Source organism: Wyeomyia smithii, chromosome 1 (genome assembly GCF_029784165.1).
Source record: "Wyeomyia smithii strain HCP4-BCI-WySm-NY-G18 chromosome 1, ASM2978416v1, whole genome shotgun sequence".
In the NCBI taxonomy this organism is placed as follows: Eukaryota; Metazoa; Arthropoda; class Insecta; order Diptera; family Culicidae; genus Wyeomyia; species Wyeomyia smithii.
In genome coordinates, this window is record NC_073694.1 from 11,987 (window position 1) to 300,344 (window position 288,358).

Here is a 288,358-nt window from a genome sequence, read left to right on the forward strand (position 1 = left end):
TCGTCCAACGCCAGACTAGAACCGAACACATGCGTACGAAATTAGAGTTTAAAAGGAAGAAGCATGAAAGAAGAAAACGGCAAAGAAACAAAATGGTTAGCAATATGTTCACAGACTGTGGTTATATAGTTAGTGCGTATGAATCCATAAAACATTTTCCTACTACCGTAAGCGCACCGATGATGAGTTAATAGTTTTCATTCGGTATGTGCGATCTCTATAATGATTCTATTCGACAAGAGAACAAATCGGTAGCAATACTCAGCGATAAAAAAAAACGAAGGATAGCATTAAAATGCAACCATATGCGTTAGGGTGAGGCCTTAGGTGATGTCCAAATTCACCCGCAAATAAGAGCACGAGAACATGAGCACATCATCTCCGGAGTAACCGAGAGAAATATGGTTTTCTATGTCCATTTTTTCTGTTCTAAAGACAAATTCGGCGTTGAATCCATCGTCGGTTGACGACGTGTGAAAACGAGCCGACGCACAGTGGTCGAAAAGGACTGAAATCAGGGCGAAATTAATAACTTCTCAGGGTTGCCTCCTAGATGAACGATGTCTTCTCGAAAGTTGATCGTGAAACCAGTGGTCAACTTTTGGTAATGGCTATGTAGTTCAAAATTTCACCGCTAGGGCGGCGCTGTCACTAACTTCTCAAGGAAGCAAAATAGAAGGATAATGTCTAAAGGAAGTTTGTAGAGAATAGTATTTTGAGAAACTCTTCCTTGTATATGAAGTTAGTACCTGATGTATTTTTCGAGAAATTTAGCAAATAATCTCAAAAAACTTGATGTACGGCTACTTATAGCATGTTGAAGAAGAAAACTCCGGAAAATCTCGAACTTCACGATCCAGGTATATCAAACAAAGTTAAGGTATGCGTAACGGCTATCAACATTTAGGTAGTTTGAATTTCAATTTTATGAGTGGCGTTCTAAGCTAACATTGCTTGCTAAAAAATGTCCGCTTGCGCGTCGCACGCTCGTTTTTGTTTTTAATATTGTGAACGTTTCGGCGAAAATTGCCCAGAAAACTTTTTTGTTCCAGTCTCTATGAACACGAGGGAACATTATAGTCTTTGAATGAGTGCGGGTATCGGCGGGGATACCATTTAAAACTCTACACAAAGTTGGAGTGCCAAATATTATTTTATACTTATTTTGTGGAGAGCTTATTCCCATGAAACAACTCTAAAAAAGGATAACTGAAGTTGTAAGAATGCTAAAGTAAGGCCTTATAATCAATTTGACACTATTGTAACCTTCATTACTACTTCTGCATTCTGTAATAATTCACCAGAGTAAACAACGTAAAAATAGACAAGTCGTGAGTGCACAAGAAGCCAACTTTCTCAACTAAGTTAAATGTATGACAACAAAAATAATACCAACATTCTGATGATTTTTCACTAGCTTAAACTCTGAAGAAATGATTCCTGAATAGGGCTTGCTCGATACATTAAGTTAAAAAAATGACTTTTTTCCGACTTTATGCAGTTCCAGACCACTGTGCGACGGAAGAAGACGGCAGCGATAAAAGTAGGGCAATTTGGCCGAAAAAACGCATGGCCTGGTGATCAAGCTCAATATCTTGCGACGTAAACAATAGATTAAAACTGCAAAACTTCCGTATTATGCACGCAAAATTCAGGGAGGCCCATCTCACAGATAAGTGGACAAGTTTTATAATTATAAAAGAATTAAAAAGCTATAATTGCATATCAGATTGATGTTCAAATTTTTTTGGAAAAGAACCTGAAACTGACGCAAACTTATCAGGATTAGCTTTAATTCTTAGGCCCGAATTTTTTAAAATTGTTACATTCGTGTAATTTTTATTTATTTTCAAATTCCTATAAATCATTAGCAGCTAGAGGTTTCACACAAAGAAAATCAGTCACATTGCAGTAGAATCTGACTTGTTTTTCAATACCTTTCATCTTGCGTAGTCGCATTGTGTTTATCACCCATTTTAGAATCAGGGCAACATTAACTAGAGCATCTACGAGCAGTGCATAAGTTAGCATGTGCGCACGATTCTGAGCTCGGCAGCGTCATGATCAAGCTGGCCGATCATTTGCTTTCAAACTGATACGGACCAGCATCAGCAGTGACATCAAACAAATCTAAACACGCGCTGCTGGGAATCACAGCTTTAACGCAATAAGCCGAATGAAAACATACGTACATTCTACCGCGACCGATGAAATGATTTATGACTTATACGCATTGAACATCACATAGGTATACCACAGAGAAATGTAACAGCTTAGAGTCGCACATATTCGTATGGAAATGTTTTTTTTTTTTAAATTTTACCATGAACGCAGCCATTTGTGTATAAAAGCACATGCGTGAGTCCGACGCAGCCAGTAGAAACTGAAGAGCGACTGTTGTATGGCTGCGTCGCCTAAAAGCTTTCCTTCCGGTACTTGCTGCCTTCTCAGACAAAGAACGAAAACAAATCAATGAAAATGCTTACCGTGTTTGTCGTATTAGCAGGTATAAATGTTGAGGAAGATACATTTAACAGTACCTACACGTATTGGACTGATTTGGCTCAAATTATCGGTATTTTGAATAATTACAAACACATTTTGTTTGAGGGTCGAGTCCGCTTAAAAAAGCGTATACGCATCGTAACGAAGCAATTTCAAATGAGTAATCAAAAAGAAAAATAGTCTATCATTGGGAAAGAAAATTAAGAAGAATGAAAGAGTATTAATCTACTTAAGTCATTTGTTGTAGTTTGTATGATAACAAACACGTAGAGCAAATCAAAACAGATAAGTAAATGGTAAATAATACAAGTTATCTCTATACATGGTTTAACGTTCAACGACTCCATTAGTGTAAGTTACGTCGAGATCGGTTTTTCGGCGATGCTAATAATGTCGAATTCGTTTTTGCGGCTGGACTGCACCAAAACTACACCCCACGTGCTACTGTTATTTTTTATATGGGATTTGACATTTGTAGTACGTGGGGTGTAGTTTTGGTGTAGTCCCGCTGCGAAAATGATTTCGACATATCCGTTTCTGCAACGAAAAAACGAATATACGAACAAAGCTGTCATTTTTCTGTATGGAATTTGCCGGCTTTTGTGTTTGTTGTTGGTGTTTTCAAACTACACTTTGCTTAACCCTTCCTCCACCATGGTTGCTCTAGAGCATTCTAAAGTTTGGATGCAAAAAAAAAAACCGTTCAAAACATCCACCAATCTTGCTCAAAATGTATACATGTATTCTTGAACAATCAATATACTGATTGTTTAAGAATATATTTATGCATTTTGAGTAGCATTGCTAGCTGTGTTGCTTTTTAGTAACCATGGTAAAGAGAGGGTTAATTCGCGTTTCGTAGTTTGGACATAGCTACACCGCGAAAACGAATTCGGCAATAGTTTGAGTTCCGTTCGTTGTTGTAATAACTTCTTTCTGGATAAGTGTAAAAGAGGAATTATTGAAGCTTTTCAAGCTCAAAACGCAGAGACAGCGCGTTTTTTGTCTCAAATTCTAAGATTTAAATGAAACTTATGATGGCTTGTACACACATGCATTTATCTTCCCCAGTATTCATTCAAAAGAGTGTATTATCAAACTGATTGATTTATCGCCAAAAAAATTAAAACCTGAATACTACTAAACTAGTGAAAACTGTATTTCAAATGCAAGACCGATGTATTCAATAACCTTCGATAAGCGCTATACCTACTGCCGTTCGAAGCGTAGTTGTCTCAGCACGCATAAGATTTGTGTAGAAATGATGGGCAAGACAAGGTTCTACGCATAATTTCCTGCAAACTTTCATGTATAAACTGGTACTTATTACGGGAATCACTTCACGAAGAAATATATTTTACTTTCACGCTCACTTCATTTTTTGAGACATATCCCCCATTCTAGGTGAGATGCCAAAAATTAGCTTCGTGAAGTGAGATTGACAGTTAAGCGAAAATGGGATAGAACAAGTTAAATAAGTTTCCTAGCTGAAAAAGTCCCAGAAAGTCAATTTTTTCCGAATTTTTTTTCTGGGATAACACCAGATCTCGACGTTTTATGCATCCCTAAGACATTTGGCATCTGAGTCATTTTTTTCCTAAACCGTCATAGTATCTTTGCCATTTACTTCTTGCAATAAATTTTCGTTGGTGATTAGAAAATTGATCTGTTCCGTGTCTTGTTACTGAAAATTAAATCCAACGTCATGAGATTACAAATCAATAGATTTTTAGGGCTTATCCCATCTTTGTGAAATCATTTCACTGTTCAAAATAGTTGTGAAATAGTTCCACGTGCAACGTCACTTTTTTCCGTTTTCACTTCATTGATATGACACTATGTAGGGCTGTATCACAATTCGCTCGGATTTTACCGATTTTACCGTGAAGTGACTCACGTGAAAAGCATTACTTTTTTTGTTTTCCACGTTTCCTATAAAAGAGATTAGGAAATGTATCACCATAACTTTGCATGTTATATTTTTCAATAAAATAAAAAACGACTAAGCTTTTTTACTTTCAGTGTATGTTTTTTGGTGATGCTTTTAAGTATTTAAAAGCTTATGTTGAACTTCGTTCCATTCGAGTTTTCAGGTTATGATTTTTTAACAATAAATTAGTCAATTTCTTAGTTACACTCGAAGAAGTGCAACATTATGTGCTAGTCAACATACCAGCAAAGTTTCATTGCGATCAGAGTTAGTCGCGTTCAGCAATTTTGCTATTTGACGTGAAAATGCTCTATAAGACATTAACATTGAAATTTACTTCCACTCTCTACAGTATCTGTTCAAGCGAATTAGGACTTCCTGCCGGATGATTTTTCCACGAGTATATTCTATGTCCAGTGAGAAACAAACTCGTGTTTGTTACCCTCAAAAGCGAATGAAGCAACAGATTAGAGATAATAATATACAGACAAAGGAAAATGAAGAAATGAGACAAAAGAACAATAGGCGCAAACTAAACATGTGGAAGAAATAACACACACAAAACACTAGAAAACTGACAACTAAAATATACGGTTGGGAAAGGTATTTTGTAGCATTTATTGATACTAGCTGTAAGAAACAACCGAATGTAGCAAATACAACGTACGATGTGGTACATTAAAAAATACATTAGCAAAAATATTGAAAAAATAGCGTGAACGGATTTACGTAAGCTCTTCGTTATTGTCATGACCATAACGACTTTTTAAAAACAACAACCATTGCAACAAATGAAATACAAAATCGTATAGCAGAGTAAACAAAAGTAGAAAAACCAATACTGTTTTTTCGTGTAGAGAAAAGGACGTAAAAATGAATCATTTGGCAGCAACTTTGGAAGAATAAAGTTAACGGTATTGAAACTAAAAGTTGGAGTTGTAATATAGGTTTTTGTATGTTTGTGTACGCAAAGAATAGAGCACGTGAGAAGTTCGTAGTGGAAAAATAACATCATATTGATACGAAACTGCTATCTATATATATCTATATTATGATTATTTTTAATATTATTGCTATTATTGAAAGAATTCGTGCTCGAGCAAGAATGATGTGTAGAACAGCAAACATTATTACAATTATAAAAATCTATACAACAACTTAACTATATGAACAATAAAGCATATTAAAAAAAGTGTTTTCAACAATTTACCTGCTTGCGATGAATGAAAGATCCGTGCGGAATCAATTGAAAGAAAATCATTGATTTTTTTTTCTATTCGGAATATTAAGCTGTCAACATAAACTTTACATTTCTGATGAATTCAAAGTCGAGCTGCAAAATCTGAGTTAAGCATAAAAAGTCCTGTCTAATGCAAAGCGTTTTGTGTTGTATTGTCAACAATGACGCAAAGTAGATAAGGTGTTCTTTCGGATGCAATAACCCCGATACGTGGATCCTTTTCAATGATTTCATTTTCAATGTTTTTTTTAACAAATTACTTACAACCATTCTTGAACATTTTAAAATGTATTGATTGAATCTTATTTTCGTAATTTTGAGTTGCTGTGTTTGCAGAGCGTTTTAGTTGTTTTTTTTTCCTGTTAATTTCATTGGGCTCTTTTATCCTTTCATGCCAAACTGTTGGTTTGTTCTTTCTCATTCGTCGACTTTACCCTTAAAGTGTGAATGGTTTTCGTTACTACCTCTTTTTTTTCGTTGAACTGTATGTTTTTTCATATTAATTTTTTGCTATTGTTTGTTTTGTTGGTGTTGGTGAATGTTTGTGTACGGGTGTTTATTTTTTTGAATTATTTTGTTCAGAATCTAGTCGAATATCAGGCAAATGATGGACATGAGTGCGAGCGCGCGTTTTCCTGTAAGTGTGTGCGCAGGGAGTTTGTTCTTTTTTTTTGCGTTTTACGCTAGATTTACTTCCTTTATATTTTGTAATTTTTTTTCCAACTCTAGAAAGTCGATCCAGACAGGGTTTGGTTTTGTTACATTGTTATTTAATGTATGTTTTTTAAATATTTTGTTTACCTCTCATAACGCGTGTTTGATTTAATAGTCGAATTTAAATTGATCACCTATCTCGTTCTACAATTTACTATAGGTTAACTGACTAGTTCGTGTCGGTTTAAAAAGAGCGCGAATGGCCGTGTCATTGAGTAAACAGGGTTTGTTTAACAACAAGTGAATGTGTTTAGTTTACTTTTCTAGTGGCATTCTTGAAATGTAATGGAATATGTGTAAGTAATGTGTTTAAAAGATCTTCCGAAGGTGTCTAGTGGTTACAACTAACCCAGCAATTGTATTTTGCATTCCATTCATCGACGCCTACTGCGCTGCGTTACGCTAACATTTCCGTTTTCTACTAGTTTCCAGCAGTCGAACGAATAACGTTCCTTTATTTTTCGAATGTTTCCCTTTAAAAATGATTATTAGTAGGTTTGTTTTATTTTTATTTGTTTTTTGTATAAAACGAGTTTTTATAATTAGTAAATACCTATAACATTTTTTTTCACCTAGGTGGAGTAAACAAGTTGCAATTTTGTATTTTCTTATCATATTTTCTATTCAACGATTTAATTCGTCTAAACTGCATTTTACCTCTGCATACGTTAATAACAGGAAAAGTTTGAGAAGCCTGCCTTTCAATTGATATTGTCTAAAGTGTTAGCATGTGTGTCTGTCTGCTTGTGCAAGGGAGCATAGACCTTGTGAGAGTTGAGATCTATTTTTATGTGCTATAAGCTATTAAATGCTTAAAGGACGAACGTAATTCCGAAAGCAATTCCTTATGTGGCAATGTGCATCAGCTTTAGTCTAACAGAATATAAATTTAAAGCATACCCAGAGAATGTGTGCTTGCCGAAGAGTTCATCTTAAAAAAGCGTTTGTGTGGCTCAGTGTGCTAGTAGTTCTGTTGTTGAACTATTTCATAAAGTTTTAGTATAAACAATGTAGTAAGTAGTTAAACGAGTGTTTGATCTGTAGTAGTATGCGCCCCTTTTCCCCTGCCTCATATTTGTATTGATATCTTTCATTTTCATATTTGGGCTTCTCGTTCTAGCTTAGAGAGCTTAAATATTTTTGTGTGTTATGTATGTGTGTCTATATCTTAGTTTTTTTTATTGCAGTTCAATTTTCACCTTTAGGGATAAATATCTGCATAACTATTTATTAACAATATCACCGATTTCGACTCGCTCGTAGAATCACAAGTCAACTTTTGACACATTATGGGTTTTCGGTTTTTTTTTTTGCTGGATTTTGTTTGTAGGTTTGGCACTGCGTTTTCTTCTGACACACCTAACTTTCGACGTGTACATTTTTCATTTTATTAGTTGTTTAGATATTCATGCTTTACTTTGTTCTCGATTTATATTCATAATTACTATTAGGTTTGCGGTAACTATTCGATTCAACTATTCAATATTTATGCTCAAAACGTTTCATAAAATTGCATTGAAAAGTATAACATTATACAATAATTGACTGTTTAAACTTCAGTGTCGGTAAGACGAAAGTGGAATACAGAGCAGATAAATCAATCGAAAGAAAACGAAACTTTTTTTGGAAAAAAAAGAAACTGAAGGACACAGCATTTAAAGCATTGGTTTTGTATCATCGAAAAGAGTTAAAAATCCATGCTTTAAAAACTATGTTGGCGGATTTCTGTATGCAAATAACAAAAAGAGGGCGTGTTTCGTGAAAGTGGTGTGCCTCTTAAACAATTATTATTTTGTTAATACATATAGGAAGACGATTTTCGTGTGTAATTGTTCTCAATTTTGCTTCGTTTTTCACTCGCTTAAAATCTAACAACGTTCTGATTTTGCTTATTACGTTTATTTTCTCTGGCGTATTTAGTAGTATTCGATATCCAAGCTTTGGTATCTAACTACATAAGCTGCAGAAACGAAAAATCTTAATGACAGACTTAATGTGTATTGCCTATTCAGTTTTTGCATTCAAAGCCAAAACAGGTTAAAAAAACCATCGGATAACTAGACAAAGCACTTGGATAGTTTTTTTTAGTAACAATCGAAACTAGTTTATTTAACAAGAAAAAAAAATTAATTCTGTTGCTTAAAAAATCTTTTTTTTTTCATTATGTTATCACTAGAGAATATTTGCAAAAAACGAGTTAGATTTAGTGTCTTGTCGCTCGAAGGGTCACTAACCACGCTCAAATACATGTTTACTGCCTATCACCCTGCCTGATATATTATATATAATTTCTGTTATAATCAGAGCAAAGTGCCTTATAAATACTACTAACCTTTATCGCGTATATAAGAAACGTTCATCGACGATTGAATCCTGCGGTGCAACGGGAGTACTGCGCCGAATACTCTTCTGATTTGGTATATTGATGTATAAAAATAACGACATGATCTGTTTCCGGTTTTTGCTTTTTCCATGTTTGCTTTCGACATTATATTTACAAAAAAAGTTTTATCATTTGTTGTGTGTAGACGGCTTTAAACATCGCCTATTTTGAATTATCAAACAAATCAAAACTATCAGTTGACTTGATTTCGCGAACATGTCATGGCCTAAAGTTGATATCTCGATTGCAATTTAGGACCTGCTGATGCTGAATATAAAAACAGAAGAGGGGTTCATATTTTACAAAGGAATGATCACTTGAGTAACCCAAAGCTTTATTGATGGTACTTCGAGTATAAAATAGAAAATACCAATTTATAGCAAATGATTTGTAACCAGTTGTGTGTTTTTTTTTTTTGGAGTAATAAATTTTGTGAGGTTTTTTAGAAACCTTGTTTGTTTATTCTAGGTTTTCAAGAAATAAGCATCACGTTAAAATAGGCTGCATACAGCAAAACATGTAAAAGAATACAATAGGTCGTTAACATGCAGAGCTGGGAAGTTCTAGGCAAGTTAATTCCAAAAATATTAAAGTTTTCGGTTTGATTGTCGTTTCGAAACGAGCATTTTTGACGAAAAGAGAAAAAAATGAACCCTTCAAAAAATCAGCTAGATTAGGTGAGGTGTCACAAAGCTTTAAAAATTTACCTAAGACATGACATACTTTTACTAATGGTGGATTTAGACAGTCTGACATAAAAGATATCATCAAAGTTGCTTCATTTTCAAGTCTATCTGATTGTTGACCTATGAGAGCGGTGACAGCCGAAAGAACAAGTCAGCCAATCAAAATCCACGATTTTTTTTATCGAAAACCAGAAAATGACAGAAGGCTACTAATAGTTTTACGTAGGACTACGTCTTACTTTAGTAGGGCGGCGTAATTGGGAAGTTGCGATCTACTCTGAGTTATAACGTATTTCTGTTAGAAAATTTACACGGGATTTTCGATCAATGCTTGAACATCTGTCTGTGTACATTAGGGTGGGGAATCGTTATAGGGAAAAAAAAGAAACTTGATAGCAGAAAGCCAGAATCAAGTTATTTTGTTCTATTTGGAGCCCCAAACAAGCCTAAATTTATCGGAAGTCGAGTGGTTTCGTCTCCGCTTAGCGCATTGCATTTAAATTTATATGAAGATTTGTATGGAAAAACCAACTTTTTTGCATTTTCCATTCTAAAGAGCTCAAAATGGCTCAAACCATAGGTTTTATGACTTCAAATGGTAGGTTTTTTATGTCAAACAACTTGGCCGAAGACACTAAAGAGCTAGGGTGTCCTAAAAAAATACTAGAGCTGTTCAAAGTTAAGTATTTCGAAATTTATGTTGCAAATCATTTTTTCTGCCAACACTGCCAGTGTACCGGCGTTAGTCAGATTTCCATTAGAAGTAACCTCTGAAATACGTTGTAAATTCTACCTACGTCTAGAATATTGACCTAAATTTGTTTACTTGATCCAGCTGAGTGTATAAACTCGTTACGACAGGTTATTTCTAATGGGAATCCTACTGACGCCGGTACATTGGTAATGTTGGCAGAAAACAAGATTTTCTGCATTTAAATCGACATACTCAACTTTGAACGACTATAGCTCTTCTTAGAGATATCTTAGCTCTTCAGTGTCTTCTGCAAAGTTGTTAGGCATCTAAAATACTATACTTTTACATAATGTAGTGCATGTTTAGATCATTATTGAGCTCTCTAGAAACGTAAATGCAAAAAAGTTGGTTTTCCCATACAAATTTTCATACAAATTTGAAATGCAATGCGCCAAGCGGAGTTAAAACCAATCGACTTTCGGTAAGTTTAGGGTTGTTTGGGGCCCCAAAAGGAACCAAAAAAACTTGGTTCTGGAAAATCGATCACTTTGCTCCACTCTAGTGTACATACATTATGCTCATTTTTCTTAAACAGAAATCAGAATGGTACACGAAAGAGTTTCAAGTATAGTGAATTTGTGAATATAACGGTTGTGCACGACATTCGCAGCAAAGTTCATTCGCTACGCTGTGTATTGAAGGGTTAATTTGCCAATTATGTTTCCTTTTTTAACAAAGTTAAATGTTCCCGTCAGCACTAAGCCCGCTGATCTAATCTGTGTACACGTTTGTCTATTGGTAACGTTCGCATTCTAGACGTGATGTAGTAACCGTCTAACAGGTAATTTGAATATTATTTACCATTAAATACCGATTTCGCGTCGCGTCTAAGGTTTGATAAACACTAAAATACCTTTTTATCACAGTATTTTTTACTTTCAAACACAATGATGATCCAGCAATATTAGTTGTTGCTTTACCATTAATAGCATTTCATCTCTATTATATCACAAACCAAACTCTTAGATGGACAAAAGAACATAGTGAATTTAGCTTCACTTTTAGATTTGACTGAAAGCGGCACTCCGCAGCAGTTTGAATGGCAGTTAATTATGTTACGTTCAGTTAGGTTATCAGCTAAAATTATTGTTTAATATAATTATAATTCGCACAGTATCAAATCGCTGGCCATCAACTCAAAATAGAGATTTCGAAATTTTTCATAAATTTAAATTTTTGCTACTAATGTAAACGATTGCGAACGAATACTCAAAACAAATCAGATAGAATAGAATACAACAATTTTCCAAGAATGGTTTTTTTGCCAAACTACCGCAAAATACTCGTTTTTATTTAAAATCACTCTCAGATCGGAGTTGAACAACTCATAATAATATAAGAACCGTGTATTGTTCTGAATTTGAAAACTTTCTTTGTATGACCAGCATTTGAAAGGAATGATCCCTATTGTGCTTCGTGACAACGGTGAGAAACCATAGTAAAAACATATTTAAACTCAATAAGGTAGATGGAATTACGACTGTTATAATTACTAGTGATAACTTTTTTCGAGTTCGAACTAAAAATTAATTGTGGTTGTTTTGATTTACGCTTTTGTTTGTTTGTAGATGCAAGTAAATTCCAGCGCAACTGGTTTGATTAAAGATGCATTATTTTGATTACCGAGCTCACTCGTAAAATATTAAGACTAGTTTATGTAGTATTTAGTCGCTTAGTTGACTGGTTATTCGTATTGTTTTTTCTTTGCATTTATATATATATATATATATATATATATATATATATATATATATATATATATATATATATATATATATATATATATATATATATATATATATATATATAGATATTTATTTATTTATTTATTTCTTTATGTTATTATAAGCATTACATAACTACGTTATTCATTATAGCATTAATATTCAACAACCTACATATTAGCTAAAGAGTTCCGTTAATCTCCGCCTATCAACAATTGAAAGATTAACTCGTGCCTTTTGTCTCATTATGTATAAAAAGATCACTTAGGGTATACAACTTCACTAGTTATTTTGTTCATTATTCATTGTTATCATATTATTAACTAATATATTCAATAAGTTTGATGCGACTCTTATTTATTCCTCACCCTCACTGTGTGAGATCGGCGAATGTTGTTTTCATTAGGATGATAGTAGCACGCAGCCAGCTACTAAAAAGTGAAACTATCAAACCTACCTATAGGTAAGGGAAGCAATAATAATGAAGCAATTAAAAGGTATGAGTATAAGTATGGGACTGTAGAACTAGGTATTGAATTACTTTTACATATAGACTGTTGGGTGGTAAATGTGCATTGGTAAAATTATTTACACTACACCTGGAAACAGTTGGAACACCAGATAGCGAGCTGGATATGGTGTTGTTCTAACAAAATCTATCAGTAATGTACATAGTTGCAATGCTACGTTTGATGTAAATATAGAAACCGGATGTAATTCAAGTTAGTTACTACATTTCATCGTTCGTATGCGATAAGTAGTAATTCCAAGTCAACTTATCTAACATGGTTATTGACAGTATAGGTCTTCACTGGAGTACGTCTACGCAAAATCACCTATAAAAGGGAAAAAGTTAAAAAGTAGACGAAAAATTACTCACATTACTATTTCACCGAGGAAACTGTTCGTTTGTTTTTTTTTTAAAAACTGATCTGACTAGATATTCATCGAAAAAATGTCTGCCGCCACTAAGCGGTATTATTGATGCTGTTATCTCTCTCATTTTTGTTTTACATGACCTTATGTCTCTTATGCATCGTTTATTAATTTAAAACTTTTTACGAAAATATGAACGTATTTTCTTAACTTATTATCAGTCACCGCAAACAGTTGAGTTAGAGTCCCATTGCCCAGCAACATCAGTGCCGCCAGCAACAAGGCAAGTGATGCGAGAGCCGCAACCAAAACTACCAACGCCAGAGTTCCTCCTATGAGTATCCACGAGGTTGGGTCTTCTGCTTCGGACGCATTACTGGAATGAAGAATTCCAACGATCTCAAGATCAACATTACTGCCGGCGTTTACTTGGTTTGTTGTCGATGTTGTTGCCGGGTAGGATGAGTGGGTTGCGGTTGTTGTTGTCGTAGCTGGTGCTGCTGTAGCTGCGGTTGATGGTGATGATGGTTGTTATGAAACGATAAAATGAGGCGCTGAAAACAATACAGCCAGCGTCGCGATGATCGTGAACAGGGTAAAAATGATAAGGCACAAACGGTCAACCACCATAGCGGCGAACTTCCAGTCACGGGTAACTTCACCGTTTTCGTCCTCCTTCCGTAGCTGCTCCAAATTTGCGCAGATTAGAAAAAGATCAGATTAGTATTCACTAACGTATAGATGCAAATTGGATAAATCAACGACGGTAATGGGATCTGGCACTTTTTTATGCGAACTTTATTTTTTTTTTTCTAAAATGGATCTGAAAATATTTCTCCCAAGCCTGATGTTCTCTATGGTATTTAAATTTCACTCTAGAAATAATCTTGCTGATCATATAAAAGATTTATGCATAATCGATTGTCAAAATGCGTTGTTTGAAGCGCACAATATTTTTTTTCTGCAACCTTAGGGTAACTATAATGGATTGGCAGCCGTAAAGTCAGGGAATTCGCTTGGATAAACGGGTAGTCGTGGGTGTTAATCGCATTAGAATCAGGTTATTCCGTGTTAACTACAAAGCAGAAGGAAGTCGATCAATTCAATCGATTGGCTACTGCAAAGCGTAACGACAAATTCAAACATTCGTATAGGAATCGATCACCGAAGAGATGCCACCGACAGCAAAGTTGGGAATTAACCCGAACTTCATACCCCTAAACCAATCGTAATATGCCACACAGTCCATCTCGAAATATTCAATTAGCTGCTCAAACCGTGGTGAAACCGCATGCTAATAACATTTGCTCATTGGAGTATACGGTTATAATTTAAGCAAATTAGGTAACCAGTTCGAAAGCCGCATTAAAATTAAATGTGTTGTTAGCATAAGTTGCTCTATCGGTTTTGAACGTTTATCTAGTCAGTTTGCTGATATTTGCAAAATTCTTCGATACAGTTGGCTTGGATTCCAATTTATTTGTAATACGAGCTATCGAAATTTGGAGGTAATCATTTCTATCTCCCAACCTCTGTATTATCGCCTTTGAAGTGATTTTCATCCACATGGCTGGTTCATCTCTGTCCAAAAGAGTCAAGATTGGGTTTATTCTCAAGCTCCTCATAAACCATCGTTTCATGGTGAACTCTAAAAATATACCTAAATTACCTTTCTATAAAAATAAAATGAATCGCAGGTTAAACTTGCGAATTCATGCAAAACATTGAAAATTTCTTTTTGAGTGATATTTTTTGTGAAAGAAACCTGGGGTATTTTGTTTTTGTTGGATAGCTGATAAAATTTTACAATTAATAATAAAAATTGGGAGACGCGAAATGTTTTTTTTTTTATTTTTTTTTAATATTTGGGCAGGTCATTTATTTGTCAAGGACCATTTTTTTTACTCACTTCACAACAATTTCTTTGTGTCACATGTTAAATTTGGTGGATAACGAAGGAATTATAAACCTTCTCATCAAATTTGTTTAAATTTGGTCGGCGCAACAAAGATGCATGTTATTCTGATTTCAAAAACAACGACGTTTTGTAAGTCCATTTAAATTAACCAATTAGCAAACTGTTAGATTCCTGTCAATGTTGATGTAATAAATAATGCTCAAATTTCATCATGATGTTCATATGAATGTAACAGCTAGTTTGATACCGTAATAGGTAGTACATGATCCCTTGTTTAAAAGTTCGTAGAAAGTAATGAACATGCGTGTAAAGTTTTCTTGATTTGACGAACTCGCACATGGTAAATTTCAATTTCATATTCAAATCAAAAAAAAACAAAGATTAATATAGCAGGAAACTTCAAAATCGTAATACAACCTGATCGGTAATGTACCGGAGCTCCTTCAGTATCAATGCTAACTCGTACTCGGCCGATGAGCTTAGACAGGTGTGCGAGGATACGGTTTCATGCAGACGGCCACCGGTAGCGGCACTAATCGTGCCGACTCCAGCACTGCGGCCGATAGTGTCCGTTCCGCCGATACCTCCACCGCCAGTTAATACGCCGACACTGACGTCGTCTCCTTGGCGGTACATTGTCCTATAGTAAGTTGGATTATGTGGTAGTGTACTGCACCGGTGGTTGCATCGGAAATCATCGTCGATATCTAGCACGTTGGCCAGCAACGATTTGGAGGATCTACAAGAAAAACCGTTTTTTTTTTTGCATATTTGTACAAAAATAAAACACACCTTTCACGCATTTCCACTTCTTGTAGTTGTTTGTTTTTCTCGTCTACTGCTTGGCGGCAGGGATGTGGGAATGGTTCTCCGGGTCGACTCATTCGAAGAATACATGGTAGCCAGGAAAGAAAGACAACTCTGATCTAAAAGTGAAGTTATATATAAAAGGATTTCATAAAAAAGCTAACATTTTGGTTTACCCAATCTGACATCTCGTGTGTGTCCGCATTTCGATGATGATAATTCAGAATCAGAATCGTGGATACAACCGATGAGGCTACCATGAACATGATGCAATTGAAATACGTTCCTATAAAGCAAGCCAATCAGAAGATAATTTAGTAATATTATGCAACTGTTTAAATGGTGGTGTAGAGTTACTTTTTTAAATTGATATACAGGTCGGACTCGATTTAGTATAGACTCGATTTAATATAGACTCGATTATATATGATTCGATTATATATAGTAGAGGGGAGAGGGAAGCTATCTGACAAACCAGTGCAACCCATGCGGAAAATTTTGAGGATCTATATAAAAAGAAGGTGTCGAAAATTGTTATTTTTGTTTGACTGCATTTACATGAAAAATAATAACTACATACTATTATTTTTCGTAAGAAATGTGTTTTCAGACTTTAGGTGGGTTAGTCAAAAAAAATTCTTCTTATTTATTCAAAAACATCAAAACATTACGCAAAATGAACAAAAAATGTTTTCCGATTCGATTACATTTAGTGAAAAAAAATTGGAGACTTTAAACAATCGAGTGTGACCTGTATTGATATTGAGTTTGTTTAGTTCCAAAACAATTCCGGAGAAATAAATCCGCGCTTATTCGAGAAGAAATGAAATGTAAATTGCACAGTTTTTCAAAAATATGAAAACTTTAAATTGGAAGAATTTTGAAAAAGATTGTAACCCACTTACCTAGCAGAGGAACGGCATCTGAAGTGGCCGGCATGGTTTCCGCCACCATATTAAGGAAGACAGTGAGTGACAGTAGAATGGTTACTCCTAGAAATGCCAAACGAAGGTATAAAACATTATTAACTCAATAATGGTGAGCTTTCGCGTATGATGTCCAAAAAAATGCTTAAGCTTAACTAAACTTAGCCAAGGGGTATAAAACAAAACGAAATTGATTTTTTTAGCTGTACTGTCACTTAGCAAACTGTCTGCTGCTCAGTCAAATGGTCTGTTTGTTGGTGGAAGTATAGCTATTAAGGAAATTAAACCAGAAATTTATTCTGGCTGTTTCGTTTTACGTTGTTTGTTGCTACATTAATGAAGCATTTTTCTTCTTTGTTGAAACCGCAACAAAAGCCGGGGGGATTTGTAGAAATAAAATTTAGAACAATTGTATGACACGATTGCTTTACTTCCCTAGCCCATTTCGTTATAGCCCAAGTTATAGCTACTCTAAAAAGTCGAAAAATAATGAATTTTCGTCATTTTTTCGGATGTTTAGAGTGAAGTGAAGTGTTTGAGTATTTGGACTATTATATTGGCTATTGATTCAAGTATAATTGAAAATGTATTTCGCATGTCTTGGATGCAAATATATAGTTAGTATTACGTTGTTGGCAGCGTTTTTCTCGAAACCATGTTTTTTCAACTGGTGGTACGCTTTTCTCAGCATCTACTGAACCGATTTGTAGAAATGAAATATCTAATTAGTTATTTAGCCATTTATCGATATCTGAAATTTTCAATGTGTCATATTTAGTAAATTGTGATTTTTCATGCGAAAAAAACTATTTTTTTACGAAAACAGCGAAACAACGAAAACAGGAATTATGTATTAAAATCTGCTATGTTACATTTTAGATAAAATGTTTCTATATACTGAAAACAAATTTCAGCTAGATCGGAACTAAGAAGCTGGGAAGAACGTACCACCAGTTAGGTGCTGTTGTAGAGAGCACACACGTTCTCAGCTGCCAACAGCCTAATACTCATTATATTTACTTCTACGGCATAAATCTTCAACCTTAATTAAAAGCCAATACCCGAACATATCACTTTAATCGAAATATCAGGCGAAAATTGTCTGTCGTTCTTCTCCTGTATTTTTACAGAAAAAACTTCGTTACTCTCTGATCACAAGTAAGAAAACACATGAAACCAAAGCCAAATTGATCACTTTGTGCAGAAAAATGTATATATTAACTATTCACGTTGTAAGAAGCATGGTTGGGTACATTTATGCATGCATTGGTTGAAATTGGAAGAATTTTTCCCGTGGTTTACAGGTGGTGATCCATTCAAAAAAGCAAGTACCGTCAGCCAGGGTGAAATTGTGCCATACGAACCCGTTGTTTATCATACATTCAATAATGATAAGAAGACCAATTATTGATTATTGGTTGGATATTTAAGGAAACTTGACCTTCTAAAACTTCTGGGATAGCTGACAAGTCACGGATTAGACGGCACAATCTCACCCCCGCTCAAGGTAATTCATAATGACAGTACACAGAAGAAATCAGTAATCGATTTGCATTCAACGTGAATTCTTTGCACACGTTGCTACAAAGCAGTGCAATTCATTTATAAAGATCTCTGTGGAAAGTCTTCTAGGAAGCATCATGCATGCTCGCAGCGTTCTTATAAGCATGATAGTGCGGCCTTTGGGGATGAGACACTAGGCTCTAAGGGTGTGATTGAGGGGCATGTGTGTGTAGTGTAAAGTGACATAAACAACATTTTGACGAACAAGTGAAGAAACATTGTTATATGTCTGTCGCGTTACTGCTCCTATGTGCTTGCACACAGTTCAACTTGTGTAGTTTGAGCAAGCAATCCAGCGTTCGGGAAAGGTCATAGTGCATCATTTACCAAATTTGATAAAATTGATAGTATGGGTGTACCCTAGTCAAGCGCATCGATTGTCAAACCAAATTTACATTCAAAAGGGTTCTGGAGCGCATCGTTCATATCGTATGGAAACGATCAAGCGTCTCGTTAGCAGTCTGTTTCTTCGTACAAAACTTGTTTGCTCATTTTGATTAAAGTCTAAAGGGTTTCCATCCCAAATGATCTATCGCCTAATTTCGAGCGGTTTAGATTTGAATAGAACTTCGTACACATATTTGGTTTAGCAAATTGACTATTTTTCACGTGCGGAGAATGCCTTAACTCTAGAATACTTTTCTTGAATTACGTGTACCTTACTGTATACACTTCATTTAAAACATTGTAGCTCAGCAATTTATTGTCGTATAGAAACTTATCCAAGAATAATTTATAGGGAACTTACAACGATTTGCGATTTGCAAATAATATTCAATGAGGAACCAAAAATTTGTTGAACACAAACATTCCAAATAAACACCAAACTTTGAGTTAATCAAACAGAGGTAAATTTGTCTTTATCCTAGCAAAGTTCTAGCGTATAAGAATAAAAAATTGGTGTCGGAGCGCCATCTCTGCGGCCAAATCTTGCCACCTTACGGCTTCCACATTCCACCTAAAGCTACTGTTAACCAATTGCAGCTGATACAAATAACTGAACTGTCCTGGGAGATTTCTACTCTCACGGTACGGCGTGGGGAGCACCCAGGGATGACAACCGAGCTGTTCTCATTGTAATTGTATTGGACGAGTTCAACGGTTCTAGTATAGAAGCGAGATTATACTGCAAAAAAAATAGTTCATAGCCTACTATTCTGCCTATTATCGCATATCCGTCCCATCTGAAAAATCATAGATTTGAAAGAACAGCACTTGAAGGTATTTGTCTGATTTTGGGTATTTCACCTGTTTGGGGTGGTTTGTTCCTATGTTTTCGACATAATATAATGAAATAGACCTTTATAATAACTTCTTTATTGAAAAATACAGCTGATTACATCTCATTTAAAAACGATTTTTTCTGAATTCTGACAATTTCAATTTGAATGATCGTGTGAAGCGAGCAGATCATCTACAGGAAAGTAATACCTCACAGAAAGAAGCATTGTTCAAAGCTAGTATTCCCCTGATTGGCGAAGCCAAGAAGCCTTTCTAGAACGAGCTACTAGAAAAAGCTGCAGTTTAAGTGTCTGTAAGAAATTAACTTTTGTGTGGAATTTCTTCGAAACAACCTTATATTCATCAATTACTGATGACTTTTTAACAATAGGAAACGTAAAAAACAACACCAAATATTTGTGATATGGATCAAAGAAAAAATGGCTAAAATGGGGCAACATTTTGTAGGACGATATGGAATTATTATTAAGATGAAACAATTTGATCTCACTTTTTTGCTGACTTTTTTGAATTTAACCATCATTTTCGTATTCTCAATCGATAGTAAAGCAAGAAGTAAATGGAATCTGATATTTAACTTAAAAATAATAAAAATCCAGCTGGGACTGAAATGCGAATAGAAACTATTTCTAGAGTGTACTATCGTCCGTGTGGCGGCACCTTAATAAAAGGATTGTTTCCTAATTAACAATATGGTCTGTTTACAATCCAGTTCAAAAATAGAGGTTCAATATAACAACAAAATATCAATTTCCGAGTAAAAACTGATAAGAAACTTTTTATTGCATTTGACACATTGACGCAATGCGTAAAAGTATTGAAAAACTTTGGTATCGACTTTCTCGTTTGCTTGCTTTGGAACAAGCGTAGGACTGCAGTACAATACCTTAAAATTTTGCGAATTTTCACGAGACCTTTTGTATCAACATACACACAAAAAGAAAACCCTTGGTGCTGCATTCCGATTCGGAATGTGACCTTCTGCTATATTTACACACAGACTTCGCAGCCGGCGTGTACAGGATAATTGCGGGGCTAGCGGCGCTACGATCGTACTGACAAACTAACAGTCACTCCCAAGCCGAGACTCGAACCTACGACGACTGGCTTATTAGACCAGCATCGTACCTCGAGACCATCTGGGAGATACATACACACACATATAGCAATATAGTTTTTCTTGCAGGCTAGTAATAATTGTTTTGACATGGCCGCAGATGCAATACTTAGTTTCTTTCTCTCCTCATAGAACCATAAGGACCCATTGTTTATAGTTTTGCTAAATAAATATTGTAATCATATATCCACAAAAAATTTATGGACTAATTCCTCATGGCAAACAGAATGTAATCTATCAAACAATGCAATCCAATTGCAAATATTACTGCAAACTTGTTATCTCTCGTTGGACACTTTCTGTCAGTGTAGGCAAACTAGAGAAGAAACGTTCATCAACAATAATATATTGGAGTGCAGAAACTTTATATTTCAGCTGCTTTTCCATCCTTGAGACATAGGCAATCGAACATTCGACCAAAGGCCAATGAAATAAATTTGCACAGAATTATTTTCGGAAGGAATGTTTCCGTTTCTTCTGCATTTGCCTCTCCATGTTCTGCTCCATTACCCCCAGTGCGAGGGACCATTCGGCAGATGTGTTCCAGATAGGTTCCCTATCCGTTGTTCGTTTAATTTCGTGTCCGGTTCAAGTCCGTTCTTTTGCTAGGACCTTATCATCGAAATGGCAAAGTTTGTCGTTCTTCTTCTCCTTTTGATCAATAAATTAGAAATTCCAAAAGAATAGCGTATGCTACTGCTTGGTAAAATTTTCCACCAAAATGCAGCAAAAGCCGACTGACAATGGCATTCCACAGCTTCGTGAGCGAGAAAACGACGGACCGGACTTTCTTCTGGTTGTTTCCCTGTACGGATTTGATGGGCTGACAAGGCAGGGCTTGTGGAAGAGAGAGATTCGGAATTTGGATTTTTTTTTCTTCCTGGCCATGGCGGAAGGGTATAAAAGCATTTGGAAAGACTCATTGGGGAGCTGTTGGCCAAGAGCCAACGTAGACATGCCGGTCTTTCGTTTCATCAGCAGAGTGCCTGAGTACATGCGAACTCGGCCAAATGTCTAACCGAAGAAACGATACCGGCAATGATTGCATTTTATTTTCTTCGATGCATATGCAATTTTTCTTTACAAGTGATTATTACCTTTCTGATGAAAAGGTATTACAATCACTTTGCAAACCGAAACCAATGTGTACGATAATTGGGAAATTCATGGAGAAACTTTGTGGGCTGTTAGTAATATACTACTTATTAACTGAAGGCAATAAATTTTGTGCTGTTGCCCAATAGATCGCCAACTAATTTTTTAATTTGAAAACCTCTTTTGCATCTTTACTTGAAGAGTAAGCTAGATGGATTAATTCATGTGCACATGAACATGTTTGCCTAGGTTGCAGTGTCTATTTTTGCGGTGTTGTAACTTGGTACAGTTTGGGAAGGTGCCTACCTATGGGTAGTATATTTTCGATGTTCGAAAGAAGACTTCGCTAGTTTGTAAATATTTCAGCTGACAACCACTGAAACACCTATTTTTTACTACGGAAGCTTATCTGCAGTTGAACACTTCAGTGACACCACAAAAGATTAATCGCTAACAGATATTATCTTTTGTTTATTTTAGACCAGATAACAATCAGTCACACTGTTATTTTTCAATTTTTTTGACGTTGACTAACGTCTATATCGAAGTTAGGCCCCTGAATTTAAAAATCTAGTAATTCAACCAGGGAAAACCAGAGAAAAGTGGTCAGGTTTTGAGCGCTTATTTTGCAGTCATCTATAATCAGGTTTTCGAGGTTTTGGCATCAATCGATCAGAAATTCTTTTACGGTTAAATTTATGTAACAAAAACAAACTATTGTTTGAGATACACTATTGAAAAATTGGTAATTAATATCGATTGTCTAAATCATACCGCGCAGCCAATCACTACCTCTCTTCCCAAGCACAGTCGACACTAACGGATACAATCGATCTGACTTTGTTGTTATTGTTGTTGTCACTTTCTGTTTCCGATGTTTATGCTGCTGCTAGCGGAAAAAACCTTGCAAATATGCATCTTTTTGTTGGTGTTAATTTTACGACAGCGGCCGGCGCCCCATCATTCTGATTCCAAAACCGCACCAGTGACATGCGGACGCTAGGTGATAGCAGCTGAAAGGAGGAAATACAAAATAGTACCGGTCATCTCGTGCCGGTTTCACCCGTAATGCTGGTGGCTTTAGTAGTAAATGGCTACTGCAAAACATTTAAATGGCTGGAATTCTGGACGGACTAACCAGGAAACTATAATCGGCAACTGGCACCTTTTGGTGCCTCTAAATTTTGTTACAGAAGCGGCAAATTGAATTTTCTGTTTTACCAAATGATGCTGCTAGCGGAAAAAACCTTGCAAAAATGCATGTTTGTGTTGGTGTTAATATTATGACAGCGGCCGGCGCAGCTTTCAAGAAACATTTGTCTCTTCCATTCCATAATTTGCGTAGCCCATCCCACTTTTAATTTATCTGACGAAGCCTTGGTATAAAACGTACCGTTCGAACATTTCACCCCATCAGTTTCATTACTAAACCGTACCGGCTACATACGGACGCTATCTTGAAAGAATTCTGGACGGACTGACCAAAAAAATGGATATATTCGGCACCTGGCCCCTTTTGGTGCCTCGAAATTTTGTTACAGAAGCGGCTAATTGAATTTTCTGTTTTATTACGAAATGCTGCTGCTAGCGGAAAAAACCTTGCAAATATGCATCTTTTTGTTGGTGTTAATTTTACGACAGCGGCCGGCGCCCCATCATTCTGATTCCAAAACCGCACCAGTGACATGCGGACGCTAGGTGATAGCAGCTGAAAGGAGGAAATACAAAATAGTACCGGTCATCTCGTGCCGGTTTCACCCGTAATGCTGGTGGCTTTAGTAGTAAATGGCTACTGCAAAACACTTAAATGGCTGGAATTCTGGACGGACTAACCAGGAAACTATAATCGGCAACTGGCACCTTTTGGTGCCTCTAAATTTTGTTACAGAAGCGGCAAATTGAATTTTCTGTTTTACCAAATGATGCTGCTAGCGGAAAAAACCTTGCAAAAATGCATGTTTGTGTTGGTGTTAATATTATGACAGCGGCCGGCGCAGCTTTCAAGAAACATTTGTCTCTTCCATTCCATAATTTGCGTAGCCCATCCCACTTTTAATTTATCTGACGAAGCCTTGGTATAAAACGTACCGTTCGAACATTTCACCCCATCAGTTTCATTACTAAACCGTACCGGCTACATACGGACGCTATCTTGAAAGAATTCTGGACGGACTGACCAAAAAAATGGATATATTCGGCACCTGGCCCCTTTTGGTGCCTCGAAATTTTGTTACAGAAGCGGCTAATTGAATTTTCTGTTTTATTACAAAATGCTGCTGCTAGCGGAAAAAACCTTGCAAATATGCATCTTTTTGTTGGTGTTAATTTTACGACAGCGGCCGGCGCCCCATCATTCTGATTCCAAAACCGCACCAGTGACATGCGGACGCTAGGTGATAGCAGCTGAAAGGAGGAAATACAAAATAGTACCGGTCATCTCGTGCCGGTTTCACCCGTAATGCTGGTGGCTTTAGTAGTAAATGGCTACTGCAAAACACTTAAATGGCTGGAATTCTGGACGGACTAACCAGGAAACTATAATCGGCAACTGGCACCTTTTGGTGCCTCTAAATTTTGTTACAGAAGCGGCAAATTGAATTTTCTGTTTTACCAAATGATGCTGCTAGCGGAAAAAACCTTGCAAAAATGCATGTTTGTGTTGGTGTTAATATTATGACAGCGGCCGGCGCAGCTTTCAAGAAACATTTGTCTCTTCCATTCCATAATTTGCGTAGCCCATCCCACTTTTAATTTATCTGACGAAGCCTTGGTATAAAACGTACCGTTCGAACATTTCACCCCATCAGTTTCATTACTAAACCGTACCGGCTACATACGGACGCTATCTTGAAAGAATTCTGGACGGACTGACCAAAACCATGGATATATTCGGCACCTGGCCCCTTTTGGTGCCTTGAAATTTTGTTACAGAAGCGGCTAATTGAATTTTCTGTTTTGTTACGAAATGCTGCTGCTAGCGGAAAAAACCTTGCAAATATGCATCTTTTTGTTGGTGTTAATTTTACGACAGCGGCCGGCGCCCCATCATTCTGATTCCAAAACCGCACCAGTGACATGCGGACGCTAGGTGATAGCAGCTGAAAGGAGGAAATACAAAATAGTACCGGTCATCTCGTGCCGGTTTCACCCGTAATGCTGGTGGCTTTAGTAGTAAATGGCTACTGCAAAACACTTAAATGGCTGGAATTCTGGACGGACTAACCAGGAAAATATAATCGGCAACTGGCACCTTTTGGTGCCTCTAAATTTTGTTACAGAAGCGGCAAATTGAATTTTCTGTTTTACCAAATGATGCTGCTAGCGGAAAAAACCTTGCAAAAATGCATGTTTGTGTTGGTGTTAATATTATGACAGCGGCCGGCGCAGCTTTCAAGAAACATTTGTCTCTTCCATTCCATAATTTGCGTAGCCCATCCCACTTTTAATTTATCTGACGAAGCCTTGGTATAAAACGTACCGTTCGAACATTTCACCCCATCAGTTTCATTACTAAACCGTACCGGCTACATACGGACGCTATCTTGAAAGAATTCTGGACGGACTGACCAAAAAAATGGATATATTCGGCACCTGGCCCCTTTTGGTGCCTCGAAATTTTGTTACAGAAGCGGCTAATTGAATTTTCTGTTTTGTTACGAAATGCTGCTGCTAGCGGAAAAAACCTTGCAAATATGCATCTTTTTGTTGGTGTTAATTTTACGACAGCGGCCGGCGCCCCATCATTCTGATTCCAAAACCGCACCAGTGACATGCGGACGCTAGGTGATAGCAGCTGAAAGGAGGAAATACAAAATAGTACCGGTCATCTCGTGCCGGTTTCACCCGTAATGCTGGTGGCTTTAGTAGTAAATGGCTACTGCAAAACACTTAAATGGCTGGAATTCTGGACGGACTAACCAGGAAAATATAATCGGCAACTGGCACCTTTTGGTGCCTCTAAATTTTGTTACAGAAGCGGCAAATTGAATTTTCTGTTTTACCAAATGATGCTGCTAGCGGAAAAAACCTTGCAAAAATGCATGTTTGTGTTGGTGTTAATATTATGACAGCGGCCGGCGCAGCTTTCAAGAAACATTTGTCTCTTCCATTCCATAATTTGCGTAGCCCATCCCACTTTTAATTTATCTGACGAAGCCTTGGTATAAAACGTACCGTTCGAACATTTCACCCCATCAGTTTCATTACTAAACCGTACCGGCTACATACGGACGCTATCTTGAAAGAATTCTGGACGGACTGACCAAAAACATGGATATATTCGGCACCTGGCCCCTTTTGGTGCCTCGAAATTTTGTTACAGAAGCGGCTAATTGAATTTTCTGTTTTGTTACGAAATGCTGCTGCTAGCGGAAAAAACCTTGTAAATATGCATCTTTTTGTTGGTGTTAATTTTACGACAGCGGCCGGCGCCCCATCATTCTGATTCCAAAACCGCACCAGTGACATGCGGACGCTAGGTGATAGCAGCTGAAAGGAGGAAATACAAAATAGTACCGGTCATCTCGTGCCGGTTTCACCCGTAATGCTGGTGGCTTTAGTAGTAAATGGCTACTGCAAAACACTTAAATGGCTGGAATTCTGGACGGACTAACCAGGAAAATATAATCGGCAACTGGCACCTTTTGGTGCCTCTAAATTTTGTTACAGAAGCGGCAAATTGAATTTTCTGTTTTACCAAATGATGCTGCTAGCGGAAAAAACCTTGCAAAAATGCATGTTTGTGTTGGTGTTAATATTATGACAGCGGCCGGCGCAGCTTTCAAGAAACATTTGTCTCTTCCATTCCATAATTTGCGTAGCCCATCCCACTTTTAATTTATCTGACGAAGCCTTGGTATAAAACGTACCGTTCGAACATTTCACCCCATCAGTTTCATTACTAAACCGTACCGGCTACATACGGACGCTATCTTGAAAGAATTCTGGACGGACTGACCAAAAAAATGGATATATTCGGCACCTGGCCCCTTTTGGTGCCTCGAAATTTTGTTACAGAAGCGGCTAATTGAATTTTCTGTTTTATTACAAAATGCTGCTGCTAGCGGAAAAAACCTTGCAAATATGCATCTTTTTGTTGGTGTTAATTTTACGACAGCGGCCGGCGCCCCATCATTCTGATTCCAAAACCGCACCAGTGACATGCGGACGCTAGGTGATAGCAGCTGAAAGGAGGAAATACAAAATAGTACCGGTCATCTCGTGCCGGTTTCACCCGTAATGCTGGTGGCTTTAGTAGTAAATGGCTACTGCAAAACACTTAAATGGCTGGAATTCTGGACGGACTAACCAGGAAACTATAATCGGCAACTGGCACCTTTTGGTGCCTCTAAATTTTGTTACAGAAGCGGCTAATTGAATTTTCTGTTTTACCAAATGCTGCTGCTAGCGGAAAAAAACCTTGCAAAAATGCATGTTTGTGTTGGTGTTAATATTACGACAGCGGCCGGCGCAGCTTTCAAGAAACATTTGTCTCTGCCATTTCATCATCTATGTAGCCCATCCCTCTTTCTATTTATCTGACGAAGCCTTGGTATAAAACGTATCGTTCGAACATTTCACTCCATCAGTTTCATTATTAAACCGTACCGGATACATACGGACGCTCGGAGGAAAAACAAAATAGTACCGGTCATCTCGTGCCGGTTTGATCCGTGATGCTGGTGGCTACTGCAAAGTACTAAAATGGCTGGAATTCTGGACGGAAACCAGTAAACAAGAAATCGGCAACTGGCACCTTTTGGTGCCTCGCAGTTTTATAATAGAAGCGGTTAGTTGAATTTTATGTTTTACAATTGCTGTTGCTAGCGGAAAAAAAACCTTGCAAAAATGCATGTTCATGTTGATGTTAATTTCACGACAGCGCTAGGTGTTAGCAGCTGAAAGGAGGAAAGACAAAATAGTACCGGTCATCTCGTGCCGGTTTCACCCGTTATGCTGGTGGCTGTTAGTAATAAATGGCTACTGCAAAATACTAAAATGGCTGGAATTCTGGACGAAAATAATCGGAAACTGGTACCTTTTGGAGCCTCGAAATTTTGTTACAGAAGTTTTGTAAAAGAAGCGTTGCAATTCCCTATACTATTTGCTTCAATGGAATATTTTTTTTTTAAGAATACGGTAGTCAACGTCATGCGGTCGTGTCTTGAATACCACCCTCCTACTTTTTAATTGAAGGGAAGTGTTAACTGCTCCGAGACTACATAAAAGTTCGAAATTACCTTGAGACTTCCAGAATACCACCCTACCTTACTTCCGGGCGTATGTCTACAATGGTGTTTCACTATCTGAGCTTTTATTTGGCCTTATGCTATGCATCCGGATTGCTGTTGTATTTTATGCAGCTTTATTTTTCAATTTATTTCAACATGGTAACGAATACCGTTAATTCGTATTCAACAAAAGCAACGCAGGTTTCTAATCAAATACATTGTGTGTGTTGCTCTCAGAAGGGCTAAGGTACAAATAGAGTTTGATCATTCACCTGCTAATAATCGTGACATAACGAAGATTTTAGCTAATGTATCGCAACAAAAAACAAACAACATTAACAAAAATGAACTTCGTAATTCACTTACCAAGTGATAATTTTTCGCCAGAATCTGGCGGTAGTGTGAATCCGAGCAAAGCCATTGACGCGATCAGCACGCACGGCACGATCAGGTTGAAGAAGTAGTACAGCGTTTTGCGCCGGATTAGGATTGCGAAGGTTATGTCGATATAAGGCTCGGGGCAGCAATTGTAGTAGATTTCATTCCTCTTGCCTGGAACTCCTGCGAATGTGAAATATAAGAGAGAAAAAACGAAAACATCTAAGTGCACATGACATTAAACCGTGATTAAAGACTCCTGCTGAGGTGGAATGGAAGCTGACCATACATCACCCAGTAAATACTATTGCGGTAATTGTTGAGATGTGTTTTTCCTCAAGCACGAAGGCCACGAGAAACACTGAATTCGAAAGCTTGTGAATCTAAAAGAGCAGATGTTGCATAAATTTAGGTGCTAAGCAGCTTTTAACTTACCCAGTAGTTCCCACTCGCCATTTGTTATAAAACTGCTAATATCACCTCCAGATTCATCCTGCAGTTGCAAATCTAGCTGTAATTGATTAACAAAGAAAAGAAGTAAATATATAAATCAATTAAAATAGAGCTACCTCAAGAATCGATTTTAAACTCAATAATAAGTTTCTAATAGGTTGAGATTCACGAATTTATACTTTTTTGGTCCAGATTCATCAGATTGCAACGAAAGTTAGGCCTCAATATCGTATTCGTACATGCAGATTTTCAAATTTGTCCATATGTTGTGCGCGCCAACTGGCTCGCTTCCTGTCTATATAAACGAAAGCATCCTGCAATCATCAGGAATTTTAATGAAGACGCATGCAGGAGGCGCGACTTTCATGCCGTGGCCTCTCAACAGTATGCAGAACGATTATTTCGACGGATGTGCCTACAGCTGTTCCGGGCCCGTTGCACGATGCCGTTGCCAACCATTTTGCGGTGGTAGCGATATGTAAATTGAGCTCGTTTCCCATCTCACTCTCTCACTCTTCAACACTGCTTACCGCGTTTGTTAGCTGGGTATAGGTAAATAGGCTCCTGCTAAACCGGAAAACGGTTCGGTGACTCCCTTCTGACTTCACCTCTGTTGGGTTATATTCGCTTAGGGTTTCGACCACCAGGTTTCCCGTCCAAAGGCCTGTCGCGTTTACCCACCGAAGCACTGTAGGCATCTATGGCAGTAGAAGCCCCGATTGCCGGTGTCGGTTAGATGCATTGAAAGTGGCCATCATTATTATGGATCCTAACTGTAGAGAGAGAAAAAGTGAGTGAGAGAAACTCAACAGCTGCCATCACCGATATGCACGGATTTGGCATCGGCCACGATTCGCATGTCCGGCAATGCGGTTTGTAACGAGAGACATCACGGCATAACAATTCTACGGGAACTAGCGTGATTTTACATTCTCGCGGTTTGTGATAGAAATCTTTTAATAAAGGACTGGTGCTGTATAATGGGGAAATATTTTCGGCATTCCGCGATTCAACGCAGGCTAATTCCCAACAAACTCAACGAGCTCCGATAGGGAGTCCGAGAGCCTATTTTTTTTTTTTTTTTTTTTTTTTTTTTTTTTTTTTTTTGTTTCAGGTGAAGGGGAAATTTGCATCCAAACCCCTGAGGTGACCAACCTCAGGGAGTGTGGGGTTGGTTTGAATCAGTGACCGGACCCACTAAAACCCCTTCAGTCTCCAGCCCATAATACTCCCCGGGACCACCGCTAGGTATTGCTTCGGGGAGCGGCTTTTGTGCTCTGTGCACCCTCTTGGTTCTTTAGGTCTTTTTGCTAACTTAGCTAACTAACCTGGAGACTGGCCGTTAGCTAACACTGGCGTGTCGGTGGTCAACCTGTCGCCTGTTTTGCAATTCTAAAACTATTTGAGAGGCGGCTGTACAAACCGCCCTCCAAATGTTTGGGTCTTTACACATCCTCCGAACTAGGTTGTCCGGAGTGGTGTCTGGCCCGCTCACTACCATCATGTCGCTCCGCGCATGCACAAAACGAGGGCACACGAAGAAGACATGCTCAGCAGTCTCTTCCGCATCCGCGCACTCGGGACACATGGGGGACCCCGCATGTCCGAATCTGTGTAGATACTGCCTAAAGCAACCATGGCCTGACAGAATCTGTGTCAGATGGAAGTTCACTTCTCCATGGCGCCTCCCGACCCATCCGGATACATCCGGAATAAGTCGATGCGTCCATCTACCCTTCGCGGAATTGGACCACTCCTGCTGCCATCTGATCATCGAGAATGATCTTCTGGTACCTCGTATGCCCCTTGTGTCACGTTGATCGAAGCATTCTACGTCCTCCTTAATGGCTATGCTGATAGGCAACATGCCGGACAGGACGCAGATTGCGTCGTATGACACAGTTCGATACGCGCTCGCAACCCTCAGGCACATGAGCCTGTAGGTACTTTCCAACTTACTCCGATGTTTACTAGTACCTAGTGCTTTGGACCACACTGGCCCGCCATATCTCAGTATGGACGAAGTCACGCTAGCTAGAAGTTTCCGCTTGCTGCCGTACACTGCTGAGCTATTGGACATCATGCGAGATAATGCTGCAATAGCCATTGAAGCCTTCTTGCAGGCATATTCGACATGGCTCCCGAAGGCGAGCTTGTCATCGATCATCACCCCCAGCAGCTTCAGGGAGCGCTTAGAGGCGATGGTGCAATTCCCGACACTGATCAACGCCTGTTGCTTCGACTTGCGGTTATTGACAACTGAAATCTCCGTCTTATGATGCGCCAGCTCCAGTTTTTTGGAGCGCATCCAGTCCTCGACGACGCTTATAGAGTGCGAAGCCGTCAACTCAACCTCCTCGATCGACTCGCCGTAGACCTCAAGTGTGATGTCGTCCGCAAATCCAACGATCACAACCCCTTGGGGGAGCTTTAGTTTCAGCACTTCATCGTACATGATATTCCACAGTACCGGGCCCAGGATGGAACCTTGTGGAACCCCTGCGGTAATTGGGACACATTTTTGACCCTCGTCTGTGCTGTAAACTAGCACACGATTCTGGAAATAATTTTCCAGAATCCTGTACAAAGACACCGGAATGTCTAGTTTCCGAAGCGAGTGGGCTATGGAATCCCAGCTAACACTATTGAACGCATTTTTCACGTCCAACGTGACGATTGCGCAATAGCGAATGCCCCATCTTTTACGCTGGAGTGCTACCTCTGCTGTTTTGGTGACGGACATAATAGCATCCACCGTAGACTTGCCTTTTCGGAAGCCGAACTGGTTACTCGACAGACCGTTTGCACATTCGGTGTACCTAACCAGTCTATTGAGAATAACCTTCTCGAGCACCTTACCCGCCGTATCGAGCAGACATATCGGTCTGTATGCCGACGGGTCACCAGGTGGTTTCCCTGTCTTCGGCAATAAGACCAGCTTCTGTCGCTTCCATCTGTCTGGGAATGTACAGTCATCCAGGCACTTCTGCATGACTTCCCGAAATAGTCTGGGGGCCTCTTTGATGGCCTTCTTCACAGCCAGATTCGGAATCCCATCCAATCCCGGTGCCTTGCTCACCTTCAGGGAGTTGGCGATCGCGATGAGTTCCTCATTCGTAACCGTTTCCGCCTCCTCTGCCTCGGCACGGCTAACGCCGTCACTCATATATTGGGTGTTCGGCAGGTTGGCCGACCACCTCTGGTCTGAGTTTGAGATACTGGAACGTCGGTGAAGTGACTCGCCAGCCGGAGGCCAAGGATTTGGCTCGTGGCGTGGAAAGAGTCCCTCTATGATCCGCTCAAGCATCGCTGGTGATTTTTCTGCGGGCGCCATCGCACCCTTAGTCTTGGCCATCACCATCCTATAGGCGTTACCCCACGGGTTAGTGTTGGCACTAGCGCACAGTCTTTCGAAGCACGCACGTTTACTAGCTTTTATTGCTCTCTTAAGCGCCGCTCTTGCGGAACTGAATTCCCCTCGACGATCTTCCCTTTCTTCGTCGGTTCGCGCACGTTGAATCCTTCTTCTCGCTTGAAGACACGCTCTGCGGAGGTCCGCTATCGCGTCGGTCCACCAGTAGACTGGTGGCCTTCCATGCCTAGGCTGGCGGTTCCTAGGCATAGTGGCGTCGCACGCCCGCGAAAGTATGGCAACAAGTTGATCAGCGCTCGGGTTACGAATTCTGCTTGCCTCGTGTTCTAGTCTAATTGCTTCCGCAAATACCTCTTCGTTGAAGTGTGATATCCTCCACCCGCGAGGAGCTGGAGTGTTAATTCTACTCGCCACATGCGGTCTCGTTTTACAGTCTACGCTATAACAGACCGCCAGATGGTCGCTATGAGTGTAGCCATCGTCTACCCTCCAGTTCGTGATCAATCCTGGACTACAGAATGTCACATCGATGATCGACTCCGCGCCGTTTCTACTGAAGGTGCTCTTCAAGCCGACGTTGGCCAGATCTATGTTGAGCTTCGCCAAAGCCTCCAACAAGATCCGGCCTCTCTGGTTTGTGCGTCGACTTCCCCACTCAGTTGCCCATGCGTTGAAGTCGCCCGCCACTACCAACGGTGATAGACCGATCAGCTCCCCGGTGGCTCGGTCGATCATCCTTGCGAACTGCTCGGTAGACCAACGAGGCGGAGCATAGCAGCTGCAGTAGTACACTCCGTTCACCTTGGCAACCGCGTATCCTTCGTTTGAAGTTGACACTATCTCTTGAACCGGGAACCTGCTCGTCGTCCATATTGCCGCCATACCGGACCCGTCCGAAATCCAGTTACCGTTTCCGGAAGGAATTCGGTAGGGGTCCGAGATTATGGCGATGTCCGACAACGACTCAGTGACTGCTTGGTATAGCAGTTGCTGAGCCGCGAAGCAGTGGTTCAAATTTAGCTGTGTCACTCTCATGCCCGTGGCTTGCTAGTCGGCTTACCGGCCGTGCACCTCGGGCCTCCCATTATGTGCTTTGCGTCACGCTTCCCGGCGCACGCCAAGCACTTCGGGGGCTCTCCGCAGTCTTTGCTTTTGTGGCCTGCAGCACCACACCGCCTGCATAGGGAGCTCCTGTCAGGCCCTTTGCAGCTAAAGGACTTGTGTCCTTGCTCGAAGCATCGAAAGCAGACCTCCGGCGGCTGGTAGATGCTGAGTGGGCACATTGACCAGCCCACTTTGAGCCTCGCTACCTTTAGCGCCTGGTTTGCGTCTACTGACGAAAGCCTGACAGTGGCGGTCTGGGTTCCTACTGGGCCTTTGCGCAGTCGAACTGCCTCTGGTGCCACAACCACTTCGCACTGCTCCTTGAGGGCATCCACGACTTCGCATGCCTCGGTGACTTCGTCCAGGTATTTAAGTTGTAGGGTTACCTGCGACGTGAGTGCCCGAACCTGCACTCTATCTCCAAGCGCCTCTTGGGCCAATGCCCGATAGGCTGGGCCCTTGTTTCTGGCTTCTTTGCGGAGCTCAACGATCATTTCTCCCTTGCGGGATCGGCGGATGCTACGCACATCTGCCCCCAGATCTTTGAGCTTCGCATCGCCTCTCATTGCCTTAAGGACTTCCGAGTACTTTGACTCTTCTGTCTTAAGGATGAGTGCGTCGCCCTTATTTTTAACTTTCTTCGTCGCAGGATTTGTAACCGGATGCGGTTTTTTGGCCACCACTTTTTGGTTCCTACTCCTTCCCGGAACCGTTACCCACGGGTTACCGGGAGCCTTCTGCTCCTTGGCTGCCACCGTGGGCGTTGCTTGCGCCACTCCTACACCGGTCTGAGGGCTGTTTGCGATTAAACGCTTCTTGGTGCCCCCGGGGGCCGTCTCTCCCGGGGACTGTCGCGTTCGTTTGGCAGCTGGCCCTGCCGCGCAAACCGCCGCAAACGTGCTAGCGTCCGTTTGGACCGACTTCGTCGCCAGCTCGGTCACCTTCGTCTCCTCTTTCTCCGCAGCCGCAGCTTTCATTTCGAGCTCGGCGTGCTCCTTTTTCGCAGCATCGACGGAGGACCGAAGCATGTAGAGGGCCTGCTTCAAGTACTTCGTCGTATTGCTGCTATTGCCGAGAGCCTATTTGAGAGGAGTATATATATATATATATATATATATATATATATATATATATATATATATATATATATATATATATATATATATATATATATATATATATATATATATATATATATATATATATATATATATATATATATATATATATATATATATATATATATATATATATATATATATATATATATATATATATATATATATATATGTATATATATATATATATATATATATATATATATATATATATATATATATATATATATATATATATATATATATATATATATATATATATATATATATATATATATATATATATATATATATATATATATATATATATATATATCCTATCCTTTCCTGACTTGCGCCGGTCGGGGGTGTCATAGTTGCTCATAAGGCGCTATGGCAGCCGCCCCTAGCCATGGCCTCAGTGCTTCGGCATAGACTACCATGGGACCAGATAGGCGACCACTCCAGTATGGATAAGGATAGCGGCTGGAAGGGGGACCCACTTAACAAAAATGAACAGTTATAATGAAGATCAACAATTGGGCGCAGATGGGTTGAAAAACCCGTTTGCACGAGGAGGCATCCAGAGGTCTCCGCCGAGAAAGGCGGAGATGGATGCAGTAAAGGACGCCTGCGAAGACGGCAAAGGCAGTACGCCTACCGGATCGACGCAAGACATCGCAGTGGCTGGTCCACTGTTGATAAAGGCGGTCGGAAGACAGCGAGACACGCTACCGAAGGTAGTAGCGCTGTCGGAGCAGCTCGATGCCATAATCGAGTTTGCGAAAAGTCGCACCAACACGACGAAGTACCTGAAGCAGGCTCTCTACATGCTTCGGTCCTCCGTCGATGCTGCGAAGAAGGAGCACGCCGAGCTCAAGGCAAGAGCGGTGGCTGCAGAGAAGAATGCAACGGAGGTGACCGGAAGGGCGAAGAAGTCGGTCCAAACGGACACCTGCATGTTTGCAGCGGTTTGCGCCTCCGGGTCAGCCGCAAAAAGAGCAAGGCAGTCTCCGGGGGAAGCCCCCGAGAACAGCAAGAAACGGTTGGTTGTGCTAAGCCCGCGAGATAGCACACCAACGGCCTCCAAGTCCGCCGAAAAGTCTGCCGAAGTGGCAGCTACGGGAAACCCTTGGGTTACCGTGGGAGGAAGGAAGCGCCAAAAGACAGCAAGCGCAACGACGAGAAGGCGACAGATCGTCCAAAAATGGGAAAGAAGGCGCGAAGCAGGGGCGACGCCCTCATACTCAAGACGGAGGGGTCCAAGTACTCCGAAGTCTTGAAGAAAATGAGAGGCGAAACCCAGCTCAAGGATCTGGGAGCGGATGTGCGGACCATCCGTCGTTCTCGCACCGGCGAGATGATCCTTGAGCTTCGTAAGGATGCTAAAAACAAGGGCGCTGCCTACAAGACGGTAGCCGAGCAGGTCCTCGGGAAAGATGTGCAAATTCGGGCACTCACCTCAGAGGTGACTCTCCAGCTCAAAAACCTGGATGAAATCACCGAGAGGTGCGATATTGCACAGGCCCTCAAGGAGAAGTGCGGAGTGGAAGTAGCCACTGAGGTAATTCGCCTCCGAAAGGGTCCAGCGGGGACCCAGGTGGCCACTTTCCGGCTTGCATCGGCCGATGCAACTCTGGCCCTGAAGACAGCCAAACTTAAGGTTGGCTGGTCAGTATGTCCCCTGAGCATACTCCAGCAGCCGGACGTTTGCTTCAGGTGTTTCGAGGGAGGACACAAGTCCTGGACCTGCAAGGGGCCCGATAGGAGCCAGTTATGTAGGCGTTGTGGTGGTGCTGGCCATAAAGCTAAAGACTGCGGGGAGCCTCCCAAGTGCTTGGTATGTACTGGAAAACGGGACGCCAAGCACTTTATGGGAGGCCCACGGTGCCCAGCCGGTAAGGGGGCCACGAAACCACGGGCGTGAGGGTGACACAATTGAACCTGAACCATTGCTATGCGGCACAGCAGCTGCTATACCAAGCAGCGTCTGAGTCGCGGTCGGACATCGCAATCGTATCGGACCCCTACTGCATTCCTCCCGGAAACGGTAATTGGGTTGCAGATAAGTCCAGTACGGCGGCCATATGCACGACCAGCAAGTTTCCGGTTCAGGAGGTTGTGTCAACCTCAAATGAAGGATACGCGGTTGCCAAGGTGGACGGAGTGTTCTACTGCAGTTGTTATGCTCCGCCGCGTTGGTCTATCGAAAGGTTCACCCAGATGGTCGATTTGTTATCTATGGAGCTGACGGGACTAACACCCTTAGTAGTGGCGGGCGACTTCAACGCTTGGGCTGTTGAGTGGGGAAGCCGCCGCACGAACCGGAGGGGTCAGATCTTGTTGGAAGCTTTGGCAAAGCTCAACCTAGATCTGGCCAACGTTGGAACCAAGTGTACATTCAGCAGAAATGGTGCGGCGTCGATCATCGACGTGACGTTCTCCAGCCCAGGACTGATCGTGAACTGGAGGGTAGACGATGGCTACACCTATAGTGACCACCAGTCGGTCTGCTATAGCGTAGTCCAGAACGTGAGGCGGCAGGCGACGGGTAGAGCCAATACTCCGACCGTCCGCGGGTGGAAGACATCGCATTTCGATGCCGAGGTATTTGCAGAAGCAATGAGAAGAGAGCACGAAGGAGGCAGTTGGCTCCGCCCGAGTGCTGACCAATTAGTTGCCACATTATCGCGGGCGTGCGACGCCACCATGCCTAGGACCCGCCAACCTAGGAATGGTAAGTCACCGGTATACTGGTGGACCGACGCGATAGCGGACCTCCGTAGCGCGTGCCTCCGTGCAAGACGGATGTTGCAATGTGCACGTACCGATGCACAGAGGGTAGAGCGCCGTGTAGTATTCGGCGCTTAAAAGTGCGATAAAGGCGAGCAAAAGGGCCTGCTTCGATAGGCTATGCGCGAGTGCCAATACGAATCCGTGGGGCAACGCCTACAGAGTCGTAATGGCGAAGACCAAAGGCGTGTTGGCGCCTGCAGAGCGATCACCAGCGATGCTGGAGCGTATCATCGAGGGACTCTTTCCACGACACGAGCCAAATCCTTGGCCTCCGGTTGCTGAGTCTCACGTCCGACGTTCCAGTATCTCAGACACAGACCAGGGATGGTCGGCCAACCTGCCGGGCATCCAATCCGTGAGAGACGGCAGCCGTGCAGAGGTTGTGGAGGAGGTAAGGGTTACGAATGAGGAACTCATCGTGATCGCCAACTCCCTAAAGGTGAGCAAGGCACCGGGACCGGATGGAATCCCGAACTTGGCCATCAGGACGGCCATGAAAGTGGCCCCCGATCTATTTCGAGCAGTCATGCAGAAGTGCCTGGATGACTGCCTCTTTCCGGACAGGTGGAAGCGACAGAGATTGGTGCTGTTGCCGAAGGCTGGGAAACCGCCAGGGGACCCATCGGCATACAGACCTATCTGTCTGCTGGACACTACGGGCAAGGTGCTTGAGAGGATTATCCTCAACAGACTGGTGAAGTACACAGAGGGTGTAAACGGTCTGGCAAGTAACCAGTTCGGCTTCTGGAAAGGTAGATCCACGCTGGATGCTATTCTCTCTGTCACCAAGACGGCAGAGGTAGCACTCCAGCGTAAGAGTTGGGGCATTCGCTATTGCGCAATCGTCACGCTTGACGTGAAGAATGCATTCAATAGCGCCAGTTGGGACTCCATAGCGCTCGCGCTTAGGAGCATCCACGTACCGGTGTCGTTGTACAAGATTTTGGAAAATTATTTCCAGAATCGGGTACTAGTTTACAACACGGAGGAGGGTCAGAAGTGCGTCCCAATCACCGCAGGGGTACCGCAAGGTTCCATCCTGGGCCCGGTGTTGTGGAATGTCATGTATGACGGGGTGTTGAAACTAAAGTTCCCTGTAGGGGTTGTGATCGTCGGTTTCGCAGACGACATCACGCTAGAGGTCTACGGCGAGTCGATCGAAGAGGTCGAGTTGACGGCCGCGCACTGCATACGCAAGGTCGAAGACTGGATGCACTCTAGGAAACTGGAGTTAGCGCACCATAAAACGGAGGTTACGGTTGTGAACAACCGCAAATTAGAGCAACAGGCGGTGGTCAGAGTCGGTGACTGCACCATTACCTCAAGGCGTTCCTTGAAGCTCTTGGGGGTTATGGTTGACGATAAGCTCACATTTAAGAGTCACGTCGACTATGCCTGTAAGAGGGCTTCAACGGCCGCTGCAGGACTATCTCGAATGATGTCCAATAGCTCAGCGGTATATGGCAGCAAGCGTAAACTTCTTGCCAGCGTGGTTTCGTCCATACTTAGGTATGGTGGGCCAGCGTGGTCCAAAGCGTTAGGTACCAACAGTCATCGTCGTAAACTGGAAAGTACCTACAGGCTCATGTGCCTGAGGGTTGTGAGCGCGTACCGTACAGTGTCATACGACGCAATCTGCGTCCTGTCCGGCATGATGCCTATCAGCATAGCCATTAAGGAGGACGTAGAATGCTTCGATCAACGTGACACAAGGGGTATACGAGGCACCAGAAGGTCATTCTCGATGATCAGATGGCAGCAGGAATGGTCCAATTTCGCAAAGGGTAGATGGACGCATCGACTTATTCCGGACGTATCCGGATGGGTCGGGAGGCGCCATGGAGAAGTTAACTTCCACTTGACACAGATTCTGTCAGGTCATGGTTGCTTCAGGCAGTATCTACACAGATTCGGGCATGCGGGGTCCCCCATGTGTCCCGAGTGCGCGGATGCGGAAGAAACTGCTGAGCATGTCTTCTTCGTGTGCCCTCGTTTTGTGCATGCGCGGAGCGGCATGATGGTAGTGAGCGGGCCAGACACCACTCCGGACAACCTAGTTCGGAGGATGTGTAAAGACCCAAACATTTGGAGGGCGGTTTGTACAGCCGCCTCTCAAATAGTTTTAGAATTGCAAAACAGGCGACAGGTTGACCACCGACACGCCAGTGTTAGCTAACGGCCAGTCTCCAGGTTAGTTAGCTAAGTTAGCAAAGAGATCTATAGAACCAAGAGGGTGCACAGAGCACAAAAGCCGCTCCCCGAAGCAATACCTAGCGGTGGTCCCGGGGAGTATTATGGGCTGGAGACTGGAGGGGTTTTAGTGGGTCCGGTCACTGATTCAAACCAACCCCACACTCCCTGAGGTTGGTCACCTCAGGGGTTTGGATGCAAATTTCCCCTCCACCTGAAACAAAAAAAAAAAAAAAAAAAAAAAAATATATATATATATATATATATATATATATATATATATATATATATATATATATATATATATATATATATATATATATATATATTTTTCATGCAGTTTGATTGTCAGAGCGTGGAGCGTTTGGTTTGAGCCCGTGTTAATAGAGACAAATTGTACTGAATTTTTAATAAGCTCATATACTCGGTCATCTTCTTCGTAGTGATGGCGAAATAGTCTATATCGGAGTTATTATTACTATAATATAACTATAATAAACAGATGGCGTATGCCGTTGATAATGGCTTTTATTCTTGATGGTTATGTTGAGGATAACGATTGCGAGTAACAATTAAAAGTTTGGAAGCGGGTAAATTAACTGGATAAATTGCTGCAACTTGTCACCTGTCAAAATCAAATCCGCAAAATGTTTATGTCTAACAAAGTCCGTTTTTGCAGTTCCTATGAATAAATAAATTTATGTGTTGAGAGCAGCATCAACAACAAGCGAATCGTGAAATAATAGAACAGAGTCCACCTTAAGTTGTTGTAATTGAAATAAATGGGTCTCTGTTTGTGTCGTTCTCTTCTGCTCTTTTAGCTAGTGACGTTAGTCACCCCTCGGCTACTGGATGAGGAGAGAGACCAAGGATGCAAGCTCACAACAAAATTGCAGGACAACTAGTGATTCCGCAGCAGCGATGGGGCACTGATTTCTACAAATGAATTGCATCAGAGTTTCTATCACTTGTGTGTTTATATGTAGGTAACTGAATGTGATAATGAGACAGCTCGAAGGGATTGGATGTCAGATAAAGTTTTTCATAACGGAAGCAATATTCCTGACTTCGTCCATTCAGACATGAAATACTCAGATTTGGAGGATCGAAGTAAACCACGAACGCGAACGGACGCAATTTTTCGCTGTGTCACAATTTGCTCGTTGAATATACTTAAATTTATTGTTCTCGGATAGTGTTTCATAAATGTAATCGTAAACTGAATCAAATCAAAGGTAAAGTTGCTAGTCGAGCAAAAATCAGCCCGGAAATTGTGAATTCAGACTTCAAGTGACTAATAAGCAACTAACTGTGACAATTCTGGTCTATCAGCACCAGGAAAGAGGAAAAAAATTGTGTATGTTATGTAATGGTGTCGAGTTTAGTGCGCTGGACAAGGGTGCTTTTTAGTGCGGCCTCAATTTCAGCTGCAGCCAGGAGCCAGCTCAATTCAAGTGTTTGTTAGAAGTTGAGATCGGTTGTGAAACTTCCGCCTAATCAACCACAGTGTCGGTTAAATATTGTGTGAGAAAAAGTAAGGACAGGCAACAGCCTAAACTTATTCCCAATCTGATCCGGATGACATAGGTGAGAGCGTTCCTTTTATTGTTTTCAATAGTTTATTTGACACGGCACGATACAATTTATGTTTAACTGAGCCAAGTACATTTTTTTTTAAATTCTAAATTAGCAGGGAAAAGAGGGAGGCCTTTTCTTTATTCTCGCGGCCGACTACGAGCTAGTGGGGATTTAAGGTGAGAGGAGGGGTGTTACAATTTTGTTTTTAATTATTTTATATTACAGAATGTATTCATTTGTACGTGGCTAACCAGTGATGTTCTGTTTGAGCAGTTTTGGTCTGAGGTGTCTGCGTAAACATAGAGATGCCGAGTCTTCATTTTAGTGTCTCCAGCCGGGTGTATCATTCTCTTTCAGTTTGTGACAGAAATTGTATTCTAGCAAATAGATAAAAGAAATCAAATTTTAATGCCAGCATTTTTTATAAACCCGTATAGTTGTGTTATGTACTGGAGATCACCGCTTCCCAGAATGTCTCTAACGGGTACGTTCGGTTGTTTTCCTCGGGCCCGAAGGGAATCTATAAGCTCAGACCTAACACCACAGTATTCGGTACACGACCAAACAACATGCTCGATGTCATGGTAGCCATCGCCACAAACGCAGTGATAACTGTCTACAAGCCCTATACGAAAGAGATGCGTGTTTAACGTATAGTGATTGGACATAAGTCTGGACATCACGCGAATGAAGTCCCGACCTACATCCAACCCCTTGAACCATGCTTTCGTCGATACCTTAGGAAAAATGGAATGTAGCCACCGTCCCAGTTCATCTGAGTTCCATGATGATTGCCAACTGTTGAGTGTTCTCTGACGCAAAATGCTATAAAATTCATCATAAGCAAATGGTCTTTCATAAATATCGCCGTCAATAGCACCCACCTTAGCTAAAGAGTCAGCCTTTTCGTTACCCGGAATCGAGCAATGAGAAGGGACCCACGCTAAGGTAACCCGGTAATTTTTATCTGTTAAAGCACTTAAAAACCGCCGTATTTTCCCCAGGAAATACGGGGTGTGCTTCACAGGCTTCATTGATCGCAGAGCCTCAATGGCACTGAGACTATCTGTGAAGATGAAGTAGTGGTCTATGGGTAGGGTTTCGATGATTCCAAGAGAGTACTGAATAGCAGCAAGTTCTGCGACGTACACGGAAGCAGGAGCATCGAGTTTGTAGGAGGCGGTAAAATTTTCGTGGAAAACACCGAAGCCAGTGGACTCATCTAGATTAGATCCGTCAGTGTAAAACCTTTTATCATAACTAACATGTTTAAACTTATTGGAAAAAATCTTAGGGATCTCTTGGGGTCGCAATTGATCCGGGATACCAGAAATGTCTTGTTTCATGGTGGTGTCGAAGAATATAGCATTATTAGAAGTAGCTAAAAGTGCGACATTGGAGGAATCGTATGAAGAAGGATTAATATCTTGAGCCATATAGTCAAAATATAAAGTCATAAATCTGGATTGAGATTGAAGGTCGACCAACCTCTCGAAATTTTCAATTACTAATGGGTTCATAACTGTGCATCGAATTAGCAACCGGTAAGAGAGATTCCAAAAACGATGTTTCAACGGAAGAATACCCGCTAACACTTCAAGACTCATCGTATGGGTCGACTGCATGCAACCCAAGGCAATACGCAAACAACGATATTGTATTCTCTCTAATTTTATAATGTGCGTGTTCGCGGCGGAGCGAAAGCAGAAACAGCCGTACTCAAGAACTGACAATATCGTTGTTTGGTATAACCTTAGAAGGTCTCCTGGGTGAGCACCCCACCAAGTTCCGGCAATCGTACGAAGAAAATTAATCCTCTGTTGGCATTTTTGTGTCAGATACCTAATATGACAAGCCCAGGTGCATTTAGAGTCGAACCAGACCCCGAGATATTTAGCGACTAAAACCTGAGAGATCGTTTTACCCGTTAGTAGGAGCTGCAGCTGAGCTGGGTTATGCTTCCTAGAAAAAACGACCAGCTCAGTTTTCTCCGGAGAGAATTCGATACCCAGCTTAAGAGCCCATTCAGACAAATTGTCTAAGGTATCTTGCAATGGTCCTTGCAGATCGCTAGCCTTGCCACCAGTAATGGATACAACGCTATCGTCTGCAAGTTGCCTTAGCGTGCATGAATTTGCAAGACATTCATCGATGTCATTGACGTAAAAATTATATAAGAGAGGACTTAAACATGAGCCCTGGGGGAGGCCCATGTAACTAATTCGGGAAGTTGTCGAATCGCCATGTGAGAAATACATATGCTTTTCTGACAACAAATTGAGCAAAAAGTTATTCAAGCTTGGTGAAAGTCCCTGCGAATGAAGTTTCGCGCTTAAAACTTCTACAGAGACAGAGTCAAAAGCCCCCTTAATATCCATGAACGCAGAAGCCATTTGCTCTTTTCGAGCAAAGGCAAGTTGAATTTCAGTAGAAAGCAACGCTAGGCAATCGTTCGTCCCTTTGCCCCGGCGAAAGCCAAATTGAGTATCTGAAAGTAACCCGTTTGTTTCGACCCATTTGTCTAACCGTAAGAGGATCATTTTCTCCATTAATTTCCGGAGGCAAGAGAGCATCGCAATCGGCCTATATGAATTGTGATCAGAGGCAGGTTTCCCGGGTTTCCGAATAGCAATGACTTTTACCTCCCTCCAGTCATGCGGAACAATATTTAGCTCAAGAAACTTGTTGAACAAATTCAACAAGCGTCTTTTTGCAGAGTCGGGTAGATTCTTCAACAGGTTGAATTTTATTCTATCTAACCCTGGAGCCTTATTGTTGCACGACAGGAGAGCCATTGAAAATTCCAACATCGAAAATGGAGGCTCTTCCGTAGTTACTAATAACGCGTCGCGAAAGGTTTTCTGTTCCGGTACAGAGTCCGGACAGACCTTTTTGGCAAAATCGAGTATCCAGCGATCTGAATACTCCTCGCTTTCATTCGAAACGTCACGGTTCCGCATGCGCCTGGCGGTATCCCAAAGAGTGCTCATCGCTGTTTCCCTGGACAACGCGTTTACGAACCGCCGCCAGTACCCGCGTTTTTTCGCCTTTACTAAGCTCTTCATCTGCCTGCCCAGTGCCTCGTACTTTCGAAGCAGGTTGACAGTGCCGTACTCCCGGTAGTCCTTATACGCCGCGGACCTTCGCGCGTACAGCTCAGAGCACTCTTTGTCCCACCATTTGTTGGGAGGGCGCTGTCTAATCGTTACCCCGGGTATCGGTTTCGTCTGAGCTTGAGTCGCGGCGTCGATTATCAAGCCAGCTAAGAACGCGTATTCTTCCTCCGGAGGAAGTTCCTCGTGAGTCTCGATAGATTGCGCTATAATAGACTCATAACACTTCCAATCAATATTACGTGTAAGGTCGTAGGAAATATTGATTGGGTTCGGGGAAGTTGAACCATTAGCAATTGATATAACGATTGGAAGATGATCACTACCGTGGGGATCGTTGATTACTTTCCACCGGCAATCTAACGCTAGTGATGTCGAGCAAAGGGATAGGTCAAGCACGCTTTCACGTGCTGGAGGATTAGGTACACGTGTCGCTTCCCCAGTATTCAAAACTGTCATATTGAAGTCGTCGATCAAGTTACAGATTAAAGAAGATCGGTTGTCGTCGTACAGCGACCCCCATAGCGAACAGTGAGAATTAAAATCTCCCAATATCAAAAAAGGCGCGGGAAGCAACTCTGCTATATCAGTGAGATGCTTCTGTTCAATCCGCGCGGATGGAGGCATATATAACGAAACAAGGCATAGGTCTTTTCCATTCATATTCGTTTGAATGGCAACGACTTCAATATTCGAGATCGAGGGGAGGTCGATTCGGAAGAAGGAATAGCACTTTTTAATCCCTAAAAGTACCCCTCCACCGTGTGAGTCTCGATCTCGACGAATAATGTTAAAATCGTGGAAATTGAGTTGATCGTTTGAATTGAGAAAGGTTTCACAGAGCGCAAATACGTCACAATTGTATGTATTTATTAAATGAGAAAATAGATCGAATTTGGGGATGATACTTCTGCAATTCCACTGTAATACAGTGATAAAATTCCTAACCTCTTTCGCCGTATTAGTCATCGAAAGATATGATAGCTGAAATGAGGGGCCAAGTTGCTGCTAGTTGCATCAAAAAGGTTTTCACTGTAGGAAGAAGGGCAAGAAGAATATTTTGTAGGGGATCTGGTATGTTGAATGTTTTAAATATCCAGTCCACAATATCAGAAAATTTTATGAACCCTGTTTCTTTTTTATCTTCTGATCGAGAAATGGGTGCACGAGGGGTTTTTGGTGCCCCAGGAAGCGGTGGGTACTCCTGGTTTGATTTAAAATTAAAACCGGGAGGTACTTGCTTCGGTTTTTCTTCACCGCTTTCTTTTTGTGTTGGCTTATTGGTCATTCCGCTAGGGGTTATCTTGCGACCTTTGCGAGAAAGATTAGGAGAGTTGATCATTCTCCTCTTCCTAGATCCTTCTGGCATGGCATAAGAACACCCTTCGAGGGGATCGTCAGATGTACCCTCATCGGTTGGCAAAAAGGAAAAGATGTTTCCTGTCGAGGGTGGCTCAGCACTCTTCAGCATTTCTGCGAAAGAGCGCTTTGATCGTTCCTTGAGGGAACGCTTTATTTTTTCCTCGCGCTGTTTGTACGCGGGACACGCCGAAAGGTCATGCCGAGTTCCCTCGCAGTAAAGACACTTTTCAGTATCCTCACTGCAAGCGGTCTCAGCATGATTGCCTCCGCACTTGCTGCAGCGTGCCTTGTTGCAGCAGTAGGTGGCTGTATGACCTAACTGCTTGCAGTTTTGGCAATGCATGACCCGCGGTACGAACAGGCGTACAGGCAGACGAACCCTGTCCAAAGAGATGTAGTTCGGCAGTGCGGATCCGGCGAATGTTACACGGAAGGAATCCGAAGGGAAGAATTTCTTCTTCCCTTCTTCGATGGATACTGAATGCAATTGCTTGACATCCAGTATCTTTACATCTTGAATCAGGGGGTTCTTGAAGCAGCCAACCCCGTGACGCAAAATGTCATCGACCGTGAGGCTTCCTTCGGTAACCACACCGTCGATCTCCACGTCCTTGGCAGGGATGTACACGCGGTACTCTCTCGTGAAGAGCTCGTAGCTAGCAATTGCGTTTGCTTGCTTCAAGCTACTCACAACAACTCGCAGTTTGTTCGGTCTAACCTTTGTAATTTCGGTTACGTCCGAAAACTGTTTTGCCAGGTCCTTGCCGATTTGAATTATATTTAGAGGCTTCTTTATGGGCCTGAAGTAAACTACGAACGGACCTTTCGAAGCATCTGGGTAAGCTTTCACCCGTGTTGCCGGTACCCTTGGTACGGGGCTAGGTAGCGGGGAAGGTAGAGGGGAATTGATGGGGGAGATCTCAATCTCTTCCCCAGTTGTTTCCACATCCAGGAATAGTTGCACCTGCATGTCGTCCATTTTGCGGGAGCGTTACGCTCTACCGCACACAAACGATAAATATTCGAATGTGAGGGGGGGTCAAGTAGTTGCTATTAAATTTTAAAAACAATTTTTCAAACTACAATGGATCAAAATAAAAAAAAGGCAGTAATACTAATACTAATAACAATAGTAATAATAATAATAATAATAATAATAATAATAATAATAATAATAATAATAATGATAATAATAATAATAATAATAGTAATAATAATTATAATAATAACAATAATAATAATACTATTAATAATAATGATAAAAATTCTAAAGTGAATACTTCACCGAACGTCTAAGTCACGACCTCACGGCTGATAGTAGGATTAATCGAGCGTCTCCGCAGAACAAACAATGACGATCCAGCTTCGTGTTGTGACACAGTGGCCGTATCATACACGCGACCTTGTAGATGCCACTTGTAGTTGACTTCCACTCGCTCGATCGTATGGTGGTCCGTGCTGCTAGCGGGGTAACAGCGGTGCGGGAGAATTATTCTTGCTGATATATCAGCTGCGTATCGGATCACTGGCGGGGTAGCCTGCCCCTACCAGTGTGCAGAAGATGTTTCTGCCGATATATTGCAGGCTATTGTTATCGCACACAAGAACTAATCGAAAAAAAAAACACCCGTACGATAACTCGTGTATTGTTATTTTGCGAATCAAACGGAGATAAACAATTTGCGTCTAATCAAGACGAAAGCAAAACAACGAATGCGTTCCTTTTATATTTTATTATATTTTTCTTTAAATGCTGGAGGATTCGATCAATGGGATAGTGAACAAGCAGTCTATTCGTGTTCGCGTGCATTTAATATTTAGAAGTAGCCATTTTGGGATAAAATTCATGGAGTCGAAACTAAACTACGGTTAGAAGTAGAGTTTGAATACCCGGCTTCACGCGTATTGTTCTACACAAAATAGCGTTAGTGATAGAGACCCCCATTGGATCATAATTTGTTAACAGTGACTAAACAAAATAGCTAAAGTTGTTTTGGTAAACATGCACATGGATTATGAGAGTTTGAAATGTAAGTTTTGCTACTAACCAGAATCGATGCTAACTATTTTTCGATTTTTCTAGCTTTTGAATAGTCGTTTTGAATATTATTTTATAATTATGGCTAGTTTGGCGTTTTGTTCGCAAATTTGAGACTACGTTTAGGCAAATATGTGTACCTGCATTTTTCAAATTATTAGGGCTTTGGATGCATGGAATTTCGCCAATTTTTGTATTTGAGAGGCGACTCTTGCGTAGACAAACAAAAGAAAATCGACGTGAAACGCCGCGTCCATACGCGTCCACATCGGTAGAAAGGAATAGAGCGGTCGTGCATGATGCTTCGGTTCTGCCTTAAAGTCAGAAAATCGCTTTTTAAGAACAGACGAATGTCGTTGGTCGACCTGTTAAGCAGAAAGCCATATCTCCGGGTGACCGAATATCTACCGTTATAATTTTCGGTATAAAGAGGGTCCTTCACGAAGAAACGATAGAAGTGGCGAGACGTTAACGTGGACTCAACTCCAGTAGTTTTCGTAAAATCGTGTAGTCAGCTGAGATAAATCAATGGGAGATACGTTTCGGTAGTTGTATAAGGACTTCATAAACAGATATCCGAATGTCACGTCGATACCTTCCATGAGTTCGTGTTTTCTACAGATAGATTATCAACGCGATGTAGTTTTCGGTATAACCTCTTGGAGGAAACAATAGAAGTGTCGAGACGTTAACGTGGATAGAACTTTCGTAGCTCTCGTAACATTGTGTAGTCGGCTGAGATACACCAATGGGAGACTCTCTTCGGTAGTTGCATGATGATTTGTTGAGGGAATGTTCGAATATTTTAGTCTGTATTAATTTAATCGCAGTTCCGGTATTCTCGCGTGCCCTTTTTTCGGTGGTATATCAAACAGAACGAGTTCGAATCGCGTAATAATTTTCGCGGAGGTTAATATGAACTTGTAGGCGCGATATTTGCTATGAACCCGGTACCCGAATTCAGCGCATCGTTTACCAAAACGAAATCTGCTGCAAACCCTACCCTTTTCTCCAACATCCCAGTGATTTCTCGTGGAAGTGCAGAGGTGTTCTCGGCTTCCAATAAAGCGAGTATCACGTCAACATATTCCCATACACACTCCTTCTTTGACCTGCATTCGGATGCGGCCGGCGCTGGTATTGCCTAACATAAAGATAAGATCACCAGTTTTTACACATTGAGGATGAATGTTAGTCCCAAACATCACCCATTGGTTTTCTGTGTAATTACAGCTGATCTGGCAATAACGGAGTAGCAACCGCGGGCGGTCAATCATGCTCATGCTCATGCTCATGCTCAGACATAAAATACTCAGATTTGATTTGAGTCCAATGTTTTCTTATCAGAGCACAAGTAGAAATGAAAAATTTCATTAAGAACATCTCATCCGTAGCTGAGAAATTGTAAAAAAATGCACACACATATGCGTATGAACATATAAGGGTACCAATGAAAATCGATTTTTCGAGTTTCGTTAAGCGGTAGTGCTCAAAAGTTTCGTCTTCTCGAAAAATGTTATATACCACATTTCAGCTCAATCAGGCATGGGGAAGTTGTGTCTCAAAGCGGTACAAGTTTCACTTATTCAACGGATGAAGAATAGCACAGTTAATGAAATTGTAGATATCGGAAATTTTGTTAATGCCAAATGCCTTAGCAATGCGTAAACTCTGATTTCTCTTCAGCTGTCGAAAATATCTTTCGCCTTTTTAGCAATGCGCAAAACGTCGAGATCTGTTATTATCTTGAAAAAAAATTCCAAAAATAAAAATTACTTTCTGGAGCTTAGAAATTTTTGAGCTGGGAAACTCTCACCTCGAAAATTCCTTAGTCTCAGAAAATCGATCGCTCTGAAACACACGATTATTAGACGACTCTCATATTGATATAATTTATGTAGCAAATCCATAGTTTTTTCTTGATGAGGTAAGAATTTATTTTAATTGCAATTCTACGGTGCGTTTATGTTCCACGCTCGCGAAAACAAGCATATTTTGCCCTTGCCGTTCCATCGTCCAGAAGATTAAACACCTGACGCTTTTATAACATCGTTTAACCCCATTCCCAGCAGAGCAATTGTAAGCATTTTATTTGCGAACAATTATTTGCATATCAACTACCACCAGCACTACTACCTTGTCCAAGTACATAGCGCTGCTGTTACGAATCTCGTTGCATTTCATTACCAATTGCAGGTGGTCGTGATATTTCTGTCAAAAATAAAACGTGCAGTGAAATGCTGATTGGCTGCCGACACAAAGAACAGATGCGTTCACTGCATGTTCGCAATTCAATCCAAATCGACCAGTTCCGCTTTATCTGAAATGTTGCACAGGTGTTTCTTTACTATCAAGATATCCTTTGATGATATTCGTCGTTCATAAAAATCACGACTGCGGTTTCGAAGATGATACTGCGGAAAAATATCTAGAATCAAAACTCTTTGTTTTAGAAAAATGTATCTTAAAATCAAAAAATTCCGCGTTGCTAAATTTTTGTTATGTAAACATTTTTCGGTTTACCAGAGAAAAAGCTTTTGAATGCGGCGTTTTTTCGTTACACTTCTTACAGTATGCCACCCTACTAGAGTAAGATGTAGTCTCATGTCAAAAATACGGTGCTTATATCGCTGTCCGAAAGCACTTGTCACCGCATACGTGGGGTTGTTTCATGCTACACAAAAAAGATAATAATTTAGAAATTGCCTCTCGGCATTGGTAACATTCGGGAGTCACGTTTTGCGCTATAGCAGAAAGTAAACTTAGCACAACATAAAATAAACATTTGCCGTTAGTGTTTGCGTCTAGCTTCACAGTTCCATACCCAGGGAAGTAATAAACTAAATATCCTCACGGAAGTGAAACCGCATCCCAGCACGGCTAACCGGGCTGATCGAAAATTAATCCAAACCCTAAATTGAAACAGGAAACATTAGCTGCAAATGATTCCACCTATTGGGAATTTTAGTTGGAATTTCATACCTAATACCTTATAAATTGAAGCTAGTCGTAACAAAGACTGGATCCGTTTGAAACCACTGAAAAGTTTTTTGTTATTGTCCTTTTTTAAAGAGGTTATCAGCCACTAGGCTGGTTCACCTCTGGCACTGGAAAGTTGTCAGGTGCGCATTAAATGTTGATTTTTTTCCACTTTTGTGTCCTTTTCGTTTTCGCGGTTGTGCTACACTGTTTCGTGCATCGAACAAACGAACATTATCAAGCTATTTGTATGAATTTGTATAGCTTTTTTCCGTTGTTTCGTTATGGCCCTTTGGGTGTTTTTCAAACTTCACTTATTTTTAATCAGATTCAAAGAGGGTAGTTTAGGCGTAGAACAATAGCCATGAACGGTCATTTTACACCCTGAAACAAAAGTCTACGTTAATTTGACTTCGCTATTACCCTTTTTCTAACAGTGCGTCGGTTTTTTCTCATTTTTAATCAATAAAGAAATCTTAAATCTGAATTCTGGTGTTTGTAATTTATCGATGTGTTAACACCGTAATAACCCTTCATCGAAAATTTATGAAGAAAAAATGCATTTTCAAATATTCAAAGCTCGGGAGTGACGCATGATTATCCTCTTACGCACATCAATATGATTCCTTTTTCAGGGTTAATGCAAAAGTGCTACGCTGGTGTAGCACCACCGCAGAAGCGAAATCGACATTGCATTGTCTAATGAATTTCTTATAAGGCGTGTTAGGTGGCATCTGTAAATTACGTAACGGGGTGAGGGGAGGGAGGTTATTCTAGAGCGTTACGAGTTATCAAATAGGGGAGTGGGAGATACGATCAGCGTTCGTAACAAGTAATATCTTGCTTACCTCTCCGGGGAGGCCGTAATTTTACTCCAAAAACGAGCATTTTTATTGAACAACGCAGAGCAGAGGCAAACATACTAATCGACTGCGACTTACTTTCTGAAAACTTAATAAATGTCTGTGTGTGTGTGTAATAAACCCACGCGTTTTTTTCAACAATCACTTGGTTAGTTTCAATAAATTTGCATAATCATCGATGGATGACACATTCGATTTTTGGGATATTGAGAACAGAATCGACGCAGATTACCCGCTAACCTTAAGACAGAAAATCTACCGTCTGCACGAGGAACTGTGCATAATTTTTAAAATAAACTTAAAAACAATCAAGTATTTTTCGTATAAATGGAATGCAACTAAAGCCTTTTTACAGCGTTACGTAATTTTTGAATGACGCCGTAATAGAATGGAATTAAATATCGAGAATAGGCGATGTTTCCATTTAATTTTACTAGATACAATATTTCGTAGTAGAAATCAATGGCAACATTACCCATTCTTAATATTACTGTGTCTGTCAACGGAACTCTTGATGGATACGAGCTTCGCACTGGGCCAACCAAGAGAAAGTTCACAAACAAATGGTGTTATCTGCACTGTTCCAGTTTTGCGCCGCCAATTGAAGTCAGAATGTAATCTTCACATTAATATAAGCGGTGGGTGTATTTCCATCGGCTGACTACAGCCTCTTCTCCCTTTGGCAATGGCGAAGAATAAATCAAAGAACTTTATATGGTGATGGTGCCACCCTCGCTCTGGCTGACAATGATACGAATAGCAATTGTGTACGACTTGTAATCCGTATTTATTTTCTTTTGCCGTAGGCTAAAGCGCAGCACAAAATGCCATCCTATTCGATGACGTTCAGTTTGTCGATCAAATTTTTCGCTTTTCGCGCAACATTTTCTCATTCTGCTTTCTTTTCTATACCTACGTATAAAGCTTCTTTCAGTTGGCAGTACATAGTACATACCGCACTGAGTTGGCGCAGCACTATAGCTGCATTCAGATAGTAATGAGATTTGTAGCCCACAAATTTCTCCTCGTCGTTTCATTCTCGACGTTGGATAAGCTGGTAATTGTATATTGTAATGTACTGCTTCTCCCTAAACTGTTAACTTGAAAACCATTTTCCTTACATTCGTAGATACTAAAAGCTTGGCGTGAAATGCTTAAAGGTGCAATCAAGTTTTGAACGTGTGATGATTTCATTATAATTGAGCTGCATTCATTGACCGCATTGATACAGCCACCATGAATAAAATGGTCAACAGCTTTAGCAGGTGCTGTATTTCAGGCTGTTTACACAAATTCAATGAAAACAAAATACTTTCCTAATAAATTTACTAGATATATTCAACGTGTCTGTTGAACTTCGCAACGCTGGCTTTTCAAACTTACAGTGTACTCGAATAAACTATTTTTCGCTTCATTTAGCATACTTTTCGCGCATTGAACTTCATATTAAAATGCAGATAATTAAGTATGTAAATTTTCCATTTCCGCTGCCTAGCACCGCTATTACCAAACAGCAACTCGCAGTTGAAACTTATGTTTGTTCAGTAGTTGAATTATCACCCGATGAAAAAAAAATCTGCCAAATATGTTCTTGGTAGTACCAAGAGTATCACACAGCTCGTATATCTTTTGGCTATAAATCATAATGAAAAATTTGAAATAATGTTCAAATCAGGAGGATGCAATATATTGTTTACCACAGAGCACCATTTCACTTAAAAAGAGCAGTGAAACGATTTAAAGCAAACTGCGAGGGATATTATTTGATACGGTGCTGGTGTACATAGCATGGAGAATAGATTCAGAGAGTGAACACAATCCGTTGCTATGACAGCAATTTGTTACGTCAATGAATTCGACGTAAAATCGAAGTACCTGTATGCAAAGGATTGCCGACTTTTAGTAAAAATTACCATTTTTCTGTATTTCTTCTGAAAACTTGTCGTAACGAAATTTTTGAAAAAAAATATACAAGATGGCGAAATGTAAGATAAACTCTTCCTTTGAGGCGATTTTTTATAGCATTTACTTCTTCTTAGGAATTTTATCTTACTAACCGAAACGGTTATTTTGATCGAGATCTGTTCCAATGCAATGATGAGAGAGTGGATGGTAGTTTTTTTATCTACTGGCCGAGGGACGAGTTGTCCGCGATTTTCCACCAGGCCTGGAAGGAGATCTGTTACCAAGTAAACACAATTTGACGGTTAATCGCATCCGGAGGTGGCGCATTGAAGTTTACAACGAGCTTTAGAACGAGCTTTATCGCACGCGTGACAGTTGTCCGTGTTACACTATGTCAAGAAATGTTTTGTGGAAGACGGAACTTGTTTTTCACAATTTTCATTTAGCAATGATTACTAGTTTACTTAACGTTATCAGACTAAAACTAAAGCAAACAGCATATTAGAATGATGTGTGGCTATTTATAGCTGGCAACACGCAAACTATGAGCAGGCATCACGCGAGACTATGCCTAATAATAAAAAGATGTGTATCTTATATATTGTTGTTCTTATAACGCCATTTAATACGCTAAGCTCTATCTCCCTGCAACGTCGATTGAATAAACGTTTATAAAAACAAATTTATTTATATTACTACAGTTAAAGATAATATGTACAAAAACTTATCAACAAAAATTTTAGAGATTCTATCTTTTAAGGCTTCTGTCCCTATAGCACGCCACCCACTCGGGGCGAAACCAATTCACATTTCGCAACAGGCTAAATATGACTGTCCGTTCCAACAGGCAGACTGGGCAAAATAAATTATGTTTTATATGCTGGTTCGTTTTAAGGAGAAGAGCGCGGCAATGATGATGGTTATTTTACCGCGGAGATTTTCCCCAGTTAGTGCTGATCCTTGGTTAGGGCAGGCCGATACCAAACACCGGCTCGGGTGAATTATCTGATATTCCGTGGGGTTTTATCATTAATGATGCCGCTCTGCGATAATCTGGGAAATGATGGCGGCATTCGGGAGCAGCGCGGGTAGCAATTGGGATTACACAATGCGATTTGATTTTTGGCAACCGGCATATTGCAGCACGAGTGTTGATGACCTCGATTGGAGGGCGAAAAAATAGGACAATTTATTTCTGCAAATTCTGTAAATGGGTTTTATTACGCGCTAGAAGCTTTACGGACAATATTGATTATTAGATTTTGCATACAATGTGAGTTCTGAACAGAAATTACTAACGTAAGCAGCGCTTGTGCCATATTAGTCCCACGAACATTTCAATTTCTAATCGCAGTATAACACTTCAAATTTTTCAATAGTAAACATTAAAGTGAATGAAACGTTACATAATGCAAAGTTAAGTTCAATATTTCCATTATTATGTTATAAAAATAATTGTAATACCGCAAATACGTAACAATGCCTAGATTGTCACTCAAATCAAAGTCAGCAAAGGTACGGAATCTCCACGTTATACAAATATCCTGTAAACAATGCTGACTGAGCTTTCTTAATTTGAATTTAAAACCTAGGCCCAAGCACTGATTAGTTTCAGCAGCATTTCAAATTATATACAACGGCGGAATGGTTACAATAAAATGCTGCTAGACGAAGTCGAACAAAACAAACCATTAACTAAATTGCGTCAATCTTCATTACGTTTATGCGAAAGAATAATTATTTTCTTTCTAAATTTGTATTCACGTAGCCAGCAACGTTCTTATTTTACAACGACCGCTTTCAGACATCAATTTTAGTTCGTATCTGCTTCTTTTAACTATCGGTCAATCACAACTATGAGTCAGTCACTAACGAAAAAACTTCTATTTTCAAGAAATTGAACAATTTTTTTTAGTCGTTGCATATGTCATAATTTAGTTGTACCCTTATTTAAACGATTAAAAGATTTTTAGTTTGCCGCCGAAGTGACTCATAATTGTGACAGAGATAAACTTTGCACATACTTGAGGGTAAGTCAATATTTTTAGTTTTGTGCATTAAAACCAAATTGAATAATTTTCTCTCATGCTACTAAAACAATAAAGTAACGTTTGTGGTTATACTACACTATTTTACAGACGAATTGATCTGTGGCCATCTTGAATGCTAAATGTGACCCATGATTGTACACTTTGCGAAAAGTGCATAGGAGCGAAAAAATAACACTATTGTTGTTCTCCCATATAACCGTGTCCCAGTCTACTAACCATATAACTGAAATTAATGAGCAAAACATCTTTCAGCTGGTTACTTACCTGGAAGCCATCATACGTCCAGGAGCCGAACTTCATTTCGCACCGCTGATCGTCGAACGGGAACCAGGTGATGTCGATCTTGCAAGTGGATTTGAAAATACCGGGCGGTACATACAAACAAGAACCGTTGTTTCGAACCACGACATTCGTTGGATAAGTTCCGTCAAAACCTTCATCGGCGCTGTAAAGAGAAAACATACGGACCTATACCATTGAATAGAAACATGAACAGCAGGAAAAATGTGACTTGCCCGCTGAGTGCGAGACCGCAAAACGGAAAAGTTTCTTCGTTCAAGCTAATTGCCGATAATAAAGGCTAAATGGGTGGGAATTCGAGGGATCCGGAAGGGAGGGGAAACACTTATGGTAAGTGGACTGTGAAGTGACATAAATTACAGCAGATTAGGGAAGTTTGTTACGACCGTGTTAAGCGTTTTGTTCTTTTGTGAAAGAAAACCGAAAGAGTTACTGATGCTTGTCGTAGGAAATTTCGGCCCATATTATATAGGAAACTTTGTTTGATGCTTGTTTGAGGTGTTTGTATTGTAACATTTTCGGCTGCTTAAAACTAAAACTTGCTGCAAATGCTGAAAGACGTCCGCTTCTAACTCAGTAAAGTCACAACATAGCAAAATTTGCGAGAGGGTTTTACCCAGATCACAAATCGATGAGCGATCAACCGTCACGGTCGACTTCATACTTTTACGATAAAGTCATGAAAAAAGTTGATACTTCCTGTCGTCATTTACGTTCTCGGCTTAATGCACGATGCGATAAAATTTCAATTTCACGCGAAATCATTGGCAGCCGAAGCGTCGACTGGAGAAAAACTCCCGCGGCGAGGCGGCTTTGCCTGTTATCAGATCAAACCTTCCGTCCGGTACCGTTTTTGGGAGGGTCATTCGACAAAGCGAGGAGAATAATTTTCCTTTTTGCAGATTTTGAACATCTGAACGTTGGACTACGTCTTACCGCAGTGTAGTAAAAAAAACTGAGACGGGCTAGCATGAAATGAATGGTTTCAAACACTGATAACTTTTCTGCCACCGGATAAAATTTACTCAGAAATATGTTAAAACATAAAAAATCATCTCGCTCTGGAACTTTTATTGCATAGTAAAACTAAATTAACAGTTTCAACATCGGAATTTTTTCATAGTTACTGTGATATAGAATAACATTGTACAATCCTAAACTAACACTGAATGGTTATTTTTCGATCATTTGACTGATCAACGTAAGACTGTGATTGCTTATATCACATTATAAGTACATGTTTGATATTTTTATGCGGTAGTAATACAATAACATTTTATTTGTATCGAATAAATCGAACATTCTCATAAGTTACTTCCGAATATCAATAGAGAGTGAACATTGAGAAGTTTGATCGGGCGTCTGGTACTGAAAAGATTTTTTTGAAACATTGTGAAAAATCGCCACGACAGAACAACTTCAGAAAATTCTTGTCAGATGATGATCGTCATCAAACGAAGATGGATAAACGGCACCATTTTTCGAGCTCTTGGGATTTGACAGTAAAGCGTTCCCATGCAAAATGAACAAAATATGAAACAAATTTTTACTTAGAAGTTAAGTTCAAAGATTTTTTTCAATTCTGACATTTTTGAGAAAATCAAGTTCCAATGATGCCATATGCTTTTAATAGTAAAAAATACTAAGTTGGCTTAGAAAAAACGTGTGTTATAATGTTACTTTACTATTAGAACTGCTAACGTAATTGTTTAGATATTTGCGTCATGTTCGTTTGTAACAAACAATAGTTTTTTATAACAAAACCATATTTCATATCTTTCCATAGAAAACATTTTCCAATAAGAAGATAATTAGGCAACTAAATTTTATAGTAGAAGTCAAAATACGAGAAAAGCCGTTCATGCCATCATATACCCTATATTTTAAAATAAGAAACTATCAGTTCATAGGAAAAAACTTTCCATATGATGATGCCAGTTAAATAGAAATTGTTATACCGGTATCAAAACCAAGTCTTCCTGAAACATCAAACGCAGGTGTATGGCGGGTATGGAAACAGTAACTGCTGTTCTTTGGTTCCAAAATAATAAAAAAGTATTGATCAGAAACCACAAAATAGCTTCCATACTGGGTCACACGTAACGCTTGTACAAGAAAAACCAATATCGCCTCATAGCAGCTTCTGGGCATCCGTTAATGGTTTCAGGCTCTTTTTACACGAAACTTGTGTACACGGGAACAGCATACGAGATTGAAATTGATTTCTGTACCATTTGTCTCACAAAAGGTTTTACTTTTGCTGGTTCTGTTTTCTTTATTTTATATCTATATTATTACCCTCCGTAACCTCCTCGAAACGGGATTTAACTTGTTTCTTCCCGATAGTGTAATGATTTTCATAGTTTCGCTTCCAACAAATATTGTTTTGGGTCCTAACTAAGTTTTGAAAACAATTTGATTCATTTTTAACTTGGTACAATTGCCTAATATCGCTTCGATTGTCTACCCATTGCGATATAGTGCTTTATTTGGCATTACAAGCCTATGGAAATTTTGATTCAGATGCAGTGGAGTGGGCACATCTGTTAGATTCAATTTATCTTTAGATACCTTTTTTTCAGAAAGATCAAGTAACTTAAAAAATCCTACAAAAACCGCCCCATCGAGTGTCAAAATGTCGATTCAACACTCTAACGCGTAAAAGTAAGTTCATCATTCAATCAATGTACTGTTCACCTTCTTCGTTCCTCTGGTCACTAGCTCGCAAAAAAAGAGTAATTGAATACCCTTCAGGTTGCACGCTTTCAGCTTCGCATAAGATCCTTTCTAGCGAGCAGTCACTTGCAGTGCAACACTGATTGACGAGCAAAAAATGTTAGAGCAGATAGGTCTGGAGCAGGTATCAATCCTGGGAAACCGGAAATCGACAATTTCCTTCGTTTTTCTCCGCACCATGACAACGTTAGAATTCATTCAAAAATGATACCGTTTTTTTTTCGAAGTCTAATTGTTTGCTTGAGCTGGTCATTTTCACATAATGATAAGGACAACTAAATTATCCTATTCTGTTATACGTCTAATTTTAGTCGTTTTGATTGTGCATTAGGGTGTCCCAAAAAAAATCGATGTTGATAAAGTCAAGGTGCTCAGCCCTAAATTGAAAGATAATGTTATTTATAGCATTTTTGTAGAACATTTCGACTTTCTAAAAAATTGTTTTCAGGTTGCCCAAACGTGATTTATGAAAAAATGACTTTTTTCAGCTAAAAACTCACTCTTTTGCACTTTTTTCAATTATGTTCGATTCCTAAATTTTTCCATATATTTTTTTATTTTTGTGGGGTTGTTCTTGAATATTTTGCATGGTTTGGTTAAGCATTTCATTCAGTTTTATGACTCACAAAGCCTATTAAACATCACAAAAAAAAAAAATATTCTAATAATTTTTAGATAAAACCCTACAAAACACAAATAAAAAAAATGTGATCAAGAACTGAAATTTTCATTGCGAAGCGGGATTTACGACGAAAGTTTACATGCAAAAAGATACTTGATATCTTATCGCGGAGCTGAGATATTGGCATTTTTATATGTGATGGAAAACTATGCATTTTAACAAATGTGTTGAATAACTGTTTTATTTTGAGAGATAAAAAACAACAATGTTTAGAAAACAAATCCATTTTCAGATGGCTGATAACTTAGTAGAAGGTTTAAAAATTCGGAAAAATTTGTGAAAAAAGTAAGAACGGAACTTGTGATTTTTAGTGCCTTCTATTTGAAAACTCAATGGTGCTCGTAATATATAAGAGATAGAAACATGATGTCTTCGGTAAAGTTTCTTGTTTTAATATAACCTAAAACTTTGTCGAAGACACCGTGCATCTATCTTATTTTGATTAAAAAGTAAATTTTTTATCTCACTCATAGGTGGATTGATCACCCATCTTTCTACATTAAAAGATGCATTATTAAATATCCTGAAACTCCTCCGAACATACCTTATGGCTATAATCATCATTTTAATCACAATTTAGGAAATTAAACGCACAAACGGTAAAATAGAATACTGTGCAATGGAGATATTGAGCTTTAGTGGCATTTTTGACAGAATGCATAGTTTTCCATCACATGTAAAAACGCCAATATCTCAGCCCCCTGATAAGATATCAAGGATCTTTTTTCATGTAAATTTTCGTCTTGAATCCCGCTTTGCAGAAAAAATTTCAGTTCTTTATCAAAAAAATTTTTTATATGTATTTTGAAGGGTTTTATCTGAAAATTATAAGAAAAATTAATTTTTTTGTGATGTTCAATGAGCTCTGTGAGTCAAATAATTGAATGCGATGCTGAACCAAACCATGCAAAATATTCAAAAACAATCCCAAAAAAATAAAAGAGTAAATGGAAAAATTTAGGAATCGAACAGAGTTGAGAAAAGTGCAAAATAGTGGGTTTGTAGCTGAAAAAAGTCATTTTTTCATAAATCACGTTTGGCAACCTGAAAACAATTTTTTAGAAAGTCGAAATGTTCTACAAAAATGCTATAAATAACATTATCTTTCAATTTAGGGCTGAGCACCTTGACTTTTTCAACATCGATTTTTTTGGGACAGCCTATTGTGCATTGTAAAGTATGTGATCTTATGTTAAAAAAATGTAAGAGGGTCACGATTTGAATTTTATTATTAAGAATTTAAGTGAGCTTTTAGATCAAATTTTTTTGCTTTCAAATTAAAATAACAAAATTGACAAGACGTTTTATTTGGATAGTTTTGATTGCGTTTAAAAAGTATGTTTGCAAACGGCACTAAACTGTATGCAGTACACCTCGTTAGTAGAAATTGTTCAGAAGATTGGCTTCCACAGTAATTGTTATATATGTTTTTAGGAAAAGGCTGAAAAGCAACTCAAACTGTAGGTGGGATACACCGCCTCTCAGTGTAAACTCATGATAATATCTCTTGATTATACAATACATTTTTTGGCTCACAGTAAAGGAAAAATCAATAGCAATTCACAAGACCGACGTTAGATTAGCACTACAAACAGCAATCACGTTAGTGGGCGCATGTTTACATCTCAAAAGTTGAACCATAAATTATTATAAATACTGCAAGTATTTTTATTCTACGTTCTGAATTGTGATAATATCTTTTTCCCGCAGAGACAACTGATTGCGAAAGTTTTGGGTACGGGTTTCCTGAGACTTCACGATGTTTACTGCTCTTTGTCGAGGTAAAGGTGGGACAGTTTTTGGTTCCCATTTTCTTAGTCAGTCTATTCGTAATGAGATTGAATTTGGAATAACAAAAGAGGGGTAAAATGTCATCTTGCGCTGGAAAGTTTTGGGAAAAAGATAGAACTGAGGCATTGCTAGGAAATTTATCTTCTGTAATTCCATCGCATATTGTTGGACTTATCTGTTTACTGACTGAACAACATACCTGTTGTACATTAGCACATCCGGTTTCCATAGTCGATGTGGTGGTATCCGCAAATCTCGTACTCCTCCATACTCGGAAGAGTTCCACCGAACGTTCATGTCGTTCCATTCCTGAGGAAAAAATAATGAAATTAATTAGGTTATTCTGCTTCATTAATTTATCGTCAGAATGCTTAGCATCAAGAACACCAGTCTCATTTCAAGTCATATATTTTCAGTGCATTTTTTGCAACTAAGACTCTCAACAGGAACTTTTTAACACGCGTTTTATTACGTAAGACCACATTTAATAAATAAAAACAACGTTATCGCCTCACCGAATCTAATTGGTGATCAACATCATACATTGTTGCTAGGTTTACTTCTCTCTCTTGGCAAGAGAACGGCAAAATAAAATAAAATTAACAAAATGTCGGAATATATCAAACACGCAAACAGTCATTCTTGTTCTATACATGTTTGTGCACCGTATGCTCGTGGAATTCAATTATGTAGGACTCTAACTGCTTTCAGATTAAACAGACAGTACATACCTTGGAAAGGAACCCGCTACCGGTGATATGATGATAGTAATAATGTCAAAGAAATCAGGGCAACATTAAATTTAGGCAAGTAAAATTGCGTTGTTAATAATTTCAGTGTAACATAAAATAATTGCTATGCAAAATATCATATTGTTTTTAAAAAAATTGATACCATGTAGTCTGTATTGTGTGTCCACCAACATTTAAAAAATAAGAAAACGTGCGCAACTCGAGGAAATTGGCATTCATTGACATAAAAAGGAAATAAATACCTGATATATTTATTAATAACCGAATGCAAATAGGCCATAACAAATAAATAACCATATGTCAACTCATTTAGTCCATTCTATGCCGCGTACCTTTTAGCCTTTTGACGTAGAGTTACGTCTTATGGCAACATATCCAAGGGTCCAATTTAAAAAACCGGAAAACTCGAAAGCGTCATGAAAATTGTCTTCTTTCAAATGGCTGTCGTAGTTATACGTTAACTTAGGCGTCGTACACAAATTACGTAACGCATGAAGGGAGGGGAGGGGGGTCAAGTCTGCTTTACTTATTGTTACATAGGGGGGAGGGGGGGTAGTTGAGACCGTCACGTAACTGTGATGTTTGCTCAAAATTGCAAATTTGGATGGGGGGCAGGTTGTCCAGCGTTACGTAATTTTAGGGGGGGGAGTCATATCGAACGTTACTTATCGTTACATAGGGGGGAGGGGGTCTGAAATCTAAGTTTTTAGCGTTACGTAATTTGTGTACGACGCCTTACGGTCGTGTCTCATAAACAACCTCTTCAACAATTTCTCTTTTTTTTTTTTCTTAACAGGCGATGTTTTAGAGATGGAATCGTAAATGTGCTTAACTTTTTGAGCGAACAAACAAAAGCCAAGTCGATATTTTCGATCGATAAATGGGGAAATTTCATTTTTTTACCTGTTTCAGTAAAAAAACGTGAGAAATTAATCGCCAAACCAAGCATTCTATTTTTTTATTTTTATAGAGGTTGGAGTAAAACATAGGCCATCCGGTGACTTTTTCGACCTATTTATTCTAACGTCATAAAAATTAATGCAGATCTTCTCTGCTGCGATACGGTGCGAGATTATTGTCAGGATTAACCGGCGACGAGAGGGAGAGTAAATTATACACACCTTCATCAGAAGTGGAACACCAGACGAAGGCAAATGGCCTGGAGCTCATCATTTATGCAAGCTTTTTATCCTTGTCTGGTTTCATCAAGCAGCCTTCCATTATTGTTGTATATGAGCCCATAAAAAATTTGCTTCCCTGCGCCTCTGCAATTTTACTTTGTTTCCTATACCCATTTCGAAGTGAAACCAGTTTCCTCGAAAACTTTACGCGTTAAAAAGAGGATAATGGGTACTTTTATCCTGACGAAAGGAAGCTGTTATCAGTTGGTTCGATGGGATATAAATAAAGCTTTCTTCATGGCTATTGAAAAAGATTTATGACTTTCCAAAGGACTATTTTTTTCCTTTGCGGTAATGATTGAGCGAATTACATGATCGTGAATTTTATAGACATGTTATAAATATTTTTTCAAATATTTGAGATTCATTCATTCGCCTTGATATCCTTCAATTCGAGTGCTCATTTTTAACAGATAGGTAACATTTCCAGGGTTGGGTAAAAGATTTTGATATGCCAGAAACTCCACCTTTTTATCATTATTTTTATGTATAATAATGCTTCCTATTCGCACATGGTTTTCAATCTCTGTTAGTGTTATTTTAAAACTAGAACCAAAGTTGTCTGTTACTGTAAACAACTTTTTAGGAAATTCGTTGGCTCATATACTTTTCCTCTCGAAAAATATGTTTCGTGCATATTTTCACATCAGTATTAATTCTATTATCAAAAGTTAAAACTCATTTTTTTTCAATTTTTAGGGTGGAAAAACCTGTACCCAAAAGTCTCATATTTTAATGCTTCAATGGTGAACAGAAACGTTCGTGAGTAATCATCACCTGATGCACAAACGGGGAAACGTTGACGATTGCTTGATGGTGCTTGGCTCAGATCTGATCTCAAAGAATTTTAAAATTACCCTTCAAGTGTCGCATAAGAGGGCGAGACGAGACAAACTGTCTGCCTTTTTGCTGCTGTAAACTACTGACAACCGCACCTGGTCCATTTTTAGAGATGCCGAAGCAACTCGCTCCAGCAGTACATAGCAAGTCTTTCAAATTCATCTCAAGTCCACTTATCTGATTGCTTCTATGCATCACATTCGGCATAGTGGAAGAAGTAAAAATCATGGGCGTATTTAGCAGAGGACGAAGATACGAATTCACCTCAGCCAACGTCGGATAATCTGACAAACACTAATCGAGGTTCTTCTTTACCGCGCTTGCAGTATATTGTTTAATTGACTGGTACTAATCCTTAGGCGCTAACCGGTTTTGATGTCTGGAAATGCAATAACATTTGTTTTCACGAATCTACCCATTCAATTGAGTTTGAAGTCTGATTGATCAGGTGCTCAAGATTCCCATTGATGTAATTAAGATAGTTTCATGTTTTGATGAATTTCATCAAATCGAAGTCACCAGCGAAAATGACTTCATTACATTTATACCATAAATTAATTAAAATTTTTCGATGTTCTGATTATCGCGTTTAAGAGTCGCGACTTTGAGACACGTCAGAAACATATAGGAAGCTGTGGCTCTTGTGAAATAGTCACAACGAAGCATCCATCTTTCAGCATACAGCATGCACGCGGCAGTCACGAACCATCGTAATCAGCAGAAAAGATGAAATCTTTTTTCGATCCACGCCTTTTGGCAACATATTACATGACAAGCTATGATAGGTTCACGAACATGCATTGTGGATGTGCGTCACATTTTGTGTATATCGGTATTTCATCACTGTTTGCCAGGTTGAGATTCATTTCAAACTGCTTTGTGCGCAACGCACTAGAGGTGACAAAGGAAAAAAAAAAACAGCAGAAGGATGTAAGGCCCATTTGATACTGTACCTTTAACTTGATTATAACATTGCGATTTCGGCCTGTATTCCTTGAAAGTGACCAGGAAGAAATAACTCTTTTATCGCCTACAATGCAAGTTGGTCTTCCACACATCACATGTGATATCAAACATGGAAAACTCACTATAAACTCCATGTCAAAACACTCAGCTAAACTTCATGGCGAATTAATTCTAGCTTGGCGACCTAAGCATTTTCTGTATACGTGTGTATGTATACACGAAGCGCTCTCCAACCTCATTCATTCCTATTAAGGAGGGCTGGACCGATTTTGAAAATTCTGGGTATAACCCCGGATTTGAAAATGTCAATATTGGGCAGTATTTTACCATCTTTTTTAGTTCTGAGTTGATTTCGAAATACTGTTAGACATCAATTTTCGTATTTTTAAGGCCATGTCGATTCCGGAAATACCAATATTAATATGTATATATATATATATATATATATATATATATATATATATATATATATATATATATATATATATATATATATATATATATATATATATATATATATATATATATATATATATATATTTATATATTACCTACCTTTCAGAAAACTGAAGGCGCATGAAAAAGACTCAGATGGCATGAAAAAGACTCAGATTTGAAGGGACACTAAAGACTCTCATTAGTGAAAAAAGTTAATTATATCACAATGGAATTACAACGCGCTTATATTGGATTCACAGATAATCTCGGTTAAACAAGCTCCTGAACACGTTTTATTTGACACCAATTTCGCTCAGCTCGTCGAACTGAGTCGAGTGATATATAACATTCGGAGCCATTTTGAAGCACTTTAATATCCTTGGTTGTGCCAGTGATTGCTATACCTTTCTAGGAGAAAGGCATAAACGTTAGAGAAAATTTCTCTTAGGTGAAACTTTTTAGTTATGATCACCTGTATTTCACCGGGAAGAACTACACTTTTACCGGTAGTCATTGATCTTATCAAGACTTTGGCGTCTTCATCTTCCGTATGTCAAAAAAATATTCTTGCGCAGAGACCAGGAGAAAAAACCTAGGAAAGCTAACATTGTTTTAAAAATATTAAGATATACTTTGGCATTTCATTCTGCACTTATATTGCAGGGGAATTTTGAGCTATCCATTTTATTAAGCGTTAAGGCCTAAACACGTTAATGACGACGCGTGATGTTAATTTGACAGACCGTATGGGCTAACTGTCAAATTGCCGCAAACGCAGCCGTAACGTGTCCTTTATGCTAACGAACACAATCATAACATCCATATAATGTTGGCCAAATTAGTCACCAACCAACAGGGATTGGATAGGTATCGCACAGCAACAACAGCAAAGTGAAACTTTCGACCACAGTAGCACTACCTATCGTAGTTCAATGGAACAAATAATTAGGAACGATCTTACCACACACCATAGTGCACAGTACCATTAAGGATGAAACGCAACAAGGAACGAGATTTGCTAAGAAGGGAAGTGAGAAGGCAACTAACGAACGATTTTCTGTCTTGGCCTAAGCCCTGGCCAATTAATACCGTGCAGTTCATCCTCCTTTCGACCAAATAGTCGGTGTACGGCCAATTGATCACCGGAGTCAAGTTGTTGCAGCATGTAGTCTGTTCGAGAGGGTGAACAGGTCCAGGCAATTTTCGGTTTTGGAAGAGAAAAACATTTCCACTATTCAACTTTCTTGTGCTAACATTTCCACTATATCTCTTTTTCACAAAGTTATGCCAATTTGGAACTTTTGTACGCAATGCCCAACTAATGTTACGTTCGGGTTATATCATACGATTGGTGTGCCAACGCCAATTAAATTACCCTGCGTGTTTTGTTATAGTATAGTGTTTACTTGAGATAATAATTGGCAAAGAAACGTTTTTCGTGCATTATCCAGAAGGCCGTATTGGATGACTACGCTATGTAATAGTTAAAGACCAAAAAATCAGCAACGATTTTTCCTCATAATAGTCAGCATTGCTCGTTTTCATTAAGGAAGAGCAACTTTCCGACGAAATCGCAAACGTCAGCAATTAACAGATTATGCGAGTGGTGATGAAGAGATTTTCCACTTCTCCGTAATTGGTCAGGCTGGTTACAAAACACAAATAAGGGGTGTTTCGATTGTTGTCGTGGTAGCCGACATAACAATTAGTAAGATTAGTCTATTTTGTTTTCAAACTACCTAATTGCTATCGTATGTTGTGACCTAACTACATTTTACCTCAGGGATTTCTTCGGTGTCTAACATCGATGTAACTGACTCGCCTTGAACCGATAAGGATGTTGGTTCTACTGCCTTCTACCGACCCTACAATCATATTTCCCACTGTCATAGTGGCCAATTTAAGCGTGCTTACAAAAAGTGACTGCGAGACTCATCCATCAACCGTACAGCAGTGGCAGCACTGGGTAATGAGGAATTGGTAACCGAAACCCTACTGCTGCTACCTCGGTCGGAGAGCATAAGCATCGCAGATTTTCACGAGGCCACACCAGCCGCATAAATAAAATGAATGCAGGGATTTATGGTTCGTCATTTATCTTCATCATCGTCATTTTTGGGTCCACCGTTAAGGTTGAAGTCAATGCTAAAAAAAATCAAGAGGAGAGTGAATTTTTGAATACTACTAACGTTTTTATTTTCTTCGAAAGCTCAGAAAAAACTGTGCAGATTTTTTAGGACTCTTAAAATATTTGATTTTGAACATCAATATGCAAAATGTGTTCGTAAGCGCTGGAACTACATTGAAATAACTACCGCCCCAAGGATATATGAGTCAATCCCGAGATATACCATTTTTTCGAAACCAGAACCATTTTTCGAAACCGAAACCATCCGTGGTATTCGTATGGATTCGATTTTAATGATTTCGAACGCAACTGGGGAAAGGCGTTGTTCGAAAATGAAACTGATTAAAAATAGGTTGCGTAACGACTATGAAAAAAGAAAAGCAGTCAAATTTGACATGAATAAGTGCGCACACAATACACTGAAGCAATTGAGTTTTGATAATATAATTGAAGTTTTCAGCGAAGAACTCGATCAGAATGGTAAAACATAAATGTAATAAAAGCTTGTTATTTGAAAAACCTTTAGTTTCGGGTTGTGTTTTTCATTCATTCCCTTTAGATGTCAAAATGCCAGAAATTATAACAAAACTGAATATTGAGAATAGGCTATGTTTCCATTTAATTCTACTACAAAAGATCGAATACCCTTTCACACCGTTCGCAGATACGCATTTTGCTTGCCGCAACCATCATCAGTGCTTATGTGGACTAGCAGGTCCTAAATATGTATGATCAGAGAAAGGTTTCGTTTTGTATCGGTACCCCCACAATCGCAAATCCAGCTCTAGTTTTATTGTTTAATTCGGCAAACTGAGATAGATTTTTCACTTTTTTCAATATAACGTAAAACTGTTTCGCTGTGCCGCTAGTCAAAAACAACCGAAAAGTTCCTGTACAAACCTAGAAATCCTATTTATGGCCCATACGAACACTGTATTTCATTCAGTTTTTATCATTTAGTTTTTGCTTTCGCAGGTAATGGAGGGCAGTGAAACCAAGTTTATGAATGGCTGCCAGGGGCGTGAAATAAAAGTTTGAAATAATAGTCGTGAAAGTTTAAATGAAAAGGACCACTCTCGTGAGTACTGAAGTGCACTGAGGTAGAGTGCGAGTGCATATATTAAGTGTGTTAGTTTGCATTTGTGCTTGTGTGCCATGAGAGCAGACAACCAAATCGTGAATCAAAAGCGCATAATGAGAAGTAAAAGTATGCAGTCTGGTGTTGGTCGTTTTTCTTGTTTTGACGTAGAATTTTAAAGTGCTGACGTGAAATGGAAACAAAATTAGAGCCTTGTAGAGTCAGTCATAGGAGAAATTAAAATCTGCAACCAAATTTTGTTAGAAATAGCACTCGGATATAAATGATGCATGTTTTGATCTGTTGACAATCGCTGGCAGAAAATGGGTAAATCCTGGCCAAACACAATCAAACTTTTTCTGACTGTCCGCAAAGTAAATAGCGAAGATTTTAAGGCAAGTGAATGAATAAAGGAAAGGAAAACCCCAATGAAATAACGAATGCATTGCTGGTTCTGGTGATAAAAACTTTCCTTCAGATTCAGGGCTTATCCTGTGGCCTACTGGTAAACTCAGCTGCATAGCATTCTAAGTTCGACACAGTTTCTAACGAATCGATCGTTACTGCTGCAATCAGCAAACTACGAACTGCAGTCCAGTGCCTTAGAGTCAGCGCCTTTAAGGGCCGTTGAATAACTACGTAAGCAAATAGCGGGGGGAGGGGGGTGTGCTGTCTGACAAGGGAGGGAGGGGGGTTAATTGATAATCTTACGTAAGAAAAACATTGTTAATGCAGCTGTCCAAATCAGTGCTGATAAAAGTCATTTTCCCTAGCAAAATTCTTCGAAAATTACAGCCAATCATTTTCAATTTTCACTTCCAATGATCGCAGCACTCTTTCAGATACACTAGATTTTCGTCCTAGTAACGTGCTGTTATACTCAGATGAAATAGATCGCGCGCATCCTTCACGGTTACGGAATAAAATTTGACGACAAATCCAACCAAATGATCTTCACTTCAAAGCGAAAAAGAAAAACAAACAGTCCACTCAACCAAAATGAACCTCACCGAAACACTTATTCACTGACACTGACCGATGCCTTGACAATCTCCGTTACTGATAAACTGATTTTGTTGTCTTGCTTCCATCGCATGAAATATAATCAAGTGTTTTGACTGTTCACTTCCATGCAAAAAGCGGATAAGGAGAACTCTGAAAGGATTGTAAAAAAATAACGTTTATGGATGCTTTTTTTCACTTTCACTTGAGAGTGTCAACAAATATCAACCCTGGTCCAAATAACCATGTTCATGAAAGTATGGACGGTAAAATTCATAAAAACGAAAATTACGAAAGGACGATTAACTCGAATTCAAACGAAGTATTGTGCTTGCTTCAGGATGATAATACTATAATAAAAATCTATATATAGTAAGGGAACCGCTACCATATTTATCTCAGTACCTATATTCATCTCATTACGCCTTTTTGATCAATTTATCGTCTAATTTTACCATATTTTCAACGTAAAACTTTCAGCCACTTGAGAAAATCGAGAAGCAAATATATTAACTTTCAAAATTTGTAGAAATTTAACGGTAAATTGGACAAATGAGAGAAATAAGATGAATATAGGTGCACCAACCTGTTGAGATGAATAATGTAGCGATTACCCTATATATAGTAGGATCTTACTTGGGGGAGGGGGGGTATCATAAAATCTTACGATGTCTTACAAGGGGGGGAGGGGACTTTTGAAAAAGGGGAAAATTATGCTTACGTAATTTTTGAACGACCCCTTAGCACTAGTGATGTGTCAGGTCGTTTCCCACGGCAATCTGGATCGTCCTCCATTGTAGAGCATCGTTCCGTAGTCATAACTGTCGGTATGTTGTTTCGATTGTGGAAGCAGGGTTGAATTTAAATGATTTTTGCACTTCACTGGGGCGTTAACATCAACCCTGCAGAGAAACTACGTAAAACAGATACTAGTGACGAAACTTTTGCTTGTTGGCAATCTCGTCATCATTTCAGCATCGACCCTTTTTCCTATATATAGGCATAGTGCAATAATGATGAAGATGGCAGGTTTAAGCTCAACTCTTGGCCCGAATCGGCTTGGTTTTGTGGTCACCGGAAGCTCGTTTCAATCCGTTCCGTATGTCTCCTGGCTAGCACCATCATCATCATTATCATCGCCGTCCTTTTTAAACCGTAGAAAAAAGGGGATAAGCTTACGTTTCCTCTTACAGTCCCATTCTATCGGCACACAAATACATACACACTTCCAGAAATGCAGTGCGCTTACAATAGCTGGACCGTCTTCAAAGTGTGTTTCTTGCCCCGCCCTTGTGTGTGCCGTGACGACCATAGACTGGACACTTTCTACACAGATTCACGCTATCCACAATAAAGGCAGATTTATTATCGAAAGTTAAATCGATAAGACCATTATAATGTTGACTTTTCGTTCGTTCGCTTACACTTAGGGGAAGGGGTGATAAAATGGACACCCTAAGCCATTTCCCAATTTCCTCCACAGTTTTACACTACAACTATGAGTCGATAGCGCTCATTAACTGAGCCACTAATGATTAATACAAAAAAAAAGTACTCAAACATAGTATTTTCCGTAGTTTTCACGAGCATTTTCGAAAGCAGTTTTTTGGGGGTAAAATGAACACGTGTGGGTGAAATGAACATAGGCAGGTGGTAAAATGAACACCTTGGGCGTGAATAATAATTATCCCTTTACAGATAGTAAAATGTTGTTCCATAACACGTGACACACTCACGCATTAACCAACAGTTCAATTTTCACCGTTTATCGTAGAATTAATAACAATATATGACCTTATCCGCAAGAAACTGAGAAATGGCGGAAGCTTTTTTTACGGACATTCCGCATTCAACGGTACGTTTAGCCGCGGTCATCTGTTCATCGGTCCGAGTTTACCTTTGCGTTTTTCTGATATAAACACAAAGCATCTAGATTTTTCAATGGAAACTAACACAATTTTTTCACCATCACCATGGGCTGTCCATTTTATCATTTTTTTTTTTACATATTATTGAAAATACCTAAACATATCGAGGAAATCATTTAAACAATTACTAACCTTTGATGATTTCTGCTGGTTAGTAGTCTGAGTACAGATATTTGCAGAAAAATCGTTATAAAATACTGTTTTACACTAGAAAAAAACATATTTTTTGTAAGCCAAAAATAACATCACCAGCACGAATCTACACGTGTTTTTTGTTTTTGTTTATTATTTTGACTGTTTGACTGTATCATGTCGCATACTTCGTCTCAAATAACTTCTAGTGCCTCTAAGAGAAGGTGCCAAAGAAGTTTGCACTATTTTTCAACTTAATAGTCGAGATTTAAACGGGTGTCCATTTTACCACCCCTGTTCATTTTACCCACAGTTCCCTTACTGGGGAAACGGCTTCGTTTTATCGGATCATTGACGGTCAGTCAGTGTTGTCGCGAGCAGTAGCCGCAGGGAAAGGAGACCTCTTTGTGGGCACCCACTTAGAATAAACTTTTGCTTTCATTGCTCTCCAATGCTTTTGTATCAATGACGATGATCATGAAGTATCGGAGATTGACTATCCGCGCCCGCTATTTTGCTACTATAACGTATATTGCGATGAGATAAAATTTGCATTTTTGTGGGAACCAACGAATGTTTGTAATTTTTTTTTCTGTTAAGATTAACTTTTAAATCCTGCTCTGACTTTAGTAACATGAGGACATTAAGGGGTTATGTGATTCCATTACAGTTTCATCCCTTCGTACCTGATATTTCGGAAGGTGAATTAATCAATCCAGAGAAAATTAACTCGCTCTAGTGATTCGAATCGACCGTCTTTCCGCGGTGTGATTCGTCGCTAACCGAAGTGTTTTGTTTTTGACCTTTTGAACGAACCCTAAATTTTGACATGTTATTTTGGGACTGGATTTTCGTGTGATAATTGCACGGTTTCTCGTTATCGGTGTGCTGTTTTGGTTCGGTTTTGGTAGCGGTTTCATGATCCGCATCTTTTACCTTTATGATTGAAGAACATAACATTATCTTTCCAAATTTGTTGTGTATTTAGTAGTTGTTCGCAAGCAAATAACAAATTTTATGGTGTTACGTCTTATTAGAGTTAAGATTCAGGTTTTTTTCAATTCACCGCATACTTTGTTTTCAGATTCCAGATTCTCAACGAAGAAAATTATTCCGTGAAAATGTATTTTACCATCCATTTTTACCCCAGATTACCTCATTTGCATGAAAATCACTGAGGAAATCCGCTTCTGTCGTTAACATCATCATCAACGTCAACGGTATGCAGGTGGAATATTGATATCTCCCAAAGACCGATGTTATAAAAAAAATACCATCAAAACGTCGAATGCCAGTTTGTTTGTTATGATATTCTTCATCTCTGGGTACACTTAAAGTTAGTTTGTTTGTTATGATGTTCTTCATCTCTGGGTAAACTTAAAAAACAAAATCGTTGTAGCGTTTTTGGGCTATGTACATATTATGTTGAAATGGCCGATATTCTGAGGAAATTCATACAAACTCGACCAGTAACTGGTTTTAGTCTTTCAGATTTCAGTAGCTTTTTATAGTAGCTTTTTATAGGCTTTTTATAGGTAGATATTTTGCCTACTTATAAACAGTTTACATAGGCAAAAGACAAGCCTTTCGCTTTGAAAAGGTTGTAACTTCTTCATCAAGAACATCATAACGAACAAATGACGTTCACCGTTCTGATTTTTTTATAATAACGGTCCATGAGAGCACCGTATTTTTTATAATAACGGTCCATGAGAGCCCCGTATTACGTTGCTAGTAGTTGCTTTCTCGCGTATTTGCCATTAGTATTCGAATTCAATTTCAAGATTTATGATATACCTTTCGTAATGTAACTTATCGCTCATAGCATATAAATGAACGCGTGTCGTATGTTGGAAAGCTACTCACATGTGACTCAGCTCAGGTTAGTCCCCTCTTTTTCTTTTCCAGAAAATTAAGTGGCAACTGGAAAATAAGCATTTTATTTCGAAAGGCCTGATACTTTGGATTTGCAATATGCTCACAGCGAAACGATGGAATACTTTCAATTTTATGCTTCAATCGATTGACGGCTCATCAAGGAAACAAGCTTTAGCGCGGATGGTCGCATGATAGAATTAAAAAAAATGGTAAAAAGAGTAGCTTTGTGCGCTTTTTACGAAAGGGTTTATCGAAAAGCCATAATTACGTAACCGTTGTGCTTGCCAGTTGGTAATGAATTTGAATAAAAAGTAACTTTTTCGTAAATGGAAGCAATCAAATGTTTTAATTACCTATTTATTTTGGAAAGTTTCAATGACCCATAGCTTGCCGTAAATAGTAATGAACAAAACTTATTACTCACCCCTTAATCCGACTGTTATTAGAATTGATGGAGTCTGAAGCCATTTTACTTGCCAATATCGCGTTATCGTAATTAGTATCGTGCGGGAAGCACTACCCGTTGAGTTCAATTTACCATCACATTAAACCGAATTAGCGGCAAATTGCAGGCGTCGGTAGTGTCAAAATCTTACGACCGAGTTGTTGGAGATCCATAAATCCCGCGATTTCTGTTAAAAATTTACGTCAATTGTATTTGCCATTTACTCCATCAAATGTCGTAGTCAATTCTTCCATGACGATGCTATCGGCCGGACAGTTTATTGAGTAAAAAGCTTTTACAGAGCCATAGTGGCACCGACGACGCTGACTTTGTGACACTAAATAGCTATCGCGTAAGTTACAGCGAACGGCTTTCAAGCCAAATAAACCGTTCTAAGCTGGTAGACTGGAACGACGTTGGGGTAGATAAATTTTTGTTTCCCTCTCCGACCAGCGACAGTTAGGGTTAGATAAGAGTTAGAAATCATAAAATTTAACAATCGATGGTTACGATGTCTTCGATAGTAATATAGGCTAGTGGTGGCAGCAATCAAACAATTCATATTTCAGCAGTAAGCGCGACCGGTTTATCATACAGCTTCTTGGCAGCCATCATAAATTAGATCAGTGGTTCCCAACCTTCTTGGCTTTGCAACCCCTTTTGCGAAGCACAAACATACCTTCGATTTTTTTATCATGAAAAACATTGTATCTGCATTTTAGATTAGAGATGGTCGGAATTGATATTTTTCAACCCCGTACTCGACCCGAACCCGAATATTTGTTTTTTCGATTGAAACCGAATCCGACCCGAACCTTTAAACCTAATTTGCGCCGCCTTTGTATTGAGACAAAATACTCAAAATCTATAAGGTGAAATACAAACATAAGTATATCAATTTGTTCTTTATATTTTTCTCTGTCAGCAGTTGTTTTCAGATTTCAAAACCGACTTAGCTTTAACTTTAACAATAATCAATCGAAGTTCCCTATCGAGGGCCACAAATTTCATCACCCCGAACCATTTAAGCAGTTTGCATCTGTTTTGCCGGGGGATTTTCTTCAACACCCAAATAGCACCCAAATAGCTGCAATTTTGGTTGACTTTTTTCGTTTAATGTTTTTTGGAGATATTTTATGTATTCGTAAGACAACAAGTTAATCAGAGTTTTCATTATCATCATTGAAATTGTCGATATTGATCAAAATTAAGGAGATTGAGGCCCGTTTATTTCACCTGATTAAAATAGGCGCCACTGCTTAAGCCGTTCCTTACCCTACTACTGAAAATTGGAAATCTCTAAAAAAATTAAGGGGCGATTTAAAAGTAAAATAATAAAGGTCATGATTTGAGGAAAAATGTGGTTTTAGGCATTGCTATTAAACTACAAACTTATACTAGTTAAAAGCTTGATTTTCCTCATGCACTTGTATCCCTCTAGGTAGATATAGGAAATGTCTTCTTTTCACTCGTCTGCATCGTACTGTTCATGTATAAAATTATGAAAAAAGCTATTAAATCCAAACCCTTTGGTCATTTACCAGATGGTGATTTTATTTTATTGCACCTTGCGAGCGCACCAAAGAATAAATGTTTGCCAAGTAGAGAGGACAAGAACTGTCGAAAAGAGCTGGCCTATCAAAATTACAAATTGTTTCCACTCACGTTCAAGGCAACATCTTGCAATACAGTTGCCGCAAGTTTCCCGCCAATCGAATGACGGCGACGGGACGACGCTGCCGCCGTCGGTGTGAATTACGATAGAATGTGGAATGCCATATTTCATCACAAAACGGTCCAACTGGGGCTTTTGCTCACCGGAGAAAGGAAGCCCAAATGGTCGATATATTCAAACTGGTAACCATTTGGCATATATCCGTCTGCTTCGTGTTTTACGGAAAGACGATTAGCAGATGTTTCTGTACCACAAAACTTCTTTAGGATATATGGTGTTAGGAAAATTCATAGCATCTTCTAATGGCACCTTATTGTTTACCTTTTTAGCCAGTTGCTTCAGCTCGCTTTTTCTCAAAGAAGTAAGATGTTTTGTTTGCGAGATACAATTGAAAAAAAAATTAAGTTAAAGATAAACAAAAATATTAATTTCTGGTTCAAAGAGTAAATGTAGTAATGAAGATAGAAAATACAATTAACCGAAAATATGATAGTAGAAACTACGAAAAATAAAGTTCAGCAGGTGGGCCATAAAATAATTACTCAACCACCATTGATCGAGTGAGTAGAGTGAGTGGCCTCGACACGTTTATAGTCAAGTATCATTTTGAACCCGACCTTTGTGCTTTAAATGATACTTACTCGAGCAGTGCCAAGTTATTAGTACTGTGTATATATAGAGCTCTCAAATTGAGCTCTAAGAGGCAATTCTTGAAATTTTGAATGCTATGATAGTTGGGTTTAAAAATCTTCTAGTGAAAATAATGTTGATAACTGAACAGCCTGATTAAATAAAATAAAAATATTATGTATTGTGAAAAGTCCCTTTAAAAGATATTTTTCCCTAAAAACCTGTCCACCACTATTTCAGTTGTATATTTTAGTTACAGGTAATTTGTAGGTTATCGAGAATTTAATTTGCTGATTCAAACAACTCTTTGTGCCAATCAATTTAGAGCTAATAGTAAATAAGGCAGCGAGTAGGGTCGTAGGGTCAGATAACACCGCTAGGAGGATTGTTTCGGGTTTGTGTTATGATAAATTACAATCAATTCCCAACCAATTAAATTGCTTGTCATCGTTTTGCCTCCAGTCTCCTTTGTCTTCGTCAGCCGTTATTGCTGGAGTGCTTTTTCAAAGCAGTTGCCGAATAGTCATTCTGTTCACTTCCGACAAAATATAATACCTTGCCGTGGATGTCGTCGTTGTTGTCACTCGTAAACGAAAAAAATCTGCACCCATCAAGCTTTGGACATGGTCATTAAGTCCATGAGTCAGTGAGTCAGAATGCCACACTGTTTTGTCTGGTTTGGCTAACTTTTTATTTTGTTTGGCCGAATGTGTGTCTTTGCTAATAAATTGTCTTAGAGAGTTTAGCAGAACGAAGCTGGCTGCGGAGGTTTTCATTTTCGTTTTTTTGCATTCCGCGCCGTGCTTTGAAGAGACAAACTCCTGTTTTTCGTGCTACACCTCCCACAGATAATGCGGAAGTATGTTGTATTCTGCTACGTGTTTCCTTTTTTCCACAGCAACAGCAACTCGGTATAACAATTCCCGCTACTGAAGGTTCAACAATTTTACAATGCAAAACAGTGGAAGCTCTGGGGCGCTCGACTATGGCTCGACAGACGAAAGCGAAAGAAACAAAAAGTAACAGAAAGCTGCTCCAAATCCGACAGACTTTCAGCCAGAAGTGGTTGCGGTGCTTTGTAGAAAGCGAACTCAGAATATCTCCGCAGTATTCAAATTATTTTTAACGATGCTCATAAATCATGTCAGTAAGTGTTTTAATAAAGGTATATGTATTGTGTTTCTTCTAGACAATTGCCTGCACAATGCCAGGGTGAAAAATTGGAATTTCCGAGTGTTGGAAGGGTGGAGCAGTTTTATTATTGTTATTTTTTTCGACATGTAGAAGCACAATAGATCTGAGGAAAGTTTTATTTTGTGTGAGTAAGCGATTTCCACTCAATTTTAATACGAAGTAAGTGGATCGCACTCATCATCGAGGGTTCGTTTTTATAATACTAAATTATCATGTTGGATTATTGGATTTATATTTTAGACCTGAATTAAAATGCGTATAGTTGGGCAGAAAAAGGTATGTATATGACAACACCACCACATTGCACTGCACGATTAATAAAAATAAAGCTGAAAGAATTGTTCCAAAGTTTAGCACCTTAATTACATAGAATTAGTTGAATAGTATGCTAGCTTCTTCCGAATCAAAAAAGTGCTTATAAAGGAGTGAGTTCTTTTTCTACAATAAAAACTGGTCAAACTGGCGAAACGAAATCTGTTATAGTGAAGGAGTAAAATTTCTAATTTGAGACAATATAAATGCACCGAAAATATTAAGCTTCAAAGCTTTCTAACATATATCTCCAACTCAATTCTTATATTTTTATTAATTTCAAGGCTATGTTTTCATATTTTTATAACTCTTTAACAGAATGTTGCTGTGTTGTTGTTATTGAATGAGTAAAGGATTATGTAACAATTAGAAACAATGTACCATCTTTTAGGGATTTGCAGTATTGCCAACTGTAAAGGAGCACAAAAAGTTTCCAAAAACTGTTGATAAATATTTATCTGAAAGATAACCTATGTGTTTCTGAATTGCCTTTTGAAAGTTGCAGACTTTGGATCTGTATAACTTTTGTCAAAGAGAAAACAAAATAGGATATCTTTATACACAGTTGGATCAGCCCCTCGATGTATAGTCGTATACATTGGGTTTTCTCTGTCTCTCCTGCAGCCCAGGATCCGAACCAAAAACATAACACTAAAGTAAAAAAGTGACATTTGGACATAAGTTTGCTCGCTGACCACTTATGTTTCCCACGAGACGACGTTTCTCGTTCTATTAACAACTTTAAGATGAATGCTATTCGACTGTCAACACTGTCGAACGAAGTTTCTTTAGTTTTATTTTTTCTTGGCACGGTTCCCAAATCGTCCTTGTTCATCTCTGTTTTCTGGCTAAACGACAGCTTATATAGTTCACCATACAGGTTTTGCAAACGATGACAAAGTGAGTGACAGTTTAGGTTTCGACAGGAGGCGCAACAAGCCACATAGTAATTGGTATTCATTTATGCGAAAACGGATCATTTCATCACTCGCTCCATCGAGCCAGGCTCGCACGACAAACCTATTCCGTTTGACTAGTCTTCGCTCTTTTCGACAGTGGGTAACGCGGATGTGGGGTCGAGGAAGGAGAGCATGTTTTATTCAGTCTACAGGATTAGATTAAAGCAATTTTGTATTTCTCTTTTGAGATTGTTTAACTTCCCACAGGGGTTATTAGGAGGCTGACACTACCATCAACGATAACATGATGGAGTTTCATGGAGTGATGAATTTTCGATGTCCGCTGTGGGCTACTAGGAAGATGGTGATGATGATGAATAGACTAAACAAGGGGATAGTGATGCATATCATGTTAAGCGGGACTATTTACTAGCAGTCAAGGTGTTGAGCGGGATGTAGAGTAGAACTTTTATTCCTTATTATTGTTGTATTAATATTTGTGTAAAAATGTCTGGATGTCTTAAAGATTACTAAACAGCTACTATGAATGTGTTTTTTTATGTTAATTTTTTTCTCAAAGATCATACCACCAATTTCACAGTTTTAGTTGCGAATATTAGTTACAATTACTCTGTAGATAAAATCAGAATGGAAATGCGCAGAACACAACGCTAGCTGGAAAAAGAATTGAAAAAAACCTTCTTTTTTGTCACGCCAACAAAACAGACGTGGAATCTCAGACAGTGATTTTTGTTTCTTGATATATATAGTAAAAAACATCCACCCTTGAAAACACTCCCCGTAAAAGTTTGCTTCAATCAAAACGCATGCGGAAAGCTCTCGTAAAACTCGATGAATCTCAGCTTTCTCGCGGGATCGGAATTTGACTGACACCTACCGTATCCACCCCATATGTATGTACCCGAGTAAAAGAAATATCAGCTTTACACCACGTTATGTCACGTTTGGTTTATATAAATGCAAAAATGACATAGCCCAACACCAAGGATATATAATGTAAAAAGTAACTTGATAGTTGATTACCTTTATATATGAGCCATTACTTCTCTACGATGAATAAAAGCCAGCTAATAATAACTTGTTGAGTATAGTATAACCCTTTTTAATGTTCTAACTATTCAATCTACTATTCATACGTGATGGTATATTTGAAAAACCATGCTCTCATACTTTTGGCAGTAAAGTTAGGTTAATGAAAATTACACAGTCAAGACCATGTATTAACTTGCTGGGGAGCCATCCACATACCACGTGCACAGCTTTGGGGGGGGCGGGGGACAGGTGGGTAATGTCCACGGTCCATACATTTTTTGTAGAATTTATATGGGCAGTTGTCCACGGAGGGGGAAGGGGGGTCAAAATCGTCAAAAATCTGTCCACGTGGTATGTGAATTTCATCGACGAGTATGACGATTGGAAGTTCGACCAAAGGAAAACGTCAACGGTAAACGTTATAGAATCTTAAAAATAAATTTCGTAAAAATTCTTCATCATGTTTAAATTTTGTGTTAGTGTAATTTTCAAGCAAGTTCAATATATGCTAAAACATATTGGAACGCAATATCTTCCTGCTCGGGTACGCTTGCTGAGAACGGGGCCAACGGCGTTGGTTCTGCATTTTGTGGCACAGGCATGCAAACATTTATTAATCTCATCCCTCACCAAAACACACAGACAGTAGAGCCAGCAGCACACGAGCTACGAGTACGAAGAAAATTTCCTTACTCATATTTTATGTACGCGATCTTGTATCAGCGCGGGTAGGTGAGCTTAGAAAAGGCGAATCACTGTAACTCGTTCTTGGTTTTCATCGTTAAACAAATTTATTTTACGATAGTTTGGATCAGAGTGTTGTTGAATCATACAGCACTACCACCTTCCACACCTTTTGAGATATACGTGTTATGTGTTATTCATTGTTTTTGTAAGCTTATGAAATATCTATAATCCGAAACATCTTTACTGAGAACAATACTTTCGCCTCGAAAGACACCTTTGTTGTTCAAAGGCGATAGAATTTTTAGGGCACACGAACATCTCATGGCTAAAAAAAATCTCAAATAAATACATATTTTTCTCAGATGGAAGTAACGGCCCAGAGAGAAGACCAACAACTCACTCCAAGCAATATATGTATACATTTTCAACTAAGGTTCCTTGAGACGCTGAAGAGCAAACAAAAGCAACGGCAAAATAGCCTCAAGACGATTGCGAGGTGCGAGACTTTCTGTTACGTTACCACTTGAGTTGTTCATTGGTTTTAAAGGGTTTATTGTTTGCTTATCTCCCAGATGGTCTCGAGGTACGATGCAGGCCTAACAAGCCAGTCGTCGTAGGTTCGAGTCTTGGCTCGGGAGAGACTGTTAGTGTCAGAAGGATCGTAGCGGTAGCCCCGCAATTGTCCTGTACACTAAACAGTTGGCTGCGAAGTCTGTATATAACAAACAGAAGGTCAAGTTCCGAATCGGAATGTAGCACCAAGGCTTTGCTTTTATTGTTTGCAAAATTGAATGAATAAATCAGAACAGGCTACATCGTCTACGCTTCAGAAATTTATTATTGCATCAGAACAGGATTTAAAATTGGTGGATTGCTAATATTGCGTTTGAAAATCAGGCGATGAAATTATCAACTGTAGACAAGAACAATTTGACCTCCAACCGTTTTCTGTTAGCTACAACTTGGAAAACGCACAATTTGTGCTGTATTCGAGTATTTGCTGCATAGCTAGCCAATTCAGACTCACCTGGAAACACCACAAACCAGAGTCGAAAATGTTTGCAGAGCAATCCGTCGAAATTATTATTGTTCTACGTGTTACGATTACGTTTATGACTGGCAATGGTTTAGCTTCGGCATTTGTCGTCCACAGTACTGTCTCGTTTGGTCATACAAAGACATCGTCACTATATGATAACATCCAGATCTTGCCAGCCGGTCGGTTGGTGGGACAGTTTGTCTCGATGTCACGGAGAATTTCGACCTGTAAATAGCTGGATTGCCCGACGTGATCCACTATTAGTAACCCCGACCTGCTCTGCACAGTGCAAAGAATCCCACCACACATTTTACTAACTGCTAGTACAGATACACAGTGGCAGTGGAAGGGAATCCGAAAGTATCAGTTTCAATTAGTGCCATTTTCTGTCGCTAGTGAACCGACACACTGAATGTAACCTGAAGCGTTTTCCCCAGAGGCTAAAACAGACAATAAATATTGCAACAGAGCGATTAATTAATTATGCATGAATGATTCTACATGTGTCTTTCGTATACATGCAAACACCGATACTCAGGGGAGTGTTTCCACTTAATGACTATAACGCTTACGAAGACTGTTGTTGGTAAGTAATTTCATTTTCTCCCGCTGTCAGCTATTAAAAAGCCTAAGATTGAGCTACATAAATTTCAACTGCAAGCTTCAATATCGACTTTAGCGGAACGACCCTAATGCAGTAAAAATATGAAATGAACATTAGCGGATTCTAAGTTTACTGGCACGAAAATTGCTACAAAAATGCTGTTTCGATTTGAAATTACATTTTACGGATCATTAAATCCTGACCTACAAACCACGGTGTATAAAAGCGTGATAAGGTAAACGTCAAACCAAGCGCATTCTGCACGATTTCCCAGTTCAACCTCTTATCCTTTTTCATCAAATAACTTCGTGACTACGCTGTCGGATGTCAGCAATAATGTCCAATTATCTAAAAACCAGGCTTCATCCTTGCCAGCATTCCACCCCTTGGCTGTCGTTCACTCAAAACCTGTATCGATAGTAGCATAAATCGCGCAAAGTCATAACTTCTATTTAATATTATGTTTACGTTGCTGTTTCCGTTTCGCAACGAGTCATATCTCAAATAAATACATATTCTTCTCAGATGGAAGTAACGGCCCAGAGAGAAGACCAACAACTCACTCCAAGCAATATATGTATACATTTTCAACTAAGATTCCTTGAGACGCTGAAGAGCAAACAAAAGCAACGGCAAAATAGCCTCAAGACGATTGCGAGGTGCGAGACTTTCTGTTACGTTACCACTTGAGTTGTTCATTGGTTTTAAAGGGTTTATTGTTTGCTTATCTCCCAGATGGTCTCGAAGTACGATGCAGGCCTAACAAGCCAGTCGTCGTAGGTTCGAGTCTCGGCTCGGGAGAGACTGTTAGTGTCAGTAGGATTGTAGCTGTACACTAAACAGTTGGCTGCGAAGTCTGTATATAACAAACAGAAGCCCTTGGCTGTCGTTCACTCAAAACCTGTATCGATAGTAGCATAAATCGCGCAAAGTCATAACTTCTATTTAATATTTTGTTTACGTTGCTGTTTCCGTTTCGCAACGAGTCCTTTCATATCGACAGTTATTTTTCTGCGGTTTGAGGAAAAGTTCACAAAGTGAATAAATCGATTCAATTTAATTGAGTGCCGCACATTGCAGAACCTGGGACAAAAAGCTTTAGTCAGTTATAAAAATATGTTTGTTATCTCTGTTGTTATCTCTTCTTAATTGATATATCTTTGAATATGAGCAAAAACATAACAATTAGAGACTATGCTTCATGAGAGTCAGTTTTGCACATTATTTGTAAATTAATTAAAAACTCTTGACTCGGAACCAGAATGCCAAGCTATAATATGGTATTTCGTATATTGCACAACATATGCACAACACGTTAGCATGTCATTCGGGTTATGTCAGCAAAAGCAATGCTTGGATGCTAAATACTTCAACATTTGATTTGATCTGTAAATACACCTGTTGTTTCTGGATTGCCTATAAATATTCTACAGAAAAAATAACAAAAAACTAGCAAATTGACGCGGTTGACAACTCCCGGTTCGCTCTTAAAGAAGGTCCAGACATGTTCAATGATTTTCTACCATTCGTAAATGAATGTTTGAAAGTGGCACTTTTGTTCTCTTTTATATTTTGCTAGCGAAAGAAATTTACTTACCAGTTTCAACCAAATGTTAGTGATCAGCAGCTGGTTTTTCTCGTCCTGCAAAATCACCAGAGAAAAAAAGGTAAATTAGTATCGGTAGAAGAAGTAATGCTGTTACCTCCACGGCTCAGCGTCGTTAGACGATTGTGGAGAAAAGCTGCAACAACGAGGAACACTAAATTAAAAGATATTTTTCAAAATTCCACAGCCATCGACGAATGAAAGGATAGACAAATAGATTGATGACCGAACGAACGAAAAAAGAGTGAATGTAGTGGGGGGTGGCCGCAGGAGTAGAGTTCGTGTTACGACCCGAGAAAGAAGATAAAGTACTTCTGCTCACCCTAATGAAAAGCTCTTTTTCGTAAGAGTGCCACCCCCCGCAACCGTGTTCGTCATCGTCATCGACGCAGATTCGAACGCGGATGGATCGTGGCATTACATCGTCTCTTGATTCGGCTCAAGCCTCGTGGGCTCAAGGTGGGAACCACTTCAGTTGGTGAAAAGTTCTCGCTTCAGTTCGTTCCCTGGAAGTGATTTACTCTATCTGCAGATGCGCTGTGAAAATGTGTTTCTTGAAGATGATGAAGTTTGCGTACTTGTGGCGGATAATTATTAGTGCAATTTATTTGGTCCGGCATCTAGTTGGGTGACAAAAACTTCGAAGTAATTCGACCGGTGCGTAAAAAATATTTCTTGGAAAGCAATTGTTACAGCATTTTCGGCTCGTGAAGAGAAATTTTGACATTCTAATAGTGCGAAACTGGCTATACAATATGAGTATGGCTTTATTTTTATGAAATTTTTCAATCTGATTCCATAAACAGAATCCCATCTGATGGCAACCATAATCGACAACTTTCCAATGGCAGCTATTGCTCTGCAAGTAATACCAGCATATTTTCGCCTCATTTCGCACATATTTACATCTCACCTGACGCAACTGAAAATCTTCTTGCACTGTCTAAAAAAACAAAGAAGGGGTTGCCACTTTCGTGCGCGAAGATAAAATTTTGATGATCCATTGAAAGTGTCTGTTTTTTTTTTCTCGCATTCTTCGCCGGCCACGTGGACGACCGGAGGGATAACACCGTGGCGGAGCATAATTACTACTTTCAGTGTACTACTCTGAACTCCCTGCAGTCTGTCAGTAGATCGCCTCGAGGATTTTTGTTCAACCGTCAGCTGGACTCTTTCAAGTTTCCAAGTGCTGACAAGAAAGAGCACTTCTTGGTGTGGCAATGGGAAAATAGAGTATCTGCTTTCAGTTGCTACTGGGAGAAAAAGGTCGTTTGTTGGTTTTAGGCATACATACACACACTAGCCCGCCCACAACGCACATAAGCTATCAAATTTTTTACCAGCTGCAATGTTGTGGATGGTGGCACTTCAAAGTTACCTGTGTTTGCTCTATAAGCTTTCCAGCATTGGCATCGAAAAAAATTGCTCTTTGTCTTCTCTTTTGACGCGGTCTTTTGTTCTTTATAAATATTAATTCTAACTGCAATTTAATAGTTCGAATGCGAAAAACTGTAAAAAATGAGAAACCGAACGTGTTTCTAGCGACCGAATATCTCTAATGCCGCATACTTATGAGTCGGTTATAATGCGAAAACTATTATGCACCCAAGGTTTTCTTCACGTCCTTTCAGTTTAAAAAATCACGTGAATTTCTCTGTAGAGAAGACTGCATTCAATTTATTTCACATCTATTGGTTAAACCATTAACCTCCCCCTAATCGATTAAGTATTCGTGACACTGCTCTAAGCTGCCCAATCTGAAAGCTAACTTTAGAAGTAAAATTCTAGCCTTCCACCAATAAGGAGTTTTCTCACACAAACGTAATTCGACACTGAACGGCAGATAAAATACGAAGACTATAAAGTTGTATCTTGGATGCTGTGTAAAATGATCCTACACCAGTAAGACTTTTCTCCCAAGATAACTTGTAAATCCTTCTAATTTAGTTACACTTCACCATAAATCTTCGGTATCCTCGAAATTCCTGGTGTTGGAAAGTTTCATCGGTCTTTTTGTTGCGCTTACTTGCAAAAAGTAAATAAGACTGAAGCACTTGAGAGCACAAACCCGAAAGTATGCCGTCACGTTTTTACTGCTACTGCTTTTGGCGGATCTTTTTGGTCAATAAGGGAGGACACATTTTCTCTGGAGATGAAGTTTTTTTTATTGTTTCTCAGACGCTAAAAGTTTTATCTATGTAAATCCCTTGCTTGCTCTCGACATTATTGGCTGATTCTCCTTGGACATGTTAGCTCTGTGTCACGTTCTATTATAATATGTGTTTACCGAGTGCAACTGATCTTGATATTATATAACAAGAAAAGAACATTATAGCATTATAAAACTAATCCAAAAATTTAGAAAAAAAAGTTTAAACGAATGTAGATGATAAATTACAAGTGGCAAAAAATTACAGCATGATTGTGAATATGCAATGATGTATTGAAATTATAGATTAAGCACGTCAACAAACACGAAAAATGTATTTAGGATAAATATTTCCAAATTAGGTGACTCTTGAATAATAATAGTTTTTTAACCAAATTAGACTAGTAGTAGTTTTTTTTAACCGAATTAGACTAGTACAGTAAAAAATATAAATTATTAATCGTTGGACCGATTTTCGAAATTTTAACAACGAATGAAAGGTAAATTGCAGCATTAGTTTGAGCATGATTGCAACAGCATTGAAAATATTGTGCTGTTTTTTTTTTCTGGACTGCTACACTTTCTAGACTTTCTACACAACATATGAAAGATCTGGAGAAATGATACGTTTATGTACACTTGTTTAAAAACTGATGTTGGGATGAATAAAACAAAGTCAGTTTTTGATTTTTTCTCTGGAAAACTGAAGACTTGTTGCACAGTGTATCAAAAATTTGGAAACCAAAAAGTTTTGATTTAGAAATTATTTTTTTCTTTGGTTTAATGTTGAAACATCGAAATTAGTTATTTTTTCATGGTGTAAGGTGTAAAAAGACCCAGTGAATCAAATGTGAACCATAAAAACGACTATTTTCAATTTTTTCGTATAATTTATTAATCGAGGATAATAAAATTTTGCATATGAAATTGAAAAACATTCTTATCTTTGCGAAAAAAAGATGAAAAATGGGATCTTCTTCAACCTAAAACCATAAATTGTTATACACTGAATTCAGTTTTTACGCGACTTTTTTTTAAGTGATTTTATTTTACACGATTTTTTGTACGCGATTTTCTCGAAATTACGCGATTTTTTTACGCGATTTTCTCGAAATTACGTGATATGTGACTTGCGAAATATTGTTTATGAGCCAAGATGTAACACACACACACAAACATACACACACATACACATACATACACACATACACACACACACACTTACCACATAGCGAAAGATTTTGTAACGACGCGATCTTTTTCTACGCGATTTGCTCCAAATTACGCGATTTTTTTTTTCAAAATTACGCGATTTTTTTACGCGATTCTTTTTTTGCGCGCACACATCAATCGCGTAAAAAGAGAATCCAGTGTAGATATTGACATATTTAACATACTTGAATATTAATCAACTATGAAGGAAACGATAATGAAATCTAGAAATTGCAGTAATATTTATCCTTATTTGATCGAGTCGAGCCTTTCAGTTGGTTCAGTGAATTGATTCTAGACTAACTAACCAGTCGATGTATGTTCGCATGTTCGGCTCGAGAAGAATCCTTATGGTTACAAGGATCTTTGGTCTCAAAAAACATCTAGGAACATACAATACAAACTATGAAATAATCTATAACTTGAATAATTGTAATTATAACGGCATTACTCTAATTGGATTTGACTTGTAGCATTATAATATGCCAACATCATGCTTCGATTATAATAAGTCAACAAGTAGAAAAGGGGAAAAATCGCTATCCATCCCTCTAACCCTATATAAAAATAATCACGAAGTCAAGATGAAAGGACAGCAAACCAACCGCGTGAAACCTTATTTTATTCCACTGCCCCCCTGCTCGTACATTCCAACATCCAGAGCGCCCCCATCACGACTGAAAGGCACCGCGTGGGATGGTTAATTACAATTTCGGATCGAGTCAACCGTCAAACCGCGGCAAGCAGGTAAGCATGCAAGAGTAAAATCACCGCTCGCAATGAGCTTTCCTTCAGGCGGTTGGTGACTTAGTATCCTGAAGGACTATCCGCTAACTATTAATGGAACAGCCAGCCTCTGAACCGGGTAGACTCTTGCTGGAACTGTAATGGACTTCTTTGGAACCTGACCAACTGGTGACAGGTTCGACAAATTGAGTGGACAGGTTATTAGTGCATTGCTTTGGTTGAAATCAACGGATCGGATCGGATTTTGTGTGAGAAGCATGGAGATTCAGTTCATTTTGATTTCTGCATTACAGTGCACTGTAAGTTATGAGTTTGTTTTCAGAAAAACTCGTAGTTCTCTACTAAAAAGTGATTTGAATGTTTGCACTTCACTTCAGTGAGTGCGGTTTTGATGGAATTATTTACGATACGCATTTACTTCCACTGTATGAATAAAGTTTTTCTATGGAGCCGCACTATTCATTGAAGTTTCAGTTCACGTGGCCCGTGTTATTCAAACAAACGAACGTTCAAATTTTTATTCTTTGTTTATTCAAATATTTCGACAACTTGAGTTGTGGAATACGACAGATTGCGAATTCTCGTTTGCCACAGCAAAGCTAAAAAAACGAAGTCTAATATTTTTAAAAAATTATGCGATTTTGCAAGCATACATAATGTAATCAAAGCGTAAACTGTACTAAATACCATGCGACTCCTCTGGTACGTACCGCAGATATATCGTGCCGCAGTGCATGATTTACCGTGTTTTCTCTTCGCACAGGCGTGAGGCAAAGCTCGCCTGATACTTTTGATTAATGGCGAACCGCTGTTGTCGTTGTCGCCATCGCTCTTGTTAAAGGCTAAACTGGTGTTGGATGCTCAAGCCGACCACTTCCTCACTTTCGCACAGTTCCAAAATAGAGTTCTTCTGGAGTTGAGGATATTGATATGTCACGTTGAATTACAGTTACAATTCAGGCCAGTCGCTCTACGCTTGAATGTGCGTGCTCGTGTGAATGTGTGGCATCGGCGGTTACCGACAAAAGTCATTTATTGAAAAAGTTGCCACGATTCCATTTCAAGCTGGGTTTTTGCCTATTTCCTGCTGGAGGCGTTCTTGATTCTATTGACGTTCAAAAGCTACTGCCATTTGGTGGCAAACTTGAATAGAGTGGATAATAATGGGGATGAGGTACGTGTATGTATGTAAGTGCAATTTCGTAGACAGTCGATTTATTTGTTGACTCATCTTAACATGATCAAAGTGGCATGAAACGCCGCTTTGTGTGATTTATCAGAAGGGTTGAAATTTTCTATTTGGAGTTACAGACAACAACAGTGTTATTGTATTTGATTCTAGTAATAAAAATAAAAATAAAAGTGTTCTATGTAGAAAATAAAAAGTGTACATAACTTTCAATTGTTTAAAAGTCTTCTTTTCTCTTCTTCTACACTTATATAAATGCGAATGTTTGTTTGTCAGTCTGTCTGTTAACTATAGACTGAAAAATTACTGAACCGATTGCCGCGAAAATTCGTACATAGGGGTTTTCGAGTACGGGGAGTGCCACAAATGTATTAGTTTTGCTCTAACTCAAAAGCGTAGACAAGAAGGGGTCAATTTGTAGTTTATAAACGTGTCATTTAAGACTTCTCTGTTTTCTGCTTTCGTTTACGAGGTAGAGATGGAGGGTCAGCGCTATCGAACATTTTTTTTAAACCGCTTACCCGATTATCATTATATTCGGTATGTAGAATCTATAGTATCTGATGTAGTTCAACGACTTCCAATTTTATGTACTCCATTAGCGTGGAAAGGTGGGGAGGTAAATTATTTATAAGTAAACTCCTTAACGCCTAACTCAATTACTGTACCTAATTGGCATACGTATGTTCTCAAGTATGTTTCTATGACATTGATTTTCCTGTATCTCAGTGCCGTGAAAAAAAATGTCGAGACATGTTTTGAACGCTGATCCCGGTATCCAGAGACCGGAAATCAAATCCAGATTTCATTTTGAAATCCGGGATGATAACTTCTGGTTTCCGAAAGTGACCAAATACCACTCATTATGGTTATTTTGAAAACCAAATAATACCCAGGCTGGAATTCGACCACAAACACCATTCTGAATTCCAAGATGACGACTTCCGGTTTCCGGAAAACAACAAAAAAAAACGGTCAAATAGCATCCCATATGGGTACTTCCGAAACTAGAATGATGCATATAGTCCGGAAAACGACTTGAGACGCCATTTTGAAATCCACATTGGTGACATTCGATTCCCAGAAAACAGCCTTATGTTATCAAATACCACCCAAAGTGGGCATTTGCGAAATCGAGATGATGCACATAGGTCAAAAATCGTCCCCAGACACCATTTTCAAATTCGAAATGATAACTTTCACTTATGGAAAACCGCCAGAAATATTCATTCCGAAATTGAGATGATACCAGGAGATTTAATCTAGATGACATTCTGAAACTCAAAACAGTGACTTACGGCTGGAAACTACCAACTCGCTGTAGTGGTAGTGGTAGTAAAATCAAAATTTCAACGAGCATTTTGCTTATTGATTTTTTTTTAACTAAAACGTGATTAATCGGTTATTTTTTAACGAAGCGACAATGAAACAAAATAGTTCAGTTGTCAACGATTTGTGATTAATCCAGTGTATGAAGAGAAAATTTTAGAAGCTCAGGTGAGTTGAATGAAATTCAACGGTGCCTTTTAAATTTTCATCAAGCAAAATATATTTGAGCTCCTAGACATCGAAAATCCAGCATTCAGAAATCAGTATACCGCCAGTCAGATAACTCAAAATTGGACTACCGCAATGCAAAGCCAGGGTGTCGAAAACATGGACAAACCTGGAAAATCAGGGGGGAATGTCAGGAAAATCGTTTTTGTATCACGGAAATCAGAGACTGATTTTTTTTAGCATAAAAAGCTTCGGTTTCATATCGATCGAAAACATTTTTCACTGGAATTCCAGAGTTGCGTTCATCTACGCTGCACTTTTTTGTGCCAAATGCTGAAAAATATCAGAGAAATTGAATGTATATTTCAGGGAATATCACGGAAAATCAGGGAATTTGGTTTTGGAATTTTTTTCGTCATGGTACCTGTTTCATTGAACTGGTTTGTGTTTCGGAAAATTTGTACCGTGTAACCCCGACGAAATAGGAGTTCATTCCGAACATTGGTTGATGTAGATGAATAATCATGAAGAAGTGACCAATTGGACACCCGGAAAAATGTTCAATGCTAAGAGATGGCGCTATAGGTGATTGAATTTCCTATACATCGCCATTGACTTAATAAAGTTGTAAAGGAAAATCAAATTTTCTGATAAAAATAGATTGCATATAGTAGAAGTATCTACTAGAAAGTTGGAATAATATAAAAACAGGGTAACTAATAGCAGTTTTTCCGGTCATTGAGTAAAATGCTCATAGAAATTTCGATTTTACCACCACTACCACTACAGCGCCATCTCTTAGCATTGAACATTGTTCCGGGAGTTAACAAATTCTACAAATCTCCTAGGAACGACACAACCTGATTTTTTTTATTCGAGTAAGCTTTTCTCCAATTTGCGAGAAAATTAGCCCGCCATTTTCGAAAAATGAAAATTTTCAAAATCCCTTACGTACAAGCGTAGACTACGCGCTTGAAAAAAGTTGGATTTTCTTTTTGTTTTAAGACAAGGTGGACTCAATTCAACTCAATGGAAAAATTCCATATATGGTTTTCATCTATTTTATTCCCGCAAAACTTCAATCATTTGATGACTCATGAACAAATTACAAATGCGTTGAAGAACCATGTATACCACGGTCACGTGAAGTGATCAGCGAAAAACAAACATGACGACGATTTGAATTTCATGATTCCGAAATAAATTCCTGATGAATCAGTAGTTTGAGATACCTAACTCTTCTAGATCATCCAGCAATTCCCCTATTTACAGCAGTGCACATAATTTACGGTTAAAAGTTGAAAATGTCATTCTCACGCCCAGAAACCTGAACCAAACAAACTCATGTAATTGGACAAGATTGGTCGTAAATCATTTCAAAACCGTTGTAGTACAAGCGACGATACTGGAAGGCAAATTCAAAGGTAAGGATGTTCTCAATCCGAAAACGATTTGACTCTTTGAGTTTAAACGTGATGTTTGGATTTGAAATGTCTATTTAAAAATGGCAAAGTCAATTTTTGAAAGTGTTAGGAATCAATTAAGAAATCCCATTGTTTCTCCTGTTTATTTATTCTTCAAAAAGGTTGTCTTCCAACTTAACAATTTCAATTTGTTTCTTTCTATGTGAACTTAAAAAAATGTTTTGTTTGTGTGAGCAGAAGAAACTATTTCTTTTCACCAACTAATAAAAAAAAGCTTAGAATATTTGAAATGAAAACATGTGGAATCGTGAACATTCAAAATTTAATAATAGAAAAATAGGTGGGACAAAGTCTGCCGGGTCAGCTAGTGTAATATATCAATGTAATATTAGTTTGAAGTTATGGCACACTAAGAGGCGCAGCATCGCGGGCCGGGTATCAGATAGTTGATATATAAGTAACCAGAATTCGCTTGGCAAATAGTGTATACAGCAAATATCGAAAGACACACGGAAAAATACTGTTTTCAAACCAAAAATCCTAGATTAATCTAAAGAAACAACGCTGCCTGTCTTCGCCTAGCTCTGTATCAGTCCAAATGGCTGTGAAAACAAACAGCTATTCGATCGTCCGAAACCTTACTACCAGTTTCTCGGCACGGCAGAGTGTGGACCAAATATTTGCACATATAGCCAATTTCGGAACTATGTGAAAGAAGGGACTTCTGGCTTAGCGCTGCAGCACTATAAACTATAACAAAGGGACATGTTTCCATTTGTCTCGCTTCCTTCGTTGACCCACAATTGAAACTAACGGACAAAATGCGATACAGGAACCCACCGGTCAGAAGGACGGACGATGAAAATTGGGAAATTCAAAAGTTATGATTAAAAGGGAGCTTTTTCGTTTACAACTACATATACACATAGTCACAAGTTAGCTAACGTGGTGATTGAGGTTATGTTCAGTTCGAGAACAGCACTGCTCACAGTACAAACTAGAAATAGTAGGACAAGAACATAAACGCAAATGTTGGGCCAAACCGGAAAGGGAGGTTGACAAAAAATTGAATTGAAGTGGAACATACTGGGCGAGAGTATGCGAAAGGAAAGCAAGTGCTGCCCTAGATTAATAAAACACTAAGTGCATTGCCATAATGTTAAAATATATCTACTTGCTCTCCCATCGAAACAGTTGCTTGGGTTAGACTAAATTTCTGGTTTGTGGCTCGTAGCTTGAATATGTTCGAGTGGTAGCACACATGTGCATGGAAGTTTTGATAGATGAAATACTATCGAAACTCAATTCAGCCGTACAACTCGACAGGCAGTTCATGTTTTTAATTTACGAGCTTGTCTGTATAGCGAATCACTATACACAAACACACAATAAAAACACATAAACACAAACATTTCAACAACACGAGTACCCGCGTCAACAGCATCTAGTTTGACGTTATCATGCTGCTGCGAAGATTATGCAAAAGTTTCGCCATGGTAAAGGTAGTCATAAAGGAAAATTCAATCAAAGCATCCATGCTTTATTCCTCCAGCAAAGAAATTTTAAGAACTTTGAAGACATCCTCTGTATCAACCCCCTCGGCGGTAATCACGCTTCATAATGGGTGTGCTCTCATTCTCTGCCATGCTTGGAAAAATAATAGGTTAGACAAAGATGGATTGGAAACTTTCCCTCTCAGTTAGCAATCATAAACACTACGACGTACTCCATTAAACTCTCATACCATCGTTGTTCTGTGTTCTGTCATAAACGAAACCGGGAGGAGGAAAGGCGTGCTGGTGGGTGAATTCAAACAAATTTGCGGTGTGCTGTCTGTGTTTGGATGGGAAAATTGCGCACGCGGTCAGGATGTAAATCCGACCGGCAGAGAAGACGAGACAAACAACTTAGGCTGTTTGTTCAACCGCACCGGTTGCTTTAAGGATGAAAACCGGCTGTGTTTGCGTAATATATCGGCGCAGAGAAAATATTAAGCATCAGTTTAACGGTTGTTTGTTTGACGGTCGGGATTTCAAATTGAAGCTTAGCAGGTCGTTAAATTTTCTCAGCTACTTCTAAGGTTCCTAGGTTTCCAATCTTAACTACCGCTTTTGCTCGGAGTTTATCAGTATGGCTTAAGTGAGTTTGGTCAATTGGCACGTTGCGTTTTCGTTCGTATCCTTCAGCATTGTTAGTTCGAATACAAATGTATAGGAGTGGAGTAACATCCTAAAGATAGTACTTAAATTTGATTTTCAAATAAATAAAAGTTATAGTTGAATTAAATAGTGTCGTTGTCAGTAGCTCCATTGAGCAGTGTCTCGCTCAATAACACAATCAACGTAAGGTTCGGTTTAATCACCGCTAGACAAATATGTGTACCTCTTGTTAGGCAGTTTCTGTCGGCCTGGGCAGAGACTGGAATGCCAGGCAGCAGTTTCTGCTTCTGCTGTTTCAAATCAACGTCAAATAAAGCCAACCCGATACGAAGAAAAATCTTCCCGGAAAACAAACACCCAAAACGTGACCGGCCTCTTGCTGCCAGGCCGCTTCGGAAGCTGATGCGGCCGCTGCTGGCACCAGCCACAAACCGAAACGAGCGTTGGCAGATGGCACAAAATTCCGCATAATGCGCTACTCATTCCTGTACTACTTCGGCTTCATGTGTCTCGACGCCAGTTCAAAATGAATTTCGTTATTAATATTTATGGTCATTTTTCACCCGACTGAATAAAAGTTTGCCAAGCTTTTGTTTATGACCGGCGATTCGGTGTTGCCTGCGATGCTCAAGGGACAATAAACTTACCTCGAAATCACATTAGCTGTTTTCGTCGGTTGTTTAAAATGTCAAATACAGGCGTAATTTTGCTTTTATTGGGACGCACAAATATATTGTCTCCTCTGACTGAAAAACGTCATGAAACACAACAATTGGTTTGTGAACTATTCCTTGCAGTGTCAAAATGTCACCACAAACTCTAGTACAGACTGATATATTTACTCAGCCTTTTGGATAGTGTAATAGCTACTATGCAATTGGGTGCCTCCAGCCGAAAGCCGAATGCTTTTGCTCCAACAGACACCGAACCAGTCAACAATCTCCTGTACACAAGAAAAAAATAGGACAGAGACGAGAAACATTTTACCGGAGGCTGATCTATTATTGCTCCATATTTGGGGGGAAAGCCAACAACAAAAAATGAACGAGCTAAGTTTGGTTTTGTAGCTTAAGGAAAAATTGGAGAAAATTTAACTTCCTGCTACAGGACGATGCACACTGGAGTCTAGGGGTGCGGCTGCAAGATGCATGTCACATCGTGAGGCCTGGAAAAATGAAGTAAAGCCAGACGCGAGTGTAAAAATATGACATTTTCGCGTTGTGTAATTTGAAGATTTCGCCTCTAGTAATTCATAGGAGGCGTTACAGACGTGAGGTCGTTTAGAGGACCAAACATTGACTTGGATCATTATCTTGTGGTATCCAAGATTCGCGCCCGGTTGTCCAACGTTTTAAAATCTAGGACGACAACGGGGATACAGTTGAACATCCAGCGGCTATCAACTGGAGAAGTGGCTCTACCCTTACTAACACGCAGAGAATCCATCCCCAAGACACCTATAACTCGGTGACGGAATCGTGAAAGGAATTGCAAACACGATCCGGAGGATTCCCACTCACGATACTTATTTCAAGAATCCTAGAGCCATATACAGGGCATTCCTGAAGATTCTTTTTCAGGAATCCTTTTTAAGGACGCTCAGGAATCCAATGTGAGGAATCCTAGAGAATCTATGCGAATCGTATGTGTTCGTCCGGGTAGAGTACCTGCGGAAGATTGATGAGCGGATCGAGGATAAAGTTGGAGGTAGCCTGAATGAACAGTGGAGGCATATCCACAATACGATCAACACCAAAGCGGGAAAGGTGTTGGGTACATCTGATACCATCACGTCCAATGAGTGGTTTGACGCTGAGTGCCAGCGAGCGTCGGATGAAAAGAACCGCACCAGAGTTCACATGTTAGCCACGGCTGTGACTCGTCAAAGCGTAGGAAGATACCGGGAAGCTAGAGCTGCTGAAAAAAGACTCCATCGCCGGAAGAAACAGCATTGGGAGCGTATTCATGCGGAGGCGGAAGGTTGCTTCTCACGGCACGATGCGAGAAGATTGATGGAATGAGGAACCGAAACGTGCCAGCCCCTGTCATGTGCAACGATAGGGAGGGGAACCTGATTACCGATAGAACGGAGGTGGCCAGGCGTTAGAAGGAACACATTAATGTGCTGTTGAATGTTGAAGAAAACATTGTAGTCGAAAGGAGCAGGATGGTGATTGAGGATGATGGCAAAGCTGTGGACCCACCCATGGACAAAGCTGTGGACCCATCCATGGACGAGGTTAAAAAAACTGAAGAACTGCAAGACAGCTGGTAAGGACGGCATTCCAGCCGAACTTTTTTAAGTCGGGAGCGAACAGTTGTGTCGTGCTTTACACCGGATCATGCTGAGAGTGTGGTCCGATGGAGAGTTACCCTCGGACTGGTTGGAGGGTCTGATATGTCCGATCTACAATAGAGGGAACCGCCTGGACTGTAGTAATTATCGGAACATAACCCTTCTCGACACCGTTCACAAAACTCTCTCCCGTATCCTGTTTCATAGACTGAGGCCTTTGTCGGAGACCTTTGTTAGCGATTACCAATGTGGTTTTCGAGAGGGACGCTCCACGCCGATACAGTTAAAAGATATGAGTTATAACGAGTCATACTCGAATATGGTTTCCCAACAAAACTAATTAGGTCGATACGTGCCACCCTTGAAGGCTCTACATCATGCGTCAGGATAGTCGGTGAGATATCGGACTCCTGCGTGACGTTAGATGTTTTGTAGCAGAGAGACGAGCTGTCAAACTTGTTGTTCAACATCGCATTGGAGGGTACTATATGGAGGGCTGGCGTGCAAAGAAGCGGCACCATCATTGCGAAGTCTCACATGCTTCTAGGTTTTACGGACGATATCGACATCATTGGTATCAACCGTAGAGCAGTGGAAGAGGCCATCGGATCTCTCAGGAGGAAAGCTGCTCATCATTAACTTTGCCAAAACGAAATACATGGTGGCTGGTAGAGAGCATGGTAGTCCGACGGATGTTGATGCTGAGATGGTGTTAGATGTGGAAACATGTGAAGTAGTCGGCGAATTTATTTACCTGGGTACATTAGTGACATTTGACAACAAGGTTAGCCGTGAGATAAAAAGGCGGATAGCAGCTGCAACCAGGGACTTCTACGGATTACGTAACCAGTTGAGGACCCATAGTCTGCAAACCCGTACTGAACTAGCATTCTACAAAACACAATAATTCTTCTCGTGGCCCTCTACAGCCATGAAGCATAGACGTTGAAAGAGGCCGACTGCGAGCTCTTAATGTTTTTGAGCGTAGGATTTTACGTTCAATCCTCGGCGGCAAACTAGCAAATGGTGTTTGGCGCAGACGCATGAACCATGAAGCGTACCAGGTGTAAATCGGCGGATATAGCTAAGCGGATAAAACACGGCAGGTTGCAGTGGGCTGGGCATGTAGCTAGAATGCCGTAAGAACGACCAGCGAAGACTATATTTAACAAGAATCCCGACTTCGAGGTAGGCCCGCACTCGTTGGATGTGTGCTGTGGACGAGGATGCCCACGAAATAGGTGGGGATATAGGATAGCAGCCCAAGACCAAGTGACCTACGTATTCTGGATTCTGGATTCAGCATTGGATCGATAATCGGTCTGTCGCCGTAAAAGGAAGGGAAAGGAAAGGAATTCATAAGAGGATACATTCTGGCATAAGTTACCACCAGAATTTGCAAAAGCGGAACCAAAATAATGAAAATACAATAACATATACACGTCAACTCTTCGAAAAAAATACTGTATGATGACAATGGTAAACACAGGTTTTGACATAGAGCTGAGCTCTAGAGCACCAAAATTCACAGAAATGGTTAAAAAGCCATAATCTTCCATTTTTTCCCAGTTTGAGCATTCGAGCAACTTTTTTTCTCTTTTGTCGACTAGTGTAATTTATGCCGCATCCAATTTTCAATTAAATCACATTTTTGACAATCAATAGCCCATCTGTATCGAATGTTTATAACTAAAGATCAAATTGATGATGACTAGGTACTAATAATGTCACTAGTACAAGTTCCAACTAAACATTGTGAGAAGATAAAAAGTAAAATTGATAACTTACCACATCGATGATCTGCATCAACGTTAGACCGAAGCTGAGTTGTAGTGGGTCCGACTCGTTGACAACCGGTCGTTCTAATACGTTGTAATTATCCAACAAATGGTGCAACAGTCGCTTTTCGTGATATCCGGCTTGAACAACTGAAAAACAGACCCAAAAAGTAACAAATGAACTAATTAGCAACTAAACTAATACCACATTTAAACGATCATAGATTAAAAAGTCATAGATTCGGACATTCAACTGTCCGAATGAAACAATCTCACTCCCTCAGTTAGTAGGCACTTAGTCGAACTGCCACAGAAGGACAATTGAACGGCATCAAAACAATCAACAAACGTTGTGTCGGTTCCCTCTGCTACCCTCCGGGAGCGAATAATAACAACCAAAACAGTATACACAATGCTTAAAGTAATCCAAAGCCTACTGTTACACCTACCCCTTCTCTGTTGAGAATAGCAGCAATTGTGTGCAAGCATGTGAAATATATTTATATGTTTGTCCGTCTCTCCCCTTTCTCATCCATTATACTATGCGGATGGCTAAAGAAGCAGAATGGTAGTATCAACCATAGGCAGAATACACTGGAAGAAAAACTTACTTCAAAGAAACATGATAACGTTTCGTGTAATGAGTTACACAATCAAACCGCGTTTCTCTCCGTGTTTCATTGGATTGCTATGAGCCGGACACTCATTCAACCGAGAGGATATTGAGGAAATTGAGAGGTGGGATCTGCCGGCAATATGTTTGGCATGGGCTTATCGCGTTAATCTAGCGCAAAAGCTGATAAACAGCTATCAAGCGCTGCAGTGAGTATGCTCTCGGTGGGCATTTGTGGATCCTTTCTGGGCCGATCCGAGTGATGAAAGCTCTGAGTCACAGAATGACAGCATGTCAGCGCTGATTTGTCCGACGCCGAAGTAGTCATTGACTAAGAGAACGAAAGGCAAACAAAAAAGGATCAGAAGTGGCGCAACAGAAGTTGGTTTTAAGGATAATTATGACCATTATATCGTTAGCCATGCAGCGTTCTAGGGGCAGAGGTTCAATTCTTGAGATGTTTTTTTTTAATTTTTGTTGTGCTCCCGTATATATATTCGAAGTGTACTATACCTATATTCCTTTTGAGGTGGATGGTTTTTGTGCAAAAACCTCGGTCTGTATCACATCATTCGATATTCTCTGAAATATCTGAGTAGGTTTTTGTGACTAATCCAACCGGATAATACTTTCTCACTCGGTGATGCAGCACGGAGATAAACACATCATCATACTTGGGATCATTTTATGTTACCCGACAGTCAGAACACCAAAAATTAATCAAACCGAATGTTTTTTTTTTCAATTTTTAATGCACATTTTTTGAATTACAAGAGATTGTGCTGCGACCTTTCCCGGAGTATGGTTGGGTAGATAGTGACAATCATAGCTCCTGTGATCGTAAATATAAAATCGAAAATAGTCACCGTATTGACACTTCGATATATATTTTTCTCGTAAAAGCTGACAGTATTTTGCCGGTGACCAATGCGCGATAAAAACTTTGCTTTATGCTTTATATATATATATATATATATATATATATATATATATATATATATATATATATATATATATATATATATATATATATATATATATATATATATATATATATATATATATATATATATATATATATATATATATATATATATATATAAGTTACAATTCTTTCTAGCCTGAAGGGCTTTTTAAAAAATGATTAATGAAAACCTAAAGTTAACTATCCTCTATCGTGTCTCAATTAGAACTAACTTTATTATTTTTATGCCCTGGTTACAAAGCTAGAAAAGCAACTGCACCGCTGACCAAGCAAACTGCAGCCCGCGTCGTTGTCGTCGTCGATGCCGTTGCATGCGCTGCCAACGCCCGTGGGAATCGTTCCAGTCAGCGTCTGTAGAAATCCGACTCGCTCACTTCGAATGAAATAATGTGGCGAGTGGTTCCTCGAGTCGGTGGACTTCGCGTTCCAGTTCTTGCAATCTGCTGATCTGGGAGGATTCGTCTGTAACTTGCCCCTCCTTGAAGATCGAAACGTCCTCGTTTGCAGTGAATTCAACTCTGTGACCGGATGAGGGCTTCTTGTTGTGATGGTTCCAGTGGTTGCTAAATTTCCTGCTTATTAAGAAAAATATAGCGATTGTTGCGATTATCAGGCTTATGCTCGACAAAGATATGGAAGTAAAGGCGGTTACGTTGGTTTTAGAATTTAATGTCTCCAAATGATGCCTGTTAATGAAATGAAGTTTTTCAAAACTTATTTGAGGCTCTATATCAATAGTTTGGATTTCTAAACCATCCATGGGAACGACCAATAATGGCTCTACCTTGTACCATTCTTTGTTGGTAAATTCCAACCCATTTATAATTATGGTACAATTGTGGTATTCGATTAGGAATGTTCCCGAGAGGGTTCGATTCCGCATCCCGCAAGTGGTTGCTATCTCTTGACTGTTTATTTGTTTTGCAATCAAGTGATTATCGGTTATAGACTTGATTTCTGAGGGTAGACTTACTTCCTTGAACGAGCAGTTCGCAGGGATTCCTTTTAGCAAGTATGGAAAGCAACCATCTAAGGTGAAATTGTTCAAATTTTCTGGGTGGCAGATTTGGTTATGGCCGACTCGTTGGCACTCCTCGATGATGAAGTAGAATTGTTGGTCATTGGTGATTGCTGCGTGAGCGGGTAGCTTAAGTGTTTTATTTTTGACTATTAATGGCTCTAATAGCAGCGTTCTATAAGCAAGTTCATCTAGTAAGGGAATTTCTACTATGAAAACAATTTTTGTGTGATTATAAAATGCGCTGAGATTAAGGAATTGATAAACCTGATCAATGCTATCTATGATAATTTTATGGTTGGTAAAATGATCTAATATTATGCTCAACTCGTCGGGGGAAAGGATGTCTCTTGGTATGGTATTTAGTTTAGCTAGTTGGATTGATTCGAAAATAAGCTTCAGGTGAGATTCTAAATTATCTAGCTGGATATTAATTTTCAATATTTCTCTCAGTAGTTTGATTGTTTTGTCGATTCCTGAATTTGACTTAGCTGCTATAAGATTTTTCCTGATAAGGTTGTGATCAAATTCAAACTGTTCTATAAACTTGTTTAACCTGTCCTGAAGTTGGGTGTTAATCCTAGCTTGCTCGTTATTTTCGTTAATTAAAATTTTGTCATCGATTTCTAGAGCTTTGAGAGTTTTTGATATTTCTATTAGATCGTCATTATCGAGATTTCCGGTTATCTGCTTTATGGCTGATCCTACAAAGTTGAGCAACCCTCTCTTGTTTCTTTGCCTTGGCATTAAATTTTGAAACATCTTGCGAGTATTGCTAAACTTTGATTCCAACATTGCTGTCAAGTCTGAGAGGTTTCCAAAGCTTTTCAGTCCGTGTATGGCGACGTCTAGTCTGGCGAAAATTGGTTCGCACTGCTTAAGGTCAACAACGTGATATAAGCGATGTTTCCCAATCCTCACGAAAGACTTACCCATATCTAGTGCCAATAATCCGGGATTATGTTGGAGGTCGGTTATTTGAATGGAGGAGCTGGAATGGGATGGATTAAGGAAAGCGAGAACCCACACTGCCATGGCCAGTCGAAAATCCATTGGTACTAATCCTAAAATGAGACTGTGTTAATATGATTGAAATCGTAAATAAGATGAATAAAAAAATTAATGCTAGTATTACATAAAACTAATTACTGGGTTTTTTTTTATGTACGGACCCTTTTTATTTTACTCTTATGCAATTTCCGGTTGTTAGAGTCCGTGAATGTCTGGTGGCCGTCATTGGCTACTGTTACGGGGTTGAAGAAACTCTGTTGTTTGTTTTTTATCCCCTGCCGTTTATTATAAACAATTTGGCCGGGCTCCAACGCGGGTGGATCCTCTCTTGAAGGGTTTCGCTGGTCGTTCTGTTTCTCTTGGGATTGCCTGATTTGATGAATTACTTCATCGTATACTTTGTTGCGGGCTTCCAGCATTCTTTGAGGGTCGAGGGGTCTCTCTTCACCATCTTTAATCCCATAGAAAGCTTCTCGAGGTTTGATTTTCAGAGAGGAGTGTACGCTGTTGTTGTATAAGGTACAGCAAATCAAAAACATCTCCTTGATTGAAACATTGGGAAACTTATGCCTATTGCATTTGTAGATTTCATTAATGGTCGAATGAAATCGCTCTACAATCCCGTTAGTTTCACTTCTATCAACCGGTGTAAAATATTGTTGGACATTGAGGTCGGCGAGCATGCCTCTCATTTCAATAGACCGTATTCCCGGTTCGTTATCAGAAACCATTAGCTTCGGTGTGCCATATAGCGAGATATATTTTAATATGGCCCTTCGTATATCCGGTGTGGTTCTTGACTTCATGGAAATCAAAGTTCCAAAGCGTGTCAATTTATCGACCACTGATAGGAAGGTGTATGGTCGCGAAATCAATATGTCAACATGGATAATGTCCAAGGGTTTCTCTGGTATAGGAGTTTCCCCATGTTTGATTTTGTATGGTCTACGCTCGTACTTCATTTTGTTACACGTAGGGCACAAAACAATGTACGTGCGGATTTTTCTCTTCATTTTTGGGAAATACCACCTTCGTAGTATTTCTTCTCTATTTTCTCGAATACCCCGGTGTGCGGTTTCATGCGTTTCTTCTATAACTTGATCTTGTTCGGTATCTGTGGTTAAATCGGTTAGTAGTCTTTGTGAAATTTTTACTTTGAACGTCTTGCATCTACTGAAATAATTTCGATACACTAGTTGAAGGGTTCCGAACAACTGTTCAGGGCAATGAATACAATTTACCTTTCGTGGATCCATGTATTCACGAAATATTCTAATTAAAATTGGCACCCCGAACGCGAAACTTGTAATAGTTCGCCGGTGCATCTGTGGAAACACTTCACTGTAATCTTCAGTGTAATGATCGCCAATTTTTAATATAACTTGATTATGAAAGAAGTTAACGGGCAGCTCAGTGAACTCAATTAGATTTGATGAGTCAGAGTCTGCGGAGTGCACGGAATTGCTATCTGTTGATTCATCTTCATTGGCATTTACCTCTTCGGGAATTCTGGATAGAGCGTCTGCTACCACATTTTGTTTCCCTGGTCGATGAGTTATTTGGAAGTCATATTCCAGGAGTCTCAGCCTCCACTTCACTAATCTGGTATTAGGTGTCTTCAGATTAAGTGCGTAAGTAAGAGGTTGGTGGTCAGTATAGAGGGTGAATTTCCTCCCGAAAAGATATGGTCGGAAGTACTGAGTTGCCCATACTATAGCCAAAAGCTCCTTTTCTATAGCGGAATAATTTTCTTCCGTCTTCGTAAGCGTCCGAGACGCGAACGCGACCGGTCTGTCTCTTCCTATACAACCCTGCGACAGCACGGCTCCCAACGCAAAGTTACTAGCATCGGTTGTCAAAATAAATGGACGTTCGAAATCGGGATACTGCAATACGTCACTTTGCGTAAGCAATTCTTTACACTTTTCAAAGGTTTTTACGAATAAAGGTGTATGTTCAATCGTTTCCCCTTTTCGCAGCTGCGCAGTTAGTGGTTTGGAAATTTTTGCAAAGTCGCGAATGAATCGTCTATAATAGCCCAAAATTCCAAGGAATCCTTTCAGCTCCTTTTGGTTTTTCGGTAGTGGCCAACTTTTGATTGCATCAATCTTAGCAGGGTTCGGTTTAACGCCCTGATCCGTAACGATATGCCCTAAGAAAGCTACTTCTTTTTTAAGAAACTCACACTTGTCGAGCTGAAGCTTTAAATTTACTTTTTCAAGTGCTCTCAGTATTTTTTCTATGTTCTCGAGATGCTCTTGCAAGGAAGCTGAAAAAACAATTATGTCGTCCATGTAAATGAGACAACATTTTCCAATGAATTCTCTGAGTACATGGTCCATAACCCGTTGAAACGTACCCGGAGCATTTTTCAGACCAAACGGCATTCGTAAATATTCGTATAAGCCGTGGTCAACTTGAAACGCTGTTTTCTGTACATCTCTAGCGTCGACCTCGATCTGGTGAAAACCAGAGGCCAGATCAAGTGTGCTAAAGTATTGGCACCTGCCTAGCTTGTCCAGTATCTCGGTGATATTGGGCAGCGGATATTTGTCATCTATAGTCTTCGCATTTAGTTTTCTATAGTCGACTACTAGGCGCCATTTTTGCTTACCAGATGCATCGGCCTTTTTTGGTACTATCCATATGGGTGACCCCCATGGCGATGTACTTGGCTGTATGATGCCTTGGCTGAGCATTTTAGAAATTTGTTTCTGTACCTCTTCCTTATGGACGAAGGGGTACCTGTAATTTTTTGTATAAACGGGCAGCTCGTCGCTGGTGTTTATACGATGTTTAATCACGTTAGTAAACGATAGGTCGTCACCCTCTCTGTAGAACACTGTTGGGTTTCTTGTAAGCAAGCTGAGAAGCTTCGATCTCTCTTCGTCGTTCAAATGATCTGTACGCACTTCGTTTTCAATATTTCGCCTACATGCTTTAATTTGTGATGGAAAATCCTTCACTTCAAAATTATTAATTTCAGAAACGATTTGCCCATAATCAATTTTCTTGTTTGTTGAACATTCCTGTGTGCAAACAAAAACTAATCTTGCTTTACTCTCTTGAATACTGTACACTCCGGAGGGCACGTATACGTCAGCGGCAACTTGTAGGTCGTCTTCCAGGAAGAAATCTCCGGAGGCGACCGAAACCGGGACCTCGTGAATTGTGGACATTAATTCATGAAAGTTCAACTCAATCAAATCGGGATACTTTTTCTTCAAAGGTATGACGGTGTCTTTAATAACCAATTCGACTGTTGAGGTGTCGAACAGGGCTCCCAACTCGTGAAGTGTCTGAAATCCAATCAGACCATCGAAAAAGTTATGAAACTCAAAAAGATGAAATTTCTGATTGGAAATACTAGTTATGTATTTTGCGAATGGGTTAAAAAAGGTGTGTTGGTTAATTATATAGGATCCATTGATGTTTTTCACTCTATGAAGTGATCCTGAAGCTACGGATTTTGTTGGAACTATTTTTGGAGAAATGTAATTTCGATTAGCTCCTGTATCTATTAAAATTTTTAGAGGGGGCCCGGTTCTTCTATTGATCTCTAAATATGGAAGAAAGGTCATTCCCTTGCTTGTTGTTCGGAATCGGGCATAAAATTTACATCGTCATCTTCATCTGCATATGGACAGCCATTATCATTGTCCTCGGTCTGTTTATTTTCGGTTAGGGGTTCAACACACTCCTCGTGCGAATTTACTTGCGTCGGACGATAGTTGTTCGTTCTAAGTTGACCGGATGGGTCCGGTTTGATAGCGAGACGCGGGGGGTACTGTCGAAATTGATTCGAGTTCCAATCTGGTCGATTTTGAACAACGTTTCTGTTCTGGGAATTTATATTAGGATTTGGATTGGGGTTAGGAATGGGATTGGATTTTGTGTTAAATCCTTGTTGAGCAGGCCATTTTTGAACGTCCTGCGGTCTCGCAGAAAATTTGGGCAAAAATTTTGTTTGCTCGAAGCCAACATTCATGGATCTTCGCTCTCGTTTTCTCCGTTGTGCACTTTCTAAAGACAAGGCGCTCTGGTATGCTGAATGCAATGTTTTCGGTAGACCCACTCGCACTAAAGATGAAAGGCTGTCATGCAGTCCGTCAATGAATGCGTCGATAATCATACTTTCGTACGATTCCAGGATAACGTTAGAACACTGCTTGAGTCGATCGTCAAGTTGAATTTTGGCATTGATGCTTGCCAAAATTCCTTTGCATTCATAATGAAAATCGGTAACATTTTTGTTACCTTGGCGTAAGTATGAAATACTGGTTACTATGGCAGACAAGTCGCGCTTGTCGCCGAAATGGTCTTTCAATGTACACTTTATTGCCTCCCACTCGAGCCTACATTGACTCATAGTGAGTGCTTCGTTTGCATTTCCGTGGATTTTATCCCGAATAATGCCAACCCAAAGGGGCATCACTAGCGGCAGATCTGTTTCACTCACTAGATTTTTTGAAATTTGTAGCTTTTACTCTACGGATTCGAGCCAACAGGCCAGAGAATTAGGACTTCCATTATATTCTGGAACCATCCTAATCGCGTCAGGGATGCGTGAAATGTCAAATTTCGGCATCTCCATGATCGAAGACGTGCTTGCGATCGCTTGGTTTGCGGTATTTGTCCGCGCATTTTCTAACAAAGAGGCTATTTGTAGCCGTTGTGCCTCTAACTGGGCGGTTAGAGTATCTAAACGCGCTTGCATTTCATCACTCATTCTTCTGGTTATCATAAAACACTTTCACTGCACTTAGTTAAACAAGCAAAAAAAAAGTATTGCAACTAAAATAGAAAAAAAAGATTACAATTACTCACGGTTTTGTTTTTATTTTATTGAACAGAATTCTCAAGTATACCCCGTCCTTCGGGAAGAGCCTCGAATCCTCGATATCACCTCGAGGTGTGATTCCACTTTGTCGATATTCCTTCGATTAAGTTTTATCACGGACACTTGCACTCGCGGACTAAGGATTTACTTGAATCCTACTTACGACTGCGCCAGTTACAATTCTTTCTAGCCTGAAGGGCTTTTTAAAAAATGATTAATGAAAACCTAAAGTTAACTATCCTCTATCGTGTCTCAATTAGAACTAACTTTATTATTTTTATGCCCTGGTTACAAAGCTAGAAAAGCAACTGCACCGCTGACCAAGCAAACTGCAGCCCGCGTCGTTGTCGTCGTCGATGCCGTTGCATGCGCTGCCAACGCCCGTGGGAATCGTTCCAGTCAGCGTCTGTAGAAATCCGACTCGCTCACTTCGAATGAAATAATGTGGCGAGTGGTTCCTCGAGTCGGTGGACTTCGCGTTCCAGTTCTTGCAATCTGCTGATCTGGGAGGATTCGTCTGTAACTTATATATATATATATATATATATATATATATATATATATATATTTTTTTTTTTTTTTTTTTTTTTTTTTTGTCCAATTGGTATATTTACTACGGCATTAACTAATTGAGCTCTCGATGGAAGAATGCAAAATAAACCCTTGAAGTGGAGCTTGTCAGTCGAACAAAATCGTTATTTTATTCTATTGCTGGATTTCATCAGGCTTTAGTTGGTTGTAAGCAAACTGCGACTGCGAGTGGATGTAAAAAAATTTGCGCTTACGACTTTTGACGCAAATTTGTTAAATTTACTAATATTTTTCAGTTTGTCGTGTTAGAACGCCTAAATTATAAATTACTCAAGGATGTAAACGATACTTTCATGCTATCGTCTTTGTACGTTTTTCGTATTTTCGGATAAGTTCTTTTTTCAGCATGAGTTCCATAGGAGTCGAGTTATACACGCGTTTATTTCTAGTTTTATTCTAGTGTGTAGTGCAAAATTCACGATAAAATCAAAGCTGAAGATATTTTGTCCTAGATGTTTTGTTCTCTTTCTTTACCCTAATGGCCATAAGGAAGTAGTCAGCACAAATATCGATCTATACAAAACAGGAGCTACTGATGTACATTGACGATGGTAAATTAATCTTATACATACATATATATATATATATATATATATATATATATATATATATATATATATATATATAAATATATATATATATATATATATATATATATATATATATATATATATATATATATATATATATATATATATATATATATCTTTATATATATATATATATATAAAAATTTGTTTTGTTTGCTCGAAGCCAACATTCATGGATCTTCGCTCTCGTTTTCTCCGTTGTGCACTTTCTAAAGACAAGGCGCTCTGGTATGCTGAATGCAATGTTTTCGGTAGACCCACTCGCACTAAAGATGAAAGGCTGTCATGCAGTCCGTCAATGAATGCGTCGATAATCATACTTTCGTACGATTCCAGGATAACGTTAGAACACTGCTTGAGTCGATCGTCAAGTTGAATTTTGGCATTGATGCTTGCCAAAATTCCTTTGCATTCATAATGAAAATCGGTAACATTTTTGTTACCTTGGCGTAAGTATGAAATACTGGTTACTATGGCAGACAAGTCGCGCTTGTCGCCGAAATGGTCTTTCAATGTACACTTTATTGCCTCCCACTCGAGCCTACATTGACTCATAGTGAGTGCTTCGTTTGCATTTCCGTGGATTTTATCCCGAATAATGCCAACCCAAAGGGGCATCACTAGCGGCAGATCTGTTTCACTCACTAGATTTTTTGAAATTTGTAGCTTTTGCTCTACGGATTCGAGCCAACAGGCCAGAGAATTAGGACTTCCATTATATTCTGGAACCATCCTAATCGCGTCAGGGATGCGTGAAATGTCAAATTTCGGCATCTCCATGATCGAAGACGTGCTTGCGATCGCTTGGTTTGCGGTATTTGTCCGCGCATTTTCTAACAAAGAGGCTATTTGTAGCCGTTGTGCCTCTAACTGGGCGGTTAGAGTATCTAAACGCGCTTGCATTTCATCACTCATTCTTCTGGTTATCATAAAACACTTTCACTGCACTTAGTTAAACAAGCAAAAAAAAAGTATTGCAACTAAAATAGAAAAAAAAGATTACAATTACTCACGGTTTTGTTTTTATTTTATTGAACAGAATTCTCAAGTATACCCCGTCCTTCGGGAAGAGCCTCGAATCCTCGATATCACCTCGAGGTGTGATTCCACTTTGTCGATATTCCTTCGATTAAGTTTTATCACGGACACTTGCACTCGCGGACTAAGGATTTACTTGAATCCTACTTACGACTGCGCCAGTTACAATTCTTTCTAGCCTGAAGGGCTTTTTAAAAAATGATTAATGAAAACCTAAAGTTAACTATCCTCTATCGTGTCTCAATTAGAACTAACTTTATTATTTTTATGCCCTGGTTACAAAGCTAGAAAAGCAACTGCACCGCTGACCAAGCAAACTGCAGCCCGCGTCGTTGTCGTCGTCGATGCCGTTGCATGCGCTGCCAACGCCCGTGGGAATCGTTCCAGTCAGCGTCTGTAGAAATCCGACTCGCTCACTTCGAATGAAATAATGTGGCGAGTGGTTCCTCGAGTCGGTGGACTTCGCGTTCCAGTTCTTGCAATCTGCTGATCTGGGAGGATTCGTCTGTAACTTATATATATATATATATATATATATATATATATATATATATATATTTTTTTTTTTTTTTTTTTTTTTTTTTTGTCCAATTGGTATATTTACTACGGCATTAACTAATTGAGCTCTCGATGGAAGAATGCAAAATAAACCCTTGAAGTGGAGCTTGTCAGTCGAACAAAATCGTTATTTTATTCTATTGCTGGATTTCATCAGGCTTTAGTTGGTTGTAAGCAAACTGCGACTGCGAGTGGATGTAAAAAAATTTGCGCTTACGACTTTTGACGCAAATTTGTTAAATTTACTAATATTTTTCAGTTTGTCGTGTTAGAACGCCTAAATTATAAATTACTCAAGGATGTAAACGATACTTTCATGCTATCGTCTTTGTACGTTTTTCGTATTTTCGGATAAGTTCTTTTTTCAGCATGAGTTCCATAGGAGTCGAGTTATACACGCGTTTATTTCTAGTTTTATTCTAGTGTGTAGTGCAAAATTCACGATAAAATCAAAGCTGAAGATATTTTGTCCTAGATGTTTTGTTCTCTTTCTTTACCCTAATGGCCATAAGGAAGTAGTCAGCACAAATATCGATCTATACAAAACAGGAGCTACTGATGTACATTGACGATGGTAAATTAATCTTATACATACATATATATATATATATATATATATATATATATATATATATATATATATAAATATATATATATATATATATATATATATATATATATATATATATATATATATATATATATATATATATATCTTTATATATATATATATATATATATATATATATATATATATATATATATATATATATATATATATATATATATATATATATATATATATATATATATATATATATATATATATATATATATATATATATATATATATATATATATATTCATGTACAGGGTTCGTTGTGCAACATTATTAGCTAAGATTCTTCACGGAGGAGCTACTATGGATTATGCGGTTGTCGAGCTGAAGCACAAGCTAGATTCCATCACGCTTTATGTCATATGTTAGAAAAAAATCAATACTTACATTAGTTACAATATCATTCAATGTGAGAATTTGTGAAACAGTATGATACCCAGAGGCCAAAATCAAGGCCAACATCGGACGCCATTTTAAGTTTTTGGATAGTAGCTTCCAGTTTCATCACCCAATGTATTTTACAGGAACCGGGATAATGCTTAGAGGCTGGGAATCAACTCCATACTCCATTTTGAAATCCGATTTTGCGACTTATGGTTTCTGGAAAACAACCTTAAATTACCAAATTCAATCAAATAAAGACATATTCACTCTTTGGGTACTAGAATATTGAAGTTGTATTTGAAGTAATAATTGAAGTATAAAATGTTAAACTTGACGTTATATTTGTGCTAAAGAAATATCGAAATAAAAAAATTACTATTAATTTCAAACACTTTAATCACGAGCAATACCGGGAACGTTTGAATAGTACAATATAGTTTGATCAACCAATTTCGTTTCTTTCCATAAATTTTAAACCACGTATCAAATTGTTAAGAAATTTTTTATTTGTACGTTTGAGGGACAGCCCGTAGCTATGTTCAAATAAATCGTGTAATCTTTGAGTTAACAGACTTTCGTTGTTTTCAGAATTTAATACATAACGGTTGCAATAAAAGTCCGATTATAATTAAATGAAATGGCAACCAAACCTTTCATTTGACATTAAGATTGTTGAAATTAGTCCAGCCATCTTTGGGAAAACGAATGAATTTGAAAAGTCAACGGAACATGTTTCTTTTCACTACTTTTGAACCACATGCCTGATCATTATAAATTCTATTAGTTAACCCTTAACTAGCCCGTTCATTTGATACCAAAATTGTTAAAATCGGTTGTGTAGTTTGTGAGATAACGAAGTTTCGTGATTTTCACATTTTGATACATTACAGAAAAAGTTACAGTCCGATTACAATGAATTTCAATAGGATGTTATAAGGCAGCTAGACCTTTTAATTGACACTAATTTTGTGAAAATCGGTTCAGCCATCTTTGAGAAGAGTGAGTGAGTTTAAGTATTTTTCGGAATATGCTTCTTTTTATAGCTAGATTTCACATTTTGAAACATAACAGGTAAAGTAAAAGTCCGATTGCTAAACAAATCAATAAGGTCTTATGGGACAACTAGACCTTCCATTTGACACTGATTTTGTGAAAATCGGTCCAGCCATCTCTGAGAAACATGAGTGAGATTAAACATTCTCCAGAACACGTTTCTTTCCATAATTTTTGAACCACATGTTCAATCTTTATAAGATTCAAAACTTTTCAGGTTTTTGAGGTAGCCCGTTCATTTAAAACCAATTCTGTTTAAATCGGTTGTGTAGTTTCTGAGATAATGATGTTTCGTGATTTTTACATTCTGATACATAACCTCTAAACTAAAAATCCAATTACAACGAAATTTGATAGGGTCTTATGGGACAACTAAACCTTTCATTTGCAATTAATTTCATAAAAATCGGTTATACCATCTTTGAGAAAAGTGCGTGAGAATAAAAATCTGCACATATACACACACATACAGAAAATGTTCAGCTCGTCGAACTGAGTCGAGTGATATATGTCATGGCCCTTTGGAGCACTTTTATGTCTTCGGTTTTGCAAGTGATTGCTATACCTTTCTAGAAGAAAGGCAAAAATATTCAATACTATCCAAAATGATTCAACGTAATTGTACTTCACGAACGATGCTGCTGACGACTTTCTTGATTTCAACAAAAGTTGGTTAGCTTGGGATTGGAACCCCATTCTTCCAGCTGCAGGAAGCATTCTTTTGAGCTCCGCGTGAACGAAACATAACAGTCTTCGACATTCTCTCGATGTAACCGAGACAAGTGACGCATATTGGTTAAAAACCAAACACTATGAAACATCTGGCCATCAGCCAATAACATAACATCATTAACCTACGCATGGCATTAGAAAACACACCCTGGCTTAGGTACTAACAAAGCGACCATTTCGCTTGTGCTCCATACTCAGTATTCTACACTCGCCCGATAGTAATATGCTAATTTTTCCGTCTCCATAGGCTTGAATGCGAACGGTGTTGGCGACCAAGACGACGACATCGTCCTAAGCTACTTCAACGGCTTAAGTTGTATATTTTGGCAGGTATGGCTTTCCGAACGGTAGGCAATAACACACTGCTCAACATGGCTGTTGCTACTCTGGAACGGATGCTTAGTAGGAAACCAATGAAAACAAAATCGAATGAAACACGACTTGAAGTGTGCTGCAGATTTTTCATACGGTTAAAGCGCAGATTACTTTTGTTTTCTGGTGGCTTTGTATGGTGATGTCGAATTTAGCTTACTATTCCGTTGTTTGTTATTCAATTATTATTTTCATAATTAACAATTCAGTATCAAATAATCTATTATTCGAAATGAACGGCGGGGGAATTTTTCTCTCCAAAATTTCATGACGTCAACTGACATGATTGAACTGGTCCTCTAGTAGTTTTGCTCATAGTTTCTCATGCTAAAATAAATATATTTTTGAATCTACATGTTTGCTAATAGAAAAAGTTTGGCTTCTGATTTTCATATTAAGTTATCAAGAGTTTTGTTTCCTAAAGGTAAATATTTTTGAAAACAAATTAGATAAAAGAAGCCTTATTTTTCAGTTCGTACCCGATTGGAATCATAGTCTTTTCTTAGTGAGAAAGGCAAAATCATACCATCATTTCATTTTATATGGTATCATCTGTGTCCGTGAATCCTACCGGTTTATCAAGCCAACGCAAAGAGCCAATTTCTCGCTCAATCGGTATGCTGCCAATGTGAGGATCTCAAAATACAGCAAAGTTGACGGCAAAAATGTGAAATTCGGAACGTTAAACTAATGAGCTATTGAGCAGTTTGTTCTGGTTGTTTTTCCAAACCTATTCATATCCATTAGTGTTGGAAAAATTCAAAAAAGACACGAACTGATTTGCAATGTACTGTCAACTGGCTGTGATAGTATTTGAAACGGGTGCAGGCCACATGTCGGCACACGACTATCCCATACCGTGCTGACTGAACCGTCCACCACTCTCTTCCCAATCTGGCGATTGATCAATAAATGTCATATTGGAGCAAGCGTCATAGCGAGCCCCGAGGGGTGGGATGTTATTAGCCCTTTGTCGTCTGCGCGAAGGCAGCCGAATTTCGAACAGAAACCATTCTGCTGCATCCTGTTGATGACGATAGGATGGCTGCTGCTGTTGCAGTCAGTTATTAATTGCTGTTTATTGTTGGGTGCACAAAAAGCCATTAATTATCGGTTCGTTATGACAGTAGGATGGGACTCAGGAAGCAACCGGTAGCGATAGATGCGGCCAAAGGCGATTTCGAAAAGTCCAGACAGACTCTAGTTTTACGATTAGTCTTTTTAGAGGTGATGTTTTCATCACGATATTGTGTTAAACTATCGCAATAAAACTTGTATGTTATTATTTGTCCGGTTTTTCTGAAACATGAAACTGTGCAACCGATTGGCTTGAGGGTTAGATCAAGAGTCATATCGCACCCTCACTGCACCAATATGTTTTTTTTTTTTTGCGATATCAAGTCGTATTTCTGTCAATGATTGATAGCACAGATGAACTGTCAATAGCTGATCCGCTGCTTTTGCTTTTGAGCTCAATGATGTAATTTGTAGCAAACATGTAATTTTGCCACTTATGACACGACTGCGGCAGCTTTTACTCTGTCAGCAATGCCAATATCATTGATTTTCCTCCTCCTTTCAACAACGACGACAAACGAAAAACACGGTGCACTTGACTGCACCAGCTTCAACCGTGCCAATGCAAAATGGAATATTATTTACATTGAAAGCTCGGGTGATAGTGTTGGATGCAACAGGAGAGGGACAACAATTTATGACTAGCGCTAGTCAAAGAGGGAGTGAAGATTTATGAGCAATCGGTTTTTCCTCACACCAGCTACTACAGAATGAAACACCTATAAAAGTAATTTCATGCATACTGGGAAAACATATTTAGTTTATTTCTAATCGTACCATTTTCTAGTCGATTTAAAAAAATACCTATTCTGAGGAATAAAAATGCCAATTTTTAACTCAAGACGCTGAGTAAATTACGATAATAGCTTTATCTTCTGCTCTTGCGCTTATTCCAACCGAGGTTTCCATTCCAATAGAAACTTTTGTCGGTTTCAAAATAAGTTGTTGAAAATTGTCGCTGCACTTCTACAACTTTTCACCCAAAAACACACCCATACGTATAATATGTGTTACTGATTTATATAGATTCGCCATATCAAAAGAGTGCGGATTCGGCTGAGCCAATTCGCTTCTTAATATTCGGGCAATAAACGATGACGATGGTGGTGATACTGCTGATGACGATGATTTTAACGATGATTTCCTGCAGGACAGCAGCGATCTCCGGGTTAGTTTGCTAGTTTAATCAAGGAAGCAGAAAATTAAACTCATAATTTTATATTTCCTTGTTTCACTTCTTTCCTAGGCGGGTAACCGATAGCTAGCAAGGGTTTAACGACCGACTGGTGGACTCGGTAAACACACAGGTGCGATCGACCATACCGCAAAGTGACTTGCGCCCCGACTAGGGAGTAAAACAGAGTCCTCAAACCAGTCTTCGTCCACCAGGCTACCGTTGGAACTGAATTAAATGAGAAAGGGTTGGACAAAATTGAATTTTACTTCATGACCCGACCAGATTCGACCTGGCAACTGAAACTCTGACAAATATTTTCAGGGCCCACTTCAAAGCATTCGCGAGCAACCTGGTTAAATTTTATGAGATTGGACTTCGAGAGCCAACATAAAAAGCCGTCCAGGAATGAACACTAGTGGTGGAATGAAAAAAATAGGGCATTCGGTTTTTGCTGTTCGCCTTCACCTTTTGCACTATAGAGATTCGGACGGATGTCATAACACCGACGGCTGCTGCTGCCACTTTGTCCTACTTGGCATAATTGGAGATTGCAGAGCCAGAAAACGCTCAATGCTACAATTTCTGTAGCAGCACGAAAGGAAAGTTTTAATTCTGACACGAAAGTTCATCCAGTTTCAAATGCCAAAGCAGTGTACGTTGAAGGGAATTTAAATTGTGAGCTAATACAAATAAAGGGTGAGAGGTTGATTTTCCTTTTTAATAAAATTTTTGGAAAACTTCAAGCCGATAGGCTCTACGAGCGAGGTATAGATTTCTTATTGATTCAATACTGGAAAACTTTTATTACTTTTGAAGGGATCACACAAGCATCATGTGAGAATTTTCGTCTTGATAAGGTTATTACATCAAAAGCAGAAATATTTTTATAAACGATCGGAAATGAAATCGCCTAATGGAATAAGCACAGAATCGAACAAAAACTGATTTATATAGACAGAAAGTGTTTTCATAAAAGATATGGTAAAATTTAAATAAATACCCTTTTCAAAAATGTATGAATATTGAATGTTGTAGAAGGCATATGAAAAGAAAGAACGTTGCTCTAACATTGCAACGTTCTTCCTTTTCATATGCCTTCTACAACAATTAATGTGTTCACATTATCAATAATTGTGGATTTACTATATTACTGCCGTCATGGTTTCCAATTTTAAACCAAAATGTTTTGCCTATGTAGATATGTCAATGGAGACGCAACGCATTACGCACCATGCGCCACCATAACTGCAAGTTCTCTGGAAAAATTTCTATCTTTTCCCACAATTCACTAGAAACCGACCCAGCTCGAAAGTAAAGCCGGCTGGGCTATTCGTAACAGACATTCCTTTGTTAAAGCACACAGAAAGAATTTATTCCTCGCTACACCGGATGCGGCTAAGGTAGCAATTTTCTTCTCTCTAAAATTCAAAATGAAACTTCACTTCTAATGGTGATGGAGCAAATGAAAGCTAGGAAAATGGCGGAAGAGAATTCTGTGGAATACGCACTAATCGTCTTTACGCATGAGGGTTCGAAACTGAGAGTTGGTTGTTGCTGGGTGTTTGTAAATTCCAATAAAAGTTACGCTCTATTCCGTTCTGTCGTTGTCGTTGTGTGTTGTGCCTTTAGAGAAACTTTCACCCAAGTAAAATGCATTGTCGTGCAAACATGCAAACTCGTGACTCAGTCAGCGAGTAAATCGTGTAACAGTTTCTTCGGTTTGGTTGTTGTATTTTTTTTCTGTCTTGTTTGAGTTCATGTATCTGCAGTTGGTTTATCGCAAAGCTCTAGTTGTTGTGCTCTCTCAAAATTGACAGTTTTTGTCGTCACAAACTAGAAGCTAAACATTTTCAGCTTGTGGTGACCTGAAATTATTTCGCGTAATATTCTGCTAATGCTATTAAAATCCATAAACTGTATTTCTAAAGCTTCAGAATGATCTTTCTCTTATTGTCGTTCTAAAGGTGAAAGTTAAATTGAAATTCGCTTCGCTCCAACTAATTCATAAGAAAATTTCATCGAAATCTACGAAAAATTCAATCACTTGCCAATTTTCTAAATCAATTGAAAAAGTTTTCCCCAAATGTCTTCGGAAGGTGAAAAATGTGCCTTCGTTTCCTCATTCTCTGTGCAAACGGCAGCAGGTCAGCAATCCCCGGGCCTCACAAGTAAAAGTAGACAGGCAGCCACTGTCGGGAATGGTTGTTCTTGCACCACTCGATAAACAATGGATCTTTGGCTGAAAGCCTTTTTTATGATACTTTCCCAAACTCAACAACACATCAACGTCGGTCGATCGAACGAGGACGGTTTCAGCGGCATTAGCGTTTTTTTAGAGCATCATGTGTTTTCCGGTTTCTTCAGATCGAGACTGGTGAGGGATGCAAAGCACACGACCGACGGTTAGCATTTTCACACAAAACAAAGATTCCGCTATCTCCCGGATCGAATCGAGTTACTGCAGCAGCCTTGGCAGCGCTGTGAGACGCAATGGAAGCACGTTTCACATCATTCTACGGTCCGGGCGCGTGAAGACTGTCGCACGGTTTTACTATAGCAGCTAATAAAATCACGTGAAATATGTTTATTTTTAATTAAACACCGTATAATAATGAAGTCACCGTTGGTGTTAGTATAGCAGGGAACACCGCAGCTGGAGACCGGAAAATGTGTTTTTTCTTCCAATCGCCTGAAGATGAATATCCATTTAATGGGGTAAGCAAAGAGAATAAAAAAGGAAGAAAGTTTGTAGCATGTTATAAGAATTACTTTAAACCTTTAAACACATATCACTTCTGCAATCTGTCGTGCGGTCCAACAAAAAGCTTCACATTGGCACACAGCTATTCTACCAAAGTAAGGCAACGACAAAGTTGAAGTGAATAGGAAAGGAAACTTATTCGAGAAAAATGATCAAGTAAACTTTTTCGCTTGCTAAAGATCAGCCCAAAATGTTCATAAAATAAAATTTGTGGTTGTATCATTGTATAAAATGTGTTAGAAAGGTGCACATATTTTGTAATAATTGAATTCTATATTCTAATAGTCAGTAAGATTAGATTATTAGGTTTAATTTTAAATTCCTTTTTTTTCTTGACAAGTAGGTTTAAAATTTCCCTACAATTATATTCACTTAACTGCGGAAGCAATTAACAAAACATCCCCCTCCTATTAAAAAAAATATTAAAAAAAATCCATATTCTTATTTTTAAGTGAATATGGATCAAGTGAATACGAAGGATTGGCTTGAATTCGTCTCGAGGTAAGATGATTTGATCGAATCTAGACTGATAAAGCCCGTTGGAGTCAATATATTCGTAACGCCAATGTCACAATTATGTTGTAAACTAACTGTTAGCTGCGAAATATATGGCGGGTAAATAAAAGGTCAAACTCGTAAACCAAATATACTGCCATTCAAAGCAGCGTGCATAAGATTTGTGTAGAACATGGGGCTATGATTTGAACGGCAGTATAACACCTAGGTATTACTTCAACTTGAGTTTTCAACATACCATATGACTCACGAATACACTAACATTTGGGAACAGATTGATAAAATTGTAACATTATTCACTGTTTTCTTTGTTTTTATACCTTGAAAAAGTTTATACACTAAGAACGCTTTTCACGCGGCTTTTTTATGCGATTCCGGAATTTACGCGGTTTTTTAGGCGGATTCTGGAATTTACGCGGTATTTTTTTTTACGCGGATTTCGGTTTCTCTTCACTCGGATTGCAGAATTTACGCGGATTCCGGAGTTTACGCGGTTTTTTTACGCGGATTTTGAAATTTACGTGTTTTTTTTACGCGGATTCCGGAATTTACGCGGTTTTTTTTACGCAGTTTCCGGAATTTACGCGTTTCTGTTTATTATACACATACTTCGCAACTAACTGTTTTAGTGCTTCGCGAATGCTGTTTTACTACAAAAAGCATCATGAAAAATCTTCAATACATAGCTCGTAGTGCTCAAGTGTATGTCCTATAGTTGCATAAGAAAAAACCCAATCACCTCATCGAAGACAGAGGAAAAATAGAGTCCCTCTGTTTAATATCCTTCTTAGATTCAAATCCAAGCTGTGGCACCTTTTTACGAGCAGTGCACCTCATCGCATGTGCGCACACACATAACAGCATCCATGTTCTGCTTTCACATGAAATGATTTCAATCGCGTTCGCCTTTTTACTACAAGTACCACTCTTAGATAAAGCCTAAGAGGATTTTCAGTGCGAAACAGGGTAAAAACATACCGTCAGCTAAAAAGATTCACCCACCTCATTCCCCGTGTGACTGGAAAACGAGCGAGTCAATCCATCTCTTAAAGCCGCAGCCCTCTGGATTCGCAGCCCCACTCTACACTGCTCATTGCAGTCTGTACCATCGGTTGATTCTCGTTAATGGGTGCCACGGCGAGTCGGTAGTAAAAAAAAAAGATAAAAGAAAGTCTCTTCGCATTCACGTATTGAATGAGTTCGTGTATGTCTCGTTTGTCCCATTAGTTTTAATCGGTTGTTGGTTTCAGCTTTCTGTCTTCATAGGTAAGTCGTTCTGCATGCCACAATACTGAAGTGAATCTCACGCAATGATGGGCTGTACATTGTTCTTTCTATCTGATCCGAACACTCCAAATATTTATGTGGTGTTTTATTTTATTATGATCTCCTTTTAACTTTCAAATTTCGTTGTTTTTTGTGCACTTCATGTTCATGTCCGCTTACTAAGTGTTTATTTCTTCATATTATGTCCATTCATTAGCCTGTCCCATTTCAATCGTTATCTTCTAGTTTCTATTTGAGTGTTTTCCCTTTTAGAAGTAGAAGAGCAGCATTAGTTCATCGTTTTCGCCATTGATCGGCATGCAATGATCCGTGTTCCCAGTTTTGTTGGCATGAGACGATTGTGGTCGACAACCGCTGAAGAGCCAGTTTTTTTACTCTCAGTAAAGGAACAGCGTAACAGGCACAAAGGGGGACGAAAAACGATGCCATCGATTTTTGTCACGAGCTCGGAGTGGAAGGCGACCGTCGGCGTCGTTCTTAGTTCAACCGCAAAAGGATGTGCTCCACCAATGCTAAGATAGACAAACTTTGGGAAAAGAAGCTGACACGAGAAAGGGGCCACAGTCTGATGCCTTCTTTTGGGGTTGTCTAGATGAATAATGAATGAATATGTATAGGATACGGCTGCCCTGCTTACTGGGTGCCTGCAGATGGGGTATATCTGACATTAGATTGCTCACATATTAGAGGGTCATATTTTGATACTCTGATATCGAAAATTGTTACTGGTGAGAAGGTCGTGATAAATTAGACTTTGCCGGCGTCGACTAGTAGCGAGAGGATCACGATAGTCTTGTTGAACTTGACAAGAGTTATTCAATGCAGTTAACTTGGCTCGATGGTTATTTATTACCTAAACCAGAGCAGATTAGAATAAACCCTTGAAGAGAAGTTTTTACGGCTAAGTCGATTTTTAAGGATTCGAATCTATATATAAGTATTATTATCAACAAGCATGTTCTTAGGAAATTCAACACCGAAAGTGCGAAGAAACTTTCGCATAAGAACTCTAGTATTTATAGGAAGTATTACCCCGAACTATCGAGTAGCGAGCACAGCATAACAACAGTTTGAAGTCGCAAAATGATTTGTTTTTAAGATATACAACTTAAAAGAAATGAGGTTTAAAGAGCATACAAACCATGGATATTATTTTTTTTTGTATGTTTTCATGGTATGTCATGCGAGAAAATTCTTGTGTTTTTTGTATTTTTTGGAAAACTAAGGATATTCTATACAACATGTCAATGGTTTGTTTTCAAGATACTGCTATTTGAAGAAATAAAGTTTGAGGATTAACTTTTCTGTCTTTTTCTCCAGAGATGTCCACTTTGCTGCTATTAATATATCAATACATGGTATTTGTAAGAAACTTTCCTGGGAAAAAGTAGTCTTCAGAACGTAAGGTGCTACCATGCTTGTAGAAAAAGTTATTCACCACAAACAGATTGATTATCTAAAGAACGGCTCAACATTGAATGCTTCTAGCAACACTGGTGCAGCTTGCTGCAGTTGCTTCTTACGGATAAGTAACGATTTCGCGTAGAATAAAACTTTAAAGCTTCTCCAAAGATATTATGAGCAAAATTTTTTTTTTAATTTTAATTTAATTTGTTGCAAATCAATAATTGAATGAAAAAGCAGCGGTACGAGCTCGCTTTTTTATTCGTGATGTTAATTTTAGAGCAATTTTCTAACTCGCTCCGCCTTTATTTCAAGTTCAGAAGATTTGTCCCAGTTTCACAATACGGATGTACGAAAAATAAATCTCATTTCGTATTGGCATCCAGCGGTGCCGAGCCGACAGAGCTCTCAGCAACGCAACAATGTAACACGTACCGTGTCGTGTTGCGGCTTGAAAGGAAGGCAATCAAATTGTTCTCGTGTCGGATGGAAGCAACTGTTACGTGTTGTATATTGCCGACTGGGAGGAAATTTTGTTCGTTAACTGGTGACAAACATAAGTATGAAGTTCGAAATTTTGATGTGATGTCGAACTATAACCGTTTAATTTTGAGACGCTACATCCTTTTTAATGAAGTGCTGTGAATTAAAAAATCGTGCCGACCTTTTCTGTTTGAAATCGGATTATTTTCGTATATACCGCTGCTTATACGCACTATCAACGAATTGTGATAAACATCACACTCCTGCGCATTTGCAACAAGTTATCGGATAAATGCATCATGGTTAGATCGCGTACGATATCCGCCCTGACATAGTTATAAAACTGAAGAGTATGAGAACTAATAATTTACGTAGTCCCACATCTACCATGTATTGGATGCCATCTTCCTACTTTTCGTCAGACAGAAATCGTAGTTGCATGGTTGAATGTCAGAGAACACGGGAAAACAAATTATAACAACATTCTTGGTTAGTCGAGAAATATTACCTAGCAGAGACAACAAAGATAAAATATCGTACATACAATTTAACTCGCACTGGTATTGTAGCATTTAAAGAAGCAACTAGACCAGCAGTAATCTGATTTTTTTAACAAGCCTTGGAACGGTTCTGTGACATTTCTATGTTTCTGGTGGCTATTGGTCCGTCTGCTTTAACTCATTTTCAATGCAAAAGCTTTGCCATCATTTGACTGGTTTCATTCCGGACATGATTCAGTATTTTTACCTTACCACTAGAAAGGTATAGCAAAAAATCAAAAATTGCAAAATTACAAATTATTCGTTTTCTTTAAAAAGTTGGAGTTTACAACAAAACATGTTTTTGATATGTTGTCTAAAAGTTCCTCAGTCTTTTAAAAATTATATTAAAAACTACCATACTTTTGCATGACTCATGTTATCTTAAAATAAAGTTCGCAAGAAAAAACCAAATCACCCCGCCAGGTGGACAATTTCGTATTATTTCGCTCTCATTTGCTGACTTCGTCTATAGTGTGATCATGTTTTTACATGTGATAGTGAGTAGTCGGTAAATTTACACTATCTATGGATACAACTGGAGCTTTTATTACATATGACTACCTACTAATACTACTCAAAGACTACGACTTCTATTGAGAATCTGCTAAAATTAAAAGTTCACTACGACGGCTTAGACAGACTGCGGAAGGGGCGAATTCCAGAGACGAAGAAAAGCATAAATATGAAATGAAAAAAGATCGTTAACTTTGCCTTTTTTCTTCTTCCTCTGTGCTTCTGTCGTGATTTTTTACCCCCTGATCCAACCCATTTGTGAATTGGTCGACCAGCCGGGGAAAACCCGCTCGAATAAGCCATAAGCTTGCACCGAAGGATGAAAACTAATGACCTCTGATGAAAAAGCAAAACTAAATGTGTAACGGCTGTGAGAATGTCGGCGCAGGCAGCCAACCAACTTGTATGTATGTGTACAAACTGGTGCGGATAGATGTGATTCTCGAGGGGGAAAGGTTAATTGGGCGAATCTTTGGGGCTGATCTGGGGCAAGTTTTAACGACTGCTGTTCGTATCTGTTTGTGACACCGGGAATAAAGTGCTCTCGATTATGTGATAATCTGATACTGATGATTATTCCTTATTGTCGAACTATTTCACCATTGAACATCACTATTCACTATTACTTATATCGCATTTTTCTATCACATAAATATTGAAACAAATCAAACAATGTGGAGATAGTGTCTTTTTTCGTTTATTAAATTCAACTCGCTATAACTATGTGTGGCAGATCGTTCGGCCAGAAATTTTATTAAAAAGCAAAAGTTCTCCGCCCACCCTATAACTTTTCTTAGCAAACTCGCCAATCAGTTAACATGTAAGGGAGCTAGAGAATTGGCAGCAATATCAGCCACACGTAATCCTGCCACTTCAGTCCTTCTAGTAGAAGCAGCCAGAAAAGCCAATTCAAAAATCTCATTACAACTTTCCACTGCGGTTGCGAAAACTTACAACCGGGTTTGGCTTGAATTCATTTAAAAAGAACATCACTTCCCGTTAGCACTAATTCGCAATCCGCTAGAACGTTCCATTGATAAAGTATAATCTTGGCACTTTGCCCGATGCTTTTTTTTCACACTTGAAAAAATCCTTTTTCATTTTCTATCCAGCACGTTTTCCACCAGATTTAAAAATTGAATCGACGACAAATTTTCGAATGTGTTAACCCCCCCCCCCCCCCCCCCACTTTTGCTATGTTCTCATTCTTCTCCACCCGCGAATTAAACCAACCAACAATAGAACAGAGATCGTAAAGCGAGACCAATTATAACTGTAACCAGATTGTAGTCATATTTTACGACCCCTTAGATTGGAGGTCTTAGATTTTTTTAAGACTCAAAATACCGTTGGTCGAGGGACAAGACGAGTGATAACTGCTGCTTCTTTTTTTTTCTCTGTGATAATGAAAACAACGCGTGCGAGGTTGCGAATTTCACACATACTTATTTTCATCATCGGCAGCTTGGTGCTTTTTGTCACCGTCATAAATATTTTTATGTTTTCGGTGTGCAGTGAAGGAAACGAAGAGTGAAGAGGAAAATCCTATCAAGAATTTAATGCAACTTTTCAGACAACCAAAAGCGATTCGAAACAACCTCGGGATGCTGAGAGCGGTAGCTTAACGGCAGAAAATGCATGTTTTCATCCAAAGCAATGCTGTGGCCGACAATGTTGGTTCTGATTTAGAGTTAAACTTTTTTAACGCTCTCTATTTGATTTCAGACCATATTGTTTTTTTTTTTTCATATGTATCTCCGTTTGTAGTGTGGAAATTTTCAGGTAGAACGTTATGTTGTCTTTAATGGCTGCCAACACACCGAGACCTTTTAATGTAGTGTTAGACGAGTGCCAGTGTTTTGGATAGAGTCTTGTGGGAAATCAATTGTTTGCAATTATGGAGAGTACCTTCGTTTCTTCGAATAAACTAAGCTTCCTCTTAAAGAAACGATTGCATAACGGACAAAAAAGTGTAGAGCTATCGATCTACCGCGCAGAAAGTGTGTAACCAAAGTAAGACCCTTTCCGAATATTGAACGGCTTTACTGTTACTATGTTTTTTTTCGTACCAGCTACTTGAGATGGCTAGCAGCACCATCACGAAGAGTAATTTAGAATGATATATTGCCTGCCGAAACGGATTAACTAAATTGTGCCTTTTTCGGGTTTCGGGTTTCTAAGAAGATCGATGTGAAAAAACTCCTGTCGCAGTCAATCGGTCCTGTGATTTTTTTTATTGCTTGTCAAAAGCACTCGACAAGAAGCGATACTTGTAGAACCGCAGAAGTAAACCGATTTATGACTGCTAAACCCTAAATCACAGACAATGGAAATTTCGGTTCGACTTTATGTCTCTAAATTCAAAATTACAACAGGGATTGATTCAAATAATACACATAAATTTCATTCGATAATTGTCATTTCATCTTGGGTTACAATTTTGAAATATTTTTGCTGCATTCTCCTCATCGGGCTAGCGAAAGGCAACAAACGGTAATTTGATTACATAATCAACACTGCTGGAATTATCTCTTCATCCAACAACCAAAACGGACAGCCGAACAAGAGCATGACCTTATTGATGTCTGCTGATCGGTTTCAAATCAATTCAAGCTGGTCCTATAGCGCATTCTGTCTGGTTCACCAGAAGTGGCTATAGCATCATCTTTGTGGGTGCGATTGGAGTAGCATAAAATATAAACTTTCGAACCTAAAAGGAAGTATTCATTCATTGGCCGATTCGTTTATAGCGGAAATAGACAGTTATTCAACAAAGAACCAACTCACAACCTAACTCATCAGATATGCCGCACTCACTCTCGCAATACGGGCTAGTTTCCCAATCAAAGGCTTCCTAACCCTCTTCAATGACATTTTCGAAATCCATTCTCAATTCTGGGTACGATAAAGCGCTTTCACTATTGACAAATCGGTACACCAGCGTCATCTTTAGTCAGATCGTAGCCATTGGTTTGGCCACTTGGTCAATTTCTCCATCCACCAGCATGCTCTATCTAGGTTCAGGTTCACCAGAGTGAAGCTAAACTGAAGTGAAGTTTTTCTAGCTCTGAGCGAAACTAACGCATATCCCAATCAGGGATGCCACATGTACAGATTAATCTGTATTTTACAGATTTCGTTTCGCTAAAAATTTCGTTTATGTACCATAAAAACCTAAAAAAAAACAAAGTTCTTTATGTTTAAACAATACAGATTTTTTTTACAGATATTTTTGTTCCAGATACAGATGCTCAGATTTTTTCAAGGGAAAACACAGATTTAAATGTGGCAACCCTGACCCCAATACACTTGTTACGATTTGTACCTGCCAGCTGTCTACTGCAACAACCACGACGATGACCGCCGGTGTCGTTGTGCTGGGCATGTAGGACAAAAGTGCTACAAATTGACAAATTGGAGTGGCCACTTCAAAGCTGCACCCGACCCCTGCAGCCTTTCCTAGCATTAATCCATCTCCGCGTGTGTACCAGACGAGTCGAAATGCAATTGAATTTTAATAAATTATAGCCCAGCAAAGGACAACAGCAGATGATACTTGGCCCCCGGAAGAGTGCTTACCGGCTAGAGTTGAGTACTTGAGCTCGTCGCTTAACCAGCCGGAATGTTTACCAAACTGCTCGGAAGATGAAGACAAATGTGATTAGCAGCAGCAGAGACATCGTCTTGGGATACAAATACGCACACAAACATACACATATGCATAAAAGCACACTATGAACTGGACCAGGCTCTGCTGATGAGACAAATTTAGGACGACTGTAGTGGAACCCTGCAGCAGCAGCATATAAGACTCACACAAGCGAATTTCGCCAAGTGGAAACTTTGGAGATTAATTAGAGTTGGACTCGAGTGGATTTCTCGACATACTGAATGAGTAGAAAGGGTTGCCCTAAAGTGTTATGAGGCCTTTGTGAGGGAAGAAGTTTCCCTGTGGTCGCACTCGACGTTAGGTTGAACGTGATGAATTGAGCAAGTTGCGTCAAGGATTATTCCTGCACGTAGCTTGGTATTCAGTGCAATTTTACGACAAATGGCCATTTCAATCCATCAACAAAACATTAAATCTGGAATGGCTCATTTTGTTGCCCGTTTGCTACTGCATCCGGTGTACTAATCCTAGGAGTGTTTGTTGTTGGATTAATCACAAAAGCAATGTTGCTGCCGTTGCTTTGGAATATATTGAAATAAATTTAGTTTTTATGAACTATCTGACCAGTTTGAAGGAGTATAACAGCAAACGAATAACGAACATATGTACAAGTGGCATGATCAAACATCATTTACTTAAATTCTACCCTTAGGCAAGCGCTGCTTAAAAATCAAAGTCCCAAAGCTCTCTAAGCTTACCTTGATTTACAAGCCAATCCAAGAAAAACCTCACCTTCATCAAACTTCACTTTGTATAACGATGAGAACAATCGACAAATAGAAAACTTTGCTTTGAACCCCCAAACGAAATTTCAATGTCGACGGATCGGTGGGACTTTGAGTTTGAAAACAAAATCGGAATAATCCTACTGATTTAATAGCAGGCATAGTTCGCCTGGCAAATTTTCCCACCAAATAAACGGTTTCACTTCAGTTTTGAAGAAAAAAAAATCAAACGACAAAACGTTTCTCCTGCAACTCGTAAATTCGGAGCGAATAACGGGTGCTACTGATGGGCGGATGTCGTCACTGACGGAACTATTTCCGCATCGTGCTCACGATTGCCGTTGTCGTCGTTGCCGCACGTAAACACTTTTCACGCTGACGAGGGACTAAGGAGGATTAAGGTACTTTAGCAGACTGCTAACTGACTGAGTGTACGTTCTTCAAGCAGCAAAGGTGTGGGACAGAAACGCAGATAAGAAGTAGTGAGGATTCCGTTCAGTTGTTTACGGTGACAGCGTTTGCTGTGGATAAAATTCTCTTTTCGTGGAGTACCGTTCCGTACCCGATGGAAAACACGGTTTCTGTTATATAGGGGGAAAATTCATCGACATCCGGTATTCTAATCAGTACGGCTTTACCCTCTAGCTACGACGCGGCGGCAAAATATCCCGCGGGGGCACGTAATTAAAACGATGGCGGCACAATTGGCGTGATGCGGAAATAAACTTAACGACAAACGTGTAGCTGGGGTTTGGGCTTGCTTGGAATCAAGGGATCGTGATGGCACTGCCGCTCTTGGCTTCTGAATAGGTCACAATAGGTATTAAAAACTTTTGTTCAGGAGAGGTATGGTTTCTGCGACATAAATTTGGCGGATTAAATTTTATTATATCGCTTTTCTGGACTTAATCTCAAATATACTGAAAGCTCAGTATTCAATGTGAAGTATAAAATATTTGTAAAAATATGCATTATTCAGAAGTTTCCGATATTGCACGTAATTCCATCGAATTTTTAATGGAAAAATGATAACAAAATTTCGATTTCTCTTTATTTTTATCTCGATTTTCGTTATAGTTTCAATAGCTTCTCATATCGTTTAAGTGTTTTGTTCGGAAATAATGTATCGTTTCAGGCCATTCTATCTTTGAAATAAAACAACTCTCAATTATTCCCAAAAAGAAAATCAAATAACAGAAATAATACGAATTTGATTTATTATTATTATTATATATTTGATTTATTATACTGTGCTACAGCGATTTAGAACTTCTGAAGTGACGTAGTGTAGGTTGTAGGTCTTGTTGAGTGTAACATTCGCTCATACTAGACATTTTCCAAATACCCCCAAAAATTAAAGTTGTGTTCTAAACACCGTTTTAAGCCTGTATCAGACTAGCCGCTGCAGCGGTCAACCACTACCGTTCCGTTCTTTTCCGACCAATCAGCACACAGCGGTCGACCGTCGCTTGTTGTTGTTGTTAAAAATAGAATTATTTCTATTTTTGCCGCCAACCGTTCCCAACGGTTGGCGACTGCTGTCATTGACATGGCGAAGGGTTGGGAACGGTTGGCGGCAAAAATAGAAATGATTCTATTTTTTGCAACAACAACAAGCGACGGTCGACCGCTGTGCGCTGATTGGTCGAAAAAGAATGGAACGGTAGCGGTGGACCGCTGCAGCGGCTAGTCTGATACAGGCTTTATGGACCTCTGCGCATACAATTTTTTAACCCGGTCATTTTTCAACCGATTTTCAATGTTTGGGCAATTTTGGAAAGGGAAAAAACAGAGCTTTGAAAATATATGCTGGTATGTACTAATTTCTTTGAAACATGTTGAGTTAATTGTTTACACTTTTTTACACAATTTTTAAATTACCTTGCAATTTTCCACTAAATAAAGGTAATACAAATACGTAAAGAGTTTTAAAATATATTTAAAAACGAATCAAATAGAAGTAATTTAGTGAAAATCGGATGATATTTGGCTGAGTTATATTTTTTTTATTTCTTGGTGCTACAAATAAAGAAAAACCTTGGTTCACATTATTATTTTTAACTCGATCACTTTTCAACTGATTCTTTATATTAGCTGTTAAAACATATAGATATGTCTATAGATTATACCCATATGTAATGAGTAGTTTTAAAAGAAAGATGGTTTATGATTTTGCACATATGTTTGGGCTAAACAGGCACAATAAATATTCTTGCTGTTTTTTTAAATAGTAGAAGAATATATGATTTATTTTTATAGCATTCCTAACTCGTTTCTATTCGTAGAAGAACCGCTATGTAAGTTTTCTGTTTTGCAATCACTGGAACTGGCGAAAACTCTGAAATGTTCCGTTGGCAACATATTATGTTTGGTGGATGGGGAATCATTTCACTAACGAACTAACCACGGTCGTTGATTGGCATCAAAGAGTTCTCATTCCATATCGAACTTCTGAATCACAGATTTTGTCAGATTCCAATCAGTATTTGGAAGCTCCAGAAATAGACCGTATTTGGAGCGAAACTGACCTGCCGACTGACCAACCTAACTCCGGATGCAATCGTAAAATTGAAATCAAACCCCACTACCGAAAGGAGAAACAATGATGATGGTGATGATGGTCATTTCGGTGATAGGTACCTGCTGTTCATGCGTATACAAAACGGCTGACTCACGAACACGAGTCCATTTCTGGCTACACGGATTACGGTTTGGTACATACTTTCTGCTAGATGCGAACCAAAATTGAATATAATGCCGAACCCGTACATAAAACAGATTTATTCCGCCAAAGAAAAAGACGAAATAGGGTTCCCTTAGCTCTGATGCAACATGACGTTGATTAAAAAAATGTGAATCACGAAAAATTGTGAAAGATAATTGATTATATTTACAATAATGATTAGTTTGCGTCTGGACCGTGAACGTGCATTTGAAGGATTTTCAATCATTAACGAAGATTTAACTTATAGTTATGAATAAGAATATTTTCCCGACGTTCCATTTTGATGCTGAGTATGAGAGGAGAAAGGATAATGAAAAAAGGAAACCCTCAGAAACACACTAAGCTGTCATAAAAGTTACGAAAATTTCAACTTTATTGAATAGCACTTCTCAGCTAGCTACTCCGGTCTCCTTTACTTGTTATGCGAACACATACAAAAAACAGCGAAAACCATACTCACATTTGGCAAGGACACTTGTGTGCACCGCCGCACATCATACACAGCCACAGACAATCATACTAAATGCATCCAAGCAAGTAAGCGAAAAATGCTTAAAACAGACTGCAAAGTTTTACGCCGACTGTCAATATTTGAGGAAAAGTCTTTAAATGCACTAGCTTCACTCCTTCTCCTCCCGATCCAGCGGTGCATTCTACTGAACCACTACATGCTCCAAGAAACTAACAACTAACCACTGCCGTTAGTGGTAGGACACAGTAGAAAATTATCCATTCGTTTTCTTCTTCTCCCCTTCAATTTGGTTTGCTATTCCATTCGTATTAATTACAACCACAAATACCTTTCACCCACTAAAGGATTAGAGAAAAAAATATGTTTTTGCGATTAGTGCAACACTTACAAGCAGTGCGGTACTGTTCTTCCATAAGGCTGCAACAGTCGAAAATCTTAAAGTTTTCTATTTGCGATTTTCTTGTCGGATGAGCAAAAGTTTCATTTGGAAATGTTTTAATCTTCTAGTGCAAATATACACTAATACACTGAGCTACAAACTTATGCACTCATCACTGAGGGGGAGATGTCTACGCTATTTGGAGCACAAAGATGTATTTGCTCGAACAAGTTAGAGCAAAATGGAAATCTTCCCCCGTTCACTTACAATCGTTGTTGGTAAATAAAGGCGCGATCGGTCAATCACTGAATCGACCTGTAATCGTGCGTCTCCATTGAACTTCTCGAGGCGTGCGTCCGTGCGGTCGTTCTGGTGTGAAATTGAAAATAATTTCCGCCGCAGCGTAACTGAACGTATCGAAAAGCATCCGCTCGTAAAAACGGATGACGTACAGACGTCAGGAAATTTAATTTATCATTATTGTTGTCTTTTCCGGTGGGCACCGGCTTCTTCTCGTAAATGTTTATTGCACTACGTGGATGGATTGTTTTTTTTTTTGTTCAGGTTGGAACTAGAAGATTTTTTTAAATTTTTTAAAGCTGACTTTAGCTTTATAAGCATGCGGAACACATAAAAAAACAAACTCACAAAAAGATATAAAAACACTTGAGCAGCTCACTGTTATTCAAATGGTCAGAAATGATTCAGCATTCAACTATAGATCGAAATTGGAAAGCGATGTTTTTCTTCGTAGTCGTGCGATAAGTTATTAGCCGACAACTTATCAAATATTATGCTCTTCCTTCTACAATCTTGGACTGTCTTGCTAGCAAAGATGCCGAAGCTGGCAAGGAATTTAATCTCTTGTACGAGACAAACATAAATCTAGGAATGTCTTTCTGGTTCACAGTCTCATTTGCGGCTCTATTTGCTTCCACCCTTACATCTAGCTGATCAGTATTACACTGGGAAAGACTAGTGGGTGACTAGTGGGAGCTGAGGAATTTATGAGGAATGTCATCTCACATCTAAGAGTAATTTCTGTATGAGCTATCAGTACGACTTTGGCATTTTGGAAAAATAAGAGGATTTTTATCGAGAATAATATTCTTAGTACACTGGGGTCGCTTTTTACGCGGTTGGTTGTACCGCATTTAAAAGATAAGATTAGATATACTTATACTAAACTTATTTGATACTGCGTACAAATGATTTTTCGAATCGAGTAAAAATAATCCGCGTAATTGTAATAATATCCTGTTTGAAAAAATACATAAAAACAACCCACGTAAAAAGCAACATCAGTGTACATATTAATATTTTGTTTTAATCACTACAATCCATTCTTAGAAACTACCTGTATAAGTGTATGGAATTATATTATGATTGAAATTTATAACTATATATTTAGCTGCTAAAACGCGGGAGAGAGATAAATGATTGACTACGAGGCGTTTTTAAGAGTTTGCCGAATTAAAACGGTGACCAATTAAAAATAGGAGCAGTATTTCGGAACCATTCATTTTGAAAAAATCCCAAAAACTACAAACACCCCAGCTTGTTCTTAAGGAGGAACCCTGACCTGGAAAGACGAAAAAAAATCGGGTATTTTGGCTATTGATTAAGATATATTTGAAGATGTATTTTGCATGTCGTGAATGTAAATATAATCAGTATTAAGCAGTTGGCAGCTGGGAACGTGGCTGCTCTCACTAGATCAGTACCGTGGAATGGGGTGGAATTGATCAGTGGGATGAAATTGATCACGTGAAAATTCGTGATAAAAAATACTAATCAAAAGATATTGCTCTTACACCCCTAGGCAATGTTAATGTGTCCTTAAACGCAACTTTTGCATGATTCACATACCTGTCAAAGTTAACCCTTGCATGCCCGGTGTAATTTTTCATATTTTCGAAAAATTCTTCTAACTCAGTCAAAACTTGATCAAATTTGATCAAACAAGTTTCCAAATAACAAAAAAAAGTATTGAATTTACTTAAAGTAATCTTAGTTGAGGTTTAATTACGTTAAATTTGGAGAAGTGAGTAAAGTTTGATAAAAGCTCAAAATAATGTAATTTTCAACAATGAACATTCCATACCATTAAAGAAATACTGATGAATTCGTAAGAAACCACAAAGATTTTAATTTTAGCGCTAGTTTTTGAGCTTTTGCAACAAACCGAATTGAAATCGGTCCAACGACGATCAAATGAAAGCAAATTTAGCAACAAGCAGCTGGTGAACCAAAATAAACAAATTTTAAACAACCTGAAATATCGTTATTTTCGTTTCCAAAATAGCTGTAAATGATATTTTTCAGCATAGGAATCATCATTTATCTTTAGCATATCGAAAAAAAAACATTGCCAAAAGAATGTATACCGTCTGCCGGGGTGAGATTAAGCCACGGGGGTGAGATTGAGCCATTGATGTTAAATTACTTGAGATTTCTAGAACCTAATACTTCAAATTCAATACTTTATGAAACGTGACATATTTATTCACAACTTCAAATAAAATATAGATAATATCAGTGAACTGTTTCACTTAAATAATGTTTCAAAGTACAGGGTGAAAAACATGCGCAAATAACGTTATCCAAAAATGTCCAAGGCAAACCAACCCGTTCAAGAAATCTGATCAACTTACTGCTCAGTTGGTACGTTAGGATGTCGTCTTGAATGTGTTGAGGAAATATTATGCATTAAATCTGTGTTGGCTCAAAAAATAATATTTTTCCAAACTGTACACTTTTCTAGCCCTTTTGGGGTGAGATTGTGCCAAGCTGTGATGAACGGTACAATGTACGGAATTCATATTTACGACCAAATTATATCAGTATACACCAAAACACTTGCATTGTTTACATAGGGTGTGATGTCTAGCCAAGGTATTATTTGAAATAATGACTAAAAGCTTGAGAACAGTAAGCTAGCAACTTTTAGATGGAAATTTACACTGACTGATATTACTTATGGAATGTAACAAAATTTTGTACACCGATTCTATATTAACTGATGACTTTTCCAGCGAGGGAGGAGGGTTGTGGGTACGTTTCCAGCGGTTTTGAGATCTCCAATGGAATGTACAGTGGTCAATGACATATAATAATTGAAACGAAAAGTCTTCTCAGGCCTTATGTCCTAACGTTTTCTCTTTCTAAGCTACCTGGAGACGCCAAAGAAGGGGTGAGATTAGGCCAAAGTTCATTTAATTTTAGCAAAATTATAGTTTATTGTAACTTAACCATATTTGTGGCAGTCGTTAACTAATCATTCAAGTGTGCATTGACGTGATTTTAATCAAACTAATTGCCTAAATGTGTACATTACAAGCTAAGGAACAAAAATGTATCCTTTTTTGGCACAATCTCACCCCGACAGACGGTAGATTTCAAATTTTCGTCACGCATGTTGTAGCATGCAAGTAGCAACAACAACAACAATCGTTCAAAATATCGAGTATAATTGTTAAGCTTTAAGCTTTAATCCAAGTTTAGATATTAGGTAATGCCATACGGCATCACCCGCCGAGAATCGTGGTGCTACTTGCACTCTGTGTGTATGGATTACACACATTAGGCGTTGTACACAAATTACGTAACGCTAAAAATCTAAATTTCCGACCCCCTTCCTCCCCCATGTAACAATAGGTAACGTTCAATATGACTCCCCCCTCTTTAAATTACGTAACACTGAACAACCCGAACCTCCTTCAAATTTTGAATTTTGAGCAAACATTCCAGTTACTTAACTGTCTCTACTCTGTGTGTATGGATTACACACATTAGGCGTTGTACACAAATTACGTAACGCTAAAAATCTAAATTTCCGACCCCCTTCCTCCCCCATGTAACAATAGGTAACGTTCAATATGACTCCCCCCTCTTAAAATTACGTAACACTGAACAACCCGAACCTCCTTCAAATTTTGAATTTTAAGCAAACATTCCAGTTACTTAACTGTCTCTACTATGTAACAATAGTTAACGCAGACTCAGGGGGGAGGGGTCTGAAATCTAGATTTTTAGCGTTACGTAATTTGTGACGACGCCTAACTTTTGAACGTGATCAGATATCAAAAAATTCATTTGGCCTAATATTTTTGAGTGTGTAAGCATCTCATCACTTTCAAGAGTAGGATCCCCCCTTGAACTAATGTTTTATACTCTCTAGGTTAGTAACAATCAAGATAAAACAAATATATCAAACTTTATAGATCGTTGATTAATTTTACGCTAAAATCCTTGTTGATTCAAAGATTTAAATAAAAATGTAGAAGACCACTGGAACCACTGACTTCGATTTTCAAAAATCACAAACTTCTCAAATCGATGATAAACTCAGGATTTATACGCTTCAGGTTAGGTTTATGTAAAATATTAGGGCATTACACATTTTGAAAAAAAAACCAAACTAATCACAAGTAAGGGATCAAGTTTTGATGCAGTACGATAAAGTCAGCATCAACTCAAACTCACCTGGCAATGGCACCAGCATCCAGCTGATTCCGAGTGTAAGCATCGCCGACGGTAATCCTAGCAGAAGCCGCCGACCGGTCAGGGCACTGAACCGGTACAGCATAGTTAGTCCGCTGCTGCAGCTACTGCTGCTGGCCAATGTGGACAAATCGGCAGTAAGAGCCGCTGCCACACCGTGATAAGGCAACAGTAACATCAGCGCCACCAGTGTCAACATCAGTGCCAAGGTGGCGGTCGTCGTGACCAGTTCCATGTTGACAAACGGACGACGGTGCTCCAACTTCTTCCAGGGTCTAGTTTGGATGATGACTGCGACGACAGGGAACTTGGCGGGGATGATCGTAGCAGACGATGACGGCAACAACGATGATCATACGTTCCAGTTATCTGTGGGGGCGGGGGTTTTTGTGTATTGCGGATAAGTGGGAGAGGATGGATTCGGAAATTGACTGACTGATATTATTCGATATTTGATTCTAACGGTTTGCTCTGATGGCTGTTTCTTTTCAAGACGCTGGTTTATTCGCTTTTTTATTTTTATTTTGATTTTTCGTTTTTTCTTTATCTTTAACGCCCCTTAACTAGGTTTACTTTATGCAAATTTTTGTTTAGTAATTGTAGTAGCAGTGATAGTAACTAGTATTCGTTTTCTCATTTTAACATTTTGCTTACTTTTGATTTAACTGTTTTTGATTAGTAGCTAGCTGTTTACTTGGTGTTTAATAAACTGTTGCTTTAGCGGTGCACTCAACTGTTTATTGAGGTGGTGTGATTGTATATAGTTAGTTGTGAGCTTGGATATACATAGAAAGAAACAGAAGACAGAGTGACAGAGTTTTGTTCTGGTATGCTGGACAATTTTGACAGATGCAGTCCGTATTTGTCATTTTGCTTTGGTTGAATCAGTTTTTATTATTGAAGATTTCAAGATATAGAGTATTGACAGTGGAGGCTGTACAAATGAGGCGCCTTCACCGTGGAATTGTCTGTTTTTGTTGTTTTGTCTCTAGCGTAATGCGAGAGACAAAGTGCGATTTGTTGACTGAAAGGGGCTGAAGTGTTTTTGTGTGTTTTGGTTTCAAGTTTGGATAAGGACGTAAATAGAATTTGATTTCACACTGCATCATAATTTTACTTTTTCATGATGACGAAATGAGAGCGGCGCCCGTCGACTAGTTTGCAGCGCCATCTCGCGTTCACTTTATCGCTGAATTTGCACTATTTTCAAACAAGCAGCAGTTAACCTTCCTTCTGTAAAACGCAAGAACCACCTTCAGTCGACGTAAACGCGAATAGTTTCTTTTCAAACTGGCTTTTTTCCTTCTGCCTATTTACTCTTTTGTTCACTTATATCCGTTACGAGTATTGGGCGCCACATATAATTTAACGCCACAATAGTTTTCCAAATCGAAATCGCTACCATCAATAATGCACAAAGCGACGGCTGAAAAAAACTGAACGTCCGTCCACGAAAATTGAGGGAAACAACGAATAATTTACACGGTAGACTGGATAGGCGGCAGGACGTCGAGTTCCGGTCTGGCGATTGCCAATTTTTTATTGTGTTTTTCTCCGATGTGCAGTAATATTAGGCCTTTCTGCCATGACTCGAACAAATACATCGGATGCACAATCGCGGGATGTTAAGCAGCATTACAGGAGAAAACAAAAAAATACCAACTTCAATGTGCTGTCTGTGTGCTACTGGTTACTTTTTTGCTTACGGACACTCTAGGCTGGTATCGATTTTCATTCACAAAATGACACAACATCCATAAACACTGCCACTCGACTGACTCATTTTGCCCCACTTGTTTCGTCACCAAGCACCAGGCGTTTCCTTTGTCGCTGCTGCTGTTGCAATTACTACTACCAATAGTCAATCCTACAATGCATTTTCCATTTTTTTGTATCATATATGCGAATTCCGTTGGTTTCCCCAGTAATTTTCCGGTTTCCCTGCCACAATGAAGGAAACTCTCACTGGGAAACACTAGCACAGAGTAACTGAGGATGTAAATGCCGTTTTTGATTTGTATTCCTCTTGGTTTTCTCGTTCACTGCGTCAGAATTGTAGCACGAGTCAAGGACCCTTTTTGCGAAAGTAATGACCAACATACAACACACATTGAACAACCGCGACGTCGAATGGCACTAGCCGCAGCAGACGAAACTTGCAACAAAAGCTTTTTTCTCCTGTTCTTCTTGTGTCGAAGTAGGCCAAACGGAAGTCGACTGTATCCCGCTTTAATCCGGATCGATTGGCGAGCTGTCCTCGTCGCAGACAGAGCCTACTATTGCAATGCTATACTCACTACTAAACAAAGCTTACAGCAGTTTCTAACCATTCTTGCGTTCTTGCCTAGCTGTGAACAGTTAGTTTTTCCTCATTTTCAAATCTTCTTCTCTTGTCTGCTGTCCTTCAGTGGAAGAACCACTTCAACAGGATCGCAACGCGACGATTAACTGACGCAAAGGACCGATGCTCGAGCTGCAACTGATTGTTCGCCGCGGTCGTCGTCCGAGCTGCCGTGTGGATGCTGCGTATCCTTGCTTCGCATAACGCTCGCCGAAGTTAGTGCTACTCACAGCCATGACACTCATTTTGCTCGTTTTGCTCTCACTCTCACCGTCTTCTGATTACCAAACTCTTCTGATGACGGCACGTCAATGACGTTTGGATAGAGACAACCGAAACGCCAGGCGATGATTACAATTTTGGAAAAGGACGGAACGTTGGTGACGTTATTGGTGCAGTGCCAAGAGCACGCACGTGATTTACTGCACCACACGGTTGACGATGGTTTTGTTTCTGAGTGTCGGAACGTAACGCTCCACGGTGAAGAGAAGAGAGCGGATTGGTGGTTTCGGTACAGTATAAGCGTTACAATTGAATACCGCTTTTATGAATAAGGCAAGGCTGTGCTGTTTGTTTTCGCGGCTAATGTTTGCCTGGCTTACGAAGTTGCTCTTTGGCTAGAAGTTAATTGCTTTCGAGAACACCGCTGTCATTGTTTGCCCACTTCACGGCAGCAAATATGGCATCAGTTCTGAGATTCAACGAACGCAATATGTATTGTATAAGAACAAGTATGAGGCTACAAGGGGATGGGAGAAATCCTCATTTTGAAAAACAATTTCATCCAACCATCAACGTTGCTGAAATGATTCTGGTTTTCAATTCGAAAAATTAAAAAACCTTTTTAATGATGTTTTTCTGCATTTTCCTCATACACCAAGAACCACAACCCAATTGATTTTTTGTTGGAATGTAGGTTTTTGAAAAACGAGCTTCTCTTTCATCTAACGAATGCCAATATGTGAAGATTAAAAAAATATCATTTTCATCATATCAACGTGCTCTTCTTTCCCTGCTGGTTTACCACTCAGCTTCTGTCTTTGGGGCACGTTCAATTTTTGATACAAACAACCTCTTTTTCATCACCCGAATACAGATAGCATGCCGTTTCATAATCGCCGCTAATCGGGAAATGGCAAAAACAAAAAACTCTGCGGCGTATGCCGATATTCTCTGATTATAATAGCACAGCAGATTGAATGCACAAAAAAATCGTGCCATTAGTTCGAATTAATCCGCTGGTCAACAGTAGAGGTACTGCAGTATCGCCACCTAATTAATTAGCCGGTGTATCGCCGTCGAAAAACCAAAATAATACACAACTTGGTGTTGTAGCCGAGCAACAGCTGCTTGTAGCATACGTTTGCAATTAGTGTTATCAAATGAAAACAAAGCCAATCCGTATTCACTATTAGGACGAGGTTGCAGAATAAAATCCTTCGCTCAATTTTTTTTATTTTTCTTACGAGAAAACAATTTTAGTAGTTTTGCAAAAAAGATGCACTGCATGTGGTTAGTTTATACCAAAAGTTTTAGCATTAAAAGACTGTTAATGTATGGATAAAAAACAAATTAAACCCAAATTGCCTTCATCATTGTGTTAAGAGAAAATCGGAAAATTTGGTTTGAGTTTTTTTTTGACATTTTTAAAAGAAAATTTTAAGAAATATTGAAAATAGACGCTAACACCCGCTGCTGTGGAAGTCAAAAAAGAAGGTTTAAAAAAGGTCATTGTAAGTGCCACAAGAACTACTTTCCATTTCAAAATTAAATCTATTTATTTAAAACAACATTAATTAAACTTGTATACACAGGTTTTGCTCTAGAGCTGAAAAAAATAAAAAGTTATAGGCTTTCATTCAATCCCGTGAATTTCGGTAATCAAACGTAAAAGAGGCGAACCCGGCGAGCAATTACTCTGTGGCCTTCTGACGCACATTTACTAAAAAGGTTAAAAAGCTAAAAATTTCAATTTTTTTCCGATTAGAGCTATTAGGCAACTTTTTCCGCGGACAACAGGATAATTGCGGGACTAACGCTACAATCCTACTAATTTTAAAAGTCTGTCCCGAACCGATCTTCAAAAATTATTTATTACAGAACCGTAAATTTTGGTAAAAGTAAGTGGTTGTAATTTCCGCTGAATGATAGTATCAATGGGCCTGAGAGGTTTACTTCTAATATTTGCGTAGAAATCAAATGTCATATGTGAAACACAACATCATCCCTGTATACACTTTCCGCATCATCTTGTAACATCAACATTGATTGATTCTGGTCTATTGAGTTGCAAATCTACTGAAAATCTCTTCAAAAACACGCTACACAGCAGTAGTTATGATTTGTTTTTTTTTTTCGTGACGAGCAGTGTCTCATTCACACGAACGCAACGAGTAAACCGAAAGTTCAAAGTTCAATGCATCGGCAGGCAGAAATTTGCATCCGTCCTGAAAACAATCGTCAGCCTACGCGCTAGAATACAAATCCTTCTCTGCATCTCCGGCAGCATCCGCAAGAAGCATCGGTCTATGTGTAAGCTGTGGTAGGAGACGGGAGGAAAATGCGAACCAAAAACAAATCAATGAATGAAGACATCCAGGGCGCATGTGTGATAGTTCGCTCTCATCGCTGCACAGTTACCGCCTGCTGAGTTACCGTACCGAGGCGCTTCCCCAGCCGCCGTCGGTACTGTTTTAGTCACTTGGTTTCGCCGTCTCCTCGTGTTGAGGCAGGTTTGCATGTGACACTCAGGTTCGGAAACTGTCACGTGCGTTGTCGGGCGCACTCTAACACCCGCTTCTTTCAAACGGAAAAAAACATAACACAACGTAACGGATAAGAGGTCCGTCGACTGATTACATTGGTTTGGTCAAGTATATCCAGTATATTGGACAACAGTACAGCGATAAGATTTCCTTAAAACAGTTGAAAAGTACACGGAGAAAATTCACGACTAGCCGTCACCAGCAGTTGGCTACTATGATAACGGCAATAAACACAAAACCGCGGTGTGCTGGTGCAAGACGTGAAAAGCATGAAAACATCGATAAAAATGCAATCAATTATTGCTCTCGGTTTGGCGCGAAAACGATGCAACGAAATACAAAATTGCATTTGGCAAATGTATTTCCTGTCGAACTGTTTTTTTTTTTTTTTGTTGCAGGTGGAGGTTTTTTGCATTGTATTGTACGTTACACCTTGGTATTTTTGATGTGTATGAGAGGAATGGGAGTTTGGAAGCAATGTACCTATATTGCTTCCGGTGTATCTCCATTTGTCAGAATGGCCGCTCGACTTGCCAATTTATATCCAGAGTGCGCGCGAAACAAGCGAATATTTAATTCAGATGAATTATTCAACAGTTCTTCGAACCCTGGTTTACCCATCCTTCCCGACGACGGTTGGCACTATTTTCGCGTGCCGTTGTACCGCAAATGATTAAACTTGTGTAGCGTGCCAGACTTTCCGCATCGTCCGCCGGTCAGGGCGTGCGGAGGTGTTAATTATTGCACATTGAGTTGCGTGAAACGAATAATCACGAACGGTCCTTCAAATCGCTGAGCATCGTTTCCAAAGAACCGAAAAGATAAGGGTTAGATTTGCTAAAAATATTTCATAGAGAGAGAGAAAGTACTAAGCGAAAGTTCTTGTAAATTTGGAAGTTTGAAAAAATTGTGGAATAAGTGGTGAGGCAACAAACTTTAGCGTTTTAAAAGCAATTTTTCGAAACCACTTAATTTATAAAATTCTCAAATATCACAAACGCCTCAGATTGGCTTTAAACTTGTGAGTATATTAGGAGGTTTTTTTTATAGAAAATGCGTTTCACCGATTTCCCAATATTTTCTGGCACCTATTTAGGATGCTGCGAGTAAGATTTTTAGTCTATGGTTCAACCATCGAAATTCATTTCGGTTTTTCCTAACCCTACAAGTGTTACGCGGTCCAATACCCGTTGAAGGACTCCTAATTATGTTCTGTTCTCAAAAGCTCAAAAGCGCAGCGTAATTATTGACTGATTCGTTGTGTAACGTCGAATTGAATCGAATTGAAAGTTCCGCGACGATTGCTGCCATTAGCTATGGCCTAGCAAACTTACAACTTTTCCTATCCGAACTGCCAGAGAAAAAGGGGAAAAGATTGATTTATTCTTTTACTAGGCACGAAATAGCAGCAAACATAACGTTCGGCAATCAACGAGACACTACCGACTGTCGTATCGGGTACAAACACGCTCTTCTGCATATTCGAATCGAGTGAACAGGGAATTTGGAGGTGCTTCTAGCAGGTAGTGTTTGAGAACGAAATCTGCAAGATTGAATTAACACCACAGGACGCGGGGAATGTGAAAAGTGAATGCAGGAGGGATAGACGGCGCAACACACAGAGGAATTATGTTAGGAAGCTGCATTCGCACATTTGGGAAGCACGTGTGAACTGCATTTCATTTCTGTGTCTTGTTTTACGTCTCGTTCATTTGATCAGCTGATGCCCAGGCTCATCTCTGCGGCAGCAGCGCAGCACCAGCACTCAGTGTTTGGATAACAAATTCCGGAAATAAGCGGTAGACGGAGATGTAGTTTCGGCAAACGTGTGTCGATGTGTTTGCTGCCTTTGAACTTGAGGCGGGCGAAGGATGTGCTAAGATATCTGGTGGCTTGCAGCATAGCAGCAATGTTGAAGCCTCCAGGCTATGAATACTAATCAAGGCTTCGTGTTTAGCTACAGAAAAAATAGCAGAGAACGTGCTAGAAAACGAGAGCAATACTGCTACGGTATGGGAAATGTGACAAAATGTTCGCTTGGAAGAAACAGTCGAGGTAAAAATGGTACATTTTTGACGGCAATTAGGTTACTCGAACATACCTATATTATGATTGTTATAGAATTATGTAGGATTTAACTATAACACTTACTATCGAAGTGAACGAGTTGTTGGCAGCTATTACCTTATTGCCAGTATTGAACATAAACGATTGCAACCCATTTTTAACTAGCGCAAATATTTACTAAAATAATTATTTTCAGTCATCGTAATTGAAATTATTCAACAGTAGAAATGCCCAAGCAATTGAAATAATAATTATCATCAAACTACACAGTACCAAAAAATGAAATTTACAACTAATACAAATGAAAGCACATAACGGTTTCTAGCACATAAAGTGAAAAACATATACAATTTCCCACCGTTAATAATGCACAATAAAGAACCGTTTTAAACCATGTAAATTTCTACGTTAAGTGATATAAATATTAAGCTTTGAATATAAATATGCATGCAAATTAACAATATATTCATTTACATTGCTGGTGAATATGATGCCACACGGAATATTACATGGTTTCCAATGCTCCATTTATGAGCATTGGAACAAATGTAATTTTTTTTACTGTGTATATAAGATACAAATACTGCTGAAAATGAAAATCTCACAAAAAAACAAGCACAGTGTCTCATCTTCACAACTCTGCGCAAAACGGTGTCGGTTCGTCCCGCGAGCTTGGATGACAAACTTCTTAGTTCATTTCCAGTGAAATTATATTATGTACAGCAACGATTTGCTGTGGAGCACTACAATGGATGGCAGCACGCAGGCACTTCTCTCTGGTCATAATCTCATCAACGCTCGTTTGTCGTACCCGAAGAACAGAGTGCAGCGCTAGTGAATGAAGCTTTCATCGCCCGTTGGAAATCACGTTCCGAGATGACGGTGGTGTTAATTTGATCCTCGAACAGTTTAACAGCCAACTTCCTTCCGCTTTGTGTATGCTGGTCGTAGGTTTAAAGTTTCATAGGGTTGTTTGTTTAATATATATTTATTTTAAAATCAGTGCTTTCATCCTCTGTACGGAAGCTTTTCTATTACAATATAATAATCCAAAAGGAATATCAAAAAAAATCAGGAAAATTATAAATGTGTTGCCTGACGAGCAACGCTCTTGCTAACACCCTACACACAAACACACAAATCCAAGCTGGAGGTGGTGAAGCACAATGAAGAAAAAATACTGACTTGATGAAAGCGGAGAACATTGAACAAGCAAATTATTCATAAAACTGCCGCTTGCTTTTTCAACCATCTATAAGCTCAATATTAACAAGCAAGTTAAGAATTATTGCAGTTTTGATAAAAACCAATACACTCTGTCGAAATAATTGAATTTTCCTCCCTTTTTCGCAAAGTGGGTTGTGTTGACACGTTTTACACAACGTTAAATAGTTATTCACCTGAAGGTGTGTGCGATAATTTATATGTTCTCTTTGATGTCATTTCCGAACTGTTGGAGTTACGATTAACCAATAATTTTTACTTCTAAAATTGCGAGAGGCTGCAGATAGATTATCATAAACCACGTACGTAAAAAACGTACCAATTTTCTGATTTCGTTCAAACTTTGTGTATGTGTTGGCTTCGGTTGAATTTTTACGCTGAATATTCGCTTAACTTATAAGTTGTCTCAAACTAAACTTTTTCATTTGTTTGGAATATTGCATCTTGGAAACAGAACCTGAAACAACCATCAAAATGATTGAAAACCTTGTTATCTACATCTATCTAACACTAAAATATCTCGATTCACCCTAACATCTAACACAGCCATGAAAATGTTCATCTGATTGTGCAATTTGAAAAAATTCACGATTTTCACCTTCAGTACTAAATAACCTTCGCCAGCATATCAGTGCACTGAAAATAGAAGCCCACTTGAAATCTTACAGCCGTGACTCCGTCCGAAACTCATTCTAATATAAGATAAGAGTTGAAGAAACAAACTAACGAAGAGAGTGGAAAAAAAAACAAAAGAAAAACGAAATGTTGTAATTCGTTTTCATTGGACCGTTATTCTCGTCGTCATCATGATCCGTTCTCAGAGCTGACCAATCTCGAACAACCCATGCGGCCAAACGGCTCTGCAATCTAAAACCCGAACGAACAAAAAAAGTCTGGAAAATTTCGTTTCAATTATGATGAGCGGTCTTCATTGGTGACGATACGCTTCTCTGGAACCACATTCCGGTGAAGCCGTACGGCACCATGAAACTGCAACCAAATTCATACTTCTGTTCGACGCACTGATCATTACCCAATTTTTCCCCCGCACTATCATGCGTCCTTGGTTTGAATAGGCATTCCCCGTACCTCTGTCCAGAGGGAAAGATGGCCTTCATCAAGCATCATCGTAGTATCAACACAGCATCGGTTCTGGTTCAACTGATTTCCACTGTTGCTCATCAGTTCAGCAGCAAATGCAAATTAATTAGGACGTTCGTTCCGCGTTTTCCACTGAAGTAAAAACCGAAACCGGTGAGAGATGCTGACGACGGAGAATAATAACGGACCAGCCGTCCCGCCTAGGAGCCACCAGTTACCGCAACAGCAGCAGGTTATATCCTGTCCCCATCTCAGCACACTGTCCGGAGCAACTATTGTCCCCGCGGTAACGACAATCAGCAGCAAACCACCGCTTTCGATAATCAAATTCCTAGAACTGGTACGCGATCTGATTAATTGATTTTAGATGCAACAAAAAGAGGACCCAATCGGACCATTGGTTCCGTTCCGATATTAAACTTTGTCATTAGCGTCGTCGTTTCACGTCACGGCAACCGTTCGCATTTTAATTGCGACCATTTTGTGGGATCACTAAACGACACTCTGAGAATATAAAACTAGAAAACGAAACGAAGCTGACCCGCTATCAAACCCGGGAAATGATACTGGATCGGTACGAGGTGGTAAAATGACAAACTGTATCGCACCGGTCTGATCTTAATTCCGCCCGGTGTTCTGCAGTTTTACGTGCTCTTCCTGAGAACTGCTGCTGTCGGACTTCACCGACTGAGATAACGGCGAAAACAGAGATTGCCAGATTACACGGTGGCCGCGTTACGTGAATGCTCGAGGTCTTCGTCACAGAAGCTTTTTACGTTGAAATGTGTTTTTTTATGGTGAAGACTTGACGGCGAAGCGCTTTAATGGCTAAGGGGTGGAATCTATCTAGACAATTTCAATCTAAGCGAACCAGCATCTGCAGTAGTAGTGTCTGTTATGTTGCTTACTCTAGAGGAGCATAATTACGCTACATTAGTGAAATAAATGTTTGAGGTGGTGTTTTCCAAAAGTAAATTTTCACGATAGAATAAAATTTAACAACTTGTTTTGCATTGTTCGGTAAATTCTATAGGTTCTAAATTTGATTATGCTGATGATGAACTGGGAAATGAAGCTTATGTTCAATTCGTGAATTCTTATATGCATTGGGACTCAAATATCATAGATAGCTGAAACATATGTATATTTTTAATTACTTTCAATTAAAAAACTGTCATTAAATACTGAATTCTACATATGTTGCACGGCTAGAAACAAACTGATATTTGTTACAGATTTACTCTATTTGCCGTGTTCAAAATTGGAGTTAGGGGACCCGATTGCCAAAACCTCAATCACAGAGTCGATATGCACTGATTGAAAACCAAAACAACGCAATTGTCCCACATAACTTGATTTCGTCGTTTGCCGATTCTGTGGTTGTAAGTTTTTGCAACCAGAATAGAAGAAAAGACATGAAAAGGTTTTTTTAAATTCATTTATCTGGGATCACCAAAAAAATACTGCTACCATTAGATGAATTAACTCGTCTGCAAACTATATAATATAGATAATTGAACTCTTATTAATCTTCTCAGTGTTTGGCCACAACCTGTACCGTTCTTCACTACTACAGCTTCGACGATGGCGATCTGGTGACTGGCTTTATTTCGACCGGCACCTTTTGCGGTTATATCGTTATCCTGATTACGGTTATGATAGGTAAATACCACAACGAAATGAAGCTCGCACACATAGCTTTTATTTTATTTACTTTATTTACTTTTAGGTTACCTTATGAAGGCACATGTTCATCGCCGCTTGAATCTGTTCTATAGCCTGCTGGGATGTGCACTATTTCTCACCTCGGGTGTATTCATCATCCAAGCCTGGGAGCACGCATTTCGGACGCGAACACGCGATCTGGCCATCACCAAAGGTTCGGTTGCCTTGATCAATGGTGTCATTTTTCTGATGGATACCATCTTCACTTTTCGTGACCGGAAGTAAGGAAAGGATAGTTTGAACTCACAGATGAAAAAAATATTTTTTTACATGGCATGTGCTGAACATCGGTCTGAATATCTATGTCAGCAAGGCAATCTATCTAAAACTATTTGTTCCACATTTCAATTTTCGCTTCCGCAAATTGGAGAACCACATTGAAGTGTTTAAAAATGTTTCCGCTAAAAACCAGTTCAACGACCGACGCTCAACATCCGGTATAATTGGCAGCCACCCACTGTGAATCTCGATTGGAAAGGATTGAAATCAAGCAAATTGGACTGAATTGATTTCATTACTCGCGCACCGAGAGGGGCCACTGTCATCCCACTCCTTTCAATTGCGTTGCTGCTTTTCGTTACCAGTGAAGTGAGCTCGAAGAGCTCCCCCTGGAAAGCTCTCATTCGATTGTCAGTTCCCGTTTCCATGTTAATAAATTTGATTTTATGGAAGCGTTTTGATCGCAGGATTGATTCACTAGCAACAATTTTCCGCCCGACACTTGAACGAGTATATTCTCTTTCTACGTTGTTCCAGTTTAGTTTGTTGAATTTGTCACCCCGTCATGTTATACAGTGTTCAGTAGTAGTAATTATTTATCAAAAGGGGATATGGTTATTCTTCTATAACAAGTTACAATTTGAATATAATAAATATTTAAAGAGTGAATCGCCAACAAATATTTAAAAACAAATACTATTTTTCTGGTGAGAAAAAACTGATAGCTAATCTTGAAAGGTATAGAGATGATTTCTAAAAAAAACTAGTCATTAAAGTTATAAAGTCAAGTTCCAAAAGTCAAAAGTCGACAGTTGAAGTCATGAACCAAATCCAACTGGACTAGAAATACGATGAACCCAAAGCAAAAGAAACACAGACAGATTAGTGGACTGTGATGGACCAAAGAATGCCAATTAGAGTGGAAATAGTAAAACAATTCATACTTCAGCAAAGTAGCGTCACATGATTCGGGTTTCGTGGGATTTGTGTCGTCAGCACAGCCGAGAAAGAAAAGAAAAAACGAACGGACAAAGCTGGTAGCGAATCCGAAAAATCAACCCCCCGAGGGGATGGAGACGAATGATCCTTCTGGCGGGCAACACAGTGTCACGTAGATTTTTATCTTCACTTAGCGCTCTTCAGCCTGCTTGCAACCGGCATTGATGATAAATAGAGCATGTCTTCCCAAAACGCAGGGGTGCAGTTGTAAATTCAACATATCCCTCCTTCGATAGGGGAAATCGACTTCATCCTGTGCCGAGAAGTTGTTGGCAATCCGCAATAGTGCGCCTCTTCTCGACAAGTGCAGTGAGTTCGTGGCATTTCAATTTGCCCCACTAGAAAACCATAAACAAACACAAACTAAATCAACAACATAAATATTAACCCCATCGCGCCGTATTGAGTCCCACGATCCCATGAGAAGGCGAATTAAAATTCCTGTCAGAGGCAAAGACAACGTTCCTCCACCTTCGCACAGTAGGCCACGACAAACCAGCAAGTCTTTCCGAAATTTTCGTCGCAGGCAGCATAGCCATAGTATCCTGTAAACGGAAGAATAACAGGATGCCTTCGTCTCTATCTCCCTTGTGGGTTGCTTGGGTGTACGTAATGCAATTTATTGTCGGATGTTGCTGTTGCTTGCTGCTGCTGCTGAACGTTGTGAGAGCATTTTCTGTATATGCCACAAGGTTTCTGTCGGCTGCAGCTGCGTTGCTAAGAGGCCTGCCTCCTTCCCCATTGAGACATTTCCCTCGTACCATACGCTGCGTTGGTAGACCCACACGAAGATGTGCAACCGGCACATGGTGGCTTCCCACGATGGAGAAAGTTTTTGCTGCATTGTGAGCGGGAAATTTGAGGGATTTTCCGTTGAGTAATATGACCGGTTTGTCGGAAAAGCAGACGCAGAAATTTTTTGGCAGGAAGTTGAATTGAGTTGAACTGGAAGGGATATGCTTGCTTTATATGCTAATTTGTGATGTGATGAGGATTTGTGTCGATCAACAAACAATAAATACACAAAACAAACTTATTTTATGAAGAAACAAATTTATTTTCATCCGTTATAAAACCATAACTTTTTACTAATTTTCAATTGATGCATCGCTGCTAAAAACGCGAGCAGAAACCAGGCAAGAACTTGCACGCAAGACATCTTCCTGAGTGCGTGATAAAAATCATACGTACATACATCAAACAATAATCGTGAAACTCAATTTATTGGAAGAAGATTTCAATTTCTTGGAAGAAGATTTGCGTTTTTTCACTTTCCTCGTGTTGCTCTAACTTCAGAAAATTCCAAGAAAATGGAAGGAAGATTGATGTATTTTCATAGAATTTCGTATTTCATTAAATTCATTCAATCTCTCACGATTCCTCAGGTAATTTATACCTGTTCGAAGTCATCGATGACCAGGTTACCTTTTTAAAACTCCGATGGGTATAACTTACTGTACAATGCAAAATGCTCAAAATCTCAGTTCATAGCACTCTAGTACCTATAATTTATAAAAGTGAAGGCAAAGCTCTAGACATCAACACTACTGCCATCTGAATACGACTAGAAACGGTTTCGTGCGCATCCTCAAAACATACACGTATAGATAAAACCAAAAAGCGTGAATCGTTTGGAACGATACGCAGTTTTTATCACGTCTTTGCATAATTTTATAGTTTTTACGATATAGGAATAAACAATGTTGAACGTAGCTATCGAGATTTTTCATCAACATTAACTAATTAACACCACCGTAAAACGACGGGACGGCTCTGATTATTGCCCAAATATTATTTCACGTCTAATGTCGAGGCGGGTCACATTTACAGGAGTAATTATTCAATCCAAGTAATCATCATCAAGACGTCGCGCGCCTGCTATGATAGTCCGCACAGTCGGCGGAATAACATTAATCCTAATAGACCAATTTTCACTAATTTTCTTCTTTTAGGTCATTGTTTTTAAAAGACGAGTTGCAAATCTGGGATACTGATCCTTGAAATGTACCAAAATGCCGTAATATGATGTCATTCATACAGTTTGTTCACCATGTTTCGGCGAATCATTCTACAACACAACAGAAATGACATCGTTGTTCAATATTTTAAATGTCTTGCAACGCGGAAGGGAATCGCAATGGAATGATGGGTAGCGAAAACGAAAATACATAGCAGTATCAAAGCTATGTTCGAAGGAATAATGCTTAAAAGCAAGCTATACAAAGTTAAAATTCCATATTGGTGAGAATGTGGTGTATATAATTAGTGTATCCAAAACAAAACGCAATTCTAGAATTATGGACAGCACCGGTAGGCGATGGTGCTATTCATTTATTTCTTCTGTTTTTTTTTCTTTCGAGCGGCATTCTAGGTAGCAAGTATGACGCCATGGTGTGACGCTCAGTCAATGACAGCATCGACATTTGCTACGGTGTGAACATATTTTTGTTTCCGTTTTCGAAAACTTACCGTCGACCGCGAACGACTGAGCCATAACCTAGAGTGCTAATTTCTGGTCAATTTGAGCTTGTATTCGGTATTGTCTGTACAAATTCATTAAAACTAGTGCTGATCTGGAACTCTTCGATTCATTGAATTAAATAAAAAGGTAACCGAGAACCACCCGATTACACAAGCAACTCACTTAGACCTCAGACACACACATTGTTGCGCTTTTCCACGGTCAATGCTGTTATGCTGGGTGAGCACTCAAGTGTGAAGGTAAACCAGATTTGATTACGCATATACAAGCCGGTGACCCTTTAGCCTAAAGGGTTCTCGAAGTTCTGTTTAAGCAAAATAGTATTATGTTCGTTTTTTATGTATTGTTGAAAAAAAAACATAACAAGATTTATTACTTGTGGTTTCCGTTATTCCAAAACGCACGTGCGAAGCATGTAAAAAATAGACATCAATGCTCAATGCTGTGTCTGAATCGAACCGTTTCTTAGAAACTTAACTTAGGTTCTAAAGAAAAACAAGCCAGCGGAAACAGGCTTTGTTTCAGTTTTTTAACATTTAAACTTGTATTCCAAGCAATTGAGATTCTCCTTAATCTATTTGTTTCAATAATCGGTTATAAGATAGTTGAATTAAAAAATTCCCCTTCGAACCAAGCAACCGAACCGAATAGTATTGCTTAAACCGATGACTAGATTTCATTTTCTGGAAAAAAGGTTCTATATGATTAATCAGCAAATGACACTGAAACAGAATGAGCGGTACAGCAGGCACTGGAGAGTTCAGTTGGGTCATTTTGGTTTCTTCGATAGATAGATAAAAGATTTCAGTTGTTGTGAATATAACCACAAAGAAAGACAAACAGAAACGGATATGGTTTTCCTGTCCGCAAACGTAAACTTCATATGTTTATACCATGCTAATACAGCCTAGTGCGAATGGCCTGGTGCACATGTTGAACTATTACTAAAAGCAATCAGGGGAGTTTGAGTTTCTATCTGAAACATACTGAAATGTAACAGAGTTTAAAAATTGAACTCGCCGATTTTTTACAAATTGAGTGTTTTTGTGTGAGTTTATCAACTTTGTCATTGAGGGCTGTGCTCGTGCGCTGGTAATAAACCATAGACGCCTCTGACGGATATGAAACAAAAATAAAACGCAGCTTAATACACCTACACGGTACATACAGGGGCGACTCGTGACTTTTGAACCTACCTGTTCAATCACTAATTATGAAAATCACAGTTTGGGGAAGTAATCACAACTATGTCTACGCAAACGCAAGTCATCTCTTTGTTCCTACCCAAAATGAAATTATAAAATATAAATATAAAAATAAATTTGGATTTGAAATTTGATTTTTGCCTAGTGTCCCCGTGTACAATGCACAGGAGATCCTCGCTTTCCATAGAAATTAAATCAAAAATCCAGCTCATATCAAATAATTACAAAAATTGTATTTTATTTAAGATTTTATATATCTCTATCAATGGTATTTCAACAACAAAACCTTTTGCGTTGTGGGGAAAATCTTCAGTTATACATGATGGAACCACCCTAACTCCAACTCCATTCTGCAGCAATCTTATGCAAAGACCTGACGAAGAAAACCACTGACAAAGACGTTCGATACCATACGGGCCTATTTTTTTGAAGAAGAAACGGATGTACAAAATTTATATCTTTCTTCTGTGAGATTACTGAACTAAGAAACCTTTGTCTAATGAGAATGGAAATAAAATTATTTGAAAAAGTGAATCGGACACCCTGTAACTCATCGATGCAGTTAGGATTGTGAATTTCTCGACGCGCGGTGTGAAAGGTGGAAAATGAAAAGAAACACAATCGCTACAAATGAATCCCAGAAGACATTACCATCATGACTGGCGATCTAACCGAAATTGGGTTATATGAAAATGCGCAAAAACATTGGGCACTACAAAGCGTACAACATTTGGAACGAATTCTTTTTCACTACGAGATGGAATCGTAGTCACAAACCAAACCAAACAACCAGAAACTATCACTATATCATGCATGTGTGTCTCACTCGCGTCGCATTTCGTGTTTGCTGATCAAATAATATGATGCAGAGTTACCACTTCAACAGATTTTTTGCTGAACTCACAGAATAAATTTAATTTTATTTCAGAACTATCGAATTTCTGAAATTGTAAAATTTCCGTCATGGCCACAGATTTTCGAACTTATTGTAAAAAAATGAAACATTACGATATGGCAACTCTGATGCTCTGTCCTCCTCACCAGGTTACAAAGACGACAACGACAACGACGCCTGTTTTGACTTGAGTGCTAGACACTGCGTGTAATCCATCAAGCAAATTCAGTTTCGCGCCATCCATCGGATCGTTCAGTCGTGTGTGCTCTCTATTTTTTCGCTCAGTCACAGTCTGGTGATCATCGTTTCTCAGACCTCTGCTGACCATCTGTTTGGTCATCGTGCATAGCTTAGTCAGTTCATTCAGTGCCCAAGTAGACGGAAGTAAAATACGTGCAAAATGGCTGTTAGCCGACTGTCGATCGTGAAATTTTTGGAACTGGTAATTATTTTATATTTTTGTGTTGAACTGTTTTTTTTTTTTTGCTCACTGTGGTACCAACATTCTCTGAAGCTACACGATAGCACTCTGATAAGCGTGCGGTTTTTCGTGGAATTGCGATAATGACTGAACGAGCGCGTTTGATAAAGGCTATTTGCACCGGTTGTTGGGGATAATCGACAATGACACACCTTAATTTATTGAAGTTTGTTTATGGTGATTAAATGTAACAATTCACGTAGTGTGCTCTCTGTTATATATTTTGAGGAACACCTGCATCTGTCAGCCATAAAATGTACGTCCAAGTCAATGTCAATAAAATAAGCACTGACTGCACTGTACAAACCAGTCAGTTTCACCAAATAAAAAAACTGGAGGGGATTACATTCTCCACTCGCATCTTCGATGTTGTTCAGATTTAAAACATTCATACCGTGAGAGCAACTACTACGACAAGCGTTGGATGTTTTCAAGGAAACCTTCTTGATTCCAATCTCGTCTCGTACTAAAATAAAGAAAAGTGTGAAAACGGGCGGTTAGACGATGACTAACCGACTAGTTGCACACCACATTGCGACTGTCATTGGGATTCGAGAATTACTATCTGCCACAAATAGGGTTTGTTCCCCATGCCACTCTTTTCCAACCGCTTGTCTCATCGTCTGGCCCGACCATAAGAAGCGTTCGGAAATCGGAAGTGGGTAAAATGTATGACGAAGTAACATCATTCAATCCCCCTATATAGTTAGATTGACTACTACTAACCAAGAAATGACGCCGTTCCATCTAGAGGGAAAGTCTGTGGTCTGTCTCCGTTATTGGTAAGAGAAGCGCAACCAAAGGAATCTTTGGCGCCTTGGTGGCGCTGTGGCTCACCACTTCTCCCTCGAACGCAAACGCAGAGTAGATGATGCACTTAATGCGATTAAACGAAAGGATAGGAAAGAAGTATTATGCCTCATGCCGCGGCAGTGTTGGTTTTGCTAGTCCACTTGTGTAAACGATAGCTCTTCGAAGAATATGTTTGACAACAGAATGTTTGATGGCAGGAATTAACTGAACACCGTTTTTTTTTTTCAATAAGACTTTCATAGCAATCATACTATAGTAAATAGCAAAACTATTTTCTTGACGAACGTGACCATGTTGAACAAAATCAGTTTTTAGAAAGAACACTGGTTTAAGGTTCCGACTAACGAACTTTAAAAAGATTGGGATGTACTGTGATTATTAGTAGTAGTTTTATATAGTGAGAAAAGTACTGATTTGGATCCACTGAATTTGAGCAATTTTCATTCTGGGGCCATCCGTGGAGACTACAGATCTAAAGCTTCATCATAAATTTAAAAGTCCACGAGGTCTACACTTTTCCAAAATACCACTTAAGGCAAATCCCTTAATAACAAAAAATTAACACATCGTAACTACAGTTTTATTACTGAATGAATTCGAAAATTTCTTATTTGATGTGGTTAATGATTTCTTATTCGAAGCAGACTTCTCTCAATTTCACTTCTATGACTAGAACAGTAAGAACTCATGTTTTTTGAATAAACATTTTCACGCCAAATAACAGATCGATTAGATTGGGCCAACAAGTAAGCCGCCGTAGGTACGAAGTGTCAGTAGGATCATGTAGCGTTTAACTCACAATTGTCCTGTACACTAAATTACGAAAAAAAAATCTTTTTTTTTATTTTTTTCGATTTGAAAATTCGTAGTCATGGCGAATCTTTTAAAACAATCTAGAATAGAGCAGCTTTGTATACATCCGATTCAAGATATTTCAAAATTAGTTGCGTTAAAATTATTAATTTAGGAATACACGCCAGAATAGGAAATATAAAAAAGAAAAATTTTAGATAATTAAAATGCTGTGATTGACAGATCATTTTTGTTGAAAATATACAAAGTCTACAGGGCGACGAAGATCTCATGAGACAAGTGGAGGAATAAAAATTATCATAACATGTGGATCAGAAACGACCCTTCACAATATTGTGACTTTGCAATGAAATCCAATTTTTATTCGATCCTATCAGACATAAATGTAACAATAACCACGTAATCGCACGTCAAACATAAATAACGTATAGAACCAGATTTGAAAAATTTGCAAACATTCATTTTTTCAAATTCGTTTGAAGTATAACGATAACACAAACAAACCGAACAAAACGACAACCGCAAAAAAAAACTTACTATAGTCTCAGCTCACTGTCAGATCAGGTTTAGGTTTGCCAAGAAACCGTGTCCTCACCTAACCTAGCATCCGCAACTGTGTTTGTTGAGTTTCGCTCGGATCAGCCCAGCTTAGCTTAGCTATAGCGAATAATCAGTTTTATTGCTCTGAATGTTATTTATATTCAGAAACAATACATTCCTCGTAAGCTGATCGATCCATCATGGAAACAGAAAGAGCAAAACACTATCTGCCCACCGAGTTCGTGGATGATGCTAACGATGACATCAGTGCATTTAAAAATATAATATACAACAAACAATGTACACAATATTTTTCCTTTTTGCTTTTCCATTTGCAAGACGACCTTCGTGCAGTGTTGCTACATTTTCATCTGTACCTGAAGCGCAAAAATCTTTTTCTTCTGTGCTTTTTCTTCCGAAAATCTGTACCCTTAAAATTTGTGTTGCATAGAAAGATCACTTTTGTTAACCGTGAAAATATAGCTATATGCTATATGTTATTTATTTACTTTATGATATTTACACATATTTTTATTAAATTTGGAATTTGTATTCAAGATTGCCGAGATCCTTCTAGGACAGTAGCACAACAGCAACGTTTGCATAAAAACACCACCGACTTTCACACAAATGTTTTGTTTTATTTTCCAAGGGAAGCATCTCAAGTGATTTCAAGTACACCGAGAAATATATTCCAGTTTGAATAATGGATCTTTAGAAAAATCTGTATCTATCTGTACCTTTTGACAAAAATCTGTAATCTGTACCGTACAGAATCTGTACCAGAAAAATCGAAAAAATCTGTACTTTTACAGATAAATCTGTACCTGTGGCAACACTGCCTTCGTGCCTGACAGATCGCATTGCAAATTTCACGGCAACCTGAATGGGGTCGATGCAATGAATCAGAAAAGCGAGGGTGTAATTCGATGTGTAGTAAATTCCTTTGCTTCGAACTAATTTCCGGAGTGGGAACCGATGTGAGCAATGTGCGATGATGTATGCCCACCACGATGAAGTCATAAAACAAATGAATCATTATGACGGCAGCCGTTAAGATGCTTGCTGAAGGTGATCTGAAACATCGAATGACAGATCCCGCGAGATTAATCAACTCGTTGCCCGATAATCACTCGGGAAACGCTCGGGTTGCGTGACACCTTGACCTACCAGAAAGGGTTTGAGTAGGTTGTTTAACATTCATGTGAAAAAACACGAAAACAAACCTTGAAATTCAACAAATCGCACAGTTAACCTGCTACTATTGTACAAGCCTGAAGAAGGAATGATGTCATCGTATTCATTGGATCGTGCGGTGACATCAGTGGCCGAATGAACGACGCACCGCGTCCAGACTGCAGATTAGCGCTTTTGTTAATGCCAATTGAGCGCTTATAGTGATGTCCGATTACTTCTCGATTAATCGAGTTAATCGATTATTTGCGAAAATATTCGATCAGTTTTTAATCGATTAACCGGCTTTCCGATTATTGAATAATCGAATAATTGACCCCGATTATTGTTCGATTATAGTTCAACTTTGTCCAAAAATGGGAAAATTGGTTATGCCAGCGGTGACGAAAATACAAGAGATTTCGAAACCTCTGTTCTCACTTATTTTATATTATCCATTTAGTTGAAAATTGTAGTTGTTGACTGGCGACAATTGATTTTACTCTCATGCCGCACATTATACCTTACGTCGCAAATAGTGCGCTGTATAGCGCATCTGATGTGCTATACAGCGCACTACTTTCTATTTTAAGTCGCGATTTCGATTTAGTGCTGCGACGTTAATATTTCATACAAAATTATAAAAATGCGCGCACGAACGAAAACTAAACTTCGCGACTACGGAGTTGAAAAAAATTTTAAGGGCTGTTCGCACTTACGCGAACGCGAATAATTTTAGTTAATATTATGCAAAAAAAATATTGATGTGATTTCGAACCGAATAGCCAAAAAGTCTCTTAAAGAAAGTTTTAATATGTTGTAAAATTGTACAATATTTTTTGCTGCAAAAAAGCAAAGTTTAGGTGTTACACTATTTTACACAGAATTTGCAGTAGAGATTCGATCATAGGCTTGTTCGATGAACCAACTTCGTACATCGAAATCAAGAGGTAGGCCACGGAATAATGCTAGAGCTTTCTGCCAGATTTGTCAGTAAATCTAGAGATCAAGTTTATTGGTAACTGACTGTTGGTCAGCACTATTATGCATGCAGAAAAAAATCGTAAGCGACGAGTCGCTCGTCTGACAAGGATTTTCCAGCGGATTTCGTAGTACACTAAAGTCGCTTTTTACGCGGGAGCACCCGCGTGCAGAAATTTTCGCGTCGCTGGACTCACCAGCGAATTGCAGAGTAGCGCTGCAGCGACAATAACATTTTATTTTTGAACACAGGGCTCACGCAATCAGATAATCGATTATCTCGATTAATCGAATATCTTTTGTCAGCTAATCGAGTCCGATTAGCGGACAGGGACAAAATAATCGATTAACAATTAATCGATTAGTTGAATAAATCGAACATCACTAGCTCAGAGCGCATGAATTTGCCGGTAGAATGCGATTCCAATTTAGACAAGGTGACCCTGTTACCTAATTATAATCGTTCATGGCTTGATGTTGAGGCGTTTTTAGCTATATGATTGATTCGTCAAAATGCATTTTCTTATTATTTTTCCTAGGCCCTCACCATCAGTTGCGTGGTGCTACACTACAAAAGTTTGGGCGAAACCGATGACCTCACGAAACTGCTGGTGGCCGGTACCTTCGTTGGGTATTCCATCATATTGATTGGTCTATTTGCTGGTAGGTTTCTTCCTATTTCTAGTAGATAAACATGGACAAATCATTTATCTTTCTTTCTTATTTTTCTTCACTAGGCTATCTGCTGGGCAATCCGATCGACAAGAAGATCGACCTGCTTTTCAGCCTGCTCGGTTGCGCCATGTTCATTGCTTCCGGTGTGCTGATCCTTCAAGAATGGGAGAACAGTTTTAAAACCGACCGCCGAAGACTAGCTATTAGCAAGGGCTCGTTAGCCATCATCAACGGGGTGCTGTTCTTCTTTGATGCAGTGTTCACTTTCAGAGATTAAATCGCTGCTGCGGCGAACAGCGACTTCCCAACATGCCAAAAAACTTTTTAACTCACCCACAAACTCACTTATTTGTATACAAACAAAGGCGAACTTATTTGGGAAATTGAAGAAAAAAAAACGCCGAAGCGTAAAATTGGAAATCTCATATGATTTATATATCTATTCTACTCGACAACGATAAGATGCTAGATTGATAAGATAAATATTTATGTTCGCACAGTTGAACAAATATGTTGTTATCCATCTAAAAAGTTAAGGCTTTTTAAAAATCGAAGCTGTAAGCGGATTAAGTGTGAAATCTATGTCATAGCTTTTAAAATACGCACTAATACAAAACAAACACAGTAAAGCAGTAACGGGTTGTGCTTCATCCAGTGAAACACAGGTGGCAGCAGTCGGTGTATTTTATTTGCCGTAAGCTTTTTTCCGTCGTTTTCGTACTCACAACCCGCCAATACAAAGAACATACATGTGAAAAAAAAACTTTGTCATTCAATACGATTCAAGTACAATTGAATTTTATTTTTTGAGAGAAATTTTATGAACAAAACTATATACAAATTCTATTTAAGTCAAAGTATAATTTGTTGCCCCTCGATACTGGAAAGAAAGTCCCATACTGACAAGGATATCACAGCAAGGCTCAGAAAGAGCCCTTTCACTGGCGTACTCAATGAGAACGGGATTTGTTCAAAGTTCATACCGTTAACCGGAGCGCAGAATTGTAAGAGAGGTTTGAACATTCCTTTGAAACAGGATCTATGCTGTGAACTGGCTGTGGCGTCATAGTCTGTCATGTAGGTGTGCGTTTGCATAACGACATTAGCTCGGTGTGACGTCAGCCTTTGATAGCATCCTTATGACAGAAGGATTGGCAAGTTTTAAGGAAAGATTTTTGAGAACGAAAACTCTAAAAATTGTATTATATTTAAATGTAGCGTTTCCGTATAGATTTGCTGTACTTTTGAAGACATCAATGCTAATGAAAAGGAATTTTCATTGGTTTGATTTTCCTAGCTAAAAGATCTATTGCCAACATTGTAAAAAGAGCACCGCATAATAGATAACCAATCAAAACATGTACACCTTAATCAGATATGTATTATCTTCTGCTCTGGCAACCCTTCTCAGAGTTTTAAAGGCTTCCTAATGCACACAATTTATTTTAACAAACAATACAAAACCCAGCCGGCAAGGGTAAAACATGCATAACAATAGCCATAACATTCCCCTGTTTGCCATCTCTTTCAATTTTCACTCCGGACGACATAGATCACGAAAAATACAAAATACACGATTTCCCAGACAAACCTGCCACAGCGAGAGAAAACTTTAAACTGAATTTTTGTATACAAATGATAACCATACCAGGAGGCCATGTTGACCGGAAGGACACAGGATGAGTTTATGATTGCATGCAACCCTTGCTTGTTCTACCAAAAAATGGCCCCGTTTACCAGCACACGAACAGTAGTAACGATCCAGTTTCCAATGCTACCAGATCGAAAATGTGTGTGAAGAAGTTTGAAGATAAACCAAGGCTGCAGCATTCGAAGGAGTTTATACTCTCACTCACACGAACACGTAAGGACTCAAATGGCAAAACCATCCCCCAAGCTCGCACTAATTTTTAGCCTGCTTTCGCAGCAGACGCTTTCTTCGGCATCAGCTGCCATCGTCAAGCTCCCACCCACCCCGTTAAGAAATCGGTTAGCATCGGTAAGATTCTTCGGCAGTCGATAAGAAACGAACGAGCCAGGCTAAGAAAATCGACCGTCTTACAATCGAATTTTCACCAGGGCAGCATGATCAGAATGCCGAAGCCTATTGACAGACGGTGTTTAATTGTTATTGAAAAATGCACGAGGCGGTTCGCGAACCATCCAACGCTCCTCATACTAACCTCATCCAACACCCGCGCAGTAGCGAACGCAAAATCAAATGCAACTCACGCGTGGAAAAATAACTTCGAATGAATGGAAAATGAGGGAAAGCGAGTCCTCCGCACCACTCGATTGGGGCGGGAATGGAAAAAATATCTATCAATTATTTTATTCTATTTGTATCCTTTCTCTCAGTAGCTAAATTTGCGTGTATGGGTGAACCTCGCGATTCGCGATGAGTGCGTGATCTCCTCTAACTGTGTGCGTGTAGCTGTGTGTGAGTTCAGATCCAGGCTGTAGAGCTGCACGTGGGCATTTGCATGGCCTGACAAGCTCTGCTATTATCGGCTCCTGATGCAGATGCCCTGATGGCGGAATGCGGCGTTTTTGGATCAGACCTTTTTTGGTCATGAGGAAGGTCATAAAATACGTGGAATGTTCTGTTTTCATATACGCATAAATATAAAATCGGTAATGTTTTTATTAAAGTCTTGAATTATGTTGGGTAAACTGCGATTTTTATACGCTATTTTCATAAAGTAATTGGGCAAGAAGATACATTCAGAAACTATATTAATAGTCTTAAATTTATAGAAGTTTGGTAGAAGTTTTTTGTTTGTATAGAGAACCTTCTTGTGATGTTCGTCGAAATTCATGTTGTTACCGCCAGATATGTCTATGCTATGGGCAGCTACACAGGCCATCATTAAATGTATGAAGCTTCTGGCAAATCCAAAAATCAATAAATTCCCAAACGAGCTGCCCTCTCTCGGAGCTCGTGGTCCTTTGTGCCACAGATTGACAGGACTGCAGCAGCTGCCGGATGGAAGCTGCCAGGTATAGAAAAACGATTTTCTACGCAGGACACGCACTATAGATGCAGGTAGGTACTTCCCTTCTTCAATTATTGCTATACGTTGCCGATGGGCAATAGCCTTTATTTATTTTTGCTATGGAGAGTCTATAAAGACAGAATTTGATTATACAAGACGATCCTAAACTCAATACGCTTGTATAACCACAGCCCTTGATAAACCACGAGTAACAAAAAATCAGGCCTAATCTATGAAATGCTCTGAATATTATTCAGCAATACTAGGGCGATTCTCTTCCCACACACTAGTGCATTCAGAATCCGCGAGAAAGAGTGCAGTTGTGGAACCACGAAAGATGGGAAACCTGTTTCCGGATGGCACTGTCACCACAACCCCAGCTTTATCCGCTATTCATTGAGTACCGTATTTTAGGGTGAATTGTTCATCGAAGAAAAATTTGTCAAACATACAACTAATTATTCAAAATCTCTTCTTAGTTTTCAAATAATTACTCATTGTTGTATTAGTACTCCGATCAGCATTTCTAAGTTTCCTTTTTGAATTCAATCCTGACATACTGATACACAACATATTGACAAAAGCGAAATTTAAAATTTTTCAACAAAATAAAAAACAAGTACCTATCAGTGCGTGGTATGAAGCTAACTGAAATAAAGTGAACCCCATAAGCGATGCATTTGCGATTTTTTTCTGAAATTGTGTTCGATTTACCCTTTAATCACGGTTCTCTGATTAGCGGGAATGGATCGTGAATGTGTGTATGTGCACACCGAGAAGTACCGCAACGCAGGAGGGTGCAAATCAGCATTGAATTTCTGGGGATGATGGCGGTGATAAATTTTCACTCAACGGGATTTGCTGGTGGTTCAGAAATAAATTTGTATCAATTACAGGAACGTTGTAAAACTCAGCTACGCGCTGATATTGAAACGCGAAAATGCAACGAATGGGGGATGTAAACTCGTGTTTAAAACGACTCATGCCAGGGAAATAAAGTAGCATCATTAATAAACGATATTCAATATTATTTTAAACTCGATTTTTTTAAATTATAACTCTCAGCTTAGCTGGCAACGATAACTTGGTCACTTTGAAGAAGCAAAATAAGCATTAGAATAATAACTTGGTTTAATCATTATTGTGCAAAAACCATGAACTATTATCAAATAAATTAACAGTGTCAGAGACATCCTCCGCTTGAACAGCATATTTAGTTTTGTTTTTGCAAGGTCCACAAAAAAATTAAAGGCCAGTAAAGGTAAAATAAAACATTTATCCTAAATTAGGCTCAGAATCGTGAAAATTGCTTCTCAAGCCTCGAAAAGGCTAAAAACAGAAAATTGTTCCAAATTGAGCTCTTGGGACCAGAATAAAAAACAAAACAAAAACAAAATAGAAAATGATCCTGCATGAATCCCATAAAGTTTTCTTTTCTTCACAAAAGCAAAACTGAAATAAACTACTTTTCAATAACAAGAAACATTACCTTAATTATTATTTACTAATCCATATTTCTTTCCGAGAGCGAGTGATAGCGCTATAACCGAAAGCTAAAAATGCTAGGACTAGAGATAGTCTCAACCGTAACAGTTGAAGCGAGTGAAGGCGCTATATCCTTGGTTTTGAAACCCGAACATAAGGAGGAAATACCTATGTTCCATCCTAGGAGATTGGTCAACAAAGGAGTGTACTTTCTTAGCTTTGCCACTCCCAACGAATTATATCACTTCTTACATACGGATCGGATGGTACGGATTGTCCCCGTTCTTAGATTATATTATATTATATTATATTTCGCTACACAGTAGTTCTGGCCGTTGACAAGAAAAATGTATGGAAATCATTTTTTTTTTAATGATGGATGCAAAAATTTTCCAAGATCCTTTCAAGTACTGGCTGTGTAGACCAGACTAGACTAAAAGCAGAATTGAAATAAGCTACGAACACAGAATAATAGGCTTTTTATTGATACACCGTAAGAAATTGCAGCATCATTGAAAAGCCGTATTGATTGCTATGGTTAGGTCAAAATTTTGCATGCTGTTCAATGCCAAGTCAAACTTATGCCAACGAGGTAAAAATTCTACTAATACCTGGTTAGTAACTTCCGACCTGGCAAAAGCAGACATATTTTAGCAGGTGTACTGCACTTAATTACAACATCATAAAAAAGATTTATCGTATCAGACCGCAATATTTTACGTGAGCTGGTAATGTAGGAAAGTACGACACTTCCCATTTCCTTAGTATACTATCGGGTGGTATTAGGCAAACATAACGTTTTTTACGGGTGCTAAAATGAGTAGCTCACTGCTTTTATGGAAATTATTTATTAATTTTATGGAAATAAAACAGGTAAATCACGTTTTGATTGAAAGGAACAAGTTCGCCCCAGGAAATTTATTCAATTACAGTCTGGCCACAAAATGGTCGCCGCAGTCCACAGGAAGCCTTGACCCTTTTTTTCTGAAACCAATGCTGGGCTCTCCATCGAATCAATGACGGCCTGCCAGTTTGCATTTACGTCAAAAGTCAACCATGCATACGTTACGAGGGATGTGTTTGTGTATGTTTTACCATGACATTCAGGCACAGTCCGTAATGGAATGATGATGATACATCATGACGAACGAAGCACAATCTAGAGACTTGGGGCACCTTTCCCCAGGAGGGTCTACTAAAGCCAGCTATGATAAACTTTTCCTGCATCCTTTCTGAATTTTTGCAATACGATAAACAAAAGAGAAGCAGGAATCCAGAAAAAGCAAATCAAGTGAGTATACAAATAATAATTTATCGGCACAGCATGCAGTAGTCACACGTATGTCCGAGGCTGGAAATTGGCAATCTGAAAGAAAACAGGATGTATTAACTTTCGTCTGTTTGCTTTGATTTTGAACATGTCGGAAGATGTAATCTGTTGAAAACATTGCATTTTTGGTATAGTGCATCCCCTCATTTTTCGAATTTTACCTAAAATTATGCTTACATAATTCATTTCTCCCCATGCTCTCGTGGTAGTTAAACCAAGACTAAATCCTCATCTCTCCCAAGACCAGGTCAGTAAAGGGCAGAAAATCGAGGGTTCAGTTCAGTGATGCAAAATTTTTGACAGCCGAAAACGCCATGTCCTTCACTAGGCTGATGGAAAAGGGTTCCGCGGACAGCAGTTCGTTTCTAGCTGAAATGATGTTCGAGAGGTGCGAGGGTAGGAAGGAATCACAAAAATCCTCTAGCTAACCGGTTCGGGGTCGGAGCATCCCTTTCGCTTCTGGCTCGTTGGTGGACAAACATTGCACATTCCGGTTTGTTATGTCGCTCGCCAGCTCGAAACGCAAGTGAACAAAGTAAGCCAAGCGGCCACATGAACGCAGCCGCATGCACCGGAACAGCCCGAAGTGAGTTACGGCAACTGTGCAGATCGAAGGAAAGCTAGGGTTGCGGTACTCGGATCGAATTTAATTTGCATTCACCTTCACCTCCACAGCCATTTGGTATGAGTTAGCAAAGGGAGAGTTTTCACTGCGATGTTGTATAAGCGAAATGTTCCCGGACGATGAAAATAAACAACGTACAGTCCACCTACCAGGGTACTCGTAAATCACCAAATAGATGTTGAGTAAGTTTTTCATTTTAAAATACATGTTTTGCGAACTCAGAACAATTCCTTTTTATACATAGTCTCGTCTGAGAGGATCTATTCAAGTTAGTAAGACCATATCTTGGTTGTATTAAAAATGTCAAAATTGTCGAATATATTAAAAATTTTAAAAATGTCAAAAATATCACAAATGACAAAAGTGTTAGAGATTTCATAATTGTTCAATATGTTATGTAAAAAATGTCAAATGTTAAAAGTGCCAAAATGTCAAAAATACAGAAATGATTAAAATGTTAAAAAAAATCATGTTTATATTACAAAAGTATGTTGAAAATGTCAAGAGTGTCAAAAATTCAAAATTAACTAAAGAGAAAAATATATAAAAAAATCCAAAAACATCTCAAATATTACGAAAAATGAAATTTTAAAATTGTTAAAATTATTTAAAGTGGTAAAAATGTTAAAAATGTAATTACCAAATTTCAAAAAATACGAAAAATGTAATATCTAAAAAATTAAATACGTTGGCATAGTTTGTATAGTAAACCCTTACTTGATTTTTTTATTTTACCTCTGATCAAAGGTTGTATTACATCAGTCTTATATTTTTGGTTTTAAAATATGCAACAAAGTCTAGTTATATGACTTTCGAAACAGTGTTTCAACAGCTTACTTGAAGCAATAGCAAAAAAAATAATTGATTTCTCTTAATACATAATCCATCGAGTTAGAATATCATGAGTATTCGTTAAAATTTATTTCTCAAGTGACTTTTCGTTTCTACATCAGCATCCCATACGGTTTGGCTAGTAAAACAAAACCTGCCCCCGGTTCGAACACACTCATAGTCCCATTGTTTACTGTTTGTCAGCATTTACAACAAACTCACATACAAGCAAAATTAGCTGCTGTAAATGCGTCCTGTATATCCCCTTCAACAGTACACCGATGGAGTCGTTCGGTTTTCCCTTTCATAAGTTTATTAAAGGAAAATTCTTTTTTCTATTTGTTTTGCTCTTTGCATCGCCATCGTTGGATGAAAATAATTTTCCAAACAAGCAAAACCTCTCAATTGAGTTGTCGAAAACGCTGGTCTACTGTCGAGCAAACCAGTTTGGCTTACGTAAGGACGTTCGGACGCACGAACGGGCGTGGAAGGGGATTTGATAAGAGTAAACATATTAACCTTTGCATTACAAACACTGGCCACTTGAACCATTCATAGTCAGCCTGATATTATTTGTCCTGCGAAGATGAAATTGGCAAATCCAGAGACAAACCGTTTTGGAACTTTTGTATGGATGGATTGTGGAGGCTGCAAAATTTTCACTCCTAATAGTGTAGGATATTCAGATAGATTTGACCTGCGAGTGCTGAAAGAAAAAAACTACCTCGTAATTTCTATATTGATCAATCGAATGCCGCTGCCAAGCCGTCTGGCAATGTTTCTTCCCTCACTGGGTGGGGTTGGGTTACTAAGGTGGTTAAAACCTGTTCGAATGGCTAGCCGTGATTGACGGGCACCATTAGACGCATGTTGATGGATTCAGTATGAATAAACTCGAATTTGTGCGTGCCTAACCTTTGTCTAACAGGTGAAGCCGAAAAAGAATAAGAGTAACAGAATATTGATTTCCCGAAACAATCTAATAAGATTTGTAATGCAAAGTATGATGATTTAGCGCCATCAGCATGACCCACCAATCGTCTCCATCGTTCGGTAGGAAATCCTGCGCTCATACTTGACTGTAACGAAGCGAAGGGTGAGCGAAGCTGCCAAAGCAGCACCGGGGCCATAAATCTTGTCTTTTATCACAAAACCATCACACTAGCGGGTATAGTAGGACAGAGAGAAATGCTGAAGAAAATGTTCTGCCAGAAACCCGGTCACAGGCTCCCGGCGAAAGTGCCAAATGGTGACCATAGAGAGATTGCGTCGATACCAACACTAAAGCGAAACTCCTTAACTACCACCAGACTCATGCCAAAAAAACATGCTCGTGCCAGCTTTTCTCATGGGATGGTGAACGACATGCTTTTCACCTTTCTCCGTTCGGTCGCAGCAGGACCTATTATAACCTGTCACGGCGAATGAAGCAAAGCGATTCGATTATGGTCTCGAAAGGTACTAGTAGTGGTGCCGCTGGTGGCTAACTTGGCTAGGCTTACTGACGGGTGTGCGTTAGAGGTGAGAATATGCAACTTACCCTTACTCGAGGCTTGGATCATATGTGCAGTAGAATGAAATCATAAATCGTGTGTGTTAAGGGTGGGAAACTGTGCCTGATCACGTAGAGCAAGGATCCATTCTCTTCCAATAGATTTTTTTGAGATAATGTACCATTTTACTCCTATTTAGCTTTCACTCGCCGTTTATTCATTAGGTTCGGAATTACCAAACCCCAGCTGCAGCCTGGTAAGACACAGAAAGGCTGAAACCGACGACGATGGCCGCTCGCAAAAATAGAAAATGAGCGCGCACGCGCTTGATGGTGAGTGCCTTTACTTCGCCCTTCTGCACCCTACAGGACGAAAAGCGACACAGCACGAAGCCCGACCGACGACGTTCTCATTCATATGTAATTGTACGTGTTGCGAATGCGTGCTCAACACAGCCGTGGTGAAGGAAAATCGATTTTCCATCGTTGCTGTCGCTGCTAGAGGTTGGTTCGATCCTGTTGGTCGTCTGTGAAGAACAAATAGGGAGGGAACAGCTGAAAGGCGAAGAGCCCGCAAGAACGCGAGAGCTGATAACAACACACTTGAAGCACTGGCTAGCCCAGCAGACATCGGCGATGTATTGGTAATCGGGTTTCGTTACGCTCTCGAAATTGCCCCCTTTCGGTGGTGTTAGTGTTCGGTTCGAAATCTGGAAAAAGGTTGAGCCTTGTTCCTGATTTTTCTTCATCGCCGACTCCAATCCAGTGTATATTTTCCAGCGCTAGACAAGTTGATTTTTCGTCTGTTCGTGCATCATCTTAATTTTGTTATAATTTTGCAATAGTAATATTTTCCAGTTTCAAATATAACAAAATATACAGAGGAGTACCGCGGAAAATCAAATTTTAGTGCGGGAATCCTTTTTTCCGGTCTAGTTTGCGGATAAAAATCAGCACGGGAATTCGCCGACCGAGAGTCGGTCGTCAGAAGCGCATTAGGAAAATTCTACGGCGGCGGAGTCCGTTCCACCCAGGGCGTAGCAACCGCACTGATAGCAGTCGGTCGGAGCGAGACAGACACAGACAACTAGCGAAAATAGTACTTACGTTGCGAGTTTCCAGATCCCGGGTATCCAGTGTTCGGTAACGCGACGCGTACAATCGGAATATTTTTTTCCAACATCCTGGAAAAAGAAGAAAAATTCGAACGTTTTAGTTTTTCCTCAGTGACTGGATTTTAAGTTCCTCGCGTCTTCGTCCATCATCTAGTACTACTCTTCTACTACTACTAATACTACTACCACTACTACAACAACAATTACTACTACCGTTCGTCTATGACTTGGTTCGTTTTAGTCCAGGAGTGGCAAAGTTTGTAAAGTGCAGAAAAAGAAGTTAAATGCAAATAACCTATTCCACCTTTCTCTCTAAACCTAATGTTGTAAGAAAATAAAATCATCCGGAGGTGCTTCTAACACGAAAAGAGAAAAGTCCGGGCCGTCAAACGACCTGACTACCGCAAAGCCATAGTTTAAAACAAGAAGAAAAAAGCGATAACACCAACTAAATCTTAACGAAAAACAAAAACGGCTGCTGCAGCAGAAAGTGGAGTACACCCCAGTGGAAAAGTGAAAACTATCGAGGAGTGGTTTTTCCAATCCGACTTCAACCCTGTCGAAACAGCGAAAGCAGCAAGCTGTGCAGAGAAAATCTGAAAATTTTAGAGGAAAAACGGGATCATAGGTGATAAGGAAATTTTACATCTTGTAATCTTTTGGATGCACTTTCATGATATAATAAGATACTAGGGAAGAAAATAAGGAAAATAAAACACATAAAACGAGGAAACTTTTTGGTGAGTAAACTTCATTTCATTTCAAGTTCCTATAGCTTTATTCGCTCCTTATTGGGTGTGTTTTCGGCTGCGGCTAGGTTCGCTGTTCGCGGAGAGCAAAAAGCTGCACACATAGCTAAATTTAACCTGCTCAGCCGGACCCCACCCTAGTTTTTTTCTGATTCTTTTCGCCTCCGTGAGGCTCTCTTGCACAAGATGCGTTAGCATAGAAAAACCAGGCTACCGCGCCACACTAGTAGTAGTAACCAGTAGTACAACAGGAACAACGCCTGTCAGCTGTCAGCCAGCATCAATCAGAGCGCGTTCCAACTTTCCTGGCCTCGATACATACTTCAGAAAGGCTTTCCAGAAAATGGTACGCGACATTTGCTGGCTGGTTTCGCCCAGTTTCTACCTAGGCAGCATATAGTAGTATGCCATGGGTTTTCCATTCCACCCACACATGCACACGGTAGCCAACGGCAAAATCCTCCGGGATAACTTAAATAGCCGCCCGAGTATAAGCTCTTGCTTCGTTTCGACTGTATGTGTTGGTGCAAGGAGCCTATCTTTTTATCTCCCGGCGACGGAGCACAAAGAGCACGTCAATCTAGAGAACTGCTCTGTTTTTTTATTTGTGCTCCTTGAGTTTGTTTGAGGCAGGAACAAGTGGCAGTTGCACATATTCAGAAGCCAATTATTGAACTGGACTTTACGGGCCTTTATAACCAGCATGGACAAAAACCTTGTTCGCAAGCCTAGCTAGCAACGGACATCTTGTGATGATGATTTTATAGGATAGGACTGTGATTACATTTTATTGTCAGAAAGAAACTTTTGTTTTGTCGGTTGTGATTTCCAAAATAATAAATCTATGTACAGAAATAAATATATTTCTAGAATTTATGAATTATCTATATTGCGCTTCTGGCCATAATCGTATCAAAATTTGTCAGTGTTTTTTTTATCAAAATCTATTGATTCGATAACGCTGGTCAGCCCAGATTTTGTCTAAATCTCAAACTAGAAAAAATGAAAGATAATAGGTTGTTAGCCATTCCTGTGAATTTTGGTGCCCCCCATCGCCAACATTTTTTCAGAGACATAAACGAGTTTACTCGTAAACATAACGCTGAAGCGACGAACCTCGCGAACAATTCTTTTTTGTTTTTAAAGAGACTGTGCCTAATTTGGCATTCGCCTCCGCGAGCAATTACTATGCAAACTTTCACGTAAGTTGACGCGTTTTGGTAATGACTAGAGGCACCAAAGTTCACAGGAATGGTTAAAAAGCTATAACCTTTCTAGGGCAGCTATTTCGAGCTTGAGGGCAGTTATTGTTTTCTTTAGTGTTGTCCGATGCCTACCGGACTGAAGCGAAAGTTCAATTCAACGCTTGAATGGTTGCTGGTGGCAACACGTCCAAAGTTATTATGTTGCCAAAATTTGAATAAATTTGGAATAATTTTCATTACGAACCTTGAATTTTTCGAATATAAAACCCCACGAAGTTATATTTTTATGATATTGATACTAATATAAAGTATATAAATCCTGAATTTGAGGTCGATCTGAGGCTTTTTCGATTTTTGGGAATTTTTTAAAGTGAGTGGTTTCGAGAAAATGGTCTCTAAAACCCCAAAATTTGTCGCTTCACCAATCATTTCTCAATTTTTAGAGCTATTATAGCGAAAAACTCCTTTTTGGGAGTATTTTGAAGTACTCCAAAAAAGGAGAATAGAATATGAAAAATTCTACTACCCGGAGTTATTAAATTTTTAGGTTTCTTTATGGATGCTTCCATAAAGTGGCTCTAGTTTTAAGTGTATACCACTTAGAGCAATCTTTTTGGTTTTATTTGAAAGCAGGAAAAATATTTTGCCAGATACAGCTTTTATATTTAAAAATAAATGTGAAAAATGACATTTTGGAAGTAAAAATGTTCACAAGTAGCACTGTTTCAAACCTATTTTAATGTTTTCCAATAAAAACATGGTTAGTTTTTTAGCCACTTTGCAAGTCGTTTTTTGGCACCATCTGCTTTAATTTTAAAGTTTTTAAGTTGAAAATAAAATTACGACGTTTTTGATAGAAACAATTTGGCAACCAGCATCGTTTTACATGTTTGCACACGTATCAAGAACGGAAAAACTGTTCGATTTGCTTCGAGTTAGTAAACTGTATTCGCTGGTTAACCATTGCGTTATGCCTTTCGCCCAATATTTGGGCGAAATCAGATCAACACTTGTGTGACTTGGAAGAGCGTGATAATTGCCCGGACGAACTTTTGCGTATGTCTATTAAAAAAAAGGTTCTGCGACTTCGCGTTGGACGGACATTAGAGATTGCTAGCATCGTCACTTTACTAGTCGAAAAGTTATTTTTTGGTAGTTGATACAGCATTTTTTTACGTGGAATTCACTCATTTGGCATGAAACACCTAGTTATAAAAATGCTTCAACCGCATTTAGGAAGTTAACAAGGCACACGAAAGTTTCTCCGCCTTCATCCTCTACTATCTGTTCATATATCGATTTTATACCCGTTACACACTCCTAATCGCGAGGAAACAATCAACAGTCACTTGTTTGTGGAACCTCTACCGGCAGAAGTTTCATACATAAGGTTTCCGTTTGTGAAAGCGATTTTTCCTTACCGATTGGATCCGCGATAATTCTCCTAATAGCGTTTACCCGAAGGAAACAAAACAAAGACCCAAACCCAATCGGTCATCAAGATTACTCCCGGTGACCGATTTCGGGCACTATTTCGTTGCCGGCCTTGGCGCGGCGAACAAGCGACCAACTCCCTTGATAAATATCAGCCTTAAAAATAACGAAATGAACCGAAAATAAAAACAAGCCCGGAGTGATACAGCAGCACACGCGATTCCACAATCAACACTCTGTAACCGGGCTTCCCTACCCCAGGCAGTCCACTTCGCTCGCTGCCCGAGTCAGGAAAATGATTTCACACCTGCTTCTGCAACCCCCTCTTACCTGTCCACTCCCTTCAATTGCAGGAATAAGGTTCAGCAAACGGTAAGAAACTTCTCGAAGACAAACGATTAGTTTGCATGGAAATTCACCCGGGACTAAACAGGCTAAGGGAATAACAAAAAAAGTTATGCAAAGTGTTTAATGTGTTCAAACTGACATCGGTCCCAACAGGCTGTCGTGTGTGTTGGAAATCTAGGCAGGCCAGCAGGAATTTCATCCAGCATCGAGTATTTCTCTTGCGGGTGGAGTTCCGGAGTTATATCGATTTTAGCTGCCATCGCCACCTTAGCTGTCGTTCCTTTTCAGCATGTGTTGACGTTTGTGTGTGCGTGTATTTGTGTGTGTGCAATGAATAAACACGGTCCGGGGAGAAGTGAATGAATAACATGATTACCGCGTGCCAGGCAAGGACACTTTAGGCGTGTGTAGGCGTTGAAAGAAGATTGGTGGAGAACAGGATCGGCTCACAATGCATTTAGCTTGGCTGCTCGATATAACAACGGTCAACAGTAAAAGCAGCACTTGATTTGCGAGTTTTGCATTCTATCAACTAATTGATACAAGACTATCTATCCTCCATTTTGTGCGACTTTTGCATCGGGAGAAAAATCTGTACCCCCCTTTTGCAGCTTCCAGCAATGCTGCATTCATTCACTCGTACATCACCATTAGTAGCAGGAACATTAGTAGTAGTAGTAATAGTAGTAGTAGTAGTAGTAGTAGTATTAGTAGTGGTAGTAGCGGCAATTTTCGCCCAGTAGGGCACTCCCTTTAGCGAAAAATAGGTCAATCTTTCCTATCTGAACAGACCATTTCATCTAAAGGAAAAGCTCCTTCAAAAGCGCATCGTCACTCTGCACACAAAAATTACGAAATCGCTTGATATGCTCTACCACAGCCAGGCTTGTAAACGGTCACCATTTTCATTTGATCTCGCTTCCTTAGCGTGCGTCACAGTCGGCTTTCGCTCGTAAATGTAAAATAACCAAACCATCGCCGCTCGGCTCACAGAAAGAAAAGAATAGTCAAACGACACTCGCGTATCGAAGAGATGCACACTGTCAATCTTTTAGCGATGGTCTTTCGGCCTTTTTCTGTCTACTTCGTTTATTTATGTTGAGAAATATTATTACAAGAGCAATGGTATAAATAATTTCCAAAACACACGCACTCAACGTGCGTAATTCTCATTTCTAGAAAAAATGTCAAAATACGTTTGAGAAAAATAACGTCGTGATGGCGATACTCATTTGACATGTTTGTTTAAGAATGTATTCAGACAGCGAGCCTTGGTAGCGTCGGAGGAAGAAGAGGACGATTATCGCAGTGAAAAGTGGTTCAACCGTGACCATTTCGAAGCCTGACCACAGCAGAGAGAAAAATAACGAAAGAAGGTTAACGCAGGAAGTGGTAATTACGACGGTCCTTACATTTGCATTGCTAGTGTCGTAAGCAGGGTGGAGCAGTTTGACTGAAGTTTTTTTCAAGTTTCGGAAAAACATTAGAGTTAAATCAAAATAAAAGAAAAATAGAATGTACTAAACAAATTTATTCCCGGTTCTCACTTCGAGTAATTTTGATTAAATTTATTACAGTCAGTTTATAACAGTCAACAGGACAAAAAAAAAGCTATAAGTGTTTTTCGTTTAGCTTCTTAAACAAAAGTGGTAATTTTTTTAACTGGCATCAACCAGCTCCCTTTGCACCATTTAAGCTAGTATCGATTATTCAGTCAGCCTATCGACCAGACAGGCTTTACCGTAACATGTTACCTCCGTTTATTAACCTTCCAGCTGCCGAAGAGGTCACGTGAATAAATCATCGGGGCTAGCTGCTCGTTGCCCTGCAAACCCCTTCACGAAAGGTCAACCTTCTATTCGGTTTCCAATCGATCATGGTTTGGCAATTTTCACACAAAACGAATTAAATCACCAGATTTCAATGCAATCTGTTATGTTTGCGTGTGCAAAATCTGTAACTGCCCAATAACACCAAGTAAGCATCTTCGTTGTCTAGTTTTTCTTCTACACAATGTGCTAACAAGCAAATTTAAACAGTGAAATGTAAGGAGTTTTATTTGTAATTTTTCACTTTTAGGTTACATCTACTGGACCTCACGGGTTTTTCAATTGTGTTTTGAGTTTCGAACATTTCATTTTCCATTTTAACAAAATTCAACCTTTTCTTTCTACGACTGCTTAATATCTGCCATGTGTATTTGGGTACGAATTCGAGATAAAACTACCTAAACCGTAAAATCGGTAATTTCAATGATTTTTGCGTTAATCCACAATAATGAGGATGAAATGGAGGAAACACATGTTGTAATCACCTATTCTCATCGATTACACTGGTCAACACAAGTTTTGCAGTAGAGCTCAAACGGAAAAATATTACATATTATAGCTTTTCGACGGTTCTTGTGAATTTTATTTTCCCAGCTTGGTTTGAAGTGCCGCAAAGTAATTGTTCACCCGGTTCGTCGCTTACATTTACGGGAAAACTCCATTTAAGTCTCTAAAGACTTTACGCACTTCCAACTTGGTTAGGCGCACCAAAACTCATAAGAACGGTTGAAATGCTATAATCTCTCATGTTTTTCCAGTTTACGGTCTACGGCTATTTGTTGTTTCACTTTTATAGACCAGTGTTATCAATAATAACCCTCCCAGTTGTCGTAGGTTCGAGTCTTGGCTCGGGAGAGAATGTTAGTGTCAGTAGAATCGTGGCGCTAGCCCCGCAATTGTCCTGTACACTTAACAGTTGGCTGCGAAGTCTGTGTATAATAAACATAAGGTCGAGTTCCGAATCGGAATGTAGTACCAAGGCTTTGCTTTGTTATCAATAGTATCTTTTAATACGATGGTTGAAAACTGGAACAAACAGAGAAACAGAATCAGAGTGAAAGATGGTATCACGTCTGAAGTAAATCTGTCACTACTAATGGATACATGGCGAGCAGTTTTGGGTCACATTCTCGGGTTTGTAAAGCAAAGCAAAGCCTTGGTGCTACATTCCATTCTGATTCGGAACTCGACCTTCTGTTTATTATACACAGACTTCGCAGCAAACTGTTAAGTGTACAGGACAATTGCGGGGCTAGCGCTACGATTCTACTTACACTAACAGTCTCTTCCGAGCCGAGACTCGAACTTACGACAACTGGCTTGTTAAGACAGCATCGTACCCAGGGACCAGCTGGGAGGGTTTGTATGAACATCAAAAATCAGCCCCTAGCTGCCTTTTTATTCTACAGCTCCTGTTTTTTATTATGCTGTAGACATCAGATATCAGACAAAAGGGCACTTCTAATCAAACAAAATTGAAAACTTGGGTTTGTGGAAAGTTTTAATGTGCGTACTCTTTCTGCAAGAGTTTCGTGGAGTGAATTAATAAATTAGGAAAGTAAAATTTATTTTTCGAGCAGGTTCGTTGCCTACTGTCTGTTGACATCACTTAACACTTACGAATTAGACAAATCCACTTGAAACAATAAATCGTCAATTTTGTCCGTATCTACGGACGAGCAAATTTAATATTTTGTTGAAGTTGATAGTAGAATCTACCGGATTTTTTTTTTTCATTTATTCGATATTTGATACCATTCTACACACTCAAACAATATTTTCAAACTGTTTTGTTGTTAAATTAGAACTCAATGAAACTTCGATGAAATAAAGTGCTGAAATTGACAAACAATGCATTTCAAAAATAACATGTTTTGCACTCCATAATTTTTCATAAATTACGTACAAAATCTTTAGGTTTACAGAAGAAATATAAAAAAATGGATGTTTGTGCAGTTCACAATACAAAAATACGAACTTATCCACGTAACGGCGAGACCTAGCCTTTGAATTTGTTGAAATAGATTTAAAAAAACTGTATTTCTAGAAAATAAATCACACCTTGATTATTTCACACAATTATACCGAGTATTAAAAACTTAACATTCACATACAAACGAACATACATTGACTTATAGACATGCAAATAACATTTCAATAAATATGCTTTAAATATATCACGTGAAATATTTTTTTGATCGGGGTATAACCGAAACGTCTCATAAAAGTTTCAAAATTTTCAAATTTGGATACACAACAAACAAAGTTACAGTCCGATTACAATGAAATTTAATAGGGTCTTATGAGACGACTAAACCTTTCATTTGACACTAATTTCGTTAAATTGGGTGCAGCCATCTCTTAGAAGAGTGAGTGAGTTTAAATAGTCTTCGGAATACACTTTTTATCATAGCTTGAATTCACTTTTTTAAATTTAACAGACAAAGTAACAGGATGATTGCAAAACAAAATCAGTAGGGTCTTATGGGACAACTAGACCTTCCCTATAACACTGATTTTATGAAACTCGGTTCAACCATCTCTGAGACAATCGAGTGAAATTGAGAGAGCGTTACACACACAAACACATACACACGCAGAAAATGCTAAATGCTTTACCCCACACTATGAAAGAAACAATTCAAGTTTTTTGTTCATCCTGAAATTTAACTGCCTAAAACAGCACAATGGAACATTTTGCTTCTCAAAAATGTTGATATGTTGTGAAGTAAAATTCACAACTTACCAGAGGAAGTATGAAAAACCTATATATTCTTCTTGTACTTCTAATAACAATAATTATCTTTGTTTTTGTATACTAAAACTTCATTCGTTCTAAAAATTGTATCTTAAAACTGCTTCTAGATTTTTGATGCGTTACGTAAAAATTTCTATGTTTCCAGAAAGAATATAAAAGAGAGGTTTTTTTTAATCAACACCATAAAAACGCGAAACAAAAACTATTTTAACAATATTTTCGGGATTTTACTACATGACCACCTCAAAACCTCTTGAACAACGACCGGTTCAACTCAAAGAGAGTCACAAGCACAAACCTGAAAATGCTGGTTTAGAATTGTGCCGAACAGAATAAATACACAAAGTTCGAATGAAAGTGAAGAGCTGATTTATCTATTTTCAGTGGAATTGCTGCTTTACTAACCATTATTAGCACTACAGTCAACATGAACACATTATATTATTTGCTGACAATGTTCTTTTTACAGATATTCGGATTTGGATCTCATTCCTTGGCAACAACGCGAGATATATACAAGAGAAATAAGAAATTCATGAAAAAACAATATACAATATTTATAGCAAAAAAACCGAGATAAAAAGGATCAATTGCTTCCTATTTACAATATAAAAACCAAACTTAGAGAATAAATTAGCAAAACTCAACAACAACAAGGCGTGGATTCAGAGCCCAGAGCCACAAATTTTCATACATCCGGTTGGACACCCGAGGAGGCCGGCCAACGTCACTCACGGGCGGAAAAGGAAGTGCAAACCGTGATTTCAGCAAAAAAGTAGATAAAAAGCTAACTCTCAAGTCCGCCAGAGGATCACAAAACTTCGTTACCAACAAGTAAGAAAAAAAAACGAAAGCCACCTTCTTCCCCACACAGGTCTAGGCTATTTGACCAGCTCCCGCCTCTCCCTTCTGCCCAGAGACATCCGAACATCGTGGAAACCGGTAGAAAACCGTGTACCTATTGCACCAAGATAGCAAACAAGCAAATAAACAGCAAATCAAGAGTCAGATTAACGACAATCAACAACACTTAGAGAAAGCAAACAGTCGCTGACGCCTCCGCCGCAGCTGCAATCACACAGCAACCAACAATAATTAATAAAGAAATAAATTAAACAACCAACGCAAATCAGGAGTGAAATTTAAACGCATTTTCGTCACCCAAATCCTTTTGTTGTTAGACAACGCAAACCTGCCCCCCGCCCCGCGAAGTTTCGCACGCTGCCCGTCTGATAGAAGCTTCTCTATTGGTCGCTCCATCAGCTCCAGTAGTAATCGTGCGTACGTGCGATCTACCACTTTCCAGGTGAAATTAAGCAACAAACCCTTCGAAACTTCTTTATATTGCAGAGCATAGAGACGAAATTCTTACGGAAACTATAGCTAGATTACAGCGAGGTGCATAGCACACAATTACAAACAAACAGAATAAAAATTAAAAATAAAGTTGATAGTGGTTTAGCGCTAGCCGTTACACCGCAGTTGTTAGACAAGAACACATAACGATCCGATCCATCCAGTAATTAGTGGAAAAGCAGTGTAGCAGTCTTTAAATTATGATGGCGAACGGTCTGGAGACAGTACAGCAAAATGGACGCTCCGGTTCAATCGGTAGCGGCCAGGAGGATAGTAAAACAAATCTGATCGTCAACTATTTACCGCAGACGATGACCCAGGAAGAGGTCAAGTCTCTGTTCTCCAGCATCGGCGACGTAGAGAGCTGCAAGCTCATTAGGGATAAGGTTACCGGTGCGTTAATCCGATTCGATTGACTGTAAATGGAGTTTTTATGTTGATTTTCTCTTGTTTTGTAGGACAAAGTCTCGGTTATGGCTTCGTAAACTATCACCGTCCGGAGGACGCAGAAAAAGCAATAAACACATTTAACGGGCTGAGACTGCAGAACAAGACGATCAAGGTGTCATTCGCACGCCCCAGTTCCGATGCCATCAAGGGCGCCAATTTGTACGTGTCCGGGCTGTCCAAGAGCATGACCCAGCAGGATCTGGAGGCACTGTTCCAGCCATACGGACAGATCATTACGTCGCGCATCCTGTGCGACAATATTACTGGCCTATCGAAGGGGGTCGGCTTCATCCGTTTCGACCAGCGCTCCGAGGCAGAACGAGCAATCCAGCAGCTGAACGGTACCACGCCGAAAGGTGCTTCCGAACCGATTACGGTCAAGTTTGCCAACAATCCGAGCAATAACATCAATAAAGCGATTCCACCGTTGGCCGCGTATCTAACACCGACGCCGAACCTACGACGATTCCCACCGGGGCCGATCCATCCGTTAGGAGGACGTTTCAGGTGAGTTGTGCGTAACTTACTGGATACTGCTTGACATTGCTTTTGACCAGACTTCCTTTCCCCATGACCAGCAGGAGAAAAAAGCCCCTTTTAAATATGACACGTTCCATTTAATTTTGGAATGTTTATTTGACCCTGCTAGACTAGTATTTAAACCGGTTTCTCTTGAGCCTCAAACTTCGTCGTTGGATTGGGTCAAATTGCCGCTATGCAATTTCTATGCCCATCTTTCCTGTAACCTGCTCAGGATTACCAATTGACTTTTCAAAACAAATCTGGAGGGTCAATAGTATTCCATTGCGTTGCAAACACAAAACCTACATAACATGAAAAAATTAACTTACTCAGTTGCTGGTTGAATTCACTTGTTAAGACTTGTTACACAAACGGAACTTACTCAACATTCAACTTTACCGCGTACACGTCGGAAACTCATACAAGCAATAACTCTTATCAGTGTAAGCTGAGAAAAAAGCAAAATCTACAATCTACCTTCAAATTTTCAATAGTTTCCGATTTCGAAAAAATATCAAATTTTTACGAATCGTACTTACGAACATGAATCGTGTCATATTACACAATTTGACGTTTAGGCGCAGTGCCTACTCAGCACCAAATGTCCCGTTCAACTTTACCCATAAGGAAAAACACAGCGCAGCTCGACTCACGCGTCTCTCGTAACCTTTTCAGCCTTCCCTCTACTTTCAGCCGCTACTCGCCGCTGACCGGCGACCTTGGCACTTCGGTTCTTTCGGCCAACGCTATCAACGGGTCAGGTTGGTGCATTTTCGTGTACAATCTGGCCCCGGAGACGGAGGAGAACGTATTGTGGCAATTGTTCGGTCCATTCGGAGCCGTACAGAGCGTCAAAGTGATCAAGGATCTGCAGACGAACAAATGTAAAGGCTTTGGTTTCGTCACTATGACCAATTACGACGAGGCCGTTGTCGCTGTGCAGTCCCTCAACGGTTACACTCTCGGCAACCGAGTGCTGCAGGTCAGCTTCAAGACGAACAACACCAAATCGAAAACCAATTAAAAATGGGAAAAATTTTAAGTTTTTTTTCCCTTTACAAAACCGACGTTTAGCATGACTAAGAAAGACCCCACGTGAATACACTTGAACAGAGTGAAAATAAAATTAGAAAAGACAAAACCATTTACTAGCACTCATGTTGTCAGATCTCCTCGTACCCAGTTCCCCTTCCTCAGCCGTGTGTTCCTTCCAAAACTTCATAACTCTGTAGTGTACTGTGTTAGTTTACTGACTTTTATCTTCACCTTGGTTTGTAGCGCAAACCCGATCCGACCGAAAGGAAATATCATACCGTATTCTTAACAAGAAACGTTTAACAGAACGGTTAAAGAGAGACGTAATATCAACTGAATCAATGGGATATTGTAATAAAAATTTATTAAAGAAATTATACGAAGATGAAGTGAAACAACAGAAAGGTGCAATAATATTTCAAAAATATTGTATATAGAAGAAAAAAAAAACATTTGATATTTCCTAAAACACTAGCAAAAAAAACAAAATCAGCATCTCTTTAGCTCGAAAAGTCGACTTACTGGTGAAGCATAATGTAGCAGAATCATTTAATGCAAGAAAAAGCTCTTAAAAAATTCATTGTTATTAGTTTCCGCTGGGATGCCTAGCGGTGGCCGACATGGAATGCAAAGCCGAACAAGTAGTTACGCTCTGGTTTCAGGCCGTTACAAAGAGGACGAACCTATAATTAGCGAATCTTACGGAACGCTCAATGTTTACCACGACAGAAGAAACCCTACTGAAGAAACAAACCAAAAAACTACAAGTATAAATGTGCAATAATGTATTAGAATGGTACACTATATTAAATAAATATTAGCCAAATTCAAGAAAGGTTACAGTGCGAAAAGCCTGAGAACCTGAGCGGCTGCGACGGCTGGTGAATTTCGGCTGCCGAAAGCTAAGCGCATGGCATACAGACATGCCATGCACCACCCAGCGAAGACTGAATGATATCGTAACTAAAAAATTGAAACTAACCTAATATAAAACCTATTTATTTATATACTAATTTATTCTTAAATGTTTCAATATGGCTTGAAGAAAGCAACCAAAAAAAAAAAAACAAAACAAAACAAAAAATCATAAACAACGCGTAACTTGTAAGGAAGAAACAGAAAGGGAAGTGTAATAAGTTCATTTCGATTACTCTTATATTTAAATACATATATTTATTAACGATAATTTATTTAATCGATATATAAAACATTACTCAAACGGTGAAATAACGATAATTATCGATGTATTTTTGAATTTTAAACTCACAACCTAACCAGCAAACACCTTTTTCTTGGTATTCTCTTATTACTCATCACGCGCAAGCAAAGCCGTATAATCTCACTTCTTTAACTGTGTACTTTATAAAGAATCGCTCGAATCGCTCAGATATAGCATGCAAGAACGAAAAAAAAGAGAAAAACAAACAAAACCTGCCCTAGTAAAACATCCACTGTTCCTCTGCGGTTGACAAAACTATCACTGGGATGAAAAATCTGCGACCAGAATGTTTAAACCGGTTGAGATCTTCAGAAACGCAAAAAACACTAAAACTAAAAACTGACGCAAGTCTGGCCGATATATTTTTCTTTTTCTCGTATTTGAATTTACTTACCTTTTTTTATATTGCGATTTTGTTTGCGAAGTTTGCTCCGATTGACAGGAGGCGATAATTTAGGATGAAGATAAAAACGCTAAATGATAAGGCAAATGTACCGTACTGCTCTCTATTATTGATTTAGTGTTATGTTTTAGTGTTAAGCTAATCTTTTACGTGGCTCTCGTAATTGTTTATAAACAAAGGAATCAAGAATTTAAGCGAATTTGACGTCTACAAAAATACTGCAAAAGTACTCAAAAAAAACAAAAAATAATAATGTTGGTAGTGAAATTTTACTTCAGTGGGTTTTTCTCTATCTCTCTTGTAAATCATCAGTGTTTATATTTGTGATTAGTTTTCTTAACTAAATTCTTATTGATGAAGCTAAGTTTAAGGAAATTTAAAAAAAAAAGCTAAACAACCAATCTCATTGCGCTTAACAAACTCAACTAACTAGTTTGGAAACTAATTGAAGGGAATACGAAAGGTACGCACATTCTTCGGCAGCGAAAAGTGGTTTAGAATTCCTATCGCTTACTCGTGTTTCTGTATACAAACAGAAATCTGAGCAATTGCACTAAATTAATTCATCGTCTGGAGAAAACATCCACGGGGAGCGTAATTTCAAAGTATTAGAACGCCAAGGCAAACCTAATTTAAATTGAAGAAATTGAAGAACGATAATTTAACTCTTAAATGAAAATATTTTCCTCCAATTTAGTCAAAATTTTATTAATTAGATACATATTCATATAATTATTCGAAACAAAAAAGCATACAAAATATATGTGTTAAAAAGTAATTTATCAATGCATTTATGTCATTAATTATTGCGTAACAAGTAGAAGAAATTCAACATTTCGCTGGCAATGCAAAACGGCATTCGTTTGACAAGTGCATCTTGTAGTTGAACCTACAGCAGCACACACTCGCATCCAAACTCATATACTAGTGCAGTGCGGTGCTATGCACAAACCACAATTAATCTGAAACAGGAACCTAACGCTGTGCTAAAGTTCGATAAAGCTTGTCCCTTCCGACAGTCGAAAGTCCAAAATTCATTTTACAGCAAAACCGATATCTTTACAACAGCGTAAGCTCGATGAGAATGTGACACAATTGCAGTAACAAAATACGCGCAAAACAAAACACACAAAAAAGTATCCAAATGGTAATGTTTAGTGTAAGTGTATTGGGTTGAATATAACGAATTATTCGGATACGTCATAAAATGATAATTTAACCTTTCTTTTCTATCTTATCTTACGCACACACAATGACAAAAATACAGAAGATGATCGAGAAATATCGTCCTACATGCTGAATCACAGAACACGCAATCACAAACATTTTGAAGCAAACAATAAAAACACACACACACACAAAAGGTGAGAAAACTCGTCATTAGTATTGATATTAAATTTTATGTATTCGAAAAAATGACAAGAAAAATAAAAGAAATTAAAGAAAATTATAAAATACATGTTATATTTGCATATTATTATAAACAAACCTATTCTATTATCATTCATAACTAAGCCCAAAACACAAGAAACAAAAAAAAACAGTAGAATGTCTACTATTCCAGTTTTTTAACTTGTTTCTCCACGTTAGCTAGTAATTTCCTTCAATTTGAATACCACCAGGAATGTGTACTATCCTGTGGCAGAAAATACGTGCAATCACTGCTCCCGCTAAAGTATGAAGCAAATTGTTATTTCACTAACTCATACCACACAAAACACACTCACACAGATAATAATATTGATTCCAAAGGGTACAATCAAATGAACCCGGATCAGTAAAGGAGAAAAAAAAAATACAAAAAAGACACGTTGGTAAACAATGAGACTGTATGTAAAAGTTTTTTTAACTCAGTGTAATAAATAAAAAAAACACCGCAGTTTCAGTTCATCAAAGGACAAATGAACAAACCGGGACAGGAAGGAAAGGTTAAACCTAACGCAATCAATACGTAAATCCGACAGAGCTGAAGAAAGCTGTAACAAGCGAACCGAAACGTCAACGAATACAACGAGCAAAACAAAACAACACTAGCAGAAAAGCAGAACACAGTATACAGGACAGAAGGAGACAACAACAAACAAGAAATCTATCGCATAAGAAAAACAATGTCATTCACGTTTCAGTACATTGGGAAACTGGACGCACGTCGGAGAAACGTAAGAAACACCAAACATGACGCTTTTCATACCGAAATACATTGCAAAACACGAGTTACACATCTTCTGAGTTCTATTGCCATTTCGCTGAACACCAAAAACAAACATTTCCGGTAGCATCCTCTGCACATACACATACTCACATACATCACACAAACTTGCGCAGCCTAGTTTCGTTTTACCACCTAGAAAATGCAAAATGACAATTCGAAAGTGAACTACAAAGCAGTAATAAATACAAAACTAATCTCCATCCATGTTAGGGCAGCAGTTGAAGCGAAATGACATACAATTAATCGGAAAGCGGTAGCGATTCCGGCAGCCCACCAAAAGGATGCACCGCCCGACGCATCAAATGCTAGTGGTGAAGGCCGATTTCGGTAGTTTGACGTTCGTCCCATACAACCTTTCCTTATTCCCTCATATCCCCGCTCTTTGCGCCAGTCGAATCGTTTGTACCGTTTAGGTAGGTTCCTGCTTTTCTGCGAAGGATTAAGATGAAAACAAAAACATATACGCTTATTTAGATCCGAAAACTGTATATCCCGAACGTCTGACTGCCGGAGTAAATATCGTTAGGATATCGAAAACCGAGAAAAATGAAATCCCCTTAGCGCAAAAACAAACGAATAAGAAAAAACTATAATTGTTTCTGTACCCTCTGATGAAGGAAAAATTAAGAAAAAAAACTCTAAAACAAATCTATATTAATGGCAATTGTATAGAAGAAATTGAATTTTATAACAGAAATAAAACCATGTGAACACATGTGCATCAACCTTTTATTTTTCAACTATATTCAACGGACAAAGGAAAGCAAACAATTCGAAACGGAACAGTGCAGCAAGAAATATATAAACTTAATAATTAACAAAAAATTAAATATTATCAGTATTCAAAAAAATCCCCAAATTAATGGAAAAGTAAGCTACAAAACCTATTTAATTGATTTTTATGTCATTTTAGAGAAAGGTAACAAACAAACGGTAATTAAAGCAAATAAAACTGTTTAAGAACAAGTTTGTCGCATGCTGGTTTGATTGTTATTTTTTGTTTCTCCCTGTCTGCACGAAATGAATTTGCCTAATTCCTTCAAATCGCGAGAATGAGAAGGGTCATTGCACTCCGAGCGCGTGTCAAACATAAAACAGCACACCGACTGCCGACTCCTTTTGCATTGGGAATCCCGAGCAACACCCCCTTTTCTAAAGAAACAAAATTCGGTGCTCACATGCAAGCAGCACAGCGCCGTGAGGAGAGGACGGATAAAGGAAGCACAGGCGAAGGATACGTGTGCGTTGTGGCAAAACGTGGTCCCGCAGGACAAAGTTGTATGTATTAGCCAGAGAAAACTAATCTGATAGAGTGAGAGAAGTCCGAAAGGACAAGATTTAACCAAGAGCTATCCCAGAGTTAGGCCGATGTTATACTGAATGCGATGCGGCGCGAATTGCACCAAAACAGTTCGGAAAGTGTTTTGACGCGCGTCAGTTTTCATTGGTAATATTAGTCCTCACGTGAAGAAAGACGCAATTCGTGCCGCATCTTGTGCAGTGTAACATCAGCCTTCCCGCATAATCGATAACCATAAAACGTGCCTAACAACTAGTTCGGTATATAGTCCCGATTGTTTGGGCTATCGTTAAACCATATGGGTTATCATCCGTTTATGGTTATTGATTATGCGGGTTACACCATAGTTGTTCTCGGGAGGGTGCTTTTCAAAAAATCAAACGGCACAAAATATACAATTTTTTCTAACAAACTGCACGCTTAAAAACTAGCAAGATGATGTGCATATTTGAAGAAGCGCGCAATTTCGAAGCTGGGAGTTTTTGTTACAAGGCTCCAACGGAGAAAACATGTTTTCTTCCAACGTCGGTTCAAATGTGAGTTGGTGTGTGTAAGAGTGTGTGCATAAAAAAATGTATGTGTGTATCCACACACGCGGCTAAGAGGTTTAAAATATCTAATGCTGTTTCTATTTTGACGTTAGTGCTTCATTAATGAAGTTTATTTTCTATTTTGATGAATTATTCCGATCTTTAAAGTGTTTCTGCCATTCTAGTTAATTTGAGTTAATTTTTAGTCTTTTTTTGGCTTCTAGAAGCGGTTTTGGCATTCTGAGCTCAATTTCAAATAACTTTCGGGATCATTTATGATCGAGTTTTTGTTTTGGCAGTTCGAACTTAATTTAAAGTATTTTTCTCCGTTAAGCGTTTCCATTCCAAATGACCTGTGATCCAACAACGACCATTTTTCATTTGAATGAAACTTTGCATAAAATTGGCTTAGCAAATTGCGTATTTTATATAGGTGTAGGAATTTGTTCAAGACTAATTTCCTAACAGGGTGTATGCATTTAGGTATAGGTTATCGTTTCAAAGCACTCAGAGTATTGTAGCTCTTTGACTTGTTATGTTAGAATGTTGGGATGTTAGAAGCATTGTTTTGTCATTCTGTATTCAGTTTAAATTTATTTTTCAGCCTTTCCTGACATTTACCTAGTTATCCTGAGTTCGTTTTGAAAGCATCTTCTGTTTCGCCTTTTCTGGACTATAAAATTAAATAATGCCATCCCAGGCTTCAGTCTAGAGTATTTTCTGTTATGTTTTTTCGCCATTCGTTAATTGACATGGATGCCATTTGACATTATTTACCTTCTCTATATCTCTGGCTGTTTTCTGCTATCCTGAGCTCAAATTAAAATCATTTTCTTCTTACTTACTATACTTTTTTTTGTTAGGGAATTAGGATTACGTTGTCCATTGATGTGAACTTTTGTAATATATCCCAGTTAATTGCTATACGTGTCCCTTTGCAAAATACAATGACCACTATTGTTGTGAGTGATCAGATACCTGCACTGACACGCTCCCAGTCAGGTAAAATATGATTTGTGAAGACAATCACCTTTCCAGGATTTGAAGACCAAATCTCTTTGGGCTGTAAGAAGCCACTGCCAAGAAGCCTTGATCTGCGTTTAAATAATGCACCGCAACTGCAAAGCAGATGTTCCGATGTCTCGCGTTCCGTATTACAAAAGCGACAGATATCAACATGAACCCGGCCAATGTTCTTTAAATGATATCTACTCGGACAGTGCCCCGTTACTAGGCCGACATATGTACAAAGAGCTCTTTTGTTGAGCTCTAGGAGCTTTTTCTAATTGGTTTTCGTTTGGTGTTATAAATCTTTTAGATTGGGAACACTTTTTGACACCCAACCAATTGGTTGTCACTTTTTGTTTCTCCCAGTGTTCATTGCACAGTTTGATATACCACAGAAAGGTTCTGGGCCGATAAACTGTGAGTTAGATCCTTGTTTTGCAAGTTCGTCTGCCCTTTCATTCCCACCAATGCCACAATGTCCTGGAACCAATTGGTTGTCACTTTTTGTTTCTCCCAGTGTTCATTGCACAGTTTGATATACCACAGAAAGGTTCTGGGCCGATAAACTGTGAGTTAGATCCTTGTTTTGCAAGTTCGTCTGCCCTTTCATTCCCACCAATGCCACAATGTCCTGGAACCCAATACAAATTTACTGAGTTTGTTTGACACAGCTGTCGCAATGTGAGAATACATTCCCAGACAATCTTGGATGTGCATTTATAAGCATCAAGTGCTTTCAGCGCTGCTTGACTGTCAGAGAAAATACAAATATTTGCATGTTTGTATTTTCTAGTCAGACAAACATACGCACATTCAAGGATTGCAAAAATCTTTGCTTGAAACACTGTTGGCCAGTGTCCCATTCCCGATCAGAAGAGCATAACTAAAAAATTACAAAATTCTATCAACGCGAGATACAAATAACATATTTTGATACAATTTTGTATTTTTCCATATAATTTTGATACCAAAATTGAATCTGAATGAGTTATAATAACAAAACCTGAAATGAAGTAGTTCTGAAAAAAGTCTAACTAATTTTTCGTTTTTATCAAAACCTGTTGTTTCTAACAATGCTTGTTATTATACTGTTCTATATACTATCTTATTTTGTTAGAAAGCTGATACATTAGTAACAAATTTTGATATGTGTTTGATACTAGTAGAATCATTTCTGTTATAATTTCTGTTATTTTAACACCTAACGGGATCAAATTGAAAACACAGCCTGTAAGGTTTTCCCCGTAGCAAACTAACAGCTCCTGTTACATTTTTGTTTTTTCTTTCTGATCGGGTTGCCACTGAAATATTAATTCCAGGGCCAAAGATTCCTGCACCAGTTTTTGTACCTATTTTTGAGCCATCTGTGACCTGACAAGATAGTTTTTGTTCGTTTTTGAGGCTCAAACACTTTGCTGAAAAAATACTTTGCTGGCTTTGCGCTCTTTTCTGCTTCTAGTTGCACGTATTCGTACAATGGCAACAGATGAAGAATTGCATCAAGAGCTTTTGATGGGGTGCTGCTCATTGCTCCTGTTATAGCAATGCACGCAAGTCGTAGAACTTTATCTAGCTTTGTTCTAACGGTGGATTCTTTGGTTTTCGGCCACCATACTAACGAAGCGTAGGTCAGTTTTGGACGTATAATCGATGTGAATATCCACATCACCATTTTTGGTCTCAAGCCCCACTTTCTTGCAACGGTTTTGGAGCATAACCATAATGCACTGACCGCCTTTTTCATTGCATAGTCAAGATGTGCATTCCAGTTCAGCTTGGTATCAAGGATAACTCCTAAGTATTTAACCTGTTCACTGAATGGAATTTCTATTCCTCCAAGCTTGAGAGTTTTTAGAATGAATTTCCTCTTTCTAGTGAAAGGTACGATTACAGCTTTTGACGGATTAATGCTGAGACCCTCGAAAACACAGCCTGTAAGGTTTTCCCCGTAGCAAACTAACAGCTCCTGTTACATTTTTGTTTTTTCTTTCTGATCGGGTTGCCACTGAAATATTAATTCCAGGGCCAAAGATTCCTGCACCAGTTTTTGTACCTATTTTTGAGCCATCTGTGACCTGACAAGATAGTTTTTGTTCGTTTTTGAGGCTCAAACACTTTGCTGAAAAAATACTTTGCTGGCTTTGCGCTCTTTTCTGCTTCTAGTTGCACGTATTCGTACAATGGCAACAGATGAAGAATTGCATCAAGAGCTTTTGATGGGGTGCTGCTCATTGCTCCTGTTATAGCAATGCACGCAAGTCGTAGAACTTTATCTAGCTTTGTTCTAACGGTGGATTCTTTGGTTTTCGGCCACCATACTAACGAAGCGTAGGTCAGTTTTGGACGTATAATCGATGTGAATATCCACATCACCATTTTTGGTCTCAAGCCCCACTTTCTTGCAACGGTTTTGGAGCATAACCATAATGCACTGACCGCCTTTTTCATTGCATAGTCAAGATGTGCATTCCAGTTCAGCTTGGTATCAAGGATAACTCCTAAGTATTTAACCTGTTCACTGAATGGAATTTCTATTCCTCCAAGCTTGAGAGTTTTTAGAATGAATTTCCTCTTTCTAGTGAAAGGTACGATTACAGCTTTTGACGGATTAATGCTGAGACCCTCCTTTATACACCAAGACTGGGTACTGGCCTGGTTAACTGCTGAATGTAGTTTTAACGGCACTCTCGTCAGGCATTCTGGCTATGTTTGTATCTAGCATGTTTGTATACCTGGAACAACTTGTGATTCATGCGTCTGCGCCACACTCCATCTTTCAATTTACCGCTAAATATTGATCGCAGAACTTTACATTCAAAAACCATGCTTCATGTCCGTAAGGAACAACCAGGAGGATCAGCGTCCTCATACAACGCTAGTTTTGTGCGAGTTTGAAAACTACGGAACCTTAGCTGGTTACATAGACCTATTTACGTACGAATGTATTGGTGCCACGCGTTGAGGAAAACATAAACACATCGCTGTTTTGGTCGCAATGGTACGATTTAAGCAGCGGGACGAATATTCAGTTGGACACCTATTGTATGTTCTTATCTCGGTTCTGAATATACTTTTTATCTGTGAACTGGAATCGGGAGAAGCATCTGAACATAATCGACAAAAATAGCAAAATGTGGTAAAAAGATTAAACAACGATATGCGATGATTTACAGTTTGGAGAGAACAAAAAACAAAAGTCGCTAAGCTCCTGAACAACGAAGTAGACTGTCCCAAACTGCTATCTTTACTTGATTTTCGTGTCCCATCGCGTGCTCTAAGGACTCCTACTCTTCTCCAAACATGGTTTCATCGCACAGCGTTTGGATTTAATGCGCCTATGTCTTCGATGATACGTGCATTCACTTCTGCTGTAGATTTATTCGAATTTGGTGAGCGTTCCAGTTATTTCTCCAGTAGCGTAGCAAGATCTGCTTGTTTTACATTATGACGTTGAAGATAATGATATATTCATATTCATTAAGACTTTATCTTAGATGGATGAATAAAATAATAACTAATAAAAAACTAATAACTAAAAGTAACTTTACACGGCTCTACACCTTTGCTAGTGTACGTAGGGGGAAAGTCACTTACCTATATAGTCCGTTAAAATCCCTATTCGCGGCTGCAACTCGTCGTTTCACTTCGCGACTCAAGCTTGAAGAATTTCTGAAAAAAGGTTTTGTAGTTAAAAGTAATGAATCAAATACGCATCTATGTTTAGTAACATGGGATAGGTCTTTCTGCTTAATAAAGACAAAACAAAAGTGCAAGGCTAGTTTCAATAAGGTGCAGTGTTGAATAAGGTTTGAATTTCACGAGGTTATTACTTAGATTACGCACAACCTAAGTCAAATTAAATGCGAATGAAATGAAAAGAATTGAAAAATTAAGCCACCCTTGTTTCGTACAGAAACTCTGTTAATTACGGTACCGAACGTCTTGCCCACCAGCGCTAGAAATGGCACGTATTTTCTGGACTAACCGCTATTCGGTCAAGTATTATCCAAAACCAGGATATTCACATTTTTTCAACTGCGCAGGAGCGTTTCAGTGGTTGGAATGGGAACGACAGGCCCAAATCTTAAACGTACAACACGATGTTTATAATATGCTGTCAGGCGCTGGCAAAAAAACAACAAAGCACGCACATGCCATCAGATGTTTGCTGCTTTGTTTTCATCTGTGCTCTCGCTGTCATCTCTCATGCTCGTGAAACTCACGACTCTCATTTTTACGCAAGCGAGCATACAAGCGACAAAGGGATAAAATAAAGGTGCGAAAGAAAAAATCGATACGCGCAATCTAGCAAATTTACTGTGTCGAACGTGTTAGGACCTTTTCCAGGAGTCTGAGTTTTTAGGGTGTCAGAAGATTTTGTGAGCACTTCCATTCGTTCTATCTGACCTTTCGAATAGTTCCCTAGGGCAAAAATTTAAAGTTTCGCGGAAATGCTGAGTTAATCTAAGTAAATTAGCTCTTTCGTTCATCTCGAACACAGCAAAGGCGTTTCCCCGAGTACGCTTCGTTCTACTTTATTAGTGGTATTTAAAAAAAAATGCTTATGGTTCAATTTTTGTAGCAGATCCTGCAGTCAAATATCTTCGGAAACACCCCAGGGCGTTATGCGACTCGTACAGTTACTACAATTGTCGCTGGCTATAGCGATTCAATACTATTTCGGAATTGGTACGTTATTTTGCATCTTCAGAAGAGATGATTAGTGATGCTGGGTGGAGCAGAAAATCGATAATGCGCTTTCTCTCTTGTATATATACATTTTTTTTCATCCAAATAGCAAATGGGTCGGAAGATGAAGAACGATTGGTGCGCGATCTGTTCCGTGGTTACAACAAACTTATTCGGCCAGTACAAAACATGACGCAGAAAGTAGACGTCCGTTTCGGTTTAGCTTTCGTACAACTGATCAACGTGGTAAGTTCGAATGGCTCATGAGCAAACGTTAAATAAGTTGCGTAATTAAATTTGGGTTTTCATCTTCTTCTAGAATGAAAAGAATCAGATCATGAAGTCAAACGTGTGGTTGCGACTCGTTTGGAGTGACTACCAACTGCAGTGGGATGAAGCTGATTATGGTGGCATCGGTGTGCTGAGGTTGCCCCCAGATAAGGTCTGGAAACCGGATATAGTCCTGTTCAATAAGTACGAGTAGAAGAGAAATCCCGAGAAGTTTTTCATGTCTTGTTCATGTTTTTCAGTGCCGATGGTAATTATGAAGTGCGCTACAAATCCAATGTGCTCATTTATCCAAACGGAGAAGTTCTCTGGGTTCCGCCTGCCATCTATCAGAGTTCCTGTACGATCGACGTAACATACTTCCCGTTCGACCAGCAAACCTGTATCATGAAGTTCGGCTCGTGGACATTTAACGGTGACCAAGTATCGCTAGCTCTGTACAACAATAAGAACTTCGTAGATTTATCCGACTACTGGAAATCTGGAACATGGGATATTATCGAGGTTCCGGCCTATCTAAACGTGTACGAAGGCAATCCGACCGAAACGGATATCACGTTTTACATCATCATTCGGCGGAAGACATTGTTTTACACCGTCAATTTGATCCTGCCAACTGTGCTGATTTCATTCCTCTGCGTACTTGTGTTCTACCTACCGGCTGAAGCTGGTGAAAAAGTAACCTTAGGTATTAGTATTCTGCTGTCACTGGTTGTGTTCCTGTTGTTGGTTTCGAAAATCCTACCACCGACATCGCTTGTACTGCCGTTAATTGCCAAATATCTACTGTTCACTTTCATCATGAACACCGTTTCCATTCTCGTCACCGTTATCATCATCAATTGGAATTTCCGTGGTCCTCGCACCCACCGAATGCCGATGTGGATTCGATCGGTATTCCTGCACTACCTACCAGCAATGCTGTTGATGAAGCGTCCACGTAAGACGCGCCTGCGTTGGATGATGGAAATGCCCGGCATGAGTATGCCACCGCAGCCGCATACTCACCCATCATACGGATCTCCGGCAGAAGTTCCAAAACACATCAGCGCTCTCGGAGCAAAACAATCAAAGATGGATGTAATGGAGCTGTCTGATCTACATCACCCGAACTGCAAGATGAATCGAAAGATGAATAGCGGTGATCTCGGGCTGGGCGGTGATCCTTGCCGCCGAGAAAGCGAAAGTTCTGATTCGATTTTGCTCTCACCGGAAGCCAGCAAAGCCACGGAAGCTGTCGAGTTCATAGCTGAGCATCTGCGAAACGAGGATCTATACATTCAGGTGAATTTTTCCTTCAAACCCATATTTCTATTCAATATCACCGCTTAACCCTTGTTCTTGTGGCCCCAATTCCAACAGACCCGTGAAGATTGGAAGTACGTGGCGATGGTGATTGACAGATTGCAGCTGTATATTTTCTTCATTGTTACCACTGCCGGAACGGTCGGAATCCTGATGGATGCACCACACATCTTCGAGTACGTCGACCAAGATCGCATCATCGAGATTTACCGCGGCAAATAATTTAGCTTACCGGACGACGATCAAAAGGCGACATCGTTGTTAAAATACTACGTTAACATTTGCTCAAATATGAGACGTTTTCACGCAATGCAGACGAAAAGTTTTACCCGATAACAAATTGTAATCCGGTTTCTAGCGTATGATTATTCAACAAATTCCTGCGTCCAGTGATTCCAATCAAAAATATTTCATTCCTTTTCACCCGTCTCACATCTGAGTTTATTAAAATAAAGTACTAGTGTGAAAATGCTGTTTTTAGTTGAGTAACGGTTAACAACTGCAACGAGAATTTTGTGACAAAACTTAAATTTTTCGAAATACTATGCTCAGCAAAACTACTAAGACAGAAATAGCAATGACATAAAGAGATAAACAATAACTAGGCTACTACGCAGACATACTAAACTAAAAAACTCGAAACTAACACACAAAAACAGAAACGCCATTTAAACAAATTTAAAGAAAATATTCGAGCACAAAAATAGTATTCAGAACGTTATGGGAGAAGTGGGTAAGCAAACATAAATAGAAAACAATTAGCTTAACGCTGTAAGCTGTAAACGATTTTTGTGCACAAAACGTTAAGAACCTAAAAATAAAAAGCTAACCAACAGCAACCAAACATTGACATTAACATTAAACGTTGTATTGATAAGCATTTTTAAGAGAGAAAAAGGGTATAATAATAAACTTACAGTATAGTTCGTATAGCACTGTTTTTTTTTTTTTTTGCATAGAATGTCCTTATCCTACTAGTTACCGATATATGTCATTAGAGACGAAAATGAGGAAATAAGTAAAATTTTTTACTATTTAACAGCATGGTGTTTATTCACAAGACAAACTAAGCTAACCACCTAACAATGTAATAGTTTCTCTTGCCGACCCGAAGCAGTGAGATGTTATTTTTAAGAATGTGAACACCGGGTGTCAGTACCTCGGAAACGTTTTTCGCTCTATTCAGATTGATCGTAAAGCCTCCCGCTTGAATAATTCGCACTGCGTCTTCTGTAAATTGAACAACAATTTAGATAACACAGCCATTTTACTAACTCCCTTTCTCGACATACTCTCTGTAGGAAAACATCTAGCCTTCATCGCCACATCCAAAACGGTAATACCCGGTTCGGGCAGAATCTCCACCAATGGTGCTCCGCCGAATGTTTGCATAATATCACGCACCGCAAGCTCTCCCAGCGCCTCAACTTGTCCACTGTACAAAGCACCACTAATTTTTTCTGCTTGCTGCAACCCTTCCTCGCCATGAACAAGCAATGTTAGTTCCTGAGCCAACTGCTTCTGTGCTTCCCACAATTCTGGGGTTCGCCGATGTCGAGCCATTAGACTTCGTATTTCGTCCAACGATAAAAACGTTAACAATTTAAGCAACTTCTCTACCTCTGAATCTGGTGTTCGTACGAAAAACTGGTAAAACGCAAACGGGGAAGTTTTTCTTTCGGCTAACCACACTGCATTACCGGCAGATTTACCAAATTTGTCACCTTCTTCGTTGGTTATCAGGGGTACTGTCACTCCAAAGACCTCTGCCTTTCGCTCAACTCGTGAGATCAGCTCATGTCCGGACATAATGTTCCCCATTTGATCACTGCCACCTAACTGAAATCGGCAGTTATGCGCTCGCAGCAAATGCACCCAATCGTACGCTTGAAAAATTTGGTAAGTAAATTCGGTAAAGCTCATGCCACTTTCGTTTTGCAATCGACTCTGCACAGAAGCTCGCGATAGCATTGCTCCCATCCGGAAGTGTCGCCCGACGTTAGAAACAAATTCAACGAAGTTAAGCGTTCGATACCAATCGGCATTGTTTACCACTAAAACAGGCTTGAGGGGGACACTCTTACCACGCTTCTCCCAGAGTAACCGACGATGATTTTCAAATATGCGGCCAATCTGTGCCTTAATTTGATCAAGATTACGATTCATTGTTTCTAGATGCATCGCTTTACGCTCCGTGCTGCGTCCGCTTGGATCGCCGATTTGTCCGGTAGCTCCGCCTAGTAATGCAATGGCCTGGTGTCCTGCCCGCTGGCTGTGCAACAGCCCGATAAGAACTAATAGATTCCCCACGTGCAAACTGTCCGCCGTCGGATCAAACCCGGCGTATATCGTCTGTGGGGATGCACCGAGCACGCTGCGTGCTTTGTCACTGATAATGAGATCATTGAATTGTAATTTGTTTGTAATAGAAACTATGGACCATATTTTGAATTATTTCCGACACTACAACCCTGGAAAGCCATTGTGCGAAGACAGCAAAACTCACCTCGATTCTGCTGGAAATACATCCTGAAAAAATCCACGATCCTGCAGCTTGAGAATATTTCCTTCGGTATAGCAACGCCTCAATTGGACCACTACAGTTCGTATTAAACGAAGGCTGGTTGGAAGACGAATCATGCCTTTCGTGGCCAGAAAATGCCGAACCGACGGCACATACAGTAAACACCGGTCACAGTACTGAACTTCAATGTTTAGTTTTGGGACCCGTTTAAATATTACGTAACGCAAAAATTGATATTTTTAAGAAACCCCACTCCTTAATAACGATTCCAAAAATTTGTCAATACCGCATCTAACCCTAACCGTAACGCATTACTGAAGGATTAAGAAAACAGAAACAAAAACGAGTCTGAAACAAATCCCAAATTAATGGGAAAGAGAATAATTAAAACAAATTAACTAAAGAAAACATCTTTTTGTTAAAATTAGGGTAAATGTCTTCGATTTGAAGACATGTCTTCCAATCTGGCATCGCTGCCTCCTACCCTCCACTTCGTTATGTAATATTTAAATGGGCCCTTGTTGTGTGTGATATGATATATGATATTGATACTCCGTAATTGTCAGAATACCGAATGATACACGCTCGTATAAGAAATACGAGAATGAAGAAGATTTACCTCTGACTACTGATGGTAGTTTAGTTTAAAAATCAAAATTTAAACGTAGTTGTTATTCACTCTTGATTCTAATCTTGTTCAAATTTGAGGTTATTCATAAACAGGACCATTCCATTTCTGATAATACCGAACATCAAACATTCGAAACTGAGTGTAACTCAGTATGTGCTGATTAGAAAGTTTACTGACAGAGTGTAGACAATCTCCAATTTAAACATTCTGAACACCCCTCGTAGAAGGTCAAAAATCTTCACATTTATTTGTTTTAGTCTTTGCGTGAGTGTTAACTTCTTTTTTTATTTAAGTTTTACTTGAAGCAGCTATTTGCAAAAAAATCAACAATTCAATCCAGTTATATCGCTGTAAATTAGTGTACGTTTTGGTGCTCAGTCTAGTGGCAATGCTCTCTTGTAGGTGCCTTTAATAATTTCCAGAGATTATCCTGTTCTGCATGATGTGGAAAATTTGCAACCTCAGCCGAAATCAATACTTTCTGGCAGGGTTGTTGATTGGTTTCCTGTATAGTTACTACCTGCCCCAGGATTTGACGGAGATCGTTACCGAGTGTCCTGAGGCAACTGAGCGAGAACATCAACTCGCAGATGAAGCCCGCTATGGCAGCGAGTTTGAGCCGCAACTGAATTTAGAGCAAAAACCTATGACGGCTAAGAAGCAAGTCAAAAACATTGTCCGTCCTCGCTACTATTACACTGAGCTTGGAATTCGCGAGAAATTGTTCGTCGGGGTAATGAGTACACAGGAAAATATTGACTCTCTAGCGACGGCTATCAACAAGACATCTGCACACTTGGTCAATAAAATCAAGTTCTTCATTAATGCCGATAATGTAAAAGCTAACTTTAAGCTTAAGAACATTGTCGGTTTTACAGACACTCGGGAAAATCTCCGACCGTTTCACGTTTTAAAATACATTGCGGACAACTATTTGGATGATTATGATTACTTCTTGCTGGTCTCAGACACTTCTTACATCAACGCTCGGTTGCTTAGAGAAAGACTGTCTCACATCAGTATAAGCTTTAATATCTATATGGGAACTCCTCACACCGCCAGTCCGATAGAGGAAAATGAAAATCCGTCTGACACTCAGTACTGCGATCTTCACGCTGGGATTGTTCTTAGTAGCAGCGTAATTCGTAAGATCCGAGCCAACCTTGATTGGTGCGTGCGTAATGCTGTCTCCAATCAACACAATCTCAACATCGGACGTTGCGTGAAATACTCCACCAAAATCGACCGCTGTCAGACGGCATGGCAAGGAATTAACGTCACTAGTTATAAGCTGAACAGCTATAAAATCTACCGAGATCTACATATGATCAAGCACGATGACGCATTTAATAAGGCTTCCGTCATCTATCCGATCACCACAGCGGATGATTTCTACCTGTTGCATACATATTTTTCTCGTGTTCATCTGGAAGAAATCAATCAGCAGAAACAAATCATCCAAAAGGAAGCATCTACCATTTCAAACGGAAGCCTCTCGAACGACATCCTGGAAGTTCGCTGGCCGCTGGGTGTCCCAAAGCCAAATCCTCCTGAATCGCGCCACGACATCGTTGCCTGGACCTATCTTAATCTAACACATTCCTTCATGTGGAATTCGGAGGTTAACGCTCGTCATTTATCAGCTGTTGATGCTGAAGATATAAGAAACATTGTGAATAAAACTATTCTGGAAGCCTATCGAACTCAGCCAGAACTGGAATATCGTCAGTTGCATTCAGCTTACCGCCGGTTCGATGCTGTGCGTGGTATGGATTATCGGTTACATTTGACTTTCTACGACCGCAAGCGTCGTACATCCGTGCTTAAAAGTTTCGAAGTCGTCAAGCCGATCGGACTGATCGAAATCGTTCCGTCACCGTACGTCACAGAGAGCACCCGCATAGCTATTTTGCTACCGATATTTGAACATCAGGTGGCAGAAGCGTTGCAGTTCGTGCAGAGCTACGAACGAACATGTATGGATAATCAGGACAACACGTTTCTTATGCTGGTAAGTAGACATGCCCGCAATTAGTCTCTACTCATACTGTAATCAGATTTTTAAAAACCTAACAGATTTTTTTCTACCGAATGGACACTCCAAGCAAAGGTGATGGAGATTTGTTTTTGCCGCTGAAAAATCTTGCTCTGGGTTTGACTGAAAAACACAAACAGGATGGTTCTCGCATTGCATGGGTTTCGATCCGTTTGCCACCAGAGTTAAGTCAGCCAGCCAACCCAAACCACCTTCTGTCGACTTCTTTGTATGGCCCAAATCAATTGCTTAGCTTCGCAGCAACCGATCTAGCGCTGCGTAAGATCGGATTGGACAGTTTGGTAATGATGTGCTCGAGCGGTGCCACCTTCCGGCCGGATTTCTTGAATCGTGTCCGTATGAATACCATCGCTGGCTTCCAAGTGTTTGCTCCGATTGGATTCGCCATGTACCCTTGTGGATGGACTCGACAATGTAAGGAATGCGATGGATGTGATGTTGGCCAAAGTAGTGGATACTTCGACCGGTTCAATTATGACGTTGTGTCGTTCTACAGCCGTGATTATGTGGAAGCTCGGAAGCTACTAGAACAAAAATTACCTATCGTCCTAAGCGATAGAGACATCGGCAATCTGGTTAACTATACTCAGGAAACATCCGCTGTAGACAGAATCGAAAACGTGGTGGAGTTGTTCGTTAAAGCTGATAGCAAAATTCACGTACTGCGTGGAATCGAACCGAATCTGCGGTTTGGGCGAGCTCTGGAAAATTTTCTATCCCACGATCCGGAAGGGGATGCATTGCTGCGACTGCACTGTGAAGAAACGAGTGAAGAGCGCTGTGCTCGAATCGCTTCCAAGAAGCAAATTGGAGATGTTCTAGTGCAGTACGCAAACAGCAGATTAGAGAAGTCGAACTCGGAGAAATAGGACGAAACGATAGATGCTTATATGCCTTATTTCATAGCAGAAAGTAGTCAACATTTACGCTATTTTCTCTCGCATTTAGTATTCTTGCCAAAACAATGCGTTTCTATCATGCAATTTAGTGGTAAAGTTTAGCGTAAATAATGTACTCTTCAGAAGATATACAAAAACTATTTTATTTAGAATAAAATTATCTTTTTTATAAGTGTTTTCAGACAACCTAAATTTGCTAAATGCTTTTCCATTACACTACAGCCTGAGAATAAACTCATGCGTAATCCTTCGACATTGAATTCTACGTCGAACTAGGTGGGATGAAGAAATTCGCTATAAAATTCCAACACGTGGCCACCCCACTTGTCAAAGAAGATCCAGTAACCTCGGGGTTGCGAAGCTACTACATTTTTGTGTTACTCGCAGCTAGGACTACTCAATGAAAAAAATATCCGACAGTCATTCTTATACTTTTCTCATAATTTTTTTCACGGCTGCAATAAACTTCTAATAAGAAATGTAGCGTTAAATCACAAACTAAAAAAATCCTTTGCTCAGCTGAAAGGAAATGTGCTAAAATACAACAAAATCTTGTACCCTAACTTTGGACAGCGTAAAAGTCCTGCTTTTTAATGATTTCGATACTGATGCTGTTGCTGTCTCTGTTGTCTTTGCTCTTTTCGCGTTTGCCTAATCAGTTGCTTAGTGGTATTTTCATCAGCATCGTCCCACCCGTGTCGCCCGTGACCTTCAGTATCATCGTCCCAGTCGGCCAGACCATCCACCACAGGAATGTCGATCTTCGCCGTTAGCCGATTAAACCGACCTTCCAGGCCGCCGTTATCATCACGTTCGGTTGCAATACAAATTTTCTGCTGAGCCACGATAGTCGGTGCCATATCTCGGAAGAAATCGATTTGTTCTTCTATGGGTGGCTCACTCGGTGTAACAGGCGCAACTAACTGCTCCCGGTACCGCTCAATGTGTTCCTCCACCGTTGCCGGCGTACCATCCCAAGAGTTCCAGTCTTTTTCTGCGAAGTTCTTATTGAGTCGAAAGTACAATTTAGTTTTTATTTCAAAACAGCTGCTAGACGCTTACCTTGTATATTCGGTTGACATCCTGTACGACATTGACGGAGTTAAGAGTCTCAGATTCGACGTTAGATAGCCTTCGACGGCGCGAGCAGCAACAAAGAATACGTTTCAGCAGAGCCCCGATCAAAACCAGCAGGTGTCGAATTCTGGTAACTACTAGATTCGTTATCATTCTGTCGGAAACAAAAACACCTATAAAACTAACTTCTACCGGCTAGCAAACGAATGGTCATTTATTATCTCTAATTGTCTATTTATCTAGGTTACATTCAGCTGAATAGGAATTTGAATTTAATTTAAACCTTTCGATAAGGCAATTAAGCAAAGATGCAAAATATATTTTGTCCTCTTGATAACTCTTTGACAGTTCCAATGTTTACTTCTTGGTCGGATTTGGATCCGTTTACACACATATTCATGCCTACCCAGAAATAACAAAATTTCCACAGCTGATCGAACTCAGTATGGTTTATATAGGGTGTGGCGATGTTAGTATAGTTGTACTGGTGCCTTGTATCGCTTCTCAATATCATGTACGAAATTGCTATGATTTTATTTAAGCTACCGTTGCTAGGAAGGGGTGCTGCGTCATACCAATGTTTTGATTTCGTTTTCTTGTAGTGTTATAGTGCAATTTAATGGCATCAATTTTGTAATTCAGTTATCCATCTGTCAAAACAATTGTATTAAAAAATTTTAAAAGTGCAGTCTTCGTTAGTGGTACTACTGATTATCAGGATGAAAAAATACGTGTTTGAGCTGCCTGACGGACCAAGCTTTCAAAGGAAGTGGATGCAGTTATGAGCTGGTGAAACAGGTACGTGCTCACACAATATAAAGCAAAACCGTCACGTTACAGAGCCCTAATATTACTGTTTATTCTATTCTAGTGCAACTACCTGAAAAAACCTGAAGTAAAAGATCAACTGAATCACGGGGACAATCCAGCATAAGTTGTACATGGAATTCAAATTAACAGAATCGGACTCGGACCGACGTTTTCTGCCATCACCAGTAATATGACCGGTGGTTTGTTGCAAAGTTCCTGCGTTTACCGAACCGATAAGACCAATTTTGAAATACTGTGGCAGAAAATTCACGTGACAGCAGCTTCTAAGACACAAATCAGTAACATAATGCTGCACAACGCCATATCATCGACACGCAAAAGGTTATTCAGGAAATCAAAATATATACATCAAAATTCAGAAAAACAACCTGAAAATACCAATATGAAATACAAAAACTGAAACCTGAAAATATTATGATATTAAAAATTATAAAAAGACATTTTTGATTATCATTCAAGACATTACTCACATCCGAAAAAAATGCAATACATTAACTAAAAAATATATCTGATTTTATTCAATTTTGATTTAGCATTCAATTTATTCAAAGTAGTACAAAGTAGTTAGTGTTATTTTTATTTTTATATCAATTGCACTTTAAAAGCCGTTTCATAATAACATCCGCACATTTCAAGAATGATTTAACGATATTTATATTTTATTGCAAAAATCGCTTGATAAAACAACAAAAATAAGCGGTGTCAAAACAGTTCACTTCTATAGTTTACTTGGGAAATGCTTTTATATAAATTGTTGGTGAAATGAGCATTAAAATTAGAATAATTAAAACAATCTCCATAAGAGAATGTGAAATCATTTGTTGTATGACGTCACAACTATTACCACGGACGTTGTTGATATTTATCGTCCTTGCCAACACAATCTCACGTGTACTTCTTCCACACCCTATATAAACCATACTGGATCGAACTCGGATACAAAATAGATCAAACTTATTGACAAAATTGTTTGTGAATAAATTTTTCATTGACACAGAAACACAGGATGCCCTATTTATCATATACTCAACCCAAAGCTTTGTTTAGAGTTCTAGGCGAAGTGAAAATCCCATGCAAAATGTTCGTTTTTTACGTGCGTGAAAAATGCAAATTGTCTAGGGGCGATACTGTCGAGCAGATCGAAAAAGGCGCATAGTAAAGGGCGAAACAATCAATTCTTGAATATACCATGTAAAGCGACTGAAATTCAAGTTTTAGGTTTACCATGTACAAAACTAGAGCAATTTTGCTTTTACTAGAATATTCAGATGACAAACATATTGTTCAATAGTTATTTAGGATTTGAATTAGTGATTGAAAACTTTGTTTGCGTTTTTTGAGTTTTGTTGTCATTGTAAGATTCGCCCTAATCACGAAGGAGCATATTTATATAATTTTCGAGAGTTCCACCAGTTTCACCACGACCTCTACCTAATTGATAATTAATCTCACGGATGTCACCTTTTTGAAGGTATGGTATATGATAATTTTCATCATGGGTGTCACCCCCTAGAGGGTGACACCCGGGGTGGACCGCCCCCTCCACCCCCTTCCCCCACGCTACACCAGTTTTCTGTAGCTATTTTTAAAAAATTCGTAGGTTTTATCTACGGGTCTGTATATTCGTAAAAGTGGAACAAATCCGTAGATCTGGCCAGCCTGTTTCCTCCCTTCTTTTTCGCATATGTCAAAATTAAACCCGAAGCGTAGCTTCTTCTGTTCGTGTTGACTTCGTTTTTAGTTATTATTTTGACACCGACTTGAAAGCATTGTTTCAGCAAAGCCATTGGGCTGTTGAACTGCGTTATAATAAATCAAACAAGTAATTGCCAGAAGCCGCTCTTTGGGAATAAAATCTAGTTTGATTGAACAACTAGAGTGATTGATTTTCACCTATACAAGAAGGGAAAATCTGATGTGAATGATGCAACTCGGCGAGATTATGAATTATGATGTTGGCGTTGTGTTGTGTTGAGTGACGTCACCGTCGTGAAAAATCATACGATACTTCGTTCTGAGCGCTGATTGGTTGTAGCGAACCGTCGTCGCTGATCGGATGGTATTTCCTTACCTTCGCGCAATTTCGTCTTACCCTCGAACTGCCTGTGTTTTCATTATTCCAATAAGGTTACTGATGCAACGAAGAAAAGTTCAGATAAATAATTTAGGTGGAAAACATACTGAATAAAGTGCAGAATCAGTGTTACATTTTGTTTTGAAATCATAAGAGATACTATGGATGGCAGAAACGGCTGGGATAGCTTCCAGCCCGGTGACTCACTAAGGATGGATATTGAGGACAATGTACTCAAAGGGGACGAACTGGATATCAATTACATTTCTGATATGTGTAAGCGTTCACTCGTTAATCCTTCTAGAATAAATATATTGGAAGTTTGCTTCACTGTGTCTTTTTTTCAGATCAACTAAATGAAGAAAAACTTATGAATATGGTGGGTGAGGATTTTCTCAGTCAATACAGCTGGGAGGATAACGTTTTGGATGCTCCATGTTCTCCATTGCTGAACTCGCTGAACGATTCAGGAACATCGTCACTCGATATAAAGCAAGAAGATTACAGCTTTCTTCATAGCAGTACTGCATCTGCAGTACAACAAAAAGAGCAAAAGCAACCATTCTACAGCAATTTAGTATCGAAAGATCCTATGATATCTGTTAGCAGCCCTGGCACGAAATCGAAAACCCCCATTCAACCTGCACCATCCGCTCCGGTTCCACCAATCAAGCAGGAACCTATCTTAATCCATCCTCAGCCAGTAACCACAACAGCAGCTCCGATATTTTTGACCCAGAGTCGGCCTAACATAACAGCCAACGGCAGTTCAACAATTCTACTACAAAACTCGGGTGGTCGTAGTGGTTACTCTTACGTTAAAACTATTGCTCCGGCCAATAGCGCTCCTGCGAGCGTCCCTCAGAGCATTCTACCAGCAAATGTGCGCGTTCAAAACATTCTAACTACTAAAACGACGGTAGCGCCAGTCCCAACTACAACGGCGACTGCCATTCCTGTCATGCAGCAAGTTTTCACCTTTCAAAGCGGCGATAAACAGGTTCTGCTCCAGGCAAATCCTACAGCTGTAATGACTACCAGCAGTCAGAACATTCACACCCTGGTGAATACACCAAACGGTCCAATTTTGACTGCTGGGATTCCACTGGTTTTAGACTCATCAGAAAATGCCGGAAAATTACAGATTAATCGTCTACAACCGCAAACACACACTTCTTCCTCCAGCAGCTCCGCCAGCAATCCACAGCCGAAGGTTAAGGAAGTCAAACGGTCCGCTCACAATGCCATCGAGCGCCGCTATCGGACCTCTATTAACAGCTGTATAGTTGAACTGAAAAATATTGTCGTTGGTGTTGATGCTAAACTGAACAAATCTGCCATCTTGCGCAAGGCAATCGATCACATCCGCCACCTGCAGAAGCAGAACAATAATCTCAAGCAGGAAAACATGTACCTGAAAATGAAGATGACTAATCGGAAGCAATCACTCAAGGATCTTCTAGTAGCAAACGTCTCAGATGATCTGGTTCCGATGCAGGGTCCGATAACGCCTCCCCGAAGCGATGAGTCCAATCCTTCGTCCTCGCCCTCGCACCAATCAGACAACAGCTCGATGCCTCCGTCTCCTTTCGGGACTGGATCATCGACCGGAAGCAGTGCGGCTGGTGCGATGGAAGAGTCTCTCAATGATGATGAACTCATGAGTAGTGTACGAGGAATGTCCGCACATTCGCGGCTGACTCTATGTATGTTTATGATGGCGGTTTTGGTTATCAATCCCTTCGGCAATTTTTTGTCTCAACGGGGTGGCGGTCTGGAACTCGAACCCGGAACCAGCAGACGTATTCTTGCAGTGGAGGAACCTCTCTTTTCTTTCGGCAGCCTTGCTTCCTCGGTTTTAATATTCCTGTTCAATTCCGGACTGCTTGCATTCACTTTGATTAAGATGTTGGTTTATGGGGATCCAATTTTACCTGCTCGGTCCAAAGCTTCAACGGAATATTGGAAACATAAAAAACAATCGGATTTAGATTTCGAACGAGGTAACATCGCGGCTTCTCTACAAGAAGCAAAACGTTGTCTCGCCGCTTTCGGGGTATCAATTCCGAAAAGCCGTCTGGAAACGGTGACCACTACTTGTTGGCAGTTTGTACGAATGTTTTTACACCGTATCTACATTGGGCGGTGGCTATCTCGACGAACCGGAGGTATTTTCAAGCCGGAATCCCAACGCATGGACGCTCTCAATTCGGCCAAAGAGTTGGCATTACTGTTCCACCGCTTGAACCAACTTTACTTGGTGTCTGATGAGGTTGAGGTCAACGGGCTAATGATGTCGCTATACGCAGTTAATATGGCAGAAGCGGCTTCCAGTGTTATTTCTCCGGAAGATATGATTGAAATTTATATCACGGCTGCCTTGCGCGTTAAGAAAAGTTATCCGCGTTACATGCACTACTTCTGTCGCTACTATCTGGCCAAAGCAAAACAAGTATACGGAGAAAGTGATCAGACTCCCGGCAAGTTTGACTGGGCTTTTACGTCGTACGGTTTTCGTTTTCTCACTAATCATGCCGTTCAGTTTGAGGACCATTCGGAATCGATGTTTGCCATGTTGGCCAACAAAGCAGACCCCCTGGAGTATATGATGAGGGATTATCGCGAAAATTTACTGCAAAAGTCCATCCAGTGTTTGGTCGGCTCCGGTCAGATCAGTCGCAAACATGCTAACGCTGCTTTCGTGCAACAATCACAGATCGCAGCGACAACTGGAACGCCCGCTGCTAACAACAAAGATTCCACTAAGGACGATCAATCGGATAATGGAAAAACTTCGGCGCCGGCTAGTTATCCATATTCTGGCTGTCAAATCAGCAACGTGCTTCATTTTACACAACTTTTGCTGGACAGTCTTAGCGTGGAGAAGCAACCAGTAACATTCGATCGATGCATTCTCAGCGGTAACTGCTGCCAGGATCGGCTAGCGCACTGGTGGTCAAGCTTACTTAGCATCGCTGCTCATTGGTTACTAGGTGAAGATGCCGAAGCAGAGCGCTTGTATTTGCACATTGAAAATTTACCACCGGAACTGGTTAAGTCAGAGGACACATTACCAAAGGCTTTATTTGCGGCCTTCCAAGCGAAACGAGCATTGCTGTAAGTGGGAAAATCGAACTCTTGAAAAATGCAAACCTTTAACATTCTCCTTCCAGGAACAAACCGCACTATGATTCGATTGTCGTTTTTCAAAACTGTAACGCTGGAAGCCAATTTTTGGAGGATAGTTTGACAACGAACATCTGCAAAAGTCCAATGCGATTGAAAGTGGTAAGTATCAAGCCGCTTTTGGTATTAAATTTGGAAACAATCCCGTCTGTTTGTTTACTTTGCTCTCCACTTGGGTGCATTGTAGTTGCATTGCACTTTGGTGTTCGATAAAAAGCGTGCAGTACTTCTGCAATGCAAACCTAGTGGACGAGAATATCGCCAGCATCATGTTGTCCTGAGCATTTGCATTTGTGCAGAAATGATGTACAATCTATTGATTCCTAACGATTGCATTCCTTTTTTGTAGCTCGCCCAGCTGCTGGCATGTGATTGGCTACTAGAAGCCCGCACCGGTCTGTGGGAATCGGATAACGAAAAGTTTCAGAGCCAATGTGGGGAGTATGTCCCGGTGTCTGGTGTCGTACTAGCAAAATTCCAGAAGGATCTGAACTCGCTGCGAATCGTCACTAACGATATTCCGGTATGTGTTAAACTACACTCTGTTGTATGTTGATTATCGTGCTAATGGAAATGTTCTTACAGAACGCTCAATCGCGGCTATTTTTGTATGAAGCAGTGTGTCGCTTGATGGCTGGTGCTGCGCCCGGACCAACCCAGCAGCTCCTGGGACATAGTCTGCGGCCTCGCTACTCTCGAGCATCGATTATTTGCAGCGGTAAGGACCGTAATGCGCAGCTAGAGGGAGGTCGGGAACGAGCGGCGGCCCTGTATGTTGCCTGCAAACATCTTCCGGCACCTTGCCTTTCGGCACCAGGTGAACGGGTCAGTATGCTGCACGAGGCGGCCAAAACCTTGGAAAAGATCGGCGATAAAAAACGACTGCTGGAATGCTATCAACTGATGCGGTCCCTTGGCAGTGGAACTGTTACGAATTAAATTCAAACTGCTTATTATTATTCTGCCTTGATTGGTTTATTTATTGTAGACGTGTGTTAAGAATAATTTAGAATAATGTGATTATTTCACCCACTAAGAGCGAAGCTTTTGGCAGAACCTTTTCTTTTTAGCATTTAGTGTGTAGTAGTAGACTAAGTTGCTGTTGGATTTAAATATTGCCTAAATACATTGCAGTAGCCTTGCAACCAAAATATCTTATTATTTTTCATCTCTGTTCTTAAGTTAAAAGACAAACTGCTCTCACACGACGTGATGGGATTAGCTAAGTCAGTTTGATAGTATCGATCTCGGTGGTAATGGCCTGGGCACCAGTAGTAAGTAGCAGTAGCAGCCATTACTTTCGTATGCCTCCAGGGTGCCTGAAAAGGGATACGTGCGTCACCTTCGCATTGATAGAATCGCAATATATAATATGCTCATAAGATCATATCTTATCACGCGCTCATCAAGACGAATCCTGATCCAATGTACAACATGGTCACATTTTGAGTTATATAAATATTAAACATGGTAATAGAGTTGTTTAATTATTAGGAATGCTGGTTATCGTATGGTTGGTCATCCGTATTGTTCACCAAAATCTTCATAATATTCTGGTTCACTTATGCAGTAATACCAATTACATCAACTTCAAATCAAATATTCAGATAAGAATGGCACAAAAAGGAAGTATGCAAAATGTATTACAGACACGCATCTTTTCTACACTTAACCAGAGGATACTCGGTTAATCTTTATTCCGTCTTCCCATGGGATTGTTAGTAATCGTCAGAATATGAGATAGTTTAATTTAAACGACATGAACGAAAAAGTGGTGCTAGTTCGTTCAACAACGGATTGGTTTTTGGAAGAACCTGCCGTTTGAAAGGGTCGTTGTCCTGTTTACGTACCTACATCCGCTTCGAATTTTCTGAAGGTAACCCACTATTTAACTGAGGGGTTTTTTTTTGCAGCGTCCAGCTTTATTTAACTTGGTTCGCGAATGTAAATTGTGTGTTAAAAAAGCATTGGGTAAAGTGAGTGAAGGTTCTGAAGTCCTAGTCAGTAACAGTAGTGTTTTCCGCTCGATAGGAAACAGAATCTAAAAATTAGGATAGTTTGTGCGGTATCGTGTGGGCTTGAAAATAAGAAGTAGAATTGAATCAAAATAATTAGTGCATCACGACCCTAACGCGAACCATTCCCACCACCGTTCAGTGAACCGTAGGAAACGGCACGTGATCAAGGAACGGGCTGCTTTATCAATCAACTTTTAGGGGAACCAGTCAGCCATCGAGGTATGCTCCTGAGAACTAGAAAGGTCCGCGGTCATTGAGTACTCAAACCCTATTTTTGCTAACATGCGCATGTAAAGTGATTGAATTGACATATAACCAAATATTACTAGTACATAATATAACCAAAGGTTACTACAAAATACCTGACTTCCAGTTTTTTCATACATTTTGCCCACGACACCTATACAACGGTTAGTGCTGCTACCTGATGACTTAAACGCGCCTAAAACTGGTTATTAGCAAAATCGATATCGTACATAATCCACCAGATGAAATAAAAACTAGACTGCGGTACCGTATGAGGCACCGTACTGGATATTAACAAAATCGATTTATCGTACATAATCCACCAGATGAAGCAGCACCGTATAAGGATATTGAAAATTAGATGGCCGCACCGTGCAAGGACATTGAAAATTAGATGGCAGGAGCATATAAAGATATTGGAAAAAAAATGCTTCACCTTTCGCCACCTTGCCATCATCATCAAATTACCAGTATACAAATTAGTTTGACTTGCTTGTATCGCCCTGCCATCTAACTTTCAATGTCCTTGCACAGTGCGGCCATCTAATTTTCAATATCCTTATACGGTGCTGCTTCATCTGGTGGATAATAAGAACGATAAATTTATTTTGCTAATATCCAGTCATCAGATGGCAGCACTAACCGCTGTGGAGGTGCCGCCGCGGACAGACGTCCAAGCTGAGTTCCAAGCTTGTGTAAAGTTTTTTGTTGTAGCAATTCGTAACCAGATAGCGCTACCAGTGAAGCCAGCCTCGTACACCAGCGAAAACAAATGTGTTGTAGCGATAAAGTCACCAGGTGGTGCTAGTGTACAAGTGATTTTTAAACCAATTCTCTTTGAAAATTAACACGGAATTTTTTATCAATGTTGTTTTTGCTTGAACGTCTGTCTGTGGTGCCGTGGACAAATCGTATAAAAAAATTGGGCGTCAGGTACCTTGGTTATAATTTATCAAACTAAAACCGCACACGATAGGTTAGAAGGTAGAAAGGGGGAAAGAGATAAGAAATGAAGCAGTAGGTGTGGTAGATCGAGGAAAGGTCGGTAAAGGCCGAAGATAAAGATGCACTAGAAGGCACTATGTACCGATGTTACCGATAATGAATAATCCGCAATTAAGTTGAAATTCTTTTTGGCGAATATGAGAAGCTACCTCTGTTGATTAGTTCGGTCTGTTAGGAACTTCACGTCGCTTGCCCAGTTGCGTTTCGTTTGGTATTTTTCTTTTTTTACTCCATGTAAGGATTGCTTAAGAATCTCAATCCCCTCCACCCACCTTACCGACCGAAACGGTTATTTTGATTGGGGTCTGTTCCCCGTGATCATAAAGTAGTGGGTGGTGGTTTTTTGCCAACTGGCCGAGTGACTGGTTGTTTCAAAGACCTCTGCTCCTCTTTTGCACTATCGTTGAATTTTCAGATAGTCGTTCACGTTGGTTATTGTTGGCCACAGCGTTCACGATTCACGGTTTTTCTACTGCATTCACTCTGGGAAGTAATTATTTTTACAATAGTGAAGGAGAGAATATATTTTTCTACAGTTTTCAGGTGGACACTAAGCTCTGTTATCTATTTGATAAGGTGAATCTCTATTTGTTTACAAATTGCTGGTTACGCCAAATTCACGGTAACTTTGATGCACCAACATATTAGCGGACTCGTGAACATTTAATGACCATTCTCAGTATGACAAAACCCGATAAAAAAAAACATCAACCTGAATTAAATTACAATTAAACATTATATTTATCAATAAGTAGTCTAAAAAAAATAGGGTCACTCGTATAGAACGATACTTAAGCAAACAATATAAAATGAGTTACGATTGATGAAAATGGAAGTCAGTTACTCTAGTGTTAATCTTCACCGGATACTGTTACTTGGTTTACATGTCGTCCAGCAGGGGCTTTCGTTTTTTAACCGAATAAACATAGGTTGGCGTCAAAATGTTGTCATGTCTGAAAAGAGTGAACATGAATTAGTTTTTTGTGTGTGCAAAGAAGCAAATCAAATCCAATCGTTCTTACTTCGGTCTCTTGGGTGACTGGTCACTCGGGCTGTCGTCACTGTCGTCTTGAGACATACGTTTCTCTAGCACCACTGCATTCTGTGGAATGTTTTCCTTTTCTTGGGAATCGTCAGCCGTTAGTTCTCCGTCGCCGACGGAATTGTCGTTTCCCTCGTGTTCGTCATGTTCGTCGATTTTTTGATTAACACAACTTGGTGGACAACGGCAACTATCGCCACAGAATTCACCTAACTTTTTGCAGCCGCATCGTTTTGTGGAACACGTCGAGGAACATGTGCAATGCGAATGCGAATTATTGCGGCTGTCATTATCGGACGTTGGGTCCTTTGCCGAAGGTCGTTTCTTGCCACCTGCACCGCCCAAAATGGATTTTTTCATTACCGATTCCCGGACACTGGTAGACTGGAAAAAAAAGTTTTTGATTTCTACTATCATAATGCTCGAAGAATTTGCGTTATTCTTGAGGGAAAGCTGCGAGTAGATATTAGATTCTTACCTTTTTACGCTTGCGAAGGGGTGTTGCTCGAAAGTCTGGATCACGTTCCAGATCCGAATCACCAACATGATCGGCTTCCTCATCGTCCTCGTCCTCTTCCTCGTCATCTTCGTACTCGATTGTGGCCATGGACTTGGCACTGTTCCGCGTGCGACGGGATATCGTATTTCGCTGAACCTCTTCCAGCTGCTTGTTTAATATCTGATTCATGTGCTTCATTGAGTCCAATTCTTGGCGGAGCTTTTCCATTCGGTCGCTTGCTTCCTGTAGAATGGAGTCACAAGTTACGGTTGTTTCTTGCGACTGACGCGCATACTTCTGCTTTGACAACAGCAACATAGACAGCTTTTCCTCGTACATTTTAGCAATTTCGTGAGTTTCATCGGTGCAGCGTTGTTTCGTGTCACTGAGCTCTGTCATTAAGCTACGATTTGTTTCCTCCAAACATTCGATGGTCAAACGATTGTCTACTAATTGAAGACGTATTTTAGCGGCTTCTTCTTGGCTTTCCGCGAATACTGTTAGTATTTTTTTCAAAGCCTGTTTGGCCTCCGGGAAAGATGGAATGCCTTCGAGAATAGCTTTCTGCTTAGAATCAACATCGGTGGAAACAATCTTCTGCTGCAAATCAGCAATTTGTGCGTTGCGTAACTCCAAATCGAGCTCCTGTTGCTTGATATTCTCTGCACCAGCTTCCTCCGGATTGGCTTTCATTGCGCGTAGTTTAGCATTGAGCAAAGCACGATCATCCATCAGGTGTTTCAGTGTTACGGATGCTTCCTTAACGGAGCGAATCAGTTCGAGCTCATGTTCTAACCAGGCGCATGTATCAGCCCCCCGTACGGGTTTACCGATAGCTTTAGCAGCTCGCTGTGCCTGAACATGCTTCTGACGCTCGAGGGCATCTTTAAGTCGTTTGTTAACAGCACAAGCTTCCTCAACTTTACGTTTCAGGACGTTTTGCTGTTTATCGTGTACCGTCTGCAAGCGAACCATTTCATTTTTCAGCTTTCGATCTTTTTCGCGAAGCTGGCATATCTCCTTCTCTCGGGTGATTTTCCATTGGCGGAAATTTTCACTTTCGGCTCGCATTGATTTTACCAACTTCACCCGTGTTGCCTTCATGGCTTGAATTTCTCGGCTAAGGTTTTCGATTCGCTGGGTATCTTTTTCCTTCAACTGTAACAATTTCGCTTGATGAACACTCTTTTTGCGTAACTCTGACAGCTCAGCTTCCAGTTGTTGGACTTTTTTCCTACGCTCCTCCGCAAGCTTCGACTTTTTGTCAACAATTTTCGTCGTATTGAGCTGATTGTTTAGATCATCGATCTGCTTTTCCAGTTCCATGATTCGGAGCTCGTACTCTTCCGTTCGTTCATCTCCGCTGCAGCTACTCGAATTAACAGTGAATGTGAGATTGGAGATATTTCCTAGGCACTTGCGATGCAGTTCCTCCTTCAGTTCAAGCTCCTTTGTCAGTTGCCTCAATTCTTCACGTATTTTCAGTTGCTTTTGGGTGTGCGTATCGGACCGGGTTTGGAATTCCTCCGCTGCTGAGTGAAGCAATGAGTCCGATATTTGCGAGTCCGTCCGAATCGAAGCGGTTTCCTCTTTATAACCAGCTAATATTTCCTGAATACCTCGCTTTAGTTCACAATCCGGACTGTTGGCCAGTAAAGCTTCCAATTCTTCGATAATCTTTTCAACAGAGAGACTGCGCAACTGATCCGTTGCCAGATCCTGAAGGGCTGACTGCAATTGCTGCTGAAGTGTACGAATTTTTTCCATCATTTCCCGCTCACGCCGTGCAGCTTCCATAGAGATTCCAATGTCACCATTTGTAAGCTGCTCACTGCTTGTACGAATTATTCCGGGCTTGGTTGGTGCTGACAAAGGCCGGTTAGCTGAAAATTATTGAAACTAGAATTATTGAAATAATAGAACGCAATATGAAGCTCACCGTGTCCAGGAATATTTTCCTTCCCTGCTGTAGCAGACAGTAGTTCCAGTCTTAACTCTTGGATGACAGCATTCAGCCGCTGAATCTCTGCCTGATTCGGATCCTGATTGATGATGGCCTTATTCTTTATGTTCTTGGCTCGGTTCGCATAACGTAGCGTGTTAATCGTCTCCTCGCAGTTGTAATCGGCCGGCGACACACAGGCAATCATCAGCGTAAGCGAATTGCCACCCAGGGAATCCTGCAATAATCGAGTAAGCTTCGATTCTCTGTATGGTACATGCCCAACCGGTCCTCCCGAGGCTCCTAGAGCCGAAATGACATTTCCCAGTACCAACAAACCCTGGTTAATTTTAACACCCTCTTTAAACCGCTCTCCGGTGGCTTGCGTCTTTTTTGGTCGCTCCGATCCGGCTAAATCGACCAAGTGAAATTTACTGTTAGTCACTGTTGGTTTGTCTCCCTTGGACCTATTCGTTATATTGATAGTAAAAATAGCATGACTTCGACTGGATACCGCATTCATTGCCGTTGAACCGACGGCTCGTTCCTGCGAGCCACGCATTAAGGCTTCTATCGTGTTCTCCGCTGAATTTACCACTATTTCCGTCAGTCCCGGAATCACGATCTGGCTGTTGGATTCTCGGATGTCTACTACTCGCTCCTCTCGGTTTGCTTTCGTTGATAGCAGATCGTACAAATTTTCCTGATACAGTTCCATAAAAGAACAGCTTACACTAGCGTTCGAGTCTTCGGATGAACCAATCCGATCGAAGATGTCATTAATAGCTCGTGGAATCACTCCTACTACTGCCGAATCTTCTTGGCCATCGTAGTTGGTGCCCATAGTGAAGGTTTTTCCTGAACCTGTTTGCCCATACGCCAGAATAGTCACATTATAACCTGCAAATAGCTTTTCCAGCAGTGGGCGCACTGAGCTCTCGTACAGCAGCTCTTGTCCGTCATCCGGTGAGAACACATAGTTGAAGGTAAAAGCTTCCGGTTTGCCGCTGATACCATTTCCTATCACTACCTGTGGTTCGCTTGGGTTTGGTTGTTCCACGACTATCCCACAACCGCGATCTTTTTCACGATTGTTGAGCGGTCGAATGCGAATGGAAACCTTTACCGAATCCGACGGAGGAATAGACATTTTGATTGGTTAGTGGCATACAAATATTAACACAATTTTGCACGCAAAAAATCAAATCAAACCACTAAATTCTAAAGGCAAATGTTCAACGGCCAGTCAATGCGCGGCGCCTTTTTGAAATGTGACAGTTCGAACCTTTAACTATAGCTCTAGAGATTTCTTTTGAAGAGATGGGCGCTGCAGTTGGAAAAGCTAAAATCCTTGTTAAAAAAGTGCGGTCAGCAATACTTGTTGAGATATTGCAATCCACGAGACAGTCGCGATCAGCTGATTTCAGTCTGTTTTCAACTTTTGACAGCTATATGTACCTATGTTCGATCGGTCGTAACTTGGATGCAATCTGGATCGAAAAGCGTGAAAAACAAATGTTATCCGATCGGTAGCTCTAGTACGCGAGTGCCAGTTCTTCATACAACAATAAAAAATCACTTGATATTATTGCCGACATTGAATAACAAACGTACGAGCAGTGAAATGTCACCCCTTTTGGCAGATTTGCTCCAAACTAGTGAAAACTGTGTTTGAGAGAAATGTCAAGGCACTCACCTTCAAGGCAACGGTCAACATCAAAACGGGAAAGCTGTATGATTTTGCATTGCCGTTATTCGTTTTTTGGTGTGATAGTTGAGCAGTTCCACAAAAAATGTCCCAGTTCTAATTTTTTTTTTAAATTGACGTTTTTGACTTCATGAACTAGTTACATTTTTTGTCCTATGACTAATATTTCAAGTTCTAAGGTAGGCAATGTATGTGATTTTTTCGAGGATGCGAAAAATGAACACGGGCTGAGGGTGTGATTTAGACTTAGAAAAAATTTCCATCGTCCAGACGGGACTCGAACTCGCAACCTCCTTCGACACCATGCCGGAGATTTCGAGTTCGAGTCCCGTTTGGACGAGGGAAATTTATTCTAAGTTTCAATCACACCCTCAGCCCGTGTTTATTTTTCGCATCCTCGTAAAAATCACATACATTTTCTACTTTAGCTGACAGTTTTTATTTGGCTGAAACTTTGCATAGCCGTTTCTATGGGAAAAAGATGTCATTTTGAGTTATTGGTTAATTTTTTGGAAGACGATTAATTTTTGAGAAGCTATTTAAAAATGCTATTTTGGAAAGGTATTGATGATTACAAATATTTTCAGAGTCAAAGTTATAGATGATAATTTTGTCTTTCAAAAAAAAAAAAATATATACGCTCTAAAATTTTTTTTTTGAAAATAAGTTAACCCTCTAGTGCCCAATACCGCCATTTGGCGGGCTTCAGTCGAAGTTCCGAAAAGCTTCAATAAATACTTAAAAAGTGTTTATAATGTTTTATAGTAATTTTATCGAAGTCCGTTTAGAAATTAATTTGGGCACTAGAGGGTTAATAAAAATTAAAAATTAATTATCTCAAAAAGCTCATTTTTTTAAATCTGATCTTTTTTATTACCCAAACAATAGCGACTCTCCGATCTGGAGAATCCAAGAAAAAAAGGTTTAAATTTCTTGAAAAAAATTTTATTTAATTTTTTCACAGGGTATATTTTTTTGGAAGGACAAAATCATCATCTACAACTTTACTAAAGACACATGCCAGTGGAACAAATCGTTTCGATTGTAAAAATATTTTCAATCCCCCACAAAGTGCTCTCTATTGAACTTGAGGAGTTTGAGGCTTGATTGATCACCACCGGTTGGTTGTCCTTGCCACCTCGTTATTGACCAGAATCGACCGGAATTGCACATCGAATTTATCAATTATTGCTTGGGAATTAGCTATTCGATGTGCATCTCTAATGAACTCTGCAGGCTGATCAGTACCGACGCTTGCCGGTCCAGAACGTTTATAGAAGAATATATATACGCGATTCTAATTGGGTTGAGCTATTCCAGTTTTTTTTATCATCTGAAGGCTACATTTTCTAAGAAAAACGTGATTTCCGATTTTTTTTATATCGCGATTTAAAACTGCTCGAAATGACTTCAACCAACTCTCATTACAGCGATTTAGAGCGATTTTTATTCTTCATTTAAAATGAAGGACGACATAAAATTTGAAAAAAAATCACGTTTTGTTCAGAAAATTACATTCTTTTAGCTGATATATAAAAATCAGAAATCCATGATTAGCTAGCTAAACAAACCAATTTTATCGATTGCGAGAGAACGACGGCGCGCGCGTCCGCCTACCCAATCCAACCCCAGAGACGTACAAATGTTCTCGAAAGTTAATTCATTACGAAAACCGAGCGAAGAATACGTGCGGATTTTTTCGATTTGAGAGTGATTTTGTTTCAGAACCATATAAATGTTCTCTACATTTTCGGAAGGATGCGGACACAGGTGAGGAGTGGTGGTGGCGGTGGTGATGAGGAGCTCGAGAATAAATAGCCTAAGTCATTTGATAAAAAATGGCCTGTTTGAACCAAGATTCGAACTCACCACCATCTGCTTATCAAAAGCGGACTCTGTAATCTTGTGGTTCCAGCTCCCTTTAATTCCTCGTAGAGTGCTCTATAGGGGATTAAATTATATTTACAGCCGAAACGGTTTGTTTGGTTGGCATAGTGTCTTCGGCAAAGTTGTAGATAACAATTAAAAAAAAAATATTTTTCAAAATATCGTAACTTTTTCTTCTAAAAATATTTATAATTATCAATACCTTTTCAAAACAGCATTTTTAAATAGCTTCTCAAAATATGATTCTTGTTCCAAAAATATAAAGCAATAGCACAAAAAACATCTATGCAAAGTTTCAGTCAAATCAAAAATGGTCGAATTAATTAATTATCCGTTTTTTTTTTGTGGAATTGCTCAGTTGCCTTAACGGTGAGAGCCTTGTCTCTAATATACAGTTTCTCTATAGCAAAAATATTTCGCCTTTTTTTCTCATTCGTATAGTACAGGGATACCAGATGTGCAGTTTTGTGATTGTCTGTAACACGCAGATTTATAAAGTTCGTGTGCAGATTTTTATTGATTCACAGACTTTGCATTTTTATATAGTTTTTGCAAATTTTTGTCAAAGTCTCCTAATATTTGCGCAGAATTTCCCAAAATGTGTACAGCTTTTTACAAACTTTTGTCCGCGTGAGCGAATTTTTGTCCAAACACGGATAAACATAGACACTTCCAAAAACATTTGGCATCTCTGATGTCAAATCGCCTTGTTTTGAATTCATTTGTTCACTGCGTGATTGATACAAATTGGCAAATTATAGATTATTGCTATTATCCAAATTTAAACAGTCTTATCAGATTCAGAAGAGGGTGGAGTAGTGAATTAAACTTAATATTCTCCGTGGCTGCGAATAGCCATCATGTCTCTTTTGTGTAACACCGGGGATTGGTTCACGCTTGGCCATGGCAATTCTTACAGGTAATTCGGGGGTGGTTTACTTCTATTTATTTTTTAAATTTAATTCTGGTTTACAGGAAAATCGATCTGTATACAATGGACTGGCCAGCTAGCATTAATCTCGAGCAAATGACGGTTCACGCCGCTTCCTATGGTGGACCGATTGCCCTGGTTAAAGATTTCAAACAATTCCTCAAACTATCTGGTACCGGGACTACCAAACCGATGATTCGAATTTTTAACTGTGCTGGAAAATTGATTTCTTCTATTACGGTAAGTCAACCCTTTGAAAGTGCAATTAATCAATCGATTCTACTGGTCCCATTTTCCGCTTTCTAGTGGGACAATGGAAATCTCGTTTGCATGGGTTGGTCAGATGCGGAAGAGTTCCTCTGTGTGCAGAACGATGGTTTCGTGTGGATCTATGACATGTTCGGAAACTTTCAGCACAAGTTCAGCATGGGAAAAGATGTGACAGAGGTGATCGAGGCTAAAATTTTTGCCTCCAACTCCGGCACTGGCGTCGCGGTTATCACAGCGAGCTACAAAATTTACATCGTAAATAGCATTAAAGATCCGAAATCGCGACCCCTATCCGAGTTGCTGACACTCTCCAAGTATGATGTTTGATAGTGAATTGTGTGGAAATGAAATCATACCATTATTTTGTTGTTTTTTAGGGACCTAACATGCTGGGAATTAGTGTCGAAAGAACGCAACACCTGTTGCCTATTGGCTCGAGATACAGAAGTTATTCTAGCTCGACATGGAGACAGTGCTCCGTTGACTCTCGTGATTACGATGAAAAGCGAATTTAGTAGTATTATTGCACTGTCGGTGTCATTCAATCATCGTCACCTGGCACTGTACACCAACACAGGAGTTCTCTGGTTGGGTTCGGCGGATTTAAAAAATAAGTACTGTGAATATGCCACGGGTCGCAGTGAACGGCCACAGCAGATTATGTGGTGCTGTGACGCAGATCCACATCCAGACAAGCAAGCAGTAGTCGTAAGCTATCCATCGATGGTTCTGGTTGTTGGCATGACCGGTGACTCTAACATTTACACGTACGATTCACCAACGGTGTTGATTCAGGAGATGGACGCGGTTCGGATACTTACTAATGGATACCATGAACTGATTCAGCGTGTACCGAAGTGTACGAGTAACATATTCGGAATCAGCATCAGCGAACCGGCAAGCTTCCTTTTCGAGGCCCATAGAAAATTCCAGGAACGTAGTCATCAGTCGGACGAGTACCTTTGTCTGATACAGAGCCGTTTGGCATCGGCGGTCGCCGAGTGTGTGGATGCCGCTGGACAGGAGTTCGATCCACACACCCAGAAAAGCTTGATTCGAGCGGCCTATTTTGGGAAAGGTTTTTTACCTGGTTATAATCCCGAAGGCTATATTGAAATGTGTCGAGTTTTGCGGGTTCTGAACGCTTTGCGTGACAGGAATGTCGGAATGCCGCTCACTTTGAGACAGTAAGTTTCACAGTCGTGTTTTCGATTTGAAACTCTATTCTTTCGTTTACAGATTCAACTATCTACAGCCGTTGGTGATTCTGGATAGATTGATTTTTCGTAAACATTACGCATTGGCAATACAAGTTGCAAAGCATCTCAAACTGCCCGAGTCACGGATTTTGGAACATTGGGCGTTTCACAAAATCGTACACGACAAAAGTGAGTTTTTTTTTACGAATTTTACAACTGTTTGATGTCGAACGAATGTTTTCTGATTAACAGATGAAGAAGAGGTTGCACGCAAAATTTCGGAAAAGTTTCTTTCTCATCAGACGTTGGAGCGCATCTCGTTTGCGAATGTCGCCAAAAAGGCCCAACAGGTGGGTAAGACGAAATTAGCTATCACTCTATTGGAGCTGGAGCCACGCAAAAGCCTGCAGGTGCCACTGCTGCTGAAGTTGGGCGCTAACGAGAAGGCACTGATGGCAGCAACGCAATCCGGTGACACGGACCTTATCTACATGGTAATCCTGGAGATGAAAAGTACCACTGCGTTGGCCAAGTTCCAAATGGTTATCCGACGTTTTCCGCTTGCGCAGAACTTGTACAAAAAGTATTGTCAGGCAAACAGTTTGTCCACGTTGAAAGACATCTACTCTCAGGAGGATGATTTCCAGTCACAGGCAGAGCTAGGGCTACGGGAAGCGTTGGAAATTAGCAACGTCGAGGTGTCTATTCCGGATATCAGTGGTAACTATAAGAAGGCTGGCAAGTTACTAGAAACAGAGGCTTGTGACGAGGCGAAAAAATTTATGAAGCATCAGAAGGTAGGTTTTTCTTTCTTTTTTTTTAATGAATGATTAGATTCTTTCAAACTTCAAATACTAGGCTATCGATGAGAAGTACCAGAAGCGGTTATATGGACTTCCGTTGCATGCAACAATTCGGCAACTGTTGCTTCTGGGCGATTTGAAATATGCTGAACGATTGAAGAGCGAATTTCGCATGCCGGACCGTCGCTACTGGTGGCTCCGTGTTCAAGTTCTCTCCCAGCAGTTCCAGTGGGAGGAACTGGAGCGTTTTTCCAAATCAAAAAAGAGCCCGATTGGCTACGAACCGTTCGTAGAGGTGTGCCTCAGCCAACGGAAGGTGGACGAAGCTAAGCGATATCTGCCTCGTTGCAGCGAAGAGAACAAACTAAAGTGGTACCTGCGGGCCGGGTGCTACGTCGAAGCGGCCACCATTGCCTACGAACAGAAGGATATCGATAGTCTGCTGAAAATTTACGATTACTGTTCCAACGATTCAGCTCTGTCGGCCAAGGTGGAGAATTTAATCGGGCAGCTGTCGTCCAAAAAATGATCTTTCCTAACAGAACGCTGTGTTGTTGTTGGTAGGAAACGAAATATAAGTTGTGTAACAATTATTAGTTCTACTAAGATTACCCCTATGTACCCATTTCGTATATTTCAGAACGATATTTGATTCAAGATCAATCTTGGACGAAATAAACTAGCAAACTCATACCTCATAGTTGTATTTTCTCCTTTTATTACTATCAGTAGAAATATCTATTCATTTACACGCGACTTCCTGTCAGTTTTTTTTTAAATTTTATCGTTTTTGAATTTCAATTTCTCCTTGTTTCGGGTTTGTAAAATATTGTTTTTTGTGACACCCCTTATCCGTTTTTTTTTTGCGGAGACCGCAATTTTCTGTCTCACTTAATTTTCGCGTTCATTATATAGATCATAATCATTATCATCATCATCATTTTATTCATCAATAGAGCCAATGGAATAGGTAAATATATCATTTAATAGCGAAAGGAAAATTTACGCCACTTATGGGTGATTTGCTATATACAATAGGGGTCAGGGAAGGGTCACTCGTTGATCGGCTCCGTTATCTTTGTCCATGCGAATAAATGTGTTTTTTTCTGTTATTTGTTTCCAGTGAGGGGGCATAAAATCTAATTCGAACTAATTCTACTAACACTATTGCGCGTCAACAAGTCAATGTGAGTGTTTGTGGGTAAAGGAAATATTGGGGAAACTTGGCTGCTACATCTTTAAAAATAGTCAAACAAATTAGTAGTTATGTTCAATTACTGACTCATATTTAAATTTCCCTAGCGTTGATAATTAAATAACGGTAGTAATAAATGGTACAATTATATCATTCCCTCCTCAAGACAAGCTTACAATCTACGGTTATTCCTGTGTAGAGGACAATGAGCTACAAATTTTAAAGTGTTGTGAAATCTAGCTTTCAACGGAAAACCTGTGCCTACCGGATGGAACTCTATTGCGTTTCAACTGTGGAAAAGGGATCGTAAACTTGAAACTAACAAACAGCTAAAATATCCAGTGTCCTTCAGCTAATTATAATGTACAGTTTGCGTCCCGCAAGAGGGCTTTCACGATTTCATGATATTCATGATTATTCGCACCTGTCGTACGGATGTTTGAAACACGAAAATAAACATGCGATAAACTGTGATGACCAGAATATAATCTCCACTGCGGATCAGGTTGCAACTTATTAATATGAGCCCTTGAATTTCGTAATATATATAAACGTCTCCAATGTCTCCTTGTAGGAGATCATCCCTCACATGCGGAGCCGTGCTCCAGCGATCTTTTTCATGATATTCGTTCCGTATATATTGTATTTGTATGAAAGAAAACAACTTCATACTGCGGCGCCGCATCGGTCCCGATTGTCCCTTCCAGGGGGATGCTTAGTTTAGAGCCTCAAAGGTACCTGAAAAAACGAAAGAATTAATTTACTACTTTATCACAGGCCTTCATAATGACAGAGCTTATAATAAATCAAATTATTCATTTAGTTTGAGGCAACAGCAGACCTGCAGCAGCTTATCTCATCGAATCTCTATTTTGTAACCAAATATTATGTTTACATCTGTCTGTTTAATTATACCTTATTATGCGGAGGTAACCAATAAAAGATAGCAAATTTTTCCAAGTAAAAATATCCGTGTTAACAAAGCGAGTATTACCAGTCACACACTCTGAGCAGACTACATAAAATGTATGCAAGAGTGGTCATACTTGTGATAGCTTTACAGACATGCCACCTGGAACTCGTCTGGTTTCTTTATCGTTACTCTTGGCGGCAGCAACAGGAAATTTCGAGTGCAAAGGTGATTATAGTTCTGGATGCAGTAGCTGTTCGAGTGCCATACAGTGTCTTGGTTCGCAGCAACCGATTTCCTTTAACTGTGAAGGATCGACACCTTACTGTAACGGAGAAGCATGTTCTGCGACACCAAATATCCAAGGAAAATGTCAGCCACATTCCATTGAATGCACCGGAGAAGGAAAATTTCCAGGTAGATTTTTCCTCGTTCATAATGGTACATGTTTTTACAATAGTAGATTTTCAGATCCGTGTCAAGTTTATCATTACTGTTCGAATACCGGCATCCAATCGGATGCTTATGTTTGTCCAACGGGATATGTTTTCAACGCCACCAGCGGAATGTGTAGTAGAACTTCAGACTGCGTAACGGTCAAATGTCCCAGCTCAACAGGCGTAGTGAAATCTACTTCGCGGTTTGTGTTTATTCAGCATCTGGGTTGGAAAAAATACTGATGCTTAAATGCCCTGACGGGACATTATTAAATGGTAAAACTTGCGTATTCCAGTGCCAACAGGAAGGCAGTTTTGCCGATAGAGAAGATCCCACTAAATATCACCAGTGTGAAATGTCAAACGGAAGCTTGATAGCGACTCACAAGAGTTGCATAAATGAGGAAAAGTTTAATATCGCTGAACAGTCTTGTATGTAATATATACACCATTCAGCTGACAGTTTAGATTTTCCACAAATAAAAAACAACCGATTGAGTATGCCTATTTGTCAAAAGAAATCCGAGTTTCTACACGATCAGATGTATCTGATACCGCTACTTACCATTTGAAGTAACATCTGGCATTACAGGTACTTCCGGTAGTTCCTTAGGTCCGCACTGCCCCCATATCCGGTACCGTTCTCGCCGTTTTCACCCATATCAACGGCCGCGGCTGCCGTTTCGAAGGAGGGTGGCTCTGCGAAACCGCCACTAATGTTTTCCTCCAGTTGTTTGTCGATTGCAGCGGCCGACTCTTTCGGAGTTTTTTTGCGACCTCTTTTGGTTCCAGCACCGGTACCTGCGGGCGGTCGGCCTTTACGAGACGAACCGCCCGGGGAACCCACTCCCTCGTAGTCTGCTGCAGCAGCAGCCGCTGCCGAGGATCCTTGACTACCTCGACTTCTTTTGCCACCACCATGGGAGGACCGCTTGCTTCTTTTGCCTTTGCGTTTGTACCCATTCACGTTGTAGTCGTAATCAGAGTCCCCTCCTTCCGGGTCGTCCAGGTCATCGTCGTTCAGTGCCATCTCATCGTAGTACCAGTCCTTGGGCAAGGGCTCCTCTTTGATGACGGGTTGATTTTGGTGACTATCTTTACTATCGGTATCCACGGTTGCACCTAATGAAGATTCTTCCAGCAGGGAGGCGTTAAAATCGGACTCCGGTGCTGTCAGTAGTTCGCTAGTATCTCGAGTCGGTGGCGGTAGGGAGATATTGCCGAGTAAACTTGGCGCTGCGCTGCTTTTCAGGTTACTGAATGGTCGCAAATTCTGTATTTTGTTCAGGTATTGTCGCTTGGACTTTCGCCACCGCGTTGACGGATACGTGTAGAGTTGTCCTTCTCGATGACCGGGCATCCTTCGACAGTGCGCCATATAGAGGTTGCTGTGATTCTGAGCGACGCCGGTCTGCGAGTCGAAAAACGGTATTCGCATTCGGCGCTCCAGGCAAAGCCGTGTATTGAAGGAGGCACTGACTTCCAGCGTTTCCCGATAGGTTGAATCACGCATAAAATTTTCTATTTTCTGCAGGTTTGGCATCGAGACGATTTGGATGTCCACACCACCTGCGGCGGAGGCCATCCTGGAAGGTACCGAGTCCACCGGCAACCGAATCGTAGCACTTTTTCACTAGGCTATAAATCACACTGTAATCGCTGGAATTTGCAGTTTGCCTACGTCTGAAGTGATTATCTCTCGAATGACGGCAATGGCCACTGCGATAGGTTTCTATTTTTTTTAACACTGAATAACTTTGCGTCTCGTTTACTCACGTTGAATTTAAACAGTGATGCGGCGACGGTCCAGCAGCAGCAGCAGCCGTATGTATTTGCAAACAGCACTAGGAGCAGCAGTGGTGTTGCATTGGCTGATTGCAACGCGTTTGTAGTAGTAGACTGCTCGATGCACGAAGCGCACGTAGTAGAAGCAGGACGTTACGGTGGTGGTGGGTACCGTTCAAAACATAGAGGTACTTTTTTTCACTGCCTACCAAATTCAGTACAACAGTGTTGGTAAGAAAGCAGCAGAAAAAAAAAATTACCGATCCGTCGCCACCTTCGATGCCAGTTTTCACCAGCCAGCCACAATTTTACTCCACTGCTGCTGTTACTGCTGTAGCACTGGTTAACCGCTTGGATACGGTTACTCTCGTTTCGTTCGAAGACGGTACATTTCGAAATGTTTCTGCACACACGAAACGGGGCTGTTTGTTGCGAATTGCAACTTTTTTTCCACTATTTTTACAAGACCCACCAGCGAATGCACACACGGCGAATGACGGCTCGGACTTTTTGGTTGCTTTTGCTCTCTCTCCCTCTTTCTCTAGCTCGCGGATATTTTTTCGCTCGCTCTTCGCTGCGGTGTTTGACATTTGACAGCAGCTTCGTTGATTGGAAGATGAATCGGAACGAAAGTAAACTGCAGCGGTAGAGGAGAAAGTACCGAAGGATTGAAAGAGAAAACAGCTCAGCAAGCTCAGCAACGCAAGCTAGCTAATGGCGCCATCTGTACGGTTGAGCAATGAGGCGAAAATTTTGCAGCGGCGCGGATTTTTTATTGACAAGCACGGGTTAGCTAAATTTGAAATGCTAGTTGAGTCTTCTCACAGCTGTGAAGCGTTTACTTACCAGCGCTAGTTTTGTGCGAGTTTGCAAACTACGGGACCTTAGCTGGTTACGCAGTCCGTAGGAAGCCCTGTTCGCAGCTGCAACTCGTCGTTTCACTTCACGGCTAATATGGTTGTCACATGTCACAAGCGTACCAAGATAAACGAATTCGTCAACCACTTCAAATCGTTTCTCCACCTCAGCACCAACACCACGGGGACTCCCACGCTCTCTGCCAGCTACCATGTACTTCGTTTTGGCAGAGTTAATGACAAGTCCCAATCTCGCTGCTTCTCTCTTAAAAGCCCTTAGAAGGCCTCCTCCACGGCCTTACGGTTGATACCGATGATATCGATGTCGTCCGCAAAACCAAGAAGCATGAGAGATTTCGTGATGATCGTACCGTTTCTTTCGACGGTTGCTCTTCGTACTGCACCCTCATTAGCGATGTTAAACAGTAGGTTGGAGAGCGCATCCCCCTGCTTCAGTCCATCCAACGTTACGAACGCGGCTGATAGGGAAACCGTGTTCCAGCTTGATCTGCCACAGCTCGTTTCTTTTCACTGAGTCGTATGCCGCCCTGAAGTCCACAAACAGATGTTGAGTCGGTAAGTTGTACTTCCGGAACTTATCGAGGATCTGTCGTAGAAGTTCGGCCGGGATACCGTCCTTCCCAGCGGCCTTGCCGTTTTTCAGCTCACTAATCGCCTTTTTCACATCCTCCTGTGTTAGTGGCTCCACAGCTTGTTCGTCACTCATAATCGTCATCCTGTTCCTGCTCTGCTCATCCGGCTCCTGTTCCTGCTCTGCTCATCCAAAGTGCGGCAAAGTTTATCAGCCTCAGGCCGTTTTCATTGGTTGACGAGTGGAGGCTATGTCTTCCAATGACCGGACGGAAGAATTCCTCCCTCCCAACCTGTGCGTTTGCGTCTCCGATGACGACTTTTACGTCGTGTTTTGGGCACTCGTCATAGATTCGCTCAAGCTTGTCATAGAACTCATCTTTGACTTCATCGGATTTGTCGTTTGTCGGTGCGTAGGTGTTGATTGAACTGTAGTTGAAGAATTTGTCCTTAATCCTCAACACGCATATACGGTCATCTACGGGCCTCCACCGGATGACTCTTGTTTTCTGATTTCCCAGCATTACGAAACCGACGCCCCGTTCCGCTGCTTTGCCGCCACTGTAGTAGATGTGGTACTTGAAAGAAGTGCGTGCAATAGGGTCTAACGCACGGAATTCTCTTTCTCCGGAATTTGGCCACCGAACTTCCGAATCGCTGCGATTTCGACTCCCTGCTGCTGTAGTTCTCGAGCAAGCAAGCCAGCCCGCGCCGGTTCATTGGAGATCGGACGTTCCAAGTACCTAGTTTCCAATCGTTTACCTTAATCTTTTTCCGTGTTCGTGGCCTAGGTCTTTGCCGATTGATCCATTCCGTATTTCTAAATTCGTTGTTCGTGGTTGATGAAAGGTTTCGTTATGCTACCTTACCAGGGTCGCGATACCTACATCCTGCTGATGGGGCTGCCATCTTAGGTGTAGCTGGCGGGATACAGCATTCCATAATTCAGCCGCCCGCTCCGGGTCAGACGCTGTTGTACGCCGCCCCTATGGGGATACAGCCGCGTACGACCCCCTTCCCAGTCAGCATACGACTAGGGATACCATCCGTCCTGATTTAGCAGGACATGTCCTGATTTTGAAGTCCTATTTGGGCGTCCTGATTTATTTTTTATATTTTAGCATTTGTCCTGATTTTCTTGAGATATTTAACTTTGTTGTGTGTCAATAAGCATAACTTTTTGAATTGCTCAATAAGTGTTTTCGTTTCCAGGTCGCAACGCTCACTGCGATCGAAATTTTTCATTGATTGAATCTCACTAGAGTAATAAGACGAATCTCTCACACGTTGACCGTTACCATTATGCATCTAGCATTTTTTAAGTTTAAGTTGTAACAGTTTACGTGTGTTGAATTTTTAAAGTATCTAGAAGCAAAGCCTTGGTGCTACATTCCGATTCGGAACATGACCTTCTGTTTATACTATACACAGACTTCGCAGCCAACCGTTAAGTGTACAGGACAATTGCGGGGCTAGCGCTACGATCCTACTGACACTAACAGTCTCTCCCGAGACAAGACTCGAACCTACGACGACTGGCTTGTTAGGCCAGCATCGTACCTCGAGACCAGCTGGGGAGGATCTTTTAAAGTATCTACTAATGCGTAATAATTCAAAGTGGTTTGATGAAAGTGGATCGTCAGAAATACATTCAGATATATACTAGGTATTTTTCTACACGGATTTTCGAATTAACGGTTTCTACGCGGATTTTTAAATCGAAGAATTTTTAAATTACGCGTTTTTATCCCTGCGTAGAAAAAACTGAGTAAATCAAGTATTACGTGTTATATTTGCTCATATTTCGAAGAATAGACTAACCTAGTCAAATTTGTGCCCAGAAAAGGTGTCCTGGTTTTTAACTTCAACCAGATGGTATCCCTACATACGACCATAGTTTCCACCGGGGTTGGTTACCCGATCTCCGCTAAGGTACTCGTATTCCGATCGGCACCACGTGGAGGTTGGGATAGGAGTTGCTGGACAGAGGTGAATGGCCACATTAGGGTCTCAAGTTACACGTGTCAAGCCATTTGCCAACGCGACTGAAGCGTTCACTGATCGCAAAAATAACATACTTTAACAAAGTTTGTTATAAAATGCTGATACTAGACACCCTGTTTTCCGTCGGAGAAACAACTACGTCCGCATGGCAGCGAAATAAGTAGGAGACAAAAAAAGTAGCGATAAAGTTTCCTTTCTTGATAGTGAATTGGAGAAGAGAATTGTCTCTTTCCAGGGTTTGAGAAGATTAGGTTCAAGTATTTTTTTTAGTAAAATCAATCTAGCAACCGACTTAATTCTCGCCCTTAGCTACGGCACTGGTCCCGAATAAAATTCTGTTTTATTCAATTTTCATTTAAAAATCGACTAGCTTTGCCCGTGGATTTCGAAACAGAACTGAAAGAAAGTCAGATTGAATCGTCCCGAAACTCGGGCATAAATCCACTTTCAAGTTATCTAATAGAATGTTTTTTTTTCTATCGACACTCTCCTTCATTCTGTTCACACCAGAATGGTGTAACTGCTTCCGGACTTAAGCCACGTTTGATGAGGCGATCGCGTTGACGATAGAAACGACCCTCAGCTTTGGTTGCGTCCATCGTTGGATCTGCCCACAGTCGCTCTCCCACTGCTGCCAGCCTTGGCCAGGTTCGGGAATCTGTAATAAACCGTTCGTAGAAACAAAAGTTCGACATAAAAAATTAAACTCACCTAAAGAGTGTTCATCGATGAATTCTGTCCACGTGCAAGCTTCTCCTCCGAGAATCAGACTACTATTTAGAATTTTATTGTTGTACACTTTTCGCCAATTGTAGTAAGTTGTTACACCCCAAAAGCCATGGTCGAAGTACCAAGCGTTTTTGGTCGAAATGATTAGCCTGTATCCTTTCTTTAGCAACTTTTTTGGTAAATCGGCGTTTTTTTCAACCCAAGTTTGTATAATATACCGATCTTTTGGTAAATATTTCTCTATAACACTTGGATCGGTTAAGTGGCTTGACCACAGCACCGTGGGCGATGGGATCTGAGAATTTCGAGCACGATCCCAAAGCTCAAGCACTTTGGATTGGAATTCTGCCCAGAGGTCCAAAAAATCACTCGCTCCTCGACCTTTTCCTTGTTTACTCAGGTAGTCTACGATTTCCTCTGTAGCATTCCAACAACCGAAAAATACTTCGTCTCCTCCCATGTGTAAAATTTCTTCGGCTGGTATGAGCTGAGCAAAGTCAGAATATACCTTATCTAACACTTTGTATAGGTTCTCATTTGCCGGATTGAACTGGCCACAGGGAGGCTCTATGCACAACTGACGCCATGGTTGTTCGTTGATGCATACGGCAATATTGCCCAAATTGGCTGAGGGAGCCCACTGCCAACCGTTACCCGCATGGGCTGGTGCATCGAATTCAAGAATAACTCGTATACCACGTTGTTTGGCATATTGAAAAATGTTCCTCACATCAGCTTGACTGTACGATTCGTCTTCGGAATATGCCCCTTGTTTTGTAACCTGTGGGTAACTAACTAGTTCCAGAGGAAAACTTTGTGAATCCGTTATGTGCCAGTGTAACACATTCATTTTTATTGAGGCCATACCATCGAGCTGCCGAAGAATGGCTTTTGTTGAGATGTAATTTCTAGCTGTATCGAGCAAAAACCCTCGATGGGCAAACTTAGGTGAGTCGCTAATGCGGGCTTCGGCTAAAACTAGCAGACAATTACCATCGGCATAGTTTTTCGCAACCATCAACTGTGATAATGTTTCCAGCCCATGCCGAGCTCCGAAAACATTAGAAGCTGTAAGCGTGACTTCGGTTTTGTTGTTATCACTTGCAACATGCAGTACGTAGGATTCATTGGTTGCCCATGTGAGACTTAAGTCGTTCGAATCAAGCTTTATAGTGATATGCAGCGGTACCACGGTTGAATGCACGCAACGAGGGCCACATTCTTTGAACAAATTGTCCAAAAAAATCTCCTGCGTTTGGTTCAAAAATCCGCGAACTTCGTCAGAGCCGTCCGTATAATTGAATGAAATGCTGTTAGGATGTATTTCTACCGTTTGATCTCCCAAACGTAGTTCTTTGGTTGGTATTGGCCATAACGAGCTGTACTCGCCACACAATAATCGGCATTCGTTTAGTGTATCGAAATATCGTTCAGTTCCGCTGGTAAAGTTCGAATGTTGTCTAGTACATTTTCCACTGTTGCAACGAAATTTGTACAATGAACCACCGATACACACAAAACATATCGTAAAACTAACTATAAACTGGAAGTAACACGCTTTCGAAGTAATCATTCTTACTATGCCGCAGGAGTAGAACTGAACCGATCACGCTGTGTACTGGTTTGGTGCTGGTTACTACTTATCACTATATGTACTGCCTGCTGTTCACATTCGTGATGACTATGTCGAATTCGTCAGATATCGGGGACGAATGAATGCTAAACAAGCGGGTAATGAAAAAATGCGGCCACTTGTTTGAGTAATTTAAAGCCCAATTAACCTGGAAAAAATTGGGAACGAAACAAAAAGGGCATGGGCAAAATGAGATGTTTTTATTTAAATTCGTGTTGACTGTTGGTTTGATTTGCATGCATTGATCCAGAATTCAGTTTTCGTAATTAGGTTTTTTTGTATTTCTGATTTTTTTTTCTGTTGCCCCTGGCATAGTAATGCAGCATCTTTCTTTCTTCAAGTGAGTATGCAATCTTTAGTAACGTTAAACATTACTTAATGAGCATCGGTTCATTGATGGGTTTAATACTATTCGTTTTCGATTGCCTTATCTCTTCGAAATAAACCTTCACAGTATTAGGTAAGGTGAGATAAGTTCTCGTAGGTCCGAAACGGTTGTAAAAAGATTACCTCGCTGTGGATTTTGGGAATTGCTGCTCATAATTGAAAAATGGTCTAATATACCATAGACATGAAATTGAGAATAACGCATTTTAAGGGGTTATATACCTTTTTGGTCGAGAAAAATGAGGGAAGTTTGAATCTATTTTTAAGTGCATAGCACCATTTTCATTGCATCAAAGGGGTATTTTTCTGAAAGGACAGTTTATCAACAACAAAAAAATTCGTTTGATTTTGAGATATACCAATTATTACTGGAGTAATGGCCGTTTCCCCGAAACGCTATTTTTTGCAGAGGCTTGCGGTGATCCTGATAGAGATTCAGCGGGTCAACCGAAATCAAAAAACTCATATTATTTCATTAGTTTAGAAGTGTGCCGGGTCCTTGAACGATCGCTTTTATGAGTATTTTGTTTTCAGTGCAAAAAGGAACGTTTTTCTCAAAAAATACACCTTTTGAGCGCTAAAAATTGTATTAAAAATTTTTTTGCGGCAAAATGTTACTGTATGTTTTAAAAAGCGATCGTTCAAGGACCGGCAAATTTAATAACGAAAATTATAAAGAAAAAGATGAAGGAAATCGGTTCAGCAGTTTTCCCGCAATCAGGATCACGGCAAAGTCATTTTTCGGAAAACACTATTCCGAGATAATCGCGTGTAAAGTTTCAAGTTTAGCTTATGCGGCCGTGGCGAGGCGCGCTGCAAATCGCTCTAACTTTTTTCCTATTGCTCAGATCTTTATGAAAATTTGTGAAAATGTTCTCAAGATGTTGTATTTGAAAGTAATACAATAAATTTTTTTTCGGTTTTTTTGAAAACTAAAAAGGTATATAACCCCTTAAATGTTTTTGTCGGTACAACAAGTTTTGAACGTTCAAGAGAACTTTTGTAATGAGTATATCACCCCTCATATATGCTAGAACTTTGCCGTTGAGTTCAAACAGTGAAATCTGCAGCCAAATTCCATCCGTCAAGTATTTTAAACGCAGTAGCCCGTCAATTATAAACGCAAAGAAAGTTGACAAACCCGTGTGCAATTCGGCTAATGTGCATTAGACTGGGACACGGTAATATGAGAAAAAAGTGATGGTGTTATTTTTTTGCTCCCATGCACTTTCCGTGTTCCTTATGGGTCCTACAACAACTGTGTAAATTTTCAGATCGATCGGTGGAACTATATTTTTGCGCCCAATTTTTAAAGTTTCCATACAATTTTATATGGGAAAATCCACTTTTTCAAAACTTATTTTCTAGAGATGTTCGGTTGGCTCCTAAAAAATATATGGATACATGATATTTGTAGGACATTCTCCTGAGAAAAACCCTTCTGAAGACCGTAAGGCGCTGCGATGCTTGTAGCAAATTTATTTCCCTCCAACTGATTGAATATCTGACGAACGGCTTCCCATTGAAATTTTTCTAGCAATACTGCTGCAGCATGCTGCTGTAGCAAATTCAACCATGTGATAAGAAATGATATTGCGTGAAATTTATTTTGGAGGCTTCTCCGAAGATAGTATGAGCAAAAATCACACCTTCATGCTTAATTCCATGCGAAATTATTTCTCATCCTTAAGCAAGTTTGCAATAACAGCATACTGTAGCAGTGTTGCTGGAAAAATTTAATGGTGAGCCGTTCGTCAGACATTCAATCAGTTTTGGGTGAATAACTTTTTCTAAAAGCATCGTATCACCTTACGGTCTTCAGAAAGGTTTTTCCCAGGATAATTTCCTACAAATATCATGTATCGATATATTTTTAGGAGCCAACCGGATATCTCTAGAGAATAAATTTCAAAAAAAAGTGGATTTTCCCATATAAAATCGTATGGAAACTTTTAAAACCGGGCGCAAAAATATAGTTCCACCGATCGATCTGAAAAGTTACACAGTTGTTATAGGACCAATAAGGAACACGAAAAGTGCATGGGTGCTAACATTTATTTTTTGTCCCACCCTAATGTGCATATGCTTGTAAAAAATGGCTAAATTATTTGAAGCAGTATAGCAGTATAAGCAAGGACGAGTAGGAGGACGAGAGAGATGTTCCGTGCACCCTCATAAAACCAGTGCGAAAGTGTGAGGCACAAGCTCTTGAAACACGAAGAAGGAAGCACGGGGTTGGCATCGCTGTTAGCTACCATACATTTGACGCGTTACCAATATCACTGGCACTGGCACCCGAAAAATGGTCAGTTTACCCTTATTTTATGTTGATTCGGGCAAACCGGCTAAAATTTGACTGCAATTATTGATAGCATATCAGACAGGTTTGAACAATTTCTTAAGGTTTTTACATGGTATGTGGTATTCTAAGTGATATTTAGTACACTGAGGTCGCTTTTTACGCGTTTTTTTTACGCGAATTCCGGAATTTACGCGGCTTTTTTACACGGATTCCGGAATTTACGCGGTTTTTTTACGCGGATTCCGAAATTTACGCTGATTCCGGAATTTACGCGGTTTTTTACGCGGATTCCGGAATTGACGCGATTTTTTACGCGGATTGCGAAATTTACGCGGTTTTTACGCGGCACGTATCCCCCGCGTAAAAAGCGACTTTAGTGTACATTAATTGTGTCCCAAAACAAAGTGAAGCAAACTGTGACAGCAGAGAAAGTAGTTTTGGGATAAAGGTACAGAAATAGATGTTCGTAACGTTTGAAAGCTACCATACCATTCCCTTGGAAAGAAGTAGATTCACTCACTGTAATTCATGGAAGTTGCGAATCCTGCCACTTAGCTTGTACGTTTCGAATAAAAAAAAAATATACCGAATCAACTACGGATATTTTCAGGAAACTCCAGGCCACAAGACCACCCCTAAAGTATAGCACAATGAGGCACACAAAAATTCAGTTTAAATCGGATACTTCATCAATTTTCAGAGAATTAATAACTATATATTAGCTATGCTTTGGCATAGTTTTCTCACTCAAGCGGAATGCTCGTACATTTCTCATGACACTACTCATAACGACTCTTAAACGAGGCTTTGCCCATTCTCCTTACACAATTTCTCTCAGTTTTTCTTCAAAGCTTCATCGGTTTTGAATGTTTTTCCACTTTTCTTCAGCTTCTTTTTCATTATCGCCCAAAACTTTTCGATCGGACGAAATTCTGGTGAATTTGGCGGATTCGCTTCCTCCGGAACCAGATTAACGCTCTTCGCTTCGTACCAATCTATTTCCTGCTTGGCGTAATGACACGAAGCGAGATCCGGCCAAAGCAGCGTGGGACCACGGTGAGAGCGGAGGAAGGGCAGTTCCTCTACGAACGGCGATCTGCGAGTGCGGACAGTACATTCCGCACTCGCAGATCGCCTGCTACAACAGGTACTTTACGAATTAGTCCGTCTTTCTCTTCCGGAATTTTTCCGGAACCTGTGGGACGTACCGATAAAAAGCTCGAGGGCGCGGATTTGTTTGGTGTCCGCCTTGATGTATGTCTCGTCGTACATGACGAGACAGCCTGGCTTGACCAGCTACTCACGGTACAGCCTCCGCGCACGCCAGTTGGCCACCGTGTTTTGCTTGTCAGTCCGGTTTGGCACCTTCCTGACCTGAAAAACATGTATCCCAGCCCGCTTCATTGTCTTCTGGACGAACCACTTCGACGAATTGACCTTTTTGGCCACGTCTTGGGTGGAAAAGTTTGGGTTCTTCATAAAGTAATGCCTTATCTTCTGCGCCTTCTCTGGGTATTCCGTTTTCGGTTTTTGGCCGCTTCCTGCGCGTTGATCGATGGTTTCCGTCTCCCGGATCAGACGATGAGTGCACCGACATTCAAATGGTGCGCTGTTGGTTCGTAGGGTGGTCTTTCCAATACCTCCTCCTCTTAGAAAAGATGATACGGCTCACGGGTGATCTTCTGACTCTCGAATACTGGCGATTGGGGTTGCTGCTGTGTAATAGTTCTTGGTGAGTTTGCAGGTGTTTGGTGAGAAACTTCCATTGGCTGACTCTGGGTTGGTTGACATGGGTTCCTCTGGTTCAGTAGTTTTAGATTTTCCAATGGCCCAGTTGCACACACGGTATAATGACGCCTTCTCCATACAAAATTTAAGGCGTGATGGCGATCACGCCTTCTATTCCGCATGGAGAAGGCGTTATTACGCCGTGTATGTATCTGGGCCTTTAGACCTTAGAATTCCAGTAGTATGTTTAACGGAATTTAGAAAGTCTGCTGTTTTACTGGTATTGTTAGCATGAGACCTCACGGGATCCCGCTTCGTAGGTAGCCAAACGTTGTAGATAACACGACCAATCCGTTCTAAAATTTGACCGGGTTTCCATGACCAGATATTGTTCTGGTGTACATTAACTCAAACCAGATCTTTGGCATCGTAATGTGTTGCTTTTGTACCATGTTTGCAGTTGAACTGATCTTTCTGCTTGGATTCGGTTTGCTTGTAGAACGATGTTGGCGGTTTCAGTAGATCCATTCCTGTTCGCAAATTTCTGCCCGGTAGCCGTTCTGCAGGTGACTACGACATGGAGTGGATTGGTAGCACAGAAGAAGAGTGTCGATTGCTTCCGTGATTTTCCGAAGTCCTCGCTTAAATGAGTCGATGCGAGTCTGCTAGACTGCGGATGGTATAATGGTGTCCTCAGATACAGGACATTACGGTTTTTTGCTTGTGAACTGCGAACCGTGGTCTGTAACCTAACTCTCCGGAAATCCGCATGGAGAAGGCGTTATTACGCCGTGTATGTATCTGGGCCTTTAGACCTTAGAATTCCAGTAGTATGTTTAACGGAATTTAGAAAGTCTGCTGTTTTACTGGTATTGTTAGCATGAGACCTCACGGGATCCCGCTTCGTAGGTAGCCAAACGTTGTAGATAACACGACCAATCCGTTCTAAAATTTGACCGGGTTTCCATGACCAGATATTGTTCTGGTGTACATTAACCCAAACCAGATCTTTGGCATCGTAATGTGTTGCTTTTGTACCATGTTTGCAGTTGAACTGATCTTTCTGCTTGGATTCGGTTTGCTTGTAGAACGATGTTGGCGGTTTCAGTAGATCCATTCCTGTTCGCAAATTTCTGCCCGGTAGCCGTTCTGCAGGTGACTACGACATGGAGAGGATTGGTAGCACAGAAGAAGAGTGTCGATTGCTTCCGTGATTTTCCGAAGTCCTCGCTTAAATGAGTCGATGCGAGTCTGCTAGACTGCGGATGGTATAATGGTGTCCTCAGATGCAGGACACTACGGTTTTTTGCTTGTGAACTGCGAACCGTTGTCTGTAACCTAACTCTCCGGAAATCCGTTTCTGACGAAGATTTTCCGGAGCATGGCCACAGTTGGAGATGTTGTGATACGCTTGGTAGAGATGAACTCTGATCATTTGCTGAAAGCGTCGACAACAACCAAGTATGTAACTACCAGGTGTATGCAACAACCAGGCATGTAACTGCCATCAACCGGTCCAGAATTGTTGGGGGCACTGCCCGTGCGCCTCTGCCCGTGCGAGATTCAATCTCAAACACCCTGCTCACTTGAAGTCAATCCATTATAGCGAGATCCACAATCTAAAATACCCTGCTCATTTATCGACTATCACTTCCTCCTTATCAGCACTATTGTCTTTCACTTACACTCTTTACTGCAAGGAAGAAACACGTTGTTCAGAATTTATAAGAAGTTTCAGTTAGAAAAAATTGTCTGATATTGTTAGTGACAGTTATATGAAAAGACCAAAATTGTAAGTTACTATTAATTCAAAATTTATACTAAAAATTAAATGCAAAAAATAAATTACAGCTTTAGAGCTCCGTCTAATCAAACTACGACGCCGCTAGAAAGAGGTCCGAAACTGTCCCAACAATTCTCTAAAGAATTTTGCTATTTGTTGGAGAATGATGTCTGAATCCAGCCGATTCGATTGCCGTTGCTGCGAGCTGGCCAATGATATCGATGATCTGGTCCAGTGCGAAGGTAGATGTGGCGGATGGTTCCACTACGGCTGTGTGGGATTTGACGACGGGAGGAAGGAATTAAATTGGAAGTGCCATGATTGTATCAGTAGCGGCGTGGCCAACGAGCCAGTTGTCACAAGTTCTGCAGTAGTTTCGATGTCGACCAGTGAGCCACCACCAACTACTTGCAAGGAAACGAGTGTGCTTGACCCAAAGGCAGAGAGAACAAAGCTCAACCTCAAATTACTGGAAGAACAACAGGCGTTTCTTTTGCGAGAGATCGAGTTAGATCGTAAAATGGAGTGCGAGAGGAAAAAGCTGCAAGTGGAACAGGCGGCATGGCGAAGACGATGTGAGTTTTTAATGACTTTAGCTGAGGTAGCTGATGGTCCCGAAGTCGATAACAACACCTGCGTTACTTCGAGTTCGAGTTCTTCGAGAAGCACTCTCCAAGGTGTGGAAAATGCTCCAGTACCGTTTTCGCTCGTTAATACTGCTGCTACAGGAACTAATTCCTTCGGAATACCACCAATGTCATCCTCTGTACTGCCGAGGAGTGTTCATCCTGCATGTGCGTCAACGTACCCGAGTGCAGTGAGATCGATCACCAGTGACGGGCACGATTTTCTCTCCGGTGGGGGGAGATACAACCTCGGATCGTCGACACCTATTACGTCAGCGACAGCAACACCGTGGGTTGATCCAGTGGAACATTTCTTGTAGGTCGCCACCCAGGGCTACTCTGCGTTCTCTAAACCCGTACAGGACTGTTGAGAGTGGTACGATGAGATCTGGTCCTTTCAGCAGCATGCTATTCAGTGAAATCCCATCGACTTTAACAGCGGCGTCCCACACGAGGCGAATCTTAATTGGTTTTTTCGGATTGAGAACCACGTTTAACGGCAAATACCAGACCAAGCGTGAGTCCGCTGTTTCTATTTCCTCCTGCGTCGCTTCGTGAATATATCCTTTTTGTTGGTATTCAATCATTTGCCGTCGAACGTTTTCTTCGATGAGCGAATTTGCTTTTAGCCGTCTTTCAAAGCACTTTAGCCTGCGCATCGCCATTGGATAGCTATCCGGGAATTCCACATGATCATGTCGCCACAATAGTCCAGTCTCGAAGCCTCCATCGACTCTTTTCGTTGTTTGCTCAAGGATTAATCTTGCCCGCTTTTCATCATCCGATTCCGGTCCTTTGTCAGCCGAAACGCCGACGTTCTCTACGGTAAAATATTGTTTAACCATTTCGTGTAACTGAGTATCGCCTGTGCATTCACAAATATGGAAGGTATAGCCACGACTCTGCATCCGTTGTTCCACTGGTCCATTCACCGCCCATCCAAGCCGGGTTTTTGCAGCAACAGGCTCGCCTGTTCGCCCTTCTCGGAGTTTCTTGGTAGCGGTCAACATTGTATGTGCCGCGCCTATCAGAATTCCGGGTGTCACAGACTCATAATCCACGACTGGCAGCTTACGAAGATGTTGGGGGCACTGCCCGTGCGCCTCTGCCCGTGCGAGATTCAATCTCAAACACCCTGCTCACTTGAAGTCAATCCATTATAGCGAGATCCACAATCTAAAATACCCTGCTCATTTATCGACTATCACTTCCTCCTTATCAGCACTATTGTCTTTCACTTACACTCTTTACTGCAAGGAAGAAACACGTTGTTCAAAATTTATAAGAAGTTTCAGTTAAAAAAAATTGTCTGATATTGTTAGTGACAGTTATATGAAAAGACCAAAATTGTAAGTTACTATTATTTCAAAATTTATACTAAAAATTAAATGCAAAAAATAAATTACAGCTTTAGAGCTCCGTCTAATCAAACTACGACGCCGCTAGAAAGAGGTCCGAAACTGTCCCAACAAGAATAATCTGTACGTATTCGCTGCCAAGGCTTTTTTGATGATGGCCAAAATTCCAAGTTGGTTTTAGAGTTGGTCTTGGCTGCTCTCGAACATTCCACGCATGAACGAACACATTGACTGATCTGTTCGTCGATTTTTGGCCAATAAACGTAGCTTCGTGCTACTGGCCGCATCCTTTCTGCCCCTTGTGTAGAAGTCGTAGAAGTCGATCACGGGATTTGGCTGGAATCACTGATCACTCTTCGTAGATGAGACAATCGGCAACAACTGATATACCCTCCCGTTGTTGATAGAACTGCTGTAGCTGTGAATCGTTGACTTTAGACTGACTAGGTGGCCAAGCGAACTGCTTCACCTGCTTCAGTACTGCATCCGACTTAGTTCCAGTTTGAATTATTTTAATGTCGTCCGAAGATCAACCGATGAAACCGTGTTACAGTGAAGATCAACGCCAACCGCTCTTTCTCGATTTGACTGTAGTTAAACTTGGCTCGTTAAAGACTCCTTGATGTATATGATATCGGCTCTACTGATTCATCTGGCCGCTTGTGGGCAACACTATGCTCTCCATTCTGGGATTATATCGTGTAAGCACCATTTCACGAAATCGGTTGAATGATCACTGGCATGCTTTCTACTAAATCCACTTTGCTCCCGACTTCAACAGTTGGTCGTTAAAGTTCGTCTTCTACCGCACCTTTAAGACTGAATTTTTCGCACGTTATAGTGGCTTGGGATCTCTCTTGAGCGTCAGTCAAACTTTTGTCTTCGAGCAGAGTCTCATTTCATTTAAGGAAACTATCGGAAACTGGGCTTCCAGGGACTGTTGGTAGTTATCTTTGTTACAGAATGAAACTTCTTCTTGCTATTGCCATTGGTGTTTCCGGGCGAATAACAAGCACAATATCCGTCTCTAAGGTCTTTTTTTACACCAACATGGGGTTCTAGGTTGATTGTTGTGTACTGCACCTTCATCCCCCGCTACTTTATTTATTGCTCTGTGGCCACTATTTATGAACGGCATTCACAGCACTTAGCGATTGCTGCGTTTCAACAAGACTGATGTTCTGCTTGTGGTTCAATAACGTTTTACAATCTTCCACTACTTTTTTCAGAGATACAGTCAGGCTTTTTTCACGCGGGGGATACGTACCTCGTAAAAAAACCGCGTGAAAAAACCGCGTTAGTTCGAAAATCCGCGTAAAAAACCGCGCTAAATCAAAAATCCGCGTAAAAAACCACGTTAATTCAAAAATCCGCGTAAAAAAAACCTCGTAAAAAACCGCGTAAAAAAAACCTGACTGTATGTCTTCTGTCTCATTTAGTTTGTTTATCAACCTCATACGAATTTCTGAGTCTCAGGATGATTTCAAACCGCACACACATATGAGACATTTAAACTGATCCTCTGATAGGTCTCGCAACTTGAAGTCCACACACACCTTATTAACTTTGCACAAATACGACACAAGATCATCGGAATTACCGGAAAATTGGTAAACCGTTCATGTGCCTGCGGATTCAATTCCCTCATCAATAACCGGACTTTTGCCGCATCATCCAGTTTTCCGGCATCTTTATCGAAAAAGGCTTTATATCGCGCATACTAAGGCTCAGAATTACAGCTCTGCTTTGGATCGTAGATGGACTCGTTGGTGTTACTGGAAAGCGATTCCAAAATGGTTTTTTATCCCTTGACATCCCCTAAATAACTGAGTAGCAGAAATTTGCTGGGTGATTTGCGCCATCAACTTCTGCTGCTGTTGAAGGATTTGCATCAGCATCTGATTTGATTTCGGCTGCTGTACTGGTGGTACTACTGGATCCGGCATAATGCTAACCTCACTTCTCACTCTCGCCACACAGAAAGTTGGTCGACCGACTGTATCGCGACGAAAAAACTCCAGTAAATCGATAAAAAAAAAAGAAATGGTAGAATGAAAAATTATGAACTTAAGGCCCGAATACGCACACGGCGTGACAACATCCTCCTGACGACAATCGTCAGTACCTCCTTGAAACCTTCCGATGTACCTTCTGTCATCTCCCACCTTCCACTCGTCTACACAAAAGGCGCAATCGCACCGTCTTGAACTCCGCCGTGTGCACATCTTCTTGTTGTCTTGGCTTCCAACTCATGTTAAATTATGTTTTTTGGGAGAAAAAATAGAACAACATTCTGATTCTGGTCAGAAGGCGTCCCAATGGAAGGTGCTATAACGCCTTTTAATTTGCATGAAGAAAGCGTCATTACGCCGTTTGTGTATTGGGCCTTTTCAATTTGTCTTTATGTCGAATCGCATATAAAGAATTGCCTCCATCGCCTTTGATAGAAAATTCCATAATATTCCACGCAAATTTGAATGATATTGCCTATAATTTTCAAACAAAATCGTGGTTCCCGTCAGAAGAGTCTAAAATTTTAATGAGAAAATATTTTACGTGACGTGTAATATTCAGATTTTTTTAATGTGTAGTTTAAAATTCAACAAATCGCTTGCCCGCAATGATGCAATCCATGCAGCTTTCCCAGCACAGCCAACTTTGAAGTATACACATGATTTGATTTTGTGAATGATTTGTTGTTATTGTTGTTGCTTTGTTCGCTTGAGTGCACAACGACACACCCACCGGAAGTATAACTCTCATCAGAGAGCAGACATAAAGACAGTGTACGGAAAATTCGGTTTTATTCTAATTTCGGGTTCACGGCACGTCACATCCACTGGTAGTGCTGGTTGAACACAAGCAATCTGGAGCATAAAGCTGGAACTATCAGAAAACCAGATACGTTGGCTATCTATCCTTTGTTAATAGCCATGATTGTAGTTGTACTACCAAAGACGATCCGTCTGAAGAAGCCAGAAGTATGTTGCTCGAAGACACTGAACTGAAAACGTTCAAAATACAGGCTTGTTACAATATCCTCAAAGACGAGCTCAAGTTTAAAGAACTGCCAAGAAATTGATCGCGATCAAATATTTTTCGCTATCCTTTGAAGCCCAACTGACAGTGTAAATGATTCGATCATACCAACCCATCCTGAAAAGATATCCCTGACGTTTGGGCCAAACCTTCAAATCCACAAAGCCAAGTTTTGTGGATGTTGAGTGTCTTGCCAAAGTAATCATCTAATGTCGACAACATCATGCGGGAAAACTTGGATGTTTCGCTGTTACAGAAGGAAATTGAATTGAAGTTCGTACGTACTTCAGAAGGATAACGACACGAAGTAAACTGCCCAGAAGACAAAGTCTTTCCTTAGGTCTTGTCTATGTTGCTGGAATTGCCTCCAGAAGGCTTTAACCTCAATCCAATCTAGAATATGAGGCTAAAAAATTACTGTTTTAAAGCACTGGAGGGCGCTGGTAGAGCAGCCCTTTACAACTTGGTGGAGAACATGCCGAAGCGCTACAGCCAAAGGAAACCACATCAATTAGTAAAATGCTTTTATTTTACTAGAATTTTATCTTTTTCGAAATCAACTGTCATGGCTGTTTTCTAAAATACAAATTGTAGTTTTCTTACTTCTGGTATAATTTCACAGGATCGGATCTGCAGACCAGACCGGAACAGAAAAACACTCTGTAGGGATGTTCCGTTTTTTCAACCGAAACCCGTGATTTGCTTCGTTTCGATAGCGAACATTAAGGCTATTATTTTTTAAATCTCGAGAGTCGAAAATGTTTATGTTTATGAACAACGAGTTTTCATGATTTATTCCAGTGCCAATAAATTTATCATTTGATCTACATTATTATCAGCCTTTCCATTCTATTACTCAGCAACTTGGTTTTGTTTGTATTCTAACTCCTCTTGTGCGTACCGGTAAAAGGACTGAACATCACAAATATGTGTTTTGATATTCCTCATTTTAGTTTCAATACAAATTAGTCACGGCTAAGCTATTGATAACATGGAATTCTCTGGTTTACAATATTACCATTCTAGATAAACTTTAAGACTATTGTAATCTTTAAATTATTACAAAAGAATGCTGAATGTTATGACCTGAACACAATGGATACGTTTGCGTTACGTTGACGTTAATGTAATAGAAAATGTATGGGCTAACTGTCAAATTGACGCAAACGCAGCCGCAACGTATCAATCGTGCTTGGACCTTTGTCGTCTATTGCGTAAGATTAAAGTCACTCTTAAAATGAATTTCACCGTTTTGGTGATACACAAAACGTACAAATATTTGCCCTGGTGGGGCGACTATTTATGCAACTGTCAGGTTTACCGACAACGTCGAGAGCAGAGTCCTCCTGTAAAGTGGTCGCTTTCGTTTCATCCCCGCCTTCGATGTCGAACTGCTGGGAGCTCTGTGCTAGCAAGCATGGTTGTCTTAGATTTCCTGAAACTCACAATTGTTTACAATCATACTCAATTTTCGAACGTTTTCACTGATACCTGTCACCAGAACTGCCATGAGATGCGAGATATAGCTTTTAGCCAGTCGTAAGGTTTCGATTTTGGACAGCTTTCGATTTTTTGGTTCTGTTGGAATCAGCAACCGCAGGTTGGTGAAGGCGGAATTGACACTGAAAGACGCACTATTAGAAGCGAGTGGTTGATAAGGTAAACGCAATAGTAGTGCTTAGAAACGCTCACCTGTGAGTTCTGAAGCGCTCCCTTGCATTCGCCTGCGACCGCTGACAGTGTCCATCGCCTCCGATCGTTCCAGACGACCCGATAAAATCGTTGGCATCCAGCAGTTCCTGGTACACGTTATCCATCGATTTACTGGCTTCAGCAAGCCGCCGGTTTCTATTCCCGCGCACACTCATTGTCTACCGCAACCTTGGAACGCTCGATGCGACGAAAACATCCTTCCATCAACTGAACCCGATCGCGACTAATTGTTTTGCGTATGAAACAGACGCACTCGGATCAACCCACAGAAGCAATCAAAGAACACTTGTTAGATGCATTAAGTCGTTAACGAGATGAACAGATCGCACCCGATCGAAGCAGTCGTTTGTTTGTTCACTCGCTTGTGTTTTTCGTTCGTGAGAGATTTCTTGCAAGCGATTTCAACGCTTGCTTTGCTGCTGCTCTTCGTACTTCTATGCGCTCGATTTCCATGAAAATTTATGACCTCAGCAAACCGCTAACACCTTACCGTCACTGGCAGGGGGTGAAGAAGTAGCATAACAACTAATCGGATGTGTTTGTGTTTTGGTTTGTTTTGTGACACCGTTGGTTTTTCTTTAAGGGTCCTAAATAAACACGTGCCGCATCCGTTTAGGGGTATGTAAATTAAGTGATTTATTGCAACTTTCCTAGGCTTCTATGCTAAAAATAGAACGCTAGTGTATCGGTTTTGAATCGTGCTGGTAAATGCTAAAAACTGTGGACAAATCACAAAACGAAATTGTGAATCCGTTTCACTCAGGATCAGCGATGGAAACGAAACGATTATGACCCGATTGTCGTTTTGTCCCAAACTGTACAGATTGCGATGTGTTCGAGTAATGAATAAACTTGAATCCTCTCAGTACGTAACAAAATGTTGATGCATTGCTCACTCGGAAATAATAAATACATAATTAGACTATATACAGCTCTTAGAAGAGAATGATCCGCGCAACTCGTTGTGTTTTTTTCTCCGTACGTGGCTCGTCGCACGAGGAAAAACGATAGCAAAAGAGAATAATAAACTTGACTTGTCCCCTTCGCATCGCAGTGACGCAGTAGCAGTGATGTGGTACGGTGACGGCGGGAGGGAGAGTTATTTTAGGCTATCGGACTACTTGGGCAACGATTGTTTTCAGCAGGTTTGCTACACCAATTAATGAAAAACTGCTGGAGTAGTGTGAAACATGATATTATATAATATTTTTTTGTTTTATGCATTTAAAAAAAAAGGCTGCTTAAGCAGGTAATACAGAAATTGATAGGTACCAAACTTTGCTATTATACAATTACCCGAATTATCCTACTTTAAGCTTGCGGTTATGCCGAAGAATTTATCTACCTCTCGTTTTGGTTATGGTTTGGTGAATGGAACATTTTCCTCATATTAATTTCAGAGGTAGTGCTAAGAGAAGAGAGAGAGAGAGAGAAGGTGGCTACCTGATATAAATAAATTTAAAAAACGCAAGCTTGGCATAGTTTGCGTGATTGATAGTAGACATTCAAATGCCTGAACCTATCTCCTAAAACTAAATTCTTTTTAGTCGTATTGAACTAAGATTTTTAGTAAACATAGCAATAATTTTTTTCAAGCAACAATAAGTTTCGGGTACCTACGTGTAATATTTTATTTTTTCATCGTTTCCTTTCGGATTGACTTTTTACAAAGAATCACTGCGTTACTTAGTTTTGCGTAGGAGGGAGGGAGGGAGGGAGGGAGGGGGGGTAGTAGAGACAGTTACGTAACTATCATGTTTGCTCGAAATTGAAAATTTCGGAGAGGAGTCAGACTGATTAGTGGTAAGTAATTTTAGGGGGGGGAGTCATGTCGAACGCAACCTATCGTTACTTAGGAGGGGGGGGGGTCTGAAATCTAGATTTTCAGCGTTACATAATTTGTAATATAACACGTCGATGTTGCGTTATCATGTTTCATATCAGAGCAATTCCATCACAAAACCGGGCAATCAATTTAGTCGACCATTGCAAATACAGTATTATATCAACCCCTTGATCATGTTTGGAGTGATAAAAGAGGGAAAGTGGTAAAATCGGGAATATTTTCTTTATTATTGTTTTGTTATAAAAGATGGTAAACCAATAATTTAACACGTAAAATCAGCGATTTTGATTACTACAAGAAATCGAATCATATGAAAAAGCAGTTCTATCCGTCTGTCTGCTTCTCTGATCCTTATAGACGTGGGAACTACTGTACTAATCGGCGTGAAAATTTTTATGTAGGGGTTTTTGAGGCCGGAAAAGGTTATTAGAGTTATTAGTTGAAACAACACCACTGATTTTAAAAATAAAAATTAATCGAGGATACTGTCTACAGACATTAAAAGACGAAAGCTTGTATCTTAATTGACAGTGGAACTGGCACTTGTAAATAATTGCGAGATTCGGAGATGGTGGACATACAATGTTATATGATGATAAAATTGGGCGAAAAAGGTGATAAAATCGGGGGCAGATAAAATCGGGTACTGATATTATCGGGTGATTACTGTATTTTCATAGCCAAAAAAAAATCAGTTTTCGATGGTTTTTGATGCCAAATGACTTAGAAACGCATGAAACGTCGAGAGTTGGTGTCATCTGAAAAAAAAATTGCAAAAATCGACTCTCTGGGACTTAATCGTTTTTTCAATTGTGGAAGGCGGAGTTTAAAACATTTAGAATTTATTTTATGAAATTGATTGCTAGTCTCTCGAAATAGCCTGTATAATGATATATACTATAAGTAGCATCGAATACATAATAATTCATAATATTGTGAAAAATGAGTATAAAATAAAAAAGCACTTCGGTTCGTTTGATTGGTGTGACGTCTTCGACAAAGTTGTAGATAATAATTCTGTCTTTCCAAAAAAATACATTTAAAAAAATCATTTATTGAAAAATAAAATAAGACGAAAATTTAAAAAACAATTATGTATTCAAATGAGCTCATTTTTTAAAAATCTGATTTTTTAATAAAACCTACAAAAGATTGCCAAAACAATGAAACCAATCCGACCATTTAGGAGTTAAGAAAAAAAAGTTATCGTTTTTTGAAAAAAAAAAAATTTTTTTTCGAAAAAAACAAATTGTTTGAAACGTTTTTTCAAAAGGAATATTTTTCTTTTGAAGGGACAAAATATTATCTACAACTTTGCCGAAGACACTATGTCAATCAAACAAACCGTTTCGACTGTAGACATATTTTCAATTTCCAATAGAGCACTGTATGAGGAATTAAGAATATTTTTACGGTCAAAAAGGTTTATTTGATTGTCATAGTGTACCTGGCAAAGTTGTAAATAATAACTTTGTACTTCCAAAAAAGATGTACCCCGTAAAAAAAAATAGCTTTTTTTCTGATTCCTCCATGACCGGTTTCGTTGTTCAGGTAATCTTTCGAAGTTTTTATAAAAAAAAAATCGATTTTTTTCAAATAGGCTGTTTTGGATAATTAATTTTTAATTTTCTTTTAATTTGTTTTCAAAAAATCAATAATATGTTTTTACAGTCTATATTCGTTAAAAATCTGTCCATGTGGTATGTGGACGGCCCCTAAATAAAACGAATAAATTGTCTGGTACAGCATTCACATAAACAAGTACAAGTGTCCTAGAGAGTATATTTTTCAAACAAAATCAAAAAAACATATTCCATCAGTATCCACCGTTTCATGTACTTTCAAGACACTTGGAATAGAAAACATTATTCAAATTCCATGCACCTCCCGTGTGTGATTTTGTAAATGACATGGAAGCATTCAACATTTTCCGCGAGACACAATCTTAATTTTGGTTGAGTTATATTTTTTTGCACAGAGTAGTTTTTTGAAACATTTTGTAAATTTGTTTTGAAATATCTTGCCATTTTACATGGTATTTTTTTCCAATTCAACATTGCCACCCTAACGACAATGATGTAGCAAATATTATACTTTCAGGAATTTTTCTATTGGTATTGAGTGAAAAGTGATTTTTTTCTTTTTATACTCATTTTTACACAATATTATAAACCACTCTATGTCAAATAAATGAACCACCCTAATGAAACATAATGTTTTCGATGCTAGTTATAGTGTATATCATTATACAGGTTATTTCGAAAGACTAGCGATCAATTTCATTAAATAATTTCTTAATATTTTGAGCTCCGCCTTCCGCATCTGAAACCGCCATTCTCTACTGCGAAAACTTGCCGAACTTTTTGCGGATATGTTAACCTTTTCTACCTTTTTGTCCATCCTGACACACGTTTTATACAAGCAAGATCTCTAAACCAACTGGGAACTTGAACCTGCCACCAAAACAATCTCATTATGGGAGTAGGAGACAACACACTTTTTTTTCACTCTCTTTTTGACAAAAATCTCAATCTTTGGCGGAATGATCATGAATGATCTTTGTTCATCATATGTACATATTGCGACTAACCCCATATACTCAGCTGTGCACATTTAGATACAGATGTTGTTGTTAGCAGTCACGACAAGAGGCGAATAGTGCGAAGGAAGCGAAAGAGAGTACGCCAGCAGGGATACTATATACATGGTGCTCATTTGCAATCCTCGTAACTCGTCTTACACATAGATCTGCTTGCAAATGCGAGAAGAGTAAATGTATATCGCACACTGACAGAGATGTTAATGCATCACAAAGGAGATTTATATGTATTCAAAAATCGCTAGAAACGATTTTCTTCCATCGCTGCTCAGGATGCACCGAATAGTCACGTTCGCTAGATTCTAATGTTTGCCAATTGTTGCTGCGGATCTCGCCATGACTGTAGGCACAAAATCTTCTCCTTTTTGGTAAACAACAGAATAGAAGCAAGCAAACGCAGTAGATCGAAAAATTGAACTGTCACTAGATTATTTGATTGAAGTTCTATTGCAAATTCGGGAATTTTAGCCATATAAAAAACCTCTAGAACACAAATTTACATCTTTAGCGAAACCAGATGGCCTACTTGAAGGACATTTAGAGCTAAATGGTTCATAAAGCAAACCGTTTTAAGCTTTCGCTTCACCAAGCAAGCGTTGCCGAGGGGAAACTTCATCCGACCGCTCGTTTGGGCTGCTAAGACCGCTTAAGCGCCAACATAAACATGAGTGGCGGATAGGAATCGGCAAGGCATGCCAGTTGGGAGAATGGGCGTGGTGGCGTGGTTGACGGAACGTAATCACTTTATCGACTATCATCGGCTTTTTTGTTGCCATCACTTTCATCTCGTTAGCTTCCACAAAGTGGAACGCAAACAAACACAGTAACAACCGCACGTGCCACGGCAGGCGCGTTCGCCACTCGAGAAGGCTCATACGACGAAGAGCTGATGTATAAGCGGGATAATCCTTTCTGAGTGATTGTTTTTCTTTGCTCTTTCTTATACCTACTACAGCACACTTTTCATCATCGAGTTTTATCGAATCCAGTTTGGATGGAAAGATTTCCTATCAGGCCTTCTGAAAATAAAACTTCCGCAACAGTGGAAATTTGGGAACCCGCAGTTCCGTCTCTGACCAAAGCGGGATTAATGGCCCAGCTGCTGGAGCGCTTAGTGGCTTTTAATTGTTGTGAAAATCAGATTCGGCAGGAATGTGTAATTTTCCGACGCGGCCTCAACGGGATGAGTTATGGCCGGAAGGTTTGTGGGAAATGTTTTCGTTTAGAGCCGAGCGCAGTACGGCCCGGTTATGAAATTTTACTCGCCAACGGGTCGCGGTTAGGGTTTAGATTTACCACCTAAAAATGGTTGTTTCTTTCTGAGTTAGAAATTTTCTGGTTGAGGCGTTGCATACACAATTATGACTTACTGCTTCAAGACGAGTATTATTTCATAACTATTTTTTTTCTAACGGCCGTATAATGTTTTAGTTCTGGACGGCTCTTAGATGGTAGAAAAAAAACCTTGAAGTAATTTTCTTCCAGTTTGCGTTTTTGAAATGATGGTTAAACCCGTAGTTTGAAATTTACTACATCGATCGGTAACAACCTCTCGAATTGCTACTGCTGTCGATTTCAATTGGCACATAGGTTAGCTATGTGTTTTCCGCCTTTTACTGCCAGAACAACGCCATCAGATTATGTACATAGTACAATATTAGAACTCGTGCAGCAGGCAACAAATTCCAGCTGAAGGTGCGTCGTTGTCAAGGCTGTTGTCAAGTAAATAAAAACGTGTTTATGAAGGAATGTTTCAAAACGATAGGTATAAATGATATTTACGATTTTTAGGCTGCTGATTTCTGTGACATTCTACATTGAATTTAGCAGTTTTCACTGAATTTTCGCTGTGTTCGGAATATTTTCAAAAGAAGAAAAAACTCTTTCGGTACGTATGAAAATATTATAATCGATCAGGGAACTTCGAATAAAGGTTTCCACAAAAATTTTACTCGTCGTGCTACCGACCAAAACACTGAAACTCAGATTTGGATTAATTTGATTAATTTGGATGCATTTGCTACTGACGAATGCTGAATAAACAACAAACATATTATTGCAAAATATACTCTTGACACCGATTAACTTCGACTCTTCCCAGCTGACTCCTCAATCGCTGATGAGGCATTCGAGCAGAGTGCAGTACTAATCGGCTTTTCTTAAATGTCGCCTTCCCGGCTGGAGCCGTCAGCATCGTCAGCAAGTTGAAAACTTACTTTCTGACAGTCGAAGAACAATTCCCCCTCGTCTCCCTTCCAGCTAACCTAACAGCTCAGACACGATCATTCCGCACGAAGTAAAATTGCGTGTTAATTACATCACTTCATCACCGGAGCTTTGCCTCCCCTCATTTCCTGGTAGAAGTTTAATCCACCAGACTGGGTGTGAGTAAGGGGGAGGAGGGTAGACTTCGGTAGAGTGAATGAGATAATCCAGTTCAGAGTTCCTTATATTTAACTTTCCGATAGTGTGGCTATAGTTGGCTTTTTGCAGTCTTGTCTCCCCAGTTCAGTTTGTGCCGAAGCTCGACAATGCAACTGAGAAAGGGGTTGTTGTATAATCCTGTCTGGCAGCCAGCATACTGTCACGAACTTTCACTGTAAGGCAAAGCTCATGCACACTCAAACACTCCCTGCACACCGGTAAACTTCATGGGCTGTGATAAATTATATTTACACCGCACAAATATTTGAAACAGTTGCATTCCCTTGCTGAACTTTGCGTCGAACCTAAGCCGACTGCCGACTTTTGCGAAAATTGATTTGCCTCCGGCTAGAGTTCAAGTTCTTCAAGGTTCTTCTTCTACTAAAAGAGTCGTTTTTTTCCTCCTTCAATTGATTCGTTTCCAAATCGGTCTAACAATCTCTGGGCAAATTTGCACATGTGGGTAAGCGAGCGTGAAACCGAAGAAGACGATGACGTCTGAATATCATCCGGTTACCAACGCCTGACACGTCCCGGACGAGAGGGCTGGTTTAGAAGGTGGTTCAAAAACTTACTCCGAGTGGCGGGGGATGAATTTCGAATTGAAATTTAATTTGTTCTCGTTCTACATCTCAGCTCAGAATGGTTTCAGCGTGCTTTCGTTCGAGGAAGCCAAAAGGAAACGCATTTCACAGCCTTCTTTTGAAGAGAACGAAAGCGAGTTGTTCATGCTTACTGCGTTTCCCAGGCAACGCAGCTAGAGCTTGGATGTAGACTTCGAGGCGACTCGAGACGGGTGGTTACTTCGATCGCTAGGGCTAGGGGTGAGACTAACGCTAGCACGAACATTGCCCTCTATCTGTCTGTCGTACAGCGCGAACGGAACAGATATGCGATGGGATGCTGATAAGTTCAAAAGATTCAGAAATAATCTTACCGGTTCTGGTGCGGTACCGCACAGAGAAACATGGGTGGGCTGCAAGGCAAAATTTGTATCAACTTTAATTACAGTTTGATTGCTGCTGGTTGCTTCTAGCGACCACCTGTTGAATCCAACATCTAGCAGAGGTAAAGTGCCGTCATTATCCTAAATTGCACGAGAGGTGGAAAATGTAAAACGTGTGCTTGTAATAAGGACACAGCTTTGGCTAATTAATATTCAGGGTTGGCGTTTCTTCAACTGCTAAATTAGTTCGCTTCGCTTCTCAGCGAAGCATAGGGTAATCGGATTAATGCGCGGTGCAGGAAGGTGTGATTTGCTTTCCACTAGGATATTCGTCACTTTGGAATGCCTTTCAACTGCCTAATGGAGATTTTAGAATTGCTCTAGAAGCATGACGAATAATTTCTAATCTAATTAGTTTTTTTTCATAGTTCCATAGAAAATATCTTTTGCAGCTTGACCTCGCACTTTCCGACACTAAATTGCTCCTTATTTTCATTTGTCGTACGTAACGGGAACACTTTTCCGCAACTAAATGTGTCACTACGAGTGGACAAAACTGACACAAACTGCAGTTATCGGTAATGACTCCGGAAAATGGTGTTGAAAAGTAACACGATGTCTTATCCGATTATCGTACTTTTACGCTGTGCAAAGCAGCAGAAGTTTATTCCGTTGTTTTTTTTCTCTCTCGTGGTGACTCTGGGTAGCGACGATGTAGAAAAAAGGGGAAAATATAAGCGTTATTACACCGAATTGCAGGAATGGAAAAAGTTTTAATTTGGCGTACCCCATCGACCTTTTCTTCAGACTGACTTTCTGTAGGGTTACTAGATCGTATTTGCTGTGGTCTCCCTAACCAGTACTAGATGGAGTTGGCGCTAGTTGTGAGAAAAGACGAAAATAACAATTTCGAGTCATATTTCTTCCGCATCTGCGAACTTCCTTTGTGTTCCGCCGAGATTGCAGTGCCCTGCAATAGTGTATAAAGTTTGGCTCATTTCACTTGTTTATTATTACGACGCGAGTTTTTTGTTGTTGTTGCTCTTCCTGCTTTAAGGAGAAGATACATCAGATTCGATAATGGCTGGAGGACACATGGCTCGAGAATGACGGAATGGGACAACAATGTTCTCTATTTGCACTGACAACGATTGTCGGTTATTATTTCCGTTTGTCATGGAATATTTTATCCATTATCTGTTTGCACTCTTCACATTTCTTCAATTGTAAAAGCTTCCTTTTGTGGCGAGGACTTTGGATTCTATACCTTCCGTAAGCTCGTTAGTACTTGTAGAAAATGTATTGAAGGGCTACTCGGGAACGTTTTTACATCTTATTCACTCGGCAACGAATGCTTTAAAAATTTTAAAAACTAAAACGCATGAGCATAAAATCTAAAAGTTCTTAAAATCCTAGAATCCTTAAGTTCAAATGCTTTAAGCCGTAGTAAACTAAAATCTGAAATTCGAATATCCGGAAAATCTACTATCCCAAAATTCCGAAGTCTAAGAATCTCAAAGATTTAAAAAACTAAAACAGCCCAAAATTTTACAATCCCAAAATCCTGAAATCCTATTGTTCTAAAATGTTGAGTTCCTTAAATTCTAAAATTCTGAAATCCTTAATCCGTAAATCCTTGAATCCTAAAATTTTTAAACTTTAAAATCCTATGATACCAACGTTCTAAAATCTTAAAATACTAAGCTTAAGATCTTATAACCCTAAAACCTGATAATCCAAAATCCTAAAACCTCTCAAGAACCCAACATCACAAAATTATAAAATCTTGAAGTCCTGAAATCCATACAATTCTCGGAGTTTTCAAATAAAAAATTTATAAAGTCCTTGCATCCAGATATCTCAGAACCCATGCATCATAAAATCCAAAAATCCTATTCATGATCCTGAAATCCTAAAATATTCCAAAATTCCAAATTCGTCTCAAATGTGTATTAAATGGTAAGCGAAATATGCTTAAGTATGTATTTCATACCGATCGGTCACTGGTCATACAATGAAATATTGCCTCCGCCATGCGAAATTAAACTCAATTTAGCACCACCGTAAGTAAGGCTGTAAAATCACTTTTCTTTCACCCCAACAGCAGTAAATTGTTTCACTGCTCGGGTTTGATTGCTGGAACTTCATCACACGTTTAAGGAGCAACGAAAAAGAAAAAAAGTTGACTTAGATAATTAAAACCTTCTTTTTCTTTACGATAGCGAAAATAAAATAAAAAAAGGTTGCGCAAAGGATCTTTTCCTCCGCACAGATAGTATGAAGTAAGACATAAAAATCAGACCGCTTCTGCTTCGCCTTGTATCATGGATGGCCAGGCAGCACAGAACAATTACCGCCGTCAGCTCCGGGAAATCGTGGAATGTAGTACCGGCAGCATGTTTTCCTGCTCTTACTCACATCGTTCCGAGCGAGAGGGACGACGGTAATTTATTTCTATCAAATCGGCATAAATTGCAACAAAACCTTGTGGCAATTGCCCACATATGCTAGCGTCGGTCGGTCGGTCGGTTGGTAGTCGGCAGTTTGAGGTGGGCGTTATGCGAATGGGTGAAACTTATTTCAGCAGGAATCCGGATCCGTATCCTTGCCCTTGCTGGAAGTAAACGCATTTAGCTTTCCAGCCAGTGCATCCGAGACACAGCAAAATGGCACCAGAGCAGGAAACTAGCGAAAATTGTCCACAATCGACACGAATCCCGGGATGCTAGTCTGGGCCGAAGCAGTCTGTGCTCGGAGCCCATTCCTTCAGACAAAAGCCATGCATTTCTTGGAAGAACAGCTTACAGTCTCACAGGGAAAGAACTACGACTTTCCGTTTTTGGTACCCCGGTGGCAAACCGAGTCGCAAGTCGCAAGCACGCGAGAACAAATACGTAGAGAATGTGTATGTGTGTTGCGGGAAAATTGTTGGAATTAATTTCGAAAATTATTACCTTTCTGGTGCAGATGGAACGACTGCTAATTGCAGCTTCAGCGCTTCAGGGCGACCTCGGTTTCGGTTGGCTCCGGTGTCTCTTTTTGTCTAATTAATTTTCGGTAGCTTTTTTCTATCTCTCTCTCAGAGGTTATCGTCGGTTTTGCAATAAGTGTGGTTTCGTTGTTCGAATTTAATTTAGGTCGTAAAGTATGGTTTTTCAGTTCAGTCCAGTTGGTTTGTGACCAATCAACCGCACTCCACTGGGAAAGTGTGAAAAGTCGATGGAAAGCCCATTTTTGTAACCTCATTCTGTTCACTTTGATGTCACTCCAACTTTGCTCATAATTAAGCAATCTCGGACCGTGATGGGAGTTTAATTAGGCTCGTAATATCCAGTGTTCTACCGCGGACAACTCACCCACTCCCGGCAATGCCGGGACAGCCAGACCCTGCGAGCACGAGAAGCACGAGATGAAAAAATATGTTAAACAACGAGCTACATTATCATCTCATTAGCATCTTTCGCTAGACTGACTGCCGCGGTGGCTTTCAGCATAGATTTTTCCTCTAGCCGCAACCAACTTATCCGGAGGGGGTAATCAAGGCTACCGATGATGCCGCGGATTTTTGTTTTGATTGCGCAATCGATCGGTGTCCCCGGACAAAGTCACCCATCGTCAAGATACTCGGGCGATTTCCTCAGTCTGAGAGGTTTTTTCTGTTTTTTTTGGTTTGTTCGCTGCATTTGGTCGAGAGTATTGTAGCTTATCTTAATTATTGACTTTCGTTTCATTTACTTCTGACTGGATGCGTTGCATGCGAACTAGGGGAATAGTGAAACGATAAGAAAAGCAGATAATTTTTTTTCTGTTGATGGCGCGACATAAGAATAAGATTGCTAGAAAAATACGCAAGACTAAATGAGTGGTTAATACGAGGATTGTAATCGGAAATTAGCTTTTCGCATGCGAATACAGCAGCGCGGCCTGGATGTCACAATTATTTGGATCACCAATTTTCGAAGTCACCCCATTGAACTGTGATCCATACAGACCGTTATTTGTTGACTTCCTTATTCCGCCAACTAAACAATTTTCTCTCCTCTACACCGACAAGGATGGTATTGAGAACTCCAGAGTGAATTGAGCCCCGAATGTGATACGTTACTATAACCAAACTTGAAGGTGATCTGTGAAAAATGTGCCCCAGCCTCTCTGAACATCTACTGTTCTCCGCTTTGATATCAACAGCTGGTCCTTCGAGCCGAATGGGCCGACGCACTTCGGTCATCTGGAACACCTATCATCCCTGTCAATTTGCCATCTTTGGATTAGGCCACTACCTGAAGTAGTCTGGCATGCGTTCGAGGTGCTGCTAGTATTTAATACAAGGCATTGAAATTGCCTTGAGAAGGTAATTATGTGTCCAAATTTCTACACGCTGTCCTGTTTGTGCTCCGCGGTGCTTTCGATTTTACAGATCGACCCACTCTTGCCTTATTTCCTGCCATCGTGTATAACGAGCGACGAGTGAAAGCCCTCAAAAATCGTTTATTTCAAACGACTCCCATGACAGCACTAAACTATTCCGTTGCATGGAATCTACTGGAATAGTCGTACCTTAACGCCTTATTCAAGTCCGCCCTTTTTAAACGTGAGTCGGCAGCAGATTTTCATGCCCTGGTCGAAAAGTTCAAGTCAAACGTGAAGGTGCTATCGCAACTTGGAGAAAAAACGAAGTTCTGGGATCTCAATCCAATTCGAATGTTTAGCGTCCGTCTAGATACCAGTACCTGTCGTAATTGGGAGGAATATTCATCGTCAAAGGACGGTGTCTCGTGCAAAGATCTAACAAGCTTTATTCAGAGAAGAATATCGGTTTTTCAGACATTTCAAGAAAAAGGCGTGGAATTGTCGGTGAACCAGCCGAAAGGGTTTACCCAACGTTCGATTGCTTGCCAAACTGTTAGTCAGTTTTCCACTGATCGATCGATCGAATGCTGAATCTTCTATGACCATCACCCGCTCTATATGTGTCCTACTTTCTCAAAAATAACCGTTGAAGACAAAGAAAAGAAGATTCGTCATCGACAACTATGTAGAAATTGCCAACGTAAAGGACACGTCGTCCGTGGCTGTCAGTCTTCCAGCTCGTTTCACAAATGTAAGAACCGTCAGCATATTCAACTTTGTTCCACGGAACCCTCTATTACTGCGAACCAACATCGTCGAAGTCAACAGTAAATCTCATTCCCAAAATCCAACCACAAACAACAACGTGACTGTCAACGAGATTCCCAGCTACGCCACTACTTAACATACTAGTGTACTTCTCGCTACCACCATTGTCTTCTGTGTCGATGATAACGGAACTGGGTATGCAGTTAACGCACTCCCCCATTCTGGCAGTGAGTGCTGTTCCTTGTCGGAAAGATCTCTCCAAACTGTAAAAATCAAATGCAAAAAGGTTTCTGTCTCTATTTCCTGAATCGGCCAAGCAACCGTCAACGCTAAGTTCGCTGTTCTCCAACAAATCCGGCCACGAGTCTGTAAGTACTCCACTACGGTCGAATGTTTAGTTCTACCCTGGTTGACTTTGGACTCACCTTCCACCTTCATCGATGCTTCCATTCGGTATATTCCGCCCGGGATCCAGCTTGCAGATCCAGCCTTTTAGGCACGAATAATGGATCTAGTTCTAAGGGCAAACGTCTTCTTTGACTTTTTCAATGTCACGGCGTTAACCTTCCGCCTTTCATTAACTCAACGTTCGGTAAGGTCAAAATCAAAAAGACCGCTCGTCGCAAATTTTGCTTCCATCGGCGATTTGACGCAAATGATGGAACGATTCTGGACCATTGAAGAAGGAAATCCGTCGTCATACCACTCTGTCGAGGAAACCGCCTGCGAACCTCACTTCAGGGAAACCGTCTCTCGTAACAAACAAGAACGATACATCGTTTGCCTACCCGTAAAACCTGACGTCTTGATCCGGTTTGCGGGCAATTTCCGGGCCGCATTCTGAATATTCCGAACCATAGAAACCCGAATGACTCAAAATCCGCACCTCCGTGAACAATACGTCGACTTTATGATCGAACACTCCACCTTCTGTAGATGACTTTTTCGTCGGATCAGAAAGCATACAGAAAGCTATCGGACTTCGAAAACAACCTGGCTCACTTTTGGCCAGAGAAGGATTCATCCTACGTAAATGAGCCTCTAACGAACCTGCAGTTCTTCGTGATGTTTCCTCCTATAAGCTGGCTCTACAACCGTTAGTGCATTCTTTTTCTGATCAATGCATAAGGACACTCGAATTAAACTGGGAACCTGCCACTGACCACTGATACTGACCGCTATCGTATTTCTCCACCATCCGATTTGGCAGAAATTACCAGTACCAAACGAAACGTTCTTTCCAAAATAGCTAGACTTTTCGACCCCATTGGACTAGTTAAATCACTAATCACGACTGCGAGAGCTGTGGACCTTGAAAAGTGACACTGGTGAAACGTTGGACTGGGACGATGAATTACCAACGGCCATTCAGGAGCGCTGGCTGGCTTACTGCGATCAACTGTCACAATTGGATGATTAAAAAATCAAGCGGTGGGTTCTCTGTGAAAACCCGTCTTCGATTCAACTACATTTCTTTTCAGGACTTCTCCAGTGCGCGTACGGGGCATGATGCTATTTTCGCTCTGTCAACGCATACCTGGCCGGCACTATCAAAGTTGCACTAACTAACAGCAAAGTCGTGCGTTGCCCTCTTCAGCGACAGAGCATTTTACAACCAAAATTATGTGGGGAACTTCTCCAGCAAATCCCCAAATCCCTGAATCATTCTAGGGAAATCTACTTTAGGGTGGACCAAACAAGTGTTCTCAGCTGGTTGAAATTCATGGGTTACATGCGTCACTTTCGTTGCCAACTGCGAATCAAAAATTCAACAGTCAACGTTACACATTTTGCATTTGCATTTCCAGCGGAACAGACGCGGAAAAAATCTTGAACAACGGCCACCATGGTTACATCTTGCACCTTATTCCTGGCGGAGGTCACCATAATTACATCTTGCACTTTCTTTCTGGTCACGTCAAGCGACATCCCCACCGAACGAAGACGCACTTCCTGAAGCACATCAGGCACCAGTAAACGCGACAGCAGCCGCCCCCGAGCCATCGTTTATCGATTCGCCATCAGATCCGTTCCTTAACTCAAAAGAGCTGCAAGAAGCCGAAGCGTCGTCGATAGCGTCGTTCGTCTGGTGCAACAACAGTCTCACAACGAGAAATGTCAAACCCTGCGAAACTTTTTGTCAATCTCATCTAGATCTAAACTTCGTCGGCTTCAACCCTTTCTTTTGCTTCGTTCGCTACATCGAAAACATTTGCATGCCGTCCCTCAGCTCCTGATGAATGTCTACCGCTTGCGATACTGGGTCACAGGGACCAGAAACTTGGCAAAAATCGTCGTTCAGAACTGCACGACCTGCGTAGAAACCCGTCCGTGTTGATGTTCAGGAGGTTCCTTGCAATCGACTCACTAAATGATGAAAGTACAGAAGAAATTTCAGACCATATGGAAGCGAAGGCATCTGAAATATTTAGCCGCTTTACAATCGAGTACGAAGTATTGCGACAAATAGGTCAACTGGTTCTCCTTATAGACAGAAGATCGTCAGCTATGGTCTGGCCGACTGCAAAAATTAAAAATTTACAAGGGGTACACAAAATGATAGAGCGGCAAAATTTTGTCAATTTTTAAACAGCCAGAGCTTCACGAAAAATGAATTTTGATGAAATCGGTTCCATTTTACTGGAAAAATATCCTGGTTTCCTAGTATTTCTTGAGAACTTGACGTGACCAATGAACACTGGAAATGTTCCGGATTTTGGGAGTGTGTATCTAAATGTACATTTTTGCACCGCGTAGAACTTTTTCTGACATCTTGATTCTTTTAGGTTTTTTTTTGTATGCCTGAAGGGCATTGGGTAGAAAGCGCCACTGCGACAGGAATGTTTGTCTTTTGTGGCTGGTCCCGATTACTTTACACAGATTACAAGATGCTCGAACTCATTGATGGAGTTGAGCTAGTTGGTTGTAAGCCTGTGCCCCAATCCGGAGCTACATGGTTGATGAAACCTGTGACCGTTTTGGGATTGGTGCTCCATACCTGGTATGGAGTTGAGAGGTAACTTCCAAAGAAGTTAAACCTCGATGAAGCAAGAGCTCCGCAAAAGCAAAGCAAATGCGCTGAGCTCTCAGGTTCAGCGTTGCAAAAGCGACAATAGTCGGTTAGGACTTTGCCGATTTTCTTTAAATGATAAAGAGCAGGACAGTGTCCAGTGAGAAGTCCCGTGATGATGCGTAGTTCACTACGAGTTAAACTAAGTAGCCGTTTGGTAACCGTAGGGTTAGGGTAGTTAAACTGTTTAGCTTGCCTGCAACCCTGCGCATGTTGCCATTGAGATGCTATCTTTAGCTTTTCCCATGTACTTAGTTCGCCTTTAATGGCGGATGTAGAAGTACCCAAAAACGGTTCCGGTCCAATGAATTGCTGAGCAGATCCTTGTCTTGCGAGGCTGTCGGCATGTTCATTTCCCTCGATTCCGCAGTGGCCGGGTACCCAAAGTAGCATAACTTTGTTGAGGCGGGAGAGTTCCCTGAGTGTTGCGATGCACTCCCAGACTAGTCTGGAGACACATGTAGCAGACTTTAATGCCTTTAGTGCCGCCTGACTGTCCGAAAAGATTCCGATTTTCGCAAGTCTATATTTGCGATGTAGACATGTTATAGCACAGATATATATTGCGTATACCTCCGCCTGAAAGACGGTTGGCCACTTACCCATTGAGATAGTGGCCTTTATACCTGGTCCGTAGATCCCTGAACCAGTCTGGGGTCCGATTTTTGAGCCATCCGTGTAGAAGCGGATTGTGCCCGATGGAAGACTCGGCCCTCCATTGTTCCACATGGAGCGATCTGTGTCGATCACTATATATGAAACGTCCATGTTTGGCTTCGCTTCCATCCAGTCCGAGACTGTTGTTACTAAAGGTGTAGGCTTAAACTCCTTTAGGATGCTTAGGTGACCCGTTAGGTCACCTTCGAGCATCGTTGTATTTCTTTGCAGCCTTAGTGCGCCAAGCTCTGCTTCCTTCTTTACATGGAGATGTAGAGGAAGTAAGCAAAGCAAGGCCTCCAAGGCTGCTGTCGGTGTTGTGCGCAGGGCACTGGTAACTGAGAGACAGGCCAATCGTTGGACTTTGGTAAGTTTCGCCTGAGCTGTCTTTTCATTTACTTTAGGCCACCATGCGAGGGCTGCGTAGGTTATACGTGGCCGAGCAATGGTGATGTAAGACCAGAGCGCTAATTGTGGTTTTAGCCCCCAGGTCTTGCCAAACAGTGTACTGCAAGCCCAGATAGCTGAAGTTGCCTTCTTGATAGCGTAGTCTAGGTGAGCAGTCCAGTTCAGCTTCTTATCCAGAATGATTCCAAAATATTTGGTCTCATTACTGAAACATAGTCTTACCCCATTCAGTAGCGGAGGAATGATTGTGTGCATTCTTCGCTTGGTAAATGGTATAATGACCGTTTTAGCGGGGTTAATGTTCAGCCCTTCTTCTGAGCACCACTGAGAGGTGGTGTTAAGTGCCGTTTGCATACGACTAGATAGAGTTGCATCACATTTTCCCCGAACAATAAGGACTATATCATCAGCATATCCAATGACTTCGAAGCCCAGCTGTGATAGCTTGGTTAGGAGAACGTCTACCACCAGTGACAGTGGAGAGAGAACTCCTCCTTGAGGACACCCTTTCACTGCCCCTACTGTGACAGACGTATCCCCCAATGCAGCTGTGATCTTCCTGCTCGAAAGCATTGCTTGGATCCAGCTCATTGTAGTATCGTCGACTCTTTTATTTTGTAGAGCCGTGTAAATTGATGCAAAGGACGTGTTATCGAAAGCTCCCTCAATATCAAGAAAAGCGCAGACCGCTGTCTCTTTATATTTCAAGGACTTCTCGATCTTCGTCACTAGGCAATGCAAAGCGGTTTCAGTAGATTTACCCTGTTGATAAGCATATTGATGCTTGTGTAAGGGTAACTCCTTCAGAAACTCACTGCGGATGTAGATGTCCGTAATTTTCTCCATCAACTTGAGAAGAGTTGACGTCAGACTTATAGGTCTGAAAGCTTTGGGCAATGTTTTGTCTTTTTTGCCCGGCTTTGGTATAAACACCACCTTAACGTTCCGCCAGTTGACCGGGATATGTCCCATAGTAAAGCTGGCTCGAAAAAGGCTGATGAGTACGGACATAACGACTCCGTCCGATTTTTGTAGAAAGATTGGTAGAATGCCATCCGGTCCTGGTGACTTCATAGGCTCAAAAGAGCTTAGTGCCCAGTTGATAGAAGTCTCCGTGAAAATTCTACGAGCGAGCGCTGCGGAGTCACGTGACGTTATGCGTCTGGATTCGAGGCTCTGTAACTCTTCGACGTTCGAACCGGAGATTGCTGTCGATCCAGGAAAGTGAATGTTCATAAGAACATCCAGCGTTTCCTTGGTGGTGACAGTCAGACTACCATCTTCCTTTTTCAACTGCCCAAGACCATTCGTGTGATCTTTGGACATCGCTTTTTGCAGTCGCGTTGCCTCAGGTAGAGTCTGAATGTCTTCACAGAATCGAATTCTAGACCTCCTTTTGGCTTTGCGTAGCTCTTTTAGGTTTACATGTTTCCAATAAACTAGAATTTATTCCGTGTTAATTGGTACCCAAAGGTTGAAAATCTGTCGAAGAACCATCGAGAAATGAATTTGACACACGCTCCTAAAATTATTTCCGGTGTCCGTTGCTCCTGTCAAATTCCCTAGGCCTAGAAACTAGTCTTTTTTTGCCAAGCACAAATTGCCCGGAAATACGCCCAATTGAGACATTCGGGTGTTAGTGAAAGCACAGAAAGGCACGAATTCGAAAAAGACTGGATCAAAGTAGCCGCTTCCGTTGGAAGAGCGTCTGTGCAGAATCCTATGAAGACGGTTAGAAGAAAAGTCCGCCATCTTGGATACGGGAAATGATGAGAAACAGCATAAAGCAGTATTTGTAAGTCTATATATTAGAGAAAATGTTTGCATGATAAAAGTTGAACTCAGAAATTAAAATACCCATTATTCAGTTATTTCTAAGTGTGCCCATACTTCAAACACCTCAGATCGATGTCAAAGCTAGGATATACTTTTAATCTACTTTAAGCTAATAATAATTTCTGAATATTTATAGCAGGAAATGTTCAAGCGACTTGCGAAGATGATTATATAGGTTATAGGTTAATTCGCTCAATTACCTGAGATTCGAGAATAATTTTGTAGAAAATCGTTTCAGCATTCTTATCTAATGATAATATCCATGCAAACTCTACAGATGACGGTACTGTATTTTGCTAAACTAATAATAGCTATCACACCGATCATTAATCCCAAGTGTATTCCTCATTGAATTCTACAGCTTTCTTTTTTTACTTTCGAAAAAAGATCCAACCCGACCGCCGGAGTTCAATTACCAACTTTCAATCAAGGCAGTGAAGCTGCCCTCAGTTGGTGGCAATTTTTATTCATTTTTGCAACCGGAAACAGGAAAGACAACTTCGTAATATTAAAAAAAAAAACGAAGCCCGGTTGCGAGAGGGGTGAGATAGAACGAAAAGAATATAAGCCAAACTTTTCTTCGTGTAACCCGTCGGGTTTGTCTTGGTTTTCCGATTTTTTTCCCTCAACTTTTCATTGTCAAAAAAGCCAAATAGAAAAGAAATAGCCGCAGCAGTAGCTAGCCAAATGCCGGCCGGATTCGAAACGAAATAACAAGTTTGAGAATTATATAATGCTCTCGATTCTGTTGGGTAAGTTTACGTAACATCAGGGTAAGGTAGCGAACCTATACATTAGAGAAATGACAAGGCACTCACCGTTAAGGCAACTGTCAACATCAAAACGGATAACGGCAATGCAAAATTATACAGATCGCCCGTTTTGATGTTGACAGCTGCCTTAACGGTGAGTGTCTCGGCGTCTCTCTGGTGTATAGGCTGACTAGGGTAAGGATAGTCAGCCTATACACCAGAGAGACGCCGAGACACTCACCGTTAAGGCAACTGTCAACATCAAAACGGATAACGGCAACGCAAAATCATACAGCTCGCCCGTTTTGATGTTTTGGTGTATAGGCTGACTAGGTAGTAGCGAACCTATACATTAGAGAAATGACAAGACACTCACCGTTAAGGCAACTGTCAACATCAAAACGGGCGAGTTGTATCATTTTACATTGCCGTTATCCGTTTTGATGTTGACAGTTGCCTTAACGGTGAGTGTCTTGTCATTTCTCTAATGTATAGGTTCGCTACTAGGTAGGAAGGGCGGTGGGATGGTCTTTTCAAAAATTCATATCTCGCCCACTGGCGATCGAGGATTACTAGACGGGTGGCAGTCGTTGCCTACTGTATATCGACGCCAATACCTTCAAACTGTACATAGAAAGTTCACTGCGATGAGAAGAAAACTTTTACTAGCAATAATATTATGACCATATTTCTGGAGGCAAACAGAGAGCAGAAACGAACCCGGAACCGGAAATACCAAGCTGATGCTCGCTCTTTTGCCGAGGCGACGGACGAGTTTGTCTCTGTCCAACGGGGGAAAAGTTTTTGGATTTTTCCGACTTTGTGGAGGTGAAAGACAAGTGTGAATTTCTCTTCTACGGTTTATAGCCATAACGATAAGGGTGATTATCAAGCTTAACCTATTCTAAAAAAGCAATTGGGAAGATTGACATGCGAAAATACTCCAGAATTATTAGCAAAGAAGTATATAAACGAGTTGCTGTGCAATAAATTGCTACATAACTTCGTTCAAAAGTCGATAATAGCTGCACTCCATTCCGAAGCCTCATGGGGCGTAAAATTCTTGATTTGCCATTTCGGATAAAGTAAATGTGCATGCATGCGATGGGCGAAGGTTACTGCGATGATGATGATGATGATGACGATGGTGCTGTCACTTGACGCTGGATGCTGTTTCGAAGGTGTCTGTAAGGATATGTTTTTGTTTGGCTGGCAAAGTGTGGAAACCGCAGCTCGTTTCGGTGATCGGAAAGATTGCACTTTTATAAGCCATCGAGAGAGCTTCTATTTTCGCTTTCGATGATTGGATTTGGTTTTCGGCTTCTTATTCGACCTGCAGCGATGAGCAGAGCAGACAAGCAAAAGGGGAGCGAATGGTGAGTGCTGTCAGCTCGATGGAACTTCCGGCTTTATCATCCGATGTGCATGTGCGGTTTTGTCACTTACTACTACTACAGGGCATGCCAATGGGCCAATGTGTTATGGAAAGTTTGCGACTTCGTTACGGAGTGGGTAATTTGCTGTGCCCCATCAGGCCGGTTGTTGACGAAGAATGTGATGGAATTGGGTTAAAGAGTAATGTCGTTTTGATGAACTTCACTGAGATGAAGACAGTAGGGATTCTTTCATAGTCTGCCTGCGACGGCTATTGAACTAGAAACAAATAATGTTGGCAAGTTATTTATAGAGAAACAAGTAATGCAGTTTATGTAACAGTATTTTTTTTTCGATAGAGAACAATCATCGGAATAGATTTTTTCTCTAGATATGCACTGTTTGACTGGATGTTCTACGACGATGGTCCTGGTTGGGGATCCCAAACTAACCAATCGGTTTTCTACACTTCGGGCACGACTGGTTCAGTTTGAAAACAAATCTTTGGATAAATATTTCTCTGTCCGTTTCACTGCTGTTGGCCATGGTACAGGGTGGCTGTTCTTTGATATTGTTTTTAGTTCGTCACAATTGTTAGTTGATTCAGAGTCGCCGATAGGGATTTTCTGATTTTTAGACATCATTTAGTTAAGAAAATAATAGCTTGTACCCGTTCCGTCTAGAAAACTATCGTCACCATGACTGAAAAAGTTTATGAAATGTATCTATTACTTATAGTTTTTGATGAAACAAGTATGCAAGTCTGCAATCTTTTTGACGCGAATCGATGTAAAAGTCAACATTGGTTGAATTATACAGCAACCTAAACAAAAAAAAAATCGAAATTAATTCATACAACCAATGCTGAATCTACAGAGGCTGAAAAAATACCAATGAAAACTCTTTGCGGTATTGTTCAAGTTCCTTTTGCCCTCTAGCAGCATTTTTCGAGTACTGAGCTTATTTTCCTTCTTCCCTTCCGATTGTTTAAGAAAGTCGAAACAGAACCAGTCACCCTGTCTCTGGGTGGTGGATCTCCGGTGCAGGCGGTATACACTGTGCATTCGAATTGTTTGATTTCATGATTTGAAAATTTTGCTCCCCTCTGCCCGCTTCATCTTGGTGTGTACCTTTCCTATGTGTGTGTATGCACGTCTGGTGATTTGCCGTTTCCCTTCCGGCCGTTAAGCCGAAGAAGCGAATGTGTTTACTGTAGGTGAAACGTGTCTTGCCGATAACGAGCATTTGAATTGTTTGGATTTCTATATTTGCCGGGGTAATTTTTTTCGTGCAGCTCTTCTCCACGATTCGTGATGGTCTGCGTTGTGGAACTTTTCACTCACAAGGCACAAGGAAGCACATATTTTTATTTGTGATTCAGAAATTATGCTCGTTCGCGAACGTGACCGGGAAGTCGTTTCTTTCACACGACCCCGGAAGATTTCGCGTTGTTTGCATTGCATTTTTTACTGGGATTCGCTTCAGCAAAGAGCATCACAGCAGGCGAGAATAATTAACTCATCAATTCCATTTGAAATTTCGAATGAGTTGTTTTCATTCTCACTGACATGTTTCATAAATTTAGTGATGTTTTTGTTAAATTTTGCTAAATCAATTTACACCGTTTGTGCAGTCATCCGCTAAATATGACAATCGTGTCAACGGGTCGTGTCCCTCTGGCACGCGGTAATGCAAGTGACACAATGGTTAATTGTGAATTGATGAAGTGGATCGAGAGGGACACCGCACCAACCGGGAGTCTGTCCTTTTGAGGAGCACAAATTGCACCGGGCCTGAAATGAGACAGAAGTACGCAGGGGGTCTAATTACAATATCGTCCAACTCCTGCTGCTAATGGTGATACGCTGATGAGTAGCAGCAGCAGCAACTCAGAGCTCAGAGACCAACATGTGGTCTGTCATCACGAAAACGATTGATCACACACACACATGAACATGCAGAACAGAGTCGAGTCCCAGTTACCGGATGATGATTCCGTAGGATAATTTCCTACCCTTCCTTATCCTCTCTTGGACCACTGCAGTCTTTCGGCATTTGATCCAGCATCCGCAGAGTAGTTGGAGGCTGTAAATTTTCATCTCTCCAAACGAGCAACCCCCGGTTCTATACCTAATGAACGAACGAACAGCTCGGAGATAGTCTGACGAGAGTTTTGTTGTTATCGAGTGGTGTGTATTGGCAGTCCGAGGGGAGAAAATTTATTCTTTTTGTGATTCCACCAGCCCGGCAGGTCATCGAGGCGTCCAGTTTCAATTTTGGTGCGGTTTGTGAAAATGGGGCAAACTGAACAGTGGAAGAAGGGTGTGTGTGTGATCTTCTCATTTTCATTTTCACCCAAAAGGATAGGAGGAGAAGGCGGCTAAGTAGGAGGGCAGCACATTTCATGGTTCTTCACCGCAGTAGATTAGTCCTAAGGTTAGATAGATACATGATGGGAGGCTGAGGGTTAGAATCTCTGCTAATATTAGGAGCAAATTTATGCTTTGTAAGCTTTGTGATTAGAGGTAAGTTGTTATTTTTTCTCAGGAGGTAATTATCTAGTAGTCTGTGGGGAAAACAGTTACCAGGGGAATGAGGACTACTCTGATGATCGTGTTTGACAAAATTACTGACATAGACCAAGCATTCGTAATTTTAACCAGTTTGAAATGAACAATCGACCGACTGTGCCATCAACAAAGGACTTATTAGCTAAATGACCACTCCAGTAACATTTATTTTCATTGTGCAAACTGCAACAATAGTGCTCTCGCTTTTGGCCTGCCAGACGATGAGTTTCAGCTTCCGTAGCTTACTGTAAACGGGTCCTCGAGCAGGGTTCGGAATCCATTTAAATACATGATATCACTTTTCCGGTTTCGTTTGTGTTTTCTATCCACTGTGTTTTTCGGTGTTAGTATCTTAAGCTCGAGCGAGGTTGAGTATTTCTCTGATAAACGTTAGCAAAGTGATAATTCGTTGCTGAATGGAAGGATCATTTGGTGCACTGAAGGGCAACTGAGAAATAAGAAACCTCTCGTAGTTAGTTCAGCAGATAATACTGCGATAATCCGGAAATGTAATCAATTTAATCTATCTTTTATCGCTCCTGCCCCAGGCCTGTAGCAAAGCGCTTTGATCGATGTTTGCAGTGCAGTTCCGCAGAAGAAAATCGTTATCTCATCAATTTGACTCCATTCAGCATGTTGGGCTTGTATCGGTTTCTACATCGTAAAACACCCACAATATAATATATTCGAAAGTAGCAAAACGAAACGATGGGTAATGCAATATTTCTTAGCCCACCGCCGCCGTCGGGGGTTTCGTTTTTTTTATCTGTTCATCCAATCGCATTCATGTCTTCCTCTTCATCACATATGGAGCAGAAATATAAACTCAGCACGATAGATGTAAAGTACTGTAGCATTGCGTGACTGCGGTTAGTCCTAATATTGCGATGTTCTAACATTTAGTTTTAAATAAGCTGTTTAACTATTTTTGCAATTTTTTAAAATGGCGTTTGACCATGCACTTTAGTGCAAAATTCTTCACTCGCACAGTAAAATTTAATCTTGCTTCCATTTTTTTGTTGCATTCCGTCTTCTCCGCCCTCTCCCTTCTGATCCTGGTGGAGTTCTTCCGTTCGGATAAAAGACACTGAAAATGGGAAGCTGCAATGTGTAGATGCGGGTGAGAAAAAAACTACCAAAAATGAAATATTACTCTACCTTCCGGTTCAGAGTTTCAAGCCAACAAGCCTTCCGGTACAGTATCAAAGCGACACCCAAACTAAGATTACTCCGCGAAGTGGCTCCGACCTCTATCTATTCGTTCCTAACATGTCTTTTCAAAAACTTTAGCAAATACGGACAGCCATGAATCTGACATCATCGCCTGTATTGAAAACTGAACTACAGTAGAATCCGTGAAAAAAAAAACACGAATTTTGACACAGCGAACACCAGCTTGCATCCCACTGTGCGCTTTGCCGGCCGGTCTAGAGTGCTTCCACGCTTCCTTCCTTTTACCATCAATTCCTGCCGCAGCATCTCCCAGCGGGCGTTCTCTCGGCGTCGTAACGTTTGTCCTCGATGCTAATGGTGCTGATTAGAGAAATCGGAATGGTTCAATCTATGCCATCGTTTGGTGGGGCACAGCACAGCACCGGAAGTTTGCCACACGTAATGGCAACCACTTCTGACAGGTTCTCGAGCGCGAGTCTAGTAACTATCGAGCATAGCTCGCGGTAAGTGGAGAGAATCTTCCTGACTAAATATTTGTTCCCCCTGCTCCCATCGGGAGCCAAAGGGATGAAGAATGTTAACATTCTAACAGGAGTATTTTGACGATGGGTAAATCCCGACAGGGTAAAAAGCGCATACCGATAAGCATTCAAAATTCCATCGCAACAAAATTTTCGGAGATCTTTCCGTTAACAATGAGTTATGCAAACTTTTGACGAAAATTCAGTTGAATGTTAGGGTATTTGGTATTTTAGTTGTCCAATATCTCTTCTGAAACAAAAGAACTTCTAAATTCATCGAAACATCTTAATGTTGTTTGAAATACTTAGATACTGTCTCAAGCAAGCAGATTCACTTCAGTTTTACGTTTTTTTTTTTCATTTTTATATTGTTGATTTTGAATCATCTGACACATTGAAGGTCCTAATTATAAAATAAACTACTAATTACTACTTAATATATACAAACGATGAAGTACACTTCAAAAACATTTGAGCTTGTCGTCTACGGAGAATTTGCTCGGACGTTGCTACCGATATATTCGAATCGATTAAGTCTGGTACGACGTTGAAACTAAACTGACATAGAACGGATGCGATCGTGTTGCCCCTGTAACGCAGAGCGATACGGTAGCGGAAGAAAGTTTCTTCGGCGTAATGGCCTCTCAGATACAGATGTAACTGCTGCTGCGTACCGTACAAATTTCTGTTGCACAGATGCGATTGAGGCAATCCAGTTCATGTTACATGGACAACACACTACGGAATTGGTAAATGGCTGGGCAGTGTGTACCGACAGTACAACCGTACTAGTTGGCATAAAACAGACCCCAGTAGTGTGGTCCAAAGCAGAATGTCGAGCAACTCCTATCCCTACCTCCACGTGGTACCGACTAGGATACGAGCAGAACACAGAACACAGACACACAGAACACAGACAGAAAAGGGGGAGCTGTTCTCCTCGGAGAGCAGTTTGCCTGAGCGTCTTTCCTCCATGTTAGGGGCGGCTCAAACAGCGTCTGTTCCGAAGCGGATGGCTGAATTACGAGATGCGGTGCATCACCAAGAGGGCAGCCCCATCGCGAAACTAGGCTTCCGCAGCTCTAGTAAGACAGCATGCTGAAATTGAAATACTACGAACAATCAAGAATTGAATATGGACCGGAACAATCGGCAACGAAATAAGGACGATGATTGGAAGCTCGGTACATGGAACTGTAGATTTCTGGACACCCCGGGTGGCGACCGGATTCTGCTGGATCAGCTAGAACCCCGCCACTTTGACATCGTTGCGCTCCAAGAGCTTCGCCGAAAGGGGGGAGGGTACGGAAGATTTGTGGCCGGGCACAGTACTACCAGAGCGGCGGCAACAGCCAGTGAGCTGGGTACCGGCTTTATAGTGCTTGGCAGGATGCAGAGTCGTGTGATCAAGTGGCAGGCGATCAGCGAGGGGTTGTGTTTGTTGAAAATAAAAGGCCGGTTCTACAACGAACACTGCCCTCACGAAGGAAGACCAGATGTAGAGAAAGAAGCGTACTACGCACAGCTGGAAAAACTCTACGATAGCTGCTAGCGTAGAGATACCAAGATCGTCATCGAGGACATGAACGCTCAGATCGGTAAGGAAGACATTTACAAGCCACCGTGCACACCGTGACAAATGACAACGGCCAGCGATGCGTCAACTTCGCAGTTTTCTGAGGAATACGCCCAACAGCTCGAAACGGGGGAGGGGCTTGGCGCATTGCCTCTTGAAGACGGCTGGTGAAGCATTTGCACAACTATCGGGACCGCAACGACGACACCAGGAGTGGCAGAAACGACTGGTATGACGGGGAGTGCGAGGCAGCTGTGAATGAGTAGAATTGGACCTGGGCAATATACCTGGGCAGGTTAACGATTCTCAGACAAAAGAAGCGCCAGCAAGAGGATCGTGAACATGGGGAGCTGGAGCTGCTGTACCATGCCAGTGATACGCGGAGAAGGTGAACCAGTCTCGCAGAGGGTATGTGCCGCAAGCCGACATGTGCAACGACGCGGACGGGAACGTTCTCACGGATGCCAGCGAGGTGGTCGATGGAGTACTTCAATGGACATCTGAATGGCGATACAGTAAACAATGGAGCAGGGACTGACCAGGAGCACCAGCAGCAGATGCTCGAGTAACAGCCCCTGATGTTCATGAAGTTCTTTGTGAGATTGGGAAGCTGAAAAACAAGGCAGGCAAAGGCGGACTGCCGAGTGAGCTCTTTAAACATGGGAGAGAGGCGCTGACTAGAGCGCTGCAAAGGGTCATTTCCAGGATTTGGGAGAAGGAAAAACTGCCAGGCAAGTGGATTGAGGCCGTCGTCTGCCTCATCTACAAGAAGGGCGACAAGCTGGAGTGCCGTAACTACCGCGGTATCTCGCTAATCAACGCCGCATACAAAATACTCTCACAGTTCCTGTTCCGTCGTCTATCACCTTTAACCAGGAAGTTCGTGGGCCAGTACCAAGCGGGTTTCATGGGAACCCGTGCCACCACGGACCAGATCTTCACAATCCGACAGATCTTACAGAAATGTCGCGAGTACAACGTGCCCACACACCACATCTTCTTGACTCCACGGCGGCCTATGATACAGTCGATCAAGAACAGCTATGGCAGATCATGCACGACCACGGATTACCAGGTAAACTGACTCGACAGATCAAGGCCACCACAGTGCAAGTGATGTAGTACGTGCGTGTTTCGGGGATACTCTTGAGCCCTCCTGAATCGCGCAGAGGGTTGATACAAGGTGATGGACTTTCCTGTTTGCTTTTTAACATCGCCCTTTAGGGTGTGATCCGAAGGGCAGGCATCGAAACGAGGGACACGCTTTTCACAAGGTCTATTCAGCTTCCGAGATTCGCGGAAGACTTTGACTTCGCGGAAGACTTTGACATCATAACACGTAACTTTGCGACGGCGGAGGAAACTGACGCCCGACTGAAAGCCGAAGACGAACGAATCGGACTGCGAATAAATGCGTCGAAAACGAAATACATGCAAGCGAGAGGCTCAAAGAAGAACAACATCAGCCTCCCAACTCAAGTCTCTGTAGACGGTGATGAGCTTGAGGTGGTCGTCGAGTTCGTTTATGTGGGGTCGCTGGTGACCGTCGACAATAACATCAGTAAAGAGATCTAGAGAAGCATCATGGCTGGAAATCGTGCCTACTTTTCACTTCGATCGAGTCGAGTGCGACGACGCACGAAGTTGACGCTGTACAAAACCCTGATAGGACCGGTAGTCCTCTACGGAATCGAGACAAAAACGCTTCTCGCGGAAGACCTTAACGCCCTTGGAGTTTTCGAACGGAAGGTGCTGCTGACTATCTACGGTGGAGTACAGACGGACGACGGAGGATGGCGACGGCGCACGAACCACGAACTGCTCGCGCTACTTGGAGAGAACCCCATTGCACACCTGGCGAAGGTTAATAGGTTGCGGTGGGCCGGTCACGTCGTAAGGATGCCGGACGAAAACTCTGCGAAATTATTTCTCTTCAACAACCCTGCCGGCACCAGAAATAGAGGGGCACAGCGTGCACGATGGCTCGACCAAATCTAAAGAGATTTGCGGGTAAAAAGACGCCTGGGGAACTGGCAGAACACAACCCAAAACCGAGCAACATGGCGACAACTACTCGATACAGCACGAGCCACCACGGCTCTCGTCTGATTGATAAGGTAAGGTACTACGGAGTTACTTTCAAGAACAAATCGTACCAAGGAATAGTATAATGAACAGTGGATCATGAAATTCCGCGGCTACCTTGAAAATAAAACCGAGTGGTGGATTTGCCTTTGCTATAATCTTATTGTAGTTTGGCCTGAAGGAAAGAGCTGCATCCAACGTTACACCCAAATCTCGAGCCCGGTTGACTCGTGCCAGAGTTTGGCCAACCATTGTATAGCTGAACGATTCCGGAAACCACAAAACATTTCTGATTACTAACTATCAAATGATTATTGGAGTACCAGTTGAGAAACAGGTCGACTAGTCGCTGGAGCTCAACTTACCATCATCTGCAAAAACATACGATAGTTGTCTGGCAATACAAGAGATGCGTCATTTATTAACACTGAAAAGAGCAGTGGTTCTGAATTACTACCCTGCGGAACGCCTGATACATTCGAAAAATGATCAGAATGCCAATCTTTACGTAGGTGTACGATTTACCAAATACGACCTCAGCCACTGTACAAGAGCAGGGTCATTCCAAGTTCCGAAGTGCTAGCAGCTTGAAAAGTGCGAATAATTATCTCAAATATTTTTGAGCAAGCGCAGATAGAAGTTATGCCTCTGTAATTCTGCACATTGCATTTGTCACCTTTATTGTGCACAGGAAACATAACACTGGTGCATTCCAAAAGCTCGAACCGGAAAAATTAAAGATTATAGCTATTCAACCATTCCTGGGAATTTTGGTGTCCCTTGCCACTGATTTTTTTGGAGACTTATATGAGTTTTCGTAAACGTAACGTTGAAGCGACGAACCCGGCGACAAAATTATTATGTGAACTTTCAAGTAAGTTGATGCGTTTTGGTAATGGCTAGAGGCACCAAAATTCATATGAATGGTTGAATAGCTATAATCTTAATTTTTTCCGGTTAGAGCTTTTGGAGTGCACCTGTGTTATGACCAGCTTAACCGATAATTTCCAGATGATCGGAAAAGCACATCGTTGAAACGACATGTTAAAAAGCAAGCTAAGTGGGCGTACGAACACAGCTTTACACTTTTTCAGGACGCAAAAAGGAATGTCATCAGGTCCAGGAGCAGCATCCACTTGGCGGTTAGTTATTATGAATGAGCTAAAGTTAATGACGTCTCTAGGGATGCCATCTAAAGCTAAGCCAATCTCTGCAGTTGTAGCCGTAAAGCTAAAAAAATTTGTTGAAGGTGCTGAGCAAACAAGGCTCACTCCTCGAATGCCGTGTTACCTTGACGATCGCCCAAAAACATATTTTTTGGCGGGTGAACGACCAAAAACGCCGTGTTGGACCATGTAGAGTTTGGTACCGGCCGGCGAGGAGAGACACAATGAACGAGTGTGTTCTTGATCGTGTCGTTAAAATAACTGATTGCATCATCGAGGGAAAGCCCACATTTCAAAAATTGCCAATCAATTTGGGAAATCAAAGTTCTCAAAGTGTCGAAGTCAGCTTCGCGAAAATCTAAGCTCTGTTCGGTTGCACAATCCTTGAGTTGAACGGGTGCTATTTGCTGGACGGTGATAGCCAGCGCAGGATGGTTGGAGTCTAGATTCGATGACTGGCATATAATTATTCATACGGCTCCAAACCAATTCAGACTGGTTGTAGTCACCAAAAAACAACCCGAGATCGTCCCGGTTTAAAGAAGACAAAACAGATCCGATGGATTTGATATGATTTTCAATGGCAGTAACATCAGCTCTGCGATCAGAAGGCAAATGAAGCGGCATTGAGACTATAATCCACAACAACTGTTCGAGTGTATCACAAACGGAAGCTGGGTCAATATAGCAATCAAAACTCCTCCACCACGCATCTTAAAGTTATTAACGGTGGATAAACGGTGATGGCACTGCCAAAAAACTGCACTGAGAGAATGTTGTCGTCTAGCTACGTTTCAGTTAGAACGATAACGTCGTACTCACATTCGATATCGGCCGAGAAGGAGTCGTCTTTTTTTTCGTCCGGAGACTGTGGACGTTCTGGTTGAAAATCCGTAGTTCAGGATTAGTCTCCTGGTTTTCTCCTGATTCTACTGATTGTTCATATATGACTAGAAGGAGCGGGAATATAAGGTATTGAATCATTAAAATCAGTAAAACATTGCCAATACTATCTTCTGGAAAATAACTGTAACATATTACATGCATTCACAAAAGATAAACTCGAGGAAATTTTAACACATAACTTTTTCACCCCCGATTGCGGTCGCAGCTTTCTTCGATCGTTCATAGTTGTCTACCTAGGTACTCTTCCGTCAAAATGAAAGTGAGTTTGGTGCGAGATTTTGCATTTTACTCTGATATACCAAACACACTTGTGGGTGGCTTCCAAAGCATTACATTGTCTGTTGGTCTCAATCGGTCTCTAATCAGGAAATTTAAACAATTTTTCGCTCTATTCAAATAAACCTCGCATGCCTGTGCGCGTCTCTGTCTAAACCGGTACCATGTATAAATAATCTAATTGTGCTTCTTTAGTCAGTTGGTTGAACCGAAAATAGCTAAATAGAGATGGATAGGAGTTATATGCATGATCGCATCACTTATCATGGTGAACCCTGATCCTTTCTTACTAACAGAAATCTTCTTTCTGTGATTTTTGTGGGGATACAGCGGTTAACATAGTCTCTGAACAGCGAAGGTCACACTACCAGCCTTTCCCTTGTCCCCCCAGGTTGCAAAAACGTGGCTGGCGCCGTTATCCAACCCCAAAGAATTAGTTCACTAAAACTTGTACACTGAGAATAGTCGGTCACTACCTGACTTCCTGATTTTCTGATTCGAATCAATCACGGAGTAGCAAGCATTGGTATGTGCAATAAGTTAAGTTAAGCTAAGCCAAAAGTAATAATTGATCCCTCTTTATCAAGATTTGTCGGGCAAGCGGTAGAACTTGATTACCAACTGAAAAATGCTTCATTATTGTACTTTTCTGATTAGAAGTCAATGTAGTAACAAATCGACAGCACTCAAATGCAAAAAACCATTCGAACTAAGTTTTGAGTGAAGGTTAGTCAAATAAATAGCAATCATTCGAGCAGCAACTGAAGAAAACCTACTGAAAATAACCGACATTCCTTCGGTAACGAAAATGCCAACCTGCAATCCATTTGTTCGTACGTTTTCTGCAATGCAAATGCTCTTCCAACGAAAGTTATCTTCTACAGTTTCTCGCTACACTCAATTAATCAATAAAATTGTTTTGTGCTACCACCGGCTTAAGCTGCACGAACGAAACAGATGAAATGAGCCGAAAGACATTGGAGTTGAAAACGTTTCCCCCACTTTACTTCCTGGTGCGTGGAAACATTCGAAGAAATACATTATGAGTGCCTTTATCTGCCCTATTCCGATTCGATGGAGACAGTATCGGTTAGTTGACCATGCGTTCTCCACCGGTGCAGTATAATGCGAAGAAGTGAAAGGGTTCCTCTTACTGCTTACATACAGGGCTAAGAACGAATTCCTGTGCCTACTATGTCGACATTGGCTGGAACAATTTGCAAAATGGTTATGAAATATTTGTATTGTTATAACCGAACCATCAACTTCGACAACATCCACTGGGCCCATCATCGACAGCCATACACAAACAGACACACAAACACAATCGAAACATAATGGCCTCGTTAGGAACGTTCGGTTCCTTCGGCTCCATTCGATTACCGTTGCAGTTCCGCAAGGAAAGCAGCGTAAGTATACCGGCTTCTGAAGTATATGTTTTTTTTTTTCATCCTCAAGAATGAACACCAACATTCAATAATAATAATTTTAGGTTCGCTCGTCGATGGCGCTAGTGCAAGCTATTATAACAAATACTTTTTTTCATACTCTCTTTCACACCATCGATAAAAACGGCGAAGCATAACGAACAGAAACGAGTCGAGGAAAGCGTGGTTCTAAAATTTTCAACCTACCCTATCTTGGTTGTGTAGTTTGATGGCCGCATGTTGTCGTTATCAATTATGGCGATAATGGAGGAAGTGGTAAAAGTACTTGTGCCAAACCAGCCAGACAGCCGTCCAAACTGTTGAACGTGCGCCCGGCGGGTGTTTTGCATTGCCAATCTGCCCTCTAAGTAGCGGTCGTTGGGTTGAACACTTGAAAACGTCAAACGAAACTATTCACGGAAGGACGAACCTTGCAGTCTGTTATGGATTAGACTTCATATTTGGTCGTGCTTTTTTCCAACATTTCTAATGCGAAATTGAGTTTTCATCTTCCTCCCTACAGTCGGGTCATGTACCAAATTAGATTTACTAAGAGAGAAACACGCCAATTGGTTAGCATCATGCGATCCAAGTTGGCCCTGAGGGGATGAAATATTTCACCCTCAGGACGGGCGCTTACTTCGATTATTATTAGCCACTTTGCGCTATATTTATAACGAAAATCATCTTGCCGATCGACGAGAAGAGCAACAATGGTGTGATGGCAGTGGCCACAATTTTGGCTTTCGAGCTTCGAAGTGGGAGTGAGAAAATCATAAACGTCCAAAGTTTGTTGGTTACGGCGATAATCGAGGTAGAATAAGACGATGATGATGATAACGACGAGAATGATCAATTATGAAGATTTTTGTTGTTGTTTAAAGTTTACTCTGTGGTTCTGTTTCTAATCAAAGTGAATCGTTTGATGTCTAAATCTCATCAGCAAACTTTAATTGCATTTTTTACACGGCCAAGCGCAGGCCTTTCCGCGCTGGTAAAGATAAACAGCGAGCAAAGTTTTGATTACAGTAGAAGGCAAGCGAAACGTTTGACGCTTTCTTTGAACCCAGAAGGATGGGTTCAAACAGTGCCAATAAGATTAACAGCTAGTTGTCTGTTAATTTGATTGGGTTATTTTGAAGTAGAATACTTCTCTCAGGAAGTTCGGCTACATAGGGATGTGAAATGAAAATCTAAAACCGAAAAAAGTGAAAAATATGTCCAATTTCAAATGCTAATAAATCGGTTAGTATTCGATGGATTTCCTTCGTTCTTGCAGCAATAGATTGGAAAATCTTCTAAGATTTTTCCCAAAATAAGATAATTGAAATTTTATTATTCACACTATTGTACTATTGAAAATAGTCAAGCCTTGTCAAAACGAAAAATTCGACCTCTGATTGGTCGTTATATGCTTGCTTCCCAAGCACGGTCGACAGGATCATATACCTTGCAATTGAAAACATGCTATTTGGCCTATATAAGAGCCTGTTCCAGCCGGAGCCGCTCATAATAGTTCTAGACAGCGACAACAGCAGTCCTTCCTTAGCAGCAGCTCATTTGCCTGTGGTTGGTCACCACGTCTCAGGAGCAGCGCGGTTTTTTTCAGCGTGTGTCGCCAGACAGCCATTATTCCCCCGTGTTGGGGCAGCATGAAGATTGCCATCAGAAATCCAATTTCGGAAATCAAAATGCCTTTTTCAAGGCAAATAAACAAGTCATTGAAAGATAATAATTTTTGTCGACGCAAGCAAGCATTCTGTGTTGCATCCTAGCAATTTAAATTTGTCGCACCCGTCTAATTTACTGAATGTGAAATAGCTTCTACAGTGCATGTTGTCCGTGTATCTTAATTTCCCCAATGTTAGGGCAGCTCTGTGGTTGGTCACCACGTCTCAGGCCTCTGCCAGGCTGAACGCCAACGCGAGCGATCGGGCGAGATTTTTGCGGTACATCAGCCGGCACTTCCTCTAATGGAAAAGTAGGATCATTTTGTTTAGAAGAATATTACTGTCGGTAATATTACAGAGATGCGATTGCATCATATCCGATATGGAATTGAACAATTGTTCTTTTGAGGACAAATAAAACACCTCATTTGAAGAGTTAATAGCTTTGGGTACCAGTAGCAGTATGGTAACAGCCTCAGCGATAGGTGCAGTCGGTACTTCCCTAAGGCCGATGTAATAAGGAAGTAAATGGAAGCGGCACGGCGAAACAGTTCGAGTGTTCTTAGACGCGCGTCATTTTTCGTACGATAGCGGCGGTATTAGCGGTAGATGCATTTGTCAACACTTACTCCAGTAAAGCCGTGTCTAATTTTCAATGTGAAAACACCTTTCTATTGTGTTGGCCGTGCGCATTAGGTCTCTGCCAGGCTAAACGCGATAAGCGGCGCGAACCGATACGCCAGCCGTGGGTTAATTTACAGCCGTAAGTAGAGTGTATAAAAGTATTCTACTTCAACCTTGCGGTCGTGGCTTTGCACACAACCCTCCTGTGATTTTTTAATAGCTTTAATCCAAGTGAGCTGCGACAACAATTTTCTGCAGAGCTGTTAGAGAATCTCGCACGCTTTGTAAAGTCACTTTGTTAATAGACTAGGCAGACTGAAACTGGCTGACTGATTGGTGTTTAACTAAAAAAAATTTAAGAATTTTTTAGTGGTTATATTTTTTCAGAATGGCAAAATTTTTATCAAAATAAAGATATCCAAAATCCAATTAAATAAATTTTCAGTACCCCAAAATTTCTCCTGTAAAATTGATACAAAGGGAAAACTTCTATGCCAGCACTTTAAAGTGTTTAATCTGGAACGTACGTTTCCCCAAGTTTCCGTCATCGAGCTTAGCCCTCCCTACGACGCGAGAAGAGAAAGTATGACAGACTTGAAAGGCTGCTAAACTTGGAACCGCCTGCTCACGAATGCAAGTTCAACCAGCGGAACACAGTCGTACCACTAACGGTAATAGGCGAGGCCGTATGGTTCCAGTCCGGGAAAGCGGGAAATGCATTTGAAACGAATTTAATACGGTTTTCGTTACTCGGCCCAATGAGTGCCGAAGTGTAGCTGTAAGGTTTCTCATTACGCCGGTGTTGAACAAGCTATTTTGTGCTGTTCAAGAATTTCGAACCATGGTGGAAGAAGAGGTTTAGTGGGTAGAACTGTCTGGCCACAAACGGCATACTTTCGAAAGGAAATTCCAAGGCCGCGCTGCTCTGTTCCACACAATTCCCATTCATTCGGTTGTACACGTGAACCGACACACAATGCGGATTCGCTTCAGGAATTCACATTTTCACGTTAGGCGAATTGAATTTTTAGCTGGCGCCGTGGTTTTGTTTAAATATTCTTAAACATTGTTATTTGAATCATTAAACGAAAAGCTAGTAGGAGTGAAATCATCACGAACACTTTTATGGTACATTTCCGTAATTACCGTGGTAGCCTGCTACGATGACAGTAAAAATCCATGCTACTTTGTTTTTTTTTTCGTTTTTTCGCCATCTTTGAATTAATCACCCACCGGAACTGAACGCTACAAACGCTTTTCTGTTTTCACTCAGTACCTAGATTCTTCGCTCTTTTGTGAGTTCTCATTTGACACAGGTGCAAGGGTAGAAACGGAAGGTTTCTTCTTACAGCTAAAAGTGCGCGTTTATTGCGGCTTAATTAAAAGAAATTGAAACCCGGGCTAGCCGCACTAGGCACCAGCGACGAGGTCGTTTAATGTCCTGTCAACAATCAGCCTCCCTCCTATAGACAGAAGGACTTCCCGCGTAGTGTGAAGGTAAACAGAAACAGCAGGTGGCCCTGGGTTGAATAGTTCCTTGCGGTTCGGTTCGGAGTTTGTTTTACGGTGTTTTAATGTTTTCAAATATAGCGCGTCCGGGTTATGGCTTTTTAAATGGCTGTAAATTCTGCACCCGGGCATGATTATATGCGGTTGTTGCTCCGTGCGATGGCTGATTTAAGACTGAACTTTTGTAGCAGCTGTAATGACCGAATCGTAGCCAGTTGTCTTTCTGTTTTTTTTTGCAGCGTCTTTTGGTTGTTGATCGATTAATTGAATAATGTTTCATTTATTCGAACTAATTGATTGTGATATCATCGGGTAAAGGGGACTATAATAGGCGAAATTTAATGCTTTTGACAGAAACGTCATATCACAGACGTTTTGACCTGTGCACAGAACAATTAATCTTTTTTATCGCCTACGTTGCGATGGGAGTGAAGAACCATTGGCCAATAGGCCAGCCCTCCGGTGCGAAGAAGAATGAATGAACGGAACACAGGACTCAAGTGCTTAGGACTGTGGTTGATGAGAGGTTTTTCCCGTGTGAGCCGGCTCTGAAAGAGCTTTCACTTGTCTGTCTGCCTTTGGTCCTCCGTCCGCATTCTTCCAGAGATGGTACCCACGAATAAATGACGTGATTTGCCGAATGGTTGTGTGATTAATTGGTGTGATTAGTTGGTTGAGTTGGCCGGGGTGACATTTTGGGTTACGAAAGTGTTATGGAGATGAAAATGATGTGTAAATAGGCTAGACAGGGGATCAATTATGCTTTTAACATTTGTCTTGAATGTTTACAGTCGGTAAAGGGAATTGTTAAACGCTCTCTTTCAATTACCTAAACGCCTGCCATCGTAGTAAGCCAGGAATGTAGCCCCAAGTGTCAAGCGAAAACAAGACGTGAAGGCAAATAAAACGATTATGTAATCAACGAACTGAGTTATTTTCTTATTGTCGCAGGGAAGCTTCTCCCCTCTGTCCGTGCTGTAGGAACATTTTCGATGGTGAGAAAACAAAAAACCGACAGAAATTGTCGTAGATTTTATGGGAATCTACGGTTGTTGGTTTTATAAGCTATAAGATGTCAAACGCGAACAAAAAATGTTGTGAAATCTTTTCTAACACACAATGTGTTTCATCCCCGCCAACTTTGATGGTACATAGCAAGTAGTTTAGTTGAAAACTACGCTGCTCGCACTGGGGATACTAAAAGTGGAAATAAGCCGAAAAAGCAAATCCGTTCCATTGCGGACCGCATTATCCCGGCGACAAATCCCTCAATAATGTCAACACTGTGTAGCCGAACCAATCCAAGCTGAGTCCCGTAAGTTTAATTAAGTTTTTTCCTCTTTGCCTACTTTGTGGGCGCTTTTGGTTTGCCGCTCAGGTTTCCTCAGGTAATCAAAGTGTGCGCCGCAACGGCGAGGGACACCAAATGGGAACCAGTCGACTTCGCCAGAGAAGGACAGCACCAAGCGAGAGTAACGAAGAAAGAAAACTACCCTCGACGATGGGAAATTGTCCATCCATCATCAAAGAAAAGAGCTTATCGCGATTGTCGCATCGCACGGAAGTACACTGACGGACAAGGATAATAATAAAAAACGGTCCCTGGAAGAGCGTAGAATGCAATGAAAAATTTTCATTTTCAATTAAAACCAGCTAAATAACAGAAGGAAAAGTTAATTACGAAGGTATTTTCGTTTGCTCCGTTTGCTTCGCGATTTGTTTGCTTAGTTGTTGCAGAGACTATTCAGAGGATCAAAATGTCTGTCATGAACTATTGATTTTTTCCTGCGGACAGTGGGAAATTATATAGCGAACTCAGAACTCAGCAAGGAGGACGAGGAGAACACTTACAATCTATGATATACGACACCGGAATGCAGTGAAACATTGCTGCAATCTGCAACCAGACAGCGTACAGAGAAAGTTTTCACTACTAGCTTTTATTCTTTACTCAACCCCAATATTGGGGGCTAGCCGGAAAAACCGGACAAATTTCGCTCGTATGCTTCTCGGGAACAAGCACTTTGTTGGCTCACAGAAGATCGAGCACAAGATGAAAAGGAAGACCAGAAAAAGAAACAAATGACTCCAGTGTGGAACCGAATCAAGTTAACCAGAGACTCTGCTATCAACCCTATCAAAGGAGGGGAGGTGGGGGACGGCGGAAGCGGACGAAAGGACGTCTCAAATTGCGATGCGGGAAAATTCAATAAAACTACAGTGTTTCTCAACCCCTGTCTGCGTTGCGGAAAACCTAGTGTGTTTGCACCAGCAGAAGCCAATAAGCTCGAGTGGCAAAGCCGAACCGAGAATCAAGTCTGGGATATTGTGCCAAAAAGTTCAGAGAAAGGGGGGAGGGGAGGTGTCGATTGGCCTTATAGTCAAACGTTGGGGGGTGTTGGGTAGTGAGGGAAAGTGTCTTGAGGGAAAATAGTCGCTCGCCGCCGTTCTTGGTTTCGATTTGTCGCTGATAGAGAGATTTTTTGATTGAAATCTATTTCTATCGTTTTGGTCGGTTAACGTCGGAACTATATAGAGCATTTAGAGGATTGTTGATGACTTTGGCAGGTCGCATGTGTTGACGACCGTTCTCGTTTTTTTTGTGTTCTCAAAAACCAAACTAGAAAAAATAACGAAATATGATATGCTTTAATTATGCAAGAGTACAAGCTAATAATGATTTTTATACAAGCAAGCAGCAGATTAAGGACACAAGCGGTCGAAAGAGAATGCTGCGAAATGGCAGAGAGTGCCAGACCGAACCGAGAATAGTAGATAATTCAATGGACCCTGATCCATCAGCTGATCATTCAACCAGCACGTACAGGATACTACCGATGAAGAACTACCGGCGAATCTCTTCTACCACCAGGCGGAACCCTTACTTACCTTACCATTCAGCTCCAGGTCGAAGTGTCCCTTGTTGTTCGAAGGAGTCGTCTCCATTCAATATGATCCAGCTCGCCAGCAGCTGATGTAAATCGTGGTTCATCCGCCTCCGACATGATACATCTTCCATCGGCACTCCACCACAGATGGTACGCAGTAACTTCCGTACGAAAACTCCAAGGCGCGTAGGTCCTCCACGAGCATGGTCCGGGTTTCGCGGCAGGAGAGGACTACCGGTCTGATCTTCGTGCAGCGGTGGGAAATCCCTTTAAAAAGGCCAGAAAAGAAAATGATTACATATTATGCACAGATCGGCAAAAAGTGCTTCTGAAGGCCCCAAGAGGCCAAAAAAGAAAACGATCCCAAATTAAGCTCAGAACCACCAAAAAACCCTTTTAAAGGTCAGAGAAGGCTATAATAATAAATTGAGCTCAGAATCGCCGAAAATCCCTTCTAAATGCCAGAAAAGGCCTAAAAAAGAAAATGATTCCAAATTGAGCTCAGAATCGCTAAAAACGCCTTTTAAGGGCAAGAAAATGACAAAAAAGAAAATGATCCCAAATTGAGCACAGAATCGCCAAAACGCCTCCTAAAGGACAGAAAAGAAAATGATCCCAAAAAAAGCTCAGAATCGCAAAAAATTGAGCTCAGAATGGCCGATATCGCCTTGCAAAAGCCAGAAAAGAAAATGATCCTAAATTGAGCTCAGAATGGCCGAAATCGCCTTCTATAGGCCAGAAAAGGCCAAAAAAGAAAATAGTCCCAAATTTCTTGGCCTTTTCTGGCCTTTGGAAGGCGATTTCGGCCGTTCTGAGCTCAATTTGAGATCATTTTCTTTTTTGGCCTTTTCTGGCCTTTAGAAGGCGATTTCGGCCATTCTGAGCTCAATTTGGGCTCATTTTCTTTTTTGGCCTTTTCTGGCCTATAGAAGGCGATTCCGACCATTCTGAGCTCAATTTAGGATCATTTTCTATTTTGGGCTTTTCTGGCCTTTAGAAGGCGATTTCGGCCATTCTGAGCTCAATTTAAGATCATTTTCTTTTTTGGCCTTTTCTGGCCTTTAGAAGGCCATTCTGAGCTCAATTTAGGATCATTTTCTTTTTTGGCCTTTTCGGCTTTTAGAAGGTCATTCTGAGCTCAATTTGGGATCATTTTTTTTTGGCGTTTTCTGGCCTTTAGAAGGCGTTTTTGGCGATTCTGAGCCTTATTTGGGATCATTTTCTTTTTTGGCTTTTAGAAGGTGATTTCGGCCATTCTGAGTTCAATTTGGGATCATTTTCTTTTCTGGCCTTTGCAAGGCGATATCGGCCATTCTGAGCTCAAAAAAAGCTCAGAATCGCAAAAAATTGAGCTCAGAATGGCCGATATCGCCTTGCAAAAGCCAGAAAAGAAAATGATCCTAAATTGAGCTCAGAATGGCCGAAATCGCCTTCTATAGGCCAGAAAAGGCCAAAAAAGAAAATAGTCCCAAATTTCTTGGCCTTTTCTGGCCTTTGGAAGGCGATTTCGGCCGTTCTTAGCTCAATTTGAGATCATTTTCTTTTTTGGCCTTTTCTGGCCTTTAGAAGGCGATTTCGGCCATTCTGAGCTCAATTTGGGATCATTTTCTTTTTTGGCCTTTTCTGGCCTATAGAAGGCGATTCCGACCATTCTGAGCTCAATTTAGGATCATTTTCTATTTTGGGCTTTTCTGGCCTTTAGAAGGCGATTTCGGCCATTCTGAGCTCAATTAAGGATCATTTTCTTTTTTGGCCTTTTCTGGCCTTTAGAAGGCCATTCTGAGCTCAATTTAGGATCATTTTCTTTTTTGGCCTTTTCGGCCTTTAGAAGGTCATTCTGAGCTTAATTTGGGATCATTTTCTTTTTTGGCGTTTTCTGGCCTTTAGAAGGCGTTTTTGGCGATTCTGAGCCTTATTTGGGATCATTTTCTTTTTTGGCTTTTAGAAGGTGATTTCGGCCATTCTGAGTTCAATTTGGGATCATTTTCTTTTCTGGCCTTTAGAAGGCGATTTCGGCCATTCTGAGCTCAATTTGGGATCATTTTCTTTTTTTGCCTTATCTGGCCATTAGAAGGCGATTTCGGCCATTCTGAGCTCATTTTGGGATCATTTCCTTTTTTGGCCTTTAGAAGGCAAAAATCGAAAATGATCCCAAATTGAGCTCAGAATCGCCAAAAACGCCTTCTCAAGGCCAGAAAAGGCCAAAAAAAAAAGATCCCAAATTGAGCTCAGAATCTCCAAAAACGCCTTCTAAAGGCCAGAAAAGGCCAAAAAAGAGATCCCAAATTGAGCTCAGAATAGCCAAAAACGCCTTCTAAAGGCCAAAAAAGAGAATGATCCCAAATTGAGCTCAGAATCGCCGAAAACGCTTTCTAAAGGCCAGAAAACGCCAAAAAAGAGCATGATCCCAAATTGAGCTCAGAATCGCCAAAAACGCCTTCTGAAGGCCAGAAAACGCCAAAAAAGAAAATGACCCCAAATTGAGCTCACAATCGCCAAAATCGCCTTCTAAAGGCCAGAAAACGCCAAAAAAAAAGGAATGAGCCCAAATTGAGCTCAGAATCGCCGAAAGCGCCTTCTAAAGGCCAGAAAACGCCAAAAAAGAAAATGATCCCAGATTGAGCTCAGAATAGCCAAAAACGCCTTAAAAGGCAAGAAAACGCCAAAAAAGAAAATAACCCAAATTGAGCTCAGAATCGCCAAAAACGCCTTCTGAATTGAGCTCAGAATCGCTCAAAACGCCTTCTAAAGGCCAGAAAAGGCCAAAAAAGAAAATGATCCCAAATTGAGCTCAGAATCGCCGAAAACGCCTTCTAAGGCCAGAAAACGCCAAATAAGAAAATGATCCCAAAGTGAGCTCAGAATAGCCAAAAACGCCTTTTAAAGGCCGGAAAACGCCAAGAAAAGAAAATGATCCCAAATTGAGCTCAGAATCGCCAAAAACGCCTTCTGAAGGCCAGAAAACGCCAAAAAAGAAAATGACCCCAAATTGAGCTCAGAATCGCCAAAATCGCCTTCTAAAGGCCAGAAAACGCCAAAAGAAGGAATGAGCCCAAATTGAGCTCAGAATCGCCGAAAACACCTTCTAAAGGCCAGAAAACGCCAAAAAAGAAGATGATTCCAAATTGAGCTCAGAATCGCCGAAAGCGCTTTCTAAAGGCCAGAAAACGCCGAAAAAGAAAATGATGCCAAATGAGCTCAGAATAGCCAAAAACGCCTAGAGGCCAGAAAACGCCGAAAAAGAAAATGATCCCAAATTGAGCTCAGAATCGCTAAAAACGCTTTCTAAAGGCCAGAAAAGGCCAAAAAAGAAAATGATCCCAAATTGAGCTCAGAATCGCCGAAAACGCTTTCTAAGAGCCAGCAAACGCTAAAAAGAAAATGATCCCAAATTGAGCTCAGAATCGCCGAAAACGCCTTCTAAGGCCAGAAAACGTCAAAAAAGAAAATGATCCCAAATTGAGCTCAGAATCGCCAAAAACGCCTTTAAAAGCCAGAAAAGGCCAAAAAAGAAAATGATCCCAAATTGAGCTCAGAATCGCCGAAAACGCTTTCTAAGAGCCAGCAAACGCTAAAAAGAAAATGATCCCAAATTGAGCTCAGAATCGCCGAAAACGCCTTCTAAGGCCAGAAAACGTCAAAAAAGAAAATGATCCCAAATTGAGCTCAGAATCGCCAAAAACGCCTTTAAAAGCCAGAAAACGCCAAAAAAAGAAAATGATCCCAAATTGAGCTCAGAATCGCCAAAAACGCCTTTAAAAGCCAGAAAACGCCAAAAAAGAGAATGATCCCAAATTGAGCTCAGAATAGCCAGAAACGCCTTCTAAAGGCCAGAAAACGCCAAAAAAGAAAATGATCCCAAATTGAGCTCAGAATCGCCAAAAACGCCTTCTAAAAGCCAGAAAACGCCGAAAAAGAAAAAGATCCCAAATTGAGCTCAGAATCGCCAAAAACGCCTTCTAAAGGCCAGAAATCGCCAAAAAAGAGAATGATCCCAAATTGACCTCAGAATCGCCGAAAACGCCTTCTGAAGGCCAGAAAACGCCAAAAAAGAAAATGACCCCAAATTGAGCTCAGAATCGCCAAAATCGCCTTCTAAAGGCCAGAAAACGCAAAAAAAAAGAATGAGCCCAAATTGAGCTCAGAATCGCCGAAAACGCCTTCTAAAGGCCAGAAAACGCCAAAAAGAAAATGATCCCAAATTGAGCTCAGAATCGCCGTAAACGCCTTCTAAAGGCCAGAAAACGCAAAAAAGAAAATGATCCCAAATTGAGCTCAGAATCGCCAAAACGCCTTCTAAAGGCCAGAAAACGCCAAAAAAGAAAATGATCCCAAATTGAGCTCAGAATCGCCGAAAACGCCTTCCAAAGGCCAGAAAACGCCGAGAAAGAAAATGATGCCAAATGAGCTCAGAATTGCCAAAAACGCCTTTTAAAGGCCAGAAAACGCCGAAAAAGAAAATGATCCCAAATTGAGCTCAGAATCGCTAAAAACGCCTTCTAAGGGCCAGAAAAGGCCAAAAAAGGAAATGATCCCAAATTGAGCTCAGAATCGCCAATATCGCCTTCTAAAGGCCAGAAAACGCCAAAAAAAGAGAATGATTCCAAATTGAGCTCAGAATCGCCAAAAACGCTTTCTAAGGGCCAGAAAAGGCCAAAAAAGAAAATGATCCCAAGTTGAGCTCAGAATCACCGAAAACGCCTTCTAAAGGCCAGTAAACGCCAAAAAAGCAAATTATCCCGAATTGAGCTCAGAATCGCCAAAAACGCCTTCTAAAGGCCAGAAAAGGCCAAAAAAGAAAATGATCCCAAATTGAGCTCAGAATCGCCGAAAGTGCCTTCTAAAGGCCAGAAAAGGCCAAAAAAGAAAATGACCCCAAACCGAGCTCAGACCGGCCAAAATCGCCTTTTAAAGGCCAGAAAACGCCAAAAAGGAAATTATCCCAAATTGAGCTCAGAATCATCAAAAACTCAAATTAGGCTCAGAATCGCCAAAAACCCATTCTAAAGGCCAGAAAATATAAAAATAAATAAAATGATCCCAAATTAATCCCAAAAAAAAGATTGGTTTCAAATAAAGCTCAGAATCGCCAAAACCCCCCTTTTAAGACCCGAAAAGGCCAAAAAAGGATATAAATCTAAATTAAGCTCAGATCGCCAAAAACCTTTTCGACGTCAATCAGTACGTGATCAATTTGGAAGCAGGCTACGCCATTTGGATGCCTCTACGTGTGTTTCCGGTTATTCAAACGTGAAATATAGGGGCTACTTTGGCGACATCCATAAATTACGTAACACAAAAACCCAAATTTTGGACCTCCACCCCCTATATATAACGAAACGTAACGCCAACTCCTACCCTCCCACAAAAATTACGTAACGATGCAGAAGGATTTCCTTGATTAAAATGCTCGTTTTTGGATAGTCTCTCCAGAGATTTTTCGTTACGTAACGCTTTGTTCTGAACTCAACCACAATGCGTTAAGCAAACAGAACTAAAGAAAAACGGTCAGTTTTCCACTAGAGCCAATTTGCATAGCTAGCCGGTAGCAGCTTTCTCGAAACAAAATTACAATTTTATATTCTTTCCGTTGCCCGCAAGGATGCGCTCGAATCCAGGTGAATTCTCATTTTCCTCGCCACTTGACGGAATATTAAATATAGCTTCTCGTCGTCGGTTCGGGGCCGCAGTTTTGCTTTGTTCCCGAGCCCGTTGGTAGAGAACTGTTCGCCTTATTCCGGTATCCTCTAACCGAGGCAAATTGGTTTACGAAACATCGAACGTCTCCCAGAAAGGAAGAAAGAAAGCACACTAACAATCCACAAAAACGAGAACAAAAGTGCAATTTCGCAGCGTACTTCTCAACTCCCTCGCAGCATCAGTCACAGCAATGCAATCCGCTGATGGTACTTGAATGAAGCAACAAAAATAACACCAGACAAATCGCAACAACAAACCGGAGAGCCAACTAACGGCATTCTTCCTCTTGACATCAGTGGCACCATCTTGCTGTGAATGAAGCTTTTTTTCTGTCTCGATAGGAACAAACTTATCGCTTAGCGAACGATTCGAGCACTCATGGGGAGGAACAATTATTTGTCACTATTTTATCCGTAATTATGATATCAAGAGCGTTTCAGAGGTACTTCAGGGACGCTCTGCTTGAATCTGATTGTCAGAATGTCGTTGCTCATATGAAGTGTTCTTCGCGCTCATCATTGCTGGCTGTAAATTTTGCACCCTTGCCACAGGGATGCGGAACAGAAGTTTGAAGATGTCAGCCAGGGGTGCCTGTTTTTAACCCGGCTTTCGCCGGTGCAAAACTGATGATTGTCGGAACAGGAACAACGTGGAAAAGTTAACGCACTACCACCCTTTTACATTATGAGAGCCGAAAAGAAAAAGAACATCCCAACAGACGCTTAAGCAACGAGGACACTTGACTTGCTTTAGTGCAGGTGTGGAGCCGTCGCCTGGCCTTAGTATCCCGGTTCTGTGCAATACACCGGTGAAGAGGCAAGGTCATCCACATTAGGGGTAATTGCAATTGTCTGTAGCTGAGTACTGCACACAGAGCACACGAAAGACGTTCGAAGGTAGTAAAACTTGCCCGGCACTTTTCCCTCGACTCCCTCGGCATTTACGACAATTGCAGTTTGTGAGCTTTCGAGTGGCACTTCTGGCACGGTTGTTGTCTCCTACCCCTTCCCCCTGGATGGAGGTGACAGCTGCAGTCATTTGGGTTGGTTTGAGGCTATTTCTATTAGTTAAATTTACACCTTACAAGGCCCTGGCTGCTGCTGCTGCTGCAAAGTGCAGACAAGAGCTTCCCGGACGATTCAAGGGACATTTAATTTCCTCTAATGGTAAACTTGGTAGATAGCTCGTGCTAAAGGTCTGGAAATAGTGTCTAGTGAATTTCAGCCTACAAATAAACGAGATGATTTAAAGTCAGGAGACGTTTCGCACATGCCTACTGTGTTGGGGAAGGTTAGAGTGAGGTTAGAATCATCAAATTTTATTGCGGTACAATATTCGACTGCTCTTCTTTTATTCTTTAGCGGTGCCAATTTTACGCCATCAGGTTACTATGATATTTGAGATCGTGCGGTAGTCAACAAATTCAAGCGGGAGCAGTGTCATTTTCAAGGCGGTTGCCAAATGAATAAAAAAGTGTTTTTGAAGCAAGTTGTCTTGACTTGAGTTGAGTTGACTTTTTACGTAGTTTTAAACGATTTTTGTGTTGCTTTCAATTGGTTCCTGTAAATTTGGTTTGTTCGACTGTATTACAGCTGTTATTAGGGTATTTTCAAAAGTAGAAGACTCTCTCGATACCAAGAAACTGAGGATTTTTTCATATGACAACTGCATTAAAGGGTATTCAAAAATGACAAAGCATAACTTAATCTTCATACCTGAATCAGCTAGCTGTTGGTTGTTGAAGAGAATCCTATTATTTTCCTGATTCCACTAAAATGACAGCGTTTTGAACTTTAACTGCCAAGCAGGGGGGAAAACACACAACTTCGCCAATCCCTAGGCCGTCGATGAACGTGAGAAGTCAATCGCCTCCAAACGGTCCTGCCGAGAGGGAAAGAGGTATCAGATTCCATTAAACAGATTAAAAAGTTATCGATTCCCGGTGTACCGTTCTCGGAGTTCCATAGGACACGGTCAAGCCCATGACATAGAAGCGCTTTTTTGTTTCTTCTACCAGCTTCAATCTAGCAAAGCCCCCGGCGCCGCTTCCAATCGCCATTAAAACCAAAACATCAACATCATCGACGGACGGAACGGACTCGATTTCCTAACGGAGTGCTAGGGTTCCGATCAGCTGTTTGGCTCTGGTCAAGGGATGGACCGATGGATAAATATTTTGACTGCCTCACGCAACGGCACGTGGGTTGGATAAAAATTGGCTTTCGGCCTAGCGATCCTAGCGGAAGTCAATACCACACGTTGGG

The 288,358-nt window shown here is 40.2% G+C and overlaps 15 protein-coding genes across 26 annotated transcripts in view; 8 read left to right on the forward strand and 7 right to left on the reverse strand.

Annotated features, from left to right (window-relative positions):
• Positions 1–5,640, forward strand: part of LOC129721096 (uncharacterized) — a 13,569-nt gene extending 7,929 nt beyond the window's left edge. For all 4 annotated transcript variants that reach the window (XR_008727343.1, XR_008727342.1, XM_055673247.1 and 1 more), the window contains one exon: positions 1–5,640. This exon is cut by the window's left edge. The gene's annotated coding sequence lies outside the window, so the exon portion shown is untranslated.
• A 6,375-nt stretch (positions 5,641–12,015) lies between these two features.
• LOC129733840 (neuronal acetylcholine receptor subunit alpha-7) lies at positions 12,016–136,564 on the reverse strand. Of its 5 annotated transcripts, none has more exons than XM_055695378.1 (13): positions 135,173–136,564; positions 134,038–134,424; positions 97,428–97,567; positions 82,958–83,002; positions 60,699–60,808; positions 55,255–55,435; positions 28,524–28,599; positions 28,077–28,271; positions 16,443–16,529; positions 15,714–15,823; positions 15,523–15,656; positions 15,148–15,469; positions 12,016–13,496 (listed from the first exon to the last, which is right to left on the reverse strand). In XM_055695378.1, the coding sequence occupies exons 2-13, from the start codon at positions 134,288–134,290 to the stop codon at positions 13,344–13,346; spliced, it is 1,806 nt and encodes a 601-aa protein (XP_055551353.1). In that variant the 5' UTR covers positions 134,291–134,424; positions 135,173–136,564; the 3' UTR covers positions 12,016–13,343. The 5 variants fall into 5 exon arrangements, with proteins under 5 accessions (XP_055551353.1, XP_055551352.1, XP_055551351.1 ...); XM_055695377.1 differs by having other exon boundaries at positions 134,038–134,788; XM_055695376.1 differs by having other exon boundaries at positions 134,038–134,830.
• A 6,551-nt stretch (positions 136,565–143,115) lies between these two features.
• Positions 143,116–146,125, forward strand: LOC129733841 (uncharacterized). Its single transcript, XM_055695382.1, has 3 exons — positions 143,116–143,893; positions 145,092–145,215; positions 145,283–146,125. The coding sequence occupies exons 1-3, from the start codon at positions 143,714–143,716 to the stop codon at positions 145,501–145,503; spliced, it is 525 nt and encodes a 174-aa protein (XP_055551357.1). The 5' UTR covers positions 143,116–143,713; the 3' UTR covers positions 145,504–146,125.
• Positions 146,126–151,285: 5,160 nt separating this feature from the next.
• LOC129733842 (uncharacterized) lies at positions 151,286–157,411 on the forward strand. Its single transcript, XM_055695383.1, has 3 exons — positions 151,286–151,520; positions 156,419–156,542; positions 156,617–157,411. The coding sequence occupies exons 1-3, from the start codon at positions 151,479–151,481 to the stop codon at positions 156,829–156,831; spliced, it is 381 nt and encodes a 126-aa protein (XP_055551358.1). The 5' UTR covers positions 151,286–151,478; the 3' UTR covers positions 156,832–157,411.
• An 8,640-nt stretch (positions 157,412–166,051) lies between these two features.
• LOC129733845 (ELAV-like protein 2) lies at positions 166,052–182,914 on the forward strand. 3 transcript variants are annotated; one of them, XM_055695387.1, is made up of 4 exons: positions 166,052–167,168; positions 175,221–176,500; positions 176,566–177,064; positions 177,755–182,914. In XM_055695387.1, the coding sequence occupies exons 2-4, from the start codon at positions 176,308–176,310 to the stop codon at positions 178,101–178,103; spliced, it is 1,041 nt and encodes a 346-aa protein (XP_055551362.1). In that variant the 5' UTR covers positions 166,052–167,168; positions 175,221–176,307; the 3' UTR covers positions 178,104–182,914. The 3 variants fall into 3 exon arrangements, with proteins under 3 accessions (XP_055551362.1, XP_055551364.1, XP_055551363.1); XM_055695389.1 differs by having other exon boundaries at positions 177,773–182,914; XM_055695388.1 differs by lacking the exon at positions 166,052–167,168 and adding an exon at positions 171,956–172,141.
• A 6,139-nt stretch (positions 182,915–189,053) lies between these two features.
• On the forward strand, positions 189,054–191,998 carry LOC129733843 (acetylcholine receptor subunit beta-like 1). 2 transcript variants are annotated; one of them, XM_055695385.1, is made up of 6 exons: positions 189,054–189,304; positions 189,369–189,475; positions 189,585–189,721; positions 189,795–189,949; positions 190,006–191,047; positions 191,126–191,998. In XM_055695385.1, the coding sequence occupies exons 2-6, from the start codon at positions 189,412–189,414 to the stop codon at positions 191,288–191,290; spliced, it is 1,563 nt and encodes a 520-aa protein (XP_055551360.1). In that variant the 5' UTR covers positions 189,054–189,304; positions 189,369–189,411; the 3' UTR covers positions 191,291–191,998. The 2 variants fall into 2 exon arrangements, with proteins under 2 accessions (XP_055551360.1, XP_055551359.1); XM_055695384.1 differs by having other exon boundaries at positions 189,372–189,475.
• Positions 191,999–192,084: 86 nt separating this feature from the next.
• On the reverse strand, positions 192,085–193,799 carry LOC129733844 (tyrosine--tRNA ligase, mitochondrial). Its single transcript, XM_055695386.1, has 3 exons — positions 193,575–193,799; positions 192,361–193,457; positions 192,085–192,298 (listed from the first exon to the last, which is right to left on the reverse strand). Exons 1-3 carry the CDS (start codon positions 193,706–193,708, stop codon positions 192,135–192,137), a joined length of 1,395 nt encoding a protein of 464 aa, XP_055551361.1. The 5' UTR covers positions 193,709–193,799; the 3' UTR covers positions 192,085–192,134.
• Positions 193,800–194,440: 641 nt separating this feature from the next.
• On the forward strand, positions 194,441–197,370 carry LOC129721912 (chondroitin sulfate synthase 2). The gene is made up of 2 exons (XM_055675030.1): positions 194,441–196,234; positions 196,300–197,370. The coding sequence occupies exons 1-2, from the start codon at positions 194,663–194,665 to the stop codon at positions 197,146–197,148; spliced, it is 2,421 nt and encodes an 806-aa protein (XP_055531005.1). The 5' UTR covers positions 194,441–194,662; the 3' UTR covers positions 197,149–197,370.
• LOC129721922 (receptor-binding cancer antigen expressed on SiSo cells) lies at positions 197,301–198,612 on the reverse strand. Its single transcript, XM_055675041.1, has 2 exons — positions 198,241–198,612; positions 197,301–198,182 (listed from the first exon to the last, which is right to left on the reverse strand). Exons 1-2 carry the CDS (start codon positions 198,406–198,408, stop codon positions 197,769–197,771), a joined length of 582 nt encoding a protein of 193 aa, XP_055531016.1. The 5' UTR covers positions 198,409–198,612; the 3' UTR covers positions 197,301–197,768.
• A 2,206-nt stretch (positions 198,613–200,818) lies between these two features.
• Positions 200,819–205,497, forward strand: LOC129721907 (sterol regulatory element-binding protein 1). Its single transcript, XM_055675017.1, has 5 exons — positions 200,819–201,436; positions 201,508–204,277; positions 204,334–204,448; positions 204,696–204,869; positions 204,932–205,497. Exons 1-5 carry the CDS (start codon positions 201,322–201,324, stop codon positions 205,283–205,285), a joined length of 3,528 nt encoding a protein of 1,175 aa, XP_055530992.1. The 5' UTR covers positions 200,819–201,321; the 3' UTR covers positions 205,286–205,497.
• Positions 205,498–208,349: 2,852 nt separating this feature from the next.
• LOC129721901 (chromosome-associated kinesin KIF4) lies at positions 208,350–212,366 on the reverse strand. The gene is made up of 4 exons (XM_055675003.1): positions 211,096–212,366; positions 209,136–211,039; positions 208,638–209,041; positions 208,350–208,568 (listed from the first exon to the last, which is right to left on the reverse strand). The coding sequence occupies exons 1-4, from the start codon at positions 212,246–212,248 to the stop codon at positions 208,496–208,498; spliced, it is 3,534 nt and encodes a 1,177-aa protein (XP_055530978.1). The 5' UTR covers positions 212,249–212,366; the 3' UTR covers positions 208,350–208,495.
• A 3,026-nt stretch (positions 212,367–215,392) lies between these two features.
• Positions 215,393–218,614, forward strand: LOC129732876 (vacuolar protein sorting-associated protein 16 homolog). Its single transcript, XM_055694243.1, has 7 exons — positions 215,393–215,612; positions 215,669–215,864; positions 215,931–216,208; positions 216,272–217,081; positions 217,134–217,282; positions 217,346–217,890; positions 217,952–218,614. Exons 1-7 carry the CDS (start codon positions 215,554–215,556, stop codon positions 218,423–218,425), a joined length of 2,511 nt encoding a protein of 836 aa, XP_055550218.1. The 5' UTR covers positions 215,393–215,553; the 3' UTR covers positions 218,426–218,614.
• LOC129732879 (zinc finger protein ubi-d4-like) lies at positions 218,594–222,737 on the reverse strand. The gene is made up of 2 exons (XM_055694256.1): positions 221,004–222,737; positions 218,594–219,829 (listed from the first exon to the last, which is right to left on the reverse strand). Exon 1 carries the CDS (start codon positions 222,021–222,023, stop codon positions 221,025–221,027), a length of 999 nt encoding a protein of 332 aa, XP_055550231.1. The 5' UTR covers positions 222,024–222,737; the 3' UTR covers positions 218,594–219,829; positions 221,004–221,024.
• A 3,230-nt stretch (positions 222,738–225,967) lies between these two features.
• Positions 225,968–228,014, reverse strand: LOC129731146 (chitooligosaccharidolytic beta-N-acetylglucosaminidase). The gene is made up of 2 exons (XM_055690931.1): positions 226,387–228,014; positions 225,968–226,333 (listed from the first exon to the last, which is right to left on the reverse strand). The coding sequence occupies exons 1-2, from the start codon at positions 227,975–227,977 to the stop codon at positions 226,152–226,154; spliced, it is 1,773 nt and encodes a 590-aa protein (XP_055546906.1). The 5' UTR covers positions 227,978–228,014; the 3' UTR covers positions 225,968–226,151.
• Positions 228,015–239,868: 11,854 nt separating this feature from the next.
• Positions 239,869–242,664, reverse strand: LOC129730222 (basic helix-loop-helix transcription factor scleraxis-like). Of its 2 annotated transcripts, XM_055689379.1 has the most exons (4): positions 242,594–242,664; positions 240,953–241,868; positions 240,752–240,894; positions 239,869–240,695 (listed from the first exon to the last, which is right to left on the reverse strand). In XM_055689379.1, exons 2-4 carry the CDS (start codon positions 241,126–241,128, stop codon positions 240,505–240,507), a joined length of 510 nt encoding a protein of 169 aa, XP_055545354.1. In that variant the 5' UTR covers positions 241,129–241,868; positions 242,594–242,664; the 3' UTR covers positions 239,869–240,504. The 2 variants fall into 2 exon arrangements, with proteins under 2 accessions (XP_055545354.1, XP_055545363.1); XM_055689388.1 differs by lacking the exon at positions 242,594–242,664 and having other exon boundaries at positions 240,752–240,882; positions 240,953–242,370.
• Between the last annotated feature and the right edge of the window lie 45,694 nt (positions 242,665–288,358).

Coding starts and splice junctions, on each gene's coding strand:
- LOC129721907 (XM_055675017.1), top strand. CDS start 201,322: ATGGATGGCAGAAACGGCTGGGATAGCTTCCAGCCCGGTGACTCACTA. Junction 201,437..201,507: donor CAATTACATTTCTGATATGT/GTAAGCGTTCAC, acceptor TCTTTTTTTCAG/ATCAACTAAATGAAGAAAAA. Junction 204,449..204,695: donor GTCCAATGCGATTGAAAGTG/GTAAGTATCAAG, acceptor CCTTTTTTGTAG/CTCGCCCAGCTGCTGGCATG.
- LOC129732876 (XM_055694243.1), top strand. CDS start 215,554: ATGTCTCTTTTGTGTAACACCGGGGATTGGTTCACGCTTGGCCATGGC. Junction 215,613..215,668: donor GGCCATGGCAATTCTTACAG/GTAATTCGGGGG, acceptor TCTGGTTTACAG/GAAAATCGATCTGTATACAA. Junction 215,865..215,930: donor AATTGATTTCTTCTATTACG/GTAAGTCAACCC, acceptor TCCGCTTTCTAG/TGGGACAATGGAAATCTCGT.
- LOC129733840 (XM_055695378.1), bottom strand. CDS start 134,290: ATGGAACTGGTCACGACGACCGCCACCTTGGCACTGATGTTGACACTG. Junction 97,568..134,037: donor GATGCTGGTGCCATTGCCAG/GTGAGTTTGAGT, acceptor TCTGTTTTTCAG/TTGTTCAAGCCGGATATCAC. Junction 15,824..16,442: donor AGATGCCGTTCCTCTGCTAG/GTAAGTGGGTTA, acceptor CTTGCTTTATAG/GAACGTATTTCAATTGCATC.
- LOC129733845 (XM_055695387.1), top strand. CDS start 176,308: ATGATGGCGAACGGTCTGGAGACAGTACAGCAAAATGGACGCTCCGGT. Junction 176,501..176,565: donor CATTAGGGATAAGGTTACCG/GTGCGTTAATCC, acceptor CTTGTTTTGTAG/GACAAAGTCTCGGTTATGGC. Junction 177,065..177,754: donor CCGTTAGGAGGACGTTTCAG/GTGAGTTGTGCG, acceptor TAACCTTTTCAG/CCTTCCCTCTACTTTCAGCC.
- LOC129733843 (XM_055695385.1), top strand. CDS start 189,412: ATGCGACTCGTACAGTTACTACAATTGTCGCTGGCTATAGCGATTCAA. Junction 189,722..189,794: donor TCGTACAACTGATCAACGTG/GTAAGTTCGAAT, acceptor ATCTTCTTCTAG/AATGAAAAGAATCAGATCAT. Junction 189,950..190,005: donor GATATAGTCCTGTTCAATAA/GTACGAGTAGAA, acceptor CATGTTTTTCAG/TGCCGATGGTAATTATGAAG.
- LOC129730222 (XM_055689379.1), bottom strand. CDS start 241,128: ATGAGTGTGCGCGGGAATAGAAACCGGCGGCTTGCTGAAGCCAGTAAA. Junction 240,895..240,952: donor GAGCGCTTCAGAACTCACAG/GTGAGCGTTTCT, acceptor CGCTTCTAATAG/TGCGTCTTTCAGTGTCAATT. Junction 240,696..240,751: donor CATGGCAGTTCTGGTGACAG/GTATCAGTGAAA, acceptor TGTGAGTTTCAG/GAAATCTAAGACAACCATGC.
- LOC129732879 (XM_055694256.1), bottom strand. CDS start 222,023: ATGGCCTCCGCCGCAGGTGGTGTGGACATCCAAATCGTCTCGATGCCA.
- LOC129731146 (XM_055690931.1), bottom strand. CDS start 227,977: ATGATTACTTCGAAAGCGTGTTACTTCCAGTTTATAGTTAGTTTTACG. Junction 226,334..226,386: donor CATCGATGAACACTCTTTAG/GTGAGTTTAATT, acceptor GGTTTATTACAG/ATTCCCGAACCTGGCCAAGG.
- LOC129721912 (XM_055675030.1), top strand. CDS start 194,663: ATGATGTGGAAAATTTGCAACCTCAGCCGAAATCAATACTTTCTGGCA. Junction 196,235..196,299: donor ACAACACGTTTCTTATGCTG/GTAAGTAGACAT, acceptor AAAACCTAACAG/ATTTTTTTCTACCGAATGGA.
- LOC129733844 (XM_055695386.1), bottom strand. CDS start 193,708: ATGATTCGTCTTCCAACCAGCCTTCGTTTAATACGAACTGTAGTGGTC. Junction 193,458..193,574: donor GTATTTCCAGCAGAATCGAG/GTGAGTTTTGCT, acceptor TCTCATTATCAG/TGACAAAGCACGCAGCGTGC. Junction 192,299..192,360: donor TAGATGTTTTCCTACAGAGA/GTATGTCGAGAA, acceptor TTCAATTTACAG/AAGACGCAGTGCGAATTATT.
- LOC129733842 (XM_055695383.1), top strand. CDS start 151,479: ATGGCTGTTAGCCGACTGTCGATCGTGAAATTTTTGGAACTG. Junction 151,521..156,418: donor TCGTGAAATTTTTGGAACTG/GTAATTATTTTA, acceptor TATTTTTCCTAG/GCCCTCACCATCAGTTGCGT. Junction 156,543..156,616: donor ATTGATTGGTCTATTTGCTG/GTAGGTTTCTTC, acceptor TTTCTTCACTAG/GCTATCTGCTGGGCAATCCG.
- LOC129721922 (XM_055675041.1), bottom strand. CDS start 198,408: ATGATAACGAATCTAGTAGTTACCAGAATTCGACACCTGCTGGTTTTG. Junction 198,183..198,240: donor ATGTCAACCGAATATACAAG/GTAAGCGTCTAG, acceptor CGACTCAATAAG/AACTTCGCAGAAAAAGACTG.
- LOC129721901 (XM_055675003.1), bottom strand. CDS start 212,248: ATGTCTATTCCTCCGTCGGATTCGGTAAAGGTTTCCATTCGCATTCGA. Junction 211,040..211,095: donor GGAAAATATTCCTGGACACG/GTGAGCTTCATA, acceptor AATAATTTTCAG/CTAACCGGCCTTTGTCAGCA. Junction 209,042..209,135: donor CCCTTCGCAAGCGTAAAAAG/GTAAGAATCTAA, acceptor TTTTTTTTCCAG/TCTACCAGTGTCCGGGAATC.
- LOC129733841 (XM_055695382.1), top strand. CDS start 143,714: ATGCTGACGACGGAGAATAATAACGGACCAGCCGTCCCGCCTAGGAGC. Junction 143,894..145,091: donor TAATCAAATTCCTAGAACTG/GTACGCGATCTG, acceptor TAATCTTCTCAG/TGTTTGGCCACAACCTGTAC. Junction 145,216..145,282: donor CCTGATTACGGTTATGATAG/GTAAATACCACA, acceptor ATTTACTTTTAG/GTTACCTTATGAAGGCACAT.